At 50.8% G+C, this 281,876-nt stretch overlaps 5 protein-coding genes across 14 annotated transcripts; 3 read left to right on the top strand and 2 right to left on the bottom strand.

The window, feature by feature from the left end:
- The first annotated feature begins 77,346 nt into the window (after nt 1-77,346).
- AR (androgen receptor) lies at nt 77,347-137,845 on the top strand. The gene is made up of 8 exons (XM_038184023.2): nt 77,347-79,025; nt 105,732-105,883; nt 115,299-115,415; nt 121,804-122,091; nt 128,710-128,854; nt 129,712-129,842; nt 130,373-130,530; nt 131,566-137,845. The coding sequence occupies exons 1-8, from the start codon at nt 77,968-77,970 to the stop codon at nt 131,719-131,721; spliced, it is 2,205 nt and encodes a 734-aa protein (XP_038039951.2). The 5' UTR covers nt 77,347-77,967; the 3' UTR covers nt 131,722-137,845.
- A 6,362-nt stretch (nt 137,846-144,207) lies between these two features.
- OPHN1 (oligophrenin 1) lies at nt 144,208-199,989 on the bottom strand. 4 transcript variants are annotated; one of them, XM_038184020.2, is made up of 24 exons: nt 199,694-199,989; nt 182,936-183,031; nt 179,187-179,248; nt 177,176-177,247; nt 171,040-171,141; nt 170,732-170,842; nt 170,129-170,233; nt 168,947-169,076; nt 167,118-167,218; nt 165,578-165,669; nt 165,366-165,444; nt 164,018-164,051; nt 162,396-162,458; nt 161,631-161,705; nt 159,166-159,250; nt 158,789-158,847; nt 156,899-157,004; nt 155,090-155,249; nt 152,422-152,569; nt 151,009-151,284; nt 148,895-149,060; nt 147,469-147,519; nt 146,795-146,845; nt 144,208-146,457 (listed from the first exon to the last, which is right to left on the bottom strand). In XM_038184020.2, the coding sequence occupies exons 1-23, from the start codon at nt 199,845-199,847 to the stop codon at nt 146,803-146,805; spliced, it is 2,370 nt and encodes a 789-aa protein (XP_038039948.1). In that variant the 5' UTR covers nt 199,848-199,989; the 3' UTR covers nt 144,208-146,457; nt 146,795-146,802. The 4 variants fall into 4 exon arrangements, 3 of the variants coding, with proteins under 3 accessions (XP_038039948.1, XP_038039947.1, XP_071899176.1); XM_038184019.2 differs by having other exon boundaries at nt 151,009-151,287; nt 199,694-199,988; XM_072043075.1 differs by lacking the exons at nt 179,187-179,248; nt 182,936-183,031; nt 199,694-199,989 and adding an exon at nt 177,580-177,721 and having other exon boundaries at nt 151,009-151,287.
- Nucleotides 199,990-200,344: 355 nt separating this feature from the next.
- Nucleotides 200,345-205,944, top strand: YIPF6 (Yip1 domain family member 6). The gene is made up of 7 exons (XM_038184571.2): nt 200,345-200,495; nt 201,079-201,207; nt 201,749-201,827; nt 201,928-201,970; nt 202,875-203,000; nt 203,108-203,265; nt 203,960-205,944. The coding sequence occupies exons 1-7, from the start codon at nt 200,448-200,450 to the stop codon at nt 204,076-204,078; spliced, it is 702 nt and encodes a 233-aa protein (XP_038040499.1). The 5' UTR covers nt 200,345-200,447; the 3' UTR covers nt 204,079-205,944.
- A 12,963-nt stretch (nt 205,945-218,907) lies between these two features.
- On the top strand, nt 218,908-268,001 carry STARD8 (StAR related lipid transfer domain containing 8). 5 transcript variants are annotated; one of them, XM_072042822.1, is made up of 15 exons: nt 218,908-219,240; nt 222,568-222,601; nt 255,756-255,827; nt 257,931-258,012; nt 260,213-260,276; nt 261,073-262,448; nt 263,337-263,510; nt 263,887-264,046; nt 264,254-264,452; nt 264,549-264,759; nt 264,871-264,985; nt 265,215-265,430; nt 265,619-265,836; nt 265,917-266,093; nt 266,276-268,001. In XM_072042822.1, the coding sequence occupies exons 1-15, from the start codon at nt 219,196-219,198 to the stop codon at nt 266,391-266,393; spliced, it is 3,261 nt and encodes a 1,086-aa protein (XP_071898923.1). In that variant the 5' UTR covers nt 218,908-219,195; the 3' UTR covers nt 266,394-268,001. The 5 variants fall into 5 exon arrangements, with proteins under 5 accessions (XP_071898923.1, XP_071898926.1, XP_071898927.1 ...); XM_072042825.1 differs by lacking the exons at nt 218,908-219,240; nt 222,568-222,601 and adding an exon at nt 226,721-226,829; XM_072042826.1 differs by lacking the exons at nt 218,908-219,240; nt 222,568-222,601 and adding an exon at nt 231,678-231,876.
- On the bottom strand, nt 267,961-280,464 carry LOC119717855 (relaxin receptor 1-like). 3 transcript variants are annotated; one of them, XM_038184263.2, is made up of 18 exons: nt 280,070-280,464; nt 277,056-277,199; nt 276,556-276,645; nt 276,363-276,468; nt 275,923-275,973; nt 275,534-275,605; nt 275,072-275,143; nt 274,365-274,436; nt 273,044-273,118; nt 272,855-272,926; nt 272,026-272,097; nt 271,810-271,881; nt 271,527-271,598; nt 271,367-271,438; nt 269,933-270,165; nt 269,242-269,652; nt 268,822-269,037; nt 267,961-268,544 (listed from the first exon to the last, which is right to left on the bottom strand). In XM_038184263.2, exons 1-18 carry the CDS (start codon nt 280,116-280,118, stop codon nt 268,363-268,365), a joined length of 2,133 nt encoding a protein of 710 aa, XP_038040191.2. In that variant the 5' UTR covers nt 280,119-280,464; the 3' UTR covers nt 267,961-268,362. The 3 variants fall into 3 exon arrangements, with proteins under 3 accessions (XP_038040191.2, XP_038040189.2, XP_038040190.2); XM_038184261.2 differs by having other exon boundaries at nt 275,902-275,973; nt 280,070-280,462; XM_038184262.2 differs by having other exon boundaries at nt 269,933-270,162; nt 275,902-275,973; nt 280,070-280,462.
- Nucleotides 280,465-281,876: the final 1,412 nt, after the last annotated feature.

The raw sequence follows: 281,876 nt of genomic DNA, 5'->3' as shown, positions 1-281,876 counted from the left end.
TTCAGGTTTGGGAGCAAGGGGATAATTTTGGGCTCTGCCTTAGTGCAGGTCACTATAAGGCCTCAATCACATGGATTACTCTTACCTTGCAGTCACGTTCTCAGCAGCATAACTTTTGCACAGTTTTTCGGTTTGGTCCAGTTCCAGTGACAACAGTGGAGGTAGGATCAGACCTCTCTGGAACAATGGGAAGGTCTGGATTGTCTTTGTGGGCTGAATATATCTGCCCCAAAGCAACACACAAGAGCCAATTTGTTGCCTAGAGGTGGTAAGATGAAAATGAACGTGCTCAGAGGTGAAAGCACTACTCCTGTATGACCCTATTGCCCATGTGAGTCTTGCTGGAACTACGTGCTTGCCTTTGGCTCTTCCCAGTGCTCTTCAGGTGGTCTTAAAGGAAAGAAGTTAGGAGTACCCAGTGAAGTATTGTACCTTTTTTAAATTACCACAGCCTACAGCAAAACTGAATCTACAGCTGCATAACAGAAGCAATCACAAGTATATGGGCAGTGCAGCAGCACTGTTTTGGGTGGAATTACTCTTATTTACATCAGTTGCCTGCCACTCTCCCAACACAGCAGCATGCTCTGCACCTCCCTGCACTGCCCAGGCTGGAAAAGCCGAGAGGCAGTCAGTCATCCTCAGGCTTGTCAGCCTCCTCCTGTGCCTCTGCTGCCTTTGTCTGGGGCAACACCATCCTGCAGAGCATGGACAGAGCTGCAGGGGGGCCTGGAGATCTTTGGCAGCAGGGAAGAGTACAAAAAGATACTCTAATTTGAGAGAAAAAGGACAAGAGATGATTTTAGCTTTTTTCACATTCCCAACAGAGAAATGAAGAGCTCTAAAAAGTAGAGATGGCACATCAGCAAGTCACAGCTCCAGCTAGCTGGGTCATGGACCAGCCACATTAACATTAAACATTCAGCTTTCATACCTGTGCTGCAATTAAGTCTGGAGTTCAGATTCTGAGTCCTCTATTAGAAGCTGACATTTACTTAGGGACCACAGCAAATAAGGGCTCATTCCAGCTACTACTGTAAAAGTGCTTGTGCACAGAAACCACATCTGCAGTTGTATTCCCTGACCATCCCTGGTGGGTCATTGCCAGGATACTCTTAACTATCCAGAATCATAACTGCCCCAGCAGAGGAAAATGCCTAAATAAACAAACAAATGCACTGAATGATCAAAATGAATAAGAGAGCAAGCCCCAAGAAAGAACTTTAACCTGGTGAAACAAGAAGCACAAAATATTCCTCCGATAGGGGATAACTATTCTCACACTGTCTTTCTTTCTTTCTTTGGTTTTGCTGATTTGTTTCTGCTGGGGGTGTGTGGGAGGGCTGTGTTTCACCTGGATGCCTGATGCAGCCTGTCTGTAATGGAGGAATGCTGTGGAGACTGGCTCCCTGCTTGCATACAGAAGCAGGGCTTCAGACAGGGATGGGGAGCACTGACGTGGAGATAAAGACCTGGCAGACAGTGGCACCACTTCCTTGGGGCTCCATCTGCAGTCAACAGAGCAGTTCAAGGGCTAGAGAAGCTTTCACAGCATTTAATAAGAGAACACTTAAGGAAAACAATGCGTAAATGATGCACTTGCTGTCTACAAGCAACCGCCCAGCCCAAGCCCAAGAGCTACCTTTCTGTGAGAAAGAATTTTGAGCTATTTTATTTGAAACACCGTCAGATTTTGAGCTATTTTATTTGAAACACTGTCAATGAGCAGGCCTCTAGGAGGTGAATTATTGATGGTAAAAAGATCTATCTGAGGAGAAACAGTAAATAAAAAAGAAAGGGAAAATGCTGAACAAAAACACATTGAAAACCAGAAACTGGAAATCTTCTGCCTGGCATTTTAAGGCTGTCTGGGACTCTGGATATGCAACTCTTCATTTTCATGGGAGTGGGGCATTCACTACCCTCCTGCAGCGTGGCAAATCTCAAAATTATCACCTTCCTATTCTGCTCAGAGAAATCCCTAACTATGTCAATAGCCTTATTACAGGTGAAAATGAGAGGAAATAAGAGGAGAAAAAAAGACAGAAAATAAAAGAAACCATGTGTTGATTTAAAAGCCCAGAAATAAAGGCCCTTGGCACCTCTCTAGCTCAGGGTTTTCCTGCAGCCATCTTCCTTGTGCCTTTCAGCCCTGCCCTTTGCAGGCTTCCCCCTTAGTCTATTGGTCTACTTCTGTGCTGAGCACTTCAGGTCTGCAGCACAAAGACGAGCAACAACTGTCCCCTGCCTAAACACTCCAGTTCTGAGGAACAGAAGGTATGTCTATGCTGGATGTCAGCCACCTCCAAGTATCCCATATTCTCTGTTTATTGAACAGGTAACTCCCTGCACGCAGCCCACACTCACTTCACAGCCTCTATAGCACTGCATAGCAGGTCAAACCTTCTTTGCTAATTCATGCATTTGCAGCAGCTGAAAATCTGGACTTTATGTGATAAGAAGCCATGTGGCACATGAATTGGCCTCAGCGTTACAAGGCTTTAAGTATAGCCTTGCAATATAAGGCACTGGCACTATGGTGCAGCAGACTCCTCCATCCAGAAAACTTACTGTAAGGAGCTTGTACTATTGACCATTGCTGATGCTTGTTCATGGTACCAAAAGGCATGAAAATCACTATATTAGACTCTTTTTCATTGGACCTGAGAAGAAAGGTGCTCTAAAGCTGTCTTGGTAAAGTTTTTCCAAAGCACTCCCAGTCCCCACTGTCAACGTTCATCAGAAATCATGCTGCCCTTTCACAGCTCTGCTCCTGAGATACTGAGATTTTCCTAAAAGCTTCCATCCATTCCCTTAGTACCTTCCGGGCAGTACGATTCTCAAGGATTGCTTTGGTTGTCTGCCAAAGCTCTTATGTTAGAATGAGTTTCATCAAGGAGGACACCCACCATTCCGCTTACCGTGAACATCACAGGGATCCAATTATCCAGCTGTACCAGGGCTTTTGGAAAAAGGCATGAGCTCAGAAGACTCTCTGGAAATCTTTAAAAGAAATAATATGGCAAAATTTCTTCCATCTTCAAACACTTCTGGTGTTTTCTCTCAGGCTTTTCAAAGGTAAATCCATGTTTGTTTTGGTTTATAATAAAATGAATTTTAGCTTGTGTTGATTTTACTCTGTTTTCATGTTGAAGAAGCAAAGCAAATACATCCAGTATCCATCCTTTTGACATATTACTAGACTGCAGGATGCAAAAATAAATTCCTTTCATTTGAAGTACTTGATTTTGACAAAGCTATGTGGAAATGGACATCTTGTGACATCCGTGCTTCCTGGGATATCAAATTCCCGGTGTCCATGATCAGTTCTTTTGAAAAAGACCCATTTCTCCAGATGCGTGAGAAACTATTAGGCATGCTAAAATGAACGCTGTCCCAGGAGTAGAGGGAGACTTGGCAGCAACCATCAAATACACCAGATGAGAGCAGTACGGTGTTTTGTCTTGGAGCATAACAAGCTTCCTCAAGCTTTATCAATTTGCTGAGCAGTTGTGTTTTACAGGCACTGCCACAGGGGACTGAAGCAGAGGTCATCAGTGGGCTGCATGTGCTCCACGTTATAATGCTGCAGTGCAAAGTACAGATAGGAACAGGAAGTTACTGCCCCAAAAGCACCTAAGAAAATCTACTGCTGGTTGCAATACCCCTAGCTATGGGTTAGGATCCCGGCCTGCCCTTAGCAGTGAATCAGTCCCCAGGTGATGGCAGTTTCGGTGTTTGTTCGTTTGGTGGTGGTGGTGTTTTGTTTTGTTTTAAGGTGGGAGGTACCTCTCTGGTCATGCCAGCTCAGGTCAGAATTGCTGGAGGATGATCCCCAGATAAACAGGGGCTGTAAGAAAGACAGCAGATGAATGGAACAGTTGGCTGGATGCTTTGCTGCCTTTTGCAGAAGGAAATAACTCTGCAAGGTTGGCTGGCAGCTGGTTAACATTTTCCAGCTGTCTTCTTCCACGAGCCCGAGTTGTACAGAAAGGAAAAGGAACTGGGAAGGATGATCCTGCCCATGACGAAGGTTTGTCAGCCAGAAGTCTGGTCCTTCACTGGCCACTTGAGGAAATACACCCACAGTTTTTCATTCTTCAATTTCACGTCCTTCCAACATTTTAAGGAAAGTCTGATGGTAACCAGAGTCTTGAGTATTTAGCAGGAAAAAGGCTTTCATTCACTTGCAGAGTGAAAACAGTTCTGCATAATCCTTAATGTTTTTTATGGCATCCATTTTTGGCCACCTGTTCTTTCAGCATGATTAAAAGTAAAAACAGAACAGATAGATTTTTTTTTTTGGCACACACCCTTCCCTGCAGCATTTAGAGGACATTACAGTGTATTTCAGGAGCTTTCTTTTGGCAGGAATGGTAGAAAGTTATGGACAATCTTTCTGGAAGTCCCAGTATGCTGCAAGAGAGCAAACAAACATATTATCGTTATATACTTCTAGTAATTATGTCTTTGAGAAAAGGAGGAAGTATGTGCTTAAAAGTCATTGTTTGCTGCTCCCATCATTTGTTCTTTGCAGACTCACCATCTTAACAGGTGCAAGCTGCTAAGCTAGCCAGGGTGAACTGGTGTCACCCCCAGACAGAGCCCTGAGCGCAGAGCTGCTGAAAGTTTCGAGCTAGCCCTGAGCTGCGGCATGGGTAGCTGTGGGCTGCAGGCTGCCTCAGGATGTGTTTCAGTGCTTATACAATGGGTCAAATGCTCCCGTGCCTTTCCTTCCTGGAAGAAAGCTCCATGAAGATACTGCTGGTTCCTCCCTGCCCTGTCTCAGTTTTACAAGGAAAATCCAGTAGAAAATAAAAGCTATAAACTCCCCCTATGCTTTGATACAAGCTGGAGCACTTCTGTCACTGCTCAAAGTTCCCCATGTGGCTCCTGCAGCTTGTCGGGCAGGGCTTCTTCGTTCACTGCTTCTGCTGTTGCGAACACGAGGGGCATCACCGAGTGCCTCCTCCTTGTGCAGAGCTTCCCTCCTTCACTGATGACACAAGGAGACTGCCTGCTTTCTTAACCCTGATTAACCATTATTCTGTGTTGTCAGTTGTATGCATAGCACCCAGAAGCAGAGGTATTCTTCCAAACGCGGTCTCTGCTTTGGATCTCTCAGTTCAAATTTCAGTGGCAGAAGAGAAATAGCAAAGAGCAAAAGGAGTCTGAGCCAGGCTCGGGAACTGCCTGGGAGGGACGGCAAAAAGCCTTCAGTGCGAAAACCTGACCGTCACTGGGGTGAGGCTGAGAGCGATGGCAGAGAAAGGAGGACAAAGTGACTTGAACATGACAAAAAGGACTGTGTGCAGACGTAAAGCTTTGCAGGTATCTGTATCCACAGAATCTTTTGACAAGGGGTTTCACAGCTCATCTGCCTGTTGTGTATGGGAACACTTCCTTTTATTTGCTCAGAACTGGAAATTCATAACTTATTTGACAACTGCCAGTTTTGCATTACAGGGGAAAGTGAGCAATCCATCCCTGGGCATCCTGACCAAAATGAGGAACAGGGAGGAAGAGATTACTTCTTCAGGTACGCTTCAGCCTAGCCCCATTTATTCTTCTTGATATATGACCGATGCTGCTAGACTACAGCTGCAAAAACAGTATTGCTTTTTAGATATATCTTTCAGTCTGCTCACAGTAAGAAGAGCTTAAGCTTTCTGTGAGGAAAGATTTCACGTGTTGCCACTGAGTCCATCTGATTCCATCTGTGCAGGTGTGTTTAACTCCTCTGACTTCAGTAACATGCAGTGCATTTGCAGTTGAACAGCAGTCAACCCTAAATGTGTCTATACATCAGGTGCCAAAGCTGGCCGTCCAGAATAAATAAATAATCAGGAACTCAGCACTGGCAGAAGCAACCTACTGCCAAAAGTGCATTTGTAGGCATTAATGCAAATCAACTGTTCTTAACTACCTGGCAATAGCTATGACTGATAAACAACTAAATTACATGCCAGCCTCTGACAAATGAATATTGCACAGAACTGTTTCAGAAGGCCATAGCATAAATTCAGCTCAAATCAGTCTGATCTTTTAATGTATCAACGTCTTTGGGCAACCTCTTGGTTTCACTTGCATACACAACATCATTCTATATCAATTGATTATGTTTTTTGAATTGATTCTTCAAACTTATTTTCAGATCCACAACAGAGCTTTCTCTGTGCAAGAGACTTTGTGGTGTTCAGGGTCTGCAGGCACTACTTATTATTGTTTTCCACTAAAATTTAAGTCCTGACCTTGCATATTGATGTTGACCAATGGAAGCTAAGAAAAGCAGGTTAATTTCCATCAATCACTAAAACATCGCTGGTCAGAAAAGGCAAGCTTTTTTGTCAGATAAGAAGTGTCATAAGAAGCTGTACCTAATATGACTTATTTCTAAGGATAAATTCAAAACTGTTTATAAAAATGTCCGAGAACAGGTCCTGGCCTATGCTTAGGGAGCTGGATGACACAGCAGATTAATTCTTTGAGTGCCCCACAACTGTGTGTGCACTCAGCTATGAAGGTGTGTTGCTGCTGCTCTCCCTGTAGCACGAGCAGTGTGGAATTAATGTGCACGCACAAGACAGTAGCTATCCATCTGTCAGTGTTGGGGAACCGTTACATCCAACAAAAAGCAGATCCTACTTCTGCCTTCCTTAAATATTCAGTTATTTTCACATACACTAGAAGGAAGCCTTAGCTTTCCATTTTATCACATACACAGAACCACCAGAGTAAATGAATGTAAGAGCAGAATGTCTTTTAAGAAGAACTGCACACTGCCAGCTCCTCTGAAAGCCACTGGCAGCAGCAAGCATTCAGTAATTAACATTTTTTTTTGTTGAAAAAGCATTGTTTTATTGACGTGAAGATACTGATGGGAATCATACTGATTTAGGAGTTTTTATCAGCTTTCTGAGATGTTCTCTTCCAGTGAGGGATGGGCCCAAATTAAGATGATGGCTTTTTTTCATTTCTGTTTAAAAGAGGTATTTAATGTCACAAAAAACACTGGAGAGATTTTAGTCTCAAATCCAGAATGGACTCCTTGGTTCCTGGAAGGTGGCCATGCTGTCACTCCAAAGCTTGGCATCAAGACCTAAAAGTTTCCTTTTCACATCACACGCAGAATGAATTTACATTTATGTATATTGGAATAACGCCGTGAAGATTCATCTTTCCCTGTTATAAAATACCTACTTGGGTTCTCTTTGTTTTGCTTCTCAGTGCATTATATCTTGTCTGGTAGCACATCTACAGCGTCCTTCCTCAGAAGCCCCAGCACCCAGGTGAGGGATTCCGTGCAAATGTGTATCTCTGTAAACTGTCTGCTGGACAGTTCTTGCGAAGGCGTGAAGGGATGGGAGACTCTCCAGTTGGGTGGCATGGGTCAAGCTGCTTCAACACAGGGGAATACGAGTCTACAAGTAAACAGAAAGCCACCTACAAGCTCTGTTTTGATTCAAAGCTGCTTTGTAATTCTAACTCAGGTATCAGTGCTGGTGCTGCCATTCAGCGACTGCTCATGGCAGAGATCACTTTGTTCACCATTTTTCTGAAGGCAGTGATGTTTTGATGAGCTATCTTTAAAATACAACATTTAAGTCAAGAAACACCAAAGCAAGGGCCCTATAAAGTCCACGTTTGCCAAAGAAAAGGAAAATGTGCATAAGGCATCAAATCTGAGTACAAGAACTAGTTATAGAGGTAAGCAATTTCAGGGGCTCAGGGAAGGGTCTCTGATTGTGAGATTCATGGATTGCAGATTCCAGTGACACCCTCCGGTAAGCTCCCATTCGGCTCCCACTGTGCAAGAGTATTCATTCTGCACCAGTGAAAAATTAGAGAGCATACAGAAAATAAATAAAATAAAATAAAATAAAATAAAATAAAATAAAATAAAATAAAATAAAATAAAATAAAATAAAATAAAATAAAATAAAATAAAATAAAATAAAATAGCAGCAAAGCTGAGATTTGCAAACTAGTCTCCTGACTCCAGCTCATTCCCATATATGCCATGCAATTGTCTTGCAGGAGGACAACCAAAACTAATGCACAGTAGCACTGGATATAGTAAGTAGCACTTCATTTAAAGGTCAGCAGGAGTGCACGAATTAAGCTTTCCCCACCCCCCCCCCCCGCCCCCCCGGTCTTTTTAAATAAAAAAGTGCTCCTTAAACAGCTTTGCTGACATTTTTTGACATTTTTGAACCCAGATGGGTTTGCAGTCTCGACAGCAGTCCTGCTCTCCTGTCTCACATCTGCTGCTGCTGGGACACATCGGCTGTGCTGGAGCTTCACTGCTTGGGAGCCACATTTGAATAAAGGATTTATGAAAAGTGAGCTATGGTCATGCTGCTCCAAGATGTCACCCTCAGGAAAGGGGCCACCAGCACACCAGGTGGGTGGTGTAAATCAGCAGTTTTTAGAAGCCACAGTGAGGGACAAACCTTGCTTCATTCTGGACTTAGAGCCCAACTGGAAAATGATTTCCACAAATGAGATAAAGATCTTCAAAGCGTCTGCAGTCACAACAAGACCTCCTTTCCAAGTTGGATACCATGTGCATGAGAGAAAGCCTGTGGTTATCTACCACCCATCTGCACACTTATAGCCTTTATTTATGGCTGTGTTATTGTTTGGTGGCCTTTTGTCTTTTTTTGGCAGTGACAATGACTTTTCTCCTGCAATATAAACCAGGAGCTGTGTCCATGAGAGAATTCCAGGTCATTTTCACAGCACAGTGGTCACGAACACTGGGCAGACTGCCTGCCAGGATGTCTCTGCCGGCCCACGGAGGGGCAGGCAGCTCCAGCGCTGCCACGCACGCTGACATCCATGTCTTCAAACACAGAAAGCTGTTCCAAGGATGGGCCTGAGCCATAACTTCCCTCAGTGTAGGAAGCTGGTAGAACACGACTCTCCTCTGAAGGCTGGTGGAGAGTGCTGAAGGGGTACATTTACACCAGTACCTGGTGTACTCACAGCTTAAAATATCTCTTGGTCCAGGCTGTTGGAGCTCCCAGAAAAGCTGCATAGGAATCCAGGCAATTTGACCATTAAATTTGTTTCTTCCTAGGCTCACTTTTGTCTGAAAGATAGAAGCAAACCTGACGATCCTCCTTCCCCCCTGCCTCTCCTCTTGCTAGCTTAAATTCAGTCATTTTTGACACCCCTCCTTTTTTTGCTCACTTAACCACAAACTTCAGTGTTTCTAAGTTCTCTGTTTTCCCCAGAAGATGAAGTCCATGCATGCACAGCCATGACCTCAAAGACTCCCTAGAGCACAAGGATTTGGACAAACCCAGTAAAGCAGAGGCCGGTGGCCAGAGCGGAAAGACACAGGTGTTTCTATTTCGGTCCCCATTTTCCTGCCTGAATCACCATTCCAGGGCTGGGGTGAAACCCACATCAGAAGACTCACAGGGAACAGGAACGTAAAGGAAGGAGAGTGCCGGCATTGTCGAGCTCCGTGGGGATCAGCGCGGGGTCCAAAGGAGGGAGCACCAAGCACAGTCCTGGTGCTGGCACGGCCCTGCTGCACGCCGCGGCTCTGCACTGCGGGAAGGCAGCACCGTGCTTGGCACGTGGAGCAGATGTAGGGGACATCAGCCGGGGACCCTCGTGCCCAGCTCCAGGGGTTTGTTGCTGGCCACACGGAGGGAGGCATCCTTCCCTAGCCAGCTTGTGTGATTCTGGGCCCTGCCGGCATAAGAGAAAACAATGGATGAATCCATCATGTCATTCATTACAGTCGTTTTTGCCCTTGACTCTGTTGATCTTTTCAAGGCAAATATCAAATAAAACCATTTGGGCCTTTCAGCTGTGGTGAAAACAAACTGCCACAGATTTATGGCTTCAGTTCTTAATTGAAGTACTCTTTTGTTACTGCTCACTCACATGCAACATTCCTGGCTCGGAGGTGAACTTAGAGGAAAATAATAAATACAGCCTTGCACTCCTGAAGGGGAATTCTCCCTTCTGGCTATATAAAAAAAATATATATATAAATATATATTACATATATATATATATAAAATATATATATATATTTTTTTTTCCTGCTAGAAGGTGAAAGGATAACAGAGGCCATGCTGTTCACGACTGCAACTAAGAGTCAGCAGGGTATTTTTAGTCCTTTGATCCTGACTCAGCTGCAGCTCAAGGTTTTCCAGCTTGGTTTGACCTCTGCTACCAAGTGAGTCATGACAGGGAGTCACAGTATGACATCTGTTCAAATGAAGGATATACCCCTTTGCACAACAAATGCCCTCTGCATAAAAATTGCTGGCAAGAAAAGGCAGTCTGGTAGGGACTCTCGTCCAACGTGAAGCATTTCTGGTCTCACTCGCCTGCGCACAATTTGAGGAGAATCACAATTATGAGGTAGTTCAGAGGACACTTGTGGAGCAGTTGTTCATGCCACATTTAATCTGTTTTAGCTTTGCACATTTCCTACATGCATTACAAGAAGTAAAACAAAGAAACCCCATGGCCAGACTGCCTTGTCCCATCACCCTGAAGAGCAGCTCATAGGAGCTTGAGTAACAAGCACAGCAGAGAAAGAAAGAAGCGCAAGCACCTTTTTCTTGTCAGCTGCTGAAAAACAAGATCTGAGGCAGACTCAGGATAAATTCCCCAAAGAAATGGAGAAGAAAGTAATAGATTCTGAGGGAACAATTTTGACTGCCCAATAATTTTTCACTGTAGAAGTACTCCAAATTCTAGGCAGAGTTTCTCTCCAAGTGGAAACCTCTCAGCATCCCTGAGAACTCCAGCTATTTTCTACACACAGAAATAGCGTTGGAGGAGCTAGTTCGCTGGATGAGAAATAAGAAAATGATTTTTGGAGGATAATACATGTTGAAACTGGTTTGATTTCTATGGGTACAACATCATTTAAAAATGACCCTCTGTCAATTTTTCACAAGACTCCATACCATATATTTCCAGAAATGTTCGTGAATCCAAATTTTAATGAGGTGTTTTGTCTTAAAAACAAAATAAAACAAATGACAGCAAAAACATACAATTACTCCTATGTTTAGAGTAATAAAGTTTCTCATTGTGAATTAATAAAATAATAAATTAAATAATGAGTCTTGAAAAAAAGAATATTTGTCAAAATGCTATACAAATGCTATAGCAAAATGCTATACACAATACTGCAAACTCTTTTAAAGGTAAACAATATCTAAAATATATGCATTAAAAATGATTTTTCATTAAATAATGAAAGTGTGGAAAAACAGCAACTGCTTCCTATGAGAAGTGTGTTACTGCCTCTTTTTATTGTGATATAAAAATTGAAAATCAGCAGAAAAGATAGCAAAGAAGGAATTTCTTGTCATCTATTTTCTCCTGCTATACGATACACCGAAGATGTATTTTACTTGGTCAAAATTTTCTCTGTTGCCATGATAGTATCTTTTCAGGCTCCTGACTTCATACCTGCATTTCTTCACCTCAAAACAGATGCCCTTGCACAGCACTCCGAAATGCTCTAACCCATATTCAGCACTATTGGGGTAGGAGTGCTCTGGCAGTTTAATCACAGGATAGTGCAATTATCCTGGTTTACTGTCTGCAAAGGACAACACGCACGTCTTGCATTATGCATTGGCTATGTTTTGAAGTTCTGCTGCACAGGGAAAGTAGGGAAAAAAAAAAAAAAGAGGGAAAAGCGCTTGACATAAAACAATGTGTATGTGCAAGATCAAAATGATGTACACAGACATTCTCACAGAGATGCTGACAGCATTTAGTGGTAGATAATTATTTCAGGTCTATCCTAGCTAGTACCTCGCTAGTCAGGATTTCCATCACACTTATGATCTTTTCCCGGGTTATTTGGTAGTTCATTTCCCTTTCACTATTTCATCTGGCTTCATCAGCAGTGAAGGTTGCATTTAATCTGAAAAAATAACCTTATACATTTAAGAAACCCAGCAAAATAAAATTTCTTTTCTAGAAGCCCTTAAGTGCCAGTATCTTTCATTCTTTCCACTCTGTCCTGCTTGTCACACCAGGGAGTATGTGTGGAAAGCGAAGTATGATTTACTAAAGGGAAAAGGAAACAAACCACTGTGTTTGTATAACTAGCAACTAATTTTCATCCCCCTGGAGAGTTTTTCACTGCAATTCCCCAGCTGTCAGCATAATCTACAAATAATTAATATCTTTCAAAGACCAGTTTAAATGGCACTCCCTCTCCCCGCCATCCTGCTACTGATTTTCTTGTAGGAAAGACAACTTTGCTCAAAGGATGTACCTGGTCTGATAAAATGCTGCCTGCTTTCTGCAAAAAACAACCCTACACAGATACCATTGCCCAGGCAGCATCCAACACCCTGTCCAGCCCACTCAAGAGTGAGGTGCTGCCAGTACAGCCCTCTAATTATCCAGTAGTGTGGCGAGAGCTGTGGCATTGTGCTATCCTCATGCAACAAACTGAAATGAAGCATTACCAAAATGGTCCCTCTGGGAGGGAAGCTGTCAGTCATGCAAAGGAAGGTCTGTTTCTTTCTTTCTATTCCTGCTCTTCAGGTGAGCAATAGCTGGTGATAGGAAGCATGTCCCCTTAAATACTTTTGCCAACTTGTTCTGGCAATAACAACATCTGCATAACAGCAGCAGTTATAGGAGGAAAGTTAAATTGATTTCCCACTGCATTTAGTCAATTAAAAAAAAAAAATCACTCCTACTTATGATAATTCCTTTGAAGCCAAATGTTGCTGTTTCCAGTTCCACCTTTTTTTCTATTTCCTTGGTAAATTTGCTGAAGCATGCATATTACTACGGCAGTTGTGTCTGTGTTCTAAACTCCTCTGTTTTCCTTCCATTATTTTCTCTGAAGGAAAAACAAAAACAAAACAAGGCAATTGTTTTGAAAATAAGAAACTGCATGTAATGAGTTTGATTTTCTAAATAAATCTACATACAAAGAATGGGCCAAATTTGTATCTGTCTTAATGTCAGCAGAACCTCTATGAAGTGACAGTGATGTTTCCTTTTGTAGGAGACTAGGCTAAATTTTTCTATGTCTTGTTATGCAGCAACAACCATGACAGACACAAAACAATTACCTAAGCATTTACTTTTCCTGCTCTTTTTTTTTTTTCCTTACTCAAATCCCATCCAATACATAGATATTACTGGTAAGAGTCATACAAGAAAATATACCAGAGCACGAAGCATAACTGGCACCAAATGAACAAAATACAAGAGCTGAGATACTTGTGGTATGCATTTAATCAGAAGGCCTTTTTTGACCATACCTAGTCCGTTAGGAATAGGTATGTTAGGAATAGGAAAGTCTGAGACTGATGATGCACGGCGTGCCTTCTACAGAAAAGCTTTAAATGATGCAGATGGCAAGTTTTGCAAAGGATGTTTTAAGTTGGGGTTGCTGACTGTGTATTCAGATCATTTACTTTCATAAGTAGCTCATTTTTCTTCTATCCACCTTTTTGCTTGCATATTTTAATCTACAAGTTGTACCCAAAATAAATTAAAATGACAAATAGAACTTGACCCAAGTATTCAGTTAGTGCAACATTTCCTTATTAAGGAACAAAAAGTGAAAATTTAGAACAAATCAGGCAGATAAGTATCAGAAAAGTTAAAGCTAATCAGATATCAGGACACAACTGCCTGTTCAAGTGAGAGTCTGGCACAGAATGCAGTCGCAGTGGACTGAAATATCATACTTTGCAAGTTTCTATCCTTTTTCTTCTTCTTTATACCGGTTAAGGATCACAATTGCTCTTGGAAATAGAGACACTTTATATTTTGCAGTTGAGAATACACTGCTAGTACTTAACCAGGTATTTAGCTCAAAAGCTAAACTTAGACTTCAGGGGAGCTCATCTGTTGAAACCACAGCTGAGGGATCTGTGCACCATGTGTGACAACAGGGAAACCTACCAAGCACAAAGGTGATCTGCTAATACCACGTATAACATGATAATAAGAAGCTTTTAGAAAAAGAAAAAAAAAAAAAAGCCCAATCAAATGTAACAGAATATCGAAGCAGCGCTCCACTACTTCACAGGTAATGACAATGACTCACAAAGTTTGAGTGAGTTTTAACCTTCTAAGAATCAAATGAATGTCACCTGCTTCAGTCATGTGCCTTCATCATATAGGTCAGAACAAGGGCTCTTATTATCCAGGGTAAAGCAATCTGTCTTGGCTAAGGTACTGAAGCATGCTTCTGTGCTTTTGTTGAAAAGCTGTTAAGAGGGGATGTGGAACTTAACTTGAATTCTAAGTAGACTGGGTTGCTGTGTATCTTACTCAGTAACAGAGGTAATTGATAGATCCATTGGCTTCCAAAAAACACCATCAGCTTCCTTAGAACACTATTCAGTTGTCAACTAATGTTTGGCATTTGCACTAGGAGGAACTAGCTTGAACCAAAGTTGACAGACTTGTAGAGGCAAGTAGCTGTAGAAGAAAGAACGTTGCAGTGTGAAATGCAACTGGTGTTTACTTCCCACTCACAGAGCCACTGCATAACGAGCAGCCCGAATCTACTGTTCAGGTGCCAAAAACCCATACATAAAAAAACTGATTTCGACTTTAATTCAGGTGTTGAGTGGGTGATGAGACCAACAGAATTCAGACATGCCCTGAAGTTTCTTAAGAGCCCTCCATATCCCTGCCAAACCATGGGACGTATGTGCATTAGTAGCAGGCCCACGAATGTATGAACTGAAATCTTACACTAAGGAGAGACTAGAATGATCTTGCATACTATTGCCTCTTTGTTGTCAACAGCTAAGAGGAGGCAGAAGAAAAGCTGGTTGAAATAACACTTTGATGTCTTCAAAGTAATGTTTTCACACCTGTTTTCAGTAAGGGGTAATGTTGTTTTTACATTTTGCATAAACATATAAATTAAACATCTCTTCTTTGATCAATAAATGTTTAAAATACTCCTTCTTGTAAAATAATTTTAAGTGGTATTAGATCCTTTAGGGACATAGATGCATGTCTTCAAAAAGCACCACGAGTTTGGCACTTCAGATGGTACCCCTTGCTGAATATCTTGAGTCACCAATAAAAAAAAAAAAAAAAAAAAAAAAAATCTATTCCCTCACTTTCTGTTTTACTTTTCATCCAAAGTCAAACTGAACTGAAACTTTGCCAAATTTTAATAGCTAAATACCATTTTTCCAAATATGTCTGGCCCAAATGAAAAATACAAGTGCCAAAATATTGCAAAGAAGCCAGTTTGTATGTATCTGTGACCCAGATGGAAGCAGGACATGCGAAAACACAGCAAGAAATCCTTTTCACAAAAATCCCCAGAAAAATTGTGTGACACCAGAAGTACTTAGAGATGTCTCTGACTTTCTTAAAAAACAACCTTTGGGAAGGTCATCCATCGATAGTTCTCATCACACCCTTTTATCCCTGGTGATTTAATGATCTTGGACATATAAACAGAGAGTTGATGAATCAAAGTAGTTTATTGTCAACATAATAACACAGGCTTCAAAATTTTGCTGTTTTGAAGAGAACTAATAGGACCATTTTGAATCAGCTTGGTCAGCAAGCAAAGAGTGCTGCAATGTTCTTGGAGCTGACCTAATATATTCGGTCCATTTCAGGAGAGCTGTGAACATGCATAAGAATTGTATCCTGACCTGCTCCCAGCCAGATGATAATTATCAGCCTTCAGCTGTTCCCAGCTAGGCTCCGTGACAACATCAGGCCTGATGAGTTTGGCCAGCTGAAAACAATTTATGATCCACACTGACAAGCTTCCCCTCCAATGTGCTATGTACTGAAGTTCCATGAGCAGCTCTTTCTCATTCGTGTCTTTCTTCACTTATCAGTGATCAAAGCTCCAGTTCCTGGTGTAGTCTTGCTCTGCTGGTCATTGGCTGTGCTGTGCGCTCTGGCCAGGTTCATCCATGGATTTCTCCACTTTCTGACACTACCTCATCCTGACCTCAGGGCTTGGATTCACCTTTGATCTCTGTCTGCCCACAGCCATTGGGTGTGAGGCGTGGTTTTCCACATGCCCATATGCAACACATGGCATATCTAAGCAGTCTAAACTGGGATTTTGTGTTATGCTTGACATGAAAAACCTTTTATATCATTTCAATTGGACGTGATGTGGCATCCTGTAAAAAGAGGACTGGAAGCAGATAGGTTAACTTGTGGACAGGTGCAGGCAACTAGCAGCAATATGATAGTAGCAGAAGGGTCTTGGAAATTCACTGATGAAAGAGAAGTATAGATATTGCTCACCACAAACGTTTCATTTCACACTCTGAAAGATCTAAATTTTGTCTCTCTGAGCGATCATGAGCTGGGCAAGCCAAAGAAGAAGCATCCAGAGACGTGGTTCCCTTAGAATCACAGAAACTTCTGGCAGCCAGTCCGCTACCTGTGCAGCTGGAGCCACAGTGATGCTGTTCTGCTGGGAGTGAAGGGCCTCCCTTCCTCCTCTGGTAGCAGGGGGATTCACAGGATTACCCTTTTAGCGGGAGGTGCACGAAAAAGAGCCCAACATAAATAAGTGCATGAAAGGGAAGACAAACAGTAAAGGTACCACGAGAGTTTTTCACTCATTCCGTAACAGGATGAATTAACACCTACACAAATTGTTCTCATGGTAGTCACTGATAACGACAGTGATATCGGAGCAGTAAAAAAATCAGAAAAAAACAAACAAAAACAAAACAAACAAAAACAAAAACACAAAGCAACTGAAAAAAGCAACTTCCTGCAACTAAAAACAACAACGGCAAATTCAGAACTGACATAACCTCTAAACATTTGCCCCTGCGTATGCTCTGACATAGAAAAACAAATGACATAGACCTTCGAGCCACCAAACTTTGGGACATATGCTACCACCACATGAGGGTCTGAAAGAATATTTGGGACAATATTGTACAAATGTAGCAAGATGACTTTTTTTTTTCTTTTCTTTTTTTTTTTCCTGTGCAAAGGATTGCACAACATCCTAATAACTGTCTCAGTGAAAGAAAGATTCATTTAAGAGGCTGAAACTGCTACAGAGCTGTCTGTTGTGAATAAAAGGTCCACACAGCATGAAGCCTTTTACAGATAGCACCATTAAAAATGTGTTAATTACTGTGAGTGTGCTCCCAAAATCACCGGGGGTATTCCTGGAACAGGCTGATCATGTGACTTCCATTATTTATTACTAAACACTTCCAAAGTCTGCTCCATTAGACATGCATCCTGGCGTCTGACGCAGTTAGATACACATGCAGCACGCTGCTTGCTGTACAATACAGCGGTGAGAATATGCCAGAACAAAGAAAGTCAAGGAGCGCTATGAGAGAAGGTATCTTGTACGTATCTGTAATGAGTGCAATGAGGGACTAGAAACTTGGGAGATTATCCTACTGAAGATACTTTCTGTTGGCCAAACCTTATCGATCCTTTACCAAAGTGCTAGGTATCTCTGGCTGCAAGAAGTTCAGCAGTATCAGATAATTCTGTTTTTCCATACACAAAGATGATCAAAGCAAAAAGGTAACTAGTAAGTGTTCAGGGAATGCCACATTAGAAGCTAACAGTAGACTGAACACTGGATTCCATCTCATGCCCTGTGCCAGGGCTCATGCCAGTCTGACTGTTTCACTGATCAAAAAGACTGAAGTTGTACTTTTACCTTTGACCCAGTGATTCCTAAGTGTAGCTAAGATTTCAGCCCTGTCTGTTCAGAAGCACCAAGTACTCAAAACTTCCAGTGGCCATAAAGAAAACAACTTGGTTTAAAAGTCAATGGGGAACAGACTTTGAAAGGGAGAGGTCAGATCGCAGAGAAAGGAAACCAGCACTGTGCATGGTGTTCGTATGTCTGCAGAACTGGAGGCTCTCTTCCTCATTGCCCTCTCCTCCACCTCTGGCAAGGCTGTGTTAGTTTTGTTTCACAAAACCTCACTGGGTCAAAGAAGTTACTTTTACTTGTCCAGAAAGCGTAGCTTAGAAAACTTCTTTTTCTTGAAGACAATTGCTATGTAGCTTAAATGTTAATCCAAGCACTATACAATGAAGAAAAAAGCACACACACACGCACAAAGAACGTAGGGAGGGAGGAGACGTCACAAACTAATTTATATATATTTAATCAAAAAAATGTTTATCTGGGCATACTGTAAATTTGAGGCAGAAAAAAAGAGATTTGTCTTCTAGCTTTGGCACATCAATAGCATTCCTGTCTCTGTCTCCCTCTATATTGGCTGTCCAGGGTACTTAACAGAACTGGGAACCTAATCTAGAGACTTGAAGCAGATCAGGGAGATGTAGGGAGGTGATTCTTTTCCTCTGCTCTGCTCTTGTGAGAGTCCACCTGGGGTACTGTGTGCAGCTCTGGGGCCTCCAATATAGGAAGGACATGGAAGTATTAGATCAAGTCCAGAGGAGGACCATGAGAATGATTGGTGGGCTGGAGCACCTCTCCTATGAAAACAGGCTGAGGGGGTTGGGGTTGTTCAGCCTGCAGAAGACGAGGCTCCAGGGAGACCTTACAGGGGCCTTCCACTACCAAAAAGGGACCTACGGGAAATCTGGGGAGGGACTCTTTGCCAGGGGGTGTAGTGATACGACAAGTAGTAATGGTCTTAAACTAAAAAAGGGTAGATTTAGATTAGATATAAGAAATTCTATACTCCGAGTGTGGTGAGCTACTGAACCAGGCTGTTCAGAGAAGACGTGGATGCTCCATTCCTGGAAGTGTTTAAGGCCAGGTTGGATGGGGCTTTGAGTTGAAGGTGTCCCTGCCCATAGGAGGGGGGTTGGAACTGGATGATCTTTGAAGTCCCTTCCAACTCAAACCATTCTATGATTCTATGATCAGATTTTAAGTCCTACATAAGGACACTGAAAAGCTGGATAATGAACTGGTTTATTTCCATTATTTAAATGCCTAGGAAAAAAATAAACTTTAAGTTGCTGAGATAATTTTTATTTCAAATGATGAAACAGGAATATCTTGGCTTCTTGGGTGGCAGATGAGTGTATAATGGAGATCAGTTCTACACTACTTTTCTATATCATTTTTCTCTACCACTTCTTTCTCCAGAAGTCAATTTGTCTTGAATACAGAAATAACTGAGTCTGGTAATTAAATCTCATCCTATCAAAGGCAATGGTTTAACTGTGAAGACTCATGAGTGACAGTAATACCTTGAAATAAAAAGTTCCATCACTATGGAAATTGTACATCCTGTATTTAGAGCTGCTATTTTGAAAAATAAGTTATTTCTAGCAATAATTAATAACCACTGGAATTACTCTTGCAGATGTAGAACAAAAAATATGATATACTCATTTCCATTTGCTCATTAAAACACTACAAACAAAAAATATTATACCCATATATCTCCTTGCTACGCACAGAGTGACAGTGATCGAGCTAGTAACATCTAAAACACCCTTATCTAGCTTTAAAGTAGATAAATAATCTTACTTTGTTTTACCTTAAAAAAAAAACAAACAACAACACACAACAACATAAAAACAAACAAATGAACAAAAAAGCAACCAAACACATTGTTACCTTTCTACAAAATTTTGTCATTCTACCATACTATAGATTTTAGTTTTCTTGGTATTATAGAGGTAGAGAAAAACCTAGAATCACAGTTATATACTTAGTATAAAACAAGTTTTCAAGGAAAACAAAACAAAACAAACCCATTTTCTGGTAGCAATGAGATGTTAATAAAAAGCTCAAAAGGCTATTCTTACCTAATATCACGAACTGTTTTGTACAGAAAGAGGAATTAAATGTTTTGCAGAAAGAAGTGGTGAGTTCCTTCAAAAAGCAGGGGGAGCACATAGAGGTAACTGTGGGAAACTTGGATTTCACTTGGATTGTCACTCACGCAGTGCTGCCAGAATTTCATCATTAATCTTGCAACATTCAGATTTCATAGCTTCAGCTCTTAGTGCCAGATGACTACATTCAAACATCAGTCTCATTGTGTTGTTTTGTTTTGAAAGCAGAATTTTAAAACAAGGCCTTCCCAGTTGCAAAGGACAACCAAACAAAATTGTCTGAAAGTTCAAAACCATTTTTTCTTTTAATCCTCCACAGTACTTCATCAGCAATATGGATAATAAATGACTTTAAAGTATTGCCTCCTCACATTTTAGAGCCTCACCTAGCATTTTGATAGACTAGTTAACAGCATTACTGTTACTTACCCTGAAAGATCGTAACAGCTACTGTCTGTGAACAGCATCTCTTTTTATAACCTGGTTTCCTAAGTAAGTAAGGTGTATATAATTATATCACCTCTCTGTCCTTACACCTGATTATTAGTAGCCTCCTTTCTACCTTTTGAAACCATTGCTATCTTCACTCAGATGTGGCTCAACAACTTAAAGAAACCAAGTTGGTGTAAGCTTTGTAAATTAGTGGTGGCAGCAATAGATAAGAGAGAGAAGGAGAGTGAGAGAGAGAAGGAGAGTGAGACCAAGTAATTAATACTCTCCTGAAAGTAGAAGACAGTGTGTGAGCTCAGGTGCTATCTCCTCTGTTTTGTCTGTTGGCTGTCTGGTCAGCACTCATCTTAAGCCAACTGGCTGGTTTGAAGCTGCCAGGGTGCTGGCTAGGAGAAAGAGGGAAGCAAGGGGTTGGAAAAACAGAAAAGGATTAGACAGTGTGGATGGGCTCTGCACCAGGCCATGTCAGGATGCTGTTGAGAATTAAAAAGTGTTTTGGATGAACACTGTTAAAGAAATAAGGTGGCAGCTTGTTTTCAAGCAAAATTGCCTCTTGGTCTACATGACTAGTACTTGAAGCCTTACAGAATTGTTTCTGTTAAGAGGTGAAAATGATGATATGAATTGGATCCTTTTTTCAGTTCATTCCTTCCTATTTACAGGTGTCAAAAGTTCTGCTTGTGTAAATATGGTAAAGGTCAGCAATAGCTAGAAGTTTCCATGCTAACAGTTTCCAAGTGCGCTTTTCTAGCCAGTTCTGTGCCCTGAAGAGCTGCCTCTGTTCTCTCTTTGCATCAGATATCCAATGAATTCTCAGGCTTTACAGTCACTTTCTGCCTCTAACACAAATCCAGACAGAGTTGCAATACCCCACAAATGTCGGCAGCCAATTTCATATGAAAACATCTTCTTTTTGCCACATTAATTCTTGCTCAGGACATACAAACCAGCGTTTCATCTTGAGCAACAGCTTCTATTCTTTATTCTGTTGTTACGGAAAGGTGAGTAGCAATGTCTTCCATCTAGCCAGGATAAGGGGTAGACAGCTTTTTTTTATTAGCTTTATCAAGAATTTAGGCTCCCAGCATTCCAAACATGTTTGTTAGCCATCATTAATATATTCTGATATAACAACTCTCTTTCCAAATGTAAGCAGACTTAAATTGTGATTCCCACCATTTTTAAAAAGGCTTTTGGAGGAGGATTTATTATTCGGTGGAAGACACGTATCACTCTGTTACACGAATGGAGAATCAGTAAGTGAAGTAATCATTTAGTACCAGAAATGGATCTTTATCCTGCTCTGTAGCTATATTACATGTGGGAAATGCACACAAGTCATAGATAACAGATACCCTGACTTTAGATCATAGTTTACAACAAAATAAAACTGAAATGTAAAACCAACAGAAATTAAAACCAGAAGGGGAGAAGTGCAGTTAGTGATGGATAGAGCAGAAATTATCAGAAGGTTGTGTTACAACTAATGAGGAAAGAGAAGAACCAGATCTGAAGACCTGAAAGCAAGAGGACCTGCTGACTGATTTGCTATTTTAGTTTCTAAGCAAACTCCAGCATATGACAAGAGTCAATCCAGGAAACAGAATACCTTTTTTTTTTTTTTTTTTTTTTTTTTTTTTTTTTTTTTTTAACAGCTGAAGCCTTTGTATTGATCTCATATACCAAAACCTCGAATGATTAAACTCTTATCCTACACTGCCAAGCTGGCCTTGCCTTTCAGTGGCTCTGCAGAACAGAAATACACTATGGATTTGTGCCTAGGGCTTGACTGCTTCCCTACAGCACTAGCAGCAGGGTTGAAAAAAGCATAAAGCTTTATGGAGCTTTTGTGGAGTGAGTGAATGTTGCTTGCTCTTCTGTAGTGACCCCTCTGACTGATCTGGACGTGGTTCAGGTCAGTGGGAGACAGAGAAAGCTCTGGAAGAAAAAGAAAGTGAGAAGCTGTATGCCACTTCTCCTTAATTCCGGTATTGTGTGCTGGATTCTAAGTCATCAATGAAATCCTGTTAAAGATAAGAATTTTTGGAGAATTGGAAGACTGATGCTGAGACTCACTGTTGCTATGCTTTGGTGGGCCTAACTGAAACCCTGTTTTGTTTCTTCAGTGCTGTGACAGTACACTTAAAGGCATGCTAGACAAAAGAGGCAGAAAACTACGACCATCAAGAAGGCAGTTGTGTATATCTGTAATACTTACCATGCTAAGGCGCTACTGTCTGACTATGGCACATGTGACACATTTGTGGGTTGTACAGGAAACCCTTTGGAAGGGAGCCAGAGAAAGCAAACTAAAACAGAACCAGAAGATGGTGTGAATTCACAATCAATACTGAAAGAAATTTCAAAAGTCTGCATCATGAAAAAGGCATCTTAACCTCTTAGGATGGCATCTTTTTGTTCTAGAACTAGGAAAGACATCTGTGCAGGGAGAAACTGATGGGAGAGTGTGAGACTGCCTGAGGAGCTTGGAAGAAGGAGAGTGTGCTGACTGAATGGAGAATATGGTGTGCTAATTGAACACAGAATAAGGAATGGTTCCAGTACAACAACAGGTTGGAAGGGAAAAAATCAGCAATAAAAATACTCTGTAGGTATAAAGGAAGTCCGACAGTATGCAGTCTCTCTCACAGGAGAATAAATACCTTCATTTCATTAAGTAGCATCATCTTTGACTATTCTCGAGCTTTCACAGACTTAGATTTAAAGTAGAGAAATATGTAGTATGAGGGGAATATGACAATGAAAACACAGCAATTTTACCATGAAGGGAACTGCAAGAAGTGGGATTGGTTGTGTGAGTGACTTCATGAGATTTTTTTTCCAAAAATAGAAGAAAAAAATCAGGGGAATTCTGCCACTTCCTAGCTTGTTGCAGAAATTGTAAATATAGGGAAAAAAAAAAAAGGTCAAGGAGAAATAAAGAGAATTTAAGCATTTTTGCGAGTATACTGCGATAAGAAGGAAAGAAAATGCAAAGGAGTAAGTTTTCAAATCCATGAAGAATGGTCTTAGGTATGGTTCTGATGCTAGGATAGGGAAAAATGTACCTTTAGTAAACCCATTATACCAGCACACAATCTGTGCTAACTCAACCATTCAGGACAATAGATTGGCATTGTTGTCAGTAACCTGCAACTCTGTCTCTTTGGATCACACTTAGGCAATTTCTGAATGGTCTTGGCGCTGGTTTCCGTGGCCCTCGCACCACGGTCAGGCAGTGGGTTAGTTCCACAGCACACCCCAGGACCCCTGCCCTCACACAGCGTGCTGTGTGGAGGAATATGCCTGGAGCAGCTATGGCTGGCACCGCTTCTGCACAGCCCCTTGCTGCGCTGGTGCTGCCTGCTCTCCCTGCACACACCCTTGGAGCAGGAGGCAGCCATGGTGCCCTGTGAGGCGGCCGTGCAAGGCCGTGCCACTCCCTGCCCTTCTCCTCGGCTGGGCCTGCTGCCTGCAGACACTGCCGCTGCCTGCACCCAGCAGCACCCTTCTGGGGTGCCTCTTTGCTTCGTGCAACAAGGGCACTGTGCAGCGATCAGTGTTTAACGGCAGCTCAGGACCTCTCCCAGCAGGGCCCCAAGCCTGCCCCATCCAGCACTCCGAGACCTGGAGGTCGCGGCCTGCCTCGGTGCTGCCCAGACCTGGCTCTGCAGGAGCCGTGCTGCAGGAGCTGTGGATCACAGGGCCTGAATGTCAAACCCCTTGGTGCTGTGGTGCCTGACAGGCAGGCACCTGAGGCAGTTTTCACAGAAGAAAGGCTCTGGTATGAAGCCGTATCATAGCAGCAAGGATGTGGGGAGGACAACGGAGAAGGAATGAAAAGCCTGGCAGGAGAACTGTTTCTGATCACGGGCAACACAATGGACACAGTCACACAGCAGCGCTCCCACCTTGCCGTTATTCCAGGGAAGGCAGCCGTGGCGGTGGGACCAGGTGGGCTCCTGAGAGACAAAAACGGCACAATTGCTACAAGTGAGCTCTGCAGGCCAAGTATTTTCTTCCTGACTACACAGTGCTGCTTTTAATTAGGCAGGTGCATTCAGTAAGGCATCATATACCCATTTTCTTCAGCCACCTTCAAAAGGAGATGTCAGTCAACAGCACTTTCCACGATATTTTCTTCATGAAAGTAAAACATTTTAAGGTGTTTTTGAATCTGCCTCTCAGTGCTGCAGGAACTCAGAGGAGACAATGGACATGTTTTTGGACAGTATTTAGCAGCATATTTTTGCTTGCTCTGGTTGAGATAAAGAACAGTGATATTTTGCTTTAAAAGGCTGTGAAATGCCTTTGTAATGCAGTTTTTATTAGATAGGTTCTTGCTGCTTTGTTCTGGGCTATGTTCACCAGTTCAGATGGGCTCTGGTGCAGCTTGCAGTTCACAGGATGTGCAGTAGACAGCTTCTAGCAAAAACACCCTCACCTTAAACAACCTAACCAGTACAATTGCCTTGTATAACTCCCTAGCCTACCCTTTGCTTGTGGAATGAGTTCCAAACCCTCACATATGCCGCAGCAGCAATGTGTTGTTACTGCATGTTCTGCCCTCCAGGCTGTTTCCTCACCGATGACCACCAGCGCAGCCGCAGTCACAGTGACAGAACCTCTGGCAACATTTCGGAGTGTGAGAAGAGCATTCCCACTGGCAACACAAGTTCTTGCTGTGCCACCAAACGATCACTGCCCTTTGAAAGGTGTGACAGATCTATTCTTTGACTGCTGCAGCCAACATGGCTCACCTAAGGCATATGGGGAGCTCTTCTGGATCAGCCAAGCAGGCATCGCTGCTGCTAAACTGCTTCCAAGACCAGCTGTTTACCTCGTCCTCCACCTCATCATGCTGAGTTGCTCCTCCTCACTGAGCTCTGGGTAGCAGCAGCAGTAGCCGGAAGGTTCAGGCATACCCGTGCTCATTTGAAAGCAGCCTTGCTGTGTCACTAATGCGGAGCATTGGTATAGGGACATGGAGAACTGTATGTAAGTGTGTGAGACCAGGACAAGCAGCAGAGACTGCAGCTGAATGAAGTTAAGACAATCACCAAAGGCTTTATATTAATCAAGTGTGATGATATATGCACATGAAATGTGCATAGAAGCAAGAGGAAATAGTGAACAGAAGTGATGTAGAACTGCTCATTTGGCAGATATTCACCTATTCTAACATCTTTCATTACAGTTCGAAATTATGCCTATGTCCTTCTCTGAGGTTTCTCATTTTGCTAATAGTGGAACAAACAGTCCTTTTTTTATTATTATTATTATTCTGTATGATTTTCTCTCATCTTTCCAAATATTGACATAATGCTGTTACTCTTGAGCAGTCCCAGAGTCTGCACTTAGAATTTTGTGGTGAAAGACAGTGCATCAATATGCAAGAATATTTGTGATTTAGTGCTATTAAAACCAATGCAAGAGACTTAATGGCCCTTTAATCTCCACTTCTTTTTTGAACTCTCCATGACCATAATACGTTTTCCTCTTCATGGAGCAGTATTTGTTCTCCATATTTCATGCATTCAGTTGTCAGTTCAGAACAAAAGTAAGAAAGCAACATTACCTACACAAATGCTTTGGCTAAATGCTTTGCTCATTGTTCCCAAAAGGACAAAGCAGAGACAGAATGTAGCTGTAATGCCCATCTACAAAATTTCTGATCTTTAGTTTTAGTCATACTTATTAGATACACATACACTGCTTATATTACTCTGCTAGATGTGGACTTTTTTCTTATTGCAACAATTCATGCATATTCATGCAAATTAAGTGCAGCATTTCCAGAAAGATGGTCCAGCATACAGCCAAGTTGGGGAAATTGCAAAAAATATTTTCCAAGTGACTGACTGAAATAACTTTACTGTTGAACTATAGAACTTAAAAAGTTTAATAGAAAAATGGTATAAAATTAGGATTATTGAAGGCTTGATAAAAGCTCTTGTCACAGTGGATATCACCGCCTCCCCCCTTCCCCCCCCTCCCCCATTTATTTTTCCTGGCTTGTGCTGTCTCTTTCACCTCTCCAGAAGATATTTGAAGGTGTTTGCTGTAGTTTAGCAGGTAAAAGTACAGTGATCTTTCCCTTTCCTTTCCTTTCCTTTCCTTTCCTTTCCTTTCCTTTCCTTTCCTTTCCTTTCCTTTCCTTTCCTTTCCTTTCCTTTCCTTTCCTTTCCTTTCCTTTCCTTTCCTTTCCTTTCCTTTCCTTTCCTTTCCTTTCCTTTCCTTTCCTTTCCTTTCCTTTCCTTTCCTTTCCTTTCCTTTCCTTTCCTTTCCTTTCCTTTCCTTTCCTTTCCTTTCCTTCCCTTCCCTTCCCTTCCCTTCCCTTCCCTTCCCTTCCCTTCCCTTCCCTTCCCTTCCCTTCCCTTCCCTTCCCTTCCCTTCCCTTCCCTTCCCTTCCCTTCCCTTCCCTTCCCTTCCCTTCCCTTCCCTTCCCTTCCCTTCCCTTCCCTTCCCTTCCCTTCCCTTCCCTTCCCTTCCCTTCCCTTCCCTTCCCTTCCCTTCCCTTCCCTTCCCTTCCCTTCCCTTCCCTTCCCTTCCCTTCCCTTCCCTTCCCTTCCCTTCCCTTCCCTTCCCTTCCCTTCCCTTCCCTTCCCTTCCCTTCCCTTCCCTTCCCTTCCCTTCCCTTCCCTTCCCTTCCCTTCCCTTCCCTTCCCTTCCCTTCCCTTCCCTTCCCTTCCCTTCCCTTCCCTTCCCTTCCCTTCCCTTCCCTTCCCTTCCCTTCCCTTCCCTTCCCTTCCCTTCCCTTCCCTTCCCTTCCCTTCCCTTCCCTTCCCTTCCCTTCCCTTCCCTTCCCTTCCCTTCCCTTCCCTTCCCTTCCCTTCCCTTCCCTTCCCTTCCCTTCCCTTCCCTTCCCTTCCCTTCCCTTCCCTTCCCTTCCCTTCCCTTCCCTTCCCTTCCCTTCCCTTCCCTTCCCTTCCCTTCCCTTCCCTTCCCTTCCCTTCCCTTCCCTTCCCTTCCCTTCCCTTCCCTTCCCTTCCCTTCCCTTCCCTTCCCTTCCCTTCCCTTCCCTTCCCTTCCCTTCCCTTCCCTTCCCTTCCCTTCCCTTCCCTTCCCTTCCCTTCCCTTCCCTTCCCTTCCCTTCCCTTCCCTTCCCTTCCCTTCCCTTCCCTTCCCTTCCCTTCCCTTCCCTTCCCTTGTAAATAATATGTATAATATTACAAAATTTTCCTTTTAGCTTCTTCCCACAGAGGTTAAATTTTGTTGTTCTGTTAGGCAAGACAGGGCACCTTCTTCTGTATAACACTGTTCACAAGACAGGATCATCTGTAGTTAGATGATTCCCAAAGATATTTTAACCTGATTTAATTTATACATTTAATTTTAAAGACTATTGTGACAATATATGTTTGTCCTTCCATGTATGCATATAATTGTACATGTTTATTTATATAATTTAAGCAGAGCAGCATCTTATTAATACCTCTGTGCCTACACCTTTAAAATCCAATTACTCTTTGCAGTTACATTTGGCTGGTTGGATCATTTTGAGATGGCAACTTAAATAGATTCAACTGCTTTGCAATTTGATTCTGTGTAATGAACGGCTGTTGTTTCAATATCATGATAGCTGCGTACCATCAATTTCATCTGCTCTCAGAATTTATATGGCATGCATTACTATAATATTTGCCTAGGATCCTCTTTATGAACTGTAAACTGAGGTTCAAAACACCAAGGGTGAAAACCCTGAAAGCTCTTGAACATGGCAACATTCAGCACTGAGCACTTGAAAGCAGGGCAGCTGCTAGAACAGCCTACAGAGCTTCAGGCATTGTATGTGAACGTTCCTGTAAATGTGGAAATATTCAGGTGAAAGCTTATGCCCCTTAAGGACATTCAAATGTAAAGAGTGAGGCAAATCCTGAAGGCACCTTCACTTTTTCACAGGCCTTTGCCTGTGCAACTTTCTATGTCCCTGTAAAAGGTCTGTAGCTCCAGACAGAGTCCTTAGGTCTTCTGAGTGAATAGAACACGCATGTGTTCATCTTCTCTTGATGTGTAAATAAATTTAAGTTGGATTTTAGAGAGAGGACTTTAAACCAGTCAGTCTCTGAATATTAAATACACTACATCTCTCAGTGATCCAGTTTGATTTGGACCCTATAGCTTAGCAGTTATTAGAACTTTTCAAAAGCTTTTTGGTGGAGACAGATGGCAATTGGCAAACTATGTCTTAAAGAGAAGTTAAACTTTTAAAGGAAAAATGTATTTGTGGTAAGACAAGGAAAAATTATCAAGAGATTTAGAACTTTCTTTAAAATAATGTAATCTTAATTTAAAGCAAATCTTTGAACTTGCAACTGTTTGGCAAATTATGTATGCAAATCACTTTTTTGTATATTTTCTCTTCATACTAGTATGGTGATTGATATAAAACTTTACGTGAAAGTAGTCCAAGGGGAGCTTTAAATGTTTCCTTAAAAGAGACTTATGCTTAGACAGAAAAATATCCATTCTTGGGCAGAAAATTTATTTTAAAGAAAAAAACTCAAGGCAGCCCAGGACTTGCCAGAGCCAAAGAGAATCCAAATTCCAACAGTTTTGAGTCCAGCTGTAGATTCAAACATTAACTCTTGAGAGATTCCCAGCTTGGCAATTAGACTATCCCACTCTTCAGCAGTGGATATTATGAAATAAATATTTTTTCTTTCTAAAGAGAAGTCAGTAATCATTAAATACCTCCGCAAAATTTATTTTTCTGTACTGGTACAGTAATTTACTTTTTATACACAAATCTGTTTTTAATAATGATGACTGAGTTGCTGCTTGTTGTTTAAGCAAAAGGTAATGGACTAAATTCCTCTTTGTTGTAAACACAGCATTGCTTTAACTGCATTAAAGAGTAAAGAGCATTTCCCATATTTTGTAACAGTAACAATAAAACCAAGCTTTGGAAATTATTTGGTTTACAATGATGTTTGCTTTCTAATCAACATTTTGCTCTATTTCCCTTGTCTTGCTCTTGAATGATAAAGATATTTATACAAAAGAAGGGCAAGGGAGGGGCAACGCTGCAATTTACATGGCAGATAAAACTCTGTTAACTTTTCTCCCAGCAGAGCAGTAAGAGACTCTTCTTCTCTCCCCCTCAGCCCCCCTCCCAAAACAAAACAAAACAAAACAAAACAAAAAACAAAACAACTTACAAAGACACCAAAGGAAGAAAGGAATAATCCAGGATTTGTTCAGCAAATTCTCTTACAGCTGGTCTAAGAATTAATACTTTCAGATTTGTTTGGTGCCTAGATATTGATGCTGTAACAACTGTACAAATAAGGGAAAGGCTCAGTTAAAACCAAGGTGTGTCAGTGGGCAGCACAGAATTGATGCCATCTTTGCGTTGTCTTTAGTAGAAAGATAATGGATCCAAATATTTTCTTTCCTCTGCCCTCGATATTTTGTTTTCTAGGCTTTAAATCATATTAATCTTTTCATCAGTGATGGGATCAGGGTCTAGAAGAAGGCGTCCCATGCTCTACTCAGTTAATATGTAAACAAATAGCAGAGTACAGAGTGCAACCACCTTTCCAAGCAATAAAGAGTTACTCATATAGGTAAGTGATTAGTGTTTTTCTGTCCAAGTCTAATCAAGAGATGAAGACAGTCCTTCTTTAAGTAGAATGTTAGAGGTCTAAACTACAACTGTCAGAATGTTAGAGGTCATCCCAGTGATGCCACTTAAATCTGCTTTTTTTTTCCCCACAAAGTTCTTCTAGTATTCTAAAAAATCAACAGGGCATCTGGCAAACAGCTATTCTCATTAATAGTGTTACTGTGCATACTGCTGTATACAGAGCTCCTCTGTGTCCAGGTGTTGATTCTGGCACTTGTATTTAATTCTGTCAAGAAGCAAGCAAGTTAAGGACAAGTCATTTCATCTTACAGGGTGTTGTTTCCTTGTCAGTAAAATTGGTATAACAACACTTCTGTACAGCAGAGCTATGGAACATTTTAATTGATGTTGATAAGGTCCTTAAAGCGTGAAATTATAAAGATCATGAAGAAACAGTACAAGTGTACATCTATATGCAGACATGAAGGTGCGTAAATTCTGTGAGGCTTCAAGGCATAAACATTTGTTTATAAATATTTTAAGTTTGCACAGTTATTTACATGCATAAAGAGGCTGTAAAAAGAGCACTATCCTGTCTTCACCAGTGTCATTTCCCTGCTGAATCTGCTTGGTGCATATGCTTTTGTTCTCAAAACACAAGCCCTTCAATACAAAAGAATGAAAAAGAAAACAGCATTTCCACTTTGTCTTCTCTGACTATATTCACACTTCATCTTTTCTCTGAACAGGTACTAACGCAACAACTGTTGATTTTTAGAATTAAAAGCTACCACATGAACCGTGGTGTGAAACAGTTTTTGGCAATGGAGAAATGCAGGCCTGGCAGGGTATATAAATACTGAAAACTGTGACTGGAATGCACTGGCAGACGCAGCTGGAGAAGTTTGAGTAATCCCTAACTCTTCAACTCCTTGTTGACAGAATTGCCTTCAATGCTTGTTTTGAACCGTAGGCTGTCTTATCCATTACTATTTTTAATCAAACTGATGTTAGAATGGATGATGTATATTAAGGGATGGCAGAAAGGTAATGTAAGATGGTATATGACATGAGAGATGGAAGAAAGTGACCAAATATTTACAGATGACAGCATTAATTGCATCCATAAAGAGGCTGTAAAATAACACTGTCTTTTATTCAGTTGTATCACTTCCATGTTAAATCTGCTGAAGTTGTTGCCATCTGCTAACCATCAGCCTGACTTCACTTTGCATCATCAGTCAAAGGTAAAATATGTATGAATTTTTTTGTCTCTGACGTAGTCACCTGGTTACACACTGACTGATTTACACATTTGGTGAAGCCTCAGATAACTCTCTAATCCCTATGGATTTGAGACGTGCCTTGCTGAAATGAAAACAGCCGTTCTGTGGAAGGTGTGTCTAAGTGGACAGACTCCTACTGAGTTGCTTGCAAAGCTGACTAGGATAGAAGATAGCAGTTTTATTTTCTTTTGGGAAGCAAACGGGACTCTGAGCCTACAGTGGGAGTAGATCTGGAGTGTAAGAATGGGCATAAGTAACAGAGCACTGCTTTAAAGGTGAAAGTAGGACTAGGAAAAATTAGAAGAGGAAACGAAACTCACTCTGTTCTTACATTATACCACAGAGGTAATCATAGTCCTGTTGTACTATTTTGAATAAATGCCCATGTCAGATCTTCCTCCACATAAACTACACTATTCAGTCAGGTTGTCTTCCAGTGTCTCTGGTTATGTGTATCACTTGTATTCCCATGAATTTGAAGTTAAATAATTTAGCAATTAAAAAAAGAAATGAAACACAGAATAGACAGTGATCCTGTGCAGAGAAACAGGCACTAAGACAACAAGCATGCAAAAGGCATCTACCAAATTTCCCAGGCAGAGGTCCATGCCATGCCATTCCATTCCATTCCATTCCATTCCATTCCATTCCATTCCATTCCAAAGCTGATGTAAAAAATAACGTAGCAAAAATCTAAGTGATAGTAATGATTAAAAAAGAAATAAGGCAGATACTTTTAGCACCAATACAGTTGAACACAGTGTACTGTTGTAAACATCGCCGCACTGGGCAGTGGCCAAAATGTTTTATTTGAATGACCTTTGGTTGCAAAACCATGTCTGCTATGTAGAAAGTAAATAAATAAATAAGTAAACTTTGCAGTGGTTAGCTGATCAAAGCCATTGTTCGTCACTGTGTCCTCGGCAGAAAGCAATGTTATAATCTATGGACCGGATAGATTTGTTTGTGTGAGGTCTGATGGGAACTGATAATTCTGCAGCCCAAGAAGCTGAGGAGGAAGAAATAGATGTATATCAGGGTTTTGCTTTGGGGTATTTTGCTCCCCACTGTTTCTTTTCTGTATTTTTAAGGTATGTCTTTTCATATGTCCTATAAGAGAATTTCCCAGTCAGCATTGAGCAATAACAACTTTTATAAGAAGTCAGATTAGAAATAGAATTAAATTGTGTCACAACTCTGATTTATGCCATTTTCCAGTCATACTGGAGTGGGTGCAAGGAAAGAATATTAGGATGACAGGGAAATGAAGAGTCTAATATACAAAGAGAGTTACATTCAAAATGCAAACTGCCACATCGGCTAGGGGTCTTTGATTTGTCTGTAAACTTAGTAGCTTGAGAACCGAAAGAAAACTCTTTGTGTTAAATGTGACTTGTTCCTCTTCCAGTAGAAGTAGAAAGGAGGAGGAAAAAGCAACCTAATTACTTTTTACAATGTTGATTGATGAATTTCTGAATGGTGTCATATGATATTGTGACAAAAAAAAAATAAAATGGTGAGCTATAGTTAACAACTTGAAATATCTTTAGTGTCCTCTGTTCCTGTGAATTTGTGTGTCCAGTCTGCGCTCCTGTTCTAGACTGAAAAGTCTCGAAGCATGGACTGTCCACTTTTAAAAGGCATAAAATAATTGAGCCTCATCTCTTTCACAAGACAACCTAGAGTTTCTGTTTTATTAAATATTCTGGTAGGCTATTTGTAGAAAGAGAAACATGACTGTTTGTCTCTGATGCTATGACCTGGGAGTTTTCACTTATATTTTTGCTTTTTTGTTGTGATCCTACTGTAATATCAACATGGCAAACATCAGAAAAATCTGTAGCCTCTCATTATCACTGACTTCCACCTTTTTACCATTGAAAAAAACCTTCTGTGTTTTACCAATTGCAAAAACTGACAAGAGCTGTGGATTCAAAGGATATGTTTGGGGGAGTGTGGAGGGGAAAATCATAGTTCTCTCTTTTGGATAGTCATATGAATTTCTGAACATGTTGGGAAACTGGGTACTCTGACATCCTGGTTTTTATTTTAACCATATCCACAGCCAGAAATTAGGTGACATATTTTTGTTTTTCAATATGAGGAAAAGAAGAATGAATATGTGGATAATGTGCAGGTAGAGTTACGTGCTTACGTATGTTGTGGGTAGAGACATAGTCTATTCTGATGGAAGCAGAGATTCTTCGTAGCTGACAACGAGCAATGCTGTCACCAGCACAAGTAATTTAGGGATCAGCAGCTGGCTGATGAGATCGGGTCTAAGCACAAATAATCTAGTCCAAAAGAAGAAAACAACAGAACTGCAAAGTTAGCAATACAATGCCTGTCAGATTTGCACACACAAATTCAGTGTTTTAGACCTTGTTGCAAAGATCAGAAGGCAGAGACGTGCAAATGCAATGCAAGCCACTTAAGAGAAGAATGCAAAAGGAAACTAATTTCTTCTTTCCTCCCACACCACTTCAGCTTCTTTCTTTTTGTCAAGTTCTTGGTTCATTTTTTGGCATACTTTACTACTTCCTGCTCAAGAATGAGCAGGAGCAGTTGGATACATTGCATGGCTAGCCAAGGCTAGAAGTGGAACTCGTGTTAGCACTGGGACAAAAGCACACCTGTTAAAGCACGACTTTCTTAATGCAACAGTGCCAGAAGTGCAACACTTGTGTACACTTCTAGCATTGTGTACAGCACTGGGTATTTGGAGATCAGATAGCTTCTCTGTGCGTGTAAGAGACAAGTGTTAAAGAATGATTTGTTACTAGGCTCAAGCTCACAGCTTCGTACCAAGTGCAGAATGGGGCACAAATTACTGTACACGGATTATCTGAGCTGAAAAAGTATAAACTTTCCCTGTGGTTTTCATCCAAGATAAATAAAACTCCTATCAGAGAGATATATCACTAGAGAATCCTGGAAAGAACATGCTGTACAATTATTTATGCCTAGAAGAGGCATAAAAAAAATCAGGGGCTGAAAACTCAAGTTAGGAAAATGCACTTCAGGAACATGACATGAATTTTTAGTGGTGGCGTGGGCAACTGTTGGATCAGACTATCAAGAGAAAAGCAGTTAACTTTCCAGCTCCACAGATAAAGAGAATCAGGAATGCACACTTCTGTAAAAGATGTTGTTTAATTCCAGGAGCAGTTATCCACCTTGATGACAATACATTCACACACCAAGGCATACTAATAACCTTTATTGCTGGTGTTACTGGGCAAAATCATGACAGTTTGTGTTTCAGAGGTCAAGTTAGATAACAGTAGCCTTCTTTAGCCTTGAAGAATACAGGAAGTTGTGGTAGAGGCAAAAATACAACCATCTTTTTTTTTTTTTTTTGGTGCAGAAATCATTCTCCTAAAAAGGTAGATTTTTACTGCCATTACAGGGCGTTATTAAGACTTGCAGTAGCTAGTATAGCACTGTGAACAAGAAAGGCCTGTTAACACATTGCCATGAAGCATTCACAATAGATTTTGGTTCCTGTAAAAGAGCATTAATAAATATATTAATTAGGTAGTAGTATAGGAGCAGCATGCAGTAACATGCACATAGAAAATAATGATGAATTGATATTGAAATATTCTTTCACTTTTTGTGTGTGTGTGTGTGTGTGTGTAAAAGTTCCATCAATTTGATGAAATTTACCTTGTGTTTTACTGTTTACTAAAGAGATTGACTATGGGGACTATCCAAGGAGCCTCAGAAGGCCATGATGACCCAGGTGACTCAGATTTCTTTCTTGCTGTGTTAGAAGAAAAAACTGCACAACAAAATCTCTCCTTGCTGAGGCCAGCATGGTTGGTCAGTCAACCACATACATAGGCCATTAATACATAGAAATTAGGGATTACAAAGATCACAGTCTTGAGCTAATAGAATGGGGAAAAAGCAGAATTTGCCCTTATCTTATGTATTAATTTGTACCTGCATATATTGGTGCCAATAGATAAGGCATATTAGTAATTCTCAAAAACAAATGTGTAGAAGTAACCCAAAATTCTTTCCCAGTATTTCACTGTCTAGATCATTGTAATCATGTTTATCCACTTTTAGGAACCATTTGTTGGTTATCTTTCAAGAACTGCCTTGATGCATCTCCTACTTGGCTGGCTAATGCTGCGCTTACATACAGAAAGAAGCAGAATTACAGAGTCTGGAAATGAAAAGAACCCCTGAAGGTATCCATTCATCCATCTGTCTATACATAGATAATATGGTGAAGTTCATTTCTGAAAGGCTGATGGGTATTTCAGCCACTTACATTATGAGATGATTCCACTGTCTTAAAAATACATTGCTATGAAGAGTTTCCAGGTATTCAGTCTCGATGGTCTTCTTTAAAATAAAAGAAGGGCATCTTCTAGACACTGTGCAAGTTCTGTGCACATAATCTGATTGTGACTACCAGGCTTACTTCAGTCATTCAAAACAAAGTCTGATCTGCCTGAATTCGTAGCCTGAGAGAGTCCCAGAAGAGGCCATCTGGGAGCCCTCAGAAGAATTGTGAAGATGTATCAGTGAATAATGAATATGCTCAATTTTCTATGTTATTTAGTGGGCTAAAGATTCAAGATTGCATCCCAGTTCGCAGTATTTGAGAGAATTTAGAAATGGTAGAGAACTGCTGGGTTTTTATACTCTGGGTTTTCTTTAACAATGTCAGCACATTTCCTTTAAGGTTTATGTCTAGCCCATATGGATGGACAGCAGAGGAAGTTTAGTTTATATTTAGACTTGTTCCAGCCATTAAATTTGTAGAACAAATAAAGATAGATGTAGAAAGATAAGAGAGATTTTAATTTGTTACAGACATCATTGATGTTTTATTTGCTTTTTAATCTTGGAACTTGCCTCATCTCTTAATAAATAAAAATACTCCATAGCAGCTTCAAAGAACAACTGTGAGTTGAAGGCAGAGCTGAAAACAGTATAAACTGAGTAACCTGGGGCAGGTATTAAAGTTAAGAGCAAGGGGCCACATCACCAAGATTTTTTTTTAACTGCTGATGTAGGTATAAAATTGCAGATCATACAGAAAGGAAGGATGACAAGCTTCAGGAAGCTTTCTGTCATTGCTTTGTGTATTATTACCATAGTAAAACTGACTTAAATGATTCTATATGCTTGGTAACAACATTGTCTTCTTGAAAATGTGTAAAACAGCACTTCTTCACCCATGACAGAAGTTAAGATAGGGTGAATTAAGTGTGTGCTCTGAATATGAGCATAATTTCCATAGCCTTCACTGAGACTGAGACTTGCTGTCATTTTCAAAAGTCCCAGGGAGTTAAACCTGAGGCTACACCTTGGCACTCCTTTCTGAACTCATGCTTCCAGCCATTACCATTTTCAGGGGGAAGAACTGGCATCATTTTCACTGAAGGTATAGTGCCGCAGTCCCTTCATGTTGCCTTGTGCTCATTTCAGCATATCTGAAGTCAGGACAGAACTTTTCAGGTTTCATCAGGGACAAAGACTGAACTAAACAGAAGGTGGTACCTTTCACAAAACTTGTAACACAGAAAACAAATAAATAAAATTGTCAGGAATCCAGTTATTGCCTGTAAAGCTTGGAAGATTTGCTAAGTACAAACAGAGATTTTGGGGGTTCTTTGTCTTGCTCTTCTTGATCACCATAGGTGTCATTTTTCTCCAGTCAGATTAAGTCTTTTGGACATATTTTTGGCATGAATAAGGGCAAATGAATATCTACAGTTTCCATTGGTACGATAGAGAATGCAATTCTTAAGACCTTCACTGCCCACAGAATATACAAATATTCCTCTTTCTGTCTCCTTTTCTTCTCTATTTCCCGGCACTCATATTGAGCCTAAGGATAGAATTAATGCAGCATTGTTTTTCAAAACATCCTGGGTTCACAGTATTCTAAAATATATCACTGAATCCTCTGAATTTTTTTCTTACAAGTTCTCAAACAGTGTTTACATACCCTTCTTGTTATCCTGAATAAGACATTTTAGTAAGGAAAAAGTAAAAATGGCTTATCAGGATAGTCAATATTTTATGATTCCTGCAGCAGAAATTTTGATTCACAGCTATTCCAGTTTTATGCCAACTAAATTTTGTCATGAATAGGAAAGAAAGGGAATTTTTTCCATCTTTGTCACTCTATCACTCTTTCACCTCTGCTGATGTGCCAAGGCTTTCCATGTCTCAGTTATCTTCCATTCAAAGGGATACATTTCCTCAAATTATTTAAAGGTTGTTTAGCCAGTAGAGGTTTGTGAAGTACTTCGTCATTCTTGCTGGAAAAGCTCTGTGCAATTGTTGATGCCATTCCTGATTGTCTTCAGCTTCGTGCTATCTAAATTCACATGACTTTTGATTTATTTTTTTTTTCTGAATGTATTGAACATATTCATTAATCATTATTTAGAAAGTTTGATTTGATGTTATTACAGCCATGATTGTGAAATGTGGTATTTTCCTGGTGTTTCGTTTTATTACCCTTTGCATATAATGGTAAGACATGCCAACTCAGTTTTGGCATTAGAACAAGTTTTCCTTTTGTTTTTAGTCAAAATAACATTCTCCTCCTTTTAACACTATCTTTTCTAAATCTTAAAGAAAAAACAGAAAAAGTTAGTTGTCCATTCTTCTTTATATCCTTTCAGGTATTTTAGTATTACCTGAACGGATATAAAGCTCACCTATGACAGCTTGGGGGTGGTGGTGGTAGTTTTCTTTCAAAAATCATAATCTTTTCTAACTTGACCATATAAAGGATTCTCCCAGTGCATCTTTTAGTGCTTATGAAAACTTGCTATCAAATAGGGATGGATGATTAGAAATCAGCTCAAGTACTTTGAGAACAGTAATCACGTAGAATAATTATAATGCTTTTGTTCATGTGTTTAAGAGTCATTGAGTAAGTGTTATATCTGATTTAGTTAGACCAAGCAACTTGACTGTGACAGACTGTGGAGGAACTGGATTAGAAGTTTTAACTTTTGTGAGTGTTTGGAAAATAATTAGGGGGTGTGGTGGTACTTTGAAGTTCCTTGGCATTTTGATAGTGATTTGCAGTTCATGTGAAGACTTGAAGACTTGCCCAATATCTATTGAGCAGCATCAAAAGAAGTCACACCCGGATCTTTGAGGTCTGCAAGAAAAATCAAATGAAGGAATTCTCTTTTCTTCAGTGCTTGACAACTATCTACCAAACAGGTGATGTTCTTTTGATTCTTCACAGATACCCTAGAGCAGACTCAGGCTGAGGATTTGCCAATATGTAAAGCCTCATGTTCATTTAGGCAGTTGGAGTTCTCTGCACGCTTCAGTGAATATCTAGATCTTCTTCAAGGGAGCAGTTTTCCACCAGTACTTCCTCAATCAAATCAGTGCTATTTTTTTTTGATTGATTAATGCTTGCAATCCAGAAGAATAGATTACAATTGCATAACAGAGTTCATTAACTCTAAAGTACAAGTTGGATGAAGCAATGCTGTACAGAATAACTCTTCCCCAATAATTTAAATAACTTAAAAGCTCAAATTAATTTTCATCATAGAACTTAGGTACTGACATTTTCTCGTGAAATGACTGAACTCCAGTCCATGGAAAGCGGTACAGCTGACACAATCGGTCCAGGGTAATTCATCACAGCAATGAACTCATCGTGGAACCATCATTCCAGAGGTTCATGAAGGAGGTTATTGATTAAATCTCTTTGTTCTGTGCTTCTCCTGAGATCATCTTAGGTGACTTTAACAGCATTTTCCACCTTAAGTTTCCCAAATCAACAACATTCTTGGAATCTCTGGTTGCTGAATGGCTTTTGTTATCCCTTGTTTCTAGTAAGACATTAACTCCTGTTTCATTCAGACACTCATATGTTTTTGATGCCATTATCAAAAACATATCATTATTGTCTTGCTATGCAGCAGGGAGAATATACTGTTGCAATGATTCCTCTATAATTCTATGATTCAATGAATATTCCAGGCTCCCAGGTATACATTTTTGTCATTTGATTTCAAGGATATTTGAGATTAATTATTAATAGTGGGTATGTTCTGCCATTCAGAGTTATAGCTCATTCAGGGGCTTGCAAAGATACATCTGATTATTTTCATGCAACTCTCATTCACCACATAAATTAGTTGCTGGAAAGACAAGAAATAAATGTTGTTGGGATGCAAGCTCCTCTCAATAGATGGAATTGGTCACCGGAGAACATGTGCAGAAAAAAGAAAAAAAAAATAAATCTGTAACATGCAACCTAGTTGGTAAGAAATTTTTTAACATAGAAGTGTTTGTATATGGTACCGGCAATCTTGCCAGCTGAAGTGGAACATCACTTATCCCTTTCCAGTGCTGTGTAACTTCCTTTGTGCTTCATGTTCATTAAACTCTTGAACAGGAGTCTTCAGTTCACAACATTTTAACATTTGGGAGTGATTACTGGGTTATATCAGCTTTCATCAGATGATGGACCTAACTTCAGAGCAGCCCGAAGGTTGTGTTTTGTTAAAGAGGGTTCAGAGCAACAAACTTTTCATCTGGACTTCTTCAGAATTCAGGTCAAATGAATACCTGGCACTTGGTGAGGATAGAGATCTGAAAATTGCATTATGTTCAGAGGTAACCAGAATTCTGTTTCCCATTAGAGCCTCATCAAACTGCTTGCCTGCAACTAATGTCATACACGATCTTCTCAGCATGATTTATTGTATATGATTATGCTTAAGAGATTATTTCCTTGTTTGAATTTCTGGATTTTTCCCATTCAAGCTTTTATCCACTTTTCGGACTATGGCTGTATGTTTTCCTTCCTCTCAGTGTTTTTCTCTGATATTACCTACTAAATTTACAGCCTGTTTATGTTGGTCGGCAGCTTCAGAACCTATACATGCCTCCCTTCCTCTAAGTATTTGGATGAATCACTCTTCTTTGCAAGATATTTGTTGCCAGTGTTCCAAAATACCAACCAAAGTATAGTGATTTTAGTGATTCTGTTGAATTTAGTAGCCATTTTGCAGGGACTACAACCCAGAAAATGATGGTATTTGCTTCTTTATTTATTTTTATTCATTCCTGAGTTTGGACTGTATATTTTTTTGTTGTTCCTTTCAGAATTTTAAGTGGGAATTCAATACAAATTTAGAAACTGGATTCCTTTAACATCATTTCCCTGAACACAATAGTACTTCTCATCTAAGAATGGCAGCCACAAAACCCCTCTGACCAAAGGATGAGAATACTTCTGTTTCCATCTGTAACTGCAGATATCTCCCAGTGCTCCCCAGTACTGTATTCCAAGTCTTGATAAGGCAGCACTAAGTACATGATCTTGCTTTTTTTGGTCACAATTTTAACACTAATTCCTGGTCAGGCATGGATGTGGGAATCTAAAACCATTGAGGGTTCAGTGTTCTTAGCATCTACGTAATACAAAACAAAACAAACAACAACAAAAAAGATACACTAGGGAGAGAGCAGACAGGCTTTTTGATCTACACTGTATTGTCAAGTATGTTATTCCTATTTTTAGTTTGTCACATGGCCTCTACAAGAAATCATGGGTATGTCACAAACTCTAAGATTAACAAAACTGTTGTACAACAGACAGCTTCCGAAATGCTGCAAAGCTAACAGAATTCTGTAGTACGTTACACCCTCATCAAGGGAACGTGCTCTTAAAGTTGGATTCAATTGATTTCTTACTGAAAAGAAGTCCTATCACCCCACTTACACCTTTCTTCCCTTTATGTCGGTAGCATCAATCATGTTTCTGGAGAAGAAAGAACATCCAAGTACCAGTGTGATAAACTTTCTGTCTACTCCTGTCACTGTCCTAACCAACCCCTGCTGAAATGCAGAGGCAGCTGGTCAGTCTTTAACACTTTTATTACCAGCTTCTGCTGAGGGTCTCTCAGGAGAAAGTCTCATGGCAATCCCATTTTCAGAAGGAACTATAAAAAGTTCCACAGACAGAACTTACGGCTGACTTGAACTAGAATTGAATTTGATCTAAGGATTATATTGACCTGGTGACTGTATTAAACAGCACTGAAACTGTTGCACAGGGTTCTGCTTTCCAAAGTACTGACCTAGAGAAGTAAATGAGTTTAAATGCTGTGTGCAGCCACATGGCTGGATCAGAAAGTAGGCTTGTGTGTCAAGCCAAACGCGTAGGTTTATTATCCTTTACAGTACGCTTATCATGATGCAGATAGCCTGTGATACCAAACCGCATCTGTGGCAAAGGTCTGACTGAGCGGAGTGCTCACCCTCTGTGCCATCTCTGGGTTTCACGAAGCTGAAATCCAACATTTTCTGAAGCTGTGAAGACACAAAAAAATTTTAAAGGGCAATTACATCCTTTAAGAGAGTTAACACACACAGGCTGCTCTGTGTAGTAACATGGTGTAGTAGATAGTTGTGTTTGCTTTCCTTCTTCTGCTTACATCAGCTGTTCAGAATTAGACCAGAGATTCAGAAAGGATGCAAAGGCCATAGGGTGAAAACCTCTGCTCCAGGAAGGACTGTTTCTGGAAATAAACAGACCCAGTAAGAAGACATCCCCTGTGGCAGTTACTTGTGTTTCTCACCGCTGCATTGCATTTTCTCTCCTGTTTATTGTCCTGGTTTCAGCCGAAATAGAGTTAATTTCCTTCATAGTGGCTGGTATGATGCCGTGTTTTGGATTTAGGAGAAAAACAATGTTGATAACGCCGATGTTTTAGTTATTGCAGAGCAGTGCTTGCACTAAGCCAAGGACTTTTCAGCTTCTGCTGCCCTGCCAGAGAGGAGCCTGGGGGTGCACCAGGAGCTGGGAGGGGGCAGAACCAGGACAGGTGACCCAAGCTGGCCGAAGGGGTGTCCCACACCAAACAGCATCATGCACAACATTCGAACTGGGGTTGGCCAAGGTCAGCCGCTGCCTGGGGACTGGCTGGGCATCCATCAGCAGGTCATGAGCAATTGCATTATGCAGCACTTGTTTTGTATATATAAAATAACAACAATAATGATGATGATAGCAATATAATTGTAATTATTATGATTTCCCCTTCCTTTTCTGCCCTATTAAAATGACTTTATCTCAGCCCAAGAGTTTTACTTTTCCAATTCTCTCCTTCATCTCACTGGGGTGGGGTAGGGGCACAAAGGGGCACAGTCAGTGAACGTCTGTGTGGTGCTGAGCTGCCTGGTCAAGCCACATTTATTTCAAAAACAACAAAAAAAGTCTTCTTTGCTTCTTAGCTCTCTGTTCCTGCTGTATGGCCTTGCAGTGACCACAGGCTGCCTTGACAGAAATCACTAGCTGGAACGATGTGCTTTGCCAAGGTTGTCTTTATTTAGACAAGGCTTCTGCTTTATGAATTCTCTCTCAAGATTGGAGGGATCATAAAGTAACCATGCTGCACCTCATGTGTTGGAGGGCCATGTGGTGCCTTCAGAGGAACTTACCTTTGATATTCCTACTGTTTCTTCTCTCAGATTTTACAGGAAAAACAGGAAAATCTGAATAACTTAGCAATGTAACAGACAATAAGAATTTTTACTTTGGATATAACCTTGAGTTCTTGACAATCCTCCTTACTACACATAGTGAGGGCAGTAGCCTGAGCTCACACTTGACAGTTAACACCCTTTCTTTTCTAGAATGGCAAATGACAAATGGACTCTGGCTTGATTTTTCCTGCCTTCACAATATAGTGAAGAGCATGGCAGATTGCAATACAAATACTGTATCTGTGTTGAGCATGCATACTGTAATTGTTAGTATTCCAAGAGTCTTAAGAGTCTAACACAGATCGGCCTCTTTACACTGCCACTCTTCAAGACACTGTACCTGTGGATAGTGTTTATACTGTTTGCATTCAGATGCACGAAGGCTTACAAGCTGGTGATTAAAGAACAACAGAAAGCAGATTTTCCCAGACCAGTGGTAAAGCCAGGGATGGAGTTTAGGTTCCTCCTTGTTAAAATTACATTCTTTCCTAAATTTATATCAAATGGAGGTAATAGATTGACTTGGGTTGTCATAGAACTTCCAGACTAAAATTCTATAAATTTGGATAACGATTTCTGTTTAGGTATCAAGCCCAAACCCAAGACTTGGAATAGGAAACTAAGTGTATGCAATGGAACACATATGTTTTTAAAACTGGAAAAGAGAATTCAGAGTTGTGAGCCTGATCCTTGGCTACTATAGGCTGTGAATTCTGATGAGTCTGTGCAGAACAACAGGATCTGAGCGTAGGTGTTGGTTTCATATCCCAACACAGACGATTTGGGATGAATATTTCATCAGTTCAGAAAGGTCCCAAGAAATATGCATGATAAAAAAAGTACCAGTTAGATTGAAAGAAGTTAACAGCTATTTAAAATAAATTCAATTTAATGAGACTTTTAGCTATATAAATTCAGGAACCTTTCTTAATTTCTCTGCTGTGAAATAGACCTCTGTTACTTGCTTATTTCTTTCCTCTTATGGAAGCGGGAAATGGAGGCCTCAGATGATGTTTGGTCAGGTGAAGATTTAAAACTGGCAGCTAATGCTGCTGATAGTGCTGCCTACTAAAGATATTTATGTGCTGAAGAGAGAGATTTTGCAGTAGACAAGTAATTCATAACCCTGGAGCAGAATCTGCATAACAGGTCAGAATTGCTCTATTTACAGTTTCAGCCTCTCCAGTGAGATCTGTCTACATGCATTGCACCTAACCTGCTGGTGGAATTTGTAAATGCCCCTTGCAGAAACAGCCTTCCTACTGTTCTTATGTGATTTATGTGACATAAATTCACAGCGGGCAATCCAAAACATTAGTGAACAGCTATCTTAGAGTGACAACGTTACAGTCACACAGTCACAATAGATCATAAAGATATGATTCCCCTTAAATGAATAATCTTCTTATCTGCATGCTAAAGTCAAAATACAAATGTTGTTTTTTACCATTAACTTTGCTTACACAAAGTGATTGGATAGATTATGTGCATGATTTTCCTTTTAAATACTACTAAATGAAGGTCTGTGACATGCTGAGTGAATTATTTATTAAGGATTAACAAGATTTATGGACATGAGTCTATGCTGCCTTAATTCTTATTCTGCTCTAGAACTAGCCCCACTTAGTATGACTGCCTTCGGACATGTGTGAGAACTTAAAATATTAGTATTTATAAAAAAAACCTCCAGCATTTAAAATATTTAAAATAGACTTCACTGGAATACCTATTGAAAAGATTAAGTTTGTATTTGGTATCTTGATTCCACATCCTACGAAACCAGCAGAGTAATTCTCCCAGAATCAGAACTAGAGGCCTGGTATCCATCCTCTTGCCCTCCACAGCTTTTCACCTCCAATGAGTCATTAGTAGGTTCTCCGAGCCCTACAAATGAGCTTTTTTTCACAAGGCTGTTCAGGATTTAACATTATGGGCTGTCTAGGAACAATCTTTCTCTATCAAAAAAAATGAAAGTCACTGAAAAGGTCTCCATACCTGTATGGATGTACACACAAACAGCATGACTGCCCGAATTTAATTTCCTTAGGAAAACAGGCTCTTTTTGAGGAAGAGAAAGTATCACCCGGCCTTCATAAGTCAGCAATTTGTGAAATAAGCAAACATGGAATTAATTCGTTTTGTATTTCAGCATGAAAATCAAATGAAATCTATGTAGGAGTTTAGACTGAAGCACAGATAGACTTAAAAAACATAAAACTCAAAAGGCCAAAAAAATACCCAGAAGGAACCTTGGTTATTTAGCAGCTTTCCCCAGGAGAGCAGCTTCCCCCTCCAGCTTACTTTCTGTGCTGTGATCAAGCTCAGATGTCAAGGGCTTTCATAAACAAGAGGGTTTCCAAACTACCAGCCCTTTCTCTCTGTTAGTTTTGGAACTAGTTGCCAGGATTCTCTGCTGACCAAATGAGCACCTGAAGCAGAACACAGGCAAGAAGCTGGCCAGCTAGGAAACTAGCTAATGAGGTGCTGTTGATAAATTTCTTAAAATATGAAGTACACATCATGGCTGATTTCACATCTTATTTGTTCTCCTCAATAGCCCTTTCACTGACAAGACACATGCGTTTCCTGACATAGGTATATTTTGCTTTATTTCTTTGTCTTTTAGCCCATAAAGAACTGTGAGCTGAAGGTGGTCACACACTTAACACTTGTACGACTCTCTGCCCAGCATAGAGGAAGGCTGGCAGGAAGATTATAACCCTTCCTTTCTTCTTCTCATCTCCAACAATACCACAACACAATGTCACGAAGGAAATGTTGCTGCCTCCATCCGTAAACCCATGTGTATCAGCTCTGCCAAACATGAATCATGCATTGGATACTTCAAGATTTGGAAGATGTACTCTAAATCTCCTCTTGATCTGAGCCCTTAGAGGAGAATCATATGACGAATCCCTGCAAAATCCAATAAATATCTGATGGTCATTTAGCCCACTCCAGAGTGGATAGTGTCCAGCAGTGTCAGAGCTGATTGTCCCAGTAAAGAACTCGCGGTTGGTAATCTGGGATGAAATGTTTGCAAGTGGTCAGTTGTCTTATTGCTGATGGTCACTTTAGGTCTGGGGTAGGCACATATGCAGGGTAGCCATAAAGAAGGTATTTCTGCTGCTCTAGTTCACTTGCCAGCATTTTGCCCAGCCATCCAGGTAGCTCACTACCAGCATCACAAATACCCGTTGTTTACCATTACTGTTAAAAAGAAATTAGCCATTTGCTAATGCCTGACAGCTGTTCTTCCCTGAATGCTTCATCACATCTAAAGTCTATAGTGTTACTGGTGCTTCCAGGATGCTTGCCTTTCTGAAACATCTTTGTGTTGTTAGGCTAAGACAAATCAGTGTGGCCCTGTCCCATCCAGCTGCCAGCCCCACCATCAAGGTTGCAGAAGGCTGTGACAAAATATTTGTATACACTTCTTTTGGAGCTTCTTGTTTTCCAATGTGACTGAACATCAGAACTTCTCTGGACAGAAAAGTGCATATGATATCTAGCATTACAATTTTTTTCCCCACTAAGAGTTCCTTGATTATCCAAAACTTTGCACAACCCACTTTTACTTTCTGTGATGTTTTCAGAGAAATCTAAGTTTCAAACAAAACTTATGCTTGTGCCATGCAAATAATAACTATTCTCATTAAAAAGTCCTGAAAAGTCTCTTGTATGATAAAGTAATTAAAAAAAAAAAAAGTATTAAGAAAATAGGTATTGCCTTAGCTGAACAGACTGCGTGTAGGGGAAGTCACTATAAGAACTACAGCTGTAGACCTGTGTCTTGCAGAAGTACTCACCGACTGCAGCATGTTAGTTATCAATCCTCTGCTGTAACAACAAAGACTTCAGTATATATACCCTGTTTCCAAATGCACCATGACTGCTGAACATCAAAATTGCTACTGTTCTAAATTTAGAACTGCAATTGTGAAAAAAAAAAAAAAAAAAAGAGAGAGAGAGAAAGATTCACAACAGTATTGTTAGCAGATGAAAGTCCAGCAAGTTCCACACACGTAGAAGCAGTCCCAAAAGTCTGCTCAACTATAAGCCCATACGTAAGCATGGAAGGAGAGAAAGAAGCTGTACTATTCAGGATGGTTTGGAGAACATTTCTTGCTAATGAGAAGCACTGTATCCCAGACACTTTTCTTATGTCTGTTCTTTGGTAACTACTGGCTCATTTTTGGCATATACCTGTGTCACATGAGGACAGTGCTGCAGGAACTTGCAAACTGATCACAGTAACAGATCACACCTCAGCGCGGGTTTTGCAAACTCATTCTGCTTAAACTGACTAAAAGGAAGGAACAGTGAACAAGGGGACATGGGAGCACTCCCGGGGTACCCTTCGCGTTTGATGAAGGGCTGCTTATGCAAAAGGCCATGGCAGAAGCAACAGTGATTGGAGCTGGAAAGGTGCTGAAGCACATTCACCTTTAAATGAGACCTGACAGGGCAAACCCCTGCCAGAACTGCAGCCAACCCAGCACATGCCAACAAAGACTAGGCACTGAAGGGAGGGTTGGGATGAGGTCAAGCTTGTTTTAAAAGAGCCCAGAACTGATGCACCATTTAATAGGAAATGCTTTGCCTTGGTACTAGAAATACCTCAGGAAAACTCCCCACCCAATGATGAGAGACAGAGAAGATCTGATCTCAGTAAGCTTAGGGCCAGGGACAGCGTGCAGCACCAGTAATACTGATTTGCTGGCAAAGAAAAGTCACTCCAGAAAGTCCAAGCCTCACAGAAAAACTTTCAGAGTGGATAAAACCTCAACATACTGAAAAATCACAGCAGTAATTGCTAAGCACTCCCAGTTATTCATTATCATCCCTTTGTACAAACACAATATTTGCTATTTCCTCTATTTAATTGTATTCTTGAGCACAATTTCAATTTAATCTACATTTTTAATCTACAATTTCAATTTAATCTTCATTTTTGAAGCACAAAGAGATAGTTTTAAACCTTCTGTAAATATCAGAATGGATTGTTATCTTTTACATGCATATACATAGACCAGTTCCTGTGCTCTCACCAAAAAGAAACTCTAAGCCAGACAAAGAAATGAGCTGGAATAATAAGAGAGAATCTCCATGCTGTCTGATGGATGACAACTAAAAAACTCAAAGCAACTTTTCACACATCGTAAGTATGCAATGTACCTTATATAGCAGCATTTGGGAAACTTGGCCTGCCTGAGTTCTCCCCTAGCTCTGCCTCTGACTCCATCTGTGGGCGTGGGTCACTTATGTCAATCCCAATCAAAAAACTGGCATGGATTAGATATCTAACAGAGATACTACAGTCTAGTAAAAAGAAAAGATCCACCTCTGTCAGCATCCTTCTGACTACAAAAAGATGTTTTTCTTGACCCAGAAATTCCTTTAGAGATGTGTGAGCCTGGTCCTGAGCAAACCAGATTGACCCAGCCCAAGAAACTAAGCAGTGAGTAACTACAAATCAAATACCTTTGTTTTCTCTTTAACCAAAATGCATACTTCAAAAGCATGCAGGCAGTTACTGACTCTTTCAAGGACCTGCTGTCAGTATGTCAGCTTGAAGTCACTTGGAAAAAAAAGTTGTGTATTAGGAAACTTCCATGGGCAGGAACCAGATAAGATGTATCTAAATCTGAACCTGAGAGCGAGTGACTGTGTATGAATTGCTGCTGCAGTACATTAAAACTTGCAGCACACTCTGTTCACTGCGATACAAACGTTTCGCATGAAAAAGTGTAGCTTTCAATAACAATCTGTCTAAATAAAAGTGTTTCTTCACCTGAAAGCCAAATTTCTTTAGTCTGATGGAGCTAATTACCAATAAAAGTCAGCAGCCCAGGACTGGTATTAGCCTATGGTGTGAAATTCATGTCACCTACCCAAACAGATATCTGAAACATACCCATTTACATCAACATAACTGCACAGCCTGGGACAAGCTTTTATCACTGCAAATGTTTTCAATCTTCCATTTTTCTCATCTGCATTTTGATAAAATTTACTGTTGGTACTTTACAATGGGAAAGCACAGAAATAGAACCATTGTTGTGTTCTAGCAATGTAATTTGCAAACCATGAGGAATCATCTTACATGTCTCCCTCTCCACAAAGTCCCATAAGAAAGACAGACAATTTCTTAAATTCACACTGTCCTGATGATATTATGAAGGTTATGTGTAACTGATTCAGGATATATTTTTAATGGATTCTAGCAGGCTATGTGTATCTTGCCCAGGTGACAGTCAGATGCACAGTTGTGGCTCTGTCTTCCAGAGACTTGCCAGATTAATAATTTCTTTTGTTTGTTTGTTTTTCCCCTGATATCCAGGAAACATTACAGGGAAAGAAGCAGCTACTTGTGTGAAATATCCATCTTATGGGGAGTAGAACATTTAATATATAGCATGGTTTTAGGCTAGTAGGGATAAGGAAAAAATACCTGGCATTGAGCAAAATGAATAATTTCTTCTTAAAACAAAACAAAACAAAACAAAATAAACTGAAGAATTACAACAAGAAGAAAAACAACTAAACAAAAATAAATAAATAAACTAAAACCAACCAACCAACCAAACAAACAAAAAAAACACACCAGCCTGCAAATGTACTCATGAAAATATGGACCAAGATTATGTTTCTCAGGCAAAAGTCAGAATGCTTTGTTGGTGAAAACGTGTGTGTGTGTGTTAGAAGTGCGATACTGTTTGGGATATGTATTTCAGTTTGGTACACATTGAACTGAGGTGATAAGCATTGGTTAAGTTGATGAGAGGTTATGCAAATACTTGTGTAATAAAGCTGCCTTAGGGGCTCATTATGAAAAATAATGGTTTCAAAGACCAGTGCTTGTTTTAATTTGTCTGTGGGAAGTTTCTTCTGAGACTTGCAAAGAAGAAGCCAAGTAAACTCATGTTCTTCTGTGGCCAGGAATGTGCAGATGAGACCAACAGTAAGAATGATGAACAGGAAAGTAAATGAAAACACTCTGTTGCATGCATGATTTGTATCTGATTTATCGGGTTTTGGCAGGGGTCCTTACAGAATCAGCTCAGTGACCTCCTCACTCTGCAGACACGTCAGTCTGGCCTTGAGCTCTGTTGCTGACCACAGTACAGGGAGGGTCACTTTCTGCCAGAAGAGAATGAGAAAAAAATGTAAATTTATATCATACTCCTAGAATGCTAATGTTCCCCTTGCCTGGGAGAGTGTTCAGATCCCTAGCCCATATATAAGATGGCCAGGTTTCTTATTACAGAGGAATTGTCCTTCTGTATGTTTCAAGCAGACCTTTCCACAATCAGGTTGAATTCAGCACATAGTCCCCATCGATCCCTTCAGAAGTGTCCAAGAACATTCTCAGATCTAACCTGAATTAATTTCAGGCTTTCTGAGGAAATTCTAATCTTACAGGCTTTGCTGCCGTGGAGTCTGTGTCTGTATCAACTGCTGCCACCAGGCAGCTGCTCCCTCTGGGAGGCATTAGGACTAGTCACAGGAAGGGCTTGGGCTTCCTGATGTCTCAGCTGCACAGTAGCTGGAGCTCCAGATTGTTGTCAGCTTTCCCGTCTCAGCCTGGTGTCAGCTGCTTTTATTCAAGAACATTGTAGTGGTCCATGATCCAAACCCCTGAGGACACCTTCCACAATTAAGGGACATGATCACTCCCAGTCCCAGGACTCAGATTTTGGTAACAATTTAAATGACTTCTCTGATCGGAGATTATTCCTGCTGCTCACTTTCTCCCCCACACCCACAAAACAAACAAACAAATAAACAAAAAACCCTCTCAAATTCTATCTGCATTTCAAGGATGAAAGTTCATCCCAAAGCTGATCTGGTTTGCAGAGAGGTTGTGCTCTTAGTCCACAATGCTCTAGAAGAAGATCAGACACTTTCTTAAATTCACGCTATCCTGATGATCCTTTCTAGGTTACATGTAACTGATTCAGGATATATTTTTTAATATAACTTTTTGTCTTGTGAGTCCCTTTTGTCTTGGGGAGACCATTTATAGCCGGAGGCCAGTAAGGCTCTACCACAACAACCAGCCTTGTTTCATCAGCGCATCTTTTGTACTTGCCGAATTCTGCAAGTCCACCCCTGTAGCCCTTTCTCAGAGTCTACCTCAGGTTCCAGCTTTCCTCAGCTTTTCAAATCCTTAAATTGGTAACTTTCAGAAGCCAAATTCCCTTCAGCTTCAAGGCATTCAGATCTCGCAACCATCGGTCCTTGCCATTCCTCTTTCAGCCTTCTTTATCCGTGTTCTTCTCTTGGCCTCCAAGCTGATTCCTTCAGTCACCCAGGAAACTACCAGCCTCAGAACAGCGCAGAGCACTGACCTGGCAAGCGGCCTTTGCAATACTGTTAGGGTGACTGACAGAGCAAGATGTCCCTTCTGTACTGCTCCAAAGTAAAATTGCCCAAACAAGGCCAAAGGATAAGCCCTGACAACTTACAATGTGCATAATTTAGTAGAGACCTATCGGAGCCTGGTCGTTACATTACTTGGAGCATGCTCTAGCCTAGATGCTCAGTCAGATCCTCTCCGTGATATTGCTTCTAGCTGTTGTGGCAACCTGTGGTGCCAGAAATTGGACTAATTATACTGTGTGTTATCGCCCAGAAATAGTGAGAAACAAATTAAATAATACAAGTGGAGTCAGACCAGGAAGTCTGGGTTAGGGAACATGTTGCAGTGTGAAAACTGGAAGATTCTGGGGCAGAGTGGTGTAACTGTCATTGTGATAAGAACTTCATGTTTGGTGATATGTTGGAGAGTCTTTTGGTATGTAGTTCACCCCTGGAGTGACAGGAGCTCCTGGGAGCCACAACAGAGTTAGAAAAAAATAATATGTATGAAGACTTTCTCCACTCCCTTCAATTTCACAAAAGATCAATTGAAAATGTCTTGTGACGACCAGGTGTTATTTATTCTAAAAAGTCATCCCAGAAGGAAAACATCATGGATTGTCATTGGTATGGCAGTGCACCAAGACCAAGTCTCAAGATTTAAGTTTTCAAAAGTAGTTGTACAGAAAATTCTCATGGCATTTAGAATCTTCATCAAGTGAGTGTTTATTGAGCTAGCTATGCTCGTTGCCTGTGATAAGAGCAGCATTCCACACATAACCAATCATGAAATCATGAGCCGTAGCACAGCTGCCACTGAGGGAAATTGCCTGCCAGGTTGCATCTGGTTCATCATAGTCCAGTGGCAGACTGTAACCTATAGGGCAACTGTCTTATCAATCCTATCGTCAATTTGCCCTACGGATCAGGCTGAATTAGAGCACAACTGAGTGCTTGAATGTTTAACAACAATGGATTGTACTGATTTTGGAGAAGGCACAAACCAAATAGCGAAATGTGTTCGTACTGGTCAAAGAGCTTGAAGTCTGAACTTCCTCCTGACTTCAGATCCCCCCCCAAAAATGGTGCTGTATGCAGAGAAAATCTGCCATGACTACACATTGTAGACATTTAGGAGGGGGGGAAAGAAGATAGCTGTTTAAAATTCCTATTTGATTTTTTAAGAATCTAATCTCTCTAACAGTATGAATAAGAGAACGTGATTCATAGGGTATACACACATCAGACTCTTACAGTTTCTAAATGAGCATTTTAAGACCACACCAATGGGGTCCAGTTCTAAGAAAAAGAGATAATATATTTAATGACTACTGATAAATTTACGTATCTCTAGTGTACACGTGTAGATAGATACAAGTGTATACATCTGATCTGAGGAAGAACTTGACATAGAGGGAGCCTGCCTCACTAGAATGGAGAAGAGATTTGAGGTACGAACAAGCAAGAGAAAAGCTACAGGAAGGAAATGAACTTGTTGGCAAAGTGCATAAAGCTGAGGGCATGCATGTTGCAAGAATGGAGGAATAAGACATGAAATTTGGACAGCAGCGGAGCCAGACAGCACTTAGAGGGTGGACTGGAGAAGTTTGAGCCTTTACAGAAGGGACTTGGAAGACAGCAGAGACACTCCAGCAGAAGGGGAGGAGGGGGAACTCTCTTCCATATGGCAGATAGGATCTGATGAGTGATGAGCTCATGAGGAGAGAATTACAGTGGGAACTGCCAGAGACATGCTGGTGCTCAGCTATTGGACTGGGCTTGCTGTAGTGATTGGGAATGGCAGAACACAGAGGGCAAGAACAGACAAAAATGATTGCCTCGAACATGGGCTGGTGGCACAATCTGAAAATCCTGTCTTCTGGGATCGGGTGTTCTGGCAAAGCTTCACAGATACCCAAGACCCTGGTGGAAATGGAGAGAAGAGTGAGAAGGGTATCAGGGAGAGAAGGGGTAAACAGCAGCAGAAAAAAAATAAATAAATAACGGAGGCATGAAAGTTTGGACAGAAAGACCTAAGAAAAGCTGGAGGGAGAAGGTAAAGGAGTGGGTCTGCACATGTGCTGGCAGTGTTGGGTAAGAAAGTCTGTGAAGTTTCTGCCTGTGAGGCCAGCTGTCAGCAGGTGTGAGGGGCTGATCACTCTTCGCAAGGGCCCTGCAACACATCCAGGGTTCAGTTTGGAAACTGCAGGCTCAGGTCCAGATACAGATGCCAAAAGGCAAACAATCAGCTGCTCCTTACCAGCAACTCCTGCTCGGACGTGAAGGAAGCCCCATGACAATATCAGAGCCACGTGGTGGCTCCAGCATAATTCCCTGTGACCTCATCTGCACTCCTCTGTCAGGAGATGGTGCCATCAACACATACACCCTCACCTCTGCCCATGTGGAGAGCTGACACTGGGAGCACTCCGGGGTTCAAGTTTTTCTGTTTCATCATTACACACCCATAACCCTTTATTCAGCAAAGCTTGTCACTCCTCTCTCAGGTGTTTTCACATGCAGCACACAGCTCAGCATGGGGCTCCAGATTACTTTTCTCTTCACAGGAACAAGCAGGCAGATACTGTTATGAAGCTGAGTGAAGAAAGTTCAGGACAAGAACAAACTGCAAAATCCTGGCCTGGAAAAGAAATACGCAAAAGTTTCCTTCCCTTCTGCCTCAGGGGGAGTTAATATTGATGACCTACTTTAACCTTTGTATCTCTGGTAATATTGCCAACAGGAATAGTAAGTAACTGTGTGGGTGGGTCCTGACACATGGGATCCAGTTCATCAGCAAGTATGCTCCAAGAGCTAATACCCGGGCTCTCTGATAATTAAGCCTTCTCGTAAGGAGTGTGTTGCTCAGACAAAAGCCCATTCACAATCTTTACTTTTCTGTGCCTGCTTCATAGGGCAGAACATGCTCTGTACATATTCCCCAAGGCACTGATATTGATCTCCATCAAAACAGTCCCAGAAGAATGAAAGTACAATCACAGCAATGGATAGAATTACAGTACAGTGCCTCAAAGCTAAGCAGTGACAGCTTAATAGACCTGCAGTGAATGAACTGCAAGACAAAAACAATATGCTGTGGGAACCATAAATATGTGATTATGAAATAACAAACCAGGATTCCCTAAGTGCCAACAACCTTCTAGCATTCCATTTAAAAACTATAAATCTGCCATGGCCCAAGTTAAGTAAATTCCCCTCAGTGTATTAAATTCTTTGTTTATAGGGAGGGTAATTATACCGTCCCTTAGTGCAAATAAGAGATGCCCACTCCAGAGCGTGTAAAATTAAACAAGGACATTTCATACTAAGCTGAAAAGCTCCCTCTGACATTCAAGGGAAACTCCCAACTTCTCAGGCAGGAATAGTCTGTACTCTGCATTGCTATACTGCAAACTTCTCGGTGCAGTGAGAACAGGAAAGGGTTAAAGTCCCCTCTGTTTCTGATGTGTGCAGGGATGGATCATGCAATCTGTCAGTTGTGAACTGAATTCGGAGGTTTCCTGCAAGAGGAGCAAGGCCAGATCCCAGGAACAGGAGCTAAGGATTTCTGAGTTTTAACCTTGACCCTGACACTGACCTTTTCATGAGCCTGGAGAAAATTAGAGAACTTCACCATGGATAGATGAAGGATCATAATACTTGCCGACCTTACAAGGAAGTTTTGCAGGCCATTTAGGGTTTGTTTTCATGGTGCTCTGCATGTGAAAGGTCGTAAGAGATACATTTGATAAGGAAATTTACAGAAGGCTGCAGATTAAGCCACAGCTGAGAAAGATATAAAATAGATCTTTCAGATTAAAGGGGAGAAACATGAATGGTTAGGAAACAAGAAAGGTATGGGAATAATACAGAAACTCATTTTTTTCAGTTTCTGAATATCATTCCTCTGTAGGTCAGAGAGGCTTCCAAAGAATGATGGTATCAGAGTGCTTGCTTCCACGGTGGACAGCATTAGTTCTTAGGGTTCATGGGTAGTTACCAAATGGACTCCCAAATGTGCCATCAGTGCCTTGAAACTCTGAATTTAAACTGAACAGTTTTGAATGAGCTTAATTATGCCTTAAGACAAATAAATAAATAAATAAATAAATACATACATATGAAATTAAGACATCAACATAGTGGTTGGTCCTCACAGTCACTGAAGAGAAGTTCAGGTGAACGAGACAGTGAAAGCTGTCTTTGGATACACTGACATGGGACAAATATTGGAGTCATGCTGGGTCACTGGAAGAGCCATAAGAAGCTTAAGGCTGAGGACGAATCACAGCCACAGAATTTGGCAAGAATGTGGAACACAATTGTGTCAATTTATTCAGGGTGAATCCAAGATCTGGCCTGCATGTGGATGTTTTCTTTCCATGTTTCCAACTGATGAAACCTGCCATAGCTTTGCAGATTCAAGTGTTAGCTCAGGCAAGAATCGTCTGGACATTTGGCAGCAATTCATTGTCAAGTGTAAATGTTCAGAAAGTAGCCACTCACAAAACCGAATTTAGCCTCAGTAAACTTGTAACTTGTAAACCAGCTTTCAACCAGTGGGTTGCATGTGTCCTGAAGCTACCTTGTATTTTTGGGCTGTCATGATTTCTTCTTTTACAAGAATGGAAGTTCTGCGTGGTCCCTTTTGCCTTGTAAAAAAGAGTAAGTGTAGTCTAGCTTTAAGGAAAGGACTAAATCTAGGGAGAGATACACTGTACAAGCCAGAGGGAGTATTAATTACAGGGAAGGTTTTGCTTTGTACTCTCCAACAGCCAAATCCAGCACCTTTAAAATCAGTAAGGGGAAAAGGGTAGAAGAAGTTATGGAAACCTGTCTTCCCAAGAGCCAACAATTGTCTATAGAAATTTTCAAGATAAATGTAAAAATAAATGAAAATTTCTTTGGGAAGAAGCATAAAAACATGCTTCAAGGCTTTTTTTCTTTTTTTTTTTTCTTTTTTTTTTTTTTTTCTTCCCCCCCAGTAAAATAATTTCACGTAACAGAAATGTAAATTAGAATTATGGAGTCAGAATTAAGATATAGGGTACTGCAAGCACATTACTAGCTGGCTGGCTACAGAGAGACATAAAATTCTTCTCTTCAGAAACAGAGTCTATGGATTCTCAGGCAAGTTCTCAACCTGCTACTCATGGACTGGAAGCTGCAAAGCATCATCAGTGCAGTGCAATGTGCTGGCTAATTTACCCACCTTCTCTATTGTTGGGATTCCTTCTATTACACTGTGCCATGTACCGGCTACCAGGGAATATAGTGGAGGTTGCAGGGCATGTGATTCTCAGAGAGCTTCCCAAAAGGAAACATTTCATGTTAGAAAAAAGCAGGAGAGGGTCCTAGGAGAGGATAAAGAACCATGATGTTTTTTTACTTGCAAGCCCACTGGGGATTTGAAATGTATAGAAAAAGCTCTCCATGTCCTGCTGGCTTCACTAAATTACATTCTTGTAGTGCCTAGAAGGGGGAGGATCTCTAATAGGCTGTACAACCCTATGTAGGTTATGAATGAGGTATAATTTATGCAACAAATAATTAAATGAAAAGTTAAGAAGCAACTCTAAAATAATTATATTAATTGCACCCATTGCTGAAGCAACAGCAATGATTGATTTCCTTGAAACTGAAATCCTTCCTGCAAAGAAAAAGTGTTGGTTTCTTTTTTTTTAAATAAATAAATAAATAAATAAATACAATTAAGGAATGTAGGGAAAACCCTCAAATTTTGAAAAATACTTTTTTTTTTTTTTTTTTTTGCTATTTTAGTTATGAAATTATTAGTGAAATCAGTATTTTTAACAAGCTAAAAATTCCCATAACTCTTGTTAATTTTGATTAAAATGATGGTTGTTTCAATCTTTTTATGTCAAACCATAAAAAAAAAAATCAATTATTTTTTTCTGAATATCTTAAAAATACATACCTGTATGTAAGTGATTTTAATTATTACTTGTTAAGTATCAAAGCTACATGATGCTATTAACAATACTTGAACTTTTATTTCTAGAGCCTTGAAGTTCACTAATTTCTGAAAAGACTCCGCCTCGCAATTTTAGGCTAAACTGATTTTTTAAGACATTAGAAATCTCATTTTGTTGTATTATATAAGATAGTTTCTTCTGAATTACCGTTAACAACCTGATAATCCTCTTTCACTGTTTGAACTCTCTCCAGAAATTGTCTGTCTGATAGAGCAAGGAAATTCTCAGCTAGTTTATGCAAACCCTTCCTGGAATTTTTATGAAACAAGAAGTCACTCAGATCCTGTTTAGCCTAAACCATGTACTTTATTCTCTATTGAGATCAGATGTTGGAGGAAATAAAGACGTCCTTTTCCTTTTCTCATCTACATCATACTCAACATTTCATTACTCCAGCAACACAAGTTGATTATATTGGCTTAAATAGTATTAGCCTGAGCATGCACGCTTACCAACATACAGGAGATTGATGCCAAAGTGTTGTTCAGCCAAAGTACATTGCTGGATCATGCAATGGCAGTGCTTCTGAGAGGAAAGTCCACCAGGCTTTAGACTTCTCACGGATGATTTGTAATTATGTCAAAACACTACATGTATCACAAAGTCCAGGAGGGAATCAGAGACCATTTTGGTTTACTTTGGAAATTCTCTCTACCCTGGGTAGCTTAAGAGGCAACCTTGCCTTATACGTAACTCCTTAGTTATGACTATGTTTGTTAGCACCTTTGCCTTTCGCATAGAGTTGTGGCAACAGCAGATCTTTCCGCACCCATGCACCAGGAGGATGACAGTGAGATAGACTGAACAGGGAGCACCATGTAACATTCTCCAGACTTATCAGTAGCAGAAATAAAAGTGGTAGGATGTTGAAAAGACAGTATAAACAAACATATATAGTGGTAGTGAACTACACTGTCACTTTAAACCACATGTCAATTCTAGGCATAAGATCTCACTAAAAGGCTAAATTAAAATGAAGGTGAAGGCATGAGATGTTAACTATTAACATACCCTGTTGGGAATGCCTATCAGCACAGAGACAGGAGGGTGGAGTCCTGTGTCAGGCATGGCCAGTTCCGTGGGACGTCCGGAGCTAGATGTGACAAGCTGCAAAGGAGACATGACCAGGTTCTGCACATGAAGTTCCAGCAGCCACCAGACACGCTGCTCAGTGTTGCCCACTCATTTCCTGTTGTCAACAACCTACGCATGTGGGCAATTTATGAGGACTTAAAAAAAAACCTTTCCTACATGGTTATCCTGTAATGATCATTGCTTTCTACACTAGAGTTGTATTCCAGGTAATTATAATATATATTTAAACAACATTCACACAAAATCATCTTTATAGACTTTGAATAATACTGTCAGTCAGAAAAACAAACAAACAAACAAACAAAAACTTGGTTAAATTAATGGACTTAACTATCTGGGAAACAACAACAACAAAAAACCTGAATCTACCTGCTTTTATTTCCCTTTAAAATTTACTCTTGTACTTAAAAAATCAAAGTAAAATAAATTATTTTTTCCAGTTATATCCCAAAAACTTCATTAGACTGAAAGTAAACTGAGACACATCAGGATCCATTTTGTTTAAATTCTGCAAAAGTTAAAGGAAGTCTTGTTTGTTGCACAGGAAGCTTCACCTGTAGAACAGCACAGTTCTGAAAGTCTAAAGAAAAACAGGCCAGTTTCCAATATGTTACATGCATCATGTTACATCATGTGTAACATGTAACATATGTAACATCATATGTTACATCAGATGCCTAACTATGCTTTACAATATCTCAATCAGAGTCTAGAGACTTGGAGAAACCGATAAACCTCAGCTTCAGCATGTCTAGCTGGAGCTTCATGCCACAAATTCAGGACCCGTCTGCTGAAATACATACAGCCTCTGCACTAATATTTTTCCATCTGTGTCTCAGAGTGCTTTACAGGAAAGGGCAGGAAGAAACCAGCCGCTACAATCTTATCTGTCAATGTATCTATCTGCCTGTCGGTCTTTTTATCTGCTTATCTATTTACCTGTCTACATCTACAAGCAATCTGTCAACCTGGAGAAGAGCCTGGAGAAGAGGAGGCTGAGGGGAGGCCTCCTGGCAGCCTGCAGCTCCCTCACAAGCTCTCTGATCTCTGGGGACAATAACAGGACCCGAGGGGACGGCATGGAGCTGAGACAGGGGAGGGTCAGGCTGGGGCTAGGGAAAGATACTTCATGGAGAGGGTGATCAGGCTTCCCAGGAATGTGGTCACAGCACCAAGCTGCTGGAGTCAAGAAATGCTTGGACAATGCCCTCAGACACAGGGTCTGATTTTTGGGTGGTGCTGTGTGGAGCCGGGAGTTGGACTCGATGGTGCTTGTAGGTCCCTTCCAGCTCGGGATATTCTATGAGTCTATGATTCTGTGAATCTACATTTCTATCTGTTGGCTGGTAGCCTGACTAAAGGATTTTACAGTAAAAAAGTTGAGTTCATAATTAGTATTCTTCCTCATTCTTCTAACGAGGATAAAAGTTTAATTATCCTCATAAGCCACCACACCATTTGAAATAGAAATCACAGCCAGAGAGCAGTAAGCAATCTATTGGCCAAATGAGCAACATATGCAGGGACAAATCACAGAGAGCAAATTTTTGACCTTATTCATCCTTCAAGTGTTCCGTGACAAGAAGCAAATATCAGTAGCCCCACCAGGATCTTTTGCAACTGTAAAGAAAGTAACAGGGCTGTTTTTGTCAAGGGAGAATGAAGTCAGGCAGCTCAGTACTGCATGAGCAGTCTGCCGTGTTGGAAGGCCCAGTCAGTGTGACACCGAAGTATGTAAAACATCTGAATTTCAAAACAGAAAGGTATTAAATTAGATACCCAAGCAGATGGACATAAATGCAACAGTGACTCTAGTTTTGGTGAGAACTCATGCCCATCCTTGGGCCCTCTGGTTCTGCGGAGCAAGTGGGAGTTGGCCAGGATGTGATGCTTTGATGTAAAACGTGCTGGTGTCTTCCACCTTGACTGTTACCAGAGTTTTGTTCCAGGGGAAAAAGTCACTGATGGAGGCAGAGGGGATGGCTCTCTCAGAGGGACTGGGGAACTTTATGTAGGGAATTTTGTCCTTTATGACAAAGGCCTTATACAGGCCTACTTGAAAAGACAGGTCCCTTGAGATAGCAATACCCTAACCAGTCTAAGGAAGGGCAGAGCTGAAAGACACTCAGAAATGTCATTCTTAGACTTCCGTTCCTGTTCTTTGTTGTCTCTTTGCATACTAGTTACACTGGAGATCGAAAACAGCCAATTCAAATTTCCTTGTTGTTTGACTTGCTCACTGATATCCAACATGTGTTTGTTTCCAGGTCTAACAGGGTTATTTATACACAAGCCAGCATTGTTCTTCTCTGTTCAGATCAGTTTTCTCATTATGCTAGAGTCCAGTTTAATGACAGCTAAGTTTTTGGTCTGCAGAATCTTATGAGCTCCACTGGATACACAGCAGGAAGATTACACTTCTGTGCCTGTGAGACAAAAGCATCTGACAAATGTGAGCATAGTGCAGAGTACAAGGACAGCAGCTGGACTGCTTGCACGGGGATAACTATGCAGAGCTGTCTTGTCTTAAAAAAGCGCAATGCCCTGAAGGCATTGAGGCCATTGAGGGATTACAGTCCTATTACAGTACTGTAGGAAGATCAAAAAAGGGAAAGCAAAGACTAGCCACTAAAATAAAAAAGGGAGAGCAGCCTGCTAGTTTATCTCTTTGTTTTTCATCTGCCAAAAATTGCAGAGCCTTTTGCTTTTGCCTTTTCCTGTGGTAAAGTCATGGAAATCAAGGGGGAGAAGCAGCTGTTTTGCTTTACTGCAGTCTTTAGGACATCCACTTTTCTGAACTTGTTTCTTCCAGACTGAAAAGGCTGAAAACTTTTTTTTTTTTTTCTTTTCTATAAGGTGAAGAGCAACTCAGTTCATAAAATGTTCAGCAGGCAGTACAGATTTTAGGTACTCAAGATGAGTTGTGAGGCAGGACTTGAATAGCAGTAATCAATTTAAAATAGACTACTGAATTTGTTTCCACTTTATTTTATTTTGTTAACACCATATAGGAATTTTTTCTAATGGAGCAGAAAAAAAAAGCCCTGATGAATTGGTGTGAGCAGCACAGGTAAAGAGAAAGGAAACACTAAATAATTGGTTGAATCTCTTGACACCCCAGAAAATAGTATAAACAAGCTTGTCAGACAACGGACAGAGATTCAGACACAAGGGAAATCCAACTTGCTTTTAAACTTTTTTTCTACCGCATGGTAGTTTTTCCTAGCTTTCTGCTGCAGATTTATGAAAAGCATTCGTCCTCTAGCAAGGCAGCTCTTCTAAATCCATGTAGCTGGCTTCACATCTGTAACACAGCCAAAAGCCTCTGCTTTCAGCAAAACTGATGGACACTGTGGAGTATGTGCTTCAAGGGATCACAGAATGTACCAGCTAGAAAGAAATGTCGAGTGTGTGTTGATATGCTGGACCAGCTTTGTTATATGCCTGGGCTGACCTGCTGCAAGGAAAATCATTTAACAACAGTTTTATATTCTCTGTGGCTTGGTGACAGTTGCCTGTTTGGCGCAAACAAGAGAAGAAAGCTAGTATTTCAGGCTGACTCTGTGCAGGTTAGAACATGACGCTGTATCACTTTATTTTTGAAAGTTTGCAACTGTATCTAGATGGAAACAAAACACAAAAAGTAGAAGTCATCAAAATAAATGAAGTGTAGCCTTGCAGGAACTGACAGGGCTGCAAGGACATGGCTTACCAAAAACCATCACTTCAGCCAAAATGATCCTAGGTTCAGGCCCTGGAGCAAGAAGGAGATGAGAACTGACACCAGAAATGACATCTGGTGTTTGGCTTCCAGATGCAAAGGAACAGGAAAAAATACCATCTGGCCTCCCTTTGGGAAGTGAAAAGGAAGAAACGTGCTGCATCTACTGGGCAGGGGAACTGCAAAACACAGGCTGGCTGGTCACAAATATGGCTGGTCACAAATATGGCAATTACGGAATAGATCTGATAATGAGCAAGGCTTTCTGCAGAGAGATGGACACTGTGCTGGTGGAGTCTGGAGAAAGGAAGCTCACTCCACGGGAGGGATGTCAGGATTTCAAACCTTGACTGTATGAAGATGGCATTTGTAGTCTATGCTTTCAAAATAGGGCTTGTATATCAAAAAAGCCAAATTCTTCAGAACGGGTGGGGTGGTGGGGGTTGAAAAACAACAGATTACAAATACAGGCAGGCACTGAGGACTTTTCTTGTTTAATAGGGAGCTACAGTAACAACAACAACAATGTTCTTTCTCTTTTATTAGCAAAGCTGCCAGTTTCTTGATGTTTCAGAAAAATGAGACATCTGCCGATAATTTACAAGCACAAAAAGGCTCCTCAAATGAACTTTCAACAACAGTTTATGAAAGTACCAAGAACATAACACGATGAACAATAATCAGCTCTAAAAAGGAAGCTTTTGACAATATAGTTCCAGTACAATTACGTAATACTTAAAAGTCAATAAGCATTGGTTATTGGTGAGCCAGTCAAAGACCAACACTCGGCTTTGCAGCATTTCTGTTCTCTGTTCAGCCTACCAAAGCATAAGAGGAAGGTTGTAACCATTAACAGCTTTCCTTATCCCAGTTCTCAATATGGGACAAGACATTGGCCATTCAAATACGAACCTAGCTGTGGAGACTTGAATTTGAAAAGGTTGATTTTCACTGTTAAACCATGGCCTGAGATTTCACAACATTTTAAAGCTTAGCAAGGTATTTCCTAATCATGTATCAGAGCAAATATTGATTGCACTGTCCTGCTGATCTTATAGTTCCTGCTGTATCTGTGGTTCTGTGCCCTGCAGTGCCTGGCATTACAGTTATCTTGCTTTCCAGAGCAGGAACCTGTCTGAGATGTGACAGGGCTTCATGCTGGCTCTTGCACCCAAGCTGCCTCTCCAGGGCAAAAGGATGCTGGCAGTCGAGCATTGCATAGGGGTCAGGACATTGCTAAACTGGGCACCCAAAACCAAGAGATGGAAATTGCTATCGAGTTCCAAAATTTAGATGTATTCTGTATGGGCACTATGAGACTTCCTAGTACACAGAAACCTGGAAACAAAGTTCTTTGATCCATTTTTCTCCTGTAACATGTATACATGCATACACCTCCTTCGTTTTCCGGGTTCTAGGCATTCACAGAGGCTGAAAGAGCCTCCGAGTGTGTCTGTGCAAGTGTGCATGTGCACCGATGTGTGCAAGCTGGTAAGGCTGGAGTCAGAGCAGGAAAGACAAAACCTAAGAAATACACACAATATCTCTCTCCATGGGAGCAGTATTTTAGCAATACTGCTCAGGAAGTAAGTAGGCTAGAAGTCTGTTGCCTCCTTATGCCAAGATTTACTGCCTTGTAATGATTTCACTAACAATTTTTTGTACCATAGGCAAAACTTTTCAATAATAATTGAAGGGCGGTGGGAGGTAAATCATTGAAAACCTTTTTCACCAGCAGACTGCTTATGTACTGCAGAAGAACACTTGGTGAGCATAAACCCATTCAGCCTTTCTGCATTTTTCTTAAATTGTTCTCACCTCTTTTAAGGGTAATATATTGTACTACATTTGTCCTAGTTGCCTCAGATTCCTTCACCATAGTATTTATTTTTATTCAGTAGAGACACTTCAGAGATACTGTACTACCCACATGGTGATTTAAAATCAATTGCATATTACTATTAGCAGGACAAACTCTATTACATCTTTTTATGGCAATCAGTCTATAACTGCACTTGACCTCACTGATCTTTGCCTTACTGAAATTTCTTGATTCTTTCTGTGCGGTGTCATTTCAGGATACCAGTGCAGGAGATTGCACTATTTGCTTTGCAGTATTGGAAAAAATCGATGGCAGTCTTCCAGATGTGGACCCCCAATCTATTAGAAGCACATTACTCTGCTGCATTTTGATATTTCTCATGTTATGGAAAATTTATAAAAATTAAGACTTGAGGCCAATAAGAACTTGAAGGAGGTTGTTACCTACAGCAAGTGATTGCTGAGGCATCAGTGCACAGAATGATCCAGAGACGTTCCCTTTTGTACATCAGGACACTGTATGTGCCATCACCCTTAGTGGGATGTCCCTTCAAAATAGGTGTTGTGGTGTGAGAAACACTTGACACAGCTGTTACCCAGATGTGCCCATGCTGGGTGTAAACAGCTCTCTTGCAGACTAGCTGGCATTTTCCTCACCATTGTGCCTAGTAGCTTGAGAAGGAAAGGAAAGGAAAGGAAAGGAAAGGAAAGGAAAGGAAAGGAAAGGAAAGGAAAGGAAAGGAAAGGAAAGGAAAGGAAAGGAAAGGAAAGGAAAGGAAAGGAAAGGAAAGGAAAGGAAAGGAAAGGAAAGGAAAGGAAAGGAAAGGAAAGGAAAGGAAAGGAAAGGAAAGGAAAGGAAAGGAAAGGAAAGGAAAGGAAAGGAAAGGAAAGGAAAGGAAAAGGAGGGAGTGTCAACCCTCCACACCTGTGTGCTACTACAATTTTGGTGTGTACAGCTTGCTTTACTGGGACATGTAAATGAGGTTTCCCTTGCCAGATACTTTTAATCTCTATTCTTTCCCCTGGGGATACACTATTCTAGTTTTGGTTTATTTTAATTTATTGCACAAACATGCTGCTTCCTTACTCCACAGAGCCAGGGCAGTGCCTCAGAAAGTGCACATAAGCAGTGCCCAGCAGCTAGTCCTGGACAAACCCAAGGTCACATCTGACCATCCCTGCCCGTTGTGCCAGGGCGTGGCATGGTCTGCATCAGAAAAAGAATCAAAAAATCAGCTCTCCTCACCTGCAGCTTAAAGACATTTTGGTAGCATCTGGGAGATCTTGGAGGTCTCTTCCAACCTAGATGACTCTGTGACTCTGTGAACAGTCTTACAACAACTTGTTACTGTCTGAGAGGACCGACTGGTGGGAGCTCTGCAGGGCTTGCTGCTGTGGCAGCTCGCTGGGGGCTGGCAACCCATCAGCTCCCAGGGTGGTTCCCTCAGCAACAGTATGCAGAAGAGTACATGGGAGATCTCTCACCTAATGGCATGTTTCTTTCCCTCAGATTACAAGGTCATCATTACTGCTGAATTATTTGCTTCCCAGTCATAATTGGCTAAAACCAGTAACAAGTTCAAGTACAAAGCATGCAAGCACTCACACTGTGCTTCAAAACACCTTTGGCAAATAAAGCTGCAACTGCACCAAGCAGAGATGCACTTTGTGCTCTAGACTCTCTTTGAATATTTGGCATTATTTTAAACACATCGTAAGAATGATTCTTAATTTTCCTATACAGGCTGCTGTGGTTGGCAAGAACTTCATTATTTCAACATTTACAGGACATTAATAAGGCAAGTCTTCTGAAGCTAAATCATAAACAGGTTAATCACTGGGCATAGCACAAAAGAAACAGTACAATGAAGATAATACTGCAAGCAAATGGCTAGTGATTTATGCTTACAATTTGCCTCAGCTGAGAAGCAGCAGAACTGTTGAATTGTGTGCCATCAGCCTTAGTTTGAGAAAGATTAATGGGGAAAAAAAAAAAAAAAAGATTGACTCTGCTCCTGGCAGGCTCCATTGCACTATGGTAACATTTGAGCTCTCAATGGCTGTAGATTTGTGCTCTTACAGATCACCTGGTGTTGATTTTTTATTTTTTTATTTTAATAAAAAACACCAAAGAAACAGCTGTTAATCTTGAGTCTTTAGAGAGTAAATGTTTAATGGAATGTCCCCTTTCTTTCTGAAAAATATTGTTTGCTGCTTTTCTGAGTAGTCACACTGGATTTTCTGAGCCAAAGGATGTTATCAGAAAAAAGTATTTTCTTGGTGTCTGATGTATTTGACAGCACTTCATAAATAATCATTTTGGTACTGATCCAGCAAAGCACTTAAGTAAAAACATTAAGCGCATGAGTATTTCCTAGATTTCAGTGGGATTATTCGTATATTTTAAGATGAAAACATGCTGAAGTGTTTTGCTGGACCAGGTCTCTCCAGTATCCTGTCGTCACCCCCCAAACCTCTCCACTCGCTGGTGGATCATCTTCTTCTGTTCTTGAAGAAGTCAGGCAAAATGTCTGTTGGTTTCAGTAATGCAGGATCAAGTCTACCATCTTTTTCCTTTTTTTTTTTTTTTCCTCGTGCATTTAATTTGACTTTCTGTAACAGCCACAGATCAAAGCTAAGACTATGGTGAAGGTGCTTTATAAATATCTTACAATTCACCCTTTAAAAGAGATATTCACAGACAGATAGATACAAATGACCTCAAAACCTGTTGTTGAGAGAATAAGAAAATAAAATTCCAAAATATATCAAATTCAAGTTGAGAATAGGGCATCTCTGGAATATTGCACGATGCCCAAAGTAGGAGGAGTGCCAGGGAACAGGCTCTTTTCAATGCTCTTCTCTCAGGGTGTTTTGTTTGCCTCCTCCACTGGGAAGCCCAGGTTTCTCTTCTGCCTTCTGGAAAGCAGAGAGGTCAACACAGCTAGAGAAAGGCAGGCTTTTGAATTCTGCTTTCCTTCGCTATTGGTGAAGGTTGGGGAATATGGGAGAAAAGAGAGCTGGAGTTTTTTATACTTATCTGACCTGGCAGTGCTGTTGGTTGGAAGAATCCTACTGTGTTTATTGAACAGGCTGTCTCTGACTTACTGAGGGAGAAGAAATCTCAAATATCCAGATAGATAATAACTTTTCTAGCCATGACTGATTCACAATAAGCAATACATGGAAAAAACTTGGAGTCAGAGTACAAGAAAGAGGGAAAGGTTGTGCGTGCTATTCCCAGCCCTGTCACTGACTCACCATCTAATCTCTACCGGGTCTCACTGCTGCATACACCTCACACTTCCCTTTGTAGAAAGCTGGAATAGCTGGTGGCAGCACTGCTTCCCTCTTTTCAGATCTGCAGCGAGGCTTAATTGAAAAAGGTTGTAAAGCATTCTGTTGCTCACAAATGGGGAAACTGTGGGAATGGGAAAAGCAGAGATGTCTGACAGTTTTCTGCTTATTTGATCAAAGCAATGAAACTTCTGCAGGCTGCAGAAGTGAATCTTCTTGGATGTGGATTAACTCCTCTATTCCCGCTGATTTTTCCTTCACATTTTAGGAATACACTCCAAATATTTTGATTTTTATCTGACAGTAGTGTATGTCTCCCCAAAGTAAGTCAGTGGTTACCTGACATCTGAAAACTCTCTGCACCCTGCTGAGCATCTGAACTCTTAATGGAGGGCTTCTGAAGTGAGATGTGACAGCACCAATCCTGCACATACAATTCAGTACAGATCTCTTCGCTGACTTGGTTGAAAGAGGGCATTCTGGGAGAAAGTGGGCTGCTGGAGATCCCAGGGATGGGGCAGGCTATCCTGTGATCTGCAGCTACAACCTACACCCATCCTTCCACGCTCCCCAAGCTTTCAGGGACCCTACCACATGCCAGATATAAACTACAAATTCTGGACACATTGGCTGCTCCCAACAGCTGTCCTCATGGCAGGGGCAATTCCCATTATCCACCAAGTGCCTGCCTGCTGTCCACCAGAGAAGGCAAAAAAAGCAATGGCAAAAGACAGATATCTGACATCACTGGTGTCCAGGGGCATACACAGGACAGCGAAGGTAATTTTGTGAAAGAAGCTGGGAATTTCCATCCACTTCCTCCCCATGATGGTATCTCAGCAAATACGACTGATGGGCTGACTATAATTTGAAATTCTTTCTGGAAGTACAGTGTTTTAGAGTATTAATAAATTGGAAATGTTAATACAAAAAAATACATTTTCCGACCAAAAAAAAAAAAAAAAAAAAGATCGCTCTTTTATAATAAAAGTTTTTCCAATAGCTCTAGCTGGAGCTGACAATGTTAGTGAGAGGCAAGGCACCCAATGGGGCAATAGGAATGAACCAGCTTGTTGTCAGGGAGGACTAGCCCTGGAGGAGTGTGTGGGAAGGCTTATGGGAAGCCTGCACCACAGTACGGTAACTATTTTTTCCATTGCTTTTAGCTGGACACTTTAGTCTCCTGTCAAATCTGCACCTGGTCCACCAGCTATAAAACTGGATTGTAATCAATTATATAAAGCAAAAGTTAGAGAGAATTGAATCTCAGTTGTTGAACTGCTAGGATGGAGGGAGAAAGGTGGGTGCAGGGTAAGATGAGCTGTTTGCAAGCACTTCTTCAGACCTCCTAAAGCTGCATAGGTTTGAACATAACCATTCTTTTGCCTGAAGATAAGAGCATATAAATACTACTTGCTATACCAGGGCCTAAAGGATTTGAAATGAGATGGCTATTGCAATTTTTGGTTTCTGAAATCTTGATGACAAAATCTAAAATATTCAAAAAAGAATGACGATTTCAGTGCTTAAAGAGAATTTTCACAGGTAAGTTTTGAACAATTTTTTTGAACAAATTTTTGTGCAGTTAGTTTAAAAGCAAAGGGCTTAAAAGCATTTTGTATGCTGTGGACAGGCACAATCAGCTCTCTGATGACAGTTTAGTAGAAATATGTAACTTGATAGTAGAAAGAAATTGAAAATTGCACAGAAGAAATCTCACTGTCTGTGATCATTGTCAAAAGAAACTGTTTAATTCCCTGTGGTATTTACATTCAAAAATATACAACCATCTTCAATTTACTGTTTGTTATCCTTCAGCACAGACCGGAGAGAATTTATAGCTCTCTCTCTATTTTACTTACAGAGCATGAAATACTTACAGAGCATGAAACACTTTGAGCCAGATTCTAATATTCCTGTTTACACTGAATAGCCCTGCAATCATGCAAAATTATTCCTTGGAGTAAGTTCCTGCAGTTTGAGATACTCAGAACCTAAACCCTCACACAGGCAGGTGCTAAGAACTTGTTGCCAAGTCCTACTCTACTATGTGGAAGTCATACAAAAAGGACAGGTTGATAAGATAAAGATTCACATTTAATAGAATTAGAAAAGGCATCCCAAATAATCTTATTAATGAAACATCTGCAGTATGCAGTTAGCTCTGTATGCGACTATAAATACTGGGAACCCCCTTCAATCAATGAAGGCCCATCCCAGCTCTCCAGTACATACCGTCTTTTATAGGCTGGTATTACTGGCATTTCCTTGTCACAGTGTTTAATTTTAACTGTAAGGCAGTTACCTCAGCCAGCACAAGGATGAGAATCCATTTTAGATTTGCAAAGCTTACATATCAGCTGCAAACTCTACCTTACCCCCGGATCTGTAATCTTTGGGTGGGAATCATTTCCACTGCGACACCTGACATGCGTGTCAAGCTGATGCAAGACAACCCCTCTGCTGTGCTCATCCTTCCATCCTGAAAAGTCAGTGCCTTCTTGATCTTTCTAGGAACAAGCAATTGTATAATGTCTCCAGAGACCATATTTATCTCTTTCATATATATATATATATATATATACATATATTATTACCTGATAACATTCAGCTGCTTGCCAGGGAAAATCTCCTTAAAGAATTACCTCCTCTGTCAAGAGAAAGTGTATGCTCCAGATGCATAAAATTAAGTCTCTGCACAGACATTTTCCCTGTCATAACAAACAGAAGCAGGGAGTAATTGGGTCCAACTGGCTTTTGTCACGGAGGGGCAAGACTCTGTCTCTGCCCACATCGCTACTGGTGTCTCCTACACTCTCCTGCCTACTCCCTCAGATGGTGAACGAGGCCTTGCAGAGGTTTCTCTTGAGGGATGTGATGAATTACAGAACTATTAAAGCATTTTAGATAGTGTGGGAAAAAAAAAGGGGGGGGGGGGATTTCAGATACTGACTTTTTTTTTTTTTTTTGGGGGGGGGGTGGGGGTAAAAATCCAAAATGATAAATGCTAATAAAAGCTGGAAGGGTCAGCTTTTAACTGTGGGCTTGTAGGTATTCTTACTGAAAACAAAGCCAAAAGCTCTTCTGGAATCAATAACACAGAAACAAGCAGAAGAAAATATAACAAAAGAATAATAATAATGTAACTGTTGGAGTGGATAAATCAGAATTTTGCAATGATGAAGCAGTTAATGAAAAAGAAAGGTTAATGGGGGTTAATTTGTTAAAGGACATGCCAGTATAGAGCTTGCTTCAGAGTGGCTTTATCTCCAGACGTCCCAGATGTATTAAATAGAAACTAAACTGCCGTGTCTGATATTGACCTATAGCTGCATTATCAATACTATGAAGGACTGCATCTCACTGTCAGTAACATGTTTTTCTGTATAATATCCTACATTTTATTTTTAAAGCACCTTCCATGGGATGGGAAGCAGAGTTCAGTCATTAAGATGTAAACATGTCTGGGATTCTAAAGAGCAGCTTTGCACAATATTGGTTTAAATATTGCTATGCCTTGGGTTTTAATACATTTTTTAATTGTAACTGTCTTCTTAAGGTCTGTAGCACTAAATAAAATCATGAGAATGGAAAGAGATAAATTGTTTGCTTCCTTCTTTTTCATGGTATGTACAGTGCGGGGAGGAGGAGGAAGAAAAGGAGGAGGAGGGAAGGAGGCCCTTGTTTGGAGAGAGTGGTGAGGCAGGAAGGTGGAGGATGAGGGGTCTGGACCCTAATGTGTTCTCAGGAGGAGGGGAGAGATCAGCCAGCTGAGTATTAGAGTAATTCAGACTTGTGAATGCACCTTGAGGTTCCATAGTCTAAGGCCATGGTGCTATGAACCGCAGGCACACTGGGAAATAAATGGGTCTTTTGTAGAAAATGTTCATAAAAGCAAGGATTTAAAAAACATATTTAATCCCTTCCACCTGTGTTATGCATAACCAGCACCAGAAGTGAAGGAACCTGTACATATATTTGCTTTGAAGCCACTGAGAAGGAAACCCTGCCTTTTTCCAGACAAGTGAATGAATAACGTATTCCTGCAAGTCATGTCTGTTGCTTTGGCAGTGCCAGAGTCTAGACAGTGCCTTTTCCCTTTAATTGGGAAGGACAAGATGGGAAGCGATGGTAAACATCCCCACCCCCATCCCACCCCCATGTCCCCCCCCAAAAAAAAATAAAAGATTCACACTTTGTTCTTCCAGGGTGTGATCTCACTCCTTTCACCAGCCAATTCCTAGTAAGAAGGGTCATTCACAGATGAAGAAAAATGAAGAGGTACCACTGTATGGACAGAACCTGTAACCTGATGACTGACAAGAGGTAGCATCCTTAGGAAAGATAAACAATCACCAAAAATTGTTAAAAAGCTAGAGGGGCTTGGGAAGGAAAAATGGAAGCTTACTAGGTCAAACGTTAATTGAAATCCCTCATTGCTTTTCTACATATCTGAGTGGTAAATACATATTTTAACATCCTTTATGATAAACTAAAATGTAAATGATTTGGTCTTCTATGAGGGTCATTAGAAAGTGAGTGTTAGATATTTTTGTTTGTAAACAAGCTTGTATAATTACCAGAACGGCCATAGACACACAATCCAGCTATCAGAACTGGTTTTAAAGTTCCAAAGTTTTTTATGTAAATTTTTTATGTATCCTGTTTGGGCAATCTTTCTGTTAATCTAACGTCATTGATACACACTTTGTTAGGGGAAATCCTTTTAAATTTCTGCACTGGAGCAGGAATACTGGCTTGCAGTTGAAGATTCTAATTATATGTTTTGTCTCTACTGGGCAGGTTTAACAAATCCAGAGGTACAGCAACGATGAAAGTTTCTAACATGAAGTAAATGAAATTACAGTTTCTCTCCATTTTCTGTGACATGTTTAAGATGTGCTTAACTTCAAAGCAAGAAGAGTACTTTAAAAATATTTTAAATCGAGAAACTGCTTCTAAGCTGTGCAACTGAAATAATAAAACACATGCAAACTGATTTTTTAAATGGTATAGAGGAAAATATCTTTAAGATTTTATAAATGGGTTCCTTTATTAAAATGCTTATTTTGTATCAAAGTCATGCAAGTGTACATAACGCAAAGCACCAATATTCTTCCCACCCCAAACATCCAAACAGACACGTGAATCTGCATCTTGTTTTACAGCAAAGCATATGTTTATCCACTTTGGTTGTTGTGCATTTTCTCTTCAATACATGTAAAACTCACTGGCTGTCTAAATAACCTGTATTCTGCTGTACAGGTCAAACTAATAGAAGGTTAATAACTATCAAGAGTTTTAATTCTCAATTTAGATAAAGAAAACAATAGTGCAAATACTTGAGTATATCTTGTTCAACATTTTCTTCAGATTTTTCAACATTAATTACATTAGAAAACAGTGACTGAAATATCTCTTAATTATATTATGGTGATTCCTTTTATTGTGTACTGTATCAAGATGCATTTAAAATCAGTTAAAATACACATGCGGAATTTTAAAGTTATTTTAAAATTTAAAGAAAATTATATTAAGTGCTGAGTATGCAACAAGATACTTACATTAAAATTATTTTATTAAATAATAAAAGCATTACACACATGTAATGCATGGCATCGACTGCACGTAAGTCCCTGTCTCCTTCCTGATTTTCACAGTAGTAGATCCCATCCATTGAAATGTCACTTTGCATCAGCCTAGAAGCAGGAGGGTTTTCCTGCTTTTCTCAGCTTTGAGTACTTGAGTTATTGAACTGGACTAGTTGAATGACCTAAGACGAAAAAATCCCTCTGACCCTTAGTAAGATACTCAGAAATGATCATTTAACTTTGCAATAAATTTTAATTTCAGGTACTTCAGTAGTGACTTTCTCCAAGCAAATGACCAAAATTTCTTTATGATTCTGGGAGCAAGTATGGAGAATAATATTATGCTTTCATGTTTAATTTAACTTTTTATAGAGTATATTAAGTTCAGACATAAATCTAGGTTCTCAAGTTTAAAATATTTTTAATCAATATGAATTTTGTTTACATCAAGAAAATGCTAATAGAAGAAAGGAAAAGGTGATGTTTCTCTTAGTGTTATTTTATGCACTTTACATACTTTATTTCTGAAATGTTTAATTTATTTCTATGTCTTCACTCCTCTCCCTCACTGCAAAAGTTCACATCTCTCCATGACATGTATTGTCATGTGACATTGCTCAGGTTTTGAATAACAAAACAGGCTCATAGTTGTGCCTCCTCATAACCAAACAGAAACCGAAATGGAGACAGTGAATTTTTAAAGTGCCCCCAATTTGAGAGGAAAGCCTTGCCAAGGTAGCTGGTGTACCTCTGAGATCTTCTGCAGAGCTGACAGGCAGCAGGCTTTTGTTGGACCACTCAGACAAGCATCTCGGCAATGTCTGCTTACACAGCACACGGAAAAGATGTTACCAGCTCCCTGAGCCACTGGGGGTAACACTTCGGTAATGTCTCCCTTCCTTCCCACTTCTTCACTTAGCACAAAGCTGTGACAACCTAAATGAACATATGCTACCGTATGTTCAGATAAACCCATCATGTTGGATTTCACAAGTCATTATTTTGCAATAGAAATAATGCTTCAGTTACAATGAAACTGATTTGAGAAACAATGTATATATATATTTTTCACTCTGCTATTTTTCTATCTAAACCAGGTATTGGCTGGTTGGAAAAACAAGTAACTAAGGGAAGATTGCAGATCTTGTCTCAGCTCTGCTCTATAAAAGCCATTGAGTGCCTGTATGTCTCACAAAGGATATTTATCCAATTTAAGCTGCAGTACTTTTAGATGTACATGTCCACCCCAATTACTTATTTTAAGTTATTTTACATCACAGAAAGTAATTAATTATAATTCTTAAACTCAGATTTAATTCATAGAACAAAATACCACCAGTATATTAAAAAGAACACTTTGGTATTTGTGAGACTCTAAAGCCAAACAAAATGCTCTTCCAGCCCACCGTAATGTGTTAGCAATATAATGCAGGAAAAGGAATAAATACCTTAGCCTCAAGCACTATGACAGCCACAAAAAGGGTCCAAGTGAACAATCCATAACGTGTTTTTTTTTTAATTTCTTTCTACATAAAAGTATAGACTCACTTAAGAGACAGGCACTTTTCTGAAAAATACATAGGATCATACTGCTGCTTGTTTTTTAACTTATTTGATAATCAAAAATAAAGCTTAGCTTACATACAGAAAAAAATATACATTTATATAGACTTTCCATAAACTGTGCCCATTTTACTATGTTAAAATACAGCTTTCAGAATTTAAGATGTAAACGGATATTGTGGCTGACTGCTAAACTACGGAAAGTAATTTTATGGAAAGATTTAATGAAAATTGTAAAAGAACTTTGAAATGCTGAAGGCTTACATTTTAAGAAGATTGTAACTGCAAATAAAATGCTGTCTATGCATTGTAAATGCAATAGCAGTTCAATTGTTTCTCTTTCAGACAAGACTAATGATTAAAATACATGAAGCCTTTAAAAAATACGGTTCACAGTCATACACGTACACACCCAGAAAGCCCATTAGATGTTAATAATTCTAAAAAGAAACGTGAATATCAGGAAAATAAGGTGCTCACAGGATACCTTTTCAGGAAATAAGAAAGGAAGAAAGGAAGGAAGGGGGGGTGGAGGAGAGAGAGAGAGAGAGAAAGAAAGGGAGGAAGAAAGTGAAAGAAAGAGGAAAGAGAAAAGAGAGAAAGAGAGACAGACAGAGCGGCTTCTTCAAATTTATGTGAAGGTCTAATCACAAAAGTGCCTCTAAAATAATTAATCTTAACCAAATAGACAGTAAGTCAAAACTAAGATGTTGGCTCTGTAAACTGAGAAGGACATAAAGCATTTTGCAGTCTTCCTTTATGCACGTCTGTTGTGATTAACATCTTGCAAACCCAGGCAGCAAACCTCAGACTGGGTGAAAATACATGCATCTGCGGAGTTTGCAAAGACACAAGAAGCCGGGAGAACACCACGAGCAACAGGGCAAACACTAACCCAAAAAGCAGAAAGCCAGGAATACACATGCAAAGGCACAAATATATCCAAGCCCGTACAGAAAAGCTTACTTCAGTATAAAAAGTCTCACTTCTATCTAGGTCTTCATAGCCCTTGGTGTTCTCAGTGCATACAGACTGAAGCTACTTCCTTCTTGGTGGGCACGGTGGTGTCAAACGCAGTTCTCACACGGCTTATTGAAATCACACATGCGAATAGTCCGCTCTTGGTCTAAAACACAAAACCAGCTGTTTCTTAAGCAATGTTATGCCACATCTCTGAGCCTCAGCTTTCTTCAATACATTTCTTGATACTAATCATGTGAATCCTCCCCTCGTTGTCTTCCAGAGTCTGTATATTTTACTCCAGAGGCTTGAAAACTATTTGACGCTGAAAGAGCAAAGACACCGGAATCCACATCCACTTGGCAGGTATCTGCATGGATTTGTGGCAACAGCAAATCTTTCAGAACAGTGGCTTTTTTTCTTTCTTTTTTTTTCTTTCTTTTTTTTTTTTTTTTTCCCTATCCTTTACAGGGGATACCATCATACGACTGGTTGTTACTCCTGCTTATTTGCCATCATTTCTGAAGTGCTGAGCAGCTCTCCAGTAACTCTAGGCCTTTATTACTGTGTAGCTGTTACAAAGGGTAAGTTCATGCACTCATCTGCGTAAAAGAGGAAAAAAAAAAGTTCTTTGAACTATTGGTACTAATCTTTCAGAAAATCCAACTAAAGCTTTATACCAGCTTTTTGGAAGAATGCATATAGGCTTATTTGTGCAGGAAAACACTTCTCTCACAAGCCTACCCACGAAAACGTATCTTACATGCAGGCTTTTTCCCACATGGGTACCCGAAAAACAGCTTGTAGCACAGCTGACACTCAGCCACATGAAATTCCCCTTGGGTCTACTGGTTCCTTTGCATCCATCTGGAAGACCTCTGATCCCATCCCGTGGCATTACCTTTCCTCATACCTTCAGCTGCAGTTTTTTGTTAGTTGCAGGGCCAGGCAATGCGTGAGTCACCGGGCTGGAGGTTCTGGGCCACGTCTCAAGCCCAGCAGGCTGATGAGCCCACGTGAAGCTCAAGCTGGGCCCATCTCTAGTGATCCAGGTGGGACCGCTGAGATCTACGTGTTTAAATACACGCTGTGCCCATATTTTACAGCATCTCCCTCCATTTTTATGTTTTGAGGTTTCAGCTGTGTTTCTTTGTTATTTGAAGGGTTATACTGGTTGTTTGGTGTTTCATCCATACTGTAAGCCTGTAAAGAGGCTTCAGCCCTGCTGCTGCAGGCACGGGGAGCAGTGGGGGGCCTGAACCGATGCCATCATCACCTCAGACACTGAGGGGTTGCCTCCTCCATCTACTTTGCTCACAGGAGGCAGGGTGTGCTTACCACTCAGGCAGTATGGAGGTCATTGCCAAATTTTGCTTGGCTATAACTCCTTTTTTTTTTTTTCCTTACTATCTTCCATGGCTTGTAAAAATGCTTTTAAAAGACTGAACATGATTCTTCATTCTCCCAACTGGCTCCACTTCTCCATTTTCTCCATTTGCAACAAATCATTACTTTTCTCCCTCTGTCTCCAAAGACGTTGAAATTAATGGGCTTATTTCAATGTATGTCAGATGAGTATAGTTCCATTATAAGGTTTCCTGGGAATGGTGCCTACCAGAAAAAAGAGTTGCTTTAGGATTGTTATTACAGTGCCAGTAAGGGGAGCTCAAGTCTTGTTTACAGTAGGTCCTACACTAACTATGTCTGCTAGCTCTTTGGTCTGTTTTAAGACCTTGTGTGAGAGCGGAGCACCTGCTGTCACTTGCTGGTGGATGTGGAGTTTGTTCCAAAACGGGGAGCAGAGGAAGGCGGGGGCAAACCCTTTGCTACTCGCTGACTGCAGCACAACAGCCATTCTGTTTCTTGGTGAAACCAAGGACCTGGGCCTTTGCGCTTTATTTATTTATTTTTTATGTACGTATTTTTGTAATTGTTTAGGTGAAAACTGTGCAGGTACTGAAGTTGAAAAGACCACCTTAGTACAGCCCGGCTGGAATAAGTTTTGATCCCCATGCCGGTGCCCAAACAGAGCGAATGCCGCTTTTCCCGAGTTCCCCCCAGCCGCGGGGATTCCTCTGGGTGAACCTCAGCCGTAGGAAAGCCCAGGTCGAAAGGGACCTCGGCGATGGTCCCGTAAAACCCGAGCCCGGGCAAGGCTCTAACCAACACCGTGCCCAGCCCAACCCCGGCATCCTCCAGCGTCGGAGCGCGGGCGGCCGGGGCCGGGGGCAGCGGGGCAGGACCGGGCGGCCCCGGGGGGCGAGAGCGGCGGCGGGGCTGCCGCTGCCCCCCCTCGCCCGCTCCGCTCCGCCCCGGCCGTGCCGCGCCGCGGGGCGCTCGCCCGGGGGCTGCGGCGGCGGCGACCCCGATCCGCCCGCGGGGGCCAGCGCCGGGGGCGGCGAGGCGCCGAGCCCAGACACCGCGGCGAAGGCGGGCGGCGGCGCTGCGGCTCCGCGGGGCTCGGGCTCGCCGCCCCCGCCGCCCGCCGGGGAGCGGGGGGCCGGGCAGGGCAGGGCAGGGCACGGCGGGCGCCGCGTCCCTCCGCGGCGAGAGTTACCGGATTAATCATTGCAGAGACCCTGGGCCGAATTCGCGGCGTGGGGCGGTCTCCCTCGCTGCACCTCCTCTCCTCCGCAAGCCAGCCTCTCGCTCCCGCTCTCCCCGAGCCGCGGATCAAAAAGAGCAAAAGCGGCCAGCCGCGGCAGTCAGCGGCGGGGCTCGGGGCCGCGCACCTGCCCGCTCCGCCCGGCCCCAACTTTCGCCGCCTGTTGCGGGCGCCGAGCATCCCGCCCGCCGCGCTCCCCGCCCCGCGCCCGCCGCTCCGCCGGGGATGGCAGCGGCGGGGCAGAGCCGCCGCTAGCCGGGGCCGCGGCTGGCCGCCCGGGGGCCGCCGCTCGGGCTCGGGCTCGGGCTCGGGCTCGGGGTCGCCGTCGTTCCCCCCCGCCTCGCCGCCGCCCGGCGCACCGCGGGCATGGAGGTGCAGCTGGGGATCGGGCGCGTGTACCCGCGGCCGGCGGGCCGGACCTTCCGCGGGGCTTTCCAGAGCTTCTTCCAGAGCGTCTGCGAGGCGTTCCAGGCTCCGGGCGCCGCCGCGCCGCGGGAAGAGCCGGGCACCAGCCACCAGGCGCCGGCGTGCGCCGCCGGCCCGCCGAGCCCCCGGCCGCCGCCGGCCGTCTCGCCCGCCTTCCTGCCGCTGCCGGAGCCCCGCGGGGCCGCCAAGGCGCTGCCGGCCGCCCGCCCGGCCATGGGCTCGCCCTTCCCGTGCGCCGGCGACCTGAAGGAGCTGCTGGGCGAGGCGGGCGCGCTGCCGCCGCTGCTGCCGCCCGAGGCCGAGCCGGCGGCCGGCCGCGCCGAGCCGGCGCCCAAGGAGGACTTTCTGGGCGACAGCGCCAAGGAGCTCTGCAAAGCCGTGTCCGCCTCCATGGGCCTGGCCGTGGAGGCGCTGGAGGCGCCCGGCGAGCTGCTGCCCCGCGAGGACTGCATGTTCGCCCTGCCCGGGGGGCCGCCCCGCGCCCCGCGCCCCGCCGCCAAAGACCCTCCGGAGCCGCCGCCCGCCCCGGCCGCCTTCAAGGGCAGCGGCGGCGGGGAGCCCGGCTTGGCCGTCGACGTGCCCGCCGGGCTGGCCCTGTACCGCGGCTCCCCGCCGCCCGAGGAGCCGCCGGCGCTGCCGGGCCGCGACTGCTTCGCGCTGCCGCCGCCGCCCGCCCGCATCAAGCTGGAGAGCCCCCCGGAGCCCGCGCCGGGCGCCGCCTGGGGCGCGCCGTGCCGCTTCGGCGCCGAGCTGGCCCCGCCGGGCCCCGCGCCGCCCTGGCCGTCCTTCTTCGCCGACGAGGGGCAGCTGTACGGGCCGTGCTCCGAGCCGCCCGCCGGGCCCTTCGCCTGCGGCCGCGGGCCGCCCGCCGAGCCCGCCGACTTCCCCGCCGACGCCTGGTACCCGCTGGGGCGGCCGCCCTACGCCGCCCCCGCCGCCTGCATCAAGAGCGAGCTGGGGCCCTGGGCCGAGGGCTACGGCGGCTACGGCGACGCGCGGTGAGTACCGGCGGGCAGCCCCGCACCGCCCCGCAGCGCGCTCCCCGCCACCCGGCCCCGCCGTGCGCCGGGCGAGCCCCGCAGCGGCTCCGGCTTCTCCCCGAGCCGAGCGGGCGGCGAGCGGGCGGCAGGAACGCGGCACGCGCCTCGCTGCTCCGCGCCGGGCACGGGCAGAAGATGCGGGTTAGGTAGAGCGGCACGGAAAAGGAGGAGCCGCTTAGGCGCGTGAGAAGGGCTCGTGCAGAAGTAGTTTTCCGTGGTGGATTAGCCTCAGCAATCAGATCAGCGGGCTCTGAAATAGGTACGTGCAACCCGAAAGAGCGGGGCGTACGTTGCCACCCTTCGCTGCAGCAGAGCGTTTTACTGTTTGAGAGAATCACTGCAGCTGGCAGAAACCGGGAGTGAGAAAAGGACTGCGAAAGGATTTCTTCTTGAATTTTAAAAAAGAAAAGAAAACAAAAACCAGAAACAATGAGCTACCGGCTCAGATGTACCCCAGCCACAGGTGGTTGGTATGGCCTCAGTTTGGGTTTGTATCTTTGGAGTTTCATACTTGCCTGCTCACTGTGTAGTGGGATCAAAGATTAAAATGGACAATTAGATTTTCCCTTTAAATTAGCACAGGACAAACACATCACACTTTTGCTTCTGGGCTTTTTTTGCTGCTCCGAAATGCTCGTGTTTTTATTTGGACAGTGCAGTATTTATCAGCTACACAATAATGGATATTTTGTGTAGAAGTGGCTCGGGGAAAAAAATGGATAAAAGCAAGGAAAGGTTAAATGGGTCCAGCTGTGAATGCCGGATCAGCGACAGGAGCTGTGTGCGCCCTGTGTGTGTTGCTGTTGGGTCTGGATAAATCTCTGCTCAAACCAGGACAAAGTTATCAGCAATGAGTAGAGTTGAAAAAGTTTTGCTATCCAAACACTATCGATTGATGATGCAGGTTTTAGAGAGCAGCAGACTGAGTTGGGAAGTTTTATTTGCCTGTGAAGCCCATACAGCAGCACTATGCATGGGTAAGGAATATTGTATTAAAGAAAACAGGACTGGGCTTATGTGCTGCTCAACGGACAGTCATGTGGGTTGGATCTGGGTAGCAGGTACATTTTGCCTGGGTCTTGCTGTAGAGATAAGTGCTGTCTCCCTTATTCCTGTGGGAAATACCGTGCCCGCCTCTTCCCGGCAGCGCAGCTCAGTTCGCCGCGTCCGTGTCCCCGTTTCCCCTGGAGCAGTCCCGTGAGGCCAGCCGGCCTGCCTGAACTCAGCAGGCTTCAGCAAAAATCAATGGAGTACGAGCTCGTATAAGAGTTTCTAAAACACCATTACCTTGTCCTTTGGACTCCATTGCTCATACAGCATTGCATGGCTGCTGCAAGCGAGAGAGTGACAGTGTTTATGTCCCTCTTTGTGTTTGGCTGCAATTTAAAAATGTTACAAGGAAAGTGGAACACTTGTTTGTGGTCTGGCTAAAGCCGTACAGGTTACTCTCTGTCAGGTTTGCGTAGCATCCTAGCAAGATCTCCGCTAACTTTAGAGTGTGCTGCCTATCGATCGTTGTTCACTGTGGCTTTCAATTTTGTCTTGGATTTACAACAATAGCGGTGCAATGAGCAGTCTCTGCTGCAGCTGAAGCTCAAATGGCAGCAGTTTATTTACCAGCATCTCAGAGAGCAGCAATTGTAAGGAAAGAGGGTTGTGGGAGCTAAGACATTTTGTAGCAAAGCTCCCTCATGGAAGGACAGTCAGCTGTGTCATGTATAGCCCTGCTAGCTTCCAAAGCTGCGCTTGGTTACAATCCTTCCCTACTTGGCATTGCACAAGGAAGTTTTACCTCTTAGCTATATGACATGGGGTCTTTTAGCTTTTCGTTGGGAGTAGGTGGAGGGCACTTCTGTTGGACTCGCGACAGCTTTGCCAGCCTAAGGAGTTTTACACTTCAGATTTCCACATCTTCCTCATGCTGGCAGTGGCAGCGGCAGCCCAGTCTCCTCGGAAGACTTGCAAAGTCTGGATCAGGTATAGATAGTTCTGAAGTTAGACACCTTCCCCCATATATGACACTAAAGCATGAACACGTTCTTTGTTTCTTAGCATATTTGGGGGCTGTTGTTTATATTTGCCCTTTATATAAAGTACTAGGGATATGGTTTGGGGAGTTTTAGCTGACAAGTTCGCCTCCAAAGGCTTGAGAGAGGAGGGCTGGATTGCCTGAGCGACTCTTAGTGGAAAACAGCGTGTTGCTGTCGTGTCGGGCTGGGCTGCAGCACACGCAGGCTGTAAAGCAGGCGCTGGCAGGGGCCGATGGCTCCCCGGCATTTCTCTGAAGCAGACAGGTCCAGTGTGACCAAACTAAGATGCTCTCTCCCTGGGAGTCCTCATCACCGTTTTATGGCATGGTCAATTAATTGCCTGTGACCACAGGGCATGGTGGGAATACAGGACTGGGCTTGAGCAGCTGCTTCTGGGACTGGTCCTCAGCGTGGTGTGGGCTTAGATGCATAATTCCTGCCTGCCCCCTTGGCTTGTGCAAGGGGAGGGATTTGCCTGTTTTTAGAGGCACTAAAACATTGCATAGGAAGCAAAGTAGGAATTAACACATCTTGATTTAATGTAAAGCTTTTTACGCAATGTATTTGGTGGTGCCAGTGGTGCTTATGTATCATTAACAAATTAATCCAAGCTTTTGTTCCACTGCAGCCTCGTAGCCGTTTGTCTTTGTGCTCTATTGCATAATTATTACCAGCAGCCTATAAGGTAACTAAATAACCTGCTTTGAGAATGAGACATAGAATTGATATAATAAATTCAAGCTTACAGGGTCAAAGTGATTTTAAGATTAAAACACAGAAGCAAAAAAGTGTTTTAGGCCTGTTTGGATTAATCTAAAAAGAATACAAAGAGGGAACTATTACTGTGGTAATGGAAACAAAGGTGATAGATGAATTTAGGGGGTGATTGGCTCAGAAAATCTAGCTGTCCGTGTAGTTTCCAATGCTTTCTAAACAGCATTTCCTGTTGCTACTATCTGTTTTGTATCCATGTGTTTGTTAGTTACACCAGCTTGTAGATCCCATTCTCTGGTTGAGTTGTGAGCAGCTTGGGTTAGTGCCCTGTGTTTATGCATCGCCTGGCGTAACGGCCAGGCGTTCTTTCTTGTGGCCAGCCATGTAATGGTGATACCACTTACAGATAATACCTGTAAAAATGTCTGCCTGTTGAAGAAGGAGATAAGATTCTGATAACAAGATCAAGGGCAGCTTCTTAACCCCAGGAGACGAGCCCAGGCCGAGAGCCGTGCCCCTGCGCGGTGCCGTGCTGCTGGGCGGGCCGCCAGGAGCCTGCGCTGCGCCTGCTGCCTGCCAGGCTTCGGCTGCAGACCCTCAGCTCTTTGCTGGCAGAATGCAAAAGCTTTCGCAGAAGTGGGATTCACCCTCCCTTCTCCTGTTGCTAATATGACCTTTTTGCTCAGGGGAATGGCAGTATTATGTAAATATTTCTTTTGAAGACAAGCCGTGCGTGGAAGAATGCTGTTTCTGAAGCCTATCCCTCCGGCCAGCTCTGTAACGTACAGACAGTCCACAGCTGCTGGTACAGATCCCATGGACAGTGAACCTCGGGCAGCTGGGAAAATCACTGATGTGCTACAGCTTTTTTGATGGTTCCTGATAAAAGGAGAAGAAAAAGCATAAGAAAAACTCACCTTCCAATTCTTGCTTTTTCTTCTTTTGATGAACACATTGGGCGCTTCTGTTACCAATTCTCTTGACTGGATTCAGGTTCTTCTTCTGTGGTGCCACTGAGGTCTTTGCCTCTTTCCTGAGAATTTGGACATCATGTTCTGACACCTTTGCTTAGGTGTGAGGCACCGTCTCCAAACAGAGCACACTAGTGTTGTCTTCAGAGCACTCCATCTTCAACGTGAAATTCCCCTTTCTCAACTCTTTTGATTAGGTAATAAGGTTGATGTCTTGTCAGGTTTTCTTTTAAAAAACAGATTTCATAATTTTTCCTGATCACTTCCAAATTTTGAGCATGCCGTGGGTTACAGCTGATACATACTTAATTCTCAGCACATTCATCCATGTTCCCATGTCATGTACCAGGACAGTTTGCATCGCTGTTAGCTTACTCATCAGGATCGACTGTGCATTAAATTAGTGCTAAGTGACCTAGGTTGCAGCAGAGATCACAACAAATTTACAGGAGGAGAAAACATTCCTACGAGACAACTGAGAAGTATCTTAAATTCTTCTAAGTTCTTGCCAAGCTGTCTTCAGTAATTCCTACGGCAGAAGGGAGGAAGGGATCACAAAGAGTTTCCTTGTCCCATCTCAAGAAGTGTCATAACTGAGAAAGTCGGTAATTTACTTTGAGACTGATAATTCTTGAGAGATTTTGATGCACTTGTTGCTTTCTACCCTTAAGAAACTTGATCCCACTGCAGAAGGACAGTTTGGGAGATGGAGGCATTTTCTGAGTGGGTTCACATTTGCTCCCGGTGACCTCCTGGGGTGAATTCCACCCAAACCCAGGCCTTCTTGGGCGCTGAGCACATGGCCAGGGTGGTGACACTGCCTGCCCAGGCCTGCAGCTCTCAGACGGGGCTCCCTGCCTTCAGCAGCCATGGGATCAGGCCGCTGTTTTGGAGCCCGTGTATCCGCAGGTTTTATAACTGTGCTGAGCTCTGGTGCAGCCAAGTTTTGTCTGGAGTTGCCAAAACAGTGTTCCACTTTGCCGTGCAAAATAGAGCCACATGAAGCGTGGCTGAGTCACTGGTAGTTTCTGGAGCAGGGGCAGGGCTGCTGCCTCCGATGTGCCATTGGCACTGGATTTCAAAGCTTTGTAAACAGAAAGCGGGACAAACATGGGTAGGCTCAATCTGAAGCTCAGGAGGGGTTGGAGCTGAGCTTCCCACAGGTTACAACATTAAGAGGCTGCTTTCATAAGTTCCCTACTGACAGACCTGCGATGGCTATTTTAAGCACAAAATAAAATGCCAATAGTTCACAAACAGCCGACTGCTGTTTCTTGTTTAGAGAACTAGGGACTCATTTGAATGTGAATTGGCCTTTTACCAGGTTATGACAAGACACTCATCTGTCATGGTCTGAGTTAGGGTTGTGAAGTAAGTGATATATTGAGGCAGGGTAACTGGAGTAGCTGCAATGTAAGGCACTCTGCTCAAGCTGTATTCTTGCAGAACAACAGTAGGTGCAATGAATTTATCAGGGGGAGAGCAGCAGAGCTGAGCAGCGTCTGCTGGGTCACCCAGTACTGGTAACAAATCTATTGCACCTCCACTTTCTTACTTCCAAGAGCTGCTACTTGAAGAATTATAATGTGTAACCAAAGCTCATTTGTTTTGCTCCATGCCTAGCTGGTTTATTTGCTTTCATTTCATTTTGATGGTGTTGATTTATTTTGTCTTTTCCATGAATTAGTTTTCATTTCATTTGATAGATGAGATTATTCTTTTTCACGTCTAGTTAGCTAGACTCAACCTGCAGTGGGAGACTTTCTGTTTCCTTTTGAAGATGCCCAGAACCTCCCAGAAAACACTCAGACTGGACAGATAACAGTCCTTGTGTTAATGCACAGACTGAGCCCATGGAAAGAAAAAGGCATTGGTAGTTCCCATCCTCATCGAGGTTTGCACTTGACGCTGCAGAGGCCTGGGTGCAGTGCTGGAGCTTATGGCAGCTCTGTCCTAGGAGCTGACACTGCCCTTTTCTTTGCTATTAAATTGGCACTTACATCTATGGCAGAGCATGAAAGAAAATAAACTGTTTCCAGTGTTCTTTGTTATCCAGTTTGCTTCTCCCACTCAATTTGTTTTGGTTCTGTTTTTTCCTTAGTATTTCCATTCTTTATACCAAGTTTCGTAATGTAGTCTCCCTCTTTCTCCCCCCCACCTCCATCCATCTCTCCCCTCCATCTCTCCCTCCTGTTCACGCACCCACTCGCCAGCTCTTCCCCATCCCTTCGCCATGGGATCACCTGGGGAACAAGGCACGGTCTGCAGACACATGTGGTGTATTTGTGTGGGACCTGCTGGTCTGTTCCTGGAATACAAAGCATCTATTTGCTTTTTCATCCACTCACTGCAAAAATGTTCAAGGGCAGACTTCCCTCCATTCTCTCTGTGCTTTCCCTCCTCTGTGCTTTTCCATCCTCTTCTCCCCATCTCTTGCATTTTTGAGCTCTTACATCTTCTGGAAATTGGTTCCAAAGTCTCATTCTTGATATGTACTGTGATTATTTTTTTCCAGTTTCTCTTAAGTGCATGATGCAATGAAAGGATGAGCTCTACATAGCAGTTGGCATAGAGTACAGAGGCTGAAGAATTTAGAAAAATTGACCAAAGAAATAATACATAAAAAGTTGTAAGAGCATTAATGGGTTTTAGTTAGAGGCATGTTGTGTACTCCATCCTGTATTTACCTAGAATTTTAGCACAGGAAGCAATAAATGATTTGCCAATGACAGCTCCTCTCCTACTTGTACAGCTTTTGTATTTTTCTTCTGTTTACAGTATTCACTGGTATTTCTTCGTTACATGGATGCTGTGTAACAGATGCTAGCTGTGCTTTGCATTACTGTGTATAGCTAGTCTATTGTGTAAACCATTGGTTTTCCTGTTACAAGAACTTCATTACAGCCAAAGAGAGCTAGTTAAACATTGGCAGAGCCTTTGTGCTTTCTGCTGAGACTGGAAGGGCAATATATTTCATAATACTGATTATGAGAGATGTTTGGTGGCGCTCATAGGAGCCTGTGGCTTTGCATGCTGCCATATCTGAAAGCCAGCCCCCCTGGAGAGTGGCTGCGTGTCTGCTCATACATTTTGTTCTCATGCAGCAGGGACGGGGATCAGCCCCAGTGGAGCTGGTTCGGGGGCTGTGCTGCGCAGACAGAGCTGGGTTTTCTCGCCAATGACAGGGTGTCAGCAGCGTGGTCGTGTTCGGCATGGCCTGAGGTAGAGCGTGGCGATGTGTCACCACGCTGCTGGAGGGGCAGCCGGCGTTGCAGGATGGGAGGTGGCAGCGCGGCCCCGCAGCAGCTGCCGCACCCGGGCTGCCCAGGCCGCCAGCGGCACAGCTGCCGAGGCGTCCCCAGGATGTGGCACCGAGCCGGCAATTCCTGGAAGTCTCTGCCTCCAGCCCTGGCTCCGGACTGATGGGGTATGGGACAGTCCTTGCAAGAAGTAAAACAAAAACACTGTATCAAAGCGCTGAATGCCATCTGCCGCCCCTGCAGATGATGCACTACTCCCGTCTCCTCCCTTCCTGATGACCCCCCAAGGCTGTGCCTAGTTTCAGGCAGGAAAAGACACTTTGCCCTATGTCCGTGTCAGGGTGGCACCTTTGAATCACGTGCTGTTAGGTGAAGAAAAATGCAGACATGCAGTATTTTGAGAGCAAATATCAGATAGTTAAAGAAAAAAAATGTAGTGGAAATGGGAGATGATGAGAATTCGGAGTCGATGTTTGGTGGGAATGGATGAGTCTCAGTCTGTGCTCTTGAACTGGAAGGAAAACTGGAAATGTTGCCATTTCTTGCAGCAATAAATAAAAAAAATATCCTAAAATATTGATTTATTTGGTGGCCATATGGGAACAGTTTGTTTTGGTATGATGAGAGCAGCTTTGTTTCACAGAGTTAAAAATAATTTGTAATACAGAGTGGTAATTCTGTGGTTTGTATTTTTCTATCATTCATATTGTCATTACTGGATATTGTTCTAATTTTATTAACTGCTGATTTTCAAATGTTTGTGCTAATTTGCCATTTCTGTACTGGCAATTGTTACTCTGATTTGCTTTCAGTTTGTACTCAGTGTGCTTGCTGGTGGCAGTCGGCTGTGCTGCCGTAGCAGGCTGTTCAGTTTCAAATGGATACTTTCCTCTTGGGTTTGTAGCTGCAAAGTCGAATGTAATAGCAGTAACCTTATTATTTTATCATCCTGGGGATGATAACATTTAAAATTTAATCAAATGGGCATTTATCGAAATAAAACGGTTCTGTGGGAAACTTTCTACTACTTCTAGTAAAAGCCACTTGTTCCTCTGAGCTCCTGGGGGAGATCCCCAAGGTCCATGCAGTGGTCGTATGGCTGGCGGCTGAATGCAGGAAATAGGCAGAAGAACGGAGCTCCGTCCTGCCCAGACGTTCAGCTTCGTACCCACGAGGGGGCTGCTCCCACGCGTGCGGGGCTGTGAGCCCGACCACGCAGCCGGGCTGCCCCAGGCCTGCAGCTGGGGGTGCCCCGCACTGGGGGCAGTTTGGGAGCACAGATCTGTGCGATTGTGCCAGGCTGGCAGGCGTGCCACGTGGCAGCAGCAGCCGCTGCCCCTCCTTCACACAGTTCCTCCAAACCCTCCTTTGTCCGCACAGGCATCTTGCCACGCGAGCTGGTAGCCTAATAAGCCTTGTAGCCTCCCCAGGCACCTCAGTGTTTTAAGGGAGGGTTTTAGTGTTTGGGGTGTTGAGTGATGATCTACATTCCTTGAGAACTATACCCATTTTAATGTGTCCCCCCTGCGTTTCCCTGTTATGTTTTTGGGGTGTTTGCAGTCCTGAATGCATTTTGTGAATGGAAAAAAAACACAGCACAGCGTCATAAGCCAGAAGGCAATGCCAAGCAAGAAACATCAGATGTACCCAGCTGCATGAAAGGCTTATGAAACATAGTCTTTTCCTCCTTTTGTTCATTTTTTTTTTTCAATTTAAAGTGAACTTTCTTTTTCTGAAAAAAAAACAACAAACAAACATGTAGGCAGCTGTAGAATTCCAGTTCTCTGCCACGGCATAGGTGTAGCAGAAGCAGCATCTTCACCACTTGGGCATCAGCTCCGTTTTGGGGGGCACCACCGCTCTGAGACAATGGGACAGAGAAGGAACTTCAGGCAGCATCGCCCATTGCTCCTCAGCTTTTCTGAAGTTTTCCCTTGGCATTGCTGCTGGCCTGAAGAATGTTTTCTCCAGAGAGGACTTTTGCACCAGAAACCCGCACAAAGCAAACACGGCAGAGTCATCCCAGACAGACCAACCAGCTGCTGTCAGCTGGGAGGAGGCCCCTTTTTTCTGGTGGCTGGGTGCCCCATCCAGTTGGTGACGTGGCGTGACGCAGAAGGCAGGGGCACCTTCCCTTTATCATTAGCTGAAATGCGAACGTGAGCCAGAAGCGATCTCTCACCTTGGATGAACCCCTTTGTACACACCATTTCCATAGGCATTCAGCAAAGGTGAAGTTTTCTGCATGAGTATCAGATCCATTCCAGCACTTTCTTGTCCCCAGGAGAACCAGGAAGCAGTGTGCACGAGGGGCCGATGTCCTCCCTCCCATTCGAGTTGGAGCAGCTGTGCCTGGGAAGCAACTGAGAAGCGGGGACGGGCAGGTTGTCTTTCAGTACCTGGCCACTGCAGGCATTCCGTCCTGTCTCTGCCTCTGTTTTTCCGTGCTTTGACACTTACTGGATTGCAAACCGAACTGCGGTGTTTTGACTTCTTGTTGCTACCAGGGGTCAAGAGGCAGCTCCAGCGTGCAGCCGGCTGCAGTGTGCTCAGCCTAGCAATGCGGCGGCACGGCGCTGGTAGCAGGTGGCTGGCACCGTCTGTCCTCAGCCTGCTTCAGCCGGGTCGGATCCTGCTCCCTGCAGAGCTGGCACAGGATGGGGGATGCCTGGAGGGTCCTGCCTGGCCCCTTCACAGCATCACAGTCTTAGAGGAACCAGCAACCTGTGCAGAGCCCCACGGTGCACGTGTGCTGTCACCGCTGCTCTTCTGCAGCCCCACAGGTGCCCGATGGCTGCGGTGCCCCCAGCTCACGGCCGGGGTGTGCGTGGGGCTGGAGGTGCCACAGCACATCCCTCATCACCCACCAGTACACGCGTACAGGTCCTCACTGAAGCTTGTTTCCTCTGGCTAACAGCTTAAATTAATTGGTACAAAGTGTAATTGAGGACTTGACTTTGAATGTGCACAGTAGGAGGACATTAGGAAGTGTTATCTGATGTACAAAAGCACATTCGTGTCCTTGTAGGTCCCTGGTAGTTCGGATCTTTTGCAGAGAGAGCAGTGCTGGGTTAGATGATGTTCGGCTGAATGTAATATGATGATCAGCTGATTTATTTTTCAGAGTGAGAAAGAAATCATAAACTTAACACCCTCAGGGGTGACAACAATGCTCTTTCAGTGGCCCCATCGCTCAGTTTTGAGGTACCATCTAAGTGAGAAGTGGGGCAGAAGCCTCAGCTTGGAAATCCAGAGACCCATGTCACAGGCTGCAATTTCAGAGTAGCTGGGCTTCCTTTATGAAGGGCTTTGGGATCTAGGGGCAGCAAATTCTGTCCAATCGTTAATGTATTTGCTTAAAAAAGCTGAAGTGTATGAAAGAAGTTGTCTTGTGAGCTTCAGGTTTATGCTGTGCAGAAGAAAGTGCGCATCTTTCTCAGAGAAAAAAGAGCTCCTGGAAGAAGTTGACAGATCCCCGCACGGCTGATAGCGCTGCTGTCAGCAGCGGGGTCCTGCTGATGAGCGAGGCAGGAGCCTCGTCTGTTCCTGCTGCTGGGTGGTGACACCAAAGGATCACTGTGATTTCCTGCGGCTCAGTGCAAATTGAACAGAGAGCGGGACTGGGAAGGGAGGGGCCGTTCCCAGGCGTGGGGCTTACAGAGCACAGGTACGGGGCTGTACTGGTGCAGTACGGGAAGGCGAAGAGATGACAATCACTTCTTATCACTCAGGTGGGGCTCAGCATTTTAGGATGCTGGTTATGGCAAAAGGGCCATGAGAAATCTGCACTGGAGAAGGAGGTGAGATGAACCTCAGCTCGTCTGTCCCCTGTGGGGGTGGCAGTGTGGGCAGGGGGCTGGGGAGACCAAGGGGGCCGTGCTTGGTGCTGCGTTGTGCTGGGGCTCCAGAGCAGCAGCCTTCAGTTGGCCCTTGGGTCCCCAGGAGCCTCTGGGCTGGTGCTGGGGACCTGCAAAGGGCCACTGCCACTGATCTGTAGGTGTCAGTATGCTGTACATGGGGACCCAAAGGGAAAAGAATGATTGTAAACTGCGATTTTATCCTTTTGTCATCCTCTGGCGGGGGCAGGAGTTGTAGTGCCTGTCAGTCTGTGTCACTGCGTTGCGCTGCGTGCCAGCACTGCCAGAGGCTTCCTCAAGTGTCTGTGAAAGACAGCCAGACCCAGCAGGCTTCTGCTGCTGAGACAGAGCCAGTTACTCTCAGCCTAGCAGAGCGGGGTTCATTAAGAGCAGGCAGTCTGCCGCAGCACTCAGAAGATGGAGGTAGTTTGGTTGGTGGGGGCAGCTGGGTGGGACCCCTGCGGTGGGTGCCCCTGGGCCAGCCTGCAAGGGGTATGTGGAGCCCACTGCCCGCCAGGAATAACGAAACACCTTCGTTAGTGAGCAGCGGGTGAGAAACGCCTCCCACGTATGGAGCCAAGCAGCTCTGCCTGTGGGGTGATGCGAGGCGGTGGATGCACGCGCAGGAATGAGCAGTCCTGCTCTTTGGTTTGGGTGGCCCCGTCCAGCCCAGCCCTGCTCTCTGAGAGCGGAGGAACGCCGAGGAGCCTTGGTTTGCCTGCGGTGCAAGAAAACAGTTTGGGCACTTTGGGGTTTTAACTCAGAAGGGCTGTTGGCCTTGGTATCGATAGTCACAGCACACCGTCTGGGCCGGAATGGCCTTTACTTTTTAACAATAACAGTGCTATGAGTAAGCTCATTAAAATAAAAGAAACTGACCCAGTTGTCATGGCAAAGACTTCTGACGGAGGTTCCTCATACATATCCCTCTCGCAGCACCTGCTGCTGGCTCGTCCATTGCCACCGATGCGGCTGCGCCTGCTCCGCTCCTCGCCTGCTGCAGCCTCGCTCCTCCTGGCCTCAGGGTGTGGGGCAAAGACGAGGAGAAAATCCCGCACGTAGAGCCCCCCAGCTCTGTGAGCCTCCTCCTCGGAGCTGCCTCCCCAGCCTGCATGAGGCGTGCGCGGCAGGCAGCGCCGGCAGCTTTTGCAGTGTCTCTTTGTGTTTCACTCTGCTTTAAAAATAATGAATGCCACCCTGGTTCCTCTTCACAAGGATTCATAAGCGAGGTTCGGTACATTCTAACAGCAATAAAGATACTACCAGTGTTCTTGTGCTACTTTGTGCTCCTACGGCACTTCTCTTCCAAAGCACTTGTGAGCAGCAACTCGTTCAGCTTCCAGGCAACCATGCAAAATAGGCATTATTCCTCCTCGATCAACAGGGTGGGCAAGGAGATTCTTAGTGGGCCGGTGGCTTTAGCAAAAATCCCCCAAGGTGTATGAATGGCTGCCTGCCCTGGCACTGCCAGGTTTGGGTTCCCGGGGCTGGGGGGATTGGGGTTTGTTTTTCCAGGTCTGTTGTTAAGAAACTGCCCTGCAGAGATGTACTTGTGGACTGGACTTTAGGCCCTGTAAATAGTGCCATTTACTTTAGCAGACCGAGTCCTCGGGAGGATCTGACCCCGTCCAGCTCCTGGGGCTGGACAGCCTGTGCCAGGCGAGGGGCTGCGGGCGGCAGCGTCTTGCCTGGGGACTGCCCCCCGGCCACGCTCCAGGCCAGGGCGTGCTCGGCTCCCGCCTCTGCCTTTTTTTCTGTTTCATGCAATTTGAGCAGAAGCCAGAAAGAGCAAGGTCACCCGTGCTCCTCTGTGGCTTGGGACTGCTGAGCTCTCCATCTGGGAGGGCTTTTTAAATGCTGAGAACAAAGTCAGATGCTGACACATCCGAAGAAGCAGTGTAGACTGGACACAGACCACATATTATGTGGTTTGACAGTAGTAGAAATCAGCTTAAAAATAAAGCCCAGCTCTACAGGTATTTATAGCTAATGCCCTTTCCATGGGCAGCAGGCACTCGTCCCACTGGGACGGCGACTGGAGGCTGCCTTGCTGCGGGCGGCTCGGGTGGCCACGTGGCTGAGCTGCGTGGCTCTGTGCAGGTCTCGGAGGCTTTTCTGTGCCATAGAAAGCAGAGAGCAGCACACAGATACACGATACAAACAGATACAAGTCCCCAGGCTGTGCTGCCAGACCGCAGTCCCCCTGCTTTTCCTGGAATAAGCGCCATCAGGAGCAATCCCTCGAAATGCTGGTGGGGAGGCTGCAGCTTTCCCAAAATGCATTTTACAGATGCACTGGTGCACGTTCAGCTTGGAAGGCAAACACGGTGCTTCACTTTCTCTTCCCCCTGGTGTTCTCTGATGCCAGGGAAGACCTCAGAGGGAGGCTTCTCCTTGTCATCTTTCCAAAGGTGATACTTTGCTGGTCTTCTGTTTTTTTCTCACTGACTCTTCGGCAGTTTGACTGGAGTTACATATTTTAGCTGCATTAGCTTCTTTGCTGGTTAGAAATGGCAGAAAAAATGCGTTGACCTTGGCTCATGTGCTGAGAACAGAGCACAGGAACAAGTTTTTGTATCAGTAACTTCCCAGTGAAGGTTCTTTCCTCCTCCCCCTCCCTGGGTATCTGGGACGTGCAGCATCAGGGTTTGCACATTTCTGACATGCTGCTGGAGAGGGTTTGGACAGACTTTCTGCAGCTCCTCTTCCCTTTTTAGAAAGAGAAGAGGAGAAAAGTAATTTGTCTGCCAGTCAGGCTAATTGCTTTCAGCTGGGCAGCAGCTAGGTGCACTAACTGGAAAAGTTCCACATGAAAGTGTTTTTCAGATGATCCACGTTTTTTCTTGGGTTGACCATGTATGTGTGCACTTGTGGGCATGGGTCTCACTATAGCCGTGGACACAAATTATGCTTTTTGTATGTGCACTCTTCTTGTATTAGCACCATTACATCCACGGCCCCAGTGCCTGCAGCAGTCCATCCATGGGATTGTGGAGTTGGGAGTTTTGAATTTGAAGTCCATCGATGGGATTTGGGTTGTGGAGGCACGAAACCTGTGCTTGTCCCTGCCCAGACACAAAGTCAAGAAGTGAGCCACCAGATCCCCTGCACCCGCTTCTCCTTGTGCCGGGATGTGCTGCTCTCAGGGCCGCTCCGGTCAGGAGCCCAAGGATGCAGGTACTGCAGGTGCTGCATCCCCGAGCTGGGCTGGGTGTGTGCTTTGTCTATCTGCACTCCTGCCCTTCAGAAAATGTGAGGCAATCCCAGGGAGCTCAGCCCTTTCAGCTTGGTTTGCTGTTTTTGAGTTACTTGCTTTGCTTCTGCTTTTATGTGTCCCCTGAGGTCGGGAAGCCTTTCTCCGAGGATGCCATCTTCCACTGGCAGAGAACTGCTGCCTCCTCAGCTGCTCCAGAGTCCGCAGCAGGATCTAGCAGTGACCAAGAAAAGCACGGCCAGGCACAGCTTTTCCTCTCCTTTTGGAGCAGCCCATGGCAGCCCCCAGCCTCAGCCCGGCAGCCTCGGTGCCCCTCATGGCCAGGAGCAGCCCGGGGCGCTGCAGGCAGGTGGGCACGGGGACGGGGGGAGGAGGGCGATCTCGCTGCCGGCCTGACAGAGAATCGAGAGAACACTCTCAAGGCTGGGCAGCCTAAAATTAGACCTGGCATCTGTGCTTTGCTTTGCAGGCAGGCTTAAAAGAAAATGACTCCTGGCTGCTTTTGTTGTCTGCTTGCTTGGGAGCGTGCAGCAGAGGCGAAGCAGGTAGCGTGCTTCGCTCGTGCCTGGTGGCACAGGAGCCTGGCTGCCCTACAGCACTGCCCCTCAGCGTGTGTGCATGGCCGTGGCCCTGTGGGGTGGCTTCACCTCCCGCTCAGCCTGGCGTCACTTGGAGCAGCTCCCACGGGATCCGTGGGGTTCTCCTGGGGCAGTGTTGCCGAGCCGCTGCCCTGTGCATTTTCCAGGAAATGCCTTCAGCCCCCAGACGCAGCGGGTCCAGCTCTCTGTGAGCCAGCTCTCTGTGGCTCACATCTCTAGCTGAAACGTGCTGGCATCACGCCGAGGCTTCCCAGGTCTTGCCGGTGCTGGCGCAGCCGGCCAGTGAGTGAGCAGTCGGGGTGAGCCTGAGTGCCGTGCATGTTCATCCCCTGAGCCTGACCCCTCCGAGGTGTGAAATCCTTGCAGGGAGCCCGCTGGTGCTTGCAGCTATGTGCTGCAGACGGGCACAGCCGTCAGGCAGCCCAGGCAAGGCCACGAAGCACAAAGATGTGGCTAGAAGTGAGCCACGGGCTGCGGGGTGCTGAGGGATCTGCCTCTGCATAGCTGTGCTGGCGGCTGAGATCAGGGCTGAGAGTGCCAGGAAGACCATAGATATGTGAAACCTTCATTATAATTTGCATGTTTACTCTCTGCGATGACTCAGAGCATGGTCTGCTTTGAGGACATGGGGAGATCGTATTGTTGCATAAGTTGTGAAGTCTTCTCCAGAAAACAAGTGCTTTGCCAGTAGAGTGAAAGAGAAATTCTGCAGATACAGTTCATACCACACTCCAGACAAAATAAGCTAAACCCTTTCTATGCCCCTGCAGCTGTATCTGTGCAAAGGTTTGGTCTTGGCATAAACATGCCTAAAAATAAGACAATTGTGCCAGTGAGCTGCACCACTGCTGATGTTCCCGCTGTAGAGCAGGGGGCTGCAGGCAGTGGGGGGAGTGCCACCCCCAGGGACCCCCGTGGGGCTCCCGCTGCCCACATCTCACCTCCTGGAGGGGCGATGCTGTGGGAGTGGGAGGAGGCAGTGCCCTGAGCTGGGATGTGCTGTTGCTTCTCCTCCTCCTGTCCCCAGGGCTGCCGTGTTTTCCTGGGGCAGGAGGAGGGTGCTGTCACCCTAGGGAGCACGGGTACAAGCAGCAGGGGCAGTCATGCTGCCCTGCTGCTGTGCTGCCCGTGCTAGCAGGTCCTGCTCGCCTGGTGTGCCTGCCGGGTCAGCTGCCTCGGCTTTAAATGCTATTTGTGATCAGTTTTTTCCATGCTGGATTCCTCCATCATCTGCCATCTGCCCATTTTCAACTCATGCTTCATCCAGCAGAGAAATGAAAATGCAGAATTTGTGGCACTGGTTTCCTTAGCAATAATTTCACTGCCAAGTGAAGTGGGGAAAATACTGCGTGTTTTCAATATCCAAGCCTGGAAGTGAATCCTGACATCCCTCAGCAGCCTTCCTGCAGTGGGAGCTGTACTCGTCCAAACGTGCTGTGGACGGCTCGGTTCTGCAGCCCCTGCGTGCACGGAGCCATTCTGCAGGGTGATAACCAGGGAATGGGATTATCAATACAAATTTCCAGCAATTCCCACAGGAATTGTGGCAGGTACTGTCTCCAGCTGCAGAGCTGATGGAGTGGTTTATTTTCCTTAAGCTGCAGGGTAAGAGAAATTCTGCTAAGCCCATGCTGCAAGTGGGGCAAGGTGTGGAGCCTTATTCCTACTTTCTCATTACAAAAGAATGTGGAAGGAAATCTGTGTCTACTAGAATCTATTCAACTCGCAGAAGGTCAATAAAATATAATGGTAGGTGGTGCACAGCTGTTGCTCAAGTCTTGGACGAGGCCACATTCCCAGGAGAAGTCAGCATCAGGTGTTCACCGCATTGCTGAACCAGCTCCTGACAGTAGTTGTGTGGTCACAGAAAATCCAATTTATTCAGCCAAGTCAGTTCAAAGGCTGGTCATTCAAAGCTGAGACCTACGCAGAGCTGAAAAAGACAGAAAACCCAGGAGGCTTTCTTCCAACCTGAGTACAGAATGAAGCATGAGACTATGCTGTGTTTTGGCTATTAAATCTTGGAGAACCTTAGGGAAAGACGAGTCAGTGCAGTTCACAGTTTACAAATAAGTCTTACTTGGCTTCAGCAGTCAGTTAATTTGAAATACAGTCTGTTCTGACAAATTTAGTTCTGACTTACTGGAGGAACAATTTAAAATCTTCACATTTCTTTTAATTTTATAGACACATTTGAATACAACTTGACACATACCACAATTAAAACATTTACGCAGCTTCAGTAAATAAGAAATGTGCCATACACCATTTTCCGAGTTACAGAATGGGAAAACAAAAGTCGTGTCATTGCTTCAAATTATATATACATATTTGCTAAACAGGAGGTGGCTCTTTTTAACGAAAACAGCTGCCACGTCCTCTGCGGAGACATCAGTACGGCTCTGTTTAAAGAGAACACATTCAGTGCATTGCAAAATGAAAATATGAACGCAGGGAAGATTGCTGAATGCGTTCCTAGGGAAAATCATTCCAAAAGATTAGGTATTCATCAGGTATTTAAGTAGAGGGCTCCTTGTCTCATTTGAAGGTCTGTATAACCCCGATTTAAGCCAGTCCACCTCGGTTCTCTTTCCATGGTACCTTAATGGCTTGTCCTGTTGGTCCAAGGCCTTGGCAGGAGCATGGAGCGAGCCCCCCTCCCGTACCTGCCCTCCTCCAGGGCACAGACACGCTCCCGCAGCCCCACCGCCCATGTAAGCCCGGCGGGGGGGCTGCTTGGACCGTGCTTGGTGGGTTGGCGGCCACCCCTCGGGCACTGTGTAGCCAGGGCTGTGCCGTGCGTGGGCTGGATGCGGCCGTGGGCACGCTGCGCTCCCCTGGGTGCAGCCGGGAGGCGAGGGGGGAGCTCCTGCCCTGCCCGGGGGTCTCAGGCTGCCGCTGCCGTGCTTCTTGCCAAAGCCAGCCTGGGCAGTGGGGTGCACCGTGCTCCTGCACCGCAGGCTGGAGAGGGGCATTCACCTTGGCTGAGCACACAGGTGAGCAGGGTGCCTGCCTGTGGCTCTCACAGCGGTCCTCCAGCCTTGCCAGCGCTGCTGAGTGTCGTATCATGCCTCTGTCAAGCAGGTGTTGTTTTCAGTTTGAGACATGATAGGTCTTTGTGGATTGGCCGTGGGATTTGTGGAGATACCTTGGGGACCAAGCGGCCGGTTCGCATCAGTCGGCCTTGCTGCTCCCAAGACTGTGTCCCGGGCCTGCCCGGTGCTGGCACCTCGAGCTGGGTGCTCAGCAGGCTGCTGCGAGCTCCTCTCCAGAGCAGCTCGTGCTGGGGGAACTCATCCAGGAGATATTTTTGGTGCGGCAGCATGGCCTGTGCTCAGCTACAGCAAAGAGGAGAGATCCCTGCCAGTCGCAGCACAGCAGGGTTCTTCTGGAGAGGACCCCACAGGGAAAGCAAAAGTGCACAGAAGCGTGAGCACCTGGGGCTTGGCACTTCTTGCCCTGCAGCTGGCAAGTGTGCATGGCTTGTGCTGCCGCCTGCCCTCCTGCTCAGTGCACTCCTTGGCTCTGCTGGGGCTGGGGGTGCTCTGCCACACACATCCCTTCTGCGGGGAGCAGCGCGCTGCTGGCCCCTCTGCCACCACGCACAGTGTCCCCAAAACATGCAGTGTGCTTCCCGCTGCACATTGCGTGTGCACAGCTCGCCCCCAAGGTGTGTGCCCCCCCCTCCCATTTTTCCTGCACGTGTATTAATCTGTGAGATTAGTACATTAATTCTGCCAAGGAATGAACATCACCTGCTGCTGAGTTTGATAAATTCACTGAACCTCGGTGTTGCAGAGGAAAGGCTTAATGTCCTCCTAGAAAGGCTGAGAGTTAGTCCGTGGTACTATGAGCCCGCGGTGCCTTGCCAAGCAAAACACTCAGGATGCTTCCTAGGGGATTTTTAAGCCAGTACTCCCTGTGGCAAGAGGGCAGCGTCTCTCTGAGGATGAAACATATGGATCAGCACTATCGCCTGATTTGTGATTTTCTGTATTGCTGCATTTTCTTTTTGTTGGTTGGCAGAGGAGGTGGATTTGATAACTGAAGATTACGGTGTGTGTTCAACTAACTTAAAAATATTATGCAGGACAGACAGTTTCCTTGGGAAATAAGTAGGGCTCTCTGTGCACCAAAGAAACCAAGGTCTTGTCCTTGGAGATTCCAGGTGACTCTGTAGTCACCGGCATGATATGGTTACAGCTCCAATGACCCCAGGGCTGCTAGTCAGGGCTGAAGCCTGCTCACATTGCTCCTTTTTCGCTTTTTGTCCCCTTCATGTTAGTAGTCAGGTGAGCTCTTATCTTTAACCATGCAATAGGTTTATGCCTGTCTGTTTTAGTAGATCCCTCCTCTGCCTGGTGAAATCAAGTGTTTCATCTTCTCCTTCTATGAGCTGATTTATTTAACCTGCTCCCTGAGCTCACTGGATAGGGATGGGGCTATGAAGCAGAAGTGTTGCTCTCAGTGCTATGCCCAAAACGCAGGTGGCTGCCACCTGTGCGATACGAAGGCTGCTGAGGGATTTTACCCAGGCTTTGTAGTTCAGGTAGAGTTTACCTGCCTCATTTCACCTTTTTAACATAATTTTCCATTTTCTGCTTCTTTCTGAGGGATGCCTGAAAGGTGAGAGCCAATGGTTGTAGCTAGCGTCAGGAGCTTCCTCAGCTGTCTGGGTTTAGAGTGAACTCTGTCCGTACCCATCAGTAGGTGTGGGATGGTTCAGTTGGTCGAGGTGGCTTTTTGGTGTGACGGCGCAAAGGCAGTCCCACACAGCAAATGGCAGGTGTTTTCTGTGCAAATGGAAACACAATGGAAAAGAGCTGTGGGCTTGCCTGGGCCTTATTCCAGTAGGGGTAGGATTTCAGAGGCAGATAGGACCCAACGTGTGAACAATAAACAGTGCAAATCAGTAAATAAGGCATGTGAAGTTAATAATAATTATAATGGTTCAGGAGAGTTGTGAATGGATTTGTGCAGCTGGCCTTTCCAAAGTTATTTTTCCCATCCGAGCCGGGAGGCAGCCTCAACCAAGCTGCCTGCGTACTGCCGTGTCCACCAGCCCCACGCGGTGCTGCGAGGAGCGGTTGCTCACAGGACCTTCTCTTGGAGGTGTGCTGGTTCTGCATGCCCTCTCCCTGCCAGGGGTGTTCGGAAAACCCGTTGTCATCTGCTAATGCTTATTTAAATCAAAATGAAGATCAAGTTCCCATATGTGTTTACCCGGACGTGTCCTGTTGTTCATGCTGTGCACTATGCTCTGCTGTCTCAAAGATGCTATCTTGCCTCTCCGCCTCCAGTAGTTATACATGAAAACAAGGCATGGTCAGTTTAGAAACATATTCAAGGCTATTTAGAAAAAGGGAAATAAATTCAGTGTACAAAACTGCATGTTTTTAGACTAAACTGCTCACAGCATTTTTAAAGATGGGGTACTTTAAACTTTCTGGGCAGGCTTTGTTATCAGAATCAGCACAGCTTGGTGGCGATGCATTAAAGATTCAGTGCAGCTCTGGCTGGAGCCAGCAGCAGTGAGAGGGGAATGTGCAAAATGACATAAGGCTCATGCCTGAAATGTACAATTGTGTTCTTAGCTAAACACTGTTCTTGCACACAGATGTGATTCATAGATCTTTGTCCAGGCATGAGCTGTGTAATTCCATTGACAGGAAGCCAGTTATTTTAAATATTTTGTTTGAAAATATCATGTACAGAAGATACCATTTTAAAAGCAGCATTTACTACTGATAACATCACAATATGTCAGACATGATATTAGTTGAAATGGCTGGGAAAAATTCTGAGTCATACAAATCTGTGTGCAAATGCACCTTCAGTTCATAGCTTGGTGTCCTCACGAGCATTTTTGCCAGCCTGATTTTCAGGTATAGCACTGTGAAGGTGCAGAGCCACCAGCTGCTCTCCCCAGAGGGCACGGCGCATGGCCTGAAGAGCGTTCTGCTTTAGGGATTCGCTGCAGAAGGATGCTCGTGGTGCTTGGCTGGGGTGCACGGCAGCAGCCGGGACTGGGCAGGCGAGACCTGGTTAGGGGTTTTCCACTGGCCAGCCCAGCTGGGTCCCAGTGCTTGCAAATCCAGCACCTCGTGCTTTAGTAGACTTGTTTCTGCACAGTGCAGTTAAATCCCGGAACAAGTCCCAAGCCTCCTGTTGCAAACAGTTAAAACTATGCTGTTCAAGGAACGAGCTGATGCAATGATGAGATTTTGCCAACCGTCAAAGCACAGCCATGTGAAAAACAATGCTGTAACTCATCATTTCAGTCTGGTGGGTAGTTCAGCTGCAACTGTGAGAGCAATTTTAGCATGGGAAATTTAGTCAAATGTAAGAGTGAAGTGGGTGGAAACTGTGTTTATTCAGTTATGTCAGACTGAAGGAAAATGGGGGGAGTATAACCAATATGCGTGGTGTTACATTAGCATGGTGAATTGCTTAACTAATTAATCTTGTCAGAGCAGGTAGGAATGGACTGCAGAAGCCATACCAATAAAGGAGCAATGATGATCCTTATATGTCCCTTCCAACTCGGGATATTCTATGATTTATATTACAGTGAACTTTAACTATGATTTATGCTTCTTCTGGGCTGTCCCAAGAGTCCGCAGCTCTGGGCACTGGGAGGAAAGGGCAGCTGTCCCTCGGTTCTTGCGGGGTTGGACGTGCCTTGTATGGCTGAGGTGGAGAGTTTTTGGGGGAGTTATGAGAAGTGGTTGGCTTCTGTCTTATCCATAATTGCCCTTGGTTTCCTGGGTGTGTTCTGAAATTGAGGCTGTTTGGTGAAATTAACTATTGCCCAGCAAACGCTTGCCTTGCAGAGTTATAATTGCTGTTCTACAGAAATATTTGCATGTGGCTTGAGCTCAACAGACCCTGTTCATTTCCTTAAAGAACCCTCCTGAAATGACAGTAAAATTCTCCCTGTAACAGTAAGAGAGATAGCGAGGTTGTTTTGATTCTCCTCTGAAAAATGCTGGGTTCCTTTGTGAGCAGCTCTGACCTTGGCCTTCAAGTGCTGAACGGGGCTGGAATCTCAGCCCGACGTCACTGCTGCAAGTTGTGTCTGCATGCGCGCTGCTATCTCCCTTCTTTGGGTTTCTGAGGCGGCGTGACACTTGCCACAGATCGTGCAAACTACACTGGTGTGTTTTAGAGCCCTCCACCAGGCTCTCAGCACTTACTGTCACCATACCTCAGTATTTCTGTAGCTGTGCGGGGTGGGTGACCTCCAGCAGGTGCTGGCAGGAAGCCTCACACGCTGAGTTTCCCCCGGTGAGCGCGCTACCTCGCAGCCCTTCCTCCCTGCTCCGAGCTGCAGGCTCTGCTGGCAGCTCAGCACCCTGCTCGAGGCAAGGTGCAGGGACTCTGCCCATAAATCCTCCAGTGCAGCCATCGTGCTGGCTCAGTACGGTGTCACTACCGACGTATTTTGAGAACTCCCTTAAAAGGTCTCTTGGAAACTGATTTGAAAATAGATCGTTAAAGGTGCCGTTGTCACAGCTCTGACCTCTTACCCACCTTTTATCTTATGTTTTTCTTACTATTTTCTTCCCAGAGATGAAGAAGAAAAGGCAAATTGGCATCTTTTTAAAACCCAGAACATTCCCAGGCAAATCCTTTCAAGTCAGTGGGCAGTGACTGCTCCCCGCACAGGCGCAGGAGGGTGTTAGGGGTTGCGTTGCTCCTGCAGGCTCCGGGCTCACAGTTCAGCTCTGTTGTCTTCTCCAAAGAGCAGCTGTTGCAACATCAATCTTCAGACATGATGGGCACTGGAGGCTAGATGCTTCTCTGGTGTAAATCCCCTGCAGGCAGCAGCGTTATGCTGGGGATGTGCTTGTCTCACAGCCAGGATTAACCTTTAATGTATGCCAGTCCCCTCTAATTTCCACCTCTAAGACGGCAAGTAAGAGTGTGACTGGCCGAGCACTTCAGGACTCAAGTGCTTGCACAGAAAGTTGAGTGCCTGTTGGATGCTGTGCTGAATGGCCTTCGTGGGTAGGTGGACGTGTAGAGATGGGCTAGATACACGCGTGCATGGAGGTGTATTGGTACTTGCACAACTTTTAGCAGGGAGAGCCAGCTATTTAAAAAAGAGTTGTGTCAGTCCCATGGTACTCAAGCCTTAATTGCTAACCTACTTTGAGGCTTGAAATAATTAAGCCTCAAAAATACTCCAAGGTCTTTTTAGGTTCCTCCTTCTTTCATCACAACAGCTGCTCCTGTGAGAGTCCCTTTTGCTTATTTCCCATCTGAAATACACAGTACAAATAACAGAGAAGGCCTTGTGGAAAACAGATCATTAAATGAGATTAAAACTGCTGGAACCTAAAAAGATGTGGGATGAATAAGACATTCTTAGCAAAGCTTTCGTTTCATCCTGTTGGTTATTTCTTAGCAGCGTTTGCTCTGCGGTGGCACCTACAACTGCGCACCAAGGCTCTGTTGGGTAGGATCCTCGTGTAGCTGCGGGGCAGAACGAAGCGGGTTGTGGGACCTTGCCATGCACAGGGCAGTGGGATCGTGCTGGGAGGGCAGGCAGACAGACAGACAGGAGATGGTTGCTGCATCGGGACTTACCTAAACCACGGCTGGTATGTTGTAGCCAACTGTATGTAGGGAGGAGCCTGCAGCTCCCTCACAGGGGAGCGGAGGGGCAGGCGCTGAGCTCTGCTCCCTGGGGACAGCGACAGGACCCGAGGTGACAGCATGGAGCTGGGACAGGGCAGGGTCAGGCTGGGGGATAGGGAAAGGTTCTGCACCCAGAGGTGGTTGGGCACTGGGATGGGCTGCCCAGGGCAGTGGGCACGGCACCGAGCTGCTGGAGTTCCAGGAGCATTTGGACAATGCTGGCAGACACAGGGTCTAGTTTTGGGGTGGTGCTGTGTGGAGCCAGGAGTTGGACTCGATGGTGCTTGTAGGTCCCTTCCAGCTTGGGATGTTCCATGATCCTGTGATTCTATGATTCTGTGATCTCCTCTATTTAATCAGTAATTCAAGAAAAGCCTTGGAAAGTGAGATCGTCAGGGAAGGATAGTTTAGTAGCATCTAGAGATGAGTCACTGATTCTGATTGCTCCTACTAAAAAGATGAAAAATCACTCAAAAATGTTTCTTGCCTTAAGAACAGAGGATAAAATTGCTGTTCAGTTATTAACCTACAATCCAAGTAGAATCTGCATAGCTCTCATATGAGGAATATAAGATAGCAGCATTTTTGAAGCATCCAAATGACAACAAGATCAGAGGACAGAGAAGAGCTTTGGTTTTGATCTCACCAAATAATTGTACCATTTCATACTTTACTTTTTAGATGAGGGGTTCATTAAAGACAGACATACTTCAACAAACACGGACCTTATGTATGTGAAAGGCAAACCGCACTGGCACTATACTAATAGAGCTAGGTTTTTGCTTGAAATTAAAGATCCCAATTATTTGTTTGTGTAATAATAGCACCGGTCCCTTGAGATCTGTCTGCGTTCTCAAGTATTTTTCAGCTTGTGGTGTAATTTAAACCAATCAAAATCTTCACCTGCTCCTGAGGACACGCTTTTTTCTCATTTGCAGCCTCTCTCTCCTCAGTCTAATTTGTGTCTCTTTGGAGGCTGAACAAAAGAGAACGGATATTCTGAACCAGTGAAGCTGCTCTTATTGCCAGAATTAAAATACCTGAACAAAAGATTATAACCAGGCAGCTGCTCTTCGCGAGCGTGTCGTTGTCCCTGTTACAGTTCTCCTCAAGGGTTATTGATCCTTCAGCTCTCCCACTCTGAGTATCTTCACTAACGTGTCTGGGACTGCTGTGTGTAAGTGCAGATTGCAAAATCTCCCCGCGTTTGGGAACACCGTGACCTGTGAGGCTGGCCCAGAGGAAGGTGTGCGACGGCTTTGCCTCCCAGTGCCTGCCTCGGAGGCGAGGTGAGCGCTGGGTAGTAGTGCAGCCAACTGCAAATGACCAAGGAGGTGCAAATTCAAGTGGAAAAAATGGTGATTAGGGCAGACAAATACCATGGATCTTTCCTTGGTCTGGCCAGCTGCTCTTTCTGTATGTCGGATGTCCCCTGGCCTGAGTCACATACAGAAGGGGGAGCTGCCCGCAGAGCTCGGGGACAGGGGGCTGCTGGCTGGGACAGCGTTCCCCTGCCCCAGGATCTCTGCTGGTGCTGAGCCCCTCGTTCCAAGAGTTGCAAGAATTTTCAAAAGGTTCATGATACGAGTTCAGGCTGACATCTCTCAGAGGGCTGTTTTCTCTTTCACTGGATTTTGGTTTCATCTGTTGTTTGTTCATCCAAACGGGACTTTTCTGAGTATAAAAGTCTTTTACAAGAAGTCCCAGCACTGCCACATCCACTCTCAACACAGTTTCTGGGATCTTGTCTTGCAAGCATTCAAACTACACCAGAAACCAAAAACAGAGATATTTTTGACCAGAAAATTGCCGTGTCCTACTGATGATTAGAAGTTAATTGCCTAGCCCGGTGTTTTTACACAAAGTCAGTTTTAGTAAATAACTTAAAACATGATTGCTTCCCACACTGCCTAGACATGCCGTGACTTGTAATTCCGATAAACACCTCTCCTGTCACCGTGCCTCTTGAAAAGCAGCTCCCCGTTACATCTGATGGAGCAGCTGTGTGGCAATGCACTGGCAGTGCCCAAAGGGAGGTGGCAGGCTCAGGACCAGCTGTCTGCAAGAGGCTTCGGGCGTGCAGGTGCATAAGGGAGATGTGACAGATGGGTGGCCAGCTAGGAGGGGGTCACTCGGGGTGTCCCCAAGTTGCTGTGAGTGCAGCCTTTTGTCCCCTTTCTCAGGCCTCTCAGTCCTGGCCTTCTGTTGGGATCTGCTTGGGAAGGGCAAGGGCTGCGGGAGGCTCTGTGGGCTTCCCCTGCAGAACCTGGAACAGCTTATGTCAAACCTGGGGATAAGGGGAAGTAGCAACAGGCAAAGAGGACTCCAGGCCTCCCTGTGCACTGCTAAAAGCTGGTTTCTGTCCCCATCCTTGTTTCCCACCAAGCAGAATTACAATCCCAAATGGATCTTTCAGACTACGGAGCTGGTCAGTGGAAAATGTGACGCTAAATAATCCACGCTGACCCACTTCCAGCATATAATCATAATGATTACATGTCAAATCCTGTATGTTTTATTTTTTGAATCTGAGTGGGGGTTTTTTTGGCATCCATTGGCCAGCTGGGCAGTGCTCTGCTCTGGCCATGGGGCCATTGTGGGGCCAGGACCCCAGTGATGATATTCCCAATGCGCTGCATGTGACTGAGGGAAGTAGAGGCACAGTACCTTTAGTCATGGGATGGGTATAAAGAGGAGTTTGCTGGGACACTTTCAGAGCAAATGCTTAATGTTTTCACCAGGGGCTTCTGAATGTGTTTAGTACTCACATGGATGAGGAAGGCATCCTGGAAAAAAAGTTCAGTCCAACCATTGCTGGGGATTCAAAGAGGGAATGGGTAGGAATTTTGCAAGAAGAGAAGAGTAGCATTTAAGTCTGATAGGTCTGTAAAAATTAGTTTGTTTAAACTAAAAATCCAAAGGATAAAATCATCTGTGGTGGTGTGACAACAATGACCCTAACGGTGTTGGATCAAGTAGCTTAATGAACATGCAAAGTCCTTCTTTGATGTATAAGCCTTATTATTGAAGTCAAAATTATGTGAGCACTGCAATAGCCGTTTCTTGTCATCTGCCGTTGCTGGGCTGTGCTGTCACTGTGCCTGTACTTTGCCACACGTTGTCACATGTGGTATTTGGGGATGGTGGCAGGAGGGGCATCCCAGAGTGGTCTTCCTGTGTGTTCAGAGCTAGACCTGAACACACAGGTCTAGACCTATTCTGCCTTCTTTCTGATCAGTCCTTGGTTGTCATGGTGTGGAAATCTGGGGGTTTGCCATCAGTATTCTGCCAAGTGCCATCCTCTGTGCTCACCAATAGCTTGCCCTGACCTCATTTGCTGACCCTTTCCCTTGTCCTCTTTCTCTTTACTCTGCAGGTTGGAGACTGGCCGCGATCATGTCTTGCCCATTGACTATTACTTTCCACCTCAGAAGACTTGCCTGATCTGCGGCGATGAAGCATCGGGGTGCCACTACGGAGCCCTCACGTGCGGGAGCTGCAAGGTGTTCTTCAAACGGGCGGCTGAAGGTAACTCACAGGGAGAGGAGGGACAATCACTCCAACCTCCACGTTCTGGGTTTCTCCACCAGTGCTTTAAGAGCCAAAGGCTCCTGAGTTTCTCTTACCAGCAGTGAAGTCATTAACACATGGGTGCTGGAAGCATTGGCAGCAGCCTTGCTTGATTTGGGGAATCTGCTAAGCAAGGGGACAGAGAGATGAACAGTGGTGACAAAGCGTGGTAGATTTCTAAGATCTCTTAAATTTAGGAGGAGCTTAAACATAAGGGAGAACATTCAAAGATAAATCGATTTCTTTGTTTGTAAACCCACTTTACAGTTTGCCAAACACCATCCTTTTCAATTCTTGGTTATCACAGTGACCTGGTTAGACCTCACAGAAGTCAGTTCCTGCTTCCCTTTTCTTCTTCACCCTCAGGGTTGCTCTAAGGTCCCATCAGCGCTCCTGCGATCTCAGCCCCACAGGTTCACATTTAGTGGATGCTTTTCCTCTCTTGCATCCCTTTCAGAGGGTCACTTACCTCAGCACCTGCAGAACAGCAGTCCTTCTCGTACAGCAGAGCCATCTGTCCGTCAAGACCTGTGCTCTGACCTTGGTGTCTGTGATCCTTCTCCCCAGAAGCAGAAGGAACTTTTCCACAATTCCCCCTCACATCAATGTCCACCACACAGTGGCCGCACACCGCCGGGGTCTGCCTTGCAGGCTGCGGGCTCCTGGCAGAGAGCAGCAGCTCCCGGCCAGCGCCGCGCATCGCTGCTTGTCCCTGCCTCGTCCTGGTGCGAGCCTTCCCTCCCGCATCCCGTGTCACGGCCTGAGGACAGCAGGGCCCAGACGGGTGGATGCTCACCAGTCCATCTGAGCGCTGCTTCGAGATTGACTCCAGGATTATCCTGTACGTTTTTGGAGTCTCATTTTCCTTCTTCCGTTACTCATGCCAGGAGTGACTCCTTTCAACTTGCCAGCACTAGTTCAGAGAGGAATCAGGGCTGTGCTACAGAGGACAATAACATCCTGTTGCTGTAATAGGACACTCAAATAATATTAATAAATAATGTTTGGCATCTTTTCCCAAGTAAATCATTTATAAGCCTGCTTCTGCTATACACCAATTCTGTGTAAAGCCAAATGAATTGGCTGTGCAGCCAGAGTAAATAACAGATGCTTGTTTAAGTCAGCAAGTTATTGTTGATTTATAGTAAGTGGAGCCTTGGCTGTCTGTCAGATAAATTGTTGGTGAAATAGTACATGTCATCTAACGAGTGCCAGAGCATTCCTCTTACATCGGGGTGGACTCCGTCGTGTGCAGTGGGAGTCCTGCAGATGAGGGATGTGAGTTGCCTGCTGTGGGGAGGAGGATGGAGAAAGAGGGAGAAAAAGAGCTGGCAGCCTGTGCTGCTTGCAGTGTTCTTAAGGCACACGTTGTGTTGTCGTTCCCTCTCTTGGTTGTGTTGCATTATGAATTTTAACAGTATTTACACCTCTTCCTACTTTCTAAGCTTCGAGGTGCTGCAGGGGGTTAGAAGTGTTTGGTTGCCTGGGATCTGGTAGCAGTTCTGCCAGATGTGATCCTGCCCGCAGCAGCCCTTTGCCTGTCCCTGGATGAGACTGTGCAGCAAATGTGCCCACAGTGAGGAGTGGGGAGGGAGCTGCCTCCTGCCGAAAATGCTCTCGGCAGCACTGTCTGGTTTTCCTTTGAGCAGATAAAAATGTAAATGAAATCTTTTGCAGTTCCAGATACCACTTCGTTGTATTTCATGGGACAGGCTTTGTTTGACAGACCGATAGCGCCTGCATAGTTGAGAGCTGTTTGCTGGCTTTCCATCAGAAAGCTTCCTCCGCAGAGCGTCCAGGTGCTGAAACATTTCCTCCTGGTCCGGTGCTGCGTCAGGCAGCGCTGCCTCTGCGTGTCTGTGAGCAGAGGTTTGCTGGTTTCAAACAGACTTCCTTCGGTTCCTTCCCAAAGGATTTTTATTTGCTTGTTTTTCTTTTGTATGCCTGGAAGATATTTCTGCATGGAATAAAATCGCAGTTCTGGGCATTTTTTTCTTGGTGATGGCAAGGGAGAGGTGCCCCCTTTGCAAACGGGAGGGCAGGCGGCTGGCACTGGTGGGACGTGGGCAGCGCAGGGGAAGCAAAGCCGTGGTCGTGGGTGCTGGCACCACGCCTCCAGGCTTGGTCTGCAGGCAGCGGGGGGAAGCACGGCTGCAACCTCGGTAAATGGCAAGAGAGAAATCAGAAACTGGGTGGCTGGGAAAGAGGAAGGAGCTGGCGGCTTGAAAAGCCGGGAGGCTGTGGCTTCCAGCTCTTGTAGACAACAGGATTTAGTCCTTGGGGGGCTGCAGCTTTCCACCAAATCTGCAGGTTTGTTTCTGTTTGCTTGTCTTCCCCGCTTCCTTCGCTGTGTCCTTCATGCAATTTCCAAGTTCAGAAATAATTTAGGGGGGTGTTATGCAGAAATTGATGGGAGGCAGTTCTCTGGATTTAACCTAGTGACGGGGTGGAAGCTGAAGCAGAACTTTTCGCAGTTTTGTGTGCAGCAGTTTTCAGCAAGAAAATGTAATGTAAATGCATGTTGTGTATTGAATAATTAGATCTAGTGAGTGTGGGATTTCATCTTACGTTACCCTGAGGTACCTGGATAGCATCTTTATTTTGCGGAATAAACAATAAATCAGACTTGTTTATAAATATTGAATGTAACTGGTGATTTTCCAGCCAGACATTTCCTTCCGAAAGTTGAGGAGTAATTTTGAAAGCTGATATTTCAGTGTGTTCTTATGTTTTAAAGTCCATAAAACATATCTTTGAAAACCTTAGGGCACTTTGGAGACATTTTACAACAGCAGATTGCAAAGCTTACCCAGTGAGAACAGACATCCTTCTTCTGCCTTTGTTTCCTCCCTGTTGCTGGTATCAGCGGCTTTGGAAAGGTCGGAGAAGCGTGTACTGTGAGCTGAAGAGCAGCACAAACAGATCACCTCAAAGGGAATGGGGAATAACTAGACACGTAGGTTTTTGTTTTATCATATTATTTGCTTTGTACACTATTGTACTTATTTGGTAATAATTCTGGGATATTTAAAAAGGTTTTATAGATATACACTGACTTAAAAATAATCGGAAAGTGATAAAAAATTAAAATGAAAAGTTTTAACATTGTCCTCTTCCATTTTGAAACATACGGAGGATTCATGTAGTGTTCAGTAGAGCAGATGACTCCTGCTTTGATAAAATGTTTGATAGATTTTTTTAATTTTTTATTTTCCTGCTCAAGTCCAACCAGTTCTTCCAGAATGATTCTGGAAGAGTTCATAGAAAAGACACGAATATTTTCCTGATCTGCTAAGGTCAGCTGTTTCATTGCCCAAGCTGCCCAGGTTAAACATAGGCAAGCTTTAAAACCCATCGTGCAGGTTCTCCAGCTCTGATGTGGACTTGTTCACTTGCAAGGCTGACAGCCTCATTTTTGTAATCAGAACTGGCATTCGTCTCTCCCTCTCTGCCACCCCACCTCGGTGTCCAGGTGCTGAGGAGCCCACAGGGGCTGGACTCTGCACCACAGCGCTCTGCTGCATCTCTGCTGCTAGGGGCATTCACAGCCTACAAAGGAGGACTTCTCTTCCTTCCTCCTTCTCCTGCAAAACAAAGATTTGTTGAAGAAAAAGTACATCCACCCCATACAGATTTTAATTTTCCCAACACAAGTAGGAAGGACTGCAAGTTGAAGCTTTCAAAGACCATTACTATGTTTTAAAATTCTTTCTTCTCCTTCTCCTGGCTGATCTGACAGCATACAAAAGACCTGGCACAGGCAAAAGACTGCAGCACCATCATGTTCCTGTCTCAGTGCTTGGTTTCTTCCTACCCTTTGGGTGTTCTTGGCCTTAAAAGTCAGTGGAAAGAGAAGAAGGTGGAATAAGCAGACCTTTGAAATCACAGGTGCTCCTGGCACAGGCTGCCTCCCGCTCTGTCTGCCAGGCCTATTGCTTTTCTCTCCCCTTGCCTTCCGCAGACAAGTTCCCTTCAGCCCCGTGCCGTGGTGCTTCTTTGGGTGCCCAGGGCCACCAGCAGCAGCGCTGCTGCATGTCACCATTTGGTTTTGTTGCCAGAGAGTCAAACAATTAAACATCATTTAATCCAACAAGAATCCAACATTTCTTGCTGGACTTAAGCATCTTTAAATATAACCTCTTAACCTTGTGCAGTCCTACAGTTGTTTGATTTTAAAGATCGTCATTTAGCCTTGGCTGGCTCCAGCCTTCTTGCTAGATCGTCCCCTCAGCTGCAGCCTGCACATATTAGTTTGCCAACACCTGAAGCTCCCATGGTTGTCTCTGGCTAGCTAATGTTTTCTCTTCCAGACCACTGTTTTTGGTTCCCTGGAGAGCTTCCCTCTTGCTCTTCCAGCAGCCAGCCTCCCACGCAGAGCCAGCACGCCTTCCTGGCTACCCCGGGCTGCTAGAACCACTGCCCTGAGGGGGAAGAGCTGGAGAGTCCGTGCTGAAGATTGCACTGTCACAATGGAGACAGACTGTTTTTGTTTTCTTCTTTCTTTCGGTAAATATAGGTGATTATTAAGAACACTACTTTGCAAAGATCGCTTATTAATAGTGACTTATTATTAGTTCCTGAGAACTTAACAGCTGTGCCGTGTTTGATTATTTCTAAGGGCAGCATCAACTAGGGACTCCAGAGTAGTTCCCGTACCAAATCCGCCGGCTCAGCTCGTGTCGTGTTCCTGTTTGTGACAGCAGCTGGTAGCAGAGCTTTCACAGGAAATCATCAGAAGCCCTGTAATTACATGATCCCCTGCAGCATTTGTATTCTCAGAAAGTTTGGCCTTTTCCCCAACTATTAGAATTTGGTTTATGCAGTGAGATATGAGGACCTCTCATCCAAAAGGTATTTAATGGATTGCCACATTCACAATTGTAAATCTCAGTCCGTATGTTTGTACAGATTACTTTACTTTCTGGAAGAAAAAGCTACGCTAGGCACAACAATTCGTGTGACAACAGGCTTTTAGCTAACTTGGACTGAGCAACACGTCTTTATCCATAAATCTTGATTTTTAGTTGAGACTGGAGAATTGCTGTCCTTGTACTTCCTCTGCTCCTGACTTAATTGCAGTCTTAAGACAGAAGAACTTGGTGATGGCAGGAGCATCTTTCTGCCTGGCATGAACTTGGAAAAGGAGCGAGCCAGATCTGCGAGGGAGGCAGTGGTGCAGCAGGGCATCGTGGTGCAAGGCAGGGAACTACAGCTGGAGAGGGCTGATCTCGTGGGACCAGCTGGTCCTGGGTACCTGGGCTGATCTCATGGATTCTTGTGGCTGCTTGATGTAGCAGGAGAGTACTGAGCACCTTCATAACTTAATTTCTCACCTACATGTATGCAAGCATATCTGGATCAGCAGGGAAGGGGAGCACTCTTCTTTAGGCATACACCTGAGGTACCGTCAGATCAGTGAGTGTATCTGAGCCTGACAGGCTGCCAGCATCCCCCGTGTACGGAAAAGCTGCCGGATTGACTTGGCAAAGAACAGGGCTACTGGGTGTAATATGAGAGTATGGTTAAAGTTTAGAACTGTATATACAGGTTTGCAAGGGGAGAGGGCCTGTGCTTTGCAGTCATACAACGTAGCGTCTCTGGTGTATTCTGGAAGGAGAAGGAGAAAAAAATCGTTCTAGTGTTAAACTCAATAAACAAAAAGATAGTGCATTTATCTTAAATAAAGAACAGTTGATTGCAAACGTTTCAGCTTGTTCTTAAATGAAGAATGATCAAAAGATCCTAAAATTAAAAAAAAAAAGTCTTTGTATATGCAAAGCTGCTTAAGGTAGCTGAAATCATGGTGTCCAATCCACTCTGTTGTTCATGGGGCTTTTATGGTACCTTCTTCATACATCTGTGCTGTGCTCAGGTTATACAGCGGCTCGTATCCGTGTCAAATATTGCACAGTCTCAGCTGGAGGAGAAGGGAGAGCGACGTGTACACAGGTGCAGACAGCAGAGGAGCCTGCGGTGTGGCCGTGTCTCGGTGCAGGCTGAGGGCGAGGAGCCTGCGTGCCGGGGCTTCTCCCTGCGGTCCGGGAGGGCAGGCAGAGCCTGCCCGGGGTTGGCTCGGGACACTGGGCTTCGCTGGGGCAGCAATACAGCCTGGAGGCTCCTGGGTCTCGGATTCACTTCCCAAACTGTATCATCTCTTGGTGTAAAAGTTATCAGGATTTTGCAGTAATGTAAAGGAAATCTTTACGTCCCTAGGAATTTGGACAAGATGAGTGAGCAGCTTATTCTCATACTGAGCAGAAGCAGATTCAGGAATAGTTTTTGCATTGCCATTTGTTTCCCTTTTTGTTAATGACTAACATCTTAAAATAAGCAGTGCCAGGCTATGTATGTACAATTAACAGAAAATTGGTCCCTGTCCCAAAGCGTGTATCTGGTGAACCAGGAAGTAAGCCCTCGCTATTTCAGCAAAATCACTGTACCGTGACCATCGGGCAAGTTACTGACTGGCACTTAAAAGCTCGCATGCATCTGAGCCTGTGGGCAGGTAGTAAAACTGTAGTAGAGATTCTTTTAGTGGGTGCGTGTTGGTGTCCTGTGATCTGGGAGCAGCGGCAGGCGCCAAGGACGGCGGATCCGTCTGCGTGAGGAGCGGTGCCGCTGCTGCAGGGTGCCAGGGAAGTGGCTGAAGTCTGGGAAGGCTGGAGCCCGATCCCGGGTCCTGCTCCAGTGCCCGGGGCCGGCAGGCAGGGCCCTGGCCACGACGCCCTGGCCACGACACCCTGCGGGTGGGTGCAGGAGGGCTGGGGCACGGCGGCTGCGATAGAGCAGTGCCTGACCCTGGGGCGTCCTTGTGGGGCGCAGGCTGTTTCTGTGCTGCGCTTCCTCACCGCAGCCCTTAGCAGGAGAGGCTTGACCTTTTTAAAGATTTTGAGCTATTATCATTCCAAAAATGCTGTAGTTTAGACTAGGGAGGCGAGATAGGGAGGGAGCAGGAGCCGATGCACGGGCAGGGCAGGACGGCTGTGTGGATGCTCCCAGGGGCAGCCTGGCGCCCCTGGCCAGAGACCGAGCTGGGGCTGTGAGCTGGGCTGGGGGCTCCCTGCAAGTCCCAGCCCCGGACGTGTCACACACGTGGGAGTTTTGACAGGCGCTGGGGCATCCTAGTGTTAGACGTTGTCATGAGACAGGAATCCTTCAGTGAAACTGGGGGGGAAGGAGATAAAAAACAGCTTAAGACTCTCCATGCCAACGCCTCAGAAAGTAGAGCATCCATTCTTGTTTGATCTACGCGCATAAAGAGGTCAAGTGGGAAGAGGATGGCCTCAGCACCTGTTTGCCATAGCTCAAAAATAACTCCAAGTAACCCACTTCCAGCTGAAGTTGCGTATTACTCATCCTCCTCAATGAACTGCTGAAAGGGAGGATGGTGCTTGTGTTTTGTGGGATTCTGTGTAATCTCTGCTTCTGAGGCCTTTCTAAGTGTCCTTAGCACTGATAATGAGCAAGGGGGGGAATAAGGAGAGGTGCTGATGAGAATGGTATTGAAAGTGTTTAGCGAGGCATCACGTGCTGTAGGTAAAGCACACTCACCCCATTATGTCTGCAGTCTTAACAGCTAAGGCACTGGGGATGGTTTAATCAGGTTTGAATGGGGACAGTTCGCAGACGTTCACGTGCGGTGTTGTTTCAGACCTTTGGCATAGCCCTAAGTGCACACCGGTGAAAGGAGTTTGTTGTGACACCGAGCCTTATAATGACTTTTATGTAAGGCTGTGATTACAGGCTGCAGGTACAACCTTGCAGATGGAGGTCAGCAGTGCTAGCCAGGAGACACAGACAGGCAATGGCACAAGTCAGGGGGCAGGGAAGGAGCGGGGGGACTGTCTGTGGGCTCCGCCATCACCGTGAGTGCAGAAAACAAAGGGTTCTTTGGAATTCGGAGAGCAATGGAGAAGCAACAAGTGATGCCAACAAGTTTTATGACTGTTGTGTTAGTATAATAATGGTGAAACTCGATGTGCACTGCTTTCCCATTTAGTATAGTTCTGAAGAAAGGCGTACAGCTCTATTATACACCGAGACTGTTTGAGTCTGGCATGGTATGAAGAACATCAGACAAATCTTGATCCAGTGAACATGTTTAGACTTGATAAGAAAACAAATTATGAGTCAAGAAGGAAAGTTCTTTCTTGGCATGTGTAGCAAACGAGGCAGTAAAGAAAGTGAGATGAAATCTGGATCTCTAAAAGCTGCTCTCTAAGCAAATGGAAAGGTGAATCTAAGATACAGTTAGGCTCACAGTAAGTAATTTCCTCTGAAGTCTCTGTGAGCACCCCTAAATGTGCTGCTGTACGAGATCTCACTAACCAGCAGGCAACAAGCCTGGTTAGCATTACTGAGTGGCACCAAAGAAATAATTCAGCCCCAAAAATCACTGTGAAGGGAATCGTGGCTGTAGAGGGAAAGCCGCTGTCTGGGAACTAGATTCTGCAGATTACAAAGATGTGCAACGCAGGAGTATCCAAGCAGCTCAACGGGGTGAGCTGCAGTGTTTTGAAAGCTTTCTGGGGGAAAAACAGCTGTTGTTACAGCAAAGAGCCAAGCAATAGGTGAACAACATTCAAAAAATATAAGAATGAAGCTATCCATACCTTGGTTTCTTGGTTATGCTTCATTACTTTTTAATTATTATTTATTGACTACCTCTGCTGTGCTGCACGGTACAGAGCAATTTTTCTCCTCTAAAAAACAGCCTCTGAAATGTGCACATGAAGAGGTATGGTGACATCGCTCATACAAAGCTTGTATAGCTGGCAATGAACTCCTTTTGCAGCAGCAGATGAACAACTGTGTTGTTTTTTTTTCCAAAGGATATCAACTTCCAACATAAATTTTTTCTGCTGGGGGCTGACCTGGGAAGTCAGCACTGATGTGGTTTGTTTCTTTAATTTTTTTTTCTTTTATTTTTTTCTTTCTCTCTCTTTTTTTTTTTTTTCGGTCTTCCTTGGCCAGAAGGCAGTTCCAGCTGTCCAGAAGTTTGCTGCAGGCAGTACTTTATGCCTTCAGGGCAGCAAGCCTTTCTGCATGCAGTGAGCGGGGCAGGGGGCGCAGGGCGCGCTCGCTGTCTGCTGGCCCCGAGCAACCCCAGCAGCCCAGGAGGAGCCACCTCCGAGTTACGTGTGCTGGCCTTCAGCCTCCACACTGGGGGCTGCTGAACTGTGAAACAAGAAAGGTGATTTTTGGAAAAATATCCCCAAATTAAGGTGGAAACATGAACTGCAGCAGTTCTGCTGGCTGCAGTGGGAAGCTGGTGGATGTTGAGTGATGCTGAGAAAACAAGAACCCATTTCTGCTTGTGAATCTGCTCTGATTGGTCCCCCCCACCCATCACTATTTCCTCTGATGTTTCTAGGTAAGCAGAAATACCTGTGTGCCAGCCGGAATGACTGCACCATTGACAAATTCAGAAGGAAAAACTGCCCGTCCTGCCGCCTGCGAAAATGCTACGAAGCGGGGATGACTCTCGGAGGTACTGTATGGATAACAGCTTCTGGTTTCTCACCACGTGTGCGGGGCATCCAGGCTAATCGTGCAGATCACTGATGTACTTGGCACATTAACAGTCAGTAAATGTGTGAAGAAATGAGGCTGATGGAGCGTAATGAGATTCTGGAAACATATGCAAGCTTCTAATACCAAAATTGTGAATTTCATTGAACTTGTCTTTCCATTTCAGGAAGCATCCTTTTCCTTGATTTAAAACCTTGCTAATCTGAAAAAATGCATTGACAGCTGTGTAAACTGGATTCTCAGTTGTATCGAAGCCTCTTTGAACAGCTCACTCCCATTTTAAGATGATTTTTCAGAGGCAGAATTAGACAAAGGCACATTTTTTTTCTTTATAAAAATACAGCCCCAGCATTCTTCTCTACATAGGTGTTGCTTCTTTGTCACCAGTAAAAATCATTATTATAGTTTGTTCCAAAACATGTAGCTTTACCAAAACCTGACACAAAGCCTACATCCAAAATCTGAGGCTTTCTGCTCGAAACCTAGAAGCTGCAATCTAGGTTGAGCCAAACTATTCTTGCGTTCATACAAGCAGGGCTATTTTGCTGCCTGAAATGTGCTGGACCTGCCTTTCTTCCTTTCTACCTCAAAAGCAGACAGAATTTTAGCATACCATAATTTATGAGTACCACCGGATGGCTCATCTTTGAGTTCATTTGATGTGAGTGAGAAAGAAAATCCCCTGAAAAACGGGGCTGGTGGAGCTGACCTACCACCAAAAGGCCTCTGACAGCAGAGCTTGGGGGAGTCACCGCAGGGCTTGGGTTGGGAGGGACCTTGAAGATCATCCATGATCATGATCAAGCCTGCCATGAGCACGGCTTGTGCCATGGGATTAGGAACATGTGAGAGCCCCTGGCAGCATCATTCACGGCGTGGAGAGCTGGGGAGCACCTGGCTGGATAAGTCAGCTTTTTGGGTTAAATGCTTCCACGGCTGCTGGGGTGTGCAGTACCGCACAGAGCTGCTAGGCTGCTCTAATGTAAGCTTGAAGAACGTGCTGCTGAACAGGTTGTGGTTTATTGCTCAGCTAGGAGCACTGATTCCAGTTTTATTTCTTCCCCAGGAGGGCTCTTACAGCTCCAGGTACTGACAAGTACTTACAGCCAGCAGAGCAGGAACCTGCCTGCTCTTACAGCAGCGGGCAATAAATCGGATCGAACGATGGCAGCACAGCTCCTGGCAGGAGGGGCAGGTGCAGACGTGCAGCGCTCTCATTCCCTCCTGCTCACAGGCACTAAAAGCGAATGCCAACATCTGGTGGGGTGGCTTTTCGCTGCTGCTGCTTCCCCTGCGCCCTTGCAGGCTGCTGCAGTGGCACAGCTGGATTTTGGAGCAGAGAAATCCCCCTTGAAGTCAGAGGGGATGTACATCAGTGCAGCCTTCCTCTGTGGGGCACACTGACAAGACGAATGCTAGGACTGAGAGCCCCCCCCCCTCGTTGTTTTTTTTTTTTCTTTTTTTTTTTTTCCTTAAGCTTTTCGGGTCGCCTTGACCTGTTCTGCCTGGTCTGTTTTACATTTGTTTTGAATGTTGGTTTAAAGGCGATTGTTAAAAACATGCATGCTATGAGTTTGTCCACAGTTATTTCTCCCACAGTAGAAAGCCACAGCATTTGAAAACACTTCCAAGCTCCAAATGGTTGGTTTTAACCGCCTGTTAATTACCAGTCACTCGTAGGGTATAATGGAGCTGACCGTTACCAGCATCCCTGCGGCTCTGCCTGTTTTAATGGTAGGAGGAGGTTACGCTCAGTGCCTTATTTAGGACTGTCTGCTTAGGCACAGAATGGCAATATTTTGAAGCACTTCATTATTGATTGAGATCACTCTGACCTGAAAACTGAAATCCATTAAACAGAATCTTCTCTCCCGATCAACGCTGTAAAGCCAAAGAGAGGGAAAAAGTTAAAAGTAAAAAAAAAATAAAAAAGTGATAATGCCAGTTTCATTTGCTCATTTCGACTGGTGCACTGCTCTCCGTCTCCCCCATCACCTCTCCGTGCTGCAGTCCCAGACACCTGCGTGGTTTCACGGCTTTGTTGCAGCCCAAGCACCCAGTGCCCGTGCTGCTGCACACTCAGGCATCTGCACACCTCTGTCCTGTTCCACCCCTGCTCACCCAGCCAGGACCACGTGCACAGAGCTGCAGAGCTCTGTTTTTAAGGCACCTCCTGTTCGTTTGCTGCCAGTGCATTTCAGCCTTGGCGTGCAAGGTCCCGCGGGCTGTTTCTGTTCTGAGAAGGGAGCACGTCTGCCCTCGGCCGTGCTCACAGCAAGGCTCAGCAAGGCTATTGGGCAGCACAGCCAACACCTCTGCCTTTGGCCTCAGGACTGCACTTGGCGTTGTTCCTGTCTTGGGCAAAAACTCCCACACACGTAAAATTCAGTTCACTGATTGCAGGGCTAGAAGACTGTTGCAATTAATACCTCTCGATACCCTGTAAAACACAAGTCGTGCCTGTATTTAGTTCTAATTCAGGTCAAGTTACTGCACTTAAAGTGCAGTTCATATCTTTTAAAAACACTAAATACAGATGTATTAATTCCCTGCAATGGAGATGCTGACACATTTTTTCCAAGCTGTCACAGTGGTTAATTACGTTTGCTGCTGTGATAGATGTTCCTTATTTTTCATCTTGTCTGTCCTTGATTTCCAGGAGCTGTATCTTTATTGCAAGTATGCTTGCATGAATAAAGAAACTACTTTTATTGAATTTCTGCTCCCTGCATTGAGTATTTGTTGGCTGTGATTTAATAACCCTTTAGTCTTCTTCATAGCCACCTAGATAAATTTTTTTTACTTCCTCACTCCTGAGAGTATTATCTAGTTTTGTTATTCCTATGACTTCTGCAGTTTAGCAACACTTCCCCTGTATGGTGAACATCTGATCACAGTTTCCCAGTTTCAGCAGCATCAGTGCTTAAAAGCAGTGGCAAGATGCCCTTCGTGTCAACATTTTCCTCCTTTACTGATGGGGGATCCTGTTATTCTGTAGCCGCTGAACCATGCAGCCAGCTCGGACTTTTTCCCCCAAAGAAGGAAATACTGGTATCTTGACAGGATCTGGTTTTGGCAAGATATATATATTGACTGATGCCATTTTGCCCAAAGCTGACATCAGGCTGAAATGCTCAGCCCCGAATTGATGAGATTTCTTTGTCATGTCTTATGGAAAAGTGTTTCCTTCCAGTTCCTCAGAACTTCCCAGAGTCCCTTGTGAAGGATCAGTACTGGCAACTCAGAGATCCTTGGCCAATTCTTTGAAACTCCTGGATGAAAGTTGGCCAAGTTATGTTGCTTAAAATGTGTTTACCTTCTATAATTGCTGTATAATGGACTCCCTGGTCATTTTTGCAATTATGAATATTTTATCGTGATATAATTACATCATCTAGGCTTTTTTTTTTTTCCAAATATATAAAATTCATTCAAAGTGAAAAATTAAGCAGAATTTCAGATGCAATGCATGTGTGACTTACTGTGCGAATAACCTGCATGATGAGGCTTCCTGACTGTTATATGCCCTGGTAAGAGCAAAGCAGGTAAACTTTGTGCTTTCAGTCCTGTGCTGGGGTTCAACCCACCTTAGTGTAGAGACTTCTGCCTAGCTTGGCTCATCCTCGAATAAAAGTGTAACAGATGTCTTTAATGAGGAAATTAATTCTAAGTATCTGTTTCTGCCCAGCGTTATCCAGGGAGTCTAGCTAATGAGCACTGTAGATTTCTAAAATTAAGAGAGGTGAATGCCATATTAGATGTTTGTAATGCTTTCAGAATATTTCAGAAACGTATTGAAAGAGACAGCTTTTCCCTCTATTCCTCTATTTCCTGTATTTTCCATTTTTATTTCTAGTAGCGACTGTGTAGTAGCTACCAGCAAAACAGGCGAAACAAAATTAAGACAAAAGTGTGTGTATATATATATATAAAAGCTGTGTGTGTTAGGAGGTTCAGATACCTGCCTGGATCCCAAGATTTTTAGATTAAAAGTAAGTGAGGATTCCAGTAAGGCCATTTCAGGAGCTGAATTTCAGGGTACAATGAGTACAGCAGTTAAACAACCTAGAGAAATCCTACCATAAGCCATAGATTTTCGAATCTATATAAAGTTACTCTTTACCCCTGAAGCTTCTCCCCTTGTAGCACTCTATCTAGAAGTATTTCAGCGATCCATGGAAAAATTGCTCCTGAAATACACAAACATAAGTTTCCTCTGATAAGAATAGTTATTATCCAACTTCAGTGCTATCTGATGGAAAGTGGTTTTGTTTACGACTGCAGTCTCTGAGCCAGCATGGTTATTTGTTCTTTTCTTATTTCACTCAATATCTTTAGATTTTAGAGAATTAATTCAATTCAATTCAAAAAAAAACACAAAAAAAATGAAAAAAGAAAAAGAAAAAGATTGTAACATTTAAACCAGGATATATGTGTTTACAGGTTTGCAGTTTTGGCTTTATTTATGTTCAGGTCCTTATTGGCACGATTATTCATCTTTGGAAGATACGGTTAGCTTGTTTTTATTTATTTATTTATGTATGTATTTTCCCAAGCCAGGTAGCTTATATTTCCCACCAGCACTCCCGTCATTAAAAGTCCAGTGCCAAGTACATCTATAAGATGTGGTTTTTCCTCACATGGAGTTTGTCCTGATGCCTCTATCCTTTGCTAACAGGAGGTGGTTTAGGAACAGGGGGCCAGCGTATTGTGCTGGTGCATTTCCATGTTGCTTGTCCAAAACAAAAGCCAAATGCAGCCCTCAGGACAGCTGTGCCATACCTTTCCCAGGCGATCTGCTGTCAGAGCAGAGTTCGAAAGGAGAGCATCAGGAGTCAGTTCTTTGCACTATCAGAGATGCTTGGAGAAGTGAGAGGAGAGGCTCTGATTTTCTGTCTGGCCTGCGATCCATGCAAGTAAATGCAGAACTACATCACACTGCATTGTAGCCTTGTTTTCCTGTTGCTCTCTTTTATTTTTATTACTGCTTTCTTCTCCTTTTTTTTTTTTTTTTTTTTTTTTTTTTCAGAGCAGCCTGTCTTAATTACAGTAGATCATCCAAAGTGCATTACCTAAAGATCAGGATTTTGAATTGATTTACAAAGCTGCTCTTTAACTTGACATTTTTATGTTTCACTGCTTATTTTTCTAATTACGGCTGAAAGGAAATCTGAGATAAGTATCATGTAATGTGGGAGCCAAAACCCCAAGGACAATTGGTTTGATGTTATATTCTCTGCTTGAATTAAGCGATCAGCTTTTTTTGCTCTAATTAATTAGAGTTTTTTGTAGTCAGTGAGGTATGAAAGCAGTTCCTTTCTGCAGCAGCCTGCCAACCTGTGTTGTGCTGAACACAGTCATGTAGATACCAAATTAGATAACCACTAACTCTCCAAGAATTTTGAAGTCATGCATCTGAAGCTCCTGGTATACCTTGCAGGGAGATTGGCTTTTATAATTAAGAGTCAGCTGCACGTCAAGAGAGAGACTTCGTTATGGTGACAAGGGCACATGTCCATGTTGGGCAGTCCCGGCCCCGCAGGCTCACTGTACTGATGTTCCTTTTGATGCTGGCCAGCGGACCAAGGCTGCCCTCACTTGAGACTTCTCCTCTGCGGAGGGCTAGCTGGGAAAACTCCAGGGAAGCAGCTGTGGAGACACGGGCTTGCCTTTAGGTTGCTTTTTCCCTAATGTGTTGGTGGAGCAGTAGTCCAGCTGGGAGTGCTTGGCTCAGGGCAGTACGTGCTGCAGGAATCCCCTGCAGGGAGAACTCGCTGCCCAGAAGAGACCTTCCCACTCCTGCAGTGAGTCTGTAAAAGTGGTTTTGTAGGGTGAAAGCCATCGCTATGTGGAGAGTGCCCTGGCCCTTGGGGCTGGGGTGTACATGTCCCAGCTGCCTGAACTTGGCCATGGGGTGGAACGATCCAACTTAGAGTACTTAAGTACATTGGCTTTTTTCCCCAGAATGTGACCACATACTGAGTTTATTTGCTTGGTTTCCTTCCCTTTTTAACTGCATGTGAGTAGTTGTTTGAACCAATTTGCCTCTTCTCTTTTCCCCAGTTCTTCCTCTCCATTTCTAACTGGGACTTAATGTGAGACCAGTGATGGCTGAGGGTGTAAATGATGCTTGTTTTTTCCATATAATATTAATGAACAAATGTATTTCCTTGAGCATTGTATACTCCCTTCTGTCCTTTAATGATGCCTGTGATGCTAGGGCACTCGCTAGGCTGCATGCACCACCTGTGTCACTGCTGCTGGTCACCATTCTCAATTTTGTCGTAAGCCAAGAAGCCTCAAGGCTTTTTTGATAAGTGTCATACTAAAATGTGTCATTTCCACAGCCCGCAAGCTCAAGAAGCTGGGTAACCTGAAGACACCAGATGATGCCGAGGCAGCCAGTTCCTCCAGCCCCACAGAGGAGCAGGCTCCCAAGATGGTGATGACGCACATTGATGGGTTTGAGTGCCAGCCCATCTTCCTCAACGTCCTGGAAGCCATCGAGCCAGCTGTGGTGTGTGCTGGCCATGACAACAGCCAGCCTGACTCCTTCTCCAACCTGCTGACCAGCCTGAACGAGCTGGGGGAGAGGCAGCTGGTCTACGTTGTAAAGTGGGCAAAGGCCTTGCCAGGTGAGGATGAAAATGAACAAACCCCAGTCCTGTCCTGTCACGTTCCCCAAAGCCCCCCCATTTGCATTCCCTGAAGGCGGGTTTCAAAGCAGGTGGTCTGCAGCCTGCATCTCACAATCACAAAATTTCCCGGGGGAGCACTTCCACGAGGTGTCTGTCTGTAACTTCTCTGTAAATCAGATTGAAACAACACGAGGTCTGTCTCCTTTTGGGGGCTGGTTTCTTCCCACTGTGTGTGAGGGATCCTGGTAGAAATTCAAGGTTTTTTTTCTTTCCGTTCTCCTGCAGTGGTTTTGTTCCTCTTCCAGAGCTGTTACGGCCAAGCCTGGAGAACGCTTCTCTAAACAAGAGATTAGCACTGTCCCGTAGCTTCCATGAGCTAGAGGAAAGCGTACCTTCTCCAGGTGATCCAGAAGCACGCTGCTTCATGAAGTGGCAGTGGAATTGGGGAAACTGCTGAAAGTAGCTGAGGGTCAGGTCTGAGTTCCTGCAGAGCTTGGTCTCAGTATGCAGGCAGCTCAGCAGAAGTTTACATTTAACTGGGTATCTCCTCTGAGGAAACTGTCTGGTTCCTCTTGGGACCCTGGAGGTCAGGACCTCACTTGGGCACCTGTGGAGACCGTAGGGGAATCTAGGATCAGGTTTATTCCAAAAGAAAGCTCCCATTTTAGAGCTCCTGTTATAAACTGGTCTTACCAGCCCAACCAATCTGTTTTAAGACGTGGAAACCCAAAGGGAATCTCCCTTTGTTTGAGAAGCCTTTAGCACAATTCTCAGTCTTCTGAGAGCAAAGCCAACACGAGTAAGGCAATAAAATACAAGAGCTCTCAACATGGATCAGCCATCCTTCACATGCTGGTGGGTTTCCAGCCCATCTCTTGCTTCCTGGGCAACATTTTTGGCCTTTAATTCTGGTTATTTCGGTGCAGGTGTAGCCACAGCCTGGGGTACCATTTTTGTCCTCACAGTCTCACTAGACTGACTTATTCCTCTGGAAACCACGCTTGCCTTTCCAAGGTCTCTTGCCTCTGGAACACAGCAACCCGACATGTTTTCTAGAGGCTCATCTTCCCTCCACACCGAGAGCTCTGTACTGAGACAGGATCACCTGCCGTGTCCTCTGAGAACAGCCCCGCTTCCTTTATTCTGATGTTCCTCACCAGAATCGGGGTCTTCAGCACAGGCGGCTCCCAGCTCGCCAGCCTGTCCTCCCAAGACCTCTTGGTAGGCGTCAGTGACTCAAAGACCTCTGAATTTTGTGGAAGGAAAGAAAAAGGCTACAGAGGGCCCCAGCAGCTGCCTGCAGCCACACAAACTGCCCGGCTGAATCACCTGGGAAAGTTCACTCATCTCATGTGAGTGCTCACCTGCTCTCTGGGAAGCCAAAGGGTGGCCACAGCCGCCTCCGTGGGCACCAGCATTGCTTATGGAGCCCGGGCTTCCTTGGCTGGTCTGTCAGAGCTCGAAATGGGAGTGCTGTGGTTTGGGTTGCTCTCTTGTCCACCGCACCCCCCAGCTGTGTCTGCCATCCATAAAAGCTGTTGACAAGTGTGAAGAGATGCCTCCTGCGTGCCAGCGTGGATGGAGCCTGCAGAGCTTGCTGCTGATGGGAACACGGCGTCACCATCAGCTGCGCTGTGCCCGGAGCAAGAGGCAACGCTGGTTTGTTTTCCCCAGCTTTCTCCCTGTAGTTGTGTGACATATGCCAACATGGAGTTTAACAGTAACAACGACGAATTTACCACTTAGTCATTCTCTTGATATTTTCAAGGGAAGGAGTAAACAACTGCAGCATTGTTGCTGTTCTGTGCTTCGGGCTGTGGTTACGCAGCCCCTTTGCTCAAGCCATGACCCAGCTGTTGCTGCGGCGAGGTTGCACACCCGCTGCTGGTGGCTGCACACCCGCTGCTGGTGGCTGCACACCCGCTGCTGGTGGCTGCACACCCGCTGCTGGCAGCGCTGCCTTCTGCCACGTGCTGCTGCTCAGGGCAGCCCCGATGCCTGTCAGACCTGCAGTGTCCTGCTGGATAGCCACGGGCAGTTTGCTGGCTGGAATCGCTTGAAGTTACGCTTTGACTAACAGTGCAGAAGTGTTTCCAGCTCTTGGGGCTGCCGGTCGGCGAGGCAGCTGGACGCAGGGCAGATGGAGGGGACAGCGATGTGCTGGAAACAATGCAGGGGGAGAAGTAATGGAAACAGAGCCCAGGCAATTTAAAACAGCGGGGTGTTGCTGTGTTTACCAAAACAAAAAGATGTGCACTTGGCCTGCTGGGAGGCCAGAGGCTTCTAATGAGTGCTGTTGGAGGAGAGGTGCCACGGGTGGCCGCAGAGCTTTCTGGAGCCGCTCTGCCCAGTGCGGCTGGTGCCGCAGGAGCAGAGCCCGAGGCCGAGGGCAGCTCCTCCCCGCAGGCAGCCCTGGTGCCCCATGGGCACTCCTGGCTCTGCCTCTGTGCCTGTGGGCAGCCCTGGGCACACGGCATCTGCCCACCAGAGCCCCCAAACGCAGCCCAGCTGGCACCAGCGTGGCCCTAACTAAGCCTGAGCAGCTCTGCTTGGCAGGTGAGGGACTTCTCCCTGTAAAGGTGCAGAGATTTTGCTTTACAGTGACTGCTGCTGATGGGAGGAATGAGAATTTGCACCAGTTAGCAGAGGCAGCGTCAGCCTGATACTGCAGTCAACAGATTGATCCTGGCTAATAGATGTGTATTAACCTTGCATCTTCATTGAACCTCACCTGTGTACCGAGGGTGATTAATATGCGGCAAGGCATTGCTGCACTTACTTCACAAAGTTTTAATAATTTCCTTGAGTGTCAGCGACAAGACTGCATTGAGCAGGAACATTTCTGAATCATGCTTGCAATGTCAGTAGCCGTATCAGCCTCTGCCTAGTGGAGAAAATTTAATGCATGGCCCTTTGGACGCAATGTAATTGAATGTCTGCAGCAGAACAAGGTAGACTCAGACTGTGCTTTCCCTGGAAAGGAAAGATTAAATGACCATAGCTTGCCAAGAAAGCTACTGAAATACAGAATTCAAAAGTCTGATTAAATTCGTAAAATCTGTATTTTCTCTTATTTTCTCTTTTCCCTATATATATAAAAATTAAGTCAAGATGTTATGGTTAATTTAGGTCAGCACTCAAACACATTAGTTTAAAAATCTTTTCAGCTGTTAGAAAATGAAAAATTTTCAGTTCATTCCTGAAGCTGCTAGGAAATCAGTCTATAAAAAATAATTGGTCTGCAAGTGTATGGGGAATGTCTGCTTCACAGCAGACCAGCAAAAGGGCAAGCTGCTGCTCTCTGCAAATGAGACAGATGAATGCACTTCATGTCTCTAGCACCTCGATGCACATGTTATCAGGTGAAATATGCCACCTGACAGGCGGTATCATTGTAGATACTCCTGTTTATTGCATCTTTTACAAATTTCTGAGTAATTGCTGTTTAAGTTAGGGCTTTTTGGGTATTCCAGGCCCATTGCTTGCTTGCCTTTCTGTTTCAGATCTCCTGCCTTATGTTACATGTAACTCACCCTGTAATTATAAAGATGCAATTAATTGTGTCTTCTTCCATTCTCTGGACAATAAAATTTCCAGGATAATAAATAAGTATTCATTTTTATTGAAATGTTACTTTATGGTAACATATGAGGTGTTCAGCTGCTTATCTCTTAGTGAGATATTATTATGACACAGCACTATATCAACAGAGAAGATAAAGACTTTATTTCCAAACTTTGCTGCTTTAAGATTGTTCACAAGAAAAAGGTTACGCTTTCATCTCACTCAAGACATCAGTAAATTTAATTTTTTTTTTGCTATGATTGCTCTCCACAGAAGTTACCATCAGTCAGGTGTCCTTTACTATGGCAGTACTGGAAACTTAGCCATATATTATGGCAGTAGATTTGTATTTATTTTCTTTTGCAGTGATTTTGACCACACGTCACCTAAGACGCCTGAAAGCAGTAGGCTTCCAAGAGGTGATAGGTATCTGGCTTCTGAAAACAAGTTTTATTTCAAGGTGTTCTAGACTGGAAACTGAAAGTGGTGATTCCTTTTAGAAAAGTCTACTGCGCTGCTTGTACAAGCTGTTTTCTTGTACACGTGGAAGCAAATTCTAAGTCCTATAACAACAAAACTGTTGTGTTCAAATACCTTTCTTTAGACACCGATAGAGTTTGTGCAAATATTTTTTTTAGTGAACATTATAATTACAAGGTAGTGAATAAGTGCACCAAAATCCTTCTCATCGCAAAAGGAGTAGATGCAACAAATACTTTCAACAAATATGTTGAGAAGCCAGTACTCAATGTTTAGAAGAAACCCAAGCTGAGTCTATAAATAAGAACTGAAACCTGCAGAGCCTTTTTTGATCATTGGTTTGCACCTGTACTGTACAACTTGCTAAATGCACGCCGAGCTTACAACATCGCGCGTGGGTTAAGCTGAGTGACGAGTTCTGCCATGGATATTGGTGTTGCAACTGCTTCGTCCTGCTGATGCTGCACCCAGCAGAAGTGGGGGTCCCGTGGGCTCAGGCCCCTGAAGCATCACAGAGCCCGGCTCCTGCGAACACAAGTCCCTGGTGATGGCCGTGGGCTGCCCTGCTCTCAGCGGATGGCTCCTGGAGCAGGGGGCTCGGGAAGGTTCGGCACGCAGCAGCCCCCTTCTTGTGGGAAACGTGTTGCCATGGTCTTGTCTGTTCAAAAGGACCAAGAGCATGAGCTGCCCATCACAGCAAGCCCGCATTGGCCGGAGGAGCTCAGCATCTGCTCCTCATGTTCGCCACACTGCATCGGAAACACCTGCCAGCAAAGCTCCTTCCTTTGTCTATTAATTCCTCTGAGAGACGAGATGCTTTTCCTTCAAAGAGCAAGTTAAGAAGGGAGAAAAAAAAGTACTGATTTTGGAAGAAGCTGAGTGCAGAGCAGACCAATGAGATGTTTACTCTCATCACCGGAGTGACAGTGCAGGAGTGTTCCCTGCACCATCACTCGTCTTACTCACCGCAGAGTTACAGCCCTGGGGACCAGCAGGATGGCTCCTTTCCAAGTAACTCAAGTTTTCCAGTCTTCTCAGAAAGTCTAGGCAGGAAAAAATATCAGAAGCAAGTATGGAGTAGGGGAAAACAGTTGTTTTCTTACATTTAGTAGGCAGTGAATTCATCTCTGAACAGATTTACTAGATAAGTAAGAAGTTGTTTTGTTATTTTTGGTTGTTAGGTTGTTGTTTGTTTTTAATGGCATGCAGTGCCGTAAGTAAAAATGAAATTCCAACCAGGACATGTCCTAGAGATGACCATGACTAATTCTGCAAAGTCTTTGAGTTGTCCATGTGCCTCATCTGTGCTTGTGTTCTGCAAACAGGCTCCGCTCTGGCTGCCTGTAAGCTGTCATTGTCGGCAGGCAGCGACGAGCCCTCAGAATGGAAATCACCTGCTCAGGGTCCGTAGGACACTCCTTGCCCACTCGCTGGTAGCTTTTCGTGGTGACATGGAAGCTGAAGGGAAAATGTACAAACCTAAGTGATTTCTGTCAGCAATGAAAGACGACTTGTGCTCATTTGCAGTTGACAGCTTCCCAAGCAAGAGACAGATGCTTGCCTCAGTGGATTGTAATTATACACTGTGGGTTATAATTACACACTGACGGTGTTAGAATTGTTTTAATATTTGATTGGAATAACATGTGATTTTCTCAAAATGAGAAAATGTTGATTTCCTTGAGTGCCAGAATTTCACCCAAAGGATGTAATTGGTTAATGAAGGCTTGCTTCTGCCTCTGTGCCTGGAGACTTTGGTACGGTTGGCTGTATTGCTGTCTGGGGCTCCAGCTCGTGATCAGACGATCTATTTCAGGTAGCAGAACAAAGCAAATTGTCGCCGGATGTTTGTTTCATTTACTTTTGATGTTCTGTCTCACATGAAAATTGCAAATGGTTTGGAGCAGGAACTTTGGGATTTCCACTGTGGCTGCAGAGTGTGTGGCACAATGAGATGCCAGTTGGCTCTGATTTCTAATTAGCACCTAGAAATGAACATGATTGCAGCACTAAGCTGTTTCCGTTGGTAGGGGGACGTGCTTAGGGCTCTTATTTGAGCATAGGTTCTGTGGGACTTTAGGAAGCCACAATCCCACCCTCCTGTGTTGTTTTTGTCTAGCCTGTTGGAGAATGAGATTTGCTCATCTCACTGGGACTTACAAAGCCTTCAATTACAATTTCTGGAGTTCTTTGAGACTTCTGGGGAAAAGGTGTCATTTATTACAACTTGCTATGGGCTTCCTTTAAAATGCTTTACTGTTTGTGTCTTTAACGTGGTCTTTATCTCCTCCTTGTGTTTGGGGGATCCCCTTTCTCCCCTTTCAGGTGTAGTTTTGTGGTTTGGATGTTCCTGATTTCCCACCAGTGTCTGAGTGCCTCGATGCACCTCACTTGTATCACCCTGCTTCATTTGTGTGTCCTGGGACGAGCTGGGATCAGCCTGTGGACCACCGTGTCATTACAGGGTCGTTGCGGGAGAGTTGGAGTCTGCATGAAAACAGTCCTGGTAACTGCAGGAACACAATACTAATTTGTAACATCCCTCTGGCTTTTTTTTTTTTTTTTTAATAGGATTTCGTAATCTGCATGTGGATGACCAGATGTCAATAATCCAGTATTCTTGGATGGGTCTTATGGTTTTTGCTATGGGTTGGAGATCTTTCACTAATGTCAACTCCAGGATGCTTTATTTTGCTCCAGATTTGGTCTTCAATGAGTAAGTGCAAAATAACAACAGTCTAAAGTTCTGCTTTGTCTGAGTCAGACTAGGTGAGAAACGAGAACAAGGCAAGGAAGTTGCTTTACTATCTGCTTATGAAATGTACAGCTGAGTAATCAGGCTTTGAGAGCTGACCAAAAAAGCATAGGAGGGGCCTGCTTTTTTCCTGTAATTGCTCTGCAGTAATCTGCAGGAACAATGAGAGTTGCAGTCTCTCCTATTCCTGCTTCCCTTTCCCTCAAGTTTGCCCTCAGCTGGACTTCCACCAGGGCAGCCACAGGTGCTGGTACGGGGTGTGAAGAGCTGGGCCACACAGACCTGAGGGATTTGAGTTCCAGTTTTCAATTTGCTCGGTCAGCCAGAGAGAGCAGAAACAGAGAGAAATGTATACTGCGAGCTCCTGATGATTTCTCTCTGATGCACCATCAGCGTGGACTTGGGGAGGTTTTACTGGGACTAAGGCAGAGAAGCTTTAAAACAATAACTAAGCACAGCAGTAAGCAAAAGCACTCCTCCTCCCTGAGAGCTCAGGGCTTGGCTTCGTGTCCCTTTTGGATAGCCGAATATGGTGAATCGATGCAGTCATTCTTCAAGAAGGCAGAGGGTCAAATGAACCTTGCAAATCCAAGATAGTCATCCATCTCCAGGCACAGGAGGTCACACGGAGGTATTTTGAAAAACTTTCCTCTCCTGTGTTCAACATTCGTTCATTGCTGTCAACATTCCCCCTCTGCAGTGGGGATATTCCAGGCGAGGCTGGGTTTCTGGGCCAGGCAGAGCTTGTCAACACCCACACATCACACAAGCAGTTCTTTAGTCTTCCTGCCAATGCATTGTGCATCTTGTTGTGCCAGATACCGGATGCACAAATCCAGAATGTACAGCCAATGTGTCAGGATGCGGCACCTCTCTCAGGAGTTTGGCTGGCTTCAGATCACACCCCAGGAGTTTCTCTGTATGAAGGCTCTACTCTTCTTCAGTATTAGTAAGTACTCGCATCCGTCCTGCAGCAGATCACCAGCGGCTGTACGCAGCATTGCCCTGAAAGTGTCTGGTGTTTTTCCCTGTACATACGCGTGTACTCGTGCTCCCCAAGGGATGGCATTGGATCTTTCCTCGCGGCGTCAAGCTGTGCCAAGGCAGCGAGCTGCCAAGCATAAGGACGCCGTGCCCTAACCCGCTGCAGCCGGCCCATCCTGCCCCTGCACATTGCAGCATTGCTCCCGTGCAGCTCCTGCACGAGGTGGCTCCTCAGCCCATCTGCTGCCCCTCTGGGCACTGCTCAGCATTGGCTGCTGAGCAGGAAAATGGTGCTGCACCTCGGTCCTGTGCCTCCCTTCTGGCACAAGTGCTGAGCAAGGGTCCTTGGTTAGCAGCAGTCCCGTGGCTGATCAGAGGGAGGGCAGATCTTTCCATTAGGCCTGTGTTAACCATTTCTTCAGCTTTCAAGTTGCTTATCTTTCTCTCTGTGCTTTCTGGGCAACTCTTACTGTTTCCTCTCCTTGTTCCATCCAGTTCCAGTGGATGGCCTGAAAAACCAGAAGCTCTTTGATGAACTTCGAATGAATTACATTAAGGAACTTGACCGGATCATCGCTTGCAAGAGGAAGAACCCTACCTCCTGCTCTCGGCGATTTTACCAGCTCACCAAGGTCCTGGACTCCGTGCATCCTGTAAGAGACAACAGTGAGATGTCTGCCTGTACACAGTCCAAAGTTACTAGATTTATTTGGGACATAGGAATTTGGGATCATAGCAAAGAGGGAATCTTGCTGATGCAGGAACGTTGGGACATGGTGGTACAGCCCTCAGAGACATGAACACTGTGCTCGCGATGTCTTACCTGTAATTGTTTCTTTAGTTTCTTTTGTTGTCATTTTTGTTCTGCTCCTCTCCCTCAGTGTTTTCACACACAGCCCTGGCTGTGTCCAGGTGCTTCTGTTGTTAAAAAGGGGACAAGTGGGCAGGAGACAGTGCAGATTCTGCCCACTGTCATGTCCCTGGAGCTGCTGAACAGGAATTGAGAGCATCAGCATGTGGGACCCAGGCGGTGTTTCAGTGAAGAAAGAGAGGAGTGAAATAATCTATGCTAAGACAAGCTTACTTATTACAGGTGCACCTTGCAAGTTTTCAGACTAGAAGCAGATTAGGTGCACGTAGGTTGTCAAAGCACTTGTGATGTGGTTTGCTTTGCAACTGTTAACACTTTTGCAGGACAGTATTACAATATACTCCTAGAGTAGGTGACAGGAAAGAGGGCACCTAAGTGCTCAGGGAGTGAAAGGTGACAGTTAGCTGTGTCTGTCACTCCCTGCAATAGTCACCCTTGTGCATGGGTCCTTGACCTTTCTTTTTTTAGCAATGAAGAGCTCTTTGTAGACAATTATTTTCCAATGATAGTCTAGCAAAACAGTCCTAAATCACAGTGCCCCTCCATGAATCTACTCTACTTTCAGAGTTAATTATAATAAATCAAAAAATCACTATTTGTGACTGAGAACTTAGGTCCTCTGTCCTTGCCAGCCCTCTGCCCATGTAGTTAGATGTCTGATACTTGCTGCCTGGTAACTGCCAGCAGGGCAGTGACATCCAGAGAGCAAACCAGGTCCAGCCCAGGTATGTTGTGTCTGCTGCCGTGTGCTCAGCACCTTCCCAGAGAAATCACTGAACAGGGGCTTTTTGCTTAACAGATTTTATTTCTTTCCTAGATTGCCAAGGATCTGCATCAGTTTACATTTGACCTTTTAATTAAGGCACATATGGTGAGCGTGGACTACCCCGAAATGATGGCCGAGATCATCTCTGTGCAGGTTCCAAAGATCCTGTCTGGAAAAGTCAAACCTATCTACTTCCACGCGGAGTGATCTTCCAGCGGGGACCTCCCTCTTCTGCCACCCCCATTTCAGCCATCTCCTGCCTATTGTTTCTGCACTACTGTACTGCAGTGCCTTGGGGAATCCCCTCTAAAGACGGTGTGCTGAGAAGACAGACAGTAGCAACTATCTGCTGGGATTCCTTAATTTCTATTTTTCCTGTGGTACCTCTGAACTGAACTACCTGCCACGGCTTCTGCCTAGGTTTGGCTGGCTTGGTCTGCTGGGACACGTGGTGCGTGGCCTGGTGTCCCTGGCACGGTGTCTGCACTCTCTCCTTTGGCTTTTCCGCAGTGACTTCTAGTGGCCCATGGCCACGGGAGATTGGGAGAAATGCCACCAGTAGGTTGTTTTTGTTTCGTGTATTATTTTTTTTTTTTGTTGTGTTGTTTTTCTTTTTTTTCCCCCTGTAAAACAAAACAAAGTGAGAAGCAGGTCGAACCTATACGTTTGGGCACGGGATATTTTACTGGCCTCCCTTGGGACATTCTATTTGTGTTATGGTGCTGGGAAGCAGACGAGTTAAAGTGTTGCAGTAGAGAAATGGAGTTAGAGGAAAGAGATGAATTAGCAAATTGTTGAATTTACAGACCCTGCCTCAGAGTCGGAGGGTGCCCTGCCCTCACACCACTGCAGGGGCTGCTGGTGGCTACTGCTTTCCACCTGGGATATTTTTCCTGAGGCAAACTGGATGTCCGTGTGCCCGGTGGACCCCTGGGCGCTCAGCAGTCACGTTCGGGTCGCGGACAGCTGCTGCCCCGCAGGCACAGCCCTACCCCTCCTTCACAAGTGCCTGACGCCTCTCGGACCTCAGCCTCTGCCCTCCTGCCGCCGGGCACCGCCAGTCCCGCCTCTGCCCCGCACCAGCTCTGTTCACGCCGGGTGTCCGAGGCCCAAGTGTTTCAGCTACACTACTTATTTTCCATTTGTCCAGACTCTTCTTTCTGACGCCAGCAGACCCACGTCCCAGGAGGGGAGCAGCCAGGACTGTCTCTGCAGGATCTGTGGCCTGTAATTAATCCTATCCCGTGGGAGATGGTTGCGGCAACAGGCATGGTATTTCCATGGCGCTTCAGGGAAGCGTAAAGAAAATGCTTGAGACCTTCTCTCTTCTTAGAGGTGTGCGTGGCTCCTGCTGCTGTGGTAGCTGGCTGCAGGCACCTCCTGTGTGCACCGCCACGCCTCCGCGTCGTGCCTGGGCCGATGCAATGCGGGACGCAGCACGGCCTGTGCAGGTGGATAAACACACCCTAGAGAACCTGGGCATTCAGTGCAAAACCAGACAAATTCAAAGGTTAATAGGTCTGCAGTTGCCGATGGCTCCCAGTGGTCAGGAATATTTGAGGAAAGGAGGCTTGGTTTCTCAGACATAGATGTTGGCTTGACTCCATTTTATCCCTCACATTCGCAGGAAAGTGCAGGCCCACCAGCCCACATCCAGATTTGCATTTTTGGCAGGCTCCACTTCTCACAAAGCAGTCAAACCTTCCCTCCCCTTGGTGTTTTGGTTCTCCCCTTCCCCGTGCTGGCGAGCCCACCGAAGCCGTGCTGCCAGCCCTGGCCGGTGAATCGGGGCAGGCTCTGGCAGGGCTGGCTTGCACTGCCTGCAGGCTCCTCACACGGACACAGATCAGCAGCAAACGAGGCCTTTGCCTGTGGTTTTGCTGACAGGCAGCGATTTCACCTCTGGGAGACTTGGTGCCCCCGAGCAGTGTGCTGTTGTGGTCTCCCAGCACAAACATGCAGAAAGGGCATGTTAAGTTTGGGAGTTCGGAGAGGTGGGCCTCCTTACACATCACATTATTCCCCCTGCGCAATGCCAACGAGTCGTGTTTGTCAGACGTCTTTACAGAGAAGAGAGTTAGGTTTGGGACGGTTGATGCCATGTACATCTCCTGAGGCTGCCGTGCAGCAGCCAGTGCTAATTCTGCTCCTGGACCTTTCACGAGCTGAGCATAACCATCAGCTCTGCCGGCAAACGCCTTTGTGGTGCGTCTGGGTTCTCTGCAGACTCTCACTAAGAACAAGCCTTTAATTTTACTGATATTCCTCAGTCCTGCTATATGGGGTTTTCCTTAAGGGAAGGGGTGCGAAAACACAAAAATACTGAACGGAGGGTCTCTCTTTACAGTTATTTGTACTGAGATTTCCTCTCCTGGTATCTATGGCTCTGATCAAGCTGTTCCTCCTGAGAGCCCTTCTTGCAGGTGGCATCAGAAGCCACAGATGACTTTCCTGAGCATCAGCCAAGAGGCACAGATTCCCAATAGCTTCTTCTGTTTAGAGGGTTGTGGCTGCAAGCATCTTAAGTGTCGGTATGCTCTATTAATATTTGCAAATGAATCAATTAAAAGCCCTGCTGGTGTATTCCTCCATTCTTGAACATTTTCTGGCTATTAGCAGAGGAGTACAATGAGTAACTGGCTTGAAAATGCCCTGATCTCTGTCATCAACAGGAGGATGCTTATGGTCAGTTTAAATGGCTTCTCTGGAGAGCTTTCTACATTGCAGGAGCTCATGTCACTGAGGTTTTCAGTAGTTAATGAGTGTGAAGGTAGCCTGCTGGTTACTTTTCTGCTGGGAGACTGCAAAGAAATTGGCTATAATAGGAATTTGCATACACTGATTTCCTGGTGGACGCACAGTGTGAATGAAAAATGATCTAGAAGGAGGATACTGCCTGTGAATATCTGCCTGCCTCTGCCAGATGCCTGCAGCCTGTGCGTATGATGCCTCTCCAGCCAGGTGTGCTTTAAGAAGGAAGCATGTGCTCCCTTGCAGTCCCACCTGTCCGATGGTGGAGGTGGGCAGTTGGGTTGCCTTGTCCACAGACACCCCACAGCTCCTGTGCATTGGGCTGATGTTCTGTAGCTCTTTGATTTCAAAGTCAATTTCTGCAACTTTTTTTTTTGTTGTTTTTTTCCAAAAGTCAGCTTTTTATGATACTCTCGGAGGAATCACTGGAGGGTTTGGGAGCCAGGATCAGTAGCACCCAAGCGTGTATTTGCTGGGGGGAGGCTAACACTGTTTCTTTGTTTATTTCTATCAGCTGCTGCAGGAACTGGAAAAAAAAAGAGGCTTAAGAAACACCAAAGTCCAGATCCTGACATATATCTTTGTACTTTGTGTTTTCTTTTGTGTTTTCTTGTCTACTTTTGCTTTAATAAAGCGAAGAGAATCTCACCATCATCACAATCCTGTCACGGTGTCCCTGAGGTCCCCGGGCGCAGCCGGGGAGCAGACCCCCTCCAGGGCCCGCAGCCCCCATGGGGGCACAGCCCGCGTTGTCCCAGCACTCTGGGGGCTCTTGTGCTGGTGTAAGCTTGGTCGCTGCTCAGACCATCAGCTCCCCTCAAAGGCAGCAGGTGGGGGACAAGGAACATGCTGCTGTTGGCCTGGCAGGAGCATTATCGTATGGAAAGCTCAATGAGACAAGGGGTGCAAATGGAGCTGGGGTGGAGGGGCTGTGTGACATCTTACGGAGAGCTTGGCACCACCTTAACTTGCTCCCAGAGAAGCCAAGAGGAGCCCTCTGCTTGGCTTCAGAAAAAAGGAAGTTAAGCCAGAGCAACGAGCGTCCTGCACTGTGCACAAGCAGGTAAACACCAAGTGGATTGGCCCTGGGGAGGCAGGTGAGGGTGCTCATCACCTCTACCACGGTGTAATGGAGTCCCACGTCGTTGTGTGTGCAGAGCTAGCCAGCTCACTGCCACATCCCGCAGGGTGCCCGGGGGGGTGCCGGGGAGGCTGGGAAAAGCTGGGCTCCCTGCAGCCATCTAACCCAGGGCTCTCTGCAGCCCCCAGGTACGGGCAGCTGTCGCTCCAGGTACTGATCCCTCTGCCAAGATGTTTCAATAAAACAACAGAAGTTAAATGTATATATATATGTTTATATATATAGAGAGAGGCATGCCCCAATTTATATTGCTAAAAATATATATTTAATGTTCTTCTGTAAGAAGGTTTCTTTCCTGATTGCACACTGAGGGTAACTAAGTATTCGTCAGGAGGTGAGTCTGTGTGCCAGTACTAATGGGAGCTTTTGATTTCAGCTTTTTCTTTGGTTACGTACTGCCCAGTTGTCAAGGGTCTGTCCTTGCATGACGTGAAAGGAGCGTGCGCTGGCATGGTCTGGTGTCAGTGTCTGCATCTGCAGCTTTCCTTTAACTGCCTGGTTAGACAGGGGTAGTGTTTGCACTTGAGGGACAACAGAGCATCCTTTATTTCTGCCCTCTCCAACTGCACAAAGTGTCCTTGCACTTTAGGGCAGAATCCTGGAATTACAAAGTGGTAGCTGCTTCCTAACGGATGTTTCAGAGTAGATTTTTTAGAGGCACAGAAATACTTTATTGTACCACAAGGACCGGCAAATTTTCTCTCTGCACCTTCGTGTGCTGGTGCCTGCTGGCCAGCCGTGCAGGAGCTGGTGATGCAGGAGGCGCGGCGTGGCCACGGCCGGTGCCCCCGGCGAGTGCCCGGCACCAGGGGCAGCACAGCTGGGAGGCGGCCGCCAGCACCTCGGGCACGAGCTGGCCATCAAGCCATGGGTTTCCAGAAGAAAAGGCTCAGACTGCAACCTTCCCACACCTCTGTATTCTCGCTCACCGGGGCTGTAGTCACTGCTTTGAGGAAGCAAGGAGGGACTTTTGTTCATTCCCATTTAAAATGGCAGGGGAACCTGCCTTTGTGATTCAAAAAGCAAATATCTGCACCACACATAAAACCACAGCAAATTTATAATAAGCTGCTCTCTGTGCCAGGTATTTTGTGTTCTGTGGCAATTTAATGCTGTTTTTATTTGTTAACGTCTCTGTAATAAAAAGAGTTCTCTATATTGATATATTTTATTTTCTTTGTAATAAGCCAAAAAGCTCATTGCTGGTGCCTTTTTGCCTGGGGAGGACTCCCAACCCACAGCTATATTCATGAAAGTAACAAAGCATAATGTAATGTATTTGCAATTGCTTGTTTCACCATAGCTAAGTAAAGTCATGAAGCAAACACCACAGGATTACCAAAAGAAAAGGAACAAGCAGCCTACAGATTGGGCAGAATTTCAGGTACAATAACGCGGTTATTTCTCCAGCCTGTTTCCAAGCGAGTGATTCCAAGGTGAGGGCTGACCTTTTGGCTTCCCACACTCGGTATCGAAAAGCCTTTGCCCTGTCTCTGTGGGACCTTTTTGCTGCATTGTCAACCTTTGTCCTCTGCACGATTTGCAATTTCGTTGAAGCATACACACATCATTTTACGAGGGTTGCAACTTTACCGTGGTTGCAACATTGTTGTTCAAAAATGGCAGTATTTTGCCTAAATTAATAGCATCTGAGGCCAAATTCTGCTTCTAGAGAAAGACATCGGTTGGCTTGTTGCCACTGTTCCTTTTTTTGTTGTTGCTGTTCTTTATTGGAACTACGATCTGGCCTTAAATACACAGACCAAGGAAGATGGAGACCTGCCGTGTCACGGTGCCGTCGAGGCTGGAAGCAGGTGACAGCCCACTGCCGGGAGGCAGCTCGGAAATCAGAGCGCTGGCCCGACCGACATCCCTGCTTGTAACGAACCAAAAAGGGGAGCCCGGCCGGCACCCAGGATCAAGACAAAGCCAGTTATACTACACTAGGGGAAATCAGACTATTTAGTTTTTGACTATTAGTCCATGCTTGGGTCCCGTGCGAGCGCTCGGCCCGTGCTGTGCCATGGGGCAGACCTTCATGCTTGGTGTTTGGCTCTTTTGTAATCCTAAAATCTGTTGTTCTAAGTACAATAAAAAGCAGAATCTTGTTTGTTGGAAAACTGCTGTATGCGTGTATTTGGCTTTTATTTCAGTTATGTGCATGAAAAAAATGTTATTCAGTGTGACAAATAATAGATATTGAAGAAGCCAGGAATAATTGGGTCATTTTTAAATGGATGAGGCTGTATGTTGGGTTATTCGTAGGCTATTTTTCACAGTCGGATTTTCGCTATTAATTACATGTCTGAACTGTTAATTCATTTACCCATCTACTGACTAATTCTTTCATATATGCCTCTTTGGGTCTTTTAAAATTGGATATCATTTGATTAATGTGTTTCTTGAAGCAAGGAGCTAATAAAGGCCAGTGTCCTCCTCCTTTCGTTGTTGTTTTCGGTATCTTTATGAGCAATTGTAAATCCATTCTGCTGTAACTTCATTATAAAATTGACCTGTGCTCTCCAAGTAATAAAATAGACTGCTTATCAGCCCACTTTTTAATTCAAAGCACAGATGTGAGTATTGCACAAGGTCAAGATTTGTTCACTGTGAGACAAACTGAGGAGCTTAGAAAAAAAATAATACCTCATCAGTTCACAAATAGCTGGAAATGTCTAGTGTATAATTGCACAGCAGTGGTACATGTACCAATACCACACGAACTGAAAGCAAAATGTACTTACCATAGAAAAAACCTTGTCCATGTGCAGTAGTACCATGTGTGGTCATCTGCTGAGAATCCAGGCCTGTCCCTTTATCTGAGTCACAGCTGAAAATGACCCTGTTACTTTCCAAGTTCACCCTCAATTGACACTGAAAAAGCCAACACAGTTCTCAGGCTGTGTTGCCCTTGCAGATACCCGACAACGTCTTTGAGACCCAGTGTTCCCCACCAACACTTACGTGGCCACCAGCGTCCCCTGGGACATTCAGGAACCACGTGCGGTGGCTGACCCCGTCCTGCCCGTGCCGCACATCTCCTGGGCTCTGGCTCCTAATGGGCTCCAGCCTCCTGGGGCTGTCACAGCATTCATCTCCTAGGACAGTAGGGAATTACTCTGAGTGGCTGCAAAGGACTGGATCTTGTCAAAAGGGCAGATTTACGTTATCTGAACCAGTTCTGCTTGGTTTTGTTCCAGCCATTTCCACCGCACATTTATTTCCCTTGCACATCTGTCCGTCATGACTTCCATCATGACCTACAAATCACACCTGAATTGCTGTTGCCTCAAGGTAGTTCCTAACCCCGTGTGAGGAATGCAGTTTCCCTGGTGGCCGCAGAGCAGGAGAACCCTGCCTTGCTGGGACGTGTGCCTGGAGGAGTCCGGAGCGGAGCAGCCCGTGTCCTTTACTCTGGGGCACACAGAGACCCCCAGACACAGCGCTGTTACCAGGAGGAAGACGAAAGCAATTATGGTGTACAGGTCCAGAACGAGTTCAGCCAACGTCTTCCTTTTTATCTAATTACTCTTTGCCAAAAAGAAAGCAAGGCCAAGTTAGTGAATATGTTTGGCAAGGACAACTTCTGATTTTGATACTTGCAGAATTGGTGAGCCCTCTGCCCTGGCGCTGAATCCAGAGCGCAGGGGCTCCAAATAAAGCTGCTAGCCTCGTTTTTACTCTGTCCTTTGGACGTTCCCTGTGTTTGCCTGCAGACACACAGGCACATCCTAGCACGTGTGGGCTCGGCGGGCTGCGTGCCAGCAGGGCCCTGCTGCTGCGGGGTGGGTCGGGGCAGGAGGAGCCGAGGCAGGAACCAGGCTTGGCTGGAAACACCTCATGTCAGCCAGCCCTGAAGTGGCTCCATGCGTTAGAGCACTTTGCTTGCATTTGTATCAGAACAGGCAGTGGGGAATTTGTAAATCAGAAAAATTGTTCCATTTCATAACGTGATAATGACTTGCTTTAAACACTGACTTCTGCAGTGGTTCGCCTCCCCAGGGGCTGCGGAGCCCTGCGCACACAGACACAGCTGCATTGGCAATGATTTCCCTGTGTGCCTTCCAGCTCGATCCGGATTTTGGACTGCACTACCCCTCTTAAAGCTGCCTCGCAGCGCAGGGCCGGTCCTTTCAGCAGGCGTGGGTGCACCTCCGTTAGCAGCAGCGTCCACCTCCATGCCCGGAGCTCACCACGGTTACTGCTCCCAGCCGGAGACCAGCAGAAGGACCCCGTGCTACAAGTGCCCGCTGGCTGCTGAACCAGCCAACTGCAGACCACAGCCCCGGGACGGCCCAGAGACTGAGGCTGTTTGTACAAATGCTCATAGCAAAGGACTCCCAGCTGTGAAAGCTGAGTGGGGTCTTGTGCCCGGCACAGCAGGGGCTGGCCACAAGCTAGGTTATTGTAAGTGTTCTTTATCTGTGGCTAAGTTTCTCCACCTTTCATTAAGATTTCACATCTCCCTCCAGGCCAGACTAATTTTAAGTCCAGCCTTCACCTGGAGCCCAGGGAAGTGCTTCGTGCCCACTGTTCTCAGTGGCTGCCGACAGCATCTTGGTGCTCTGCCCTCCTCCAGCCCCTCGGGATGCCCAGGGCACAGAGGTGATGCCCCCGCAACACCCAGCCCCAGCCTTGCAGACGCACGGCCGAGGGCACCCGGGGTGGGTCCCACAGGAGAGCGGGGCTGCGGCAACGTGTGGCTGTGCCAAGTACTCGGCTGGTCTAGTTAAAGACTGGTTCCTTCTTTTTTAATATGTGCTTACATGCGAGCTTCCCACAGAAATCCTCCTTACGAGCAGGAAAGCAGCCCACAGGCTGTGGTGGGGTCAGGCTGACCGCGTGGTCCGGGCATGAGGAACACCACCAGCGCTGGGCTCCTCCTTACCCAAACCCGCTGGGTGGTGACGGCCCCTCGGGAAGGCTGCGGGGCCAAGGCACCAGCCCTGGGGACCAGCTCCCCCCGAGCCCCGTGGGTGGCAGCCTCTTCGGTGGGATGCCGGGGGGACAGAGGCCATGAAAAAACGTCTTGCACACATTTCTGAAAATATAAGGAAAATAAAGAGTGCCACAGCTTTTACCGCTTCAAAGCGTCTCCTGATTTTTCAGTCCAATCGCAGGATATTTTTTGGTGGACCTACTCTTGATTTATGTCAAGTTGCTGGTGGTTGCCAAGAAAACGTCTGTGTAGAAAGCTGCTCCTAAATCAAAGCATTCAGCTGGTTAATTGTGCAGCAAGTTTGGCCAGAGCCAGTTATGTGGCTCTAAGCTAAGACTCTGGTCTTGCAGGAAGCCGTGCGTGGGCGGGCTCCTGCGCCTGCATGGGTCTCTGCGCGGCGCATACATTTCAGTTGTCAGTGCTCCACTAAGTACATTTCAGTACATTTCAGTTCTAAATTTATCATGTAGATGTGTCTACTGAAGTGTGCCCTTAACCTCTCCAAATTCTTCCTCTGGGAAGTCCTAGCGGAGGCCCAGCCTCGGACTTGGAACCTTTGTCCTGTTACATGCTTTCTCCATATAAAAGCCTATGGGCTTCTACTTGATGCTGGAAAATATTTTTCTTGCTCAGATTAGGTCAAAACATTTTCCTTAAGGAAGCAAAACACTGCATCTGTGGGCTGGGACACCAAAACCGTTGTGATAGTGCCTCAGTGCTCAGCCTAACTTGTAATCATTTAATCCCAGAGCTAACACAAAAAGGCAACAGCTGCTCTCCCTGAAACAGCATGGCTTTGTGGCACCTGTCCCTGGAAAAATGACGGCCCCAGACGCTGATTTTTCAGACTGCAAAGAAAAGCAAGGTGCTAGGAAGGACAGCAACCCCCGAGCTGCCGCTGGCCCTTGTGCCCCCGGGTGCCGGGAGCCCTCATCCCCAGTGTGCCCGCCGGGTGCTGAGCGCTCCTAAATCTGGGTTTAAGCAGCGCCTTCCCAAAGGGCGGTGGCGCCCCGAGCCCCCCAGGCAGTGGCGCCGCACTAAGGTGCAGACGAGGCTGGGAGAGCTGAGGCATCGTTCTCTGCAGTGCTCCCAGCGCTGCGAGCTGTATTCATTTGGCCGGGACTGTGGGCTCCTGCCAGCTTATGTTCTTAGGATTAGTCTTCCCAGCCAAAGAGGAGGGGGAAAACTAAGAGGGAGCGAAGGAAGCACTTCATGCTGCATGCCATGAACCTCACGCACCAACTCGGGGAGGAAAACGTGTGCTGCAGGCAGAGCTCAGCCACCACCGGCACGCTGCGGTGCTCAGCAGCGAACAAATCAGCATGCACTCGGTGTTACCTGCTAGGGGAACGATTTTCTTCTTCGTTAATAGGAAAAAGGCTGACTGTCAAAACGCCCAGAGCTCTACTAAATCCTGCTGGGAGGAGGGTGTGCTGGGGCTGCCCTCCTGCGCCCCGCGCTCTGGGGACGGGGCAGGCAGGACCGGGCTCCCCAGAGCCGGAGCCCAGCCAGGTGTCACGGGGTGCAAACTGGGCGCTCGGTCTGGGGACAAGGGGTCTCTCGGAGTGACCTCCTGGCACACCGGGACACAAAGATGATGGGGGCAGAGGTGAGCTGTGAAGCTATGGGGCAGGGCTGCAGTCCAGCAGCCTCAGACGTGGACTGGAATGGCACAAAATAATTGCAGGAAAGATACCGGGAATAACAAAACAATTAGGAGCCTGAAAAAGTGTCCAGGGTTGTTGCTGGAGAAGCGTTGCTGTTGGTTTACGGCATTTAATTAGGGCCACAGGTTGAAATGCAGGTCAGCATGCTCGCTGCTATTCAGCTGAAGCCCATCACGGACACAAGAGCCGAACTTACTCATCCTACATGGCCAGAGCAGGAATCGCTGAGGAAAGCCAGAGGCAGGGCTTACAGGGGGGAAAGCCACCGGGGGTGCTGAGCCCAGGCAGGGCCTGGGGCTGAGGCAGAGCCCCCCGAGGCTCAGTGCCAGGGGCAGAGCACAGCAGGGGGTGGCACAGGGCAGGGGCGCACACCAGGCGCCCGCCGTGCCGCAGGGATTCTGCTGCCGAGCGGCTGAGCCCCTCGGCCACGAGCTTGCCCCCAGGGACCAACCCCTGCAGGTGAGGTGTGTGGAGGCCCCTCGGCTCCCCAACGCCTCTCTGGGCATCGCTGCCTCGATGCCTGGCAGTAAATGGCTGCTGAAGTAGGAAATCTCACGGCGAGGTTGCGGCTCTGCTCCGCGAGGGAAGCGCTCCCATCCCTCCCTGCATCCCCGCCGTGCCCTGCCCTGAGCTGCGACGCCTCTCATGGCAGAAAGTCCACGGTTTCAGGATACAGCCAGTTAGGGGAAATGGTCCAGTGAGCAACCTGGACTTGAAAGAGCTAAACGATTCAAAAATGCTTTTGGCATTTATTTGAAAACAAAACCAACAAAACACCAAAAAACCCCTGTGGGCTCAGCAGGAATTTTGTGGTTGAAGAAGGCCTGCCCTGCAGCAAGCTGCGGGGGGACCTGAGCCAGCTCCACTCGCTAATTGCCGTGCAGCAGCGCTGGCACAGGGGCTAAGGACAGGAGCAGGGGCTGAGGGGCCCGGGGGGGTCGTTGTGCCCAGCCCTGGAGCCTGTGGGCAGCCGTGGGACAAGCGACCACGCACCTGCACGGGGCGGCCGCTGGCACCCACAGCGCAGATGACGGAGACCCAGCAGGGGGCTGTGGCTGTCATTATTTTGGGGGTGCAGTTCAGCCCCCGGCACTCCCCCAGCCCCGTACAGGTGGTGGGGACGTGGCTCACGGTGAGGAGAGGAGCTTCCCATGGCGGGGTCTGCTCCCAAGCACCACCCGCAGAGCCCTGCGCTCGGGCAGCGCAGGCAGCGTGGATGAGCGAACTCCGTGGATAAAGGCAGGTGGTGCTACAGCAGGAGAAAACAAAAGGCAGCAGGAGCAGAGCCTGTGAAGCTCCTGAGGCACAGGGGTCGCAGTTCAGGTTCAGCCCAGAGCGTGCGTTCTCCTGCACGCAATTAGAAGCCTGAATCACTCGGAGAAGCTGACCCCAGAAAGCAAATCCCATCAATTAGCTGCAGGAAGAGGACTGCCAGGGACAGAACTTTCTTTTCCAAGCGCTGTACTGGAGACAGAACCCCTCCAGCAGCTGAGGCAAGCGAGCAGCCGTGCAGCGCCCACCCTGGGCTCATCTGCCCTGCCAGGGGCACGCTGCCCTGGGGACAAAGCCGCTCGTCCCCACGGGGACCTGCACGGAACCACAGGGCCAGGCAGGCACCAGAGGCTGGCATGAGGGAGCGGGGCTCCAGGCAGCGCTGGAGCAATGGGACAGGCAGTGCAGGACTCAGCTCAGCGGGAGTTTCTCCCATGAGAAGCAGCAGAAACCTGGCTCTGGGGACTCGGCGATGCCGGAGCAGGCAGGCAGGGAGCAGGACCTCCTCGCTCCCATGGAGGCACGGCTGAGCCCTCCTGCAGCCCCTGTGCGCAGGGACGGATCCTGCACCGCCACCGGGACGGGTGAGCCTGATCCGCACAGCAGCTGAGTGCTGGCAGCTTGTGCATCCTTTAGGCATTGTTTGAAGACGAAAAAAAGCACACTTGGACTTTTTTTTTATTTTAACTTCATGGAAACTTTATGAACACTAAGTAATCTATGCTTTTACATGACACAGTGGCTCTGAGGGCTGATGTCCCGGGGCTGCCGCTCCTCGCAGCGCACCCCCATGCTCCTGGCTGCCCCGGCGCCGTGCCCCTCGCCCACCCGGCGGCACAGCAGCGGCACAGCAGCGCGTCCCCAGTGCTCAGCTGTGCTAGCGGAGGAGAAAAAGGCCGGCACAGACACATGCGACAAACAAATTTAAAAGGACACCATGAAATAAGTTTTTAATAAGCTGCTTCCTTCCATTGTTTACAATGTCAGGCTTCAAAACCAGACCCTCTCCGGCTTTGTTTCTTCTGACTCAAACGTAAGCCCACAGGCATCTGCGCCAGGGAGCAAACACGAGGCTGGCTTTGTTCGGGAGCAGCAAGCAGCACCGCGGGGCAGGGGCGGGACGCTGAGCAGCCACCACTGCGAGCAGGACCAGCAGCTTGGAGCCGCTGAGCTTTAGGTGCCGTACGGAGGGTGCCATGCATCAGCCCTCCCTGCTCCTTTGGTGGAAGCCCCAGGGCCCGGCTCTCCTGAAAACATACCACTGTGAAGGGTCCTCGAGGTACCCCTCTCACGTCAGAAGGCGTTTTTGGAAACGGGGGCCTTCTCTGGAGAAGCCACCGGTGTGCCACGCTGGGTGAGGAGGTCCCGTTCCCAAAGAGCGCTCCTGCAGCAGGAGACTCGGGGCGGGCAGGTGGCTGGGTTCTGGTGGGAACGGCTCCACAGCTACTGCAGCAACCCTGGGCTCGGTCAGAGCACCCCCCATCACACCTTTAAACTCGCCGCTTTGCAGCTCCATCGCTGTTGTTACCTGACCACAACGCAACGTGCTCTGCTTCCATGCTGCCTGCAGCCCCGTCCGCTCACGAGAGGGTGCAGCAGAGAGGACCCGACTCACCTCGGCTTTGAGAAGCCCTGAGATGCTGGCGTACATCATGCAGCCTAGGTGGTGATAGTACATGTTTAAAAGCCACTGCTACATGCCACTGTTCAGAGCACGAGCACAGGAGCGAGCAGCTGGGGCACAGCCAAAGCACCATTGAGACGGGCCTGGAGTGTCCAGGGAGCGCCAGAATTACATTCGGGAGCAAAGCAGCTCGGTGCCAGTGCACACAGAGGCAAGCACCAGGACACAGCACAGGAAGGGCTGCAGCAGCACCCCCCGGCAAACCCGCACCGGGTTCAAGAGGTTGGAGCACCTGGCAAGCAGCTGGCGGGGAATGTTTGGCCACTGTTTTGGGAATGCTCCCAGCACCCACAAAAAAAAAACCACTGAAAACAAGGAAGCTGCCTTGGGGCTGCTCACAGAAAGCGGGGAAGCGCTCACAGCCCATCTACAGGTAAACACTACGGCGCAGGAACCGAGCCCTGCTGCTGACTGGAACCACACAGAAGCCTCTCCACAGGTACCAGGAGAGGCCTGGCCTGGAGAAACACGTCCCCTCCAGACCAAAGGGCATCGCCTACAATACTGCTGCTGAGGAAGAGAGAACGGAAATCTCTTGGGTTGGAAATTAACGTAACAAGCAAATAGGAAACTGGGTCCCTCTTAGGAAAATGCTGGGCTTTGAGCCACATTCCGTGAGTTTGGGTCCCTCACCACCTCCTGGCCCAGCAGGGTAAGCACGGGGCAGAGGCTCCTCGGGAAGCAGCTCTGGGGGGAGCTGGGACAGGAGGAGCAGGGCCGTGCGTCTCCTGCCGCCCCCGGCCACGCTGGTGGGAGGCTGCCCCCGAAAGGCCCAGGCTGGCTGCCCTGCCCTGCCCTGCCCTGCCAGCCACGGCACCAGGCTTCCCACAGAGCCGGGCACTACGGCCCCCGGTCCCCGTCCTGCCTGCCTTAGCACCAGCGGTGTTTCCAGTCATGCACACTGCCCTCCTACACACAGAGGAACACACTACAGCTTGCTGAGCGAGGAAATCGTAGCGTATGGGAAGGAGCTTCTCACGGCAAGGGGGCAACACAGCTTCCAGTCGTGCTTCCCGTGCGTCCAAGCACTGGGAATCAGCCCCTCGCGCTTCAACTGCGACATCTGTCCAAGTCTCCACCCTTGCCAAGTCACATTTCCCAAAAGCAGGCAGGGAAACACGGCTCCTGTCCTCCGCTGTCCCCTCCGCAGCCCGTCGGACGGCCCCTGCTCAGTGCTGCTCAGCCAGCACTGCAAACATGCCTGGTCCCCTGCAGAGGCCCCCCCAGGATCCTTCACAGCCTGTGCAGAGGGATGGCAGAAGGACTGGGAATGGTTCAAAACAAACGTCTAGGTGTGGTCTTCTCTCCATTTTTATCTCCCTCTCTTCTAATTTCTTGAGCCACTTCTGAGAGCGCGCTCTGAAATTATCGTCCGGTAAGATAGCTGCTCTCCAGGTCATCTGAACTGGAAAAGTCTGAGCTGTGCCGCGTCCATTTCACAATCACAGAAAGTCTTCTGGGTCTAGCTGGGCTGAGATGGTCACAAAGTCTGAAAGAAGAAAAGAAGCAGGGTAGCATGCAGCAGAGTCAGTTCGTCAGTGATGGCAAAACCACAGCCAGCACAAACCCAGACTCTGGCACCACCGCTGCCACAGTCCTCGCATTTACCCTGGCCCAGGAAGGGCAGGGGAAGGGCTGGTTTGCTCCCCCCTGCCAGAGCACCACCCTGAGTCAGCGTCCTCCCCTCCGCACGGCTCCCTCCAGCAGGGACGTTTCTCCTGGGCTCTTCTCCGATATCCCCACTGCCCCTGCTGCAATCCCAGCGCCCGCTCTGTCGAGCTGAGGCTCAGTGTGTGCTTTGTGTGACTGCTGTCAGGAACACCTACCTTTAGTCTCAGCTCTCATCACCTGGGATCCTGCCTTGTGGTGATGAAGAACTATGCAACAAAGTGGAAGAAAACAGAAAAAATAATGTAAAAAAGCAAGTCTAAGCTCAGATCTACAAAGCTAAACCGAGGGACGGGTAGCAGTCAGGTCAATGACATTGTTCAAGTGAAGAAATCACCACTGACACTAGGAGACAACTTCTAGAAGCTTCTCAAAGACTTACATGCACACCTACTGGCACTGTTGGCAGACGGTGATCTTTAAGAGCAGGAAACTGAAGATTATTTGTGCAGATATTTTCTAAATAAGATCTGCTGCCACAAACCATGGGGCTTGCAATTCAAACCCTGCCAGCCCAGCCCAGCCCAAAGGCCTTGGCGCCCGTGCTGCCCCTCCACCACCCCCAGCGGGCAGCGGCGGGGCTCTGCCCTGCACAGACACCACGTGCAGGTGCTGTGCCTGCCTCCCTGCCTCCCTCATCACCTGCTGCGAGCTCACAGCCCTCAGCCCCCCCACGAGCTGTCCTCTCTGCCCTTCACGCCGACCGACAAACCCATACAACACGTGCTGTGCGAGCTTAGATCCACGCACACTGACGTGTCCGCTACTTGCTCGGTGGATTTACGGTCAGTTTTGCACGAAGCCTGTACCTGGAGCGAGATGCAGCACTTACTTGCTCGTTCTTCGGGAAGCTGTCTCAAAGAATTTTGTCCTGGAGGCCACACTGCAAAGAGATCGAGAGGTCACTCCAGTTATCTGATAAGGCAATTTGCTAATTAGGTAGCAGGGAAAAGAGCAGCACCATTAGCAGACACTGAAGACAATCACTTCCTAGGATGTCTTTCTGTGCTCCTTTCGCCCCCGGCTCCACTTCGTGCTTCCTGCACACCACTCCGAGCGCTCAGCCCCCGACCACTGTTAGTCACCCTGCTACTCCCATGCTCTTGCTCAAAATCCCATGTGCTAGTATAAACCTGCACCCATCCCTTTTTATGGCCTCTCCTTCACTTTTATAAGCTTCATATTAAGCTTCCAACTGGCCTCATAAAAAGAGGAGTTATAACAAGTGATTCAGGAGAGCGGTGGCAAAGCCCATTCATGCCCTGCAGGTGTGGAGCTGAAGCTCACAGCACCCTTCCTGGGTTAAGCAGTGAAAACGCAGGATTGGAGTCAGCTACCTAACACAGTGCTGCAAGAATTTCAGCAGCCCAGCAGACTTGGGAACTGCCCTTTGTAATGACAAATGTTTTTGCCATCTTGTATCACTACAGGCTGATATAGGTGGCCACCCCAAATCTTAGAGCACAAGGCTGGTGGCAGAGCATGGGGTGAGGGATGTCGGTGCAAGGAGTTGGGTGGCAGCCCGAGAACCCGCAGGATGGCGTGGAAAGGAAAGCACAGCTTGGTGAACGCGCAGCAGCTGCGAGCTGCGAGCCCCAGGTTGGGGCTTCCATGCCATCCACGCCAAACCGGTCCTGGGACTTAATCACCTTCTTCTTTTCCTGTATTTTTTGTTTTGTTTTGTTTTTTCCTCCCACTGAAGCCAGCAGAGTTTCTGCCTCTTTAAAAACTGAAAGAAATCTAACGATGAAGCTGAACTGCATCCAATTTCCTTAGCAGAGGTCCAAGCTGGATCTCTCCTTTCCTGGGAAGCATCTCATTTGAGAGGCTTGTTCAGAGCCAGGCAGGGAGGGAGCTTCCAGTGGCACTGAGATGAGAAGTAACAGAGAAGGTGACAGAAAGGAAACTCAGCCCCAGAGCTATGCTGGACGAGGCTCAGAGCTTTGTTTTTCCCACAGTGTGTTTGCTTTTGCTATGGCCACGCTCCTCTGCAGTTGTGCCCTGTGGGCAGAGCCCGACCTGGCTCTCGCGCAGCTTTTCCAAAGCAACTCAAACCCAGGCCGGCCACGGTGTTGAAGACGATGTCCACGGGCCCCAGCCATCGCATGTCGAAATTGCTGGAGAGCAGCGTGGTGTTTCTCCTCTGCTCTCCCGAGGCCCCAGGCAGGTGACACCAGCTCCCGCTCCTGCTGCCAGGCGGCCCTGCTGTCCCCGCACGCCCCCCGAGTCCCCAGGGGCCGGCAGCAGCCTCGACTTACACGGAGGAAGGCATTTCCTCGGCTGTCCCTGCTATCAGGTCCGGCCTCTGCTCCAGCTTCTGAGGGACGGGAGTCCTGCACGGTGGGTCTGGGGGCCTCACCGGGGGGCGCATTATCACGGGCTTGTCGCTGTGGGACCGAGGCTTCGGGACACCCTCAAACTCGCCTGCAAGGTAGATGACAAATGTTGTGTGTGAAGCTTTGGCAGAGGGCCAGCTGTTTGTGCAGATACACTACAGCAGTCGGTGGGCTCGGGTCTGTCTGCCTGCCCTGTCCTCTCTGACAGCCGCCAGCAGCCAGAACCGGGGAACGGGACCCAGGACCACGCAGTTCCCCCTCTACCTCTCCCAGCACAGCCTTCCAACACGAGGAAGAGGGGCTGCAGAACCTCCTGACAACAAACCCGCCATCCCTACCACCTGCCAGGCTGGGAGCTGCCACTTTGCCTTAACCAAACCCGGGCAGCGCAGCGAGGAGCAGCCCCGAGGAGGCCGCCGCAGCCCCTGCACCCCACTTTCTGGGCGCTTGGCTCAGGCCGGGGGCCCTCCTCTCCTGCCCCCGGCTTTCTGCTCTGCTGACAGCAGCTCCTAGCCCGGCCCTTGCTGCTCACGTAGCCCCTGCAGCCCTCGGCCGCCCTCGCTGCCCCGCTCCTCAGCGCGCCTCCCCGGCTGCTTCTGCCGCCCCACGGCGCTGCGAGGGCCGGGTTCTGCCCTCCTGATCATTGCCACTGCTACAGACTCCAGCTTCTGAGCGGACACAAGCCCAAGATGTTCTTCTGTTTGGTGAGTTAATTAATTTGGTGTAACTACTTGACCGGGTCTTTGTCAAACCTTTAGCTACTGGACCTTGTTACGCTTTGGTGCGTTAGCTCAGACACGGGGCTCAGCCAAATAAATCTCTTCTATACTTGCCTTTGTAAATTCTGATCCTGGACTTTCTCCTTGGCAGAGCGGTCAACTGGAGTTTCTCAGGAAAAGGCCTATTTTCTAATCCTTCAGCTGACATATCCTCTTGGCTTCTCCAGTTTTTCAAAATTATCCTCACTAAAGCATGATACAGCGTTCTAGCGCTGATCTGAAAGTATCAATACAGATGTAATATAACTTTATTACTAATTCAGTGTTCTTCTATTTATATGTCCCAGGATCAACACAGCCGATTTTATTACACTGTGTCTCCAGAACATGCTGTCAGCATGCTATGGTTGATAATGCCAAAACATAAAACTTGTAAGCACTAAATGCAGCCGATGTATAAACCAATTTTAAAAGCTATCTTACTTTTCCAAAGGCAGATTTCCACCTCCCATTTATGCAACAAATTTAAATTAAGCCAGTAGTATTAGTCAGATGAATTTTATGTTTGTGCTACCCAGCCAGGCCTTTTATTCTTTCTCTTTATTGTATGTGGGAGTCATTTGTCAAGCATACAGCCCAGTTTTTATTTTCTAAACACAGGACCGTGAAGCTGTTAGAGGATGACAGCATCTAAAAAGCACTGGAAAGAGTGCAGGAAAAGCTGGCAAACTGCAGAAAGCAATACTTCTTTTTTATGACCATCGTCTTGAGTATCTTATAAAACTCAGCACCAAACACATGCTGTTACAGCAACGCGTCCCATCCAGCAAACGGCGTCCTGGCAGTGCAAGGGACAATTTCTATAAACACACGGACACACAGCTACATGCCTTGCTCTGCTGAGATGGACATCAACAACTCAAATTTGGCCCCAAACTTATTTCTACATATTACGTGTTTCTGTATAAAGCTTATTAAAATACAAATAGGACCCAAATAAGACCAAGAGACAAAGTGCAGAAGCAGATGCTCCCAGGAAAGCCTCCACATGCCAGAAGCTGTCACAGCAGGCCTGGCACACACAGCAACCAGAAATTAAAATGTGAGAGTGACTCAAAGTCACTTTATTGAAAGTCATTAAAGTGACTTTCACTGCTTCCCCGGTTTCTGCGGAGGAGAGAGTCGAAAACCCAGGGTGCTCGTGGCTGGTCAGCCCGGGCACAGCGCGTGGGGGTGAGGGATGCGGAGGACGAGGGCTGGCACAGACCTGCCCTGGGAAAAGGGGCTCGCTCTGCCTTGCTTGGCCGGGATGCTCACCCTCTCTGCCGCAGACGCCCGGCCGGGGCGCGGGTCTCCTGGCGTGGAGCGTGGGGGTCCTCAGGGCAGGGCTGGCCACCACGCCGTTGGCAGCCTTGCCGGCCACCAGCTTGGCTCCTCCGTCCTGCAGCCTGGCCACCGGCTTCCCCAGGTCCACCTCGGCGGGGGGCCGCGCTGCCTTGTCCCCCCCGGGCCGGGGCGCGGGCAGGCGGCTGCGGAGCAGGGGCTTGGGGGTCTCGGAGCTGATGCTGCCGTTGGGGGTCTGGCCGTAGCGGTCTGCTGCAGAGCCAAGGGGACAGACAGCGGCTGGGTTAGGAACAAGCATGCGGCACTGAGGAATCACAGACCTGGAACAATGCTGAATACGACAGCATGTGTTTACGGGTTTCTTTTAAATTTGCAGTGCTCTTGATCCTAAGAAGCTTTGTGACATGCTCTAGTGTCCCCCCCCAAATCATTCATCTCACCCCTCTTGTTGTGCCACAGACCCACACGCAGGATGCCAAAGAACAGTGATGAAGCCGATTACACTCTGCAGACTCGGTGAGGGCACACATTTACACCTCTGCTCCCACTTTGGAAAAGCATTTAAATGCAAGGTGGGGAGCTGAATGCCCTAGCTACATGAGAAGTGTTGGGATTTTATAGAGCTATTTGAATCATCTCGCGCCAGTGCCAGAAGGTACACTTGCAGCATTAAACCTAAAACATCATCACAGCTCTGAAACCTGTAACAGATAAGAAGACCTGTATCCTCTTCTGGTGATAATGTGATCTAGGGCACAGCTTGCAACAACAATTACAGCAAACCAGGTGCAGAGAGAAACATGATTTTAAATCAATGTGCCCTTAAGTACGCTAATAATTGCCTCGCCATTTCCTTACAACCAAATTAACGTCACAGCAGAGTTGTACTTGGTCTAGCAAACACCCTCACTGGTCCTGAGCAAAGGGGCTTTGCTGTTCCTGTAAAACACAAAACCGTCGGCAGCGCTGCTGCCTCTGCAGCCTGCCGGGACTAACGCACTCTGCGGGACGTGGCTCCGACAGCACGCAGCCCCTGTGCGCGCCTGCCTCGTTCTGCACCTCCCTTCCTCGGCTGCATCTGTGCTGCTCTGCACTGGGACCTCCGAAGCCTCAAAACCCTTTCGCTGGCTTCTCACGTGTAAGAACAGAGAACGCTGCAAGGAATACAAACAGAAAAGAAATCCACACACAGTGTGAGGTGTGAGGTGAGCATCCTCCGGTGATTATGGTTTTTGTTTTCCTTTCTCACTGAACACCAGAGCTCGCTTTCTGCCATGCTCGTGCCCTTGTAAATGCAATTCTGCTGCTACTGTCACTGCTTATGGAAAGGTGTTCAAAGAATAGGGGTGAGAGAGAGCGAGGGTGCCAGTGGGAAGCTGAACTGACCTCCACTTTCTTCCACAGAAGCCCCAAAAAAGACAGGTCTTTCCCTCAGAGGACGCTTGGAAATGGTGATGGGCTTGTGCCTCCGGGCAGCCACCCTGGGGGGAGGCACTGGTGGGGCAGCGCTGTCTTCTGGGGGGCCCGAGTAGATCTGTAAGGGCAGACAGGTTTTCAGAGGATGCTCACCAGATCAGGCAAGTGTCCTGCCACGCGCCCACTTCGGCATCTGCAGCACTGAGCTGAGTAACGCAGAAAGATCACAAACACAGACAAAATGAGCAGAAGCAAATTAGATCAGATTAAGTCAGCTTTGAATCTGATATTTGCTGAGAAGCATCAGGTTTTCCACGCTAGTGAGGCAATGCAATCTACAGAAAGCACCCAAACAAGCCACCGCATTGTTTTCGATTTAACGCTGAAAACCACTTTGGGTCTTGGCTTACAATGAAGTACGTGGCACCCTAAAATTACCCCAGATGAAATACTGGCATAAAAACAATACTGGTTAGGAGTTGTATCTCCTTTTCTCACTGGTCATATGGCACCTATTTGGTTGGGGTTAATTCAGAGGTCCTTATTTATGTCAGCATTCTTTTTAATAGCTGCAAAAAGAATAAAGCCTTTGGGCAGCCTTTGGATGATATGAAACAACACAGGAAGGACCCACACCAACTGCTCTTGTACTTTTCCCATGGATATCAGCTGAATTCACAGCAGCCTCAAGGAGTGAATACTGTGCAGGGAGCGGCAGGGGCTCGGAGAGCTGATTCCTCTTGAAAGGAGGATGTTTTTTGAAACATCAGCCTCATCCCTACACACTGACAAGTGTCCAACGCTCTTTTTAAATAAAAAGAAGTGTTAAGTTCTCTGGATGCTTACAGGGGTACCATAGACCGCTGTTTTCATGAGTTGCTTTTTAACATTTGGAAACCGTGCTAAAACCCACAGCAAGCCACTCCTTTTAAGATGTGAGTGCAGCCTCTGCTTTGGTTCTGCTTTTCAAATAAAAATCCAAGTTAAACAACTTGAAGGTACAAAGATATTGACAGACCGTCACATTTAGAAGGTTTGTACAGCGAAGAAGGTGTTTCCAGAGGGATCAACTTATTTAATTTAATTGTGGCACTGATATATAAGCTGTGGGAGCAGTAATTATCCCCAAAGACTTCATGAATAGTTACTCTGTCCTTAGAGCCTTCATATTGCACCCTATAAATAATCTCTCTCTCTTCCTCCAGGCTCATTTAAAGTGTTTGGATATACGTGAGCTGAAGATACTTTCAGCTCTGACGATGAACTTACATGCTCAGTCTAATAAATGTTATTCACTTATCCTTATTGCTAAGAAATTAAAAGCAAGCAAAGATGTCTGGTTTAATTAAAGATTTAATTCCAGCTCTTGGAAGTGGCAGGGTGAATTGTCTGTTGACTCAGCCCAAACCATGGGCTGCATGAGAGGGGATGGCAGAGGCTCAGTTCTGGAGCAAGTTCTGTGAGGATCCCCATGCACAAACACTTTGCTGTTTTGCTGTGAGAAGTTACTCAAAAGCATTTCTTGTGACCTACCAAGACACCGGCATGTGACTTTCACGAGCTTCTTGTGCAGATGCTCCTACGTCTCTCTGGGCACTTTCATCCCGTTTCCCTGTTCTCCATCTACCACAACCGACTCACGCCACCCATCTGGTCTCCGTTTGGGAGCTCTGACTCCACATCCACTGTTACAAAACCCTGCTCTTCCAGCTCTGGCCTCCTCTTCCTTTCCCCAGAAGGGAGGTTCTGCCTCACGCGTGCTGCCCCGGCTGCTGGGAGCCGTCCCCATCCTCCCTCTTTAGCCGATGTCTTCACACTTCCCCCAGGACGTAGGAGATTCTCTGAACCCTCTCAGTGTGATGAAAAGCCGAAGGATCAAACTCACTCGTAAGAACCTGGTGCTCTTACCAAGAAAGCAATCTGGTCCCTGGTGTCCTGATCTGAATGCAAACATTGATCAAGTTTTTGCACATTATCACAAAGCTCTATCGCCCTCTGGTCACTCTGGAAAGCCTCAGCAGTTGTATCACAAGGAGGAAGCACTACCAAAGAGGACAGTGGAATATTCTGCCTTCCATCAGGGGGCAAAATCAGCAGGTCCCCTCCCCAGCCTTCCCTAGGTCATCCCCACACCTGCATCTGAACAGGGCATTGGCACAGCTGAATCATTTTCATCAACCCTTCGATATTTGTTTGCTTTGGTATTGTTCCTGTTCTAACAGTCAGACAGCGTCATGTCTTGGATCCTGCCTGCTGAAAACTGTTATGCTCTAGCTTGGCTCCTGGCTTCAGCAAAGGAAAGAAAAGTCCTCTAATCTCCAGATATCGAACAGTTGTTCTTTTTTTTTTTTTTCCCAATAAAGATTTATCTTATTTAAAAAGAAAACAAAAAAAAAACAAGACTCAGGGTTTCCTTTGGAATTAACTAACTACAACAACCACAACATATCTGTTACTCTTTTTGTTTGGTTCTGAAGCATCTCAGAGGAGTATATTTTGAAAGAAAAATCCCAACCCTTAAGGAGACCACAAAAAAAGGAGCCAGAGCTCCAAATCGTTGCCACAGCAACAACTGGCACGAACGCGACGGAGCAGCGAGGAGCTCCGTGGGGGCGCTCCCCGGGGCTGCCGCCTGTACCTTCCCGAAGTGCTCGATGAGGATCTCAACTACGATGTTCTGGAACTTGATGTTCATCATCGCTGCCACGGTGTCCTCCTGTGCTCGCATGAGGGTCGGTCCAAATATCACCCCCATGTTAGATGGTGACATCAGATTCTCCCGGCTGTGCTCACACACACTGTGGGCAGGAGGGAAAGAAGCAATCATTATTTTTTATCTTGTTTTTTTTAAAGCCAATCTTATTCTATGAAACGTAAAAGGCGCATCAAGAACCAGCCGCTGAATTTTCTTTGTTCTGTTTAAGCAGAGTTTGTTTCCCAACCCTACCAGACAGAAAACACGTCTCTGGGACATGCACCTTCTTTGGCTCAGGCAACCGTCTGCGAGAGCAACATGCTGACAGCATTTCTGTTTGATCTCTCTCAACTCTGCAAACAAAAGTCCTCTGTGCAGCACATACACAAGAGGAATCATTTAATTTGAAATACACTATTTATCTCAAACTGACTTCTGGCATTTTTTGTCTCTTTGAAGGAGAAGGACCGAATGCAGGGAGGAAACTGGGGAACATTTCTTCTCAGCAAGAGCAGTCAGGCATTGGGACGGGTTGTCCAGGGACGTGGTGGAGTCGCTGTCCCTGGGGGTGTTCAAGCAAAGGTTGGACGTGGTGCCTGGGGACGTGGTTTTGTGGGTGACATTGGCAGTAGGGTGACGGTTGGACCAAATATCTTGAAGGTCTTTTCCAACCTTAAAGATTCTGATATCTTTGGAGGATTGCAATAAATCTCCACAGCATCTTTTTCTGAGAGAATCATTTTCCAAAGAGCAGAACTCTCTCTGTTCAGCAGCTTTCAAGATTTGAAGCAACACACAAGCCTGTGGAGCAGCACAAATTATTGCCTGAACACTAACCACATAGGTGGACACTGCACATTCTCATCCTACACGTTTCACATCCTACGCATTCCACATCCTACTCTGAGGACCAAAGGAGAGAGAGACTTATGCTGAAATTTAATGAATTCTGCCTTTGCACTGTAGCTCTGCTGCCAGAGAGGTTTCTGACAGCATAAAGGGGGCAGGGAACATAACTTCAGTGTAAACACTTTAAGGAATAAACATAATGACCACAAAACCAGCATTAGCCTCATCAGCCCGTAAGCCAGACACTCTCAATTCTGCCACTCCAGCAGAGAGGTTTCTAAAAACCACATAGATGCGTGCATGGAAGGCTGGCAGCAGGTCCTAGCTGGATCGCACAGACTTCCTCACCCCAAAAGAGAGGGCACGGCACCGAGGGCCAAGCACTCAGCTTTGAGTGCAAGGGCTGGAAGTTCTTTGAGTTCAGGAGTGGAAGAGGTGCTGCCCAGCACCCCCAAGCATGCACTGCCTACACATCTGTACATTCACGGCTTCGTGCTGCCCTAAGGGCTCAGCCCACTGAGCTGGAGATAAAACCAAAGCGTGCTTCACATTCAGCCTGGGGGCACGGGTCTTACAGCTGTTCCTGAACCCCAGACCTAATGTTCTTGTTAATTGGACTGGGAGGCGACAAGTTTATGGCTCTGCTCTCTCAGACAGTATTTTCATTTTAGAATTATTCCCTGCTTCGTGCTTGTCAGAAGGAGGTGAGAGCGGCAAGTAGAAAGAGAAGCATCACTTGATGCAGCGGGCAGCACGGATAATCACACCATTTGTGCAGTCAGAATGTAAATTCCTAGGGGGGCAGTGGTGGATATGATTTTACAAACCTGCCACAAAAAAATGCCTGTTCTCTTGGTTCTGTCATTCCTTTTACTTTGGCTTTAGAGAAAAACATCTGCTTACTTGACTAGGTGTCGTATGAGGAGCTCCAACATCTCTCTGTTCTTGTCAGGTAGTTTATAGACCAGAGCGTGAATGGCTCCCAGCCTGTAGTCCAGGTTCTCAGATTCTGGGGAGAAGTAACACAAAGAAAAGTTTGTGCCTTTTAAAGTAAATAGATGAAAGAAAGGTAAAGCCAAACAAAATCTGTGGGAGCTGTTCCGTAGGCTGGCTGGCCAAACCCAATGATGGGAAGCAGAAGGAAAAGGAGATTACATAGCAACAGGGCAATCACTGTGGGAAACAAAGTGAAGTGGAAAGAGGAGGAAAGGAACTTGAAAGGGAGCTCGGGGCCAGACTCCCTCTCAGCACAGGGACACAGGCTGGGTACGGCCGGCTCCTGCCCCTCACCGGCCCCTCAGCGCAGCACACCTGGGAACCGCGCAGCCCGGCTGCTGCTCTTACCAGCCCGGAGAGCTGAAATGCCAAACGGCACAGCAAAATGCACCGCCGGAAAAAAATGGAGTCCCTGACCCAAGGAGGTCACTTAAAGAAGCATAAATAATCGAGAAACAATAAAATACTCAGTGTGAGAAGAATAGTGTGGGATTTTGGTGGCTGGGAAGCTTAATGGTGCAAGTTTCTGAAGGAGTGTAAGGAAAGGATTATGGTTTTGCAAATACCCAGCCATCATTGGTGTAATCAGTACTAAAACTAATAAATCTTGGGCTTGAGCACAACCAGTGGGTGGTGGAAAATTTTCTTTGCAAGAAAGAACAAGTGTTATTAATTCTCCTAGGGTCCAAAGCAAGGGGAGGCGGGGATCTTTCCTTGCCTCCTGTTGACTTCCAGGAGACATGGGGGTGCGAAGGATGCTTTCATCCAAAATGCTTCCACGTGTGCCACGAATCTCCAAATGCCAGCACTCTCATGCTGAGGCAGATGACTAACTCCCTGCAGCCCATGCTCTACACCTCAGCGTGCTGGCTCTCGGCAGCCTGAGGACGCAGCCAGTTCGGATCTATTATGGCTCATTTGAAATGGCCATTATGGCAGCACAGCTGCGGACTGGCTGCTTTAGCACAGGCTATGCCACGATGGTTTGCCCGTGTTACTTGGCTGATCTCTGTTAATATTGGCTGCGACTCAGCCCCAAGAGGTGCAGGAGAGAAATGCGTTCCATGTACCAGTAGATTCTTTGGACTCAGCATCCCGGGACAGATTTCATGACCCAAAGGGACCACCTAACTCAGCTTGGCAACAGCACATCACATTCCCTCACACGCTTTAAAATAAATACACCAATACTTTTGAGAAACAATTCTTCTGGGACACTTGGGATGATTTGTGTTCAGGTTAGCTGACAACCCCTGGCTCCCAGGCCCTCGGAAAGCATGCAGCCCTGCTACAGGGAAGCATGCTGCAATAGCAAAGAAAAGAAGGGCAGAAATACCTTCATCATCTTGCCTTAAAATTACACACCCAGAAGAGAGGGTCGCTCCTGTTTCTACATTAGCAAGTGGCCAGATAACCCTGGTACAGCCTAGCAAAGCTTTTTCAAGTGATTTTAACCTGCATTTGCTCTGAGTATGGCAAAACCAGGCAAGTACTCTTCCAGTCCTGTGGCTCGTGGTGTAACTGACTGTTACGGTGTGGTTTTGCCCCCCAGGTCCTCTGCCACCCCTTGTGCTGCTGCTCCTCCCGGGGGGCTCACACGGCTCCGCTGCCCCAGGGAGCACCACGAGCCCCGGGACCAGCTGGGACACAGGGCAGGCTGCGTGGCAGGGGAATGCAGCGGTGGGGCAAACCCCAAACAGGCTCCATGCCCAGCAGCGTGATCAGCACCAGGCGAAAGGAAGCTCCTTCCACCAGGTGAGGGCTTGGGGCCACCACCAAGGCAGCAGCAGGACTTACTGGCAGCCAGGACCAACTCTTTGTGGAGCTTGTACGTCATGACAGGTTCCGACAGGTTCCTGCAACAACCAGAGAGAAAACTGAGCTCTGCGAGGCCGCCGTGACCTGCTTACAACCGATCGCAAAGCAAAACGGTGGGCAAACCTGCTCGCCCCCAGCCCACCAGTTCCCCACAGCATCTCCCCCCAGATGGCATTGCAGGACGTGGCATTTCTACAACAGGCATACTTCTCATGAGAAGAAAAGGAAAAAGAGCTATTCCCCTTCCCAAAGCCTTCGCTGCTTCGTCTGCGGTTGCAGCAGGCAGATGTTCCCACCTGGCAGCGCTCCCCACTTCCCACCCGGCCAGCCCCAGGCTGCTCTGCCCGCCCCGTTACCTGAGATAAAACTTCAGCGAGCTGGTAATCGTCTTGATGTCCCAGTCGCTGCTTTGGAGATCTACATCCCCTGGACATTTTGGATCTGGAGGAACAAAACGGCTTTAAAATAAGACTCATTTTGAGGTTGTTAACAAAAGCAAGCCCTCAGGGAGGGTACCCACTTGAGAGAGACAAAGCTAGAGCAGCACGTGAAGAAAGCTGCTCATTCTCACAAGGGGGAAAAGCAGAACAGCAGTACTGGCACCAGTATTTCAGGAAGGCTGTTACTCAGGGTGAAGAGAGTGGTGCTAACCAGGGGCAAAGGCAGAAGCAAAGGCAGTATTTTAACAGTCAGCAAGGCGCATTCTCTAGTTTGTTTTTTCCTGGTGCAGTCAAAACTGGCAGAAACCATACATCCTAGCAGCTCCATGATAAGTCTTCTCATACCCAACATAATCCAACTTTCCAGCTCCATCCCCTCCCTCCCAGCAACACCCTTAAGGCTGCTCTGGAAGCAGCCCCTCTTGCTGCAGAGAGGAGGGACATGCAGAAAGAAGCAGAGCTGGGTGGAATCACGCTTTGCTCCTGCCTGCCCCTGACCAACCCATCGTCTCTGCAGAACGATGGAGTGAAGGACACGGGTGGAAGAGGGGGGTCAGCTGGACTGAGGAAACAAACTGCATACTGATTTTAAGAAAGAAAGAGGACTAGGGACAGAAAATCGACCTCCTTACTCAAGTTCAGGAAGAAATTGTTCTGCGGCAGTTTTTTCTGCTCAGTGCTGTTGGACTTTGCGTTGTGAGTTTGTACGCAGTGGGGTAGCAAGTGGTCAACCAGAGTGATGAATATTAAATAAAACGAAAAGCCACTCACAGCTGGGGTTCAGAAGGGAAAAACACAGAGCTGCTCGCAGGGAGGGTGAGAATCAAGAAGCAATAAAAACTTAGGCTAAGTAATTAGTCATCAGGCAAGCGTAACTGGATAACTGAAGTGGCTCCGTGGGAATCGGGTACAGCTCCATGTCAGCACAAACCAGCCCGTTTAATGAACAGCAACAATGGTAAGAGCAGGAACAGCCTCGGAGTACTACATTGACATCAGATGTCCGCACAGGGAGCTGAAGGAAGCTGGCGCATGCCCGAGGCATGCAGACACCAATGGAAATGTACTTTTTGCTCTAGCCCCCTCCAGCAGCCGGCCACAGGGGCTTGGCTGTGGGTGCTCGAGACCCTGGGGCCCGCAGGGCGGTGTGGCCACCTGCCCTCACCCTGCAGGGACAGGAGCGATGGCTTCGGCTGTGTCCCTGTCTGGGGGGGCACAGAAGGACGCTGCTGAGCCCTGTGCTGTTCCCACTTCTTGCATAAGGACTACCCAGTACCTAACGCGCTCGTATGAAGCGCAGGACTCAGTGCAGAAAGGCTTGCCCCAGCAGCACGTACACCGACCGGTCTGTGGGGAGAACCAGTCCCTCCCAGGTACGCTGGGCTCGGGCCGTGGCAGGCCCCGTGGGACACGCAGCTGGGGCTCTGCCCGATGGTGCCAGGCTCAGGCCGGCGTCGTGGATGCTGCGAGGAGATGGAAGCGCTGGGTCTGTCACACGTCTGCCACCTCCAGTCCTCAGAAAGCCTTCACAGCTGCCTGTCTGCTTAGGATGTTGCAAAAGCTCTCGCTGGCTCAATCTGACCTTTATGAAGAATGATTTCAGCCCTTCTGAGCAAAAACCCTAACCCAGGTGAATGGCCTCGCTGCTAAGGTACGATATGTGTCCCCACCACCGTGGGGTGAGGGAAAGGGACCCCAGGTCCCCCCTCCTGGGCTGCTGCAGGGCTGGCACCGCTGGCACCTCTGCAGACAAGCAGCTCCCGAGGCACGGCGCTGGCGGGGCACGTCCCCTGGCAGCAGTGCTGTCTGAACACCAAGATCCTTGGGACCATGCTGCTAATTAACGTGGGCTAACCTCCCACCCTGTTCTCATCCCCGCTGCCTAAATAAGGATTGGGGCATTGGCTTTCACAAAGGAAACGGAGCCGGGACGGCCAGGTGGGCCCCAAATTCTGCTGCCGCTGCTTGGCTGCGGGGTGATGCTGGCCAGCCTGCGCCACGTGGAGGCGTGGAGCAGCAGCGAGGGCTCATCCCTGCTGGCCCTCGTCCCGCTCCCGGGGCCGCAGCAGAGCACACCCCGGCACGTGATGCCAAAATGCCGGAGTATTTTTAGCACAGGGTGGGAGAAGGCTCGTCCCCACAGCTCCGGGGTCACCGCCTGCCTTCAGCTCCCCGCTGCTCCCACAGCCTGAAATACGAGTTGAGCCAGCAGCAAAGGCGGTGGGAAGGGAGAGAGGACAGGGTGGGAGGCAGAAAAAAGCTCAGAAAAGCAGGGAAGGGTGTGCCGCAGCCTCATCGCGTTGTGAAAGCCGATCCTCTTCACCCTTCTCAAACAATATAAAAATATAACAGCCTAACCGCACGGAATAATTCATTCTTACCAAAAAAGGCATTCAGCAACTTCTGCACCTGGATGTTGCTGCCAACCGTTCGGTAGACGCCCTCTGTGGAGATCCCTAAGCACAACAGAGCAGAGTTAGAGCCGTCCTGGCAGAGGGCTGTCCGAAAGCACCATCTGGCGGAGCGACAGCCTGCTGGGGAGCTGCACGGCCACCCCGTCCCGGCACCCCGCATTACCCAGCCCTGTGGGGTCAGTACCCCCCCTCTGCCCCTCTCCCAGCCCCTGGGACCCGGACAGGGCTGGCTGCATCCCCCAGGGGCTTGGACATGCCAGCACCACCACCTCTCCGTGCAGCCCAGAGACTCAGATGTTAGGGAGCAATTTGTCCTGCTCGGACAGGCTGCAGGTTTGGTGAGAGCCCATACGGGGAGGTGTAGTCCCCTGCCCCGCTTCCGTCCTGCCCTTCTGCCTAACGGGCCCGAGCAATTCTTTACTGCAGCTAAACCCTGCCTCTAACCCAGCACACAGAGCGCATCCACTGCTGCTTGCCTGCAGCCTGGTGGCCACCTTCCTCTGAGCCAGAGAAACTGGGGAATGAAAACACCACAAAGGCGAAAATTCAGTCCTACCTGGAACGTGGTATGACAATACTCCAAATAACGCCTTATTTCTGCTCTTTTGGCACATGTTCTCTAATCATTTAAACAGGACTGCCTGTCAGCTAGCAGCGCTATGCTGTGGATAACGGCACACGCTCCAGGGTGATGGGAACGGGGACATGCCAGGAGGGCTGCGGGCACCTCACCTTTCGTTTCTACCGCGTTGATGCACTTCCGCACAAACTTGAAGCCGACCTCGTTCAACTCCACTGTTTCAAAGAAGGGAAGCAGTGTTAGCTGCCGGGGCACCGGCACGCGGTTACTCGCGGAAAACTGCTGGGCAGGGGCCGGGCACAGCCACCACGCAGCGCTCCGGCCCCACGCGGGCATCGGGCTGCTGGCTCCAGCTGCACCGCGTACGTGCCTCTACGGACACACGGGCGGTCTTTACATCTCAGCGAGCAATTATTAGTTTCATATGCTCTCGAGTTTTTTTGGATTTATGTTGAGCTGCAGCGTCTCCCCCTGCCCCCTCTCTGTCTTTAATAAAAGAAGTGTGAATCAGAGCCCTGCCACATGTGAATGTGTGTCTGATAATGACTTGATTAATCATTTCCAGAGCACTGCAAAATCTGCAGTTAAATCTCTTCCACATCATAGGATCACGTAATTTCTACTTATCTACTTGATTAAATTAAACAAACAAACAAAAAATAAATAAAAACCGCACAGCTTTACCTGCTGCCTGAGTAAAGAAGAACACAGGTTTTTGTTCCAGCTGATTAATCACAGACATTGTTTATGCCTGTCTTACAGGCATTGTGAAGGAGGCAGAAAGTTACCACTTTTCATAGATGTATTTCAACTTTTCTACTTCTGGTAATTTTCCAGGACATCTGGAAGGATTGTCCAGGTTGTGCTGTGAAACACCTTTCTGCTCAGTGCCAACATTTATACCGAACCTCCCCTGAATGACTGTGCTAAATACAGACTTGTTGCAGACACCAAGCGGGAGAGAGCTCTCCATTTTCTTTAATTCACAGAGGAGACTGGGAGACAAACTTCCTTGAAAGACTTATTTGTGTAATCCAGCTGGCTGGGAAAAGCCTTCTAGAATTTGGAATTTTAGTTGAAAACTCCACATTCAAATTTTTATAGTCCAAAAATCCATACCACGTTAGCAGGGTTTCAAACTAAATTTTGGTTGAAAATATTGACTTTGAGTTAGCATCTGGAAGTGAATGTAAAACATGCCTTACATTTAGACTTAAATATAATATATTTTAATTATATATATATATGTATTTTTTCTGTTAATACACAGTGAGATTTATTTAAAATCTCCTGTAGAAAAGCCAATACTTGGTGCATGTTTGCTTGCATGCTTTAAAGAAAACAGCTTTTCCCTGGAAGAAGCAGACACATTTGTACCACATTTGCATCCAGCCACGCCGCCTGTGTGGTGGGGAGCACCAGGAACCAACCCCATGCTGCCTCTGATCGCCTGCTGGAACCTTTGTTATGTGAAACATCCTCAACTTCTCTCACAGACCTCCTCTATTACTCTGGGGTGGAGAGATGCAAATTGGACTCTACCTCTGGCTCTCGCCATACCAAATCTGCACATTGCAATCAGCAACTTTTATCAGTGGCAGCTCACTCTTATCTGGCCTTGGTATCAGGCACCCTGATGAAAGAAGTTACACTGCTGCCCTGCACGTTACACAGCCAGTCTGCAGAAACGCAAGATGAGTGTATCTGCAATGAAATGCTCTGCCCGGCCGCAGGCCAGCCGCACATCAGAGGAACAGAAACAGAAATGACTCACTTTCTTCCTGCTTCGTGATGGGACTGTGGTAGATCTGAAAAAAGGGGAGGGGGTGGAGGAAGAAACAAAAAAATAATGCAACGTGACTTGACACTTTTCAAAGGAAAATGCAGCACCCCATAATCATCCAAAGCCAATCACAAAGAGCAAGACAACATCCCAAATAAAGTACTTTTATAGTTATACAAGCTGACATTATCTATGCAATAGACAAGCTTGCGGACTTCCTAAATTTCACTGGAGCAACTGTTTCTAGGAAAGGGGTTACCCAAAAACTGAACAAGGACTTTCATTTGGCCTTTAGGTACCCTGCAAAAATGACAGCTGGACAGTCTGGCACACAGTTTTTTTCTTTTTTTCCTTTTTTTTCTTCTTTATAAAAAAATATACTTAAAATGTCAAAGACATTCCTTCTTCACCCCACACAAAACACTTTTTTTTTTTTTTTAATAAAGAATAAACAGTAGGTGCCATTCTTGATGGAAATCAAGGATCTTTTATAGGTAGTAACACATCATGGAAACTGAGCAAGTACCTGCCATAAGCAAATGGCTGTCTGCTGTGAGCACATCGACCCTCCCTATTATTCCAAACTGTTTTCTCTTTAGATCAGCAGGGAAAAAGGTGTTGTTGAAGGTGCCCATGTTCCATCTCTCTGCCCCCAGGTCTCGGCAGTACATCAGCAGTGTGAGCCCTGAGCTACTCCACCCAGCAGCAAGTCAGCGAGTGCAGCCAATGCTCTCACCAGGAGCACTTTGGGGAAGGCTGCTCTCAAAAGGCGAGGGGAAACCAGGAAATGTGTTTTCCCATACTGCCCATCACGCTGTCTGTTTACAGGAAATTCTGTAAAATGTAGGAATCTGTGCTTTGCTCACATTAAAGGAAGGAAATAACAACAGCCACAGGAGCACTGGCGAGCACTTGCGCAGGGTGGCTGCTCGCAGCAGACTTTACAAACACCGCTCAGAGCAGGTATAAACAAAAAAATGCTGCCATGCAGATCTAAGAGGGAGTTTTAACTGAAATATCAATTCTTTCAAACTCTGTAAGGCCATGGATTTTAGGAACTCTGGCAGTTACAGATAAGTAGAAAAATGTACCAAAGATTAAAGGGGGGAAAACCAGCATCCCCGCTGCAAGCTGTGGAGAACAGATAGCATGAAATCCAATTACAGACGTGTAGTAGCTGAACTGATGCCCTCAGTTACACAAAAGCAACAGCAGCCAAGCGATCCCTGTAGAAACGAGCTTTCCATAGGTTGCTTTATTGATCCTCCTCAAGACCCACCAGCAGAGGACACTGCCTGACTGCAAATCCACAGCTACGTACCGCTTCTGGACTACTTACTGGCTCTTTTCCGTCCATGGCTTCCATCCACAGCCTTCGATTAGCTTCCGAGAGCGCTTGCAGCGTGATGGTCCCTGACCTAGGCAGAGTTTGCCCGGGGGCAGACAGGAAAACGAAGCAAAAATTATTTTTTAATAAACAGCAGAGATCGATTTCATCCATTTTTGCAGGGCTTATCTTTCTGGAGGCCATTTTAACACTAAGCATCTCACCTCTCATTAGTTTCAATGTCGAAACAAAACCTTTTGTCTATGGAGTCCGTCTTTCTCCTTACACAGGACTTCAGTGTCAGATCTAAGGTGCTCTAGGAAAGAAAATTAAAACCAAGTTTAGAGGAAAGAAACGTGGGAGAAGATTTAAGGTTTCTCAGCCCCCTCAGCCTGCAGCCTAGCATGCTGCTTCCCATCGAGACACACGGCAGGGCTGCATCAGGCGGCTCCGGTGCCACGAGCACAGATGGCCCTTCCCACCACTCGACAAAGCTGCAGCTAAGACCACGATCACAGGCTCTGTAAACCAGGTTTCCCCTCTGCAGTAACAAAATGTTCTCGATTTCATGGGATTTTCCTACAGACGAGTGCTAAGTACCTCAGTAACAAGCACTGTGATTCCGCGGGGCATAAACCTTGCTTCAAACAAGCCTTATGAAGGACTCACTTGTCCTTTCAGAGCATGTCTGTTGTCTGACTGCGTTGGATCCTAGTTTTTATTGGGATTAAGGAGGGCTATCAATTATCCACAGCATTCACGGCCCAAACAGCTTTACACAAAACACCACATAAAAAAACCGCTCACTGACCAAGTCTAGCGTAGACGTGCTCAGATGAAAGGGCTGGGCCTTGGCCCTGTGCTTTAATCGCCCTCTTATTTACAGCAGGGGCAAGCAGGAGGCAGTTTATGGCACGTTCATGAGACCTCCAGGACCCTGCAGGAGCTCTGCAGGAACTCCTCGCCGCCGGAGCCCACGGGAGCTCTGGGCAAAGCGGATCCCACAGGCCCAGGGCACCCAGCAGCAGGGCATGGTGGCCTGCCCCAGGGCTGCGTTGGGTTTATGCACGGTGCTGATGAACTCCTGGCTGTGCTGTGCGTGCTCGCTGTTGGTTTTTGTTGGTTTGTTTGTTTCAGAGCACTCTTTGTCACTGGGCATTTGAAGTTGTGTGGCCAGCTATACCCTGAAGGTGCAGATTACCAGACTGCAAGAGTTTGGGAAGATGCTGATCTAAATTTTGACGGGCCCCTACCTGCATTGAAAGGCTTTAATAAACATGTTTACAGCACAGATGATGACAGATCTCTTCAGTCAATATTTTGGACATTTCTTTGCCCTCTGCCAAGGGCTTCCAAAAAACACATTTTATTTTACTGCTGCGCTGTGCAGAGGGCTGCCAAAGAACACAGAGCATGAGATCAGAAACTGGAGAACAGCACGCCTGACTTGCAGGTCCCTGGGGGATGCTGTTCCATGGCAGAGGTGGGCGGGGGGACTCAGCTGGACTCCGTTTGTATGCTCTGAGCCATGGTCTCATCCAAGCCTGTGTCCTGCCCCTTCCCTAGCACACCGAGGAACTGCCGGGAACTCCCAGACACACTGGTGAAAAACAAAGTATTTTGTACCAGGTCCCCCAGTCACCCTTCCTACAACGGGGCTGCTCTGCTCTGGATGTGGCTTCAGAACCAGGTTTCAGTGGTTTCAGACCAACTGAAGGAAAAACTTCGCAAGCCTGCAGATATCCCTCCAGGGAACTCACTCACTTGCTTAGCTCCAGGCTTCTGGTCCATGGGGGTCATCCTTAAGGTTTTTGCCTCCTTTTCGTACTGGCAGTAGTACTTCACCCAGGAGATGCCCAGCGCCCCTGCAGAAACACGCGGGAAGCAGGAGTCAGCAGCAGTGCTCCAGTCTGACCTGGCACCTCCCGCGGGTCTGTGCCTCCTGGGGAAGGGACAGCGCGACCCATGCGGGGTCCCAGACCCAGGAGGGACAGGAGCGAGTGGGATCACCCCCAGGGGCACGTGGGGATGCCCCCATCCCCATCAGCTCCATGCTGGGGGGTGTGGGATGGAGGAGAAGGAGCACGGGGCGGCTGCTGCCTGCAGTGCCCTCCGGAAAGCTGCTGGTGAAAGGAGGTTTGTGGGGCTCTGGCTGCAAGCCAGACTGGTGCGGCACAGTCCAGCCAAGACCTACACGAGCAGGATCCTGTGTGTCTCAAATGCTTGCTTCACATGGAGACCACTATTTTTGTCTGTCAACAAAAAGTTGGCAGTGAAGACAACGGCACTTTTAAAACACCTTCAGTTCCTATTTCCTTCACACTAGGACTTGCTGCCACTTTTCTTTGTTGTCTTACATGAACCCCATTATATGAAATACTTGAATTGATGCATCTTTTGCAATGTCACTTTTAAGTTCAAGTTTTTCTTTTCATACTCCACTTGTACGGGAAAAATAAATAAAGGCAGCAAATACTCATTGGGATGCAGGAATGTGCAAAATTTGTTTGTGGTCTAAAATTACTGTGTATGTGTTTTCTCTTGAACACAGGGTAAACACACATATAAATACATTTGTATATATAACCCAAAAAAATAACTGCTTACAAAATAAGGTAGCTGTAGACTCAGAGGCCACAGCTCTGTATGCAGGCTTCTGTCCCTCGCGTGCTCATGCTTGCATGACCAACAAGTGTTTGTAAGAGACTGAGTCTGACTGAGTTCAGCACAGGACAACTGCTGCTGCCAGCAGGTCAGCCTTCATCTCCGGTTAACACTTCAGCTCTGCTCACAGGCACTCAGAGACGTTGCCTGTCTGAGCCACTAGGTAAAAGGCACACAGTACAGGACATGGCATCTTTCTAACGCACAAACTGATTTAGTCGGACACACTCAAATACCAGCGTTGGGAGCTGGGAGAGAGGACATCTGGAGAGAAGGTGGGGATTGAAGCCCACAGCCCTCTGCGAAACCAGCACCAGGAGTGCTGACTTGCTGCACGAGCGTGCATTTCACCTGAAGTGAGCTGGTACAGGAAAACAAACAGCAAAAATTCAGCATCCAGCACATCGTCCCGAAGGGAACTCCCAGAATGGGAAGAAGTAAGAAGTGCAGTACAAATGCCAGTCCCGTAACCACTCAGGAACCGCACATGCTGATGTGGGCTAAAAATGACTCGCTTATCAGTGAGAAGGAAGCTGGGCAGAACAGCACATTCACTCTCACAGAAGGCAGCCAAGGTGCAATCTGCCAGAGCTCCAGTGACATGAAGTAATAAATCTCACCTAATTCACGCACAGGGCAATTAGCTCCTTGCTTACACGGCTGGCGTAGCCTGGAGAAAGCTTTGTGCTTCCCCTGAGAAAGCTGCACTGCCATTAATGCTGCCGCTAGGTCCTGAGCCACTGCTGGGCACTGGGAGGCACCGGGCTGGTGGCATCTGTGTGACACAGCCACAGCCATCCCGTGGCCTGTGCTGCCCAACCACCACGGGCTGGGAGCTGAGCACAGCCTGCCAGCAGGGCTCCAAGCCACGCAGCCCAGGCTGACAATAAAAAAGCATTACATTTACAGATAGAGATAAAAAGCATTACATTTCTCCTGAGTGTACAGGTAGCCCTCGATGGTCGGCTGCCCAGGTAGCTTGCAGGTTAGGGGGGCTTCCTTCATCCTTTTCTTGAGGTCTTCCAGCTCCTCCCGTGTGCTGGAAAAGTGATTCCTTGTCTGTTGGGGGAAAACAAAAAGAGGTACATCAGAACAAGAGCAGAGAGCAAGCCTCAGGTATCAATGATCAACATTTCAGCCTCAGACTTCAGGTGCTCTGGCAGAAATGTCTCCAGTGCACAAAATATGAAAGCCACTCCACAAATTCAAATGAAAACTCAAAACAAAAAGCTAAGAAAGTGACAGCCATAAGAACACCGGGCTTTTAAAGACGGTTGAAGAGACAAGGCTTAACATACCAAACATGGAAATGGTGATGAAAAGTCATGACTGGGAGGACGCTTTTGTTCTTACAAGAAAAGAACCTTAGCACTTTTTAAGGCTAGGTGGAAGAGAAGGAAGCACCTGAACTCCTCTTTGCACTCTTATTTAGGTAACAGGTACATTCTCCTACAAACATAGGCTGTTTTTCCTCAGAAGACCATGCTACCCTGCTTGGCATGGAATTGTTTTAAAGAGTTGTGTCAGTGCAGGGTACAAACTCAAGGCGTTTTTACAGAACACCACTCACACCAATTAACGAGCCAGCAGTAAACTTGGCTTGGCATAGACTTATGGCTGTTGTTGCACTGGAATGAGGGCCAGCCATGAAAGACTGGGGATAAAACAAACAGGACACAGTGAGAATACCCTGTGAATATACCCTGTGAGTATACTCAGTCAGAGGAGGAGCTTACCAAAGCATTTAGTAAGCGGACACCACAAACATGAAGGTTGTAGGCTTTTTTAGAAGTCATGTACAATTTCAACCTTGTGAAATTGGAAGAAATTCTCAGGTTTATGCACAAGGTTAAATGACACAATTTTAACAGCCTCTTCTGGACAGAATCTGTGATTTCTGAAAAACACTGTGATCATACCTGCAGACACTTGTATGCAGCAGAGAAGGAAAGGTGTGTGAACTAAGGAGGAAATAACTCTCTCTGCACCTCCCACAATGCAAACACGGACAGTCTGTTTTGCATGGACAAGCCTTTCTACTAGAGGAGTTTAAATACAAATGAGAATAGAGGTCACGTGTAAAAAAATATTTCAGCTGGACGGGAACGTACATTCTGCAGGCTGAGCTGAAGCTGCTGCTTGTAAGGGAGGAAATCCTGCGTGAGCTCAACTGTCAGGTTGTTGTAAGTGAAGAGGCTGTGGAGAAAAGCCAGCACCTGCAAAGGAGAGACAGGACACAGATCAAACTCCTTCTAAGTTTCTAATCACAGGAAAGATAAGCAGGAAGCAGGGTTTCAGAAATTATATATACAAATACGTTTTTCCTACGATTTTGGAATGCTGCAAGTCTTAACGTGAGTTACTGACCACGGCGTGTCTAACGCCCAGGCCTGCCTCCCACAGATACGCTGTCTTGGTAAAACACAACCCCAAAGGCAAGACGCTGCTGTGGAAGCAGAGGCAGGCTGCGGACAGCTCGTCCAGGAGAGCTGTGAGATCCCACGGGTGGCTGTGCCCAGCGGCTCCGTGGTGCTCCAGCAAACACCGCTAAAGGTGTGGAGCGGCAGCGAGCCAGGTGTGCAGGTTAACTCCTGCTCCACCACCAGAATCCCCAGGACTGAATTCAGCCTGGGAGCTCATCCCTTCCTGCAGCTATCCGAGTCAGCATATCCGAGCATCAAACAGGAAGGGCCGAAAGAAAAGGAAGCTCCTACCGGTTCCACAATACTGAATTTCTTGCTTTCTTGTACCTCCTGGATCTGGTACACATACTCGAGGGATGACTCAAAGAAATTGTGCCTCTCTTTGTCAACCTGAAGGTCAGCCTGAAGGAAAAAAAAAGCACTCTGATCTGAAGCACCACATCCACAGCCCTGCTCCCACCCACCTGAACAAGCTCTAGGTGGATTTATGCTTATGTTCAACTGGTTACAAAAGAGATTATTTCCCCCCATATTTTAAAATCTAGAGCAGGTGGTGGTGTTGCTTCTGGACTCGACTCTGAGGAAAACCCCATGCACACCTCCTGTAACTGGGACTCCTTCTTCTTAGAAGACAAATGCAAGTGGCGATCCAGCATGGAATAAAACTTCTCACCATCCTTCTCAAACTTCTTCTTCCTTTCCTGTAGATGCAAGAGTTGAAGCACAACCGGTTACTGGCGTCTTTCAGATAAGAACATGCAACAAAGCCAAAATCTGTTCTGCAACTCAGCATTCCCAGGGAAAAATTCTGGTGGTCCCATTAGAACAGGAGGCCACTTCTCCTTCGCTCTGCTTTCCCCAGGTAGTTCCTCACACTGGGTTTAGATATGCTTCGAGGGCAAGCTCTGGCATTCTAAATATTTTCTCATGTCAGCACCGTAGCAGAAGCCCCACAGATGAGGTTCTGTTCCCCTGCTCGATCTCTTCAATGTCCAGTAAACGTGAGATACACCAACGCATCAAAAACATATCGCCGTTCCCTAAACGATGTTCACATAGTTCAGCATTAACTGGGTAAGTACTTTAATGCCAAAAACATGTCCAGGATAAGAAAAGATTTATTAGGAGTCTGGCAATTCTCTGTTTTTTAAGTTTTTATCACGTGTTTCCAAAATGTATGAGAATGAAAGCAGAAGACTGGAGGGTGACACGTGGGAGGGGAGCCATCATCTCTTCCATAGCAGTGGCAGAAACAGAGAACAGAAACCCTGCAGTCAAACCTTACACAACTCTTACTGTGTAGTGCCCAGTCTGCACACAGCCCAGCAGAGTGGTTGATCAAACACAGCAATAAACAGTGACGACTTCACATCTTGGAGGTTTCCTACAGCTGGTCTGGTTCTGATTGACCTCATTTACAAACATCCCCAACACAGGCACACACGAGGTGTGGGCTGATTTGTTAAGAAAGGCTCTGTGAAGGAATCAGTGTAACACAAAGGTTTGCTTACGCTGACAGATCCGAAGGGGTGAATGTCTGGGATATGAACAAGAAGAGAAATCTGAGAACGAACCCCAGAGAACAGCTGAGCTGAGGATGTGCCGCTGGCTTATGCCTTACAGCGGCTGCGAAAGCACAGTGCACTACGGCAATCAAGAGTCACCCACCAGTAGGAGCCACGTTAACGAATCCCGATATAAGCTGGTGAGCTGTCAGTGACTGCTGAGGGGGAGTTACTCTGCAAAATAAAGGCATTCCAGCCAGCAGCCCCAGCGCCAGGTCCGAGCAGATGAGCACTAGTGTGTATGGGGTGTGCAACGAACGCCCAAACCCCCTGGGCAGGTTTTGAAAGCTCAAGCAAGCAGAAAGCAGAGTTAGGACACCCCAGCCTACTGTGCAATTAGTGATAGCTTCCAACAATTAATTCCCAGAAGCCCTGAAATGCTGTTCTCTTGCAACATTTCAGCTAACACACACCAATACCACCAAGAAGCAGACCAGATGGAGCCTGGCAAACTATTAAATACTAGATATTTTGCTCATGAATTCAATAATGATTACAAAGTTTGAGGCTGTGGTTCTTAAATAAAGTTCTTTTTCTTTTTTTTTCCTTTTTTTTTTTTTTCAGTCAGTTCTCCTTTGTGAAGTTTTGCTTCCCTGTTCCACTTGCATGGATTATTTGGTCTAGTAGGATGTCACACATGGTGGGACACGGGGGGGCTCCCACACTGGTGCTTTGGCTCAGCACGGTGCCCTTGCCTGTTTTCTTAGCCCTTTGCTCACAGTGGCTGCTGTTGTACTCCCTGTGGAAGCAGAAACATTACTTTCACGTGGGCACGCACTAGGAGGCACTTGAGGGTTGTTCACTGGAGCGCATGAAGCTTGTACGTGGTGGTGGGCAGCACACAGCTCCCCACGTTATCCTTATCCACCGTGGAGAGCATCTGTTAGAAAAGGGCAAAGGCACCCAAACCCCCCAGCTAGGTCAGATCTCCGCCTGGCAATAACTCTCTGGCTTTGCTGGAAGAGCACCGTGCCTCCAGCACTCAGGCTGGTGCTGGTGGACACCAGGCCCTCAGAAGCACCTTAGCCAAAGGTCGGACGAGGTTCCTGCTGCTGCCTTCCTGAGGAGAGGACTTCCCACCCCCGAGTCCTGTGTCTCTAACCCTTGTGCAAAGGACAAACACTACAGCAAGACGCAGTAACGCCTGCAGAGGAGCAGCTCAAACATTCCTGCTTATTTTGAACTGCCCGGAGTACAGCAGGCATCTTGCAATGACAAAACCCCTGAAGAGGACAACGTGCATCTTCTGGTACCACCCTGTGCACTTCAGGATCCTGCAACTCCACGTTAGCAAGTTTAGGCCTCCGAATAAAGAGGTCCAGCCATGAAATCCAGAGGAGAGAGTCCTCCAGGGGTGAAACCTAATGTAAGAAGTGCTGCAGCACAAGAGCTGATGCCAGGAAGAGCTGTCAAAACAAAGCAACGCCCTCGTGACTAACGCCGGGGAGAGTAAATCCAAATCCAGAGAAACAAAGCCCTCGTGAAGCAGAAATCAGCCTTTGCGTAGAGTCCCACTCCTGAATGCTCTGCCATCACCCGGCAGGCTCGATGAAAACAGGAACCTAAGCTCAGCTCCAGTTTTGTAGCAAGCAGCCCCAAGCCCCGCGGTGTTGGCAGCACGTGCCACAGAAGGGCACCAAAGCAAAGCTGCCCCGAGAGCCCGTGATGGCCAGAGCAGCGTTACAGCCCCGCAGCTCGCACCCTCTGCTGCCAGCACGGTGCATGGAGGATGGCGATGCCAGGAGCGGGTGTAAAACACCAAGCCCCAGCAGCCACCCCGTGGATGTGGCGTGCCAAGGAGGTCTGGGGGAGCAATGAAAGAGCTTTCCTGCAGCAGCAGCTCCTTCAGGAGGAGCCTCCCCCTCTGGCAGTGCCCGCACCCGGCCGGGAGCCCCGAGCTCGTCCCCGGGCTCAGGGAGCAGGAGCCTGGGCTGTCCGCGCACAGCTGTGGCCATGTGGAGAGCAGAGCAGTGAGAAACGGGATTTGGGGCATGCAAATGGAGGTCTGCCAGGCATTTTGCACTCTTGCTAATTAACATATAACTGAAAAGCAGAAGGATGTACTACAAATCCCTCCTGATTTTCAAGCCAAGGTTTCTAAGAGCTTGTTGGCTGCTGAACAGAGCACGCCAAAAAAAAAAAAAAAAGGAACACAACAGAAAAAAACAACACCCAGACTGAAGCACAATCTGGAACTATGAGCATAAATTAGTTCGTCATGAATATTCAGCAAAGGGAGGCATTACCTTCCCGCTCAGATTTGCCAGTGTGCAAGTCCAAGCAGCCACCCATCTTTTATTTGCTCTCCCAAAGACACCCAGGCGATCGCAGCCCAACACAGCCAGCACAGGATCAGCACAGGAAGGTGCTCGGTGACAGCTTTGCTCTCTGAGCTGCAGCAGATGCTGGCGCAGTCAGAACCGAGCAGCTGGAGCTGCTGCACCCAGCTGTGCTGCGGAGTGCTGTGTGTGTGCTGGGCGCTGCCTCTGCAGGGGGCTCGGTTCCAGCCTGAGCGAGAGCTGGGGGATGGTGAGAAGGACAAACGGCCCTGCCAGAACTCGCCCTTAACCAGTTACTTGCTAATTGGGATCCTCGGAGATTCCCCTCCTGGCAGGGTGAGCAGCAAGGAGCCAGCTCACACGGCTGTTTGTCTGAAACCAAACCAAAGGCACCTAAAGGAGCCGCACGGTGCCTGCCGGGAGCTGCACCCCAAATGTGGCTGCAGGGACTCGGAGGGCGAAGGAGCGCGGCAGGAGGACACACGGGGTGCTGCTGGGCTCCCCCTTGTCCCTGCAGAGCAAACCAGGAGGTGGCTCTGAGCAGAGCCTGTAAAAACTCTGACTGCCAAAATCCTGCAGACACTGAGTGCATCTGCTGCTGCTGCATCTCCTGCCCCGCTCCGCTCCTCTTCTGCGATGACAATAATCCTGAAATCACAGCAGAGCTACCGCTCCCCACACGGACACGAATGGCGATGTGCTCGTGAGCGCTAGGTAAAGAAGACAGCGAATGAATTCAAACTGCAGATGAGTTTGGGGAAATCCCAAGCTGCTGCCTGGAATCGCAGAGGAACTGAGGGCGCGGGACAGGCTGCGTGCCCGGCTGCTGCTTCAAGCACTCAGCTGGGCAAAGGCAGAGGAAAGAAACAAAAAAAAGAGAAGTGTGTTCCTAGTGCAAAAAATACCCCATGCCCGAGTTTTCAACTAGTTTTTATGATGCCTCAGCAGTTAATATATATATACATATATGATTTCTAAATAGTAAAATGCTGTTGAGGGCTATAGGAAGAACATTTCCATAAAAACACACCTGGTGTAACCTGGCCTTTTTTTCCTGGCCTGTGGCAGGATACAAAACCCACCAAGCCCAAAAACTGGGCTGAGCACGGAGTCTGCCCTCCATGAACATGACCTAACGTGAAATAAAACCAGAAGCCATCCCATGCTCGCTCTCCTTCAGCTGAAGCCTGCACCCCGCTGATACCACTCACGTCGTTTCATTCCTGCTGTTCCCCAGCTGCTGGCTCATTTTGAGCAGAACAAGGCTCCAGGGCCCGGGCTGAAAACCGTGCCAGCTCAGGGCATCCTGGATGCTCTGTTTTATTTGTGATGTTTCTGTGCACAAACATTTACCACCAAGTCACAGGAGCGACAATCCCACGGCCTGGGGCCAGCAGAGGACGGCTGGGGAAGGAGGTCCCAGGGAGAGCCCGGAGAGCAGCCCCGAGCGGAGCTGAGCACAGCATCTGGCAGAGACACCGCTCAGCCCCGGAAAATGGGTTAATGCAGGCTCAGATGTCTTAGACCGTCTGGCTTCTCTCCACCCAGAGTCATCACAAAGACCCAATTCAGACACTCTTCCTATCTGGCCTCAGCATCTTGCACGGAGAACAGAAAACATCTCACAGAAGGTGCCTCTGCCAAAATATGGGAAACGAACCAGAGGGCACGAGCTCCCCCGCCACATCCGCGGTGTGCGCTGCGCCTGCCCGGCCCCCCTCGTGCTGCCAGGAGCGCTGGGGTGCACACACCACCCCAGGACAGCTCTCGGAGGACCTTGCACACCGAGGGCTGGCTCAAGAAGAAAGAGCCTAAGAGGCATTTTAACACTCATCCTAACATTCGCAGGCTGCTGCCCTCTTGATTTAAGTGTTCCATAAACTAGAAGGGGAAGAAAAGCTTGACCTTGTCCCTGTGAATCCTTCCCCGTGACGCTTCCCTAAACACTTGCTGGCTCTCCGGTACCGCAGAGACCAGGGGGGAGGCTTCTCAGCCCCACCACGGCCGTGCCTGGGCACCGCAGACACCCACGAGGTGCCCGCAGCGCTGTGTGAGCCCCCCACGCTCACCCTGCTGCCGCTTCTCAGGGCTGCGTTGTACAAACACTGCTGTACGGGGGGGTCTGAAGGGCAGGATGGCGATCAAGTATCGTTCCTTAAATCCTGTATTTATAAAACGTCAAAGGCTCCAGATGGGCTGGGCAGAATCCAAGCCCCAAGTGTTCTCCAAAACATCTCCATTTCTGAGCTGGTTCGGAGCCAGCCCCATCTCAAGCTGCCGCCGAGTAACGTGGAACCTGGGCTTCTTGATAGCAGACAAGGGAAAAATAATCTTTTCTGCTCAACATGTGCAGACTTTGCTTTTCAGAGTTTGTTTCTTTAAAAGTTTGATCCATCTGAAAGACTCATTAGATGCTTTATTTAAATATTTCCTAACAAAAGCCCTGTGACTATAATCAAGCTCTGATTGCTGGCCTCTGCTGCGCTCCCTCCCAGCCCCGGCTCTAACGCACACTTAGCAGGGGAAGTATTTTACTCTCAGTGGCGTTAAATGAACAAAGGGGAGAAAAGAGAAAGAAGCAGGGAGTATCTCGATCACTCTTTGAAACAAGCATTCCTCGCTTGGAACAGAGACAGGGCTGGTATTAGGCCAGATGAGAACCCAAAGAATTCAGGAAAAGGTTTTGGAGCCTCTTATGATTGAAAAATCAGACTAAAAGTCACAGCGCAGACACTCCAGCAGCTGAACTCCAGCGTGAGGGAAGTTTCTGAAAGCACGAAGCCCACATATAGTACAACAATTTTAAAACAATAAAAGCTGGGAGGGAAAAGGAATAACACAGCAGTAGAAAACAAATCTGTTCAAATGTAAAAGAAATTAATAAGTCTTACCTTGGTGAACCCTATTTGCTCCTTCCGAAAATTTTCCAAGGGTTTGATCAGCAAATCACTAGCATTTTGTACCTAAAGTGCGGAGAAAAACACTTTAATTACAGGACACAGATTCATTTTCTCCTAAACAGAGGCTGCATGGGGCTGGGAGCCAAGAACTCCCAGAACTTTTCACATGTCTCTGAATACAAACTCCTCTGTTCACAGGTGAAGTCACTTAACCTCTGTATCCACTTCTTCCCACTCGCAATGCACAGAAAACTTGAATCACAGCACAAGAGGCTTTGGGGACCTCTGGCAATTAACTGCAGGGGCTTCCCCCAGCCTGCCATCTGTGCTGCACGCTGAGCCAGACCTCCCTGCCCTAAGTGCCGTGCTACTCCCCCGAAATCCCCGGGACCAACCTCTGAAATCCCCTGGGGACCCTGCAGCCCCATCTGCGCCCCGCAGCAGGCACGCGGCCAAGGCTTTGCTCCTGCCGCCCCCACAGCCACACCAGGACCCCGTGGGGGAGCCCCCGGGTCTGTGACCTGGTGCTGTGCAGAGACCCCGGCAGGACGAGCCCTTCAGAGGTGCCGGCCACCCCTCCTCCTGGGACAGGGCGGCTGCCCGAGGAGAGCCGCGTGCTGGAGGCAGGCCGGCTGTGTGCGAGCACTAACTCGGAGCAGCCCCAAGGAGGCCCAGCTGCTTGTTTATCTCTCGGAGGCATGGAACAGGACAGATGGATCCTCAAAACGCTCCGGGGACTTGTCAGCTCAGCTGGGTCCCAGCCCACAGCAAGCTGCCCTGCCCTGCCTGCTCGGGAGGAAGGGATGGAGCCGAGGAGGACGCAGTGCTCCTGCTGCTCCCCCTGCCCTCTGCTCGGGATGCCGTGGCTGCTGCACGAGCCCTGCTTTCCATGAGCGCATCCAAGGCTGCTGCATGACCGCTGGGGAAGAGGGAAGCCTGCCCTGCCTCCCTGCCTTACAGAAAGGAGGGGGGAGAAGAAAGGGACGTGACACCACGCTGGCGCAGACCTTTCAGGTAACTTAAAGCTGATGAACACAGTGAGAGTACGAAACCTTCTGAGGGAGCTACAGAAAAGAGATCGGTCCTGCAAGTGGAGGGCAAAAAAAATTCAGCAAAGTCAGCCAATGTCCCTAAAAGCATCCACGATCCCTGAAATGATCCCTTCCACCCACTTACCCATTGCGAAAGGAGCCATTGCCTGGGCTGTAATTAATAAAGCAATATCTTACTGCTTTCCTCCGGCCTCTCACTGGTTTCCTCCTGTTGCCCCCCCCTGCCTGTGCCCTGCAGAGCAGGACAGCAGCGTCCCAGCAGTGCTGCCACCCCTGCGGCGTGGGCCCGGCCTGGCGCGGGCTCTCCCTGCTGCACGAGGCAGGAGCGAGCAGAGCCAAGCAGCTAATTCCTGGCACGCTGCACAGGCTCTCCACCGAGCCTAACCTTCGTGTTTTTCCTGGAATTAGGAGTGAAATGGAAAGCCAGCACTCGTTGCATTTTGAGGAGTTTTGGAGGCGCAGAGGGCACAGCACCACAGGGGACGGACGGGAACAAATCGCCCTGCAAGATCTGCGTGCTGGGAAGGGCAGGGGCACGGGGGGACAGTGCAGCTCCCACGGGGGGAAATGAGGAGATAAACTCGTCTTGCTGCTTATTCTTTAAGGTTCAGTTTCACCAGAACAGCCTGTTACCAGCTATCAGATACAAAGCTGCTGCAGGCGGCGGCACCTGGAGGTGCTCACCAGCGGAGCATGCCCGGCACTCAGGAGAGGTTTGGGGCACTGGCGTGGGACAACCTCTCCCCTTCCCCCCCAGCACCTTCCCCTCCAATGCTGAGGGCACACAGTGATGGCACCACAGCTCAGACGTGCTGCAAACACGACATCCCTGCTGCTGCCAGCTCCCGCACGATGGGAAGCTCCACACGTGGCTGTAGTTCAGCCAGGATTTGGCATTTGAATGTTACAGCCAGGCAGCAACTACCAGCGCACAGTTGGGATGATCTTACCATCATCGATCTCTCAAGCTCTACCTCCTGGAGCAGCTCTGCGAACTCCTTGAAGGACTCGGCTGCAAAGAGAAGAGAGCTTGGATCAGCAAGTGGCACCTTTTGGCAGAAACCACCAAGGTCAGCAGCTGTTGGTGAGGTTATAGGCATGGACAACTCTCCCCACAACGTTAAACAATAAAACAAAAAGGATCTTAGGCATCAGCAGTTTTCTTGGAGTCCAACCGAAACACAAACAATATGAAACCTTTCCTTTAGCAAACTGAAAACATGAGGCTCGTTCAGCCTGGTGGAAACAAAGAGCCCAGGTAGGAGCAGCGCACAGCCTGCCCGCGGGGCTGTCCCAGCGGGCACCGCCTGCCGTCAGGGGCAGGGCGCAGGAAGCAGCTCAACTTGCAGCAGGGCAGGCTGCAGGCAGCCGTCAGGGGAAAACCTTTCCCACCAGGTAGGCACGACCAGCACTGCAATGAGAACTGACGTCCCGACTCTCCAGGAGAGCAGGGAGCGGGCTGGGCCAGCACCTACCCGTGCGCACGGTGCGGCTCCTGCGGACGGCCTCGGGGGCTCCAACTGCACCAAGCCTGGGAACCACGCGGTGCCGAGCTCGCTGGCACAGGCCAGAGCTTGCTGTGAGATGTTCCCACAGCTCCATGGGTCCCTGCGGATCCCAGGCCAGCAGCCTGGCAGCCCCACCGTGGGCAGCTCCCACGGGGTCTCACACTGCCCGGTGCTTCTGGCTGCCACACGGGTGGGTTTCCTTTGCCACAGCTGCAGGAACCCCTTTGCTTTGCATGCAGGTCAGGCTCTGCACGCACAGCAAAGCACACAGAGGGACTTGACCAGCTCCTGAGTGATTTAAGGAACATCTAAGGATTAACCAGAAGACAGCTCAGCAGAGTGCCTGGCACCAGGGCTCTTGAGAAGGGCAGCCTCAGGAGCTCTGGGCAGGGGCAGCATGCGAGGGAACAACCCGTGCACACAGCGAGGCACGTCCAGCAGCAGCTCATGCCACAGATAAGAGGAGAGGATTCTTGCCCTATCACAAACTGAGGGCCCCGCACCCACAGGCAGGACCTTGGGACAGGACCTGTCCTTCTGCTAAAAGCAGCCATGACACGGCTGCACAGCGAGTGAGCGTGAACTTGCAGTGCTACGGGACTCGCTCGGCAATTGCTGAGGCAGACACAGAACAGAAAAACCACAGCCTCGTGATACAGTCATTCAGCCGGCATCATCAAAACGTAACCTTTCTGATGAGTCAGGGGTTTCTGAGCTCTCTTCCAGAGTGAGGGCTTCAGAGCCCCATACACAAACGTCCCAGCAGTTTACCGTGCGCTGCCACAGGGCTGACGGGTGGACTTGCACCGTGGTTACTCAGGACGACATGAAACCTGAAGTGCACACACAGATGCCATGAGCTAAGTACAAGGGGCCTGAGCCTGGAAAGGAATTATCATAGGGAGAGAAAGAATCCAGACATGAAGTTACAGGGAGAAAAAAAAAAGTTATGGTGCCTAAAATTTTCACTAGATGTGGTTTTCTTCCTCTGCAGGATGCACCCAGGCACATGTTTCCTGGCTGCAGCCATCGAGCAGCCCTGAATTTGTCCCTGCACCACGGGCACGTAGGCTACAGCCCTGCTGCGAGACCCATGCAGCGTTTGGGTCTGTGCTCGCCGTGTCGGGAGGCAGCACGCAGCCGTGGATGTGCAGCGAGGACGTGCCTGGAGCTCGCGTCCCCGTGGGAAGGCGCTGCCTGCGACAGACAGCGCCAGCAGATCCTGTGTGTCCTGGCTCACACATGCAGTGTTCAAAGCCACCACCTTGGGAGCACGAGTGTCAGCTCGCTGTCTGCCTACGTAACAAGATAAAAGCACCCCATTAGCTATATTTACAGATCAAACGCCTTCCCTGAAGCACGGCAAGAAGAGCTGTCAATGTTTTGCTTCGTTCCCATATCCTGTGCCTGAAATCAGCTCCTACGCCCGCGCACATCCTTATGCCTCAGAAGCCCTGTAGGAGATGGGAAGTGCTGCAGAGATGCCAACACCCCGCTCCTGTTTGGGGAATGCGAGAGCCTTGCAGCGCCCTGAGCTCAGCCCCGCGCAGACACTCCAGATTGGCTGTAGGAGGAGGAACACAACACAGACTTTTCGCACTGGATAATCTGGGTCCTCTCGGGAAAGCAACAAAAACACAACGCAGCAAAAACAGAAATAGGGAAAAAACACTTGTTTTGCCCCAGAGTATTTTACATGTGCTGTGATCCGTTCTTGCTTTCCTCCGCTCCCTGTCCCCTTGCACCTGGCCGTCCCCCTGCACCCTGGGGTCTGTCGTTTCCAGCTGCCCTCCTCGCCGCCCCCAGCCGAGCGCTGGGCACTGGGGCAGGGAGGTGCCCGCCTGCCATGGGGCGGTGAAGGAGCAGTGTGTGTGGGGTGTTGGAGCTCCGTGCCTGCCAGCAGCAGAGGGATGCGATGCTCCTCTCCTCGGCTGGCTGCTGCCTTCACATCCCTCCTTGGCCAGAAGGTAGCTTATAATGCAGCGTCTTCCCCTCCATTATCCAGATGTGTTTGGAAATTCAGCACCTCTATTTCCCCTAGATTTGGAGGCTGACTCATTTCCAGCAGGCTTCACCTAGCAACTTTCCACAGAGGAAATCAGATTTTGAAGGGCAAGCCACAATCTGCTTTAAATAAAACAACCAAGACAACAGGCCTTACTTCCTTCCCTTTTAAGTGACGGCTGAGACCCGACATCAGCACTGTCAGCTTGGAGCCGCTGGTCACACAACAGCCTGACAAAAGCTGTGGCCACTTCATAAACGCCTCGTGGCCCGGGCACCCCGTGGCCCACCGCCTGTGCCCGGCAGCAGGGCTGGACCCCCAGCGGCTGCAGCGCTTCCTGGTGTCCCCCAGCAGCAGGGGGTGCCCGCCCTGCTCCTCCGGCCATTCTGCAGCAATAGCTAATCCAACAGCAGGATTAATTTGAAAATCCTGGGTTTAGGGTGTTCAGCACATTTGCTTCAGCTCCCCGGGCTCAGCTGGCAGCTTTGTAACCGACACAACGTGCACCGGGCTGGCAGGGTGGGAAAATGGGCTTGGGATTGCTAATCCCAAAGCAGATGTGTGGGGAGCAGTGAGACACACATGCCACAGGCCTCCTTCCACGCAGGCAGAGACTGGGAACTATTTTCCATGTCATGACACATCCAGCAGTATGTTTTTCCCGGCAGCCCAACGCCTGGTGCCTTTTCCAGGAGAGCACGGGGCTGCTTTGTGTTTGCGAGGTGCTTGCAGCAGAGCACACACAGTGTCAGGAGCACGACACGAGGCCAAACACCCCGAGCTGCTGCAGTGTGGCCCTGCCACAGCACACGGGGACATGGGCTGAGCTGCAGGGGACACCCAGGGGACAGGCACAGGGACAGTGAGCAGCTCCCTGCCACGCTGTGCATCCTCCTGGTGTGGCCAGGCAGAGGAGGGCTGGAGCTACAGAAAACCACCACAAATTATCCGTGGAATCAGGCACGTGTGACTCAAGCCACCAAAGTTCAGCTCTGTAATATACGCTACTGAACATCTTCGCTTTTTTTCTTTTTAAACTGCAAGTAACGTGACAGATACGCTGTGCATTAACTGGCATCTGAGGAACCTGGCTGCACATCCAGTTCAGTAACCATCGATGCCAGCAGATTCCTACAGAAGGAGAGGCTCTCAGTCAGTAAAAGTTTGCATCCAAAAGAAGACTTACCAATATTAATCTCGTCATCTGTTAGGGTGTCTCCAATAAAGTCGAACTGAAAGGACTGCAAAGTCTGGGAGAATTTCTGCACTGCCGATGAGTAACCTGGAAAAGGACAGAGCAAACAGTGTGTATTTTGCAGCAGTTACACAGAAGCGTTAAGAAATTTAGCCTGAATGTACAAACCTACAGTGAGGCAGTAAAAAAAAAAAAAAAAACAGTCATCATGAACTTAAAGCACTTGAGAAAATATTGCAGTGTTAATAACCAACAGAAGCTGTAGAGAGCATTCGTGTTCTCAGTGTCTCGGTGCTGCTGGAAATGTTTCTGTAAGGTTACTGGGAGCCGCCAGCCGCAGGAGCAGAGCCACCTCCCCGGCAGCAGGGCAGCAGCCTGGGCCCAGGGCCCCGAACACACTGAGCAGCGCTCACACGTCAGCGTCTCGTCTGAGCACGATGCTGTGGGCAGGCTAATTAGTGCTCTCAGCAGCTGCTTCAATTAGAAAGGAGCAGAGTCTGTAGAATCGGACAACTGTGGGGAAAAAAAAGCAGGGTTCAGAGGAAGTGCTCCTCTTCAGGGGAGTCAGAGCGAACAAACAGGCCTGAGGAGATGACAGTGAGCCAGCTGACGGCACTGAGCTCCTGCTGTGCTCTGCCCAGTGCCTGCAGATGGCCCTCGGACCTGCTTCTGTGCCTCTGCTGAGGACACTGGCAGTCTGGAGGCACAGACACTTCCTGATGGTGGTTGGTAGCTCAGCCCAAATTATTTTTGGACTTTGCAGAGAAGTTTCTAGCCAAAAGGCTCCTTTGTGTCTTTGCATCCTGTGTGGCTGCTCCATAACTTCGTCAGTGGCTTCTTTGTTGTAAATCGGTCTGATTACATTGGCCGAGGAGCTTCCACGGGGACGGGGCCGCAGTAACACAGAGCAGGCCCACGGGGCACAGCCACCTACCTCGGGCCAGCCGCGGAAGCCACAGGCACCGTCTCACCATGGCAAGCACCCGCTGGGGCTGGCAGGGCACAGCCCCAGCCCCAGCCCGGGGGGCCAGGCAGCAGTGGGGCACGGGGAGAGCACCACGGTCTGAGCAGAGGCAGCCTGGTGGTGTCTGGGCAGGCAGAGCATCCACACGGGGTTATGGCTGCCTTGGGCTCTTGGCTTTCATGCCGTAAAACAGGCCAAGGAGCAAAGCCTGAGAAGGGACGTGCTCTGTAACAGGCCTTGGTAGCCTTCTGTGGAATTAGAACATGAAGGAAAAGTGCGTGGCAGCATCAGGTCGATCACACCTTCCTACACAGCTACAAGCGGTTGTAGGGGGCAGTTTAACACCTGAGCTACAAACAGAACGAGGCCGAGCCTGCCTGGCCTACAGCGAACAGGATGTGGACAATAAAGCAAAGGAATACTTTTAGACTTGTGTTTACATTGCTGCTTTCCCTAACTTGGGCAGCAGCTACAGGCACAGCCCCAGCCTGAATTCCTCAGAGGGGGTGCACCGAGGTCTAAGATTTCTGAAATTCAGGAGGTTGAAAATGTAGAAGATGCGAAGGAACAGACGATAGCATGTAGATAGATCGCAGAGCATCCTCCCGTGCTAACGGGCCGCAGGTCCCTCCGCACAGCACGCGGCTCTCCTTCCACAGAGGCTGGTGCTGACCAGAGCCGTGAGGCAGGGGGAACGAAGCAGCTGCTGCTTTCTGCTGCCCAAAGGAGCTCCCTGGGGGACACAAGACCTGCAGCACAGCACAGCACAGCCCAGCGAGCCCCTCCTGGAGAGGGAGGGCAGATTCACGGGTTCCAGAGCTGGGCTGACCCCTGTGGAGCAGACGGGATTTTAGCTCACCCCACTGCTCCTGAGCCCAGCGCAGCCGACCTGAGAAGAAAGGGCGGCTTCATCCAGCCCGGCCCCAAGCCACGGGCGGAGCAGAGCCTCGAAGTGCACAGAATCCCCTCTTTCCCGTCAAAAGCCTTGTTCAGCAGTTTCCTCCCAAGGGTCAAAACTTTGCCCTTGAATGGGCAGATTCAAGCCTGAATGTAGCTATTTAGCAACCAGCTGCTAGGAGAGCCTGAGAGCGCGAGCGTAAATGGGTGAACTCTCGCACAGAATGATGTCATTAATTTGATGGAAAACCTCAGCAAATAATTCACGTTCAGTCCCTGCAGCATTCACTGTATTCACACACTCGAGGCCGAGCCCGGAGGCTCCCATTCACTTCTTACTCAGGCAAATCTTTGTTCTTCCCCTGCAAACTGTCTCCTGCGCTGGAAGCTTTTAATTGCCTCCTGCCCAGCCTCTCCTCACTCCCCACACCTTGCCCAAGTTCATTAGTGGCTGAATTCCAGAAGGCCCCATTTACACGCCAAGCAGGTCCGTGAGCACAAGGCGTGCCCTGGCTCCCAGGGCCGGGCTCAGCACCCCGGGGCCGGGCAGCTCCAGCACCGTGCACCCCACAATGCACACGCGGGTCACGCTCCTGGCAGCCTGGCCTGGGCTGAGGGATGCACACAGCGTTTTTCCACCCTGTGTGTCAGCACAGCATCTAGTGCTGCTATCGGAGAAATTGTCCTTGGCTAGCTGTTGTCCTTTTTTCTCTTTTTTTTAATAGAAACTGGATAGGGCAATAGCAGAGAAGGAGCTGAAAAAGCCAAAGACAATATATTTTTCACGAGAAAAAAAAGAAAAAGAAACAGTAGAACCGACTTAAGTTACATTTTCCTTTCAAAAAATTGTCTGGCTGGCCTGAAACTTCATTTGCCAAGTTTCTGGCTGAAGCAAATCCAGGTGGACACGCTATAAACCACATCTCACATGAGCTTAGTGGCAAAAAAAGACTCGAGCCCCTTGCTGAGTCTGGCACCGCTCGGTTCCATCTGGGAGAGGGAACGTGCTGGGGTGAGCGCAGCGATTGCACCAGGGCACGGGGCTGCTCCAGCACCAGCCTCTCCCTGAGCCGGGGCCAGTCGGCATCACCGGGGATCACAGCAACAGGGCTGGCTCCGGTCACTGCAGGACCTTCGTCCTGACCCGGCCCTCCTGCAGGCGCTGCACCAGCTGGCCCAGCTCACGGACTGGAGCCCCCTGAGCCAGGACCTGACCCTGCAGCAGCCGGGGCACTCACAGCCCCCGGCACCTTTCAGCTGCTGCCCTGCGACAGCGAGGAGGTGTCAGTGACAGAGTGCAGCGCCTCAGGAACCAGCTCAGCCCAGGTTTCCATTCCTTTCCCTTTACTTTGGGACCTAGGCATAGCAGTACGTCCTCCATCATTTATTCTACTTCATCAAACAACCTCGGTAATTCCCCACGCCTACAGAACACTTCCCAAACTGAACAAAGCCACGTCACGGCCCCAGACACTCAGGATCCACGTGGTGAAAGAACAAGGAGTGATGATGGATGTTGCTGTGCACCCTGAGCCCTCCTGCCACCGGAGGAGAGCCACTGCCTTGGAAAGGCTCAGTGCACAGGCAGCAAATGTCACCATGGTCTTGGGGACGCTGCTCAGAGAGGGGTCAGGAGCAGGAGGGGACGGTCTCCTGACAGGGTACATGAAGATGAGGGGCTGCCCCTGTGGGGACAGCCACGGTGGCACCGTGAGCTCTGCGTGGTCAGAGGGGCAGGGAGGCAGCGCCCAGTGCTGGAAGACAAATTCTTTATAGGGGAACAATTATTCAAGATTTAGGGTTAGGAAAGAACTGAACTAGTTGGAAAGAGAAGCGGTGCTGCTAGCGTCTGGCACGGCTCTCAAAGATCATTTAATGGAAACCAGACTCCTACCGCCCCACGTTACTCGTTGTACACGTACGGGGCCTTGGCTGAACACCGATTTCTGACAAATCCTATATATACACACACAAAGACAGTGCTGGGTACTCCTATGGCGTTAGGAGTGTCATTGTTATGATGGAGATGCTTATTGGCAAAGTGAACTCGGGATGGTTTTGGCACCCTCCCCTGCTGCAGAAGCGCCTGCTGGCATCCCGAGCACAGCAGGAACAGCGGACACTCACGCATGAAGGGCTGGGCCCCTGGGGGACTTGCAGCACGAGCCTGTACCCGTGGATCGCACCAGGGCCCCCAGGCAGAGCATCTGTATTTTCCCCTCATTTAGCAGAAACTTGGGTATTTTTATTTTCCCCCTTTGATGCAAGTACACAGCTGCCAACCGCACGGCCCCTGCCTGCTCCCTGCTTTTCACGCCCAAAGCCCGGGGGCACAGAGGTAGCCCCACAGCCACGTGGAGAGCCGGGCAGTCACGGGGGGATGCTGCTCCTTCTGCGAGCCAGGAACGCCACTCAAAAAGCAGGCACAGTCTGATTGCTGCCCAGCAGCAGGAGCATTTGATGGCTTCACGTCAGTTCTGAGGACCCTGCCTGCTTGGTACAGCTTGTTTCCATGGGAACTCACCAAAATGAATTCAATCAAAAATCCATTAGGACTCTCTTCCTTGCAGTGTTCAGTAAATGATGCCAGCTTCAGCAATCTGCGGTAACAATAATTTACTCTTCTAGTAAAAATAAAATCCGATCCTTCCACACAGGACAGCGCTCACCAAATGGCATCTGGCAAGAGGGAGAGAACAAGCGCCAGGTACAGCCCTGACACGCTTACAAGCTACACGAATAAATTTCCATTACATTAATGCATATATAAAGTCACCTCTATAGATTGCAGCTATTCGAGGAAGCCCACGCCCTGTTCAGCAAGGAACAAATGGGGTTTCTCATTTCAAACTTCTGCAGGATTGTAATGGCCACCTGCTGCCGAGCGAAAGGCATCCCCGAGCACATAAAAATAGAAATGCCACAGCCAGCCCGCTGGGGACTGCTAGGGACCACCGGCACCTCCGTGCACGAGACAAAGAGGGCTGTGCTTGGCCCGCCTCATTTAACGCCCCAGAGACACAACGTGGCCTTGGGTGTAGCAGATGCAGAGAAAGCAGTGTGACTTTTAGAAATAAACACTGGGAAAAAACATAAACACCCCATTGCACAGCAGAGAAGCTGCAGAGCACGCACTCCAAATCCGTTGGGAGCAGGCTGCCAGTACCCTCGCGGAGCCTTCCTGCTGCCCAGCCATCCCTGTGCCGAACCCTTCACTGCATCCCCTTCGTTTCACGTTCAGCACCCGGTGAAGCAGGACCACCTTCATGTCACCCAGCAAAAAGCTACGGGAGAAGTGCTCCTACTCCAGCAGGGCTCCGTGGCTGAAGCAGGCAGGGTTCAGCAGCTCCGTTGCTAACCTAAGTCAGGCACTGCTCCACACTCATTGCACTAGAAATTGAGGAGAAAAAACAAAAGAGCAAACCCCGTCACTGTGGCAATCATCCGGTGTCACTTCTAGAGCAAACGCAGCTCATCCCTTAACTTGGCTCCAACAGGGGGAAACGCCGTGAGACAAAAGCATAAATGCCTGGAAGGAATACCTGAACACAAGCTGGTTTTACACTTCTGGGTCCTTTTTGAGGAACAGACCACTGCGTGCAGTGCTCTTGTGGGGTGGGGGCAGACACCCATGGGCAGCCCTGCGGGAGCTCAGGGTGAGAGCCCGTCCCGGCTCCTGTGGCCGCAGGGACATCTCTGCCCATGCCAGCCCATGCAGTCAGCCCATGAAGCTGCCTAGCACCCCCACAGCTCACCTACGTGCTGAGAGAAGGAAAACCCAAAGCAATTTTTGAGCTCTGGCAGCACAAACAAACAGACCAAATGTGTAAGGCGCTCCGGTTCTGCATTTTGCTTTCCTCTTTTCCAGACTGAAAACAAACAGCAAAACCAAATGCTTTGTTCTTTCAAAAAATAGAAAATCTGAGCTCTGGAAATTCAGTTTTTCATGGAAACGTTACAAAACCCTGACGTACAGCAGCTGAGGATGCATACACCTATGTATCTTCTCAAGCCTGGTCACTTCAGAACTTTTTCTAGCTCGTTGTGGAGAGTTGTGCAACGGGATATGCAGAACACGAGAAATACCATTTTTCTCCAGCATGAGAAAGGGAGGGTTGTAATCCCTGAGGGGAAAAGAATGTGTCCATTGTTAGCAACTCCCACTGAATAATTTTACAGGGAGTTGTATAAAAGAGAGTTCATCCATGTTACCATCCAAGAGATGAGGTTTTGCATGCGTGTACCCGACCCCACCGTGTCCAGAGGATTCTCTACCGGCAGCAAAGCTTTACCAGCCGGCACACAAAGTGTTTGGCCAGGCTGCCAGATTCTGCCCTGGACTGTTGTACTTCTACGGTGTGTACAAACTCCACAACGTCCCCAAACATTGTCCCACCAAAATACCTCAACTCTGAAATCAACGAGGCTCCCCGGGCTGCACGCAGATGTGTCATTAAGTGAGTAATCAGCCCTGACTCAGAGCGCTCCGAACAGTCCTCTACAGCTGCCTGAACACAAAAACATGTTGATTTTTTCAGAAGAGGAAAAAAAAAAAAAATAATCTTCCGGTTAGCCTCGTAGGTAGTCCCAAATCCACACAAGCAACTTGCTAGAAAATAGCCCTCCAGCTGTGCCATACACACCGCTCCCCACCAGGCCATCACACCAGGGCCCGTCGCACAGCAGGCAGTGCTCGGCGTTAACCCCTGGCAAGTTGTTTGCAAACGCCTCAAAGGCTTTCTGGCCACCGTGGAGGTTCAGAAATACTGACACGTTTTACAGAGGTCATTTTTCACAGGCTGACTTGGGTTTTCCATTTGCCAGAAATAAATGGCTAGCCCGAACTGCTAAAAATAACCTGCTCCATTTAGCTGTGCTTTACGTTTCTCTGGCAAAGGATCTTCCTGAATGCCCAACGCTTTTGTTATGCATTTATCATTCATCTTTCCAATCGGTCCTTTATTGACTGTGCCTGTTATTAACTGCCTTTTCACTACCGTGGTTGATGTAGTGCAGGCTCCAGGGAGCAGGGCAGGGCTGCAGTTCAGCTACAAACACTTTTTGGTACCCGTACCTGCTCGTACACAGCTCTTTGTGCCTTTTGTAGGGCCCTTTGTGCTACAAGCTGTGATTTGCCTCGTGTGTCATTAACTAAACTTACAGATCACCCTCCTACCTTCGCCACCCTGGTTTGTTTCCTACCCACAATGTAACTTTTCATTCCCATAAATTCTCCTCCTCGCCCCCCTTGTGTCAAGTGCACGAACTTGCTTGATGGGCTTGTTTATTTCTTTACTGCTTGTTTAAAACAAACAAGCACAAGCAGAAGACCAACACAGCAATTGTTCACATTAATCATGGTTCTCCTGCTTGCCTTATCTCCTTTACGGACGGAGGGAAACCTGCCACACCGTACCTGCTGCACTTCAGGAAAGCTGGCAGGCTTCGTGACGCTCGATCAAAGATCACAGCGATTAAAAGCCCAGCAGCCTTCCTGGCTGCCCCGAGCAGGAGGCTGCCAGCCTCCCGAGCAGCCGCTTCCCTGTGACTGCAGGGAGCTCAGGGAGTGCAAGCGGGCTGGAGGAGCCTTCCCGTCCGCCCCTTGTCTCCAGCTCTGAAGGGTGCAACATAGCAGCTCAAGAAGTGCGACAAACAGACAAAAAAGAACAAAAACCAAAAAGCAAGCGTGCAAGGTTTGCCTTGCTGCTGTAGGACAGCCTCTGGAGGATGCTGTCCAAGAGGAAAGGAGCAGCCGTGACCGCGGTCCTGTGCAGAGGTGGGTGGGCGCGTGGGGCTGCTGCACCCCTCCACCTAGCTCATGGTTTTGCTTCTGCCATTTGAGGACAGCCACGACCTCCCTGCGAGGTGCGGGGCATTCCCTGAGCATGGCCAGGCAGGGACACAGCCGCTGGCAGCCCCTGCTCTCCCCGCATGGAGCAGCACTACGGCACCGCCGCTGCTGGCAAAACCACTTCTTGTGCTCTTGGCTCCAGTTGAAGCTTAATGCTCCTCCTCGCGAGCAGGAGGCAGAAGCAGACTCTGAACGCTCGACTCCTGACAGAACAGTTTTTCACCGCTGGCATTTTTCTGGCCTTTCAAACCCATCCAGCAGTTCTGCAAACCGGAGTGGTTCCTTCAGCAAAACTGGAAAAAGACAGGAGGGAGATGGGGCAAAGCGCACGAGTAACTGAGATGGGAGTTACAGAGAGGAGCAGCCCTAGAAATCAACAGAAATGTTGAAATGCGCATTAAGAAATAATGCGGCTATAACTTATCTCAATCCTTTATGTCAAGACATTCATCCAGTATACCATAGGGGAAATAACCAAGTTTTCTTCATTAATTTTAACTCCAGGTTTACACAGAAGTTGCATTCAGAAGAAGATCCTGCCGCCCCAGCAGATCAAAGGAGCTGGCACACATCCCTCTGCTGGGAGCGCTGCTGCAGTCAGCCCACTCCATTCATTATTTCATCCCAGGCTCACACGGCACTGATCCCTCAGATCACAGCTCAGCTCCGGGCAGAGCCTGAACCCTCAGGAAATTCGTGGCTTTTGTATTTCACTTCAGCTACAGTGATGGGAAGGAAAACATGTTTTGTGAAGAGCACAGCGGATCAAAGGACCGTGGCCACATTTCCTTCTCCCTAGACCTGCAGAACTGCAGACTACCCGGTGCCTCATCAAACCATCGCTGGAATGGGAAATTAGGCAGCACCTCCCTGAAATTTATTAAACTGGAGCAAATGAAGGAGAGCCTCTTGAGAGTCCAGCCACGGGAGGAATGCTGCCCAGCTCCTGCTCTGCGGGCACAAACGCTGGGGATGAAGGTGGGGCTGGTGTTTTTGCATTAAAGCAGTTGGTAAATCCCAAGCATGTTCCAGGAGAGCTGCACAGGCGGCTGCTGTGTACCTACCGACACCTGCGTTTCTCTAGACACCACACAAGGCACCCTCCTTTCCTGACAGCCCCAGGGACAGGCCCGAAGGATGCTGAGTGAAGAGCACCAGCTTTCGGCAGGGCGGCTCTGGGGGTGTGCTCCAGGAGCTCCCGGCCGCACAGGCAGCACGAAGGCAGGGCAAACCAACAGGAAAACAACGGACTCGTATCCGGGCCAGAGCACTTGTGGTCCCCATGGACAGATCTCATGATCGGCAAAGCCGTCGGAGGCGTCCCTCCGGCAGCCACCTCCCGGAGAGACCCCCAGGCAGAGGCAGCCTCGCGCCCCCCTCCACCACCGGGCAGCCCCACTGCCCCTGAGCACCCAGCGGGTCCCCAGCCTGCACGTGACAGCAGAAAACAGCCCGTGTTCGCTGCCCTTTGTTTTCACAGCTGCACGTTTGGTAGGATTAATGCAATTACTCTTGTTTTTAAAATATCTGGCCTCAGCACTTCATAATCAGCCTTGGCTGGAGGAACAGAAACTGGATAAAAAAAGGAGGGGGAAACAGGCTGCTGAGCGCGACTCGGTGGCTGCTAGGAGCTCTGTGTTCTGCGTATATTTGGAAACGTTATCTCAGACTATTCAACTGCTCTTATCATCATTCAAACATCACACGAACTTGACTGTGTTTACCTGAACGGAGAGCAAAGTGACAAAAAAGGATGCCAGCTGCAAAGGAACTCTTTGAACATGCCCAAGAGGTGAAAACCCAGCAGTAGCTGGAGGATCACAGCTCCCAGAGGAGATCCGGACAGCGGTTAGCAGTCTGCGACTCAAAACAAAACCAACAGAAAACTCTGATATCACCAAGACAAAACCGAGAGGTTTCCAAAAGCATTTTCCTCATAATTATCAGGTGCTGGTGTAATAGTTTTGTGCAGTTTCTTGCAGTTTTCACAGTTTGAAACATTCGTTTAATGCTTAGTAAGAAAAATAATTGCTGCCTGCTGAATTTCACCAGCAGTTGCAAAGGAGCTTTCATTTTGGGATGTTCAATATCTGTAAAATAGAGTTATTTGCTCATAGGAAAAAAGTTTGCCATTTCTTTTCTATGAACACCGAGGTTCTTCAGGCTGCACAGAGACTTTGTAGCTCCCAAAGCAGCGCTGAGCAGCAGCAGCCGCAGCAACAGGGCCCTGCTCTTGTGCCCAGACACCCATGGCAGGGGCTGCAGCAGCACTCTCTTGTGCAGCTCCTGCTGTGGCTCAGCCTGGACACACACCTGGGGACCACGTTTCAGAGCTCTGCTCTCCTGCCAGCACCAGCAGAGCAGCGCTGCCCTGCCCAGCACCGTGCCGCAGCGGTGCACCAGCCACCCATGGAGCGCCCGCGGGTGAGTGGGGAAGCCACATCTGTAGTTACCAGCGTGCGACCAACAGAATTAATAGCTCAAATATTCAAAAAATTTCTCAAGAAAAAAGCCAGAAAAGCTGAGTCTTCGTACGGTGACTCAAGAGGAAACTCTTTAGTCAGCAGCAGCGCTGCTGCGAGCCCATGGACACATTACAAAACATGGATAACACCCACATCCTTCCAGGGAAGGAGCCAAGAAAGGCAACAGAAGATGGATGAAGAGCTGCAGGCATGTCTCGTGCAGCAGAGGAAAAAATACAGAAACACAACAAAACCATTCAATTTTGTGATTTGCCTGTTGTGACAACGCAGGCAGCCGAGCTCTCACGAGACAGCGGTGCGCCCCGATGTGATTCCCGTGCGGGCAGGTGGCTGCGTGCCCACTGGCTGTGCTCCTCGCCACGATGGGCACTGCTCCTCCGCAGGGACACGGCCACGCGTGGTGCCACACAGAGCAGCGAGCTGCATCCAGCCAGGAGCCAAACCCAGCACACGCACAGCAGTGAGCCCCGGAACAGGGGCAGATATGCCTCGCAACTGGAGCACGCAGATACTGTGCAGGCTCCTTTTCCTTCCTGCCTTCATCTGAAGATTAGGTTTTGGGGGGTGACTTGCTTTGTTTTGGTTGTTTGTTTTTTGGTTTCTGGTTAAGGCACAGCTGTTTTAGGTTTGTACCACCTTGGGACCTTCAGTTCTGTGCACAGTGCCAAAAGCCCAGGAAAAGATGAACGTCTTCACTGCCTGCTGGGACACTCCCCTCCTCCACCTGCCCCAAGCACGCTCCACAGGAGTGGAAAAGCTCAACAGGGAGAGCTGTCAGTGGCACGTGAGCTCAAGTCTGCTGCGTTGACATGAAGACACAGAAAGTATTTTGCAAGTTGAGCATGGCTCCAGAAGTGCTCTAGGGCATGGGGATTTTGAGTTCTCACTCCCAGAAAGGCAGGGATAGGCGCCGAGAAAAAAACACGACGTGATTTCTCAGTGAAAAGAATCAGGTTTAGTGGTATCTTTACGCACATCCAACTCTGTCGGTAACCCCAACGCCAAAGTACTTCGTTACCACTTCTGCAGCCGGCGTGGTTTGGTAGCACACCGCAGGACGCTGTGGTCTCCCACACGCAGCCACGGTGGGCTCCTGCTGCCACCCTGCACCAGCACGGCACAAACCCCAGCCCCGCAGCACAGCCACGCTCAGGAGCACGTGGCTCTACTCAGAGCCATAGGACCAGCACTGTATTACTGCACGCCTCTCCTTGGAGAGGAGAAACATGCAGGAAATCAGTGGTTCTTGGCAAAATTAGCACGTCCCTGACACCCTGTATTTGAAGGGTGGACGTGGTTTAAGGCTAGGAGGTGTCTATGTCTATACAGCACGTCCCCTAAGCAATTTATTGCTTTTCAGCTGGCCTGCTGTTTTTTTGGACAATGAGCTGAGAAATTAGGAGAAAAAAAATAAAGTTATCTATAGTAACTACTTGTGGGTCTGAGAACCTTCCTGTAGGGACCAGGACAAGCGTCGGGAAGCAGTGGCTGTGATAACCCAGCAAGGAAGGAAGGAATTTTCTGCACGTGTCAGCGAGCATCTGACCAGCCGTGGCTGGAGGAACCTCACAGCAAGGACGGAGAAGACAAGCAAGGAGCAGAGAAACGCAAGCAGATATTACTGCTAGAGGAGAGTGATGGATTTTCCAGCAAGTCATTTTTCCCCTGCTAAAGTCCAGAAACGGCTTAACACTAACTGCTGGACTGTAGTCTGCTCCAGGAAAAAGGGGGAAGGAGGGGGAAGGTGTCCCTTCAGCTGGGGACATCCCACGGCAGCTCTGTTCAGGAGACTTCAGTGGCCGGTCAGAGGGACAGCCAGCAGATTGGGGCCTCTCTCTGTTCTCTGTGCAGCATTCCCAGACTCCCCCAATTTCCAAGGCCAGCAGCAGGTCCGGACACCCGGCTGAACCCTCCCAGCCCCAGCCTGGGCAGCTGCAGTCAGGCTCCCCGCAGTGCCCGACACCAGAGATCTCAGGAAGCAGCGCGTAAGCTGTTTGTTTTTCCTGATAACGGGGCCCTGAGCTGCTGTTTCCCTGCTTTGGGAGCCTGGTCTGATCCTGCACCCATTTGGGTCACGGCCCACTTGTATCCTTCATGGGCCTCCAGCAGCAGCCAGCACCTTTTAACAAGCTGGAGGGGTTCGGTGGCAGCCGTACCACGATCCTGGACGCAGGAGCAGCCCCCAACTCCTGCCAAACCGGTGCCATCAGAGGCTGCTCACACCCGTCCTGCTTGGGCTCCAGGCTCCCTGAGCGGCTCTCCATGAGACAGAAGGGCTCTGTGCATCCACACGGAAGGTTTCTGTGCACATCCTCGTTAACGTGCCATATGCTGGCTCACAACTGAGCTGTCTTTGTGGGGCAGGATATTTTCAATGCGAGCGCCTCGACGCCCAGCTCTGCGCAGCGCAGAGCTAATGTTTGCCCAGAGAGCTCCTGCAACGAGGGGCATGCGTGGGACAGAGCTCCTTCCCCTTCCTCCCTTTTCCAGAGAGCTTTGGCTTTGTTCACACACGGGCAAAACCCAGCATCTGGATCCAAAGCACTGCACCAGCAGCCAGAAACCTTATCGCTACGGATTCAAGCCTTTGTCTGCAGATTTACATGAAAGAGCACACGGGTTTTCTGCAAGACTCCAACAGACCACTGCAGGGCTGCTTTAATCTCGTTAAAATATCACATTTTCTTTACACGCTGCTTTCTGCACTGAATCCTCAAGTACTGTACTGACAGCAGCATCGATGTTTGCTGAGAGCAGAGCTGACGGCTGCAGATCCCCGAGCCTGCTGCCAGGGCAGGCAGCACCGTCCCCACCAGCAGCCACCCTCTGCAAAGCCCATCCAGCCTCCTCTGTTCCTGGCGCCCGCGTGCTCTGCGGGCACAGACACCTCCGCACGCCCTTGCGTAGCGCTGCCCTTCCAGGACAAAACACTCCCGCCACCTGGAGAAGCTGATTCACCCGCATGCAAATTCACCAGCAACCCTCACAGCTTTATGCCACGCAGAAACAGATCAAAAGCACTTATGCAACACGGGCATGAGAACTCACAGCTCTTCCAGCTCCACAAGCCAGCCTAGACCACTGTAGCACTCATGTTAGTAAAAACAGCCTCCACTTGATATTTATCAAGCTCCATTTGATTGCTAATTGCAGGAGAAGATCAAAGACCAGGGGAAAGTAGATGTTTTTGCACAGATCAGCACACAGCAGAACGCAGCAAGCAGAGGAGATTCCCCCCAAGTAAAACAGCATCTTGAGCCACGGGAAGAAAGTGATATAAACAAACTATTCTTACAACTACGATGCTGCCTGGTCACCTGCATCCTAGCACACCTGCCTGCTGCCTCAAGCACGCAGGCTGCTTGCTGATTTTCAAGGAACTGTAAGATTGCAGAAAGAACAGACTATTTATCAGGCGGGTAGTAGTGGCTGGCAGTACGGTGCCGTACAACAGGCAGCCTGAACACCTTTCTTCGCCTTTTAAGCCTGACAAGAAAGTGCCTGCACTTTGAGCCTGCCACGTGTTGCTCCGTCAGCCCTCCCCGGAGAGGTGAGCGCAGGCACCGCGCACCTCAGCTCCTCTCCCTTCCGACCGGCCCCGCACCTCGTGCTGGGGCTCAGCACGGCCCTGGCACCTCCCAGGGGCCGAGGCAGCCCCAGCCCCATGGCAGCCCCCGGCACAGCCGCCTGGGGCCCCCCCACCACCGAGCCCATGCCCCCCACAGCCGGGCTGCAGGGGTGCTGTGGCGGTGGCAGGGCAACACGTCCAGGAGGAACGCGGTCACTTGGCTCCTCCAGTGAGTCTGAGCGCTTCTGGCACGAAAAGGAAGGGATACGGCCAACTTTGCAACAAAAATCACTCCTATTTCTGTCTTGAAGTAACCTTTTTTTTTTTGCTATCTCTGACTTCTGGCTGGCACAGGACTGCCTCCTCCAGGGGCACCACGTGCGTTCTCAGCCTGCTCCTAAACAAGTCCTGCAAGTACCTGAACGACTTGTTTGAGAATTTGCGTTGTCACCTATTAATTAGCTACAAATACGGTACCAGTGAATCGACCTATCGGCAAATGTGCTGCAAAAAATAAAGTCAGATGCCCTCCAAATATCTTCAAATGGAAGTCACTGAATTACCAGAGAGCTGCTGGAGGCCTGGCTTGCGCTGTTAGCATCGAAGTGACACCGAGCAGGGCAGTTCTGGGCTTTGTTTGCTTTCTGCGTTAGCCCCTAGAGATTCTGCTGGAAGGCTCCTGCCTAGCAGGAAGGTGGCCGCTAGATTTTCTCGCCCACCAGGTGAGTTAACACAACTCTCACTGTCCAAACCAACACGATCAGCAGCCGAGAGACGAACACCAGACTTCTCCTATGAGACAGCTCAAAACCACCCCGCGTGCAGTCACACTCACTTGGTTTTCCTATTACTTGGCAAATGGAAAATGAAAGACCACTTTGGGCAGTTTTGGGTTTTTGAGCCTAAACGAGGACTGCTCCCAGCAGACCACGCAGAGGCCGTTTCCCCAGCGCGGGGAACCACTTTCCTTGGCACGCTGCGCGGATGCTGCCGTGCTCGGGTAATTCAGTCACAGAATCACCTGGGCTGGGAGAGGCCCCCGAGACCACCCTGCCCAGCCTCTGACCTAGCACTACCAAGCCCTCAAACTCACGAGGGCAGCAGGAACTCAGCATTTCCATGAGTCTGTGCGCAGAGCGGGTGACTGATCTGCTTTAGATCTTGTTTCACTTCACTCACCAGTCAGACCAACACCACAGAAACCTTGCAGGTCCCCAAAACTCTGCCCTCGGCCGCTGAATCCGTGCCCCCATCAGCCTGGCCAAGGGCTCCAGCAGCAGCACACCGTGCCCAGGGAAAGGCACAACACGAAGGATCGGCATCGGCTGCGGCTCGCTGTTAGCAGCCCGAGTCCCTCGCACATCGCTCCACCTCCCTCCCAAATTTTTTTTCAACCCCACCCTCACAGGCACTTTATTTTTAAAATGTTAATGGCAGCTGTCGATTACAGACAGGCGAAAACCTGTTGTGTTCTCCCGTAAATGTTAATTGTGAGTCTGCGGTGACTGCTAATGAGCCTTCTGGGACAAAAACCCCAAAACTCCGAGCCTTCAGATAACAGGTCTAATGAGAGCAATCACCCTAATGAACGCTGCACCCTTAACGAAGGACTCTCCCTCTCTCCTGGCAGGGCTGCCATTACCTTTGCCTCCCTGCTGCCGAGGGACACGTCCCTCAGCTCCACCAAGGAGCAGGGATGAATCATCCCGCACCGGGAAGTGGGGCTTAATGAACTCAGGGTGCTCGGGCAACGAGACAGCTCCTGGCCCCAGAACCCTAACTGCAGCCCTACGTGGGCAGGATTCAGAGGGGAAGACACCAGTATTTCTGCAAGCCCCCAGCTACCACGGATGTGGGGTTGGCCGAGCCCGCCGGTGGGTGGGCAGCTCCTGGCACCCTCCCCACCTGTCCCCAGCGGGCTGGGGCGCTTCCTGCGCCTGTTTGCTCAGCTTCAGCCTGGAAGACAAAACGCGAACACCACTGCAGGCAAGAAATCCCAGGTTTCCTGAGCTCTGGGGGGCAAACCGTGCCGCCTGGTGAAGGGAGCTCCTTCCTACTCTTCCCTTCCTCCCTCGGCAGCCCGTTTGCTGAGGGTTTGCTGAGCCAGCAGAGCCCAGCGCGCCGTGCACCCAGCGAGCTCGCACGAGGGCTTGTAAACATTAAAAAGGGAAACTGTTTTGACCAAAGCAATTAGGAAAGAGCAACGTATTTACATTAACAAAGAGGCTTGGTGAAATCCTTTTTATTTTATTTTTTAATTTTGTTCCCCCTGGACCAAGCAGAGATTCGGGGATTTCTGTTGCAGAAGATCAGCATCTTGCAGACCAGCAGCGCCTGCTGTTTCAGTCACACTGGCTTTTGTCAGCGCTGCTTTCCAGATGGGCAAACACAGGCTATTGCAGTCATGGCCTTGATAACAAGGAAGCTCTGAACAAAAGGGCAGCATCTAAACCTATTAATACCAACTAGAAATCAACGAGCTGATGAGGAAAGCAGCCTATGAGCAGACCTCGCGCTGCAGATATTTGTTTTTGTCTTCACTTGGTCCGATGCAAGCGCAGCATTTACAGACACTGCCCTATCGTTTCTGGCTGTGCTTTAACACGCTTCTGAACAAGGGACCCCCGTAACGTCACCACTGAGGTCTGCATTTACGTGGATACAATTCTCACCGTTATTTAAAATGAAAGGGAACAAAAAGGGGGAAAAAACACACAGAAAGACGAACTACCGGGTGCTGCCATCCCCCCAGCAGCAGGCCACCCCAGGGAACACCCCGTGGGGAAGAACTGTGCAGTGCCACCCCCAGCCCCGCTCCACCTGCTCTGCGGTGAACCCAGGCCGCCGGGCACCCCCCCCAGACACGGGGCCGCTCTCCCCAAGCAAACTCCGTGCCCGGGAGCCTTCAGCGGGCCGGGCAGCCGCTGTCCCCGAGCCCACGGAGCCCCCGGCACCCAAGGGACCCCCGGGCCCCCCCACTCACTGCGGATGGCGGCGATGAGCGCGTTGCCGTCCTTGATCACGTCCTTGATGAACTTGTTGGTGCGCTCCAGCTCCTGCTCGTAGCACTTGAGGCGCTCTCGGAAGTCGGGGCTGTCCAGGTAGCAGTCGCTGAACTCCAGCGGCGGGTGCCCCATGGCTGCCCCGCGGCCGGGCGGGACGGGACGGGACGGGACGGGACCAGGAGGGAGGGGACGGGAGCGCCGCAGCCCGGCCCCGGCCCTGCCCCGCCCGGCCCCAGCCCCAGCCGGGAGCCGCCCCCGGAGCCGCCCGGCCCCGCAGCGCGACCCCCGCTTCCGGGCGGCGGCGGAGCTGGGAGATGTAGTCCTGGGCGGGGGGCGGCACCGGCCCCAGTAACGGCATCGCCCCTATTAACGATTTTATCCCCATTAACGCCTTTATCCCCATAAATCACTTTATTCATATTACCGACTTTATTCCCATAACTGACTTTATTCCCGTTAACACCTTTATTCCCGTTAACGATTTTATTCATTTTATTCATTTTATGCACTTTATTCATTTTATGGGCTTTATTCCCATACCGCCTTTATCTCGCTTTGTGCAGGGGACCCCGGCCCCGGCCCCGACCCCCGCCCGCGGCCGCCCCCTGCCGGCCGTGTTCTCGGCCCCCCCCCCCCCCCGTTGCCAGGGACGCCTCCGGCCCGTGACGCGCGGGGGGCGCCGCGCGCCGCTGCTGACGTCACGCCCGGCTCCACGTCGCCTCAGCAGCCAAGATGGCGGCGGCGGAGGGCGGCGGGGCCGGGGCGGCCGCGGGGCCGCTGGTGAGGAGGGGGGCGGGAGGGGGCGAGGGGGGCTCTGAGGGGCCGGTGGGGGCGCGGCCCTCGGCTCTGCACGGAGCAGGCCCCGCTCCAGGCGGCTCCTGCCGGTGCCCGGCCTCCTGCCCGGGGCCGGCCCCGAGCTGCCCCGCGGGCCCGTGGCTGCGGCTGCCCGGCATTGCGTTGTCTGCAGAGTGCGGGCTTCGGGTTTCGTTCAGCTACCGGGGCTTAAATAGAGGAGAAGGGCAGGGTACAGGCACCAGGAGCAGCCCTGCACTGCTCCTGTGGTGCTGGGCGCCTGGTCAGAGCGAGCAGGTTAATTCAAGCAGACAGCAGCTCAGCTCCGAGTATTTATGTTGCTGATTCGAGTATCAGCAATATAAATATGTTTTTTAAAAAAAAAACACACAATGTAAGAAGCCTTTTAAATACTAGGATCTTTAGCTTTAGCTCCGAGCTTTTCTTTCATCATAGACCCAGCTGAAAAACCCCTGAACAATTTGTGCGGTTGGTTTGTGTGTCCTGAATCCAACAGCCGAAGGGTTTGGTTTGTATTTCCCCCGCCCTAAAGGCTTTACCACTTGCTCAGTTCGCAGGCCTGGCGGACGTGTCGATATCGGAGGACATTCCGGTGGAAGGGGAGATCTCCGTGCCTGTCGGGTCTCACTCCCCTGATGAAGATTACTCCACGCTGGATGAACCTGTTAAGGATACTATTGTAAGTTTGTATTTCCTGCTTCTGTTTGCAGTAAAACCTGTGTTTTCCTGATCTCTTGGGCCGTCTGCTATGCACCTCTGTATTTTCACATAACTCTGATTTATACATCTTAAAAAGTTTTATTGTTTTGTGTGTGTTTTTTTTTTTGAACTACATGTGTACAATCAGTTCTTATGGGTCATAAAGTATTTGAATTGCAGCCTCAAAGTTTCTCTGATCCCAAAATCTGTGCAAGTGTAAAAGCCTCACATAGAACATGGTATAAGACCGTCCTGACTAACAGGATTTTAATTAATTTTCTTAGGGGAGCAAATAAATTATTTTTCTTAATTCGGTATTGTTAGAGTAAATGATACATTTGTGGCCGTTAAGGAATGTAGGAGATTCAGTGTTGTTTGTTGCAGAGGATGCTACAGAAATTTTTGAGTTGGATTCTGTCTTGATTTACCATTGATAGTGCTTTACTTTCCGTCTTTCTGTGTTTGGTTGAGGTCTGTAACTTTTATGAAAAGGCAAATTAAAAGTTACTGCTTTATTTCAGATGAGAGACCTAAAGGCTGTTGGGAAGAAATTTGTCCACGTCATGTATCCGAAAAAGAGTAGCGCGCTCCTCAGAGACTGTACGTATAAGCTGAGTTGGAAGAGGGTGCTTTGTTACTTTCATAACAATTGAGCGTCATTCTGTGATGTTTATGTTTGTTTTTTTTCCTCTGTCTCCAGGGGATCTTTGGGGCCCTTTGGTGCTTTGTGTGTCACTAGCACTGTAAGTACTGATAAGCAGTGGATTTTTATTGTTTTAGTCTTTGACACTGGGGAAACAAGAAATTTGGAATTTCCTTTTACATGTGTTGAGGACGAGTTCTTCTGATGCTGCTTAGCTCTTCTACAGTCTTTTTATGTTTTCTTACAAAATGTACTTTGAACACTTGAAGCCCCTTAGGACCTCCCATCTTTAAATTTAGGATTTAAGGGTGAGCCCTCCCTCACCCTGTCTTAAGAATTTTACTGAAAAGTGTTCTGATTCTGATCGTTCTTGATGCTAACACATTTGGACGACTTCTTTGACCCTAATCCGTAGGTCAAAACCCACATCTGAGAACTGCTGTGTTTATGCTATGTACCCTGGAGGACTGATGGAAAAAAAAGCTTGTTACAGCAGTTCATAGATGGGAGATGACTATGGCTCCTATGTGCTCAGCGTACAGAACACATTCAGTAAAACATTGTTAGAGCTTTATCAGAAGCAGACGGTGTAACTGAAGTTTTCAGGTCTACGTGTGCCTATCTTACACGTGTGTTACAATCTTACCTTACCTTAAGGCATACCTGTTTTTATCATGCAGTGCCTTCTTTGAGAGATTACCAAACTCTCAGTAGTTTAATTTTTGTCATCTTTTCTGTTGTCTATAGTTTTATTCTCCTGTGTATACTTGCACAGTCCTCAGAACAAGTACACAAATGAACCAAGGTGCCCTCTACTGGGCAGCAGTCCTTTTCTTTTCCTATACAAAATTCAGGACACCAAAAGTAATAAAGCAGATGAAAAATAATTGATCTTCAGCCTAGCTAGGGACTGACATCACAGCTTCCTATTGTCACCTACTCCAAGTTTGCAAAAACTCAGTCGTAAGTTGGAATTAACTCCTTATATCCGTTACCTACAACAGGATGCTGCAGGGTGGATCAGCAGATAGTAAAGAAGACGGAGGGCCACAGTTTGCTGAAGTCTTCGTCATCATCTGGTTTGGTGCAGTTGTCATCACACTAAACTCAAAGCTGCTTGGAGGGACTATGTGAGTGCTGCTGGTGTATAGGAGCAGTCAAAATGCTCCAGTTTATGGCATTTTCAGTGATGCTTTGATCTGACTGCTTTTTTCCCGTTTCTCACCCTCCTTTCTAGATCGTTTTTTCAGAGCCTGTGCGTCCTGGGTTACTGCGTCCTGCCCCTGACGGTGGCGATGCTGGTGTGCAGGCTGGTGCTGCTGGCAGGTTCTGGGACCGTCAGCTTCATTGTTCGTCTCATCGTTGTAATGGCCATGTTTGGTTGGTCGACGTTAGGTGAGTGGTGTGTGTTGTAGCGCTGCTGTGCATGCTGAGCATTTCACAGAATCACAGAACTGTTTGGCTTGGAAGAGACCTTAAAGATCATCTAATTCCATCCCCCTGCCACGGGCAGGGACGCCTCCCCTTAGACCAGGCTGCTGAAAGCCCCATCCAACCTGGCCTTGAGCACCTCCAGGGATGGGGCATCCCCAGCTCCTCTGGGCAGCCTGTGCCAGGGCCTCACCACCCTCCTAGTAAAGAATTTCTGCCTTTGCCTTCCATTTGCCTATGCTCGTCTTGATTTTTGTGGTCATACACAAACTGCCCTTGAAGGGAGGATGGTAATTTAATATTAAACTTAACGTGAGACTCCTAGGTATTTTATTCCGTGACCTATGTTAGAAATACCATTTAAAAATCACTGGTCTCATACAGGTGCATTTGCATTATTTCTCCTATTCCTAATGTACAAGTCTGAATCTTATTACACAGTGTTAATCGGTATCTGTTTTTCTATGTAATAAATTAATCTTAGCTTTAACTTACAATTAGAGACCATTGTTAGTGAACAATGAGTTACCATTTTATGTCCTTCAGCTTAATGGCAATCAAGATACTAATTCAAACTTGTTAACATCAGCAGTGGATCTTTCTCTTTTAGTTTTATGTTGTTCACATTTCAAGTATTTTTCTTTTCCTTTGTCACCAGCATCTACGGCTTTCCTGGCAGACAGTCAGCCTCCAAACCGCAAAGCTCTTGTCGTGTACCCTATCTTCCTCTTCTATTTCGTTATCAGCTGGATGATTCTCACCTTTACACCTCAGTGATGCCGGATCAGAAGAGACTGTGTGATACGGACTGCAAGTTTTTCATGAACACTGCAGTTAATCGTTGGCTTTATCTCTTATTAATTTATAGAGAGAGATGGTGTAAAAAAGCAGGTTACGGGATAAAGCCAGAGAACTGCAAAATTGGTCATTTGTGTGTTCCTCTTCTTGAAAGATACTGAAGTCCAGCTGCTGATTATTTTTTTTAATTAGCCCTGCCCTTTAGTTGTGTTGAATAAAAAATGCACACTGTGACAGGGATTCTTCTGCCTGAGGAATAGAGGGGGAGATCTTGGAACTTCAAGAAGTTGTTAGGTGAAGTTATAGGATCACACGACTTGGCAGAATTCTTGCTTGTGCTTGGATTCTCACTGAAGTTGAATATGCCTTATGAAATAATAGAAGTTCATCACTGTTATGCGTTGGTAAGGAAGAATGTGTTTGTTCTTTTTCAGTTGTAGAGTGGTGAAATGTACATGCAGTGCATCATAGGATTGGGAGCTTTCACTTTGAAATCAGATTGCAGCAAAAAATAAGTTGGGTCCAATTTCCTACTAACTAGAGCAGGGCAGAAGGGAACTGTCTTTGCTCCTGTCAATGTATTCTGTATTTATGTTTCAGCCACTTTGCATGTCAAGGGTGTGTTAGCCAAATGCCTTCCACACCACAGCTACAACGACTAGTCCATATATCCAATGAGGGAGACGGTGTTTACACTGGATAGTTACAAATCTTTTCTTTGCCACTCTAGAATTAAAAGTTCTGGAGAAGCAGTCGAGACTAATCGGAAAAGGGACTTGGCCATCATATTGGCTCCGAATATTGAAAATGGAAAACTAAGTGTCTGGAGAGTACAAAGTAATGTATATTTAAAAAACAGAAAAACAGAGAAGTTGAAGCTTTGATCTGTAGGATGTTTGGATGCTAATGCGCCAAACGGGACTTAAGTCCAAAAGTTTCAAAGTGGGTTGAAGGAAGGAAAATAAATCGTGATGAAGGTGGTGGCTCTTACGGAGTATCCTACAAATTCCATTCTTAATTGATTTTATGTGACTTTCATTTGGTTGTTTACATGGTCAGTGTTCCAACATAAACACATGCAAAGTTGCATATTGTTTCTTTGTACTTACAATGAAATGTGAGAAACTTTTCTATAGTTTTTTTCTAATACTTTTATAAAAGGAGAGGAGGCTTGTTCTCCAACACTGTAGGTAGATGTATGTTACCTGCCTGGAGAACCGTACGCAGGCATACAAGTCATTTATATTTCAGCATAGGGATTGAGACCTGGAGAACTGGTTGTTGCAGATTGTACAGAAATTATTTATGTTGCCCATTATTTTCAGTAAGAAGTCCAAGGGGAAATTTTAGAATGTCTTGGAGGTGAAGAAACTGCTGTTAAAATGCTCTTTTTTTTTTTTTTTCCTGAAAATGAGTATCAGATTTCCTTTCTCCTGTAGTAATGCAAATAGACCTGAAATTGATGTAAGTGGGTTCTGTTAAAGTGTAAATATATGTAATTTATATTTATATATAAAAATGAAGTCTCTGCTATAAACACTATAAATACTTGGTAATTGGGATAGAAACTTTTAAATGCGTGGACTAAAAGTACATTTTTGCATTTCTGGGAGCGTGGAGAAGAGGAGAAGAAAAAATCAGTTACTCTGCGGGGACCCTCGTTGGTCACAGAGCAGTCATCAGCGAGCGTGTGTGGAGCTGAGAGCTGTTCCTGCTGCCTCCCTCTCACCTCAGCGTGCGTCTCTTCTAAGTTGCTGCGAGGGGAGCTCTGGTGTTTGATATGCTTGGGTATAAAATGGAAATGGGGAATTTTTAAGCATCCATTAAATTATTACTGGTAAGGAATGTGATTTTTCTTTATTTTTTTTTTAGGCATCCTGTTTCCCATTCATTTAAATATTCATTTGGCTTTGTGAATATGAAAAAGAAATATTCAAGGGAAGTAGAAAGATAGTAAAACTATTGATTAGTGAGTTGAATTCTTTGAGGAAGAAAATCTATTCTATTTCAGCACAAGAATTTAACCATGCTTTTACAGAAATCCTTGGAATTCTGTCTCTGCAGTATTTAATATCCAGTGTGTCTCGAGACTTAATGTGGTATCATATCTGAAAGATAATTGGGGGAACATTTGATTGATCCAGCATCTTTGGGGAAAGAAGGAAACTGATTTTGAAGAGGAATTAAACAAAATCCCAGTTTTTATCTTACTTGTCTTTGACTTTGATGTGTCTCATGATGGCTTGTTCTGTAACATACTGCTCTTGGCTTATATAAGAGAAGGAAATTATTTTTATATTAACTAGATTCACTTTTCAACTGGTCACTAGAGATTTTAGTCAAGAGTTATTTTAAATCTGGAAGAATATGCAGAAATATACTGGTTATATAATGAAGTTTTTATTATTATTTTAAAACCCATGGCAATCCATTAGTGTGGAAACCATCATTTTCTAAAGCAGTGAAACGTAGAAGTGGATTTATATCACTGAAGACTTGCCATAAAGCTTTAGCTGTCAGGAGGCAAGTAGGAAACAAGATTTCCTAAGTTTTCATGTCTCCAGTTGAATAAAGTTATCCCTTACGTGTGGTGGGTTTTTAATCGCTGTTTTCTCTAGCAGGGTAGAGGGCACTGTTCTTGGCCAGGAATCCTAGCTGCTGTAGCTCACAACTGTGGTGGGGAAATTATTGGAATTGTTTTAATCAGTTCTGGAAATTTTTCACTAAAAGTGGCTTGGCCTTTAAATCTTGAATCTACTGAAAAGCGTAGCCGTTCTTATAAGTAGAATAGAATCGCTTGGAAAGGCAGTGAGCAAGCAGTCAGCATCAGTGCAAATGAGCATTGAATTGAAAATTGTGTGAGTTGAAGTCTTGCGTGGCTTCAAGAAATCGAGAAGCCAAAACTGTAATTTGTTCCTCAGCCAAATTTTGCTGCTCTGTACTGGCACTGCTTGTACTGACTCAGCTTGCCCCTCAGCAAGCGGCTGGTCCCCAGAGCAAGCTAAATACAGGTGCATTGCAGCATGATTGAAGCACTTCAGATTTAGGCAGGTGAAATACTTCCAGCTAATTGATACTCACAGGCTCGTGCTGGTGATGTTCCTTTTAATTTTAAAATGCATAGATTAAAACACTGAAACACATGGGGGTTAGTCATATGTGGATGAGAAGCACCACGGAGGCTGCACTGCTGGCAGCCAGCGCCAGTGCTGGGCTCTGCAAGAGGTGGGGAACGCCCGCACGGACGGGGCGCAGCACTCGTCTGAGGCTGCTTTGTCCAAAACACATTGTGTGCCTGGGGATCTGGAGGGAATTGAAGGAAGGTGGGGTAGGAAGCAGTTGAATTCTCTACTCCTACAGAATTTTTCTAAGCATGGAAACTGCATGTACAGCAGTGAGTTAATGGAAGCTGGTGGGAGCAGCGCTGTAAGGTGTACGTGGTATGTCCCTCTGCTCAAGAGAGCTGCTGCTCCTACAGGTGCATGTAAATACCCGATGGCCTTATGTTCTAGCCAATTATACAGATAGTTTTTAGGAGCTAGGACCAGAAAGAGCATTTTCTCTGTGCATGCTGAGCCGTGGTCCTACACAGAGGTGCTGCAGGGAATCCAGCATTCAGTATTCTGGGAAGCGAAAACCAATTCTCACTAAGGGTTGATGACGGGACGTGCCTGGGTGCCAGCAGCACTCAGGTTCTGCAAGCACCAGGCACAGAAGGGGAGCTGTGCACTGGCAGCACCAGCAAGATGCGAGGGTGAAAGTCTCCAAGTCCCTGCCCGCTGCTTCCTCCTGGGGCAGCACGGAGCCCAGGGCAAAACGCGTTGGGTGTGCCGGGGCTGTTCTGCACCCAGCGGTGGCATTGGTTTGCTCGTGCTTAAATCCTGCTTCTCCTCCTGCGTGGTCACAGACCCTAAATGTAAAAACAGCTGGGCTGGTTTGCCTTGAAATCAGCATCGATGCAGGCAGTCCTCGGGCTGCAAGGTGTCAGCAAGCACCCTGCGGACAGCAGTCTGCCAAGTGGGTCTGACCAGCACTGAGCCCTGCCGCTAAAACGTGAAGGTAATGAAGGTACCGAGGGAGTGGGGGGAAGGCAGTCTGGTAAATGAATAGCACTAAAAATGTTTCTAATAATGGAGTTAGAGGCGGTGAGGTGAGGTACATCTGTGTAGTAGGGGTGCAAAGGGCGCTTTGGGAGCTGGCTGTGCTGCTGCGGGAACTTTGCTGCAGACAGGGGCAGCGCTTCGGGGGCCTCGCTACCTGTGTTCACCAATGTGTTCTGGAAATGCCCCATGCTCACAGCTGGGTCACCAGGTAAAGCAGCACTGGGTGCCCAGCTCGCTGCGTGCCCGGGCACTGAACGCAGCCTGGGCGTGCTGGTGGGCACCTCGGGACGGGGGGACAGGATCCTGGATCCCGCCATGGCACAGGGAGTGATCCCCCCCCCACCCCATGGCTATTTCTGCTCTGTTGGGAGAGATTTAAAATGCGGCAGCCCTGTGTTTGTTTGTTTGTTTTAAATTATTATCTGGTTAGTGAGAGCTGCCATTTGCAGTTAGAATTCGTTTCCTCGAGGCTGAGGTTCCCAGTAAGCAGCACGTTAAGACTCTTAATTTTGTGCCTGACCTGTTTGTGCTGTGGGGTCTGCACCTATTTGGCCTTTTCTATAATACTGAATTTTGAGCAAGGAGATTACTTTCAACGATGTTTACTGTGGCAATGAGGAAATGATTAAGTGTGCCTCTTTCTCCCATAAGATGGCAATAATCAACATGTTCATTAATCTAACTTCAGTTAGAACTGTGCACTGGAGGTTGTTCAGACCTTTTGGCTTATTTCCATCTATTAGTCAATTAACGTGGTCATGCTCTGAAGCGTGCTGGCCTTTTACACTTCTGCAAATTGTGAAGCAATCGCTCAAAGCAATTCATTTTTAACCTTTCCCAACTTATTGCTAGGTGGAAAACTGAGCAGATCTTAAGATTATTTTGCCTAGCCAAAAAATAAAAATAAAAATAAATGGCTGCAGCAGCTTGGAGCCCAGCCTCAGGCTGCTGACTCTTCTCATTGCTCGTGGTCAGGTCTGGGGAAGACCCCGAGCCCTGGGCCTGGGGGCCAAGAATTTGTCCTGTGGGCACTCGCAGCCGCTGCAGGGCAGCAAAGGGACCGGACCGGGCAAACCGCGCCCAGCAGGCAGGGGTTCAGCAGAGACGAGATAAAGCCACAAAGGGAAGGTGCGGTCGGGAGCCCTACGCATGTGGCTGCTGCTTGTGGCTGGAATCGGGGCTGCTGCCTTGCTCTGCTGCTGTCCTTGTCCCGGAGGCAGTGCCCTGGCCGTGCTCTGTGTGCTCGTCTCCAGGGTTTCTCCTGGATTTTGTCCTCAGTCCCGGTGAGGATAAGAAGCAGTAAGGTTCCACCTGCCGGTGTGGGGAGTAAAGCTTTATTTCCTCAGCGGTTACTTGCCTTGAACCTTGTCACCCTGCGCCTGCATTTCAGAGTTCAGAGCGGCTGCTGAGGGGACAGCGACCAGAGGCAGTTTTGTTCGGTTTGCTACGGCCTCGCTGTGCCAGGCACATCCTCACGGCTGGGCCGCCCACCCTGCTGCTCCCCATCATCAGCCTGCTGCTCCCCGTCAGCTGCTGCTGGTGTGGCAGGCCACAGGGAAGGGGCTGGATGTCAGTGAGAGCCTCGGGGCCTGCAGCCTTCCTCCTGTAAGGCAGGAGGGCAGCAGCCGTGGCACGGGGAGCCCCCCATTCTAAAGGGGTATTGGCCGTTCCCTATTTTGAGAGAAATGAAGAATACAAAATAAATGGGGAAGGCTGAGCGGCAGTCCTAGTGCAGCGGCACAGGCAGCATCCACTGCAGGAAGGGTATTAGAGGACACCATACAGCGAGCTGCTGTGTCACTAGTTAGCTCTGTTCAGTGTGCACAGGATATTTTAAAGCACCATTTTTCTTTTTTTTACCTTTTTGGCTAGCCAGGCTTCACAGATTACTGAAATGTCTGAAATGAGTGGAGAAGAAGCTGGGTATTGCAGCAAGGCGATCACAGAATCAGTAAGGTTGGAAAGACCTCGAAGATCATCGGGTCCAACCACCTGCCTGCCACCACTGCCGCCCACTGAACCACGTCCCTAAGCACACAGCACGTCTGCCCTTCCCTTAAACACCTCCAGGGGTGACTCCACCACTTCCCTGGGCGCCCCGTTCCAGTGCCTTACTGCTCTTTCTGAGAAGAAATTTTTAACATCCAACCTGAGTAAAGTACAAATGTGTCTGGAGTAAACACTGCTACACCCCTCTACACCCCTTTCTGACTGGGTGGAATGGAAATGGGGGTTCTGGAAAAATAAGACGAGCAAAGTGATTGTTTTCTACTAAGTGGCTCTCGCTAGGGAAGCACAAAGTGAAGCCGGTCCTGCACCGCCAGTTTGCCTTCATCAGACGGAGATTTCTGCCCATGGATGATGGAGATGGAGAGCGCAGAACATGGAGCGAAGCCACCTTTTTCTCCAGGCCAGCAGCATGAATTCCTGGCCTCGTCCTCTCCAGTTCCCGAGGAGGATGGAGGTGTCTACAGCTTCTTCTGCCCATGGAGCAGCCTGCATGGTCCCGGGGAGGAACCCAACTGCGTGTCCCTGGGGAAGGACTCCTCACCTGTCCCCGGGGCAGCCTGCGGGCACCAGCCGGGTGGTGTCAGCCTCATGGAGGGCCACGTGTGGCACAGAGGGGGCAGCAGAAATGAGAATGAATCGCCCAGAAGTGATCAAGTGCTGGCTTTTAACGCACATTCTCAGGCAAAGCAGAGGCATGTGCTCGAGGAGAGTGAAATGGACGCTGTGTGGCAGCTCGAGTCGCTCTGGGCAGCGCTGAGGACTGAGCAGGGCATCCTGGACGGGGAGGAAGATGAGGATGATGTTTTCCTTCCTTCTCCTGGGCAAACGGCAACGTGGCCCGGCTGGCAGGTAAGTTTGTCTGCCTTTTATGTGCCCTTACAGTCAGAACTCGGGCACTTTGGAGAGGTGGTGGCTGTGGGTGCTGTCACCCGCCTCCCATCACCCACCCCCAGGGACCCGTGACCTTTGTGTTTGCACAGATGCATCGGGCTCCTGTGAGCCACCCTTGGGCTGACCAAGCAATCTGCTGAAATGTAATTTCCAAAACTAGGTTGAGCCTCTCTAGCACCTGGCATGTCCTCCTGCTGTTAACATAAGTACGTACGTGCATAAATGCTCTGCTTTGTTCAATCAGGACAGGTGCTGCAGAGGAAAATCTGCAGGGTAATGAGGCTTAAAATGAAGAGATCCCTACCCAGAGTTGCCGCTGTTTCTTTTTCTTGCCCTGAACAATTCCATTATCAGGGTTTTAACTTTAATTTTGCTCTGCAAAAACAGGATAATAGCTGTCTGCTGGCAGATGTAATGAGGCTTGAGAAGTGCTCTGCGCTCCCCTGTAGGAAGGTGCCGCCCGGCCCCCAGACGGGCTGCCCCAGGGCAGCAGCACCAGCCCCGGTGCCCACGCGGGCAGCCTGGGGACACGGGCAGGAGAGCTCGGAGGGGTCCTGCTGTGGGCTCGTGCAGCTGCCACAGGGCACCAGCATTATCCCTGATGTTCCCGGTCATTCCTGGGGTCCCTGCAAGTCTTTTTAAGCCCCCCACTTCATCTCAGGCTGAAGCTTCAACTCTAGCCGTTGCTGTTGCCTTTCTGCTCGCACGTCCTGGCTCAGAGCTCGCAGCCCGTGCTCGAAGCAGGCGTGTTGTGCTCAGGATGATCCTTGAGGTGTCAGCAGTGCTCTGGCCAGACGCGCTTGCTTCCACGAGGCTGTGGTGCACCCAGGTTGCACAGAAACCTCCTGCCCTCTCCCTGCAAACCCCACACTTGGAGCTGGGAGCGTGCCTCCTGCCTCCCCCTGAGCCTGTCCTGGAGCCATGGCCCCACGCCGTGCTCGCACTGCCACGGCTGTTGGCAGCTGGGGCCAGATGTGGGCTGGGACCTGCCCGTGCCTGGCACCGTGACACAGCCGCATCCCGGGCAGGGGCAGTGTGGCTGTGACGGGCTGATAAGGATCCCAGATCCCCTCGATCCCATCCACCTGAACCGTGCCTGCCCCTTCCATGGCCGGCAGCTCTTTGAAGCTCCTTGCACCTTTGGGAGTGGAGAACAAGAAGGCTGGGGATGGCTAAACGAGCACTTTCTTTTACCCTTGGATCCAATGCCTTTTCCCGGGGTGGTTGGTGCTGACCTGACCTGGCCTCAGGGGTGTGAAGCCCTTTCCTTGATGCTCTGCCCCATCTGTGCCATCCCGTGGAGAGCTGAGTGCCCCGAGGTGTCGGTGCCTGCTGCTCATCCCCCCAGTGGAAAGGGTGGAGGGGAGCTGCTGCCAGTCCCTGGTCCCTCCGTGCTTCTGCAGCTCTGCTGTCGCCCCGAGCGAGGCAGGGATCTGTGGTGAGCTCATCGGTCTGACCAGAAAAAGGCAGGCTAAATTTCAGAGCTCAGCAAGAACTGCTGGATTTCGCTTGAATGGTGCTTTCTGCTTCTTTTCAAGCCTCGTTCTGCTGTTTTGTGTTGCTGTCTCAGGATCATAAACAGCCGGTGCAATTATTTATACCATACGCTTATTTAAACCCTCTCTCTCCCCATAACTCAGTCCTCCTTTAAAGAAACAAACAAACGCATCTGAGAGCTGGGCTGTGGTTGCTGCCCCTTTCTTTCTCAGGGCTTCTGAATTCTTCGGGAAGGGCGACGGCAGCCCGAGACAATGCATGCTCGCGCCCCGCGCTGTGAGCAGCGTGGTCTGGCCGCCTGCCGCTTCCCGGGGCCGCGGCAGCGATGGGACCAGGCGCCAGCACCGAGACGGGGCCGCAGCCGGCCCGCTCCTGGCACATGGTTTACAAGCAGCAGCCCCAAGGCATCCCTGTAATTCGGGAAGGAAAGGTGCCTTTGTTTTGATGTTGTGTTTTGTTAAGAGCCTCATAACCTGACTGTCAAAGCGTGGCTGTTTCCAAGCTGTGGCTCAGGGACACAAGGTCCGTGGTGCTCTGGAGGTGCCGCTGGATCCCGTCCCTCCCCGTGCTGGGGCTGAACAGCACGCACAGGGCTGCGGGCCGGCGTTTCCCTGAGTCAAAGCAGCGCTGCTGTGTCAGTCTGTGGGCTGTCAGGGCAGAAATCCTGCCCTTACATCTCCCCCCTTTGCTTTCCTCCTCCGGCTCTCGGCCTGCCGTGGGCCAGGGCAGCAGAGCCCAGCCCAGCCCTCGGCGTGGGGCCGCGGAGCTGCTGGCGGCGTGGGGCCAAGGGCAGGACGTTCCCAGCGGCCACAGGGGGCCGGGGGAAGAAAAGAATTTGCTGTTAAATAATAAAGCTTTTGTGCGTGAGTGTTTGCCTGAAGCGTGCTCTGAAGTGTCCTTTGAGTTTTTCTGGCATCCCCAAAGGTTAGCAGCAGTGTGCGTGGCCCCCGGCCAGCCTGGAAATGCCTCTCGGGGCTGCGGCTGGTGGGCTCGGGCCTGGCCCTCACTGTGCTGCTCCGTCCCCTGAGCGAGAAGCTTCTGCCCCTGACGGTGCCACTCCTGGCCTAAAGGGGCCTGAGGTGGGCCGGGAGCATTTCCCAGCCACTGCCCCTGATCCTGGGCGTGCTGGGGTGGGTGGGGAGCCAGGCACGGCCCTCGGGCCCTGTCTCCCTGTGCCCCCGTGGGTGCTGGTGCCTGGCCTTCAGGGAATCTTTCACCTGGCCCCGTGAAAGCCTCGGTGCTGCCTCTGGGGAGCAATGTCTGTGGTGCTGATCGCTGTGAGCGGCTGTGCCCACAGGGTTGTGTCAGTGTGCCCACTCTGAGAGTGAGGGGAGGCTGCGTGAGGCCTCAGCTGCGGGGGTTAAACTTGCAGAGGCTGCCCTGCTTCACAGGGAGCGGGGCTGCACCTGACAGAGATTCCTCGGTCGTCTTAATTAATCCCAAACCCGGCCAGAAATGTGCCTGGGACCTTCCCCAGCCAACAGCTGTCCCCGGAGCTATGTGCTAAAATATGAGGCGGTCAACCCGAATTCACCAAATGGCATTTAATCGTGAAAGCCTGCAAGACAAACGCGCCCCTGTTGCCTGTGATGTTCTCTGTTTGCTGGGGGCTTTGTTTTGGGGTTGGAGGCTTGTAGGCAGGCACCGGCTGGCGCGTGTCCCTCCTGCACCTGGCCGGCTGCAGGCTGGGTCCAAACCCCTTGTGCCCCCTCAGCCCCTTCCTTTCCCTGACCGCACGGTTGTCTTTCACTGCAGCACGTGGGCTTATCTGCTTTGGGTTTATCCGCTTCTCTGCCCTGGTTTTGGCATCCTGGCTGAGGGAGGGACCCCAGGGCCCCTTGTGCCTGGCTGTGGGGCATCCTCGTGCCGGCCGTGCCCTGGGTTTGCTCCGTCTGCCCGCGCGTAGCACAGCCCTTGTTGTCGCTCTCCATTTGCCATACGAGCCCTCCTGCTAATAATACGAGATGCTGGTAATTCCTCGTGCTGCTCTGGCGCCTCTCTTCTGGGGAGGAAGATTAATGTTGCAGCCATGGGCTGGCAGCTTGGCGGTATTCCCGTGAGGAAGGGAAACGCCTGTGAGCATTCTGCTGGTGCCCCTTTTTTTGTAAGATGAGTACGTCTCTGGTGCTTGTTTTCATCCTCGGGATGCCTTCAGCAGGCTGCTGCTGGAGGCCCTCATGTGTGGGAATCACTGTGGGCTCCCCTCACACCCCTGCTCCTCAGCGTGTGGGTTTGCGCAGCGTTGGGACCGGTTGGGCTTACGTGCCTGGGGGGAGTCCTCGTAAAAACCACTCAGCTCTTGCGTCTGCATCCTTGGGTCTGTTTGCCAGGCCTATGACTTGTCTGGTGCCTTGACAAAGTTACCGATCAGTTTATGCATCTAAATTGCGACCTTCCCCCAAGCCCCATCCTCGTCAAAGCCCTGGGGTACTGCAGGACCACAAACTCAAACTGCCCCCCCCAGTGATGGCCAAACGGGGGGCTCTGAAGGTGGGTGGATGCCCGAGCTCGTGTGCTTTGGGATGCTTCAGCCACCGTTGTGCTTCCAGCAGGGCCCAGCGAGCAGGGTGTGAGGGGGCAGCTGCTGGGTTTGTCTGGCTGCTCCAAGCCTCCAAACCTCCAAACCTCCAAAGCCAGGCTTTTTGCCTGCAACGCTCCTTTCCTGCACCTCGTGCTCCCCAAACAAGCCTCTTCTGCTCAGCACGGCACCGCTTTTGGGTCAAGTGTATTCTGATTGCCCTAAAGAGCGGGAGGAAGGGGTTATTTTTTGCTTCAGCCGAGGGGATGGGTGCAGCTATTTTTGCCACTGGTGTCACTCCCCTCCTATGCGCACGGCGAGGCAGAAGGACAGCGAGCCGCAGGCCTGGGGGGAGGCACGCCATCCGGGGGGAAGCCAGGGCAGGCTCCTTAGCGAGGCTGAAGCTTCAACTTTAATGGGATTTACTGATACAAAACTCCTCTTGTCAAAGTTTTCTGGCTAATCACTGCCAGCTTGTATTCACAGAGTCCCCGTGAAGTGGAGCGAGAGCACAGCCCTGCTTGTCCAGCCGACCTCCCACAGAAGCACCCTTGGCGACTTTTTTTTCAGTGATGTTCTCTCTGATTTTTCAGTGATGTTCTCTCTGATTTAGCAAAGTTGGGGACTTTCGGAGTCTCTTTGAGGACTAGTCATCTGAGAAGTCTGTTTGCCTTTTGTGTATACACTAAATAACCCAGTGTTTGTTAAATACCTCTGCTGGTAGTTGCAAACACCAAGGCCCCCTTTGCATGGAAACGTTCAGAATGCGCTTGGCTGGGGGCTGGGGGTCTCCTCTCACAGCCTCGGGGAGCCCAGGGGCTGGCAGCTGCAAAGCCATCCCCGTGGCACCAGCATGGACACGGAGGGGGCTGGGTGCTCGTGCCCACTCTCTCCCAGCTGTTGGGGAGCCCCTGGCCATGCCCCTGTCACCGCCGGTGCCCCCCGGCCCCGCTACGCCTGCGGGAGCCGCGCTGCCACGAGCCCGCCTGTTTGTGGGTAAATTCAGGGTGCCCTGGAGGCAAAGGGCAGGGCGTTTTCCCTCTGTTTTGGCCACAGCATGAGTTCATTTGCTGTATTAATAGCTTGCCCAGCGTTCCTCAAAGTGGAAGCAGCAACTGCCCCTGGAAATAACTCTCCTTTGTCGTCAAACGGCCTTTTTGTTTGTGTGCCTCTGTGTCAGGGCTGGCTGTGTCGGCTGGTAATGGATAACCCGGGCTGGAAGCGCCCAAACCGTTCCTGTCGCTTGGCATCGTGCAGCTCTGCTCTGGGTGCGGGGTGCTCCCGTTCAGGGAGGGCATGTCGCTTCCATGGGAATTCACGTTGCAATGAAAACCAAGCAGGAACACTCTCATGTGCTAGAAAAGAAGTCTTCAGGACTTGGTGGCTTACTCACGTTCCTGACGTGCTTTGTTGGAGACTGCAGCTCGCGTGTTGGGGTTTTCTTAATGAGGAGCTTTTTAAGAGAAAAGCCACGGAAAGCAAAGTGGAAAATCAGGTGGGAAACTGGATGTTGAGCAAGAGCAGCTCAGTCACATCCTCTGTGCCTTCATCTTCATCCCCCAAACTGTGTCTGCGCTCCCAGGGGGGAGCAAGGTGCTGAGAGCAGCTCAGCCGCCGGTGGTCCCGGTGACGGCTGCTGTGGGGCAGGGGCCACGTGAGAGCTGGGGCTGCTGTGCCCTGCAGCTGGGGGCTGCTGCTGCTCCTGGGGCAGCGCTGGGCGGCGGGGGGCAGGCACCAGCGAGCCTCCCGCGCCGTGCTCCCAGCGCCCGCCTATCAATTCAGCATTATGAAAATAAAAGGGTCACTGTTCCCGCTATGCCAGCAGGGCAAATGCCTGCTCTGCAAGTAGCTGCGCTCCTCCTGACCTCTGGGAAATGCCTGTACACAGCAGAAAGTGGAAAAACACTGCATGGTAATGACTTGCTGGAGCTGCTGGCTTGCAAGGAGCGGCTTGCCTCGTGCTCACACCTCTTCAGATGGCCCACGCTGACCGGCAGGCCTGGGACCAGCCCTGCAGCTGAACCAGCAGCACCAGTGGCTTCTCCTGCTGGCCAGGACGCTGTCTGGAGGCCGCCAGCCTCCGTTTGTTATTAACCCTGTGCCTGCGTGCTCCTGAGCAAAGCGATGGCAATAAGCATTTGTTCTTCCTGCTGAACACGGGGACCTATGGAGCAGGTACATCAGAAATGCTGGGAAGAGACAAACGCACCAGTGGGGTCTGTGTCCTGTACCACGCAGCAGAATACCCGCTCTGGGACGTGCTGTGTGCTGCTTTCCCAGTGGATCCAGTGCTCAGTAGTTATTCTGTCCAAGCATGATACCCCTGGTATGTTGGAGAAGGGTCCTAGATTTAAAATTGCTTGGATGCTTTTGGGATGACTGGGTCAAAAGAAGCTACACAAGTATGCAGAAGACTCCGTGGTTTGTCTCCGGGCCCTGGGAAGGAGACAGCTTTCTCGTGTTTGCACTCACTTCTATTTTTTTTCTGGAGGAAGTGGGAAGAGGACTTCATGCCACAGAGCAAAGTGTGAAGTGAGCTGCTGGCTGTGCCACTGCTCTGGCAGCACAGAGCTCAAAGCTGCGTGGCTGTCACGCTTTCTGGAGGGACTTTTTCTGTTATTATTATTATTTATTTATTTATTTTTATTTATTTATTTATTTATTTATTTATTTTTGAGGGTTCCTCCATTGCTGTCTTGAGAGCAACTTCCAGCAGCCTGTTTGCCACCCGGTGCGCTGTGTGCGCAGAACTGGGCACTGGTTGTGGTGCACAGCGTGGCCCCTGGCCCGAGAGCCCTGCTGGAAAGAGTGACAGATCCGAGAGGAAAGCAGACAAAAGGGAGCCCAGAGAGCTCTGCTCCCCTCCAGGCATCCTTCCTGTGAGAGCTGGCCTCGCGCCCGGCACGGGCTGCGAAGGAAGCGATGGATGTGTCTGCACCAAACCCCTGCAGATGGGCAGGGGAGCCGGGTACCCCCACATTCGTGCCCCCACCCACCTCCTGGCCTGGCAGAGCGCTTTGCAGGCACCCAGGATGCAGGATCCCCTGCTCCTGTGGGAAATCCCACGGGAAGCACTGGGAAGCTCTGGGGTGCTCTGGGGAGCCGGCGAGGGGCAGGTGGGAGGCTGCCGGGGCTGTGCTAAAATCGGTGGCTTGTCACGGGGGGCTGGGTCCCCCCGCTGTCCCGCGGTGAGATCCGGGTGCCTGAGCCCTGCTGTCAGCCCGGCCTTGCTTGTTCTGAAATAATCTCATAAATCACAACCCGGTGTTTTTTTCCTGGTGTGCACACGAAGGCTTATTCCAGCCTGCAGGCTGTGTACCCAACGCCCGACTGCTTGCACAGGACTTTGTGGCACTTCCTTTTATTATGGTCTTTCTTGCAAACAAATGCTAAGCTTACACAAATGTTTGCAGGAGGAAGACAAGGAGCTGTGAATAGCTGTGAATAGAGTCAAAATGAATGGCCGGGCCATGTTTGGTGACTGTTTTTTTCTTCCCCCCCCCCCAGTTTTCTCCCAGCTGGGGTGGCTGCCGCAGGCTCACCGCGGGGCCCCTCTTGCAGGGGACCCAGGGAAGCACCCCCAGGGCGCTGGGGAAGGTTTGTCCCGGGGGGGGCAGAGCTGCTGGGAGCCCTCTGCGAGCGCCTCCGTGACTGCTCCTAACGAGCTGGAGCCGGGGCCGGAGTGAAAATCGAAACCAGCTGGGGTTGGGTTTCCAACGCCCTCCGTGCGCCTTTGACAGCGGTGGCTCCGGGGCCGTTCCTTTTCCCTCTCCCCCCGGCGCAAACACCGCCGGCGGCTTTTCAAACCCGCATCCTTCGGGGAATTTCATCGCGATCCGCGACCAACTGCATAACGGTGCAGGGTTTGAATCGGCGTCCCGCCCCCGCGGGCAGGGCTCCCTGCCCGGCCCTCCCCCGGCTGCCTGCGCCGAGCCCTGCCCGCAGCCGCTGCCTGCCCGCGGCTCTGCCGCACCGGCACCCATGGGTGCTCCGCGCCAAGCTCGCCCCGGGCCCGGGGGTCTCCCCGCGCTCTAGCGCCCGGCGAGCGCCGCGCCTGCCCCGGGCAGCCGGCACATCATGCCCCTGCTGGATTTTTTCTGGGCTTGCTTCAAAAGAGCCAAGGTAAGCAGCTGCCCTTTACGCAGCGCCGGGGGCGCGCTCCCCGCTGGTCCCCAGGGAGAGCTGCCCCAAGGCCAGGCCGGGACAGAGCGGGGAGGTGGCACCGGTGCTGCCCGGTGCGTGCCATGGGGAGACCTCGTGCCCGTGACACCCGGGGCGAGGAGGGTTTGGGATGTGCCCCATGGGGACTGGCTCAGCGGTGCCACTGGGTGCTGGGTGTGTGTGTGTGCTGCTGGCTCGGTGCCTTCCCTGCCCGCTGTGGGTCTGCGGGACGTGGCAGCAGAAGGTTCGAGTTCCTCTCCCTCCGTTCTCCCCATGTCCAGGCTCGTTGCAAACCGCTGGCAATATCAAGCGATCCCTCTCTGCTGTAATCCCGAGGTGCATTCCTTCCCCCTTCCCTAATTTTTTGGTAGGCAGCTGCTTCTGAGCTGTTATTGATAAGTAGAACAAATCTCTTCCCTCTCCTTAACTTGAGCACTCGCGGCCAGAAACCTTTCCTCCGCCTGGGTCAGGTCCTGCCTGTCCATGGGGTCGTGGCTGCAGGAGGGCAGCGCACGCCTCTTTGTGCACACGCGTGTGGCACCGGCCCTGCTTCCATGGGGAGCCCTGGTCCGTGCCTGCAGCCCTGGGGCTGTCCTGCTGCATGCAAGGAGCTCACCTGGAGGCCTGGGTTGTGCCAGCGGGGCCATGCACGGGGCTGTTTTTGCCTCTGGCCATGCCAGCCTGAACGCAGGGCGGCTGAGAGCGGGATGGCGGAGCAAGGATGGGGGCCGGAGGCCCCGGGTTTTAATTTCCTGCAGCAGTCGTTCCGTGGCATCTGGCATTTTTCATCTGGGCTTAAAGCACAAAGCTCTGTTAGCCCATCCCTGCCTGTTGTGTTCTGTTGCGTCACAGCCTGTGTGAGGTGTGGGGGGTAGGTTTTGGGGGTACCGTTAGCACCAGGTTGGAAAAAGTACAAAAATCACTGCAGCAGGCGAGGGTCTGCAGGGGTGAAGCGCCTGTGGAATGCAGGCTCTTCCCCGGGGGTTTCAATACAAAGCTCAGAATAGTTAAGTCTAAAAATAACATTTGTGCAATTCATTAATAATATTAATAGCTGTCTTGTCCCTGCTGTCTCCAGAGAGCTTAGCACATCCTCGTTAACCCTCCTTGTCCCTGCAAGCTGTTGTCATCATCATCGTGCTGGCAGAGATGCTGTGGCAGGGACCAGGGCGCGTCCCCTGCAGCGTGTCCCAGCTCCATCCCGGCTCCATCCCAGCTCCATCCCTCAGTGCTGGGCCCACCCAGCACCCACCCGCAGCCTTGTGCCCGATGAAGGCTCCCATTGCCCGGCTGGGGTGGCACCTGGGGGTCGCTGTGGGACACCTCCTGTCCTTGCTGCCCCCAGCTACCTGCTGTGGGGAAAGGAAAATCCTCACGGAGAGGTGTAAGCAGCACGGAGCTGCCCTGGCAGTGAGTGGTGCTGGGGTGGGAGCTCCCCAGGAGCACAGAGGCGGGGGGCGCAGGGGGCTCACAGCCCGGCAGCGGTGTTCCTGGTCTGCTCAGCTGGGCTGAGAGCTGCCCGGGGGTGTTCGGTGCTCGCAGGGCCCGAGGACGTGGCTGCTCCGTGTTCCAAATGCAATGGGGATGTTGCGGGTGAGGGCTCTGCTTTGGCCTTTTTTCCTCCTTTTTTTTTCCCTCCCTGTGCCTGTGTTGCTCAGCTACTCGCTACGGGAGGCAGAAGAATTTCCTGAAGGCAGAGAAATGCGCAGGGCTCTGTCAGTGGGATTAAAGCTTCCCGGGTTAAACGAGGTGGGGCCGTGGCCGGGTGGAAGGTTTTGTGGGAAGCAGAAGGTGTTGAGGGTGGGCCACCACGGGAAGGGGAGGCAGCTCCCCGGCGTTACCTTCAGATGGGGCCTTTTCTCTCCTCCCTCCTTTGGCTTTTCTGACCAGCACCTCCGTGGGTGCCTGCCTCCCCGGGGGCTGCGGGGCTGATGTCTGGGGAGCTGCTGGTGGTGGATACGAGAGAGGTCCTGGGGATCACCTTGCCACCCAGCGCGGACGCTCTCCAGCTCCCCGTGTGCCGCATATGGCACCGAGCTCCTGCAGCTCCCCTCCCACCCGCAGCCACAAAGGTACCGAGGGCACATTTGGGGTCCTGCACCCGGTGCCTCCCCTGCTGCAGCCCGGGGCTGCTCTGCTGGGGCTATCCCGGAGCCTGCCTCAGCTCGGTGCAGGCATCGACCCGGTGCTGCTTTTTCTGTCCAGTGCCCAGAGAGCCACCGGCACGGGGGCTGAGGCCCAGCAGCTTCCTTCACACGCTGCTCAAGTCCCACCGACCTGCAGTGGCCTCTTCCTTCAGTGTGGGAAACGCAGGGCACGTGGTGGAAGTAAGGTTGGATATGGGGAGGAGGAGAAGGGCCCCTGAGAGGGAGCGAGCGCTCTGGTTCGGGGCCTTGGGCTCCAGGGTTAGGGCTTGCTGGGCTGCAGCCTCTGCCGAAATTCCCATGTGGTGGCTTAAAGGAAAAAAGGTTCCTGCATGAATGCACCCTGGGGCAGGGGCCAGATGTCCTGGGACCTCTCTTCCTCTGCTCCAGCTGTTTCTCATGCCTCTACCAGAGCTGCTCTCCAGCGGAGCTGCTGCAGGCTCCTCCCGTGGGACGGCGATGCCTTCCTCTCCATTCTGTTCTGGAGAAAGACCCCAACGCAGCTGATTCCTGCGACAGCTGCTCGCTGAGCCCTCAGGGGTGAGGCTGGCATTCTTCTGAGATTTGTCTTGGAGAAGCAGTTGTGCTGCGTGCACCGTGGTGGTGCCTTTCGCCCAAAGCCCGTAGGATATGTGTCCGCACGGGAGGGCTGCGGGTGTGGGCAACCAGAGCACGAGCTGCAGAGAGGAGGGGCTGGGGCACGTGGCGAGGGGTGGCCGAAGGGGACTGGGCTGCAGAAAACACATCCTTCGGCTCTGCCTGCTCCAGCCTCTGGGCCTCAGGCCCCCGGGGAGGAGGAGGAGGAGGAGCAGAGCCCTGTGGCCAGAGGGCTGTGCAGGGGCTGTGGGGGCAGCCGTGGAGCCGGGTGTGATGCTCGATGTGTGCTGTGTGGGCAGCTCACGGCACCACCTGCAGCGCTGTGGCACAGCACCGGGGTCTGCACGCGTGGGGACAGCCGCGTCCTCCTAATCCCCATCGTGGTCCCTTGGTGTGGATCTGATGGCCCTGGGCTGTCCACTTGCCCCGTCCCTGGCCATCTTGCTGGGGACCGAGCTGGATTGCGTGAAGAACACAAACTGTAGGAATCTAAGACTATGTGAATTAAAAAGATAACAAAATGATTTATTTTTCTTTCTTTTTACAGTGTTTCTCGCTGCTAGAAGATAAAAAAGATGCAGGTAAGCTGAGACAATGTTTCTCTGGGCAGGAATGCTCTCCTTGTGGGTCGGGCAGGGTCATGAGAAGAAAGGAAAGGACCAGCCTCTGCTGGGGCTCCTGCTTCCTTCTGCCAGCAGTGTGATTTTCCCCCAAACCCTGATGTTCAATGAGAGCAGCACGGGCAACCTCGGGCAGGGGGTGCCAGCAGGGACCAGGTCCCTTGGGCAGGGGGTGCCAGCAGGACCCGCAGCCGTGGCAGGGCAGGGGACGAGCGGTGCAGGCTGTGCTGCTGAGCCGAGCGGTGTCAGCACGCAATGGGAAATGCGGTGCCCACGGGATGTGCCGGGGGATCCCTGCGGTGCTGCTCCGAACCACGGGCAGGGACCTGCCCTGGCTTTGCATCCGCCGAGGGGTGAGCTCTGCGCCCTGGCTGCTGCAGGAGCCCGGCGCACAGGAAAACCCTGGGCAACAAAAGGTGCTTTGTAAAGGAGCTCCGGAGGTGAGCCTGGGTGGTCTCCCTTCCCTTTCAGGGAGAGATTAGCAGCGTGAGTGTCAGGAGCTTGTTAATGGGGTTAGAGAGCCCTGTGCGAGGGAAGGGGCAGGGAAGACTCCGCCAGATCACATCCGTGGCTAAAACTCATTTGGGAACAATGTTTGGAGGCTGTGTTTTTTCCCTTGGCTGAAATGACCTATGAAACCTAAGTGTTTCCTGGTAAGGACTCAGGTCTGTGCTGCCCTGAGTTTCAGAGCCCCCAGCCCTGCGCCCCTGCTGGGTGTGCTGCAGGGCGCTCTGCCACGGGATCTGCCCCGCGCGGGGACACCACGCTGCTCGGCACTGAGCCTGTGCCCCCGGACAAGTCCCACTCAGCGCCCGGCCCCTCACTGCTGGCCTGGCTCCCCGCTTCCTTTCTGACCTTCAGCTGGACTTTCCTCGCTTTGTTCTGCTCGAAGCAGAAAGGAAAGGCTTGCGCACACGCCATGCGCACTGAGATTGCGCCCTCCGGATAAATTCCTGTTGACAGCAGCATCGGGCGTCCCCACACGCAGGTTTGGAGCACGCTCTGCAGATGTCGTTAAGCAGTGGCCTCGGTCTGACTGCTGGGAGATGAGGACTGAGCTGGCAGCTTCCTTAAATACCTTCACAAAGTGTGTCAGGCCCTGATGATGATACAATATTTCCAACGAGGGCTCCTTCCACTGGGCATTGTGCAACAACAGGGAAAAGCAGCACTGGGGATTCTGCTGAACTTTTGCCCCTTTGTGAAATAATAAGGTTGTATTTACCCAGCATCTGGATCTCCAGAAACAAGCTGCTAAATTTAGCCCTTGTTGATGTGTTGTCACAGCTGAGTTATTCTTTTTCTACCCAAGCTTGCTTTGCACAAAGAATCCTGAGTGGGTTCTGCTGATTTGGAGCTTCAGGCGTGAGGCTGTCGTTTCTCACCCGACTGGTGCCCGCATGTGGTGTGGGCATGGGGCAGCATCGCCCTCCTCCTGTCCTCCTCCTCCTCCTCCTCCTCCTGCTGCTGGCCCCAGCCTGCAGCTCTGGTGCCCGGGGTGCGCGTCCCTCCTGCTCACAGGTCACCTTGTGCCCCGTGCCCAGTGGTGCTGTGCTTTGGGGCACCGGGGGAGGCTGGGACCTGGCTTTTTGCCACCGCTGGCAGGCGGGAGGAGAGGGACGCCTGCGTGACAGGAGGGTGGCAGCTGTGGGGAGCGCACGGAGCAGTGCCGGGGTGGGACGGGGCGCCCAGGCTGGCTGCGGTGACCCCGTTCCAGGAACTCGTGAAACTCTGAGAAATCACCGCCTGCTCCGTGGTGGGAGATGTGGCAGTGAGCCTGGGTTGCAAGTGAAGTGGTAGGAAGCAAAAAACTGAACTGAATGTGATTACTGGAGGATTTGGCGTGCCATGTGATGAGAGGCAATCTTCATTTCCCCTTCCCGTCCCTGCCTGCCCATGGGTCAGCCCTGGGCTGGGCTGTGGAGCCGCACTGAAGCGCTGCCCCGCTCAGAAAGCAGCTTCCAACCCGCCCCAGGGAGACTGCACGGGGCCACATCCTGACAGCACTCATGGTGCTGCCCAGCTCTGCGCTCTGACGGCTGCACTGGGGGTGCTCGGCCCTCTCCAAAGGGAAGGGAAAGGGAAAGGGAAAGGGAAAGGGAAAGGGAAAGGGAAAGGGAAAGGAATAGGGGCTGCTCCTCTCCCCTGATGCTCCGTCCCCTGCAGCCTCCGTGGCCTCGCTCCTGGGCGCTCTCCTCTCACCATGGTCAGCCCTCCCCCTGGTAGCATGAGATGCTTTGTGATCTGTTCTAATGTCTTGGAAAGTAGAGAGTTACTTCCGAAATGAGAACGTACACACCAAAAATCACCCTGCCGGGGCAGTGTGAGCGAAAACAAATAGTTTGTGTTTCTTTCCATCAGCTCTTTTCTCCAGCTCTGGCTGGAGATGCAATCTCCAGCATTTTCTCTGTGGCCTCCTTGTGAACTCGAGGTTATTTTTGCACGGCGGAGCTCTCTGATACGTGTTTGTCCATATTGCTTTAATTTCTGCGAGGAGGTGGGTTGGTGCAACAGCCTTTGTAATTAGGCCTCCGGGTGCAGCTGGGGTCTGCAGCCTCTGTCGTGCCCTGCTGACAGTCCCCTGGGGATCGATACCCGGGTATTCAGCGGTAGGTGCCAATTCCTGCTGCCTCAATGACTGGTGCTTCAGTGCTGTCCTAGCGCTGCCCTCGCTGCCCCTGCCCCACCAGGCAGCTCCCCAGGATCAGCGCCCTGCTGGCTGCTGGCTGTGCGCACCCTCAGCCCCACGTCACCAACAGCAGCCAGCACGGGGCTGAGACAGACGTGCAAAGGGCTCCTGCTTTTATCTTGACCTACAGCAATGCGAAACGCTCTCAGTTTGTTCTCCTGTCACCTTTCTGCTCCCTAGGCTAAAAAGCAAACACTGCTGAATAAACCCGTGCCTTCCCAGCCACCCTCTCCTTCCCAAGCTGAAGGGCAGCCCGCTGCCACGTGCCGCAGGGGCTGCTCCTGAGAAACAACGTGAGACAAAGTGAGAAAAAGTGCTCTGAAAGAAAAGCAAAATCAACTTGGCCACAATTCACTTTTTCCAATAAATGATCACAAGGAAACTATTTGTCAGAAGCGAGAGGCACCTCCGGCCTGTGAAACCAAGCCGTTTCTTGCCCTCGTTCCCCTTCTGCCTATAAAATGCTCCAAAAAGCATCAGGCGCTGCAGTAAGCTGAGACTCCCATCCCCCATCGCATCCCCCGGTCCTTCGGGGGCTTCCATTGCAGGGTCTGGAAGTTTTTCCGTTTCCTGTAGCTAACAAAATGCAGATTCCCCCTCCGAGCAGCAGGGTCCCGTCAAGGAGTGGGCGATTTCTCTGAAGGGCAGAGGGGAAGAGCTGCTGGAGGGGGGGCTGCTCCTGTGCTGGGGGCGAGCTGGGGAAAGGCCCCGGCTGTGGCAGCGAGGCTGCCGTGGGCCCAGCGTGGTCAAGTTCCTCCCCAGGCAGCAGGGAGCGATTGAGACACGCTGGAAAGAAATTGCAGGCAAGGAAGTCCGCGTGTGTCTGCAGCATCTGAGTCGTTCGCGTGAGACCGAAAGGATGGCGAGGGAAGCTGTGAGTGTGGGTACCGCCAGAAATTAACATGGGAACGGACAGGGCAAACTGGGAGAAGGGTTTGGCTGTGCGGGGCTTTCTCTGGTAAGAGCTTTACGTGGACGCCATCTAAAAAATGCACAAAGGGAAGGTTTCCTGTGCCTGGGACAGTCCGAGAGCACTTCTGGAGAGAGCTTTGCTGTGCGTGGAGGAGGCCCTGGGACCGTGGCGGGCGCTGTGCGATGTTCACATGGTTTGGGGTTAAAGCGTGACAGCTCGGGTGGAAAAAGGCGGCGTGGGCTGTCTGCAGCCCGGGCTGCTCGTGGCGATTCCTTCTCGTAACGGAGAGCATCGGGGTCCTGCCCGAGGTGTCCTCAGCGCTCTGCCCCTCGCCTCGTCCTGGGGGGCGAGGGGGCCGGGAGCGCGTTGGGGGGGCCGGGGCCGGGTGCTGGGTGCCGGGGTTCGGGTGCCGGAGCCCTCCCAGCCCGGGGGCGGCTGCGATCGTGCGCGGCCCCGCCCGGCCCCGGGCACCCCCGGCGGGGAGGAGCCGCCGCCCGTTCCGCACGGGGGCAGCGGCACCGGGAGCGGGGCCAGGAGCGGGGCGCAGCCGTCGGGCTCCGGTTGCTCCCTGGGGCTGCGGCCAGCAGGTGAGGGCCGGGCCGGATCAGGGGGTGGTGGGCACGGGGGGGCACCCCCGGAACCGCTGCGGCTCCCCCGGGGCTCCCCCGGTGCTGCCCTCCCTCCCTTCCCATGGCGGGGAGGGGCAGAGCACCCAGCTTTGGGGTGAGGGGCGAGTGCTCGGTGCTCCCCCAGCCCCGGGCACCGGGCAGGGCACCCGGTCGGTGGGGGTGTCCCGGGGGGAGGTGGGGGGTGAAGGGCAGAGCGTGGCCTGGAAGCACGTGCTGAGGGGTCCTGGGGCTTTGCCACACTTTTGGTCTGAAATAGCGTGAATTTGGTGATGTCCTGGCCCCGTGTCTGTGCTCACTGCTGTGCCTTGCAGGCTGTGTGAGCGGGACAGGACGCGGCTGCTGATGGCTGCAGGGACACGGCGCTGCTGGGGGGGCTCGGGGTGCTTGCGGTGACCTGTGGGGGTGTTGGGTCCAGCTGTAAGAGAGCGTCCCTGCCGAGGGCAGCGCGGATCGCCCTGGCTGGTGGTGAACTGCTGCCGTGCTGTGGCTCGAGCCCAGGGCCTGTGGGCTTGTGGCACCCCGGACCCCTCCCCGTCAGGTCTTTACGCACCCTGTGCAAGCCCTGCCCCGGCAGTCACTGCAGCCCATGGAAAATAATCCTGCTCCTCTCTGTACCCACTGCTCCCTCCTGAATGCTTCACCCGATGCCCGCTCCGTGGTGCTGACCCTCCGCTGCTGCTGAAATGTGATGCTTGGGGGAGAAGCTGAGTTTGTCACATACGAAAGTTCTTCGCTTAAAAAATGGTTTTAAAATCCCCTCCCTCCCACCAACCCTCCAAAAAAAGGAAGCCCATACATTTCGTAAAATAGAGGGACTGTTTTGTGTTTGATAGCGTTGTAACAATACTTCCATCGGCCTTTGTATTGAGACTGTTAAAAACGTTTGAGGAATTCTTCTTCATTTCAAACGTCAGTGCTGAGACTGGTTTGATGTGGCTTTTAAAGATGATTGTGATAACAGCCTGCGGATAACAATCTTGAAAGCAATTTATTTTGAGTTATGTGAAAGAGGAACTGTGGTTTAGTTTCTCAGTCTGCTCCAATGCTCAGTGAACAACCAGATCCTGAACCTGCCAACTCGTGCCTTCTGCTGCTAAATGGTCTCCTTGGGAATGGTCCAAAGTACTGCTGATGGACGGCAGTAATTCCTCAGGGACGGCAAGGTCAGCTGAGATTGTGGCAGGTGAGGGAGGAAATGGAGTTTTCCAGAGTTAAGCTGTTACGAACGTGGCGGAGGAGAGTTCATTAATGCCTGGGGAGAACATTGATCGGATCCAGTGTATTCTGGCAAATATTTCAGCTGTTTCCAGTGCCGTGCTTGTCTCAGAGGGAGGTGTATGAGGGCTGTGAGCTGCCAGCACACCACGGCCACCTCCCTGACAGAGCCCCCATGGGGACCCTGCCGGGGACACGGGCACCCCACGGCCCCATTCAGGTCCCGTTGGTGCAGCCAGCCGTGTGGTGGCTGTGGTGGCTCTGTGGTGGCTTCTGGTGTGGTGGCTCCTGGTGTGGTGCTGCAGCCAGGGGTGTCAGCCTGGCAGAGGGGGCAGGAGCCTCTTTGGGGACCTGCAGGAGAGCTGCGAGCACGGCCTGGAAGTGCTGCCCCCAGCCCGGGTCGCTCCTGGTGCTGGTAAGACCGGGGTGAGTTTAATCAGCACCGTGGCTGATTTCAGTGTAAGCCCAGTGTGTGCTTCCCGAGGCTGGGCCAGGATGGAAAACCACTTCCTTAGACTTGCAAACCGCCACCGTTATCTCTGGAACGATAACCCTTCCTGGGCACTCTCCCCCCAGCCCTGTACCAGCCCCGCAGTGGTTGGCATCAGTGGTGGCACCTGGCTGCAGACCCGCTCTGCCTGCCCTGGTGGCTGTGTGGGGACAGGGGGGACCTGGCTGTCCCCAAACCTCGGTGGTGCCGTGTCCACGCAGCACGGGCCAGCCCCTGCTGACCGCAGTCCCCCCGTGCTCGGGGAGGCAGGAACAGTCGGGGTGATTGAGCCGGTTGCCTCTCCTCGCCAGCGTGTTTACCTTCCCGGAGCTGGAGGCTTTCTGCTCTGCTTCAGCACTGGCCACATAATCCGGATTCCTCAGATAAATTCCTGCTGTTTCTTTGAGATCTGTGGCTGCTGTTTTAATTGCCTTGAGCTCCGGGCCAGACACAGGATCCTTGTTTTATGAAATCAGCGCCTATGAATGATGCTGTTGTGCGTATGTCTCCGAGTTTCTCTCGCTCTCCCTCTCGCCCTCCTCCCCTGGAAGCCGGGGAATTCGGCCCTGGCGGGGCACTGCCTGCTGTGCCCGAGCAGCTGGCGGCACCGGCTCCAGCTGCCGCTTCGTGTCCGCCCTGAGCTGCTTTCCCCGGCAGGGTGCCTGCTGCCAAATCGACCCGTTGCCCTCTTTCTTGGTGATAACACCTCGGTAACCTGCATGGGTGGCTACCTGCCGCTATCTGAGGAAACAAACCCATCTGTTGTGCCCCGGTAACGTTCCCAGCGCGGGGCCACGTGCGGCTCTGCCACCTGCAGCCGTGCCCAGGGATCCTGGCGTGGTGTCCGGGGCCCAGATTCGCTGGGGACACACTGAAATGCGACGGGCTGCCACGGCGGTGGTGGAGATGACAGCTTTTATAGCCCTGGATTAAAAAAAGCGAGCAACTGTTGTGCAGCCGGGTGGCCAGACAGAAATAAACAGAAACAGGGCTCCGCGGGGCGGGAGCGAGAGCGGGTGGCGAGTGCAGGCTGCGCCCGGCACTGAGGCGTATTTCAGCCCAGATGAAGCAGGCTGATGCAAAGATGTCACAGGGTTCTCCCGTTTTCCATCCACAGTGGTGGAAAATTATGAAACATGAATAATAGCTGCATTAGCGGAGCAAGAGTCCCCCGCGCACATGCTTGTGAATAAGTTTACCCAGGGACACTGGCTCCTGGTTTGCTCATTTCTGCGGCCGTTTTTTATTTATACACCTGAAAGAGAATTTTTGCTTCTCTCCCCGCCCCCCTGTTTACTTTGGTCGTCGGAAAAAGAGCAGCAGACAATGGCTGCTGGGGGCTGGCCAGGATGTGCTTGTTGTGGGTGCGTGGGTTTCCTCCTCGTGGTGGGTGGCCACGCGGGGCGGAGAGGCATTTCCCATGGCTTCGATCTATTTTTTTATTTATTTATTTACCGCCTTTGCTTGTTTCAGATTTTCCAGGGTGTTTTCATCTGGTCGGGCCGCTGTGCGCCTTGCCCAGGAGGGGGTGCCCTTTGCTGGGCTGCCTGCCCCATGGGAGCAGCGAGGGGGCTGCGGGTGCAGGACGGGGGCTCCGGGCAGCAGGGAAAGCAGGAATTGCCTGCTAAGGCACAGGGCTGATGTGACATGATCAGGTGCTGCAGCACAGGAACGAGGGTGCTGAGGGTGCCTTTGCCCTGCTCCCAGCCCCAGCAGCTTACTGGTGCGTGGGGATGCGCTGGGAGGGAGCACAGAGCTCTGCAGGTCCCGTTTCAGGTCCCCTGGGAGGGCCGGGCAGAGGTTATTGCTTGGAGCCTGTCACTGGAGCTTTTCCTGGTCCGGGTGTCCCGCACCCCAGGCTCCCATCCTGTGCCGGGAGGGGGGCACAGCCCCTCAGCCTGCTGACCCCCCCGGACGGCTTTTCCTCTATTCAGCCAGCTTCAAAAGGCCTTTGTCGGGTCTTTTCCTGGCCCTTCTCAGTGATGCCCTCTGGACCACCTCTCCCCTCGTCCCCCCGCATCCCGCTCGGTGTGATCCCTGCTCTCCCCGGGTTCCTGGTGCTGCTCCCCCCGTCCCCGCGGGGCTGCGTGCCGACCGGAGGCAGCGTTCCCCCCATCCCGTGCCCAGCACCCCGCGAGCACACGTGCACACTGGGCGCCTTGTGCAGGCGCGGGGCGAGCCCGTGGGCTCCCTGCCCATTCCCTGGCCGTGGACTGGGAGCTATTAATATCGTGGGGCCTCAATGCGGCCCATTCATCGGCCGGCAAGGGGGCAGCCTGCAAAATGCACCTCTGCTGCTCCTCCCAGCCTTCATGCAGCTGGCCCCGGTGTGTGTGGGGTGAGCGTGTGCCTGCGGGGTCCGTGTCGGTCACCGGCTCGCTGCTGTCCCCCTCGCTGGCTGGGTGCTGTCCCCATCCCTGCCCGCTTGTAGCTCATCGCCCCTGGGAGCCGTCCTGCCTCGCTGCCCCCACGCCTCTCCCCCTTCCCGGTTTGCGTGAGGAAACGGGTGGAAAATGCTTGAAATCCTGCTCTGAGCCACTTTTTCCACCGCCTGCGGGTGCGCCCCTGGGGCCGCCCTGGTGCTGGTGCCCGGCCCCAACCCACGGAAGGTGCCGCGAGCCCTCCCCGCGCCCGGCCGTGCCCCCCTCCTGGCCTCTGTGGCCTTCCCACGCGGGTGGGGGAACAAAGCCCCCACCCTGCCTGTCCCTGGGGTGCTCCAGGAGCTCTGCGCAGCCCCCCCGGGGAGATGCAGCCCCTGGGACAGCTCTGGCTGCCCGCAGCTGTCCCCTCCCCAGGAGCCGGGGGAGCAGCGCTCTGCTGATGGGGTTTTTCCTCCTAGCCCCTGTCTTCCAGCCCCTCTCCCCCATTTTATTTTCCACCCTCTTGCGATTGCTTTTCCGCTGCTCTCAGTGGTGCCCCCGCTTTGCCTCCTGGGGGGGTTGATGGGCAGGGGGAGCCGGGCGCGGGCTGCTGGGGAGGGGACCCTGCGGGACGGGCCGGGCCGGGGCACGGAGGGGCCGTGCCGGGCAGGGAGGGGAGCCCGGGGCCGCCCCCCCGTGGCGATTGGCCCCGGCTGCCGGGGGCCGGGGCTCCGCGGCGCTGCCCCCGCAGCTCCCGGCCCGCAGCCGGCCCCTGCCCGCGGCCGCTCGCCCCGACAAGGGCCGGAGCCACGGCCCCGGCTCGCAGCAGCCCCCCCGGAGCGGGGCCGGGCCGGGACCCCCGCCTCTCCCCCCTGCACGCCCGTCCTCCTGTCCGTCTGTAGGACTTTGCGCTTTGACGGGGGCGCAGCAGAGCCCGGAGGTAAAGGGGGGCCCCGGGGGTGCGCGCTCCCGCGGGGAGGGGTCTGGGGGTGCCCCCAGGGGCTGTGCGCGGCCCCGCGGCACGGAGCTGCCCCAGGCGCGGTCCCGGCGGTGCCTCGGGGAGCCCGGAGGGGGGCACCCAGCGTTGTCCTGGGGGTCCCTCACCCCCCTCCAGCCGGGATCAGCGCAGACGAAGCGCAGCCGCCGGGCGGCCCCCGGGTGCGCCCCGAGCCGCAGACGCGGTGAGCCCACGGGAGCTCCGCGCTGGCATCGGGAGGGCCGGGAGCAGGGCTCTGCGCCGCTGTGCCGCGGGGCTGCAGCCCTCAGGAGCCCCGCTCGGGTTCCCCGAGCCCTGGGCACGGCTCTGCAGCCAGTTCTGCTTCGGGAGCTGCGGCTGCCGGGCACGGAGCAGCTTGCCGTGCGCGCCTTATCGGGCTGTGAGCTGACGTTGAGCTGTCAAAGCTCTCCGCCAAGGTGCGAGGCTGCTTTGGCAGAGATTGTTTGGCTGTGGCTAAAGCAAACAGCAGCTCCTGTTTGATTTTGAGATTTGTGTTTTAGAATGGCTCCTGGGTGCACAGGGCAGGAGTGGGGAGAGAGACCTTTGCCTTCAGAGGTCCTGGTACAGTCGTGGCTGTCAGAGCACATTGTGGTGGTGCTGGCAGCAGGCTGCGTGCTGCGCCGTGCACACGCTTGAATTCTTATCAATGAGTGTGCTTGCTTCTGTTTACATTTTAACTGAAATGCAGTTAAGAAACGTAGAGGTGTTGCTGGGGCAGGCGTAGCAGCTCCTTGCTGCTCTGTGCAGCTTTACATTTGGGTCTGCCTCTTGCGTGGGGAGCTGTGCAAGGAGCAAGGGCTTGTTTCAAAACCCCTCTGTCTTCCTTCATTTTTGGGGGGAAAAATAGATCAGATCCTTATGCCAAAAGCTCATCACTAATTTCCTCATGTGACAAAACATCAAATCCCAGAGCAAAGCAGGTGTAAAGTGTAGTTTCTGAGAAGGTGCACACACTCACTTCGTGTACGAGCACTTCCTTTGAGAAATGCTTTTCTAATAAAAGACCAACGGAATCAAACTAACTGTGCTTCTGGTGAGCATTCCTTGCCTGCATTGCCTCAAATGTCCAACGCTAAGCGTATGCATGGGACGGGCTGCCAGCAATTCAGTTTCGTAAGAGAACAAAATATGGTTGTGCCTAAGGGCACTTCAGTACTTCCCCTTGAATTCTGTACTAATTTCAAAAAGATCTGAAAGTTCTTAAAGTCAGTTTGAGTCGAGCAGGGGAAACGAAGGCTGCCCTTTGCCTGGGGGTGTCCTGGGGTTGCTGCGTGACGTTCAAATCGCCTCTCGGGGAGAGGAGAGTGGGGTCTCCTTCCTTAAGCTGTTTATTCCGTGGAGAGCTGGTGACAATTTGCCCAGAACAGAGGTTTGCAGACTGGCATGTGCGCTGTGCGTGGCTGTGGATGGGCTGTTGCATTCAGACATGTGTGGGAGCAGAGCCCTCCAAATGCAGGCAGCGTGTTGGCCGCGGGGCTGTGGTGGCAGGGAATGAATGAACGCAGGGGCCCGGCCTCAGTGCGCTCCATGTGGGGCTCGGGGAGGGTCCTAAAGGACGGCTAGGTGGGTGTGCTCACCCAGGGCTTATCTCGTGGGTGCATGGAGGAACGTGGTCATCCTGGGTGTAAAAGGCATCTTGTGGCAGCGTGCGGGCTGAGGCTGAGAGGTGCTGTGCTGCTGCCAGAGCCTCCCGTGCCACACCGTGTGTGCGCAGGGCCTGCGGCAGCAGTGCCGGCAGTGCTCTGCTCGGGGTGCTCTCAGGAAGTCTGTGGTGCTGGACGAAGGCTCGATGTCTTGGGGGTGGCTTTGTCCCCTGCAGGAGCAGCACTCACCGGTCATGGCTCCGTGTGAGTGCAGCCGGCCGGAGCAGCGCGCGGTGCTGTGCCAGGAGAGCGGCGGCACACGGGGAGGCACGCGTGGCAGCGGGGACATCTGTAGCCTGGCAGGCAGAGCTGCTCCTCGCCCCCCAGCTCTTCTCCCGGCCCCACCGGGAAGCAGCAGGCAGCGTTTGGTGGGATGTGGTGCTGCTGGCAGGGACGTGGTGCCGAGGGGCTGGAGCCTCTCCGCGGCCGGGGGCTGCGCTCCCCTTTGTGCCGGCTGTGGTGAGCCCTGGGCAGGGCCGGTGGCAGCGCGGCCGCATTCCAGCAGGGCCGGGGGTCTCCCACCCGGTTAATGATTGAGCCACAGTAACACTGCTCGTGCCTTTCTGAAAGGCACCTCCAGGTGATTACATTCACGCTCCCAAGCTGTCGGGGCTGCCACAGACATGTAAAGAACCAGGGTCTTCTTCTGTATTTCCAACAAGAAATGCCTTCTGATGTGCAGGAGGTGCGGAGTGCCGGCCGGCTGCCTTTACTTGTCCCTGCCTGGCTGTGCACATGGGGTTGGCAGCGGTGTGGGGTGGTGCTGGCTTCATCCTGCCCCCCTTGTCCTGGGGCTCTCACTGCCCAGCCTGGCAGCTGTGCCAATGCCTCGCTCCCTGGAGCCCCACGCTCATTTTGGTACAGAAACGAGCCTCTGACACCGGCTGCCACCTTTGCTAATCAGGGTGACCGGGGCGGTGGGATGCAGCTCCCAGCACAGCTCTGGGCGCCCAACTGCCCTCTCTGCTGGCACAACCCTCGCCAGCCCGCTCTGCCTCCCCCCACTGCCTCCCAGTGCTGCCTGACTGGTCCCAGTTAATCATTGACAGGTTGCCCGTGCCACGTGGCCCCGCCGCATTTGCCCAGCACGCAGCGGTGGAGCCGTTTGCTGAGTCCCTTGAAGGCTTCCTTATCAGCAAAGGGCACTTGTCGCCCGGTGCCAGTCACAGGCTGCGTAAACGTTAACGGCTGGCTCAGGGAACCGGCCCTGGCAAACACAGCAACTCCGGGGACCTTCCTCCCTTGGAAAATGCCGGAGGCATGCCCACATCACGTCCCTCCGACGGCACGTCACCAGCTCGGGGTGCCTGTGCTGTCCCACAGCTGGCCATGCTGCCAGCCCCCTGCTGCTGCTTCCTCAGCCTCCAGCCTGCGGATCCCTCCCCGATAGCCTGCTCGGTGTCACAGCTCAGGACGTGCGTTGGGGCCACCCCTCGGGGACAGGGGTGCAGCAGCTGGGCGGCAGGCAGGTGCCCGAGGAGAGCCTTATCGCTGGGTACGGTGCCACAGGAGGGGACGTGTCCCACTCTGCTGTTTCTTCCCCCACCACCCAAATGTGCCGTGGCGGGGCTGGAGGCAGCCCGGTGCCTGGAGCAGCCGTGTTCCCTCCCCACATCCCAGGGTGAGCACCTGGGGCTGGATTTCCTCAGAGCCTGCGGTGCAAGCCTGTGCCTCCTGGTGCCTAACCAGCAGCAGGAGTGCGGTGCCGGGGGCCCAGCACGCTCGGCCCGGTGGTGCTGGGGATTTGCTGCCCTTTATCTGGGAGGGAAGAGATCTGACTGCAACGTGCATGGGGTCTGCAGGGAGCCCGCTCTAATGGCGAGCTTGCTGCGCCCTGCTGGAGCTGGCCTTGATGCTCATGTTCAAAGCTCGCTGGGGCGTAAGGGTGTAATGCCACTGCCTGGGGAAGGTGCCTGTGCGCCCAGGAGTGTGTGTGCTCGGTGCTTCCAGCGCTGCTCGTGCAAACATGACAGGGTCCCAGCAGGACAGGAGGCTTCTGACCTGCAGGCTGTAACCGCCCGAGTGGAAGTAGTGTGCAAAGGTGGAGGGTGGGGTTTCTGTTCCCTCCCCAACCCCCCGCTCTTTTTTTTTTTTCTCCCCATGAATTTCACAAGAATATTTTCACCGCTGTCAAGGGCACAAGTTCAGCTTCTGAATGCCCCTTTGTCTTACGCAGCTCAGAGGAGTCACGCTCTCCCGCCGTGCCTTCTAGGAAAGGCAACAAAACGTTTTCCCTGCACCCTGCCGGCGGTGGCGGTGCCGCGGGCACTGTGCTGGGCCCCATGGCAGGCGGCGAGCTGGGCGCTGGTGCGTGGCCGGTGTCCTGCAGCGCCCCGTGGTTCCCTGTCCTGGGTGGGAGAGGAGGCAGAGGCAGAGAGGGCAAGGAAGCGAGCCCAAGGAAGGGCTGGGATGAGGCCGGGGAGCTGTGAGCTGGGCTGGGGAGGAGGAGGGAGCGGTGCCGGGGCTCGGAGGATGCTGGCGAGGGGGTGGCCGGGGCAGGGTCTCTGTCACCCCAGCAGAACTGCAAGTGGGCAGAGGCGGTGGCAGCCAGACGTGTCACAAGGCTTGGGACACAGCCTCCTGGGGGTGACTCAAAGCTCACTTGACCTCGTTTCGTCAGGCTCGTTGGGTAAGAGCAGAACCTCCGGACAGTTTCAGCTTCGTTTTCCCAGGCAGATAACTGACTGCCCCTCGCACCTCGCTGCCAGACCCCGCCTGCTCCTGCAGCCAGCCCCAGCTCCGCAGAGCCCCGCGGTGCCCGGGCACCAGCCCCGTGGTGCTGTGCCAGCCCAGCCCTCAGCGCCGTGCCCGCTGCTCGGAGCCTGGCAGCGTGGCCGTGCCGCCGGCCCCGTGCCTGGGGCTGTGCCAGGCTTCCTGCAGCCCTTCTGGAGGGAGGCTCTGAGGCTGCAGCCCTTTTCCCCCAGCTGCAAATATCGGGCTGCTGAAAAAAGGCTTGGAGAGCTCAATCGTGCCTGGGATGGTGTGTATGAGAACCAGGTGAGTGCTGCATGCTGGGGCTTCCCTCAGTGCCCTGCCCTGGTCCCCCTGCTCCCTGCCCTTCCCTCTCCGTCCCTGCCCTTTCCCTGGCAGATGCAGGACTGAGCGCTGGGTTCATGGCTGCTGTAAACCCAGCATGTCCTTAACAGCGCTTTATCTTGTCCTTGTTTCATTCGGCACTCTTGCACCCCTTTATCCTAGGTACAGGTACTCCTCATTCCCATCTTTGGCTGCTGATTCGGGCGGGGGGCGTTTCTTGCTGGACAGCCGGGCGTTGGGCGCAGGGAGCTGGGCGCAGGGAGCCCGTGTGCCCGCTGCTCCCCTCCCCGGGTCCCACCCCGTACGAAGGCGGGTGAGTACCGCACTGCTGCTGGGGACCTCAGCTGGCTGCAGGCCCTGCCCCTGGGCATCCCCCGGGCTGCAGGTGCCAGGCTGCCCCTCGGGGCTGCGTTTCCTTGCCTAGCTCATCCAGCAGAGCCAGAGGGATGGCCCTGCTCCCCTGGGCCCCCCTGCGCACACCTCTGCAGCTCCCCGCACTGCTGCTGCTGCTCGGAAAAACAACAAATATTTTAGGCATTCTGCAGCAGCAGCTGAATTGTATCAAAGTACTTCGTGCATCTGAGGCTTAAAGCCCCGAGTGTACATTTTGCAGGGGCACGTTCGGGGAGGCGTTGCGGAGGGGCAGCAGAGCTGCGCTCTGCGAATCCTTTGTGAACCCACGGCCTCTGTGTACGGGATTTCCTGCATTTCTGCTCCTCCTCTTCTCTTGATTTTGTGTAGGGATGTTGGTATGAAAGCAGTGCTTGTACTTCCGAAGCCTCCACGTGTTGCTTTGCTCCCCGCCTCGCTAGAGTACCCGCAGCGCTGTGCAGCCTGCAGGAGGTAGGAGCTGCTGGCTGTGGATGCTGGGCATTGCCAGGGCGGTGTTACCTGACCCTGCAGTGCCGTTTTACCTGCCTTATCCTGGCTTTCCGATCCCCATTTCCACATGGGAACCCCATCCCTGTCAGCTGCAGAAAGCTCGGGGATGGGATTTGGAGCTGGGAAATGGCACAGCAGAGCCATGCCGGGAGGGACGTCGGGGTCAGGGTTGTTTGTTGCGGGCTGTGAGTCCCCAGGGCTGGCTGTGGCAGGGACATTGGGCTCACAGCTGTGTCCTGCCGTGCTGCAGGTGGCCGGGGAAGGGCTCCTGGGTGCCGGCACACGTGTGGGGCTGGAGGGGCTGCCCCCCAGCATCAGGGCAGGCAGGAGGGAGGCGCAGGTGCTGCCCCTCCGCTTCCCCAGCTGCTCTCTGGCAATTCAGGACCTGGAGTGATGCAGACAACTGTGTGAGCTTGTCCTCTGCTTGGGAATGGAGCCTGTGTTTGTCTAAAAGTTTTGGGGTCTGGGGCTTTCCTCATCAGGGAGTTTGCACCTGGGCTATGGATTTGGGACCGGTTTTGCTCAGGATGTGGTGGTGGCGCAAGGCCATGGGCACCTCTGCCAAGGGGATGCTCTCCTGTGGCCAACCCAGAACAAAGGCACCTGGAAGCTCCCCGAGGGCCTGAGGCTTGTGGGTGTCCCAGCAGGGACTGGAAGGGTTAAACATGCTTTGCAGTGTGTTAAAAAAAAAGAAAAAAAGCCATTTCCTTCATGTCCAGAGACAGTTTATTTTCTGGGCATTCTTCGGGACTCAGGGAGGTGCCTTTTCTTTAAGGCATTTCCTGTAAGCAAGTTTATATTTGGACTGGGGAGGGGGAGGGGGGCGGAGGTCGGTGGGGAGGGGGCCGGTGCCCCGGTCGAGTGACCTCAGCTTTTGGCTCCTTCTCCCAAATTGTTCGAGGCAGTGGCCGCGGGGCGGGGGAAGGAGCAGGGTGGGGGCCGAGCGGGGCGAGCAGCCCTCACCGTGATGCCAGAAGCACCGAGCACACGGGGGGGGTCACACCGAGCAGGATGGAGTGACACTGGCTGGGGGGAGCAAAACCTCATCTGTGTCCAGCCCTCCGTGTTCAGGCAGGAGCACAATCCCCTTACGGAGCCGTGCCTTCGCAGCACCCCCTTGCTTTAAGCTCCCTTCTCGCTCTTGCTCCATTAGGAGCTGGGGACCCGGACCAGCACCCGGCGGTGCTCCGTGCGCCCTGGCAGTGCCCCGCAGGCACGGCTCTGGCTGCAGAAGGCATCGGAGAGGGATGGTGGGCTCTGGAAAACGAGGCTGGTGCCAGTAAGGGAGCTCGGTTCCAGCTGGCCTCATTGCTGCTGCAGAGCCTTGTGGTGGGAATTTGTGGCACGTGGGGCAGGGGCTGCAGAGCAGCTGCCCCGCGCTTGGAGGTGAGGAGCTGCTGTGCTCTGTCCTTGTCCCTGCAAAGCTGTGACCTGCTACGGCACCATTAAACACCCTCCTCTCTAACACCCAGGCAGGCTTTCAGGTTAGGTTGGGAATTTGTGGGGCAGGGGGTTTATCCTCACCATCACTCACCCCTGCTAACACCAGCAGCAGCCGCCTGGTCTCACCCCACAGCGCTCGGTGCCAGAGAGAGGTGACTGCTGTCCCTTGCCACCTCTAAAGCCTTCAAGGTGACAAAGATGAGGCCTGCCAGGACCCAAATTCTGGGGCCCATTGCTCACCATCTCTGCCTAATTTTGCTCTCCCTGCCCCCCAAGATAACGCTGATTTCTGTTAAAAACAAGCAAGCAGGCAAGTAATATAAGATCATCGAAGCGTATTGTGCTCTTGAGCAGATTTAGAGCAGATTTAACTCCTTTCCCGATGATATTTGATCAGACATTTATTCTCGTGCACACCCCTTGGAGCTTGCTGCCGGAGCCCAGCTGCCCCTGGGATCAGGCGCAGCAGGTTGGGTTAAGCTCCGTGTCTCCAGCAATTCTCCCATTGTTCCCCATGCCAAGTTTCTTCTCCCCCATTTTGTTTTCTTTTTATTACCGTGATTTCCTAACATCGGAAGAGGCGAGTTATGAAACTGGAGTTATCCAAACACGTCTTGTTTGAAGATAGCGTTTCATCCAGCAGATGCAGCTTCCTGCCCTGTAAATGGTTTTCATTGTTTCTCCTTGGCTCCTGGCCCTATATCTGTTGGGGCCACTGGTGGTGTCGCTCGGCGCTGGCAGCCTGAGCAGTGGCAGCCCCAGCCATGAGCCACCAGTGGCCATGAGGCAGAGTGACAAGGCTGAACTGGGAGCACTGGTGTCTTGTAGCCAGCCTCTGAAAACATCTGGGAGGCTCGCTGGAGGCTGCCTCTGCTTGGGTTAAGGCAGGTGCCTGCTTTGGGGCTGGTGGGTGCTGCCTTGCTTCAGCTGCTGCTTCAGCAGGAGACACTCGGTTTTCCCGTGGTGTCCGCTGCCCGGGGGCACCCGTTGGTGCCATTCCTGCTCGAAGGCACACGAATCGAAACGCCCCACGTGCCTTGTACGTACCCTGCTGCCTGTGGGATCCCCGTGTCTGAGGGGGATGAGGCCTTGGGACCCGTGCCCCGGTGCCAGCTGCCGAGATGGAGACAAGAAGCGCACGGAGCGGTGACAGAACAGCGCCCTGCTGTCCCCGCTGCACACCAGGACTGTGCTGGGACAAGGACACGTGCAAGGACGGCTGCTGACCCAGCGGGCTGCCCTCGCGCTGCCAAAGAGGAGGGAAGCGGAGGGGCAGGTACATTTCGGTGATGCTGGTCGGTGTGACAAGGATTATTCCCACCTTGCCGGGGCTTCCCCAGGTGCCTGGGAAGAGGCGGGTGTGAAGCACCCTGGGGACGTGCAGGGGAAGCGGTTCTCCTGCTGCCACCGCCTGCTCCGGGGCTTGGGGTGGCAGCCAGGGGGTTCCCTGCCCTGCCTCGGGGTGATCCTGCCACGCGTGGTGCTTAAGGCCCTGAATTCAGATTCTGTGCCATGGGACAGGGACGGGGTCGGGGCTGCTCTGTGCTCCTGGGGGTCCCGATGCCTGCGGGGCTGCCCTGTCCCACTTAGCCTTTGGAGGGAGTGAGGCTGCTGAGGGCTCCGAGCAGCTCTGCTATCCCAAAGAAACCCGAGGCTGGGTTTGTGGCAAGCCCCTGAGCCCCACATCAGCGTTACCTGTGGGAAAAGGGGGGAGGAGGACAAGGACGAGGCTGCAGAGGAGGCTGCAGCTCCTGTGTGCTCAGCGCGTGCTGCCCATGGAGCTGATCCATCTGCAGCAGCAGCAGGAGGAGTGCCTTGGCCCTGCCTGTTTCAGAGTCAAAATCACTTGGCTTTGGCTGTGTTTGTGCCCTGTCTTAGTTTTCACCTTTGAGTTTTCTGTCCCTTAATTTTCCCTGCCTAAACAATTTGCAAACTGCTCTCAGACTTGTAACCGTGCGAGCGCTCGCACCATGGCTGCCCCTGGCAGCTGACTGCAAAAACGCCGTGGGGCTGCTGCCCCTGATTGGGAGCACTTGATCCAGAAATCAGAAAAGACTGAACTGCTTTTCCAGTAGGACGGTTAAATAGGAAATGAAGAAAATAGTGATATGCTCCTTGAGCAGCTGCTACGAATGTGACCGGTGTGCTTATCTGTGGGACAGGAGGCTGCTCTCCCCTGCGCAGCCTGCTAGAGGGGGCGGTGGGTGTTTTGGTGGTAAAAGGCTGGAAATTCTGCTTTTCTTGTCAATGGGGAGCAACCAGCACACACAGACAAAGCTGGGGGAGTTGGGTAGCTGGCCTCTGAGGGGTCCTTCAACACGGCGACTTTGAACCCCGGCATTTTGGAGAAGGAAAGCAGGCGTCTGCCAGCACCCTGCGAGGCAAGTGGGGGTCCTGCTGGGGGTGTGCACAGGTGGTGGGAGCACAGCAGCTGCTGGGGGGCTTCTCCTCCTCTCCTCCTCTCCCCCTCTCCTCCTCAGGCAGCTTCTGGGGAGCCGTGCTGCTGGTGGCTCAGGACAGCCGGGGTGCTGAGGTGTGTGTGGGGTTTGGTGGCCTCGTTCCCTGGCATCATGAAAACAGGATGGCGCTGTCGGTTTTGTTAATTCTTTGAAGCGTGCTTTTAATTCTGCTTTTCAGAGAAAAAGTGAAATGCGGTCCCCAAGCACAGGGCCACCTGCTGCCGCTGAGATGTGCCGCCGCATCCTTCCTGTTCCAGACTGCCCAGCGAGATGGAGCTGGGGGGGCCCTGGGGGCTGCTGGCAGCCGGGGCGTTGGGTCAGGGTCTCCTCGCGCCCCATGCGAGGTGCGCTCCTGCTCTGTGCAGGCTGAAAGGGGCACGTGGGGTGCCCCCACCGATCCCAGTCCCGAGCTCCCTGAGCAGTCCCCAGACGCTGGGAGGCTCTGTGGTGGCTGCAGGACACGTGGCGTGGGATTAAAGCTGTGGAGGAGGAGGAGGAGGCTCAGAGCCTGCTGGAAAGGCAAAGCTTCCCTGCCTGGTGCTGCGTGGCCGGGCACGGGGCTGCTGCCGGCTGGGACCCTGTGCTCCAGTGCTGGCGGGTGGCTGCGGGCGTCTGGGCAGCGGGGAGCTGGAGGCAGGTTGGGGCTTGGTTGGAGCTGCCCGAGGGGGTGAATTTCGGGTGGGTTGCATTTTGCTGAGAGCAGAGCCTGTGCCAGTGGCTTCGAGAGGGGCTGGGTGTGCCGCAGAGCTCTTCCTTCGGCACCCGGCTGCGCAGGAAGCCGCGGCGGGGAGCACGGCGGCCCTAGGGCACGAGCACAGCGACGCTGCCCTGCCTTTCCTTGTGTCCTCCAGCTTCCCCACCTGCTGGAAAAGCCGAGATTTTTTTTTATTATTATTATTTATTTTTTATCTTCGCATGAATGGAGCGTGCTTTTGTGAATGTTCTTTACGGGATGTGAGGCTGCAGATGTTTGCTCATTAATTAAGCTCTGCAGAGCTGCTGGCGGAAGCAGCACCAATCACTTGGCAGAGGGCTGCGGTTTGATGTTTTTCCTTCCTGCTCCCTTGTCAGCTAAGCCCTGAGCTAGCTGTCCGCTTGTGCAACGGTCCCTGCCCCTTCCCTGCTCCGCCAGAGCTGTGCTTCGTGCTGCCGCCTCCCATGCTGCGGTGGGCTGGGGTCCACCACGCTGGGGCATGGGGAAGGGGTTCACCGCTCACATCTCTGTCCCCTGGCCACAGTCTGTCAGGGAAGGTAGAGGATAAAAGGTCAGAAGTTGAAGTTATTTGTGTTTGATAAGGTTCGCTGACATTTCATCTTCCGTCTCCATAGGGAGGAGGAGAGCACGGTGAATTAACAACATCTGCCTTGGCAGGGAGAGCCCCGCCTGGCTCTGGGTCAGGCTGGAGTCCTGCCTCATGAGACCTGAAGCCTCCACGATCCCCATCTCCTCATTAAACACGGAGGTGGTGATCTCAGATGTCCTTGGGCTTCTCTCGGCACTGGCAGAGTCTCTCACCTGCCCAGCTGCCTCACATGGTGAAATCTCCTGCTCTGCGGCCGTGTGAGCCACCCCCCAGCAGGGGCTGTGCTTGTAAGCGGCTGCTGGCAGCGAGGACAGATAAAACTGGATCCTGTGCAATTCTGTGCTCTGCGCATTATTGAGGCACTTCTGTCGCCTTGCCAGGCTCCTGAGCTGGTTGGGGTGTCGGGTGGCCCAACAGGGCCTTGGACATCTCTTTTCCAGCTCCCTGCTGCGCGTCATGCCCCTGTTGTCCCCTGCAGCGTGCCTGGGGCAGGGCAGAGGAGAGGAGGCTCCTGCTGCACTGGACCAGGGCGCTGAGCCTGGGAGCTGAAATTCGCTTCTGTCATGGAGCTGCTGGGTCTGGGGACGGCTGGGGAGACGTGGTGCCAGCTGCAGGTGCCCCAGTTCCTGCTGCCTTATCTCTCCGGCCCAGCGGGCTGCCACATGTGATTTATCCAGTAACGGCTCCTTATCTGGATGGGGAAAATAGTGACAGCGGGCAGGGCTCGTAAAGGAGAGCAAATAAGGCAAAAGGAGCACGGGCATGCTCTGCTGGACCCGATGGTGCTGGGGTGCACATCGGTGTGGGGGGACAGGGCACTGCTTGTCCCGAGGGGCTGCCTGGCTGTGCCCCCTGGCAGGTGGAGTGGGGCGCTCAGCACGGTGCGTGTCCCTTCTGTATCGTGCGGGGTCCGGCACAGGAGCGAGGTACGGGCGCTGCGGGGTGCTGCAGGGTGCTGTGGGGTGCTGCAGTCGGCGTGCTGCTGCCGTCAAGGCTGAGCGAGACCTGCTGGAGCCCCAGGGCTGGCTTTTTGCAAAGGAACAGGAGCAGAGACTTGTGCAGCAGGCGTTTCAAGGCAGCTTAGCACTCGGTTTCCTAACCACTTGTGAAAACCCAGTGTGCGTTACGGGCTCTGAGTCCCTTCAGAAAATGAGTGTGAGTCAAAAATTAGTTACTCATAAAAATAGACACGGATGAGTCCTAGAAAGTAGTGAGCTGATTGATTTACCGCAAGTGACGTTAGCCTGCAGCTCTGAGGTAGAAGCTGTTTTCAGACAAAGGCTTCCTGAGAAACATCAACAGAAGGACGACCGCATGGCAACGAGCGTGGCTTGAGGAGGTGTCAGTGCATTAAAGCATTGCTCTGAGAGGCACAGGGTGAATGCTGGGGAAGCTTAGGTGAGTGAAGTGCTTCCATGCAAGCCATCCATGAGTGGGGCTGAGGTGGCAAGGGGAGGCTCCACGGTCTGGGAGCTGCCCCGAGGCTCAGGAGAGGTGGGTATTGCTGCCAAGGTCCTCGCTCCACAACGCTCGGGTGCTCAGGGGGACTTTGAGCCCTGCCCGAGTGCCCTTCCCGGCCGGCTGCCCGCTGGCCGAGGAGCCCTGAGCAGCTCCGAAAACCTTTCCCTCTGTGTTCCTGCCCAGTGCTGCGGCACCGTGCCCGCCTGCCTGCTGCAGCAGGGGCTCTGCTGGAGGGCTCTTCCCATTCTCCCTGCAGGTGAAGGTCCTGCTGTGACCATTTGATTTCAAAGCTTTGCTCATGTAACCCCTGAGGAGCATCGAACGTGGGCTGGAGCCACTTTCTCCAGTCCCCGTGAGTAAGCCCTTCATCAGGAGAGGGATTTGTCTGCCATGAGCTGCTCCTCGCTTTGCTGTTGCCCTTCCAGCTGCAAGCACAAGCGGGGCCATTGTGCAGTGGGGTCAGCACTCAGCCAGGCAAAAAAGCCCCGCGTAGGTCTTGCTGTGACACATCTCCTGCTTAAACAGGGACTTTCAGATGGAAGGGAAGCTGGGAAAAGCATGTCTGTTCCTGCCAAAAGGAGCTTATTTGCGAGTAACTGGCTTCTGTTTTCTAATGCTGCTCCCGCCAATGGCCGGTGTGTTGAATTAGGGCTTCCTGCTGTCTTCTAACTCATGGGCTTCTCCTTGGCGTGACCCTAGGGAGGTCTTCCTGTATTTCTGACCTTGTGTCTGCAGCCACGGGAGTCAGTCTGATGCCTTTGGCGTCATAACTTCCCCTGAGCCTGGGTAGCTGTGCGAGGAGGGCGTGTGCCTGCGTGGAAAACCCTGAGAAGGCCGGGAAGTGCTTGGCTAATTAGCAGAACTGGAGGAGAGAGTGATTTTAACCAGCTCTGAGAAGCCCTTCCCATTGCTTACAGGAGATGTGTGGGGTTTAAGCCTGGTCCTTCAGCTACAGGTAAGTGCTGTGCCCTCCGTGGATCCTCAGGTCCCCCTGCCACGACGGGTGCTGTCTCCTTGCCGTGTCCCACCAGGCTTCGCTTGCTTCGGCTCCTCGGAAAATGCCACGTTGGGCATTAAGGGCCTGGGGTTACTCTGCGTGTGGGCTGCAGGCAGGGTGGCTGGGGCAGAGGGGAGCAGAGCTGAGCCGGGCAGAGGTGGCTCCTCTGGTGGGACGCTGATGGGACCAGGCCAGGTGAGCCGGGGCCGTAATTCCCAGTGCAGGTGCGTGGTTCTGCTTCCATCCGGATTCGGCATCTTGACTGTCAGGTCAGCATACGAGTCCGTAACATCGCTCGAGGCCAGCTTTCGCATCCTGTTTTGTAATATTCCTTGACATTCCCCACATTCCTGGCAAGGAGACTTCTGTATTTTTAAAAAATATTCCTTTGTCTCTTCACAAAATGGTGACATCCCTTAAAACTACTTCTCAAGAAGTCTGTTGGCTTGCTCCGCAGCAGCTCCTGTTGGCTTTGTAAAGAAAAGGGAGCCTCGAGCTTGGAGCCCAGCCCCACCATCACCTCCTCCCCATGGGGAAAGAGCGGGAGTGGGGAGGAGGGAGGCCTGTAGGGCTCAGGTGTGTTCCTTACAGCTCGGCTCCGTGTTACCTGGGTGTAAGGCAGAAAGCCGAGGGGAGGCAGGGATGTTCTGCATCCCCCTCAGCCTCCTCTCCTGGGCAGCGTTTCAGTTTGCTGCAGGCATGGGGACTGCACCGGCTGTCTCCTCCAGCTCTGTGCAGCCAGCACAGGCTCTCTCCTCCCTTCTCTCCCACCTAAAAATGCTGGCTGACTGGAAACCCAGGAGGCAGCCGCTGCCCTTTTGCTGCAACTGGAAATTGCCGTCTGGTTTCCTTCTGTGGCGCCACAGGAGCGTTAACGACAGGAAGGTCCGGCCAGGGCCGTGATGGAAGAGGCTCTTCCTGAGGAGACCTGGAGCACCGTCCCCATGCTGTGGGGAGGCCGTGGCAGCCGGCAGGACGTGTCTGTTCTCGGTTCGGAGATGTCATTAACCTGCTTGTGGGATCCTTGCACGGTGTTACTGCAGGCCGTGTGGTGGGCTGGGCCCGGCAGCCGCCGCGCCACCTTCCCTGACAGCACCCTGCAGGGCCGTGGCGTTGCTGCCGCTGAGGCCCGGGGCTTCCTTGCATCGCTGGGACGTGAGATCACGTTTGGAAGCGGCTTTGGGCTCCTCCCGCGGTGCTGGAAATTTTGCACATGGTCACTGGTAACTCGGATGGCCACGGCGACGCCTCCACATCTGCAGCGACTCCCTGGTGTCAGCAGGACGCCCTCGTGGCCACGCGTTTGGGTCTTTGCGTCCCGCTCCCTGCCAAGGGCTGCCCTCGGGCGGATCCGCCACCCCGCTCCCTCCGCTGTCCCCTTCTGCACTTTGGGCCGGGGCTCCCCTGCCAGGTCCCGCTCCAAGGAGGGGATCTCGCAGCTCGTTCTGTACACGGATCGTGCCAAAAGCACTGAGCGAGGAGAGTGCAGTTACAGAGAATGTGCTTCTCATTATGGGGGCTAATCCCATGTCGTCCAAAGCTGCTTATTTGGAGCGTGTTGTTCCCCGTAGCTGCAGCTGGCCTGATGGGGCTGTGCGAGTCCTGCCTGCGTGAAGGGAAGGTGTGCTCCCCTGGCAAAGCGAAGCACCGGTGGGTTGAGCTCAAACCATGAATTTGGCAAATTTGGCAATCTTGTCCATGTATCTCGGATAGCAGGTACTGCCATTCTTGTCCCTGACCAACTGCTTCTTCAAAGCTTCTGGTCCCCTTTGATATCCTGAGGAACCGGGAAGTTTATGATGGCACCGGGCCCCGCTTTCCGTTCTGCCAGCTCTCCCAGAGGACGTGGTTCCCGCAGGAAAGGCCGGATCCAGCCGTGCTCCTGCCTGGCTGGGAGCAGCTCGCAGCTCTGTGGTTTGCCAGCCCCGCGACGATGGGGTTAGGGCGGCACCACGCCTCCCCGCCAGCCCTGTGCAGTCCCCATGAAATGAGGCTCTGCAGGAAGCGACGTGGGCGACCCGAAGCAGCTCCATTTTCTGATCGCACCTGAGCGCTGCAGCCTGCCCTGCTGGGGAGGGCGTCCAGGCTGCGGGCACCTCACGCCCGCTGTCTGCAGGGGACAGGAACGCCCCTGTGCAGGGCGGCTGCTGTCCGTGAGTCACCGTGGCAGTCAGTCTGTCCGGCCTGCGGCAGCCCTTCCCGAGAGCTCGAAATAGTTAAGCAGCCTGCATGCATGCATATGCGCTATCGCTTTAGCTTTCTGTGCGCTCTCCCCCTCCTACTCCCACCCCTGCTATTTAAACAGTTCAGCCTTTTGCACAGGCGTAGATATCCTGTTTGTTGCTGAAGAGAAATTAGACGGCTTTCCGTACCCGCTGGGTCGGTGAGGGCAGGTTTTAGAAGCTGGGTTCTCTAGGCCCGCATGGAAAAAGTCGGAGCTCTCCAGCTGCCTGCCGCCGGGAAGGACCTCGGCCAGGAGCCCTCTCGCTGCCCGTGGATGGTGCCCAGCGTGGCTGAAGCGGGGCCAGGAGGGCAGTGGTCATGCTGATATTCCTCTCTGCATTTAAGTCACAGTCTCCAATGAACAAAGCCAGGATTAACAGCTTCTGCCATGGTGAGTCTGCTCGTGCCCCAGCTCTGTATTTTCATCCCGTAGAAGCTTTCAGCCAAGAAACATGCTTTAAAGGGGGAGATGGAAAAGTCTGTGGGATGACCTTTTTCCTTGTCAGAGATTTCTTGGAAACAGCATTTCCTCTGCAGTTAGTTAGTTTGCCTTGGCTTTTACACCGCAGGGTGAGGGAAGGGTTAGGAGGTGCCATTTGTTTTGTTGTTAAGCTTTCTGTTTTGAAAACCAGAACAGATCTTCCTTTACCTTTTTTCTTTTCTTATTTTTTTTTCCCTTGAACTGATCTGTGGCTCTTGTGCTGGGTGAGGGGCTGCAGTCACTGCCACTGCTGCTCGCCCGGATGCGAGCCCCAAGCCCCTGATAAGATGAAGGCACTAATATTTAGGGTGCGGTTGTGCTCGATAGGAAGGAGAGGGGAAATGGATGCGACAAAGCACAGACTGGTTTCGGTTACGCAGTGTGTGGCTTTCATTTCAACCCCTCTGCTCCCTGCTTAAGATGCTGCAGACACAGTAGATCTGTAGCCTCTTTAATATTTGGGCTTATTTCTCACCGAGTCAGCCAAGCTGGTGAAAGCTGTGACTCCGCGGCATGCCAGCTCTTAGGAACCTTTGATCGTTTCCTGAGGCCGTGCCAAAATGCCCTGCTGTGCGCGCTGCCCCCAGCCCCGGCCAGGCAGCGAGAGCGCCCGGGGTCGAGAGCCCGCTTTGGCCGGGAGCCCCGGGGCACGCTGACGTGCCAGCCCTGCCACGGGGACGTTTGGTGGCCCAGCGCCGCCTGCTCATTGAAAGGCAGCTTTCAGATAGAGGAGAGGAGGACAGGAAGGAGGGGGGAGGAGAGGGAAAGAGCCTCGCCGCGGATAAGGGCGAGCTGCGGGGCGGGGAGGGGACGGATGCGCACTCACAGCAAATGGAAATTCCTGCCCGGGAACTGCCGCACAGCTGTGCGGTGACCAATGCACCAGCAATGCCGCTGGGGTCTCAGCGCAGCGCTGGTGTGCTTTGGACAGCAAGAGGGATCTGGGACTTGTTGTTAATCCCTTAATGCTCCAGGTGGGAGAGCTCCTATGGGCTGAGCGAGAGTCCTGCCCCAGCTCATGCAGCCCATGTTTGCAAGAGAAACGTTATTTGGCTGCGTTTTGGAGCCGTGTTCCTGCGTTTTGGTTTCACGCCTTGATTTGCGGTTTTCTCCGGAAGAGCTGTAGGAGGCCTGGGAGCTGCGTGCCAGCAGGCGCTGCCGAGGGGGAGTGGGGCACAGTGCTGCGGGCTTTGCTGTGCCCGTCCCGGTGGGCTTCGCACAAAGCGAGGCTGTGGAGCAGGGAAAACACCCCGTGTTTTGTAAATGTATGCTGGGGACAGGCTAAGGGGTGGTACAGCCATCAGCTGTCTGCCCGTGCTGGGCATGCTGTTAAATGCCTGGAGGCGGCGGCGTGGTGGGATCATGCACAAGTGACCGAGGAGCACGCGCAGCACCTGTGCGGAATCGCTGGGCACCTCGGCTGGCACAGCTCCCCGCGGGGCAGATGCAGTAGGAGGATGGAGGGACTGGAGGACAGACAGGGTCGGGCCAAAGCAAACGGCACCCCGTGGCACGGGCAGGTGGGGGGGTGGCCTCAGGGTCCCGTTTCAGGACCTGATACACAGGGAGTCAGGCCGAAAAGGTAGGCGGGTCATTGTGCACAGCTGGAGAAATACTTGATTCTGGCTTATCTTTGTGTGGTGGTGCTTAAAAAGAGAAGAGCCCTGAAGTAAGGCCCTGTGCCTCTGCTGAGAACCTGGTGCCTGTTTCCTCCTGTGCCGGGGCCGTGGCAGCGCCTGCCCAGCCCTGGCCCCGGGCTCTGTCCCCAGGGGCTGCGCGATGCTGGGTTCTGCTCCTGGGCAGCACCAAAAGGCAGCAGGGAGCCCGTGAGGGATTCCTCTGGTAACAGAGACAGGTGTTTCTTCTAACTGAATGCACAGAAATAGGGAGGAATTCCTTCATGTGTTAAGCAAATAAATATTTTGTAGTACTTAGAAGCAAGGGAGCTGAGGAGAGCTCCCAGGCACGCAGCACAGGAGAGGTTTCTGCAGGTTGCGCTGCCTGGGGTCACAGACCTGCACCAGCTGCAGGTGCTGCGTTACCGAGGTGAGAGCTCTGCAAAGATGAGAGCTGAGCTGCTACCAGTTCCTGGTGTCAGAGCACGCCTGCAGTTTCCCTGTGCCCTGACTGCTGGCCTTCAGTGGCAGCTCGTGCCGGGTCTCTGACTCGGTGCCAGCGCTGTGGTGAGAGCAGCGCCGTGGCGCAGCTCCCTGGGCGCAGCCTGACGGCGTGCCAGAGGTGGCACCGGGCTGCAAGCACATCTCGCTGGCGGGGCCGGCTCTGAAAGGCTTCCAAGCAGTGGAAAAATGGAATCTTATTTTCGTCAAGGTAAAGACACGCATCACGGGGCTCCTCCGTGGCGGGTGCCGTGCTCCAGCGCCATCGGGGGGGGTCTCTGGCAGAGCCCGGCCATGGGGACGGCGTCCGCTAGTCCAAACAAAGCGCGCGTGAGATCCGTGGGATGACCAACAGGAAAACAACAGTGCAATTTTAGAAAGGGTGGGATACAGGATGGGCAAGGAGGATTAGTTTTGCTGAATGTCCAAGTAGCTGTTTCCATCTTGCTTCTCTTCTGGGTTTCCAGTATCAGGAGTTAGAGCGCCCGGCCACCACGGCCGCCCGAAGAGTAGAAACAGGCGTGTGTCAGACACCTCAATAAATCTCGATAAAGATGCTCAAAAAATCAGTGGTTGGATTGTCAGGGGCCTGAATTAAGAGGAGGCACAGCTCTGCTCTCCTGGCACAGTGCACAGGCTGCAGAAAATGCTTGTGTGCGTTTCAGAGCAGGACCCCCGCAGCTGATACACCGTCGGCAGGGCTGGCTGAGCCTCGCCGGGCCCCTCGGGAGTGCAGTCACTGCGTTTGCACACCTGCAGGCTGCTGCTTGGCCCCGTGGTGGGTTTGGTCCAGGATTGTTTGCATGGATGTGTGAAGGAGGGAAGTGTGGAGAGCTGCAGCAGGGCTGCTGCTGTTTTATTCTGCCCTGCTGGGTGCCGTGTTTTTCCTTCAGCTCTCTGCTTCGAGTTGTGCAGGAGGGGCTGGGTGTTCTTAGCTTGTCGAAGGCTGGCAAACTGCAAGCATGTAGCTCCTGCTGGTGCCGTGCAGTCACCGCTACAAGCAGCACTTGCAGTCCTGCTGGGTGCTTCAGCCACACCAGCACCTTCTTTTTAACTCTCTTCTCCGTCCCCTGTACGTGCATTTGTGTAGGCAGCAAATGAGGGCTGCTGGGCTCAGAGCAGCTGGAGGAGCACAGGTGGGGAGCGAGGAGGACGGGTGAGGGTCTTGGCCCTTCCTGGCCCTTTGTTTCTGTTCCCATGGGTGCCCCGTCCCTTCCCATGTCCCCACCAGACACCTGCTCTGCAGCAGCAGCGCACAACCTCTGCGCCTCCAACCCCGGCCCCCCGCGCTCTGCAGGGTGCAGCCTGCAGCCGAGGGCCACGAGGAGGAATCCTGGGGCAGACAAAGGTGCGAGAAGCCACCGAGGTGTGGAAATGCCTGTGGGGAGCACATGGCTATAATTACACCGAGGGGAGGAAGTGACCACGTTGGCTTCCAGCCCCCGGACCGGGTGCCTCACCTCGCTCGCACACAGCCCGGCCTTTGTGCAGCCGCTGGGCTCAGCCTCCAGCCCAGCCAGCAGCAGCCCCCAGCTCCCAGCCCCAGCCCCTGCCCGCTTACAGGAAGGGACCCCAGGCTCAGCTGGTGGCTGTGGTTATGTGCGGCTGTGGTGCTGCGTGGGTGCTTTTGGGACGGCCTCTCCCTCCCCAGGCCCGACCCCGCTGGGCACAGCCCTGCCTCTGTCCCGGCGTGGCTGAGGGGACGGTGGCACAGCCATGTGGGCACGGTGCCTCTGCATCGCCTCTGGCAGCCAGTTCCCCAGGGAGTTCCCCTGGCTCATCCCGCACCACGCACATGTCCGGGGCACGAGCCCTAGGGCTCCGGAGCTACCTGGGGCTGGCGGTGCCACCGCACTGTCACCTCCCTGCTGCAGCTCGGCCACGCGGTGCCACGGGGCTCCTCGGAGCCTGGTGGAGGCGGCTGAACAACTCCTTGCTGGTGACAGAGCAGGCAGCAGCTCCCAAACCTTGTGAGACCTCTTCACAGTGCTGAGGTTAATTTTGGAAACCCACCGCATCTGGGCCGGCGTCCAGCCGAGCTTCTCATTCCTCTCTCCGTGCCCTCTCCTGCAGCTTTGCAATCCCTGCGGTGTGCCTCCCTCGCTGTGAAGCCTCTGGGGGAGACCATGGGGTGACCCCGTGGTTTTGTTTCCCTTGTGCTGTTTTGGGGTGTGCAGACCTGGGGCTGTGCCCTCACTGGGGGGGAGGGATGCAGGCATTTGGGACTGAGGGGTCCAGACCTGGCCCTCTGCTGTGCTTGGGTGGTGCCAAACCCGGCGCTGGGCACAGAGCTGGGCACCGCAGGCAGAACTGGATCCTCTGCCTTCAGTGGCACTGCTGCTGGCCCCGGTACCGTTGGCAGGCGTAGGCAGCGGGTTTCCTGCATGAGGTGGGCATTTCGGGTCCTCGCTTGGTTAAGTGGCCGCGGCACCGACCCCTGGGTTAGGAAGCGTGTTGGGATTTTCTGTTATTCCTGTAAAAATAGGCGAGGACTTGTGCTTGCAAGCCAGGAAGAGAAGCTGAGCTCCTGCATATCCAGTGTTGTAGGCAACAGTTTATTCTGAAGTGTGATGGAAAGAAAACACGCACGCACACAGCGAGGTTCCCGCGCTGGCGCACAGCAGCCGGGGGCGGCTCCCCTCGCGTCTGATTTCCTGGCTTTCCATGATGTAATGCAGGGGCGATGCGATGGCGGGGTTTTCTGTTCACTCACTAATTGGGTGTGTGGGGCTTTCTACGGGGAATTTGGAAGCTTGCTCGGAGAGGCTCGGTCCTGGGGTGTTGCTTCTCCCTTTTTTCTCATTTATTTTAAAGCGAAAGTGCCGAGCCGGGGTTCTGGGAAATGCTTTTCCTATCAGTGACTGTGTTTGCTTCCAGTGATTCAGCTCGCTCCTTTTAGACCTGTCTGGCCTTGTACCGCATCTCCTGGCCTTCTGCCCATCCGTGCCCCCTCCCGGGGCTGGCAGCGATGGCGTGGGGAACCCAAGTCCCCAGCAGACTCGAGGGAGGGGCGCCAGCCTCCAGCCCCCCCTCCTGCCCCCAAACCTGCAGCTGTGTGAAGTGCCGTGGTGCAGGGACTGTGCTGGGGAGTGGATGCAAGGGGAAAGGTTGTGCTTTTCTTCTACTTTCACTAGCAAAATGAGAGCCTCTTACCTCATTTTCACTTTCCGCTCCCCACCGCAGGGTGCTGGGACACGCAGTCGGCCCCAGCTGCCATCTCCTTCCCAAATCCCTTTGTTCCCCTGCCCCGTCCCAGCAGTGGGCGCAGCCCCCGTGCTGCCAGAGCCTCGTCCCTGGGACCTGTGTGGGGCAACCGCCGGTCCCTGTGGTTGGGACAGGGCATTGGGGTGGGGAGGGTGCCCGTGCTGCCTCTTCCTTGGGCCACGGCACCCGGCAGCTGCTGGAAAAGGGCAGAAGCTTTGCCTGGGGGACTCCGGTGGCTTGTAGGGGCTGTGCACCAACAGGAGCTTTATCCAGCGGGAGTGGTGGTGCTGGGTTCCCCCATGGGGATGTCCGGCTGCTTGCTGAGAGCTCATCTCACACGGGGAGCTCTCTGATGCGGGAGCTGTCACCGTGCTGCCCATCTACCTGCCCGCTGTGTCCATGGAAGGCTCCAGCAGCTCTGAGTGTGGCTTCACTCCTCTGTCAACCCTGGGCGATCGGGCCAGCAGGTCGGAGTGCTGCTGGTACCGACAGCTGGAGGCATGCAGGGAGAGGGCAGGGTTGTGTAAGTCCCCTTAGGAAACCCATTTAAAAATAACAGGATCTGGCCTGCCCTCCTTCCCCTCCCCGATGCCTCTGACATCCAGGATGGCAGGGCTCTGGCTTTACACCCCCTGGTATCTGCGGTGCGCTTTTGGTGCCAGAGCTGTGGGGTGGCGGTGGTCACGGCGCTGTGCCCCCATGGCCCCGCAGGCACGGCTCGTGATGGGTGACCCCGTCACGGCATCCGGCCACGGTGCTGCTGCCACCGAGTCCCCGCAGGCCATTCACAAGCTGCCCGTGTCATTCGCATGAGTGTTTTTCTGCCCATTCTTATCGAGACTCGGAAAGATCCTTTCCTGTGCTTCCTTGGGAAAGTACTTCTGTGGAAAGGGCGGTGGGAGGAGGAAGCCGGCAGCCGGCTCCGTCCGGGACGGGGACACTTGGAAACCTTTTCTGTGCCAGCTGGAGGCGGGGAGGCTCCTGCGTGCTGGGGCAGGGCGGGCGCCTGGGCTCTGCGCGGATCCGCAGCGGGGTGAGGACAGGCAGCGTGAGGACAGGCACTGAAGGCAGCACCACCAAAACGTCTCTCTCTGCCTCCCCACATCAACGGGGCGATGTGTGGGGGCTCCCACGGGCGCAGGCTGCCTGTGGCTGCGCTGGGTGTCCTGTGGCTCCCGCACATCCCTGCGCAGACCCGTCCGGCACCGCAGGCATGCTCTTCTACCAGCTCGGTCCCGCTGCCATAAGGGGTAAGCGGGGCACCAGGGCACACCGGGAGGGTGCACGGCTCTGCTCCTGGCTGCCCTTCCCTTCCCTCTGCTGTCCCTTTCGGGGGGTGGATGTGCCAGACCCATCCTTTCCTGCGGGTGTGGGGGGGATTCGGGCTCTGTGGGGGCTGCAGAGGGTCCTGGCTCTCAGCCCTGCCCTTCCCATGAGGCTCGGGACGCAGCTAAGGGCAGCTGTGCAGCCTGGACCCGTGTTCGGATGCTCGTTCCAAACCTCCTCCCCGAAATGTCCCAAGTATTTGGGTCGAGGGTTTTGGCTTCCTCCGCCTGCTTTGCCTGCGGGCTGCTCTCCCTCAGGTCCCGTACACCCGAGGAGTTTCCCAGAACACGGTGCTGGCAGTCGGACGGGCTCGCCCTGGGGATAGCTGGGCTGTGCATGAGGGAACCGGGCCGGGCAGGGGGCAGCAGAAAGCCAGGGGGGCTCTGTGTGTCCCCCGGCCAGCCACAGCCACGGCTGGGCCCGGCACTGCTGAAATTCCCCTGCATGGAACGGGTCCGAGCTCCGAGCGGGGCACCCTGCGGCCAGGGGGAAAGCAGGCTGGGAAGAAAAGGGGGTGGTCGGGATGGGGGAAGTGGGAGGGAAAATGGAAGTGAACGGCCCTAAGCTTTGATGGGCTCTGAATTGGTTGTGAAAATAAAAACCTTCCTCTCTTGCCTGACGGAGCACGTCCTTTGCTTTGGTGGGTGTAGGAACAAAACGTTTCAAGGAGCAGTGGTAGGACGTTGATAGGGCAAAGAGCAAGACGGGGCAGATTTCGGTTAGATATGAGGAAGAAATCCCTCCCTCTGAGGGCGCTGAGGCCCTGTCCCAGGCTGCCCAGAGCAGCTGTGGGTGCCCCAGCCCTGGCGGTGCTGGGTGGGATTTGGGCAGGGGGTGGGATTACCTGGTCGTTAAGGTCTTATCCAGCCCCAACCACCCCGTGATTGTGTGATCCCATTCTCAGGAGGTTACAACTGTCTCGTGGGTCTGTCACTCTTGTGCCATGTCCCCTTTGTCCTGTGCTAGCGGGGTGTCCGTGGCCGAGCAGCTCCTGCTGTGCCGTCCTGCGTGGCCGTGGGCTGTGAGCCTGCCCCGTGCCCAGCGTGGTGTCCCCCCAGCGTGGTGTCCCCCCCAGGCACACGAGCTGCTCCCCGGCCTCGCTGTCTTGCAGTCGGTCATGTCTTTGGGTTTGTGCACGGGAAAGACGGGCGCAGGAGGTGCTGGAGTGCTCCCGGTGTGCAGAGCTCTCGGTGCAGCATCCCCTTTGCCGGCGCGATGCTCAGGCCGTCTCTTTGCTTTGTTTCAGAAATTGAAGCCAAGAAAGCTTGCGACTGGCTGCGAGCGGCAGGATTCCCGCAGTATGCGCAGCTCTATGAAGGTGAGAGCTGCTTCCTCCTCTGCTGGGTTTGGGGACAGCCCAGCCGTGTCTGTGGTGTGGGGTCCGGAGGCTGGACGTGCAGCAGCACACGGCGAGGGGCAGCACCTCCGTCATCCTGCTGCCCCCCGGGGGCTCGGATCCGACCCGGACAGGGGCGCAGAGCTTGGGGGTGGGGGGCTGTGGGATGGGGGCAGCCCCTCGCAGCTCTGCTGCTGTGGACGGAGGGGGGGGAGCAGCCCGGCAGCCCTGCTCCTCGCCCTGCAGCAGGCCAACAGCCAGCACAGCTCCAAACAGCCAGGTCTGGGCTCCTGGCGGCTGGACCTGGCCTGGGGATGTCTTCAGGGCCCCCAGCACGCCCTGCCTGTCACAGCTCTCCATCCAGCGGGGATGAGCAGAAAGTCCCCATCCTGCAGGTGGGCTTGGTTGTGTATCGCCTGAGTGCCAGGGGTGGCTGCAGGGAGAGGTCACGGAGCGCTGGGAGAGGGCAGGACGGCGGGGATTGCTTACTAATTACATGGTTATTCGTTAAAACGTTAAGCCTTCAGAGCAGGTTGTGGTGCGGAGAACCAGCCATGCTGTTAACTTCCCTGCATTCCTGAACCTTTCCCCTTCGGGCAGGGCTGCGAGGAAGCTCCCAGGGCACCCGGGCAGGGCAGGCGCCGGGCTGCGACCGTGCCCGAGCAGCTTAGGGATGCTCGCAGGGGGTGGGAGCACGCAGCACGGGCACAAGGGGTAGGGAACATGGGGAAGGGACATTTCCTTCCTCCTTCACTCCTGACACATCCCCGAGGCTGCTGCCCTGCCCTGGCAGCGATGCCTGTGCTCCCTGCACACGCAGCACTCCGTGCCTATGCCCAGCGGGACGGTGCTTGGAGGGGCCGGGTCCCACCTCTGCCCCCTCGCAGGCACTTTGCAATTACCTCTTCTGCAGCTCGTCTGCCCAGCTGTGCTTGCTCCGAGCCCGGTGGGCACGCGGTCCCTGCTGGGACGGGGCCGAAGCAGCGCTTGCAGCCCGGCCCCGGCAGGACAATAGGTGGAAGCCCGGCCGCGGGGGGAGCGCCGCCAGCCATTGTTCGCCCGCTTCCACCGCCCCCACCCCTTCCAGCAGAGCCACGCTCCGGCCCCCTGGGTGATGGCTTTCCCGGCTGCCCCCTCGGCTCTGCTTGCTATTTCGGGGCAGCTCCCCGTGCACGGGCTGCCCAGCTCCTGCAGGTGAGCCCCGGCTTGGGGTGCTGCTGCAGCTGCGAATGAAGCAGCCTGGCCCCAGCCTCCCTGAGCAAGACTTTCCACATCCTAGAACTGTTTCATTCTCTTCTTCTCCCCAGCTGGCAGGGCTCAGCATCCCTTGGTAATTAGGCTCAATAGCTTCATTAACAACCAGATGTGGACTCGTGGTTAATTGTCCAGGTCCAGCACAGCTGGTCCCAGCAGAGCTTTCTGGGTCTGCGTGGAGAGGAGCAGGGAACTGGATGGAGGCCCTCGGGCACCTCGCCACCCCCCTTAGCTTACAAAAAGTGCACTGCCCAGGGGCTCTGAGCATGCAGAGCCTTTCCTTGGTCCTCTAGCTGCTGCCCAGGGGATCTGGAACTGCGGCAGCACCCTGCTGCTGCGGCTTCCTGCACGCTCAGGGACCCCTTAGCAGCTCTCAGCTGTCCCCAGGGGCTTTCCTCACCCTGGTGGATTAGTGGGCAAAGGGAGCCTGAGGGAGCAAGGGGTCAGTATACAGGCCAAGTGGTGTTTTATGGGTGCCAAGATCTCCCTTGAGCAGTGTTTGGAATGTGGCTGCTCTCCAAAAACCACCCTGGGCTGAGGCCACAGGTCTTCTCCACAGCAACAGCAACATCTCCACTGAGGCCACTATTCCCTCTGCTTTGTGGACCTGGATCTGGGGTCCAGACGTTGTGTCCGCTGCTGCTGGGTGCTGCACGGGGCCTTGGGCAGCGAATTATTGGGGTTGTGTCCCTGGGGAGGCGAGGTGAGGGCCTGCTGGGGCTGGTGGGTGCTGGCGGCTGCTCTCCGAGAGCCCGTGCCAGAAGCAGGCGGTGCCCGTGGGGCTGCAGGGGCTCCCTGCCTCGCTCATCCTCCTCTCGCCTTCCTCCCCAGACTCGCTGTTCCCGCTTGACATCGGCGCTGTGAAGAGAGACCACAGCTTCCTGGACCAGGACTCCCTCAAATCCCTCTGCAGGTAAAGCCCCCTCCTAACCGGCTAACCCCCCGGGCGCCGTGCCGTGCCTGCGCCCAGCCCTGCAGGGGCTGTGGATGCGTCGTGCTGCCACGTGGCTGTCGTGCGGGACGGACTGGTGCTGGGGGAACCACAGCCCGCTGTGCTCTGGGCATGCAGAGAGGCTGGAGGACAGACGTTAGCCAGGAGTTCTGCTCTTTAACATTCAGGCCATGTTATAATTTCACGTGTGGGTACCTCCAGGCTGCAGAGCGCTGCTGAACGCAGATCAGTGAGGGGGGAGCTGTAAAACTGAGCCCTGGTGCAAAGGGTTGGCTGCACCAGCTGCCTGTGCTCCGCTCCCCGCTGGCTGCTCTGGGCGATGCTTCATGTGCATGGTCATCGGGAGAGCCAGGCTGCCCCACGCTTTCATGTTGCTTTGTCTTGCAAGGTGCTAAATAACGTCTGTGAGAACAAAGTGGAGGGGGGACACCGCACCTTGGGCACAGCGAAGGGATCTTGGTTGTTGGTGTGAGCCAGATTCGGGTCCAAGTGCCCGTGGGTGAGATGGTGGCTGGGGACAGATTTGCACTTGGTCACCAGGCACATGCCACTTGCGACAGGGAGCAACACGTAGCGAGGGATTTGCTGAGTGTTTGTGCAACGCGAGCTGCTCTGTGGAAAGGACACACCGCTAGCTACTCCTCGCAGCAGCAGGGCTGAGAACAGCTCCGGGAGGTGCCACCGTGCGGTTTTATGGCAGGGGAGCAGTGTGGGATTTCAGAGATGGGCTCTAAATGCTGCTGCCGTGACCAAGAGCAAACAGCCAGCAGGAGGGACCCCCCCGTCTGTCTGTCTGTGCTCAGCTTCTCCCGGCTGGGCTCAGGCTGGGGGGCTGTGAGGTGCTGGGGGGAGCACCTGTCCCCAGGCTTTCACATCCCTTTTGTCTTCGCCTGGCTGGCTGGAGGCGTTTTGGAGGTCGTTGTGCCCTGCTGGCCTGCAGCAGGTCATCCCCGTCCTGCAGCTCCTGGCAGCGGTCCCCTCGCCGCTGCCGCTCCCTCGCAGCCGGGAGGGCAGAGGGGTGGCAGCGGGGCCAGCCCGGTCCCAGCCCCGGCTCCTGCTCTCGTGGATAAGGGAAACGCTGCCTCCAAGGCTGCTTATGGAGGCGGTGAACCTCCTCAGGTGGCCGCCAGGCACACCCAGGTCACCTCACCCTGAGCTGTGCACAGGCTGGATGCAGAGCACACACACACCATTGCGGTTTGCTTTGCGGTTGTGGCTTTGCCAAGTCACCTTCCTGCCCCGAGCAGTCGCTCCCTGCAGCCCCTGTCCGAGCGCTGTCCTGGAGCCAGGCAGCTGCGATGAGCAGCGCTGTGAGGATGCTGCCGCCTGCTCCTCTTCAGGAGTTTTCAGCAGGATCGTGAAAGGGACATGAGCCACATTTTTGGTAAAATGTGCCTAAGGTTTTTTTATCAGCTGTGCAGAAATGCTGTTTGCATGCTGGAACAACAGTTCTGTTGTGCTTGTGGTGCCGTTCGCAGTACCATTGGAGCTGCAGGGCTCCCACCACCCGCTGCAGCCACCCGTGGGGGCAGCTCACAGCCCAGGACGAGCCCCCGGAGAGCTGTGGTGCGCAGCGATGGGGTGAGACAGCTGCTGAGGGGCCCTGGCAGCACCCAAGGGTGCTATGAGCAGAGGGAGCCAGGCATCCTTTGATGCTGGGGCTGCTGCCGTGGGAGAGCACGCACGGGGCTGGGGTGGCTGCGGGTGCTGGGGCACGGCCGGGATGTCCTGGTGCCTGTGTGCGGGCGGCGGGCGCCGCTCTGATGTCTGCCTGCACAACCCCTGCTGGCCTGCGACCAAGCGCTTGTGCCACCGGTGTGCTGGAGAGGTTTAAACCCCTCAGCTGCCATGCCAAGGGCTCATGGGACTGGGTTCTTGCACCGGGGTGAAGGAGGTGCAGAGTGCCCCCAGATCTCTGCAGGAGGAGGGCGCAGCTTCGGGAGCCCGCCTGGGGACCCTGCTCTGTGCTGGGAGTGGGTTTGGAGCTGCTCCAGGCTCCGCGTGGCCCATCCCTGGAGCCGCAGCTGCGGGGTGACAGGTGACCAGGCACAACAGCAGCTCAGAGACAAAAAATAGAAAAAAAAAAAATAGGAAAAGAAGGAAAGCACTGCAGGCAGAGCAGGAAGCCACAGCCGGGTAAAGCTCTCTCGTTTCCTTGCAGGAGGCTGATGACCCTGAACACATGTGCCTCCATGAAGCTGGAAGTCCACTTTCAGCGTAAACAGGTGAGTCCTGGGCCCGAGGGGAACGTGCACAGCTGGGGGGGGCAGCGAGCCTGCTGTCCGTAATAACTCCAGGGTGTGCCAGGACTGCCCCTGGGCTGCTGCTGAGCACTGCTCAGCGCTCCCTGCCCTGCCGGGGGATGCGGGGCTGGGTCAGCGTGGTGTGTGCGGTGCTGTGCCATGTCACACTATGAGCTGGGTGAGACCCCGCTGTGGCACATCTCCACCCCTCGCTCCTTCTCCACCATCGCCTGCGCGGTGTCGGTGGCCCCCAGCTGCCGGGCAGAATTGCAGGAAGGCAGCAGCGTGGGGCATTGTTCCCGTGTCCGGGTCCCCTTCCCCGCAGCACAAAGAAGCGGAGGGGGAAGGGGCTGGGGTGTGCGAGGCTGGGGCTGGTCGCAGCTGTTGCAGCAGCAGCGAGGCCATGGGGTTTGGCGTGGGGGTGCTGGGGGTGGTGGCAGCAGGGTGCGTGGCAGCAGGGTGCGTGGCAGCACGCTTCGGTCTGCGCTGGCTCACGCGGGCTGAGTGTTTCTGCTGGGTGCGTGGGCACCGTGCCACCCGTTGGGGCACACCAGCGGCGTGTCATGCTGCTATCAATACAGAGCCAGGGCCCGGGAGCTGCTCAGGGGAGTACAGAAATAGCACCTTCCCCTCGCCACGTGGCTCTTGAGCCTGGGCACAGCGATTCCTCCTTCTGCGTGAGCCCCGTGGCAGCAGGGGATGGAGCGGGTTGGCTGGGGGTGTACCGGGGCTGAGGGACCCCCCGGTCTGACCGTCCCCTCTTCTCCACTGCCCACAGAATGAAGACTCTGAGGAAGAGGACCTGTGTGCCATCAGCAACCGGTGGGCTTTCCAGCGGGAAAGCAAGAGGTGGTCCCGTGTGGGCTCCGTCGACGTCCTTTCCCAAGCCTCCGAGGGGCCCAACTGCGCCATGCGGCAGGCGTCCAGCCGCGAGAGCGTCCTCACCGACCTCAGCACCAACCTGGAGGCCGTGTCCCTGCACAGCAGCGTCAGCACGGGCAGCACGAGCGGCACCCCCGGCATCGTGGTCACACCGCCCGAGCCGTCCCCTGCCCGTGATGCTGCCGCCGTCGCCCAGCCCGGCCGCAGCTCCAGTGCCCGCTCCTTGGTGGAGCCGCCCGCCAGCCGCGAGGGCCCCAAGGAGAAGCTGAAGAAGCGAAGGTCTCGCAGCTTCCTGAAGAGGATCGAGTCCCTGCGAAGGAAGGACAAAGAGAAAGCTGGCCCGGACGAGAAGGGCGTCCCGAGCAGTGGCGGCATGGCCAAACCGGGCTGGGACTCCACCAAGAGCAACGGGGACCTCACGGCCACCAAGGGCAGCTCCCCTAAAAGAGGGGCTGCTGCCTCCTTCCACAGCAAGAAGCACTTCTTCTCGGTGTCGTACAGGACTAACCGCCTGCTAGGCTCGGGCAGGGGCAAGGGGAGCCCGGAGTCGAAGCGCACCGGGGTCTACCTGGAGGACTACGAGGCGGCCGTGGGCACCGGCGGCACCTGGGCTGCTGGGGAGCGCCAGCCCCGGCCGGCGTGCCGGGGGGATTGCCTGGTCTACATTCCCAGGGACCACAAGCCGGGCACCTTCCCCAAATCCCTCTCCATCGAGAGCTTGTGCCCCCTGGGCAGCAGCTCCCTGACCGGCTGGAAGGCGGGGGGCGAGCCCGGGGGGCTGGCGGGGGGCGGAGGGGGCAGCAGCAGCAGTGGGGAGGGCTCGGCCTCCCCACGGGGCTTCGCCTGCCGCCGCCGCGGCTCCTGCAGCTCCCTGGGCAGCCGGGTGAGCGTGTACGACAACGTGCCCGAGCTCAGCAGCACCGAGGAGCTTGCCAAGTTGGACGGGGAGGTGACCTACCAGAACCTGGATGACATCCTGCAGCACATGTGGGGGCTGCAGCAGAAAGTGGAGCTCTGGTACAAGGCCATCTCCCCCAGCCTGGACGGGGAGGACGGGGGCGAGGACGAGGAGGAGGAGGAGGAGGAGACGGACTCGGGCGGGGAGCCCACCTTCCCCTCCAACCTGCACTTCGAGGAGCGCTCCATGTCCGATGTCGGCACCTCTGCCAGCGACTTCGACAGCACGGGCAACTCCCTCAACGAGGCCGAGGAGCTGGAGATGCGGGAGCGCCGCGACTCGGGCGTGGGAGCCTCGCTCACCAGGCCCTGCAGGTACCAGGAGGGTCCCGGGGGGGTCCCAGGGGGCAGCCCACGAGTGTCACCAGCCCCCAGGCAGGGACACGGAGGCCGTGGGGGGGGCGAGCAGGGCCGGGCATGGCGCGCTGCTGCACTCTGCTGGCTGCACAGGGGTGGGATGGGATGGGATGGGGATTGGGATAGGATGGGATGGAGTGGGTTGGAATGATTTTTCTTTTTCTAGTGCTCCCTTGCGCTTTTCCCAAAGGGAACTCCAGCCGCTGCAGGGTTCTGTGGATTTTCAGCCCTGCTAGGCTGTTGCTGGAGGGGCTGTGCCTGCGGGCAGGGCACGGATGGGTACACGGGTGGGTGCTTTCACGGGCTGGGAACGTGCCCCCTGCCCTGCTGGGCTCAGGGATGCTCTGGAGGCGCTGGGCAGGAGCCTTCCCAGAGCAGCACAGACTGGGGAAGGGTTTCAGTGCTGGGCACTGCCTCGTTGGTGTCGTGTGCTGTTTAGAAAGTGGGTGTTGGAGGTGTCCCTTGGCCGAGGCGTTGCTCTGCGTGGTGGTCCTGTGTCTGCCCGAGCCCCTGCCCTCCTGGCAGGCTCCCAGGGGGGCTGCCCCAGCACAGCCCTTGGGTGTGGGCGCAGGCTGAGCCCATGCAGCCCCACGGCTCTGCCCAAAGGGGAGGATGCTGGCTGGGGCAGCGCTGCCTGGCAGCACGAGCACTCCTCTGAGGCAACAGAAAGTGTTTCTCGTTGTGTCTGTGCCCTGGCACCTTCTCGTGCTGGGTTTGTGAGGGGTAGGAAGCAGCACCTGTAGCCCTAGGGCTGGTGTTGGGCTTAGCCTGGCCACCGGTGTGCCCACACCGCCCCCAAAGCAGCGGTGCCACGGAAAGCCTCTCCAACGCCCTCCCACCCTGCAGAAAGCTGCGCTGGCACAGCTTCCAGAACTCCCACCGGCCCAGCCTGAACTCTGCCTCGCTGGAGATCAACCGCCAGTCCTCGGCACAGCTCAACCTGCTGCAGAAGTGCTCCCTGCTGCGGCTCACGGCCATCATGGAGAAGTACTCCGTGCCACACAAACAAGCCTGGACGTGGTGAGCTGGTGGGGATGGGGCCGGGAGGGGGGCCCCAGGGGTGGTGAACCCCATGTGAAGGTGATGGAGAGGGAGGGAAAAAACCTGAACCCAAGCTCTGTTTGCTCTGCGTGGTGGCTGCAGGCACCTGTGGAGCATGGAAAACGTTGCAGCCGTGTAAGAGTGAGATGATGGCTTTCTATCTAAGCCAAACACTAAAATCATGTTGGCTTAATAAAAGCTGTTGTGGCTCCTGTTCAGAACTTGTTGCCTGTACTCAGAGCACAGCAGAGGCATCCCCGCGGCAGTGGGTGCATCACACCCGGTGTCCCGCTGCCCCCCGCGCCGCCGAGGCAGCAGGTCACCGCCCTGACCGTCCGTCTGTCCCACCCCGCAGGACTGTGCCCAAGTTCATGAAGCGGAGCAAAGCCCCCGACTACAGGGACAAGGCGGTGTTCGGGGTGCCGCCCATCATCAACGTGCAGAGGACGGGGCAGCCGCTGCCGCAGAGCATCCAGCAGGCGATGCGCTACCTCCGCAGCCAGTGCCTGGACCAGGTGACGCCGCTGCCCCAGGGTGCTGCTGGGCTGCACTTTTTGTAGTTTTTGTAGTTTTCATAGTGCTGTGGCATAGGTTGTCTGTGGGAATTTTGCATCTCTCGGTGTGTCCTCGGCCATCCCGCAGCCGGGCTTTTGTCTGGCACGGCCAGGCAGGGGCAGGGCCAGCCCTGCCTCGCGTCCCAGCGTGGCTCCCTGTTCCCCCAGGTCGGCATTTTCCGTAAATCGGGGGTGAAGTCCCGGATCCAGGCGCTGCGGCACATGAACGAAACCAGCCCCGACAACGTCAACTACAAGGGGCAGTCTGCGTACGACGTGGCCGACCTGCTGAAGCAATATTTCCGGGACCTGCCGGAGCCCATCTTCACCAGCAAGCTGACCGACACCTTCCTGCAGATCTACCAGTGTAAGGGGGGCGCGGGCGGGGGCCTGGGCTCGGGGCTGGCGGCGCGGGGCCGGGGTGGCCCCGGGGGCCAGGCGCTGACAGCAGGCGTTGCCCCAGTCGTGCCGAAGGAGCAGCGGCTGCAGGCGGTGCAGGCTGCCATCATCCTGATGCCGGACGAGAACCGCGAGGTGCTGCAGACCCTGCTCTACTTCCTCAGCGACATCGCCTCGGCCGAGGAGAACCAGATGACCGCCGGCAACCTGGCCGTGTGCCTGGCGCCCTCCCTCTTCCACCTCAACGTGTCCAAGAAGGAGAGCACCTCGCCGAGGTGAGGGCGCCGCTCCCCCTGCCCTGCTGTGCGGCGTGGGGTTGGGGTTGGGGCTGGGGGTAGGCACCCCGGGTGAGGGCACCGCTCCCAGCGCCTCGTGCCGCCCCGCAGGGCCATGCACAGGAGGGGCACCGTGGGGAAACCCGACCAGAAGGACCTGAACGAGAACATGGCTGCGACGCAGGGGCTGTCCCACATGATCACCGACTGCAAGAAGCTCTTCCAGGTGGGTGGCTGCCCCGGGGGTTTCATGGAGGGCACTCGGCCTCCAGTGGGGCAGTGCCACCACTCGGGCAGCCCCAGGCTCAGTGAGGGGCCAGCGAAGCCCTGCTCGTGGCTGGATGGCTCACAGGCTGCAGGATGTAAGCCCAAGCAGGCTGTGTCCGTCCTTCCCCCCTCCTTTGTTCAACAAGTTGCTGCCGGGACTCTGAAGACCTGTGTGCTCTTGCTTTTAGGTCTCCCACGACATTCTGCTCCAGCTGAGCAGCTCCTATATGGCAGCCGATGCTTACCCCCATCCCCTGGCTGACTTTGTGTGTCAGGGGGAAAGCAAGGATTTACACTCCTACTTTGAGCAGAGCGTCCAGAACCTGCTCAAAGAGTCATCGGAGAAATTCAAGGGGTGGCTGAGCACCCCAGGACCCCTGAACACGGAGCTCTCCTGCAAAAAGGTGAGTGCCACCGCACACGGGGCGTCCTCTCCAGCAGCCAGAGGAGCTCTGCCACCCCCTCCCACCCCATCCCGTGCTCCCCCTAGCCAGCAGCTGTGATGGTGCTGCTCCACGGTGGTGAGACCCCTTGGTAAAGCCTCTCGGGGCTCCCAGGACAGCCGCCTGACCCTTCTGCTTGTCCCTGGCAGGTTGGGGACGGGCACCCTCTGCGCCTGTGGAAGGTCTCCACGGAGGTCGAGGCGCCTCCCTCGCTGGTGCTGCACCGGGTGCTCCGGGAGCGGCACCTGTGGGACGAGGACCTGCTGCAGAGCAAAGTGGTGGAGGCCCTGGACAAGGACATGGAGGTTTATCACTACGTGACAGACAGCATGGCCCCCCACCCGCGCAGGGACTGCGTGGTGCTCAGGTGAGGGCAGGGGGCACCCGAGCCCCGGGGCTTTGCTCTGTCCCCGGGCTCCCCCGGCTGAGCGGGCGCTGTGTCGGCAGGCGCTGGCGCACGGACCTGCCGCGGGGAGCCTGCCTGCTCATCTCCATCTCGGTGGACCACGACAAGCTGCAGGTGGAAGGCGGCGTCAAAGCCGTGGTGCTGACGTCCCAGTACCTCATGGAGCCCAGCGGCATGGGGCGCTCCAAGGTGACGCACATCTGCAGGGCTGACCTCAGGTAGGGGACACCCCCGCTGCCTCGGAACACGCGTGCCTTCTGCTGCTGCATAGTGCTTGTTGGTCATCTCCCAGCCCACGGCAGCTGGAGCTGTGCTGAGCAAGAAGGGAGGTGCTGCTTGCTGGTGCGGGCCGGGGGCTGCCCTGCCCGCTCAGCCCTCGCTCTGCCTTGCTCCCTTCCAGGGGCCGGTCTCCGGAGTGGTACAACAAGGTCTTCGGGCACCTCTGCGCCATGGAGCTGGCGAGGATCCGAGATTCCTTCCCAGCACTGAGCCCAAACGGCCCCGAGACCAAGATCTGAGGAGCTGGGAAGCTGCTGTGTCCCGTCGGACCGCGGACTCACCAGTCAGCTGGGCTGGGGCAGGCACAGGAGAGCGCGGAGCTGGCATCCAGCTGCGCGGGGGCACCCCCAGGCACATATTTATAAGCTTCCTTTTAACCTGGGCCGGGGCCCCCCTCTGGAGAGCCATGGGCTGCTGCAGCCATGCAGGGGGCCTTCACTCCTCCTGCCGTGGGGCTCTGCCACCACCCCTTCAGGGGCAGGGGCAGCTGCCCCCCCCCCACCGTCCCCACTGCTGCCCCTTCCCCAGCGCGGAGAGGCGAAGCCCTGCACCACAGGGGGGCTGCGGGTGGGATGGGCGAGCGAGGTGCTGCTCAGCCACGGGAAGGAGAGGGGGCTCGGGGTGACCCCCAGGAGGAAGGCAGCCGGCCCAGGGTGAGCTGGGTCCCCCCGTGAGGCTCAGCTCCCCCAGGCCAGGCATAGTGGTGGAGGTGTGGGGCGAAGCAGGAGCAAGAAGGGGAGATGTGAGGGGGGGGGGACAGGGCCACGGCCGTAGGTCATGGCGCTGTGTTGGGAAGTGAGGGGTGGGCAGTGAGGGGTGGGCGTGCGTGGGTTGGCACCCGGCAGGGGTCAGGCAGGGGGGCAGGCTGGGGCTGTGCTGAAGGATGCTGTGATGGGAGGGAACGGTGTGGAGATATTACAGAGCCAGGTAGGGACAGCCAGCGCCGAGGGGCAGAAGGAAGCCCTTGCTGTCACCTCTGGTGCCCAGTTTCCTAGGAGATGAAGGAGAAAGCTCTCTAGTTCTAGTCCAGTGCCTTGTTAGCTGCCTTGCTCAGCTGGAAGCCCCCCTGTGCACTGGGGGCTGGATGGACGCGGTTCTAAGCCAAGTCCCATCCCTCCAACCTGTTGTACCGGGCAGCTGGAAGGAGCAGGACAGGGCTGGGAACCCAGAGCAGCCACCGAGAAGCTGGTGACGGGGGGAGCGCACTGAGGAGGCACCGCGGGGACAAGGGATGTGCCCAGCCCTCGTGGGGCTGAGACTCACCCTGGGTTTGGGTAACCACAGGGCACGGAGCTGCCCCTGCCTCTGTGCCCAGCACTCCCTCAGCTCCCACCTCATCCCTTCCTTTCCTCCTCCCGAGGAGCCGTCCGGCCTCGCTGCCAGCACTCGGACCTGACCTGGTTTCTCCGTTTCGGCAGGGACCCAAGTTACTCGACGTCGTTCCAACTGGAAGGCAACACGACCCACGTGCGGGAGCAATTCCCCATGCCAGTTTTGCCATAACAAATCCTGTCTGTCTTGTGGTGAAAAAAACAACCCAGTCTATTCTTGTTTTTATATATATATATTTTATATATATATAAAAATATAACTAACTCTTTTGAGGGAGTGATTTTTCTCCTAATATTTTTTTAAAATTTCTTTTTTTTTCTACCTATAAATACTTGTACAGTTGGAATATTAATATATAACTCCGGCGGTAGAGCTCGGCGCCAGGCGATGTTCACTTCAAAGCCGTGTTTTGTATTTAAGGGACTGCTCCTCGTTTTGTATCATATGCAACAGGATGTTTGACTTGGATGGGGGCTGCTCTTCCCGTCCGTGTAATTAATAAAGTACTAACGATAGCTGCTGGCTGGTGCTGGGGGGGTGCTGCTGGCCGATTCCCCAGCCCCGGGACCTCGTGGGGCTGGGCACTGCTTTCACCTGGTGGCTGGAGCCATCAGGCCCCACATCCAACATTTCGGCAGAACGAGGCCAAAGAAGGCACCCGAGAGCAGCCGTGAATTGGGCGGCAGGAGCCGAGCCCCCCATGGGGAGCTTGCTGCCCCCTAAGCCCCCAGACCCACACGAGCACCATGGTGGCAGCGAGCAGCTGACCTCGAGGTGCTCGGGCCCTTCGTGGCACAGCCACTGCCCGCTGCAGGGGAAGATCTGACAGGGGAGATGTGGAGATCCCCTGGGGTGTCCTTGTGCCACCGGGCAGCATCAGGCGGTGCTGGTGGGTGGCACTGCCAGCACGGAGCTCCTCTGGGACTGCTCCGACTGCCTGGCCCGCAGGCAGCCCTTCAGCTGCTCCTGGAAGGGGGCAGTGGTGATGGTGTAGAGGATGGGGTTGAGGGCGCTGTTGATGGGCAGGATGAAGATGACCACCCAGGAGGTGACGGTGCCTGCGTGCCACCAACGAGGACATGGCGTTAGGCGGCAAGGGGCCCTGCCTAGGGGAACCCACCCATGCCACAGATGGGGGCAGTCCCAATTCCAAGCTCATGGCCATGGGGGGGGGTCACAACTGCTGCTCTCTGGGGAGCTTCAGGGGGCCAGGGTCCACTCTGGGACGGGTGATGCTCACCCCCTGCACTCAGACACCCACCCTTGGCAGCACCCACACCGAGGGGCCCCCACCCAGGGGCTCTGGGCTGACAGCGGTGGGCCTGGGTCCTTCACCTGGTATTTCCACCTGCAGCAGGGAGAGCAGCTTGAGGAGGAAGATGGGTATCCAGCAGAGCGCGTCGGTGATGACGATGAAGAAGAAGCGCTTTGCGATGGCGACTTCTCGGGAGCAGATGCTCCGCGGGGCCGTCCTGGAGGCGGTGACGCGGATGGAGTAGAACATGCCGGTGTAAGCGAAGACGATGGTGATGAAGGCTGCGAGGTTCAAGCCTGGAGAGGAAGAGGTTTCCCTCCGAGCACCTCGGCTGGGCTCGTGGTGCAGCAGGACCGGTCCCACTCCCCACTAGAGGGGGCAGAGGCAGCTCCGCAGCCAGGGCTCGCCCCAAACCCGGGCGCACTGAGCCACCCCCTGCCACTGGGACCCCGTCCTGCCCCTCTCCATCCCCGTCCCTGTCCCCATCCGGAGGGGCTCACCCAGGTAGATGGTGGTGGAGTAGCCCCTGGCGCTGGGCCGCTCGCCCAGGTCGGACTGCAGCGGGAAGCAAACCCCGTTCCGGCCGTAGTAGTTGCCAAAGGACTCCTTGCACCACAGGGGGACGAGGCTGAGGGAGAAGCCCAGGAGCCAGATGGCAGCCAGCACCGAGACGGTCTGCCTCCTGCCCGCCCGGTGGTGGCTGAAGGGGAAGACGATGGAGAAGTACTTCTCCAGGGTCATGTAGGTCAGCAGCAGGACGGACACCTCGGAGGACAGCATGGCCAGGCTGCCCAGCAGCTGGCACTGCAGGCTGCCCATCCAGCCCTGTGCGTGCTTGTTGTACTCGCCCGAGTACTTGAGGTCGAAGGCGCCGATGATGAAGAGGTAGATGCCCATCAGCCCGTCTGCACCTGGGGGGAGGCAAGGCAGGGTGAAGGGGCAGCTGCAGGGGGCACTCAGTGCCCTGCTGGGCCACGAAGCCACCGCAGAGCTGCTGTGGGCACGTGTTAGAAGAGCTGCCCCACGGCACCACAGTGCTTATAAGCACGGGTAGGAGCCGAGATGTGCCAGGAGCACACCTGGCAAAGGCATAAAAAGAAAGCTGGGCAGCAACGGACCCTGGCCATGCTGGTTTGGGGTGGTGTGAGCTGGAGAGCCCCCCCCGTGCCCTCCCCACCACTCCCAGCTCACAGCACAGGGATTTGATGGCCATGGCGTGCTGGCTGTTCTCCGCGGCCACGAGGGAGCGCATACAGATGACGAGGAGGTTGCCCAGGCAGGTGACGCAGGCGATGACCCAGACGAAGACGCGCAGGATGATGTTGGCCAGGAGGTGCTCGAAGGAGGAGATGCCGTCGGTGTTGGGCTTGCAGCTGCGCACGTGGGGCGCGGAGCTGCAGTACTGGAACTTCTTGAAGTAGCTGCTGGGAGGAAGGGGCTGGCTGCCACCCGGCCGGCCTGCACGGCCCTCCTGCTGCCACAGCCACCTCCTCCAGCACACCCAGTGCTCGTCCCTGCCTGCATGGAGCAGGGCCAGCCGGACCCTCCCGTCACTAGCCACGAGCCTCGGAGCTGTCACTGAGCAGGGACAGGACAAGGGGACAGGACGCAGGAGGTGGCACACAGCCCTCTGCGGCAGCACCCAGGACAGGGGAGGAACGTGCAGAGAGGAGCGGAGCTGACCAGGGGTGTAGGTTGCAGTGTCTGCACTCTGGTTTGGACACCAACTAAGCAACAGCCCCAATCCTTTGCAGAACAGGCAGGAGGCACCCCAATGCTTTCCTGGATCGAGCACGGCACAACCACGCTTGTACCTGTCACTGTTAGCTAATAGAGAGGAGTGTTTTCCTCCAGCCCTGCCGCTCACAAACATTTAAAAACCATTCCCTTGTTCAGGTCTCTCAACTTCCATTAGCAGGGATTCAGATTTTCCCCCTGCATATTATTTCAGATTAATCTTCTCAAGCCTTATAAAAGCAATCCCTTACAAGCTGAGTAAAAACTCCGCATTAGGAAATGACTACAAAACTGCAATGCAAGGCTCGTTTCTGCTTAATTATAGATAAAAGGGGAGAAAATGATTGCTTATTAGCAAGTCAGGTAGAAAATGTACCGTATTTACAGTCCAAACAGACCAATTACAGAAAGGAAGAGGTACGGTTGTCTTTCATTACAGGTACTCTAAAATGTGCATCTGGAGATAATTAATGATTTTTTTTTTCCTATCCTTCCAAAGCAGAGCCCCAGCACTCCCAGCTGGCTCCTCGGCTCTGCTTCCACCATGCGTGGTGCCTGCCTGGTGCCTGCCCGGCCTTCCTGCCCATCTCTGCTGTCCTTGGGCCGTTACCTCGGGCCCAGGCACCTCGGAGGGGACACTCGGGCACACGGCGCTGTGCACACCTCGCCCCACACAGCCCACCCCTCCTGTGCAATGCACACTCAGAAGTGTGCATCGATCCTCATGTGGCATGCACTGGGGGGGATAATCTGCAGCTTGGTGGGGGATAAATGCCCCCGCTGCCCCGGCAGGGGGTCCTGCACGGGGAGCTGCAGGCACGGCGTGCGCGGGGGCCGGCGCCGCCTGCTCGGTGCCAGGAGCGAGCTGGTGTCAGCCCCCCCACTCACATGTGCGAGAGGTTGGCCAGCCTGTGGAAGGTCAGGTTGTGGATGTTGGGGATCTCCAGCCCCTCCAGGCTCCTGCAAGGCAAAAGCAGGGCAGGGGAGGCTGGGAGCTGCTGGGCTGGCCTCGGTGCTGCTGCGGGGCTGGGGACGCCGTGGGACTCACAGGGACTGCAGCTGGGGCAGGCTCTCAAACTGCCCGGGGAAGATCTCCTTCAAGGGGTTGTAGGAAATATTCCTGAAAGGAAGGAAAGCGGTGCTGTTTTTCCCACCTGGAAGCTATCAGAGGAGCTGGAAGTGAGGACAGAGGGGAGGCTTTCCTGGCTTCTCCCCAGCACCCCCCACCCCCAGGAAGGGCGCACAGCCCCGGAGCAGAATTGCGCAGCGCCTCGCAGGGGCCGGGTGCTGGCTGCCCCCTCCCCATGGTGGCTGGGTGCCCCGGTACTCACAGCTGCTGCAGGTCGGCCAGGCCATTGAACAGCGATGCAGGGAGCTCATCTAGCCTGTTGCAGGACAGGTCTCTGGCAGAGCAGGGCGGTATTTGAGAATTCACGAGGCCACCTGCCCGCAGGCTCTGCGCCCACCTTGCCAGTGCCACCGAGCCGCACAGGGTGGGCAGGGGGCACACAGCCCCCACACAGGGAACACGACGGGGGGACACTTACAGCTCCACCAGCCTGTTCAGCCTGGAAAACGTCCCCCCTTGGATCCACCTGATCCTGTTCCTGCGCAGGACCCTGAGCGAGGAGGAGGAGGAGAGCGTGGATGCAGCGGAGCCTCGCGCACCATCACCTGGCACTCAGGGTGCTCTGCTCGGGGCACATCCCTGGGGTGCCCCCAGCCCCAGTGAGCCCAGCTGTATCTATCCCCCTGGGAGACATAGAGCCATCACACACGGGGACACCCCGGGAGAGGCCTGGGCATTACCAGGGTGAATTCTTTTCCTCTGGCAGCCCCAGGAAGGCTGCGTGAGGGCCCGCAGCGCAGCACAGCCCAGCCCAGCAGCAGCACAGGCCCTGGGCAGGGGGGCAGCGAGCAGAGCCGCTCGGGGTTTGACACACAGAGCCAGCTCACAAAGTTTATGGCGCTCCTCAGAGATATTTTTAGGGGATTTGGATGCCAGCAGAAGGCTTTGGGCTGGCCGTGAGCCTCGTTGCTTGCACACCATGGGAAGCTTTTTCCGTGCTGCGCCCTGCCTCTGACCCCGCTCGGTTCCGGCAGCCCCAGGCTGCTGCTGGCAGGGAAACCCCCCCTCCGGACCCAGAGCTGCAGGACACGGCCCCGGGGTGCCCCATCAGGTCCCTACAGAGCTGGTATCAAATTCATGAAGCCGACAGCAACACAAATATGGAGCAAAACCGTTCGCATGAAACACAGCCCCTCGCCTAGCAGCTGAAACACAGCCCCTTGCCTAGCCCAGAGCAGAGGGAAGAGGGGTCCGAGCAGAGCCCCCCCTGCCCCCAGCCCACCCAGGGGTGTCCCTGGGGTACTCACAGCACGGTGAGCTCGCGACACTCCTGGAACACGGCCCCATGCACCGCCCGGATCCTGTTCCCCTCCAGATCCCTGCAGGAAAGGCGGTTTTGTGGCTGCATCCCTGTCCCCATCCCCATCCCCACCGGGAGCCTCCAGCCCCCTCCATCCACCCCGGGGAGCAGCGCCTGCCCAAGGCCAGGTACTCACAGCCAGCTCAGCTTCGGCATCTCCGCACACAGGGAGGTGTTGGGTATCTTAGCCAGGGAGTTGTTCAGCATGTACCTGTGGGGAGGGGACAGCGACAAACGGGGTCACAGCGCTGCACAGGATGCACCCGAGGGCTTTCTGCTGGTGCCTGGCTTCCCTGCAGGGCTGCAGCTCACAGCAGTGCCCGGGGCGAGCTCAGGGCTGGTGGCACCAGCTCCCTGCATCCCGGTTGTGGTGCCAGCAGTGGTACAGCCACCACTGCCCAGGGCAAAGGGCTGGTGCACACACCTTAACCAAGGCACAGAGCTTCTCTCGCTGCCTTTGGGATGTGGTGGTACCGATATGGGTTGTGCTTAGTGGCTGTGGGACAGCCTTGCCAGGGAGCTGAGGGGCATTGCCCATGGAGAAAGGTGCGTGGAACCACAGTGACACGGGAGTGACAGGCAGCGAGGGCAGATTTACAGCACGAATCCCCTCTGGCATTTTTTCTCAGCAACTTTTGCACACGCCTGCGTGCACAGCGTTCCTTGGTGCACTTCGTGTGACCGCAGTTTATTAGCTCGATTTGTTAAAAAAAGCAGCAGGATAAACAAGCTACGTCACCGAGCAGAGCAGCTCCCCTGCCCGCAACGTGGGAACACGGCCCGGGGTGGGGGCACTGCCCCACGGCTCGCTCTGGGGACAGTGGGGACAGGCGCCCAGATGCTGAGTGCCACCCCGAGCAGCACAGCACCGGGGTCCCTGCACCAGCTCCTTCACAGCCCCAAATCCCCAACCAGGGCCCCCGCCGGCCCCGGTGGCTCCCCAGCCCCAGCCCTACGAATTATTTCAGTACCCTGCACCCAATTTTGGGGTTTTTGCAACCAGCGCCAGCAGTGATGGAGCCCCCAGCAGCTGCAGCACTTCCCTGGCAGGTGCAAGCTCAGGGAATGCAGCTCAGAGCACGGGCAGATGTGTGTGTGTGTGAGTGTGTGGTGTGTGTGTGTGCACGCTCACACACGGGTTTTTTCCAGTCTCACAGCCAAGGCTTCTCCCCTTACTCTGACTCCAAGCTGCTGCCAGAGTTCCTGATCTGCACTGTGGAGGTGGGGAAGGCATTAAAATCACGCTGGAGTGATTGCAAAATTTGTCTTACGGTGGCCAAAGGCAGTCAGTTATCCCCTGCTTCCCTCCTGGAAGCAGCCGGACCTTACGGACAGCCCTGATCCCAGCCTGGTGCCCAAACAGCTCGCACAGGGGCGAGGAAGCCGCAGCACCCTCGGCTGTGCCCCGAGGAAGAGGCTCAGAAGCAGAGCCTGGAGAAGGGGGCAGGAGGACTTACAGAAAGTACAGGGACCTCAGCCCAGCAAAGGCAGCGGGGGCGATCCTGGCGATCCTGTTGTTGTCCAGCATCCTGCGGGAGGAGGAGGAGGAGTGAGATGGGCACTGGCTGCTGGCGAGGAAGGCAGCGGGAGGCTGCTGGCACCAGGAGCACGCCGAGCACCGTGCCCGGGGAGCTGCCTCTGCCCCTCCTGCCCTGCAGGTCCCCCAGGTGCCACCCCTGGGTGGGGGCTCCCCCCCATCCCATCCCGCTCCCCATGAATCCTGCATCAGCTCCAGCTGCAGAGCCTGGATTCCTTCACAGGCAGGGCCTGTTGGATTTTCCTCTCCTCTGCTGTGAAATAACGATAAATTAAAAGCCACCCGGGGAATTCAGGGCCGTGCTTGGCTTCTCAAAAGCCCTTTGGCTTGTTTGCGCCACGGACCACCCTCCGTGAGTCGTTCATCATTCTGTTCTCCTTCTTTGATTTAAGGAATAACTGCGCTGGTCCCATGGCAAATAGGGGGAAACCTGACGGGGAGCAGACCTGTCCTGGCTGGGCCGTCCCTGCACGCTCGGGAGGGGAATCACCTTGTAGAGCAGTCTCCATCTGACACCCGTGATGAGATCGTGGACGAGCCCCAGCCTCATTAACCCCCCCTCCCCGAGGAATTGGTGTCACGGCGCACGGGGATCACGCACTGGGGGCACACCCAGGGGGCACTCACAGCCACTCGAGGTGCTGCAGGTCCTTGAAAATTCGGGGCTTCAGCTGGGAGATCTTGTTGTGGCTGAGGAACCTGGGAACCAGCAGAGAAGGAAAATGATCTGGTACCGCCGCCAGGTCACCCAGCTTCTGCTAAAGCTCCCAAGGAGCCTGCGTGCCCCCCGCTGCCAGCACCCACGGCTCCTCTCCCTTCGCATTTCCAATGCAGGGCCCTGGATCAGGCAGGCAAACATGGGAGGGGAAGGGACTGATGTGTGGGACGTGCCGGTGCCTCTGCCCTGCCCCACGTTCAGCCACCTACTCCAGTTTAAAGCAGGCTTGGTTTGGATTCTTGCAGGAGCAAGGAGCCCAAGAGGCCCGGGGGCGGCTGCGCTGCGAGCCTGGTGTGCCAAGAGGAGCGCAGGGCGGCCTCCGTCCCACCGCTCCCTCCCCAGGGCCTCGTAACGCAGCAGCTCTTACTTACAGCATTTTGAGCTGAGAAAGTCCAGCAAACGCTTTGGGTGAGATCATGCGGATCTTGTTGTTTTGCAGGAATCTATTAAAAAATGGAACAGAAAAACAGAGTGGGAAAGAAACGCTTTCTCGGGGTCTCAGCCTGGAGAAGCATCGCAGGACTCGCGCAGGGGGACCGATGGCACCGTTGTTCCTCCAGCTCTGTTCCTCTCACTGAGCAGTGGAGGTGAGGAAAGGCTGAGGAGTGCCTGGGCTAACGCAGGGCCACGACACAGCCCGAGCAAAGCCTCCCTGACACGTGCACGCTCCTGTTCCCCGTGCTGCCCACCCGCTGCTCGCCCCGTTTGGTGCAGCAGGGCGCAGGGGGCCGATACTCACAGCTTCCTCAGCCTCCTGTACCTGGCGAACTGACTGTCCAGCAGAGAGCGGATTTTATTTGTCTTCAGGTCCCTGAACAGGAAAACAGGAAGGGGGAAGGAGGAAAATAAATAAAGAAACCAGATTCTGAGGCCAGAGAACCTTTATCACAGGAGGATGGGGCAGCCGAGGCCCCCCCTTCTCCTGTGCAATACAAACGGGATGCAAGGCAGCTGCTGTTCGTTAACACAGCCCTGCTAATTGCTCTCCCAATCTGCAAGCACTATTTGCCACGGATGAGTTTTCTCAGGCTCTCCTTCCCCTCCCAGCCCTCACTTTGTGCATGTGACAAGCAGCTGGGGCTCGCCAGCCTCTGGCCCGGCGCGGAGCAGCCAAAACCCTGTGACAGGAGGCCGACAGCCCTGGGGGGCCACGGGTTGTTTTTGGGGGGAAGGGGAAGAGCACGTCCCACCGCTACTCACAGCCTCGTCACGTTGGGGGACACCCAGGGCACGGCGCTGAGGTCCTGCGCGGTGCAGTCCACTGCCTGGCCCCAGCACCGGCACCGCGCCGGGAACAGCTCCAGCGCTGCGGGCAAGCAGAGGGGGTGTGCTGGGGGGACAAAGGGGACACACAGCTTGGGGAGGGGGCCTGGAGCCCAAACAGGAGGCTTACAGCAGGGGGCTGCCTCATCTTCCACCACTGTGCTGCTGCTGTGCGTGGCCAGCTTGTCGCCCAGGACCCAGAGCCAGCCGCTGTTGTCCACTGCGGGCAGGGAGCGCTGTTAGGGCATGGGGAAGGGGCCTGGCACCGTCCCCTCCACCCGGCAGCTCGGGATGCCCAGCCTGAGCATCCCTCCTCGTGCCTGGGCTGACATCTGGGCAGGGCAAAACCCCGGCAACATCGGGACGGGGTGCGGGGATGGATGAAACCAGGACCCAGATGATGTCCTGCACAGGGCATGCGTGGCCACGGTGCCCGGGTGGATTACGTGTGCCAGAACCGGGATGAGGCTGGATATAGAAGCAGGTCCAGGGCTCCCCCCGCTGCCACTGCTCCCAGGGATGGACCCAGCTCTGCCCTAATGCCCTCGGGGTCCTGGATCCTGGCATCCCCAGGTCCGGGGGGTTATTCCCACCAAGGACCCCCCCCCTTCCTAGGGGCTCGCCAATTACCGCAGTTCTCCTCGTCGGCCCCGTTGTCGCAGTCCTCCACCCCGTTGCAGTGCAGGGCCTGGGGCAGGCACACGGAGAGGTTGCCGCAGGGAAACTGCCCCAGGGGACACGGGGGCCTGTCCCTGGCGTGAGTCACAAGAGGCTCTGCCAAAGCAAGAGGAGGTGCTCGGTGCTCGGCTCCCCTCGGGCAGCACCTGAGCTCCCGGGTCGCACCCCGCTTTGTGCCTGTGCTGTCCCACGCAGTGTGTGAGGCTGTCCTGGCAGCTCGGGCTCCCCTTCTGCCGGGCCCTTTCCATCAGAGCCACCCCAATCCCCAGCTCCAGGGCCCCGTCCATTAATACCCCGCGATTACCCGTGGCAGAGGCATGCCTCAGATCCAGCTAAACGCTTCCACACCCCGCTTTGATCAGGCTCGGGGAAGTGGCAGCAGCCAGCCCCGGGAGGGCGCAGGGCTGTGCGGCGGGGCCCGGCTTGTCACCCAGGGTTTTCTTCAACCGCCAGCCCGTCAGCGGCTAATGGGGCGTGCTGAATTACCAGCACGTTCCTCCCTCGCGCACACACCTCATTAGCCGTCCCCTCGGCAGCACTGTGGTGTGACGTGGAGGTGGCTGTGACTCAGAGCATCTCGCCCCCACGTGCCCGTCTGGGTCACACGGGTGGGTTTGGGGCTGGGCACAGCGGTGCCGTGCCTCTGCCTCTGCCTCTGCCTCTGCCTCTGCCGAGATTGCCACCAGGCATCCCTAACGGGCAGAGCAGTCTCTGGCTGTGTAAACTCACCCAGCATTTTCTAAATCTCAGCATCTTTTGCCAAAATTCCTTCATTCTCTCTCTCTCTCTTTTTTTTTTTTCCCTTTTTGTGCAGTACACTGGAGACTGCTGCTTGGAAGTGCCCCCCTTTGACAAGTCGTTCTGCAAACGGAGCAGTAATTTTAGTTTTTTCTGAATGTTTGTGGCTGTATTTCTGCGTTAGGCACGTCTCAACCCACGGTCCTACTGCCGAGCAGTGCCACGCATAACCACTGTCAGATGGGCTCACCGTCTGCCCAAAACCTTAAAGCAGGCATCTTGTATGAAACGTTGCAAAAACGGAGTCCCTGGAAATTCGTTTATGCTGATCCTCTGTTCCTGTGGCTGGGAGCAAGCCCGTCTCTCCTGCTGATAGCACAGCACATACGAGCTGGGATCGTGGCGGAAAGCAGCGTTGCTCCTCCTCACTAACTGTCCTAATGCTTCCTCATAAGCTTGTAAGGAAAACTTGTCTCCTCAGCAGAGGATTTGGGGTGATGAAAGAGGAAGGATACGCAGAGCAGGAGGGAGAGGGACGGTGCAAGACCCCTGACCCTTGCTCTGCTGCAGCCCCTTGGGGAAAGCATCTCCCTCATCCTGTCCAGGCTCTGCAGATGGAAACTGATCTGATTGCTGGGCCCTGGGCTCAAGCCCCTCCTGATGGATGTTTCCTGCCGTGGTTGCATTTCTGGACATGCAGGGAGGTCCTCTGCTGCTCGCTGCTCCATCACGCAGCTTTCTGGCTGTTCTCTCGCTCTGAATTTATGTGGGACCCGCAGAAGGTAACGGGAACCTTTCCAGGGCCTCAAGGTCCCCGTTGCAGAGAGCCTGCGTGTGGAGCTATGTAAATACCGAGAGGGGAGAGTTTATACCTATATATATTTATATACATAAGCAGAGGCAGATGCGATTTCTTTGGGAACGGGCCCAAGTCGCAGGGTCCCAGCCAAGACCCCGGCCCCAGCGCCTGGTTCTGCATCAGCCCCCCCGGGGTTGGGGGCAGCCGGAGGGAAAATGGTGTGGGGTGGGGAGGAAGGTGAAATAAATAGATAAATAAATAGATAAATAAATAGAAACCCGAGGAGAAGCGGGCGCCCCAGGTAAGGCAGGAGGCTGAGGACAGCGGAGCGCACCCCGCGGGACAGAGCGGCCCCCACGGCACAGCCGTGCCCCCCGCCTGCCTGGCTCTGCCCGGCTGGGAAGCAGCCAGCAGCGAGAGGAAGTGGCCAAATTTAGCTGGGATTGGGTCTGGCATCTGCTGAGCTTTCGTGAGGGCCACCCAGGACTGTAAACGAAGCCCACGCACCGCCCGTAAAACAGCCGTGACCGAAAGAAACGCGGAGCCGAGGAGCCGGGAGCGCTGCTGCTGGGGGACCTGGCCCCAGCCCCAAACCTGGCCCCAGGCTCATTCCCCCCCCCCGCAGACCCCAAAGCCCTGTCCTAAGCCTGCAGCCGCATCGTGGGGACCTCCTGGCAGCTTTTGCTGGGCTTCAGAGTGAGCGTGAGGGCGGCACAAAACGAGAGCAGCAAGGTCGGGTCTGCTGGAGGCTTCCCACCGGAGACCAGCTCCCCTCAGACCCGGCTCAGAGCAGCATCCCCCCCCCCCCCCATCCTGTTCCCTGTTGGTGCCCAGCCCTGCCTGTGCCGTGGGGTCTGCCCAGGGCTGCAGCCCCCTCCCCACACCCCGCAGGAGCACCCCCAGCTGTGTGCACCCAAAGGGAAGCACCTCGGGGTGCTGGCAGTAACCACCTGCCTGCCTGGGGAGGGGGCTTAGCCCCCCCCGGGGCCAGCAGGGGAGGAGCACTTTGCATGGACACTGGCGAAAGCAAAGCACAGCAAATCAGACTCAAACAGCAGCACCTCAGAGCTCCCGGCTTTTCGTCGTACACCCCCCAACTTCCAGCACAAAGTGTTCAATTTTCATCTGGTTTGCCCCCCCCCCTCCCCTTTCAGACCACAGCCCTGCTGCTGCATCTGCTCCCGTGCTGCCTTCCCCTGCCCCTGGCTAAAAAGCAGAACCAGGACCTGGGATTATCTCCGGGCTCGGAGGCAGCAGCAAAGTTTTCTCCAGCAGCACGGTGTTTGGGGGCAGCGAGCATCACTGCGCCGTGTGCCAGGACCTCTCTCAAACCCCAGCACAAAATCCCCCGTGGACCCCTGTCCAGGAGCTCAGCCGGGCATCCTGCCACCCCCCCAGCTCTGCCTGCCCTGCAGGGACACCCACTTACTCGTAGCAGCCCAGAAGAGTGGTGGCAGGACGAGCAGGAGCAGCTTCATCCCAGCTTGTCCCGGTGCTGCGGGCGGCAGGTTGAGCTCGGAGGAGGCGAGGGGACGGGGACGGGGACGCTGCGATCCTCGATGTGCTCCTGCGAGCGCACAGCAGCACCCACAGCTCCTGGGTGCCGGCACTGGGGATGCTGCACGTCCTCACTGCCAGCGAGGAAGGAGCCGTGCTGACCCCTGCGGCCCGGGAGGCTGCCTGCAGGGTGCAGGGTGCAGGGCGCAGGGTGCAGGGTGCAGGGTGCAGGGCGCAGGGTGCAGGGCGCAGGAGCAGCCCGAGTGCATCTGCAGCTCCTTGCAGCCTGACGCCGTTCTCTGGCCAACAGAAGGCAGTGAGAGGATGTGCACGAGGAGGGAAGCAGCGAGAGGAATGGACACGGTCCCTGCCGGGGGGGGCAGCCCTCGGCCTGCACTCCCCAGCCCTGGGGCAGCCTGGAGCCGAGCTGTGCCCCCACGCGGGGCACCCAACACGGGGAGCGCACCCCAAGGCAGCCCGGGGACAGAGGAGGGGGCTGAGGGGGCTGAGGGGTTGCTCCCTCCCAAAAAAGGGTTCCCTGCTGGGTTTGCAGCCCGTGCTGGTGCCCAGCCCTGCCCGGTGTAGGACGGGTGCTCCGGTGGGGGCAGGACAGCCCCGTGCCCCCGGCACTGCCTGGGAGGTGGCACCGCATCGGGGTCCCTGCGGCCCCTTCCTCAGCCCATTTTGGGGGGCTGGGAGCCCAGTGAGCACCAGTGGGAGCCACAGGACAGCCCCACAGACGAAGCAGTTTTGCCCGAGTTCAGTGGGACCTCTGGGGAGAGGGGTGCGTAATCGGGATTTCACAGCCGGGGCAGCGGGAGGGGGAAGCGAGGTGGTCCCGATTAGAGAGCAGACTCCCAGCACGGCTTTGATCTCCGTGCTAAGTTCCCCAAACCATCTGCACTGGGAATACAGCTCTCCTTCCAGCCTCCTTGCCCCAGCACTTCCAAATGCTTGCTATGGGTCCGGAAAAATCTGTAAAAATTAACCCCTGCTGCTGGAAAGGGAATTTTTCGTCAGGACATGGGACCTGCTCCCCCACCTCGTCCTCGTGCCATCCGTGTGGGACTCACTGGTGCACTGAGGAGCAGGAAGGTCCCAGGGCCCCGGGGGACCCGCAGGGCCCCCCCACCGGGACCAGCTCAGAAGGGACACGTTGAGTTCAGCCCCAAGGCTGGGTGGGGGCTGGTGCTGGGGCACTTTCTGCCCTGGTGTCCAAACGGGGGCATTGCTACTGGCTGCCAGATGGTGGTGACTGCAAAACCAGCACACCTGCAGCCAGGGGAAAAATCAAAGCCTGCAAACAAAAGCACATTTGGGGGCCTGACAAAATTCCCCCGTGCTTGCTCTTGGCTGTGGCTGTGGCAAAGGCTGCCCCAGCCGCATGGGAGGCAGTCCCAAAGCGAGGAATTCCCGAGCCTCAAACAGAAACCCCGAGAGAGCGGCTGGAGGGGCTGGGCAAACACAGGAGAGGCCTCATCCGCAAAACCGATGGCAAACAACCCCAGTCTGCTCCGCCCGTGGACCTCCAGGCCGTCAGCATCCTCCCACCGAGTCCACATTTCTTAGCCCGAGCTCTGCTCATGGGCCAACAAATTTCGCCTCCCACCCTTTGGCAGCAGTCCTCGTCCAGCTCTCGGGGACGTGCCTCCAAGTGACCGCGGAGTGATGGATGGGCACTGGAGGCTCCGGCACATGCCTTAAATCTCCGGCTGCAGAGCCCGGCGATGCGTTACGGC

This window comes from Anas platyrhynchos, chromosome 10 (assembly GCF_047663525.1).
Source record: "Anas platyrhynchos isolate ZD024472 breed Pekin duck chromosome 10, IASCAAS_PekinDuck_T2T, whole genome shotgun sequence".
Classification (NCBI taxonomy): domain Eukaryota; kingdom Metazoa; phylum Chordata; class Aves; order Anseriformes; family Anatidae; genus Anas; species Anas platyrhynchos.
Note: the sequence above shows the minus strand (reverse complement) of the source record. Positions and strands in the feature narration are given on the sequence as shown.

Coding starts and splice junctions, on each gene's coding strand:
- STARD8 (XM_072042822.1), top strand. CDS start 219,196: ATGCCCCTGCTGGATTTTTTCTGGGCTTGCTTCAAAAGAGCCAAG. Junction 264,453..264,548: donor CTTCCTGCAGATCTACCAGT/GTAAGGGGGGCG, acceptor GCGTTGCCCCAG/TCGTGCCGAAGGAGCAGCGG. Junction 264,986..265,214: donor ACTGCAAGAAGCTCTTCCAG/GTGGGTGGCTGC, acceptor TCTTGCTTTTAG/GTCTCCCACGACATTCTGCT.
- LOC119717855 (XM_038184261.2), bottom strand. CDS start 280,118: ATGAAGCTGCTCCTGCTCGTCCTGCCACCACTCTTCTGGGCTGCTACG. Junction 277,200..280,069: donor ACTCTTCTGGGCTGCTACGA/GTAAGTGGGTGT, acceptor TTGCTTTGGCAG/AGCCTCTTGTGACTCACGCC. Junction 271,599..271,809: donor CTGGCCGACCTGCAGCAGCT/GTGAGTACCGGG, acceptor CCTTCCTTTCAG/GAATATTTCCTACAACCCCT.
- YIPF6 (XM_038184571.2), top strand. CDS start 200,448: ATGGCGGCGGCGGAGGGCGGCGGGGCCGGGGCGGCCGCGGGGCCGCTG. Junction 201,208..201,748: donor AACCTGTTAAGGATACTATT/GTAAGTTTGTAT, acceptor GCTTTATTTCAG/ATGAGAGACCTAAAGGCTGT. Junction 203,001..203,107: donor AAGCTGCTTGGAGGGACTAT/GTGAGTGCTGCT, acceptor CCTCCTTTCTAG/ATCGTTTTTTCAGAGCCTGT.
- AR (XM_038184023.2), top strand. CDS start 77,968: ATGGAGGTGCAGCTGGGGATCGGGCGCGTGTACCCGCGGCCGGCGGGC. Junction 105,884..115,298: donor CTTCAAACGGGCGGCTGAAG/GTAACTCACAGG, acceptor TGATGTTTCTAG/GTAAGCAGAAATACCTGTGT. Junction 130,531..131,565: donor TCCTGGACTCCGTGCATCCT/GTAAGAGACAAC, acceptor TTTCTTTCCTAG/ATTGCCAAGGATCTGCATCA.
- OPHN1 (XM_038184019.2), bottom strand. CDS start 199,847: ATGGGGCACCCGCCGCTGGAGTTCAGCGACTGCTACCTGGACAGCCCC. Junction 164,052..165,365: donor CCATGGACGGAAAAGAGCCA/GTAAGTAGTCCA, acceptor CCCTTTTTTCAG/ATCTACCACAGTCCCATCAC. Junction 158,848..159,165: donor TCGCTGAAGTTTTATCTCAG/GTAACGGGGCGG, acceptor TGGTTGTTGCAG/GAACCTGTCGGAACCTGTCA.